The 288358-nt window shown below is 43.3% G+C and overlaps 1 protein-coding gene across 1 annotated transcript; it reads left to right on the top strand.

Annotated features, from left to right (window-relative positions):
- The first annotated feature begins 5464 nt into the window (after positions 1-5464).
- On the top strand, positions 5465-13005 carry impa1 (inositol monophosphatase 1). The gene is made up of 9 exons (XM_029647901.2): positions 5465-5553; positions 6098-6202; positions 6855-6988; positions 8298-8402; positions 8583-8628; positions 9069-9177; positions 9946-10054; positions 10755-10906; positions 12582-13005. The coding sequence occupies exons 1-9, from the start codon at positions 5506-5508 to the stop codon at positions 12710-12712; spliced, it is 939 nt and encodes a 312-aa protein (XP_029503761.1). The 5' UTR covers positions 5465-5505; the 3' UTR covers positions 12713-13005.
- The last annotated feature ends 275353 nt before the right edge of the window (positions 13006-288358 follow it).

Here is a 288358-nt window from a genome sequence, read left to right as displayed (position 1 = left end):
AAAAAAACTAGGAGGAACAAGGCACTCTTCATATAACTAAAATGCCTTTAAAGCATGTTCAATGGAACAAAGATCGAAAAACTCTTGACGTGTTTCGGCATAGGCCATCGTGGGAACTAGTGGGAATTTGTTATAAACATTTTATTTTCCCAAATAAGATATGATTATGGATATGATAAAACATATAACTGCTTCAAATGCGCTCCTACTCTCCATTGTGATAGTGAGATAGGTGTCAATGTGTTCAAACAGCTGAACTGTGAATAGCATTTACATTACATTTACATTTACATTTAAGTCATTTAGCAGACGCTCTTATCCAGAGCGACTTACAAATTGGTGCATTCACCTTATGACCTCCAGTGGAACAGTAGTGCATCTAAATCTTTTCAGGGGAGGGGGTGAGAGGGATTACTTTATCCTATCCTAGGTATTCCTTAAAGAGGTGGGGTTTCAGGTGTCTCCGGAAGGTGGTGATTGACTCCGCTGTCCTGGCGTCGTGAGGGAGTTTGTTCCACCATTGGGGGGCCAGAGCAGCGAACAGTTTTGACTGGGCTGAGCGGGAACTGTACTTCCTCAGTGGTAGGGAGGCGAGCAGGCCAGAGGTGGATGAACGCAGTGCCCTTGTTTGGGTGTAGGGCCTGATCAGAGCCTGGAGGTACTGAGGTGCCGTTCCCCTCACAGCTCCGCAGGCAAGCACCATGGTCTTGTAGCGGATGCGAGCTTCAACTGGAAGCCAGTGGAGGGAGCGGAGGAGCAGGGTGACGTGAGAGAACTTGGGAAGGTTGAACACCAGACGGGCTGCGGCGTTCTGGATGAGTTGTAGGGGTTTAATGGCACAGGCAGGGAGCCCAGCCAACAGCGAGTTGCAGTAATCCAGACGGGAGATGACAAGTGCCTGGATTAGGACCTGCGCCGCTTCCTGTGTGAGGCAGGGTCGTACTCTGCGGATGTTGTAGAGCATGAACCTACAGGAACGGGCCACCGCCTTGATGTTAGTTGAGAACGACAGGGTGTTGTCCAGGATCACGCCAAGGTTCTTAGCGCTCTGGGAGGAGGACACAATGGAGTTGTCAACCGTGATGGCGAGATCATGGAACGGGCAGTCCTTCCCCGGGAGGAAGAGCAGCTCCGTCTTGCCGAGGTTCAGCTTGAGGTGGTGATCCGTCATCCACACGGATATGTCTGCCAGACATGCAGAGATGCGATTCGCCACCTGGTCATCAGAAGGGGGAAAGGAGAAGATTAATTGTGTGTCGTCTGCATAGCAATGATAGGAGAGACCATGTGAGGTTATGACAGAGCCAAGTGACTTGGTGTATAGCGAGAATAGGAGAGGGCCTAGAACAGAGCCCTGGGGACACCAGTGGTGAGAGCACGTGGTGTGGAGACGGATTCTCGCCACGCCACCTGGTAGGAGCGACCTGTCAGGTAGGACGCAATCAAGCGTGGGCCGCGCCGGAGATGCCCAACTCGGAGAGGGTGGAGAGGAGGATCTGATGGTTCACAGTATCGAAGGCAGCCGATAGGTCTAGAAGGATGAGAGCAGAGGAGAGAGAGTTAGCTTTAGCAGTGCGGAGCGCCTCCGTGATACAGAGAAGAGCAGTCTCAGTTGAATGACTAGTCTTGAAACCTGACTGATTTGGATCAAGAAGGTCATTCTGAGAGAGATAGCGGAGAGCTGGCCAAGGACGGCACGTTCAAGAGTTTTGGAGAGAAAAGAAAGAAGGGATACTGGTCTGTAGTTGTTGACATCGGAGGGATCGAGTGTAGGTTTTTTCAGAAGGGGTGCAACTCTCGCTCTCTTGAAGACGGAAGGGACGTAGCCAGCGGTCAGGGATGAGTTGATGAGCGAGGTGAGGTAAGGGAGGAGGTCTCCGGAAATGGTCTGGAGAAGAGAGGAGGGGATAGGGTCAAGCGGGCAGGTTGTAGGGCGGCCGGCCGTCACAAGACGCGAGATTTCATCTGGAGAGAGAGGGAGAAAGAGGTCAGAGCACAGGGTAGGGCAGTGTGAGCAGAACCAGCGGTGTCGTTTGACTTAGCAAACGAGGATCGGATGTCGTCGACCTTCTTTTCAAAATGGTTGACGAAGTCATCTGCAGAGAGGGAGGAGGGGGAGGGGGAGGAGGATTCAGGAGGGAGGAGAAGGTTGCAAAGAGCTTCCTAGGGTTAGAGGCAGATGCTTGGAATTTAGAGTGGTAGAAAGTGGCTTTAGCAGCAGAGAGAGAAGAGGAAAATGTAGAGAGGAGGGAGTGAAAGGATGTCAGGTCCGCAGGGAGGCGAGTTTTCCTCCATTTCCGCTCGGCTGCCCGGAGCCCTGTTCTGTGAGCTCGCAATGAGTCGTCGAGCCACGGAGCGGGAGGGGAGGACCGAGCCGGCCTGGAGGATAGGGGACATAGAGAGTCAAAGGATGCAGAAAGGGAGGAGAGGAGGGTTGAGGAGGCAGAATCAGGAGATAGGTTGGAGAAGGTTTGAGCAGAGGGAAGAGATGATAGGATGGAAGAGGAGAGAGTAGCGGGGGAGAGAGAGCGAAGGTTGGGACGGCGCGATACCATCCGAGTAGGGGCAGGGTGGGAAGTGTTGGATGAGAGCGAGAGGGAAAAGGATACAAGGTAGTGGTCGGAGACTTGGAGGGGAGTTGCAACGAGGTTAGTGGAAGAACAGCATCTAGTAAAGATGAGGTCGAGCGTATTTCCTGCCTTGTGAGTAGGGGGGGGGAAGGTGAGAGGGTGAGGTCAAAAGAGGAGAGGAGTGGAAAGAAGGAGGCAGAGAGGAATGAGTCAAAGGTAGGCGTGGGGAGGTTAAAGTCGCCCAGAACTGTGAGAGGTGAGCCGTCCTCAGGAAAGGAGCGTTTGTATGGTCTGTGCAGAGAGGAGAGAACAGGGATAGACAGACACATAGTTGACAGGCTACACAAGAGGCTACGCTAATGCAAAGGAGATTGGAATGACAAGTGGACTACACGTCACGAGTGTTCAGAGAGTTAAGCTTACGTAGCAAGAATCTTATTGACTAAAATGATTAAAATGATACAGTACTGCTGAAGTAGGCTAGCTGGCAGAGGCTGCGTTGTTGACTAAGTAGGCTAGTTGGCATTGGCTGCGTTGTTGACACTACACTAATCAAGTCGTTCCGTTGAGTGTAATAGTTTCTACTGTGCTGCTATTCGGGGCTAGCTGGCTAGCTAGCAGTGTTGATTACGTTACCTTGCGTTAAAAGAACGACAATAGCTGGCTAACTAACCTAGGAAATCGCTCTAGGCTACACAATTATCTTTGATACAAAGACGGCTGTGTAGCTAGCTATGTAGCTAGCTACGATCAAACAAATCAAGCCGTTGTACTGTAATGAAATTAAATGAAAAATGTGATACTACCTGTGGAGCGAAGCGAAATGCGACCGGATTGTTGAGTGCAGAAGTTCTGTTCGGTAGACGTTGGCTAGCTGTTGGCTAGCTAGCAGAGTCTCCTATGTTAAGGACGACAAAAAACTACACACTCTAAACTACACAATTATCTTGGGTACGAAGACAGCAAAGACAACTATGTAGCTAGCTAACACTACACTAATCAAGTCGTTCAGTTGAGTGTAATAGCATTGTGGTTTCCTCCTCTAAACCTGTGAGATATCGCTTTACCTTAATCTTTTGTGATGTAGAGCTAATAGGTTTATTATGGATAATGGAGGTGATTATGGATAATGGAGGGGGGTTATGGATAATGGATGTTGATTTTGGAGGGGATTATGGATAATGGGGGTTATGGATAATGGGGGTGGATATTGGAGTTGATTATGGATAATGGGGGTTATGGATAATGGAGGGGGATTATGTATAATGGAGGTGGATATTGGAGGGGATTATGGGGGTGGATATTGGAGTTGATTATGGATAATGGGATTTATGGATAATAGAGGGGAATTATGGATAATGGAGGTGGATATTGGAGTTGATTATGGATATTGGAGGGGATTATGGATAATGGAGGTGGATATCGGAGGGGATTATGGATAATGGAGAGGGATTATGGATAATGGAGAGGGATTATGGATAATGGAGGTGGATATTGGAGTTGATTATGGATAATGGAGAGGGATTATGGATAATGGAGGTGGATATTGGAGTTGATTATGGATAATGGAGGGGGATTATGGATAATGGGGTTATGGGTAATGGATCACCTGTGGAACTCCGTTTAGGGATACTAAACCGAAGCATGGAATGCTGTCATACCTTGTAACTGACATAAAATGCTTACATAGAATGCTTACATAGAATGCTTACATTGAATTCTTACATAGAATGCTTACATAGAATTCTTACATAGAATGCTTACATAGAATGCTTACATAGAATGCTTACATGGAATTCTTACATGGAATTCTTACATAGAATGCTTACATAGAATGCTTACAGCGTCCTTTTGCAATTTGGGTGAAATATCCCTTGAACTATTAAAATGGTGGAAGCCCTCAATGGCAATGTCCATGCTAAAAGGGGTTATATACATCTAGAGTACCTATTTCTATGGCATCAAATAACTGCTACAGTTCCTACTTTTCGGTAAAGTGTTAGAAATTACTTAAATTGAGACTGTTTGTATTATTGGGTTGTTCATATCAACCTGACTGAGGATTGCCTTTAAAACATTTTTAAAATACACTGAACACGCGGTTTGTTGATGTCAACGTTGTGAACAGAGTCCATCATGTTGGTGGTGTGGTTATGGTATAAACAGGCATAAACTACGGACAATGAATACAATTGTATTTTAACGATGGCAATTTGAACGCACAGAAATACAGTGACGAGATCCTGAGGCCCATTGTCGCGCCATTCATCCGCCACCATAACCTCATGTTTCAGCATAATGCACGGCCCCATGTCGCAAGGAACTGTACACAATTCTTGGAAGCTGAAAATGTCCCCGTTCTTCCATGACCTGCATACTCACCAGACATGTCACTCTTTGAGTACGGTATATTTGAGATGCTCTGGATCGATGTGTACGTCAGCGTGTTCCGGCCAATATCCAGCTACTTTGCATAGCTTGAAGAGGAGTGGGACAGCATTCCCCAGGCCACAATCAACAGCCTGATCAACTCTATGCGAAGGAGATGTGTCGCGCTGCGTAAGGCAAATTATTTGTCACACCAGATACTGACTGGTTTTCTGATCCACGCACCTACATTTTCTTTTCTTTTTTTTTCCAAATGTATCTGTGACCAACTGATGCATATCTGCATTCCCAGTCATGTGAAATCCATAGATTAGGGCGTAATGCATTTATTTAAATTGACTGATTTCCTTTTATGAACTACTGTAACTCAGTCAAATCTTTGAAATGGTTACATGTTGCGTTTAATAGTTTTGTTCAGTATTGCTAATGGCGTGCAATGGCGCAACACTGGCCAGTAAGCGGCAGCACATACCCGTCATTCGTCTTGTTGGGCAAACTAGCCAAGAAGAAGACGATTCTATGCGGAAGTTTAAAAAAAATTGGTTCTATGCGGAAGTGGTGGCTTATTGACTTTTCCCAACTCGATCTACTATCGGTGAGATTTTAGCCTATTTTTTTCTCGATCATTCGTATGCTAGTTACAGTCTCTTATTTCCTATTCTGTGCACAGACTAGCTCGATAACGTGTTGTGTGTTACATTTTAAGATGGAATGGTTATAAATCCTCGCATATAGCTCGAGAACTGTTAGGCTAAACCAATATCGGATCAGTGCTGTAAATCGTTTTTGAAATAGATAAACAAGACTTTATCTGAAAACATTTGCAATGCAAACCGTTTTATTATAGAATATCGCTATTTTGTTTTAATTAAATGATTATACCATAATTTGTCAATGTACTTTCACATTCTTCCCATCAGTATAGAAGCAATCAGTCGTTCTTCCCTCTAGGGTTGCTATTTTTACAAAGGTCATGCTCTTGGAAAATGGAAATTACAGGAGGATTTGCCTCAGGTTTCATAAAGCTCTTATTCTGATGGAATTGACAGCATGTTCAGCTCCATTGCTACAAGCACATACTGGACCCAGTATTGGGGTAGCTAGTTTATGTGCAAACCTTTTCACTGTCTGTTCCACAGCATCCTTTTAAGGACATAGGTCTTGCATCAAGGCACCATACCATGACTGACCTTTGGCAGAATGCCATGGACCATGCTGTGGCTCTGGCCAGGAAAGCAGGCTCGGTGAGTGTCTCTGTCTGTCTGTCTTTGTCTGTTTTTGTGTCTGTCTTTCCTTTCTGTCTGAATTTGTCTGTCTGTGTGACTGACTGTCTGACTGTGACTGACTGACTGACTGACTGACTGAGTTTGTGTCTGAATTTGTCTGTCTGACTGTCTCTGTCTGACTGTCTCTGTCTGACTGAGTTTGTGTCTGTGTGACTGACTGTCTGACTGTGACTGACTGACTGACTGACTGACTGAGTTTGTGTCTGAATTTGTCTGTCTGACTGTCTCTGTCTGACTGTCTCTGTCTGACTGAGTTTGTGTCTGACTGACTGACTGACTGACTGACTTTGTGTCTGTCTTTCCTTTCTGTCTGTTTTTGTGTTTGTCTGACTGTCTCTGACTGACTGACTGACTGTCTGACTGTGACTGACTGACTGACTGAGTTTGTGTCTGAATTTGTCTGTCTGACTGTCTCTGTGTCTGAATTTGTCTGTCTGTCTGACTGTGACTGACTGACTGTCTGTCTGACTCTGACTGACTGACTGACTGACTGACTTTGTGTCTGTCTGTCAGAGTGTGTGGTGGTGCTGCTTGTCTTGTGGTTTTCTTCACTGACCTTTTGCCTTCAGACAGAAGGTCCAGTATTCAACCGTGTATCTATCTGCTGCAGCTTGTAAGGGATGCAGTACAGAATGACATGAAGGTTATGTTGAAGAGTTCTTCTGTGGACCTGGTGACTAAAACTGACCAAAAGGTGGAGCAACTCATTATAGACTCTGTGAAGGAGAAATTCCCCACGCACAGGTACAATAACTTACTGTGGCTTTGCTTATATAAAGACATATCCTGACACACACACACACACACACACACACACTGGCACACTTCTTATAGCCCATGAAAAGGAGAAAGATTTTTACAGGTATATTACAGAACCTCCCGATCAGTATCTGTTGGTGTTCAATTAGACATTATAAAGGAGTTATTATACATGGTGTTTCTAGAGGATGCAGATGGGGCGGCAGGGTAACCTAGTGGTTAGAGCGTTGGACTAGTAACCGGAAGGTTGCAAGTTCGAATCCCCGAGCTGACATGGTACAAATCTGTCGTTCTGCCCCTGAACAAGCACTGTTCCTAGGCCGTCATTGAAAATAAGAATTTGTTCTTAACTGACTTGTCTAGTTAAATAAAGGTAAATAACATTTAAAAAATGATGCCGACATTATAAAGGTGTTTCTAGACGATGCAGACATTATAAAGGTGTTTCTAGATGATGCATACATTATAAAGGTGTTTCTAGATGATGCAGACATTATAAAGGTGTTTCTAGACGATGCAGACATTATAAAGGTGTTTCTAGACGATGCAGACATTATAAAGGTGTTTCTAGATGATGCAGACATTATAAAGGTGTTTCTAGATGCAGACATTATAAAGGTGTTTCTAGATGATGCAGACATTATAAAGGTGTTTCTAGATGATGCAGACATTATAAAGGTGTTTCTAGATGATGCAGACATTATAAAGGTGTTTCTAGATGATGCCGACATTATAAAGGTGTTTCTAGATGCAGACATTATAAAGGTGTTTCTAGATGATGCAGACATTATAAAGGTGTTTCTAGATGATGCAGACATTATAAAGGATGTGGAATTATAAAGGTGTTTCTAGATGATGCAGACATTATAAAGGTGTTTCTAGATGATGCAGGCATTATAAAGGTGTTTCTAGATGATGCAGACATTATAAAGGTGTTTCTAGATAATGCAGACATTATAAAGGTGTTTGGTGTTTCTAAATGATGCAGACTATATGGACTTTAATGGCAATAGTTTAGTAGGTAGTTCTACAGAGAGGGGGCGATCTAGACTTGTCCAATAAGAAAACATTTTGCCACGGAAAATGAAAATGAACATTTCAGATTGTCCCTCTCTGTTGCAGTCGGTTTCCTTTAGTGCCTTAATGATCTTGCACGCAGAGAGAGAGCTGAAAACACAGGCGAAGCCGCCTATGGCCTTTACATATAAACAAATGGAGGTCGACTGGGTTGTTCTTTTCCTGTTGTGTTTAAGCACAGCTTTATGAACATGACCTTGTTCTCCTTGTGTTGCAGTTTCATAGGCGAGGAGTCGGTGGCTGCCGGAGAGCCCTGTGTTCTAACTGACAACCCAACCTGGATTGTCGACCCGGTAGACGGAACCACTAACTTTGTCCACGGGTAATTTATTAAATTATTGTTATTTTCTCAAAAAAAAAATGTGGTAATCGTTTTGTGTCGATTTTAAAATATCTTATCAAACACCTGATTTCCATTTAATCCTTGTCATTATGTAGCACACATTTGCTCATTGGTTATCTTATTTAACACAGTCTTTCTGAAATCCATGGCTTTCAACAGATATCCATTTGTTGCCGTGTCTATTGGCTTTGCAGTCAACAGAAAGGCAAGTTTTCCTAGTAATCATTCAGAGTTTTTTCTGAGCCTAGAGAACTCATGAGACGTTTCATTGTTCATTCTTCATTTACAATGGCAAAGTTTTCTGTAATTGTTGCAGTTGACAACAGTACTCTTGAACAATTACGGTAATTTAAAACCAAACTTTTTTTTCTGTCCTAGCATTCTGTGTTTCATAAATTAGATTTTCTTTTTAAATGGTCAACTGACCAGGAAGATCATCTATGTTTAAACCAGTATAATGTACATTCATCACCAGTCATTAAAGGGGCTGTAAAAGTCTAAAATGTTATTGAATTTAGATTGCTCTTTTTGGTTTTTGAATTGTGGTCGACTGTGTACCCTAACCTCTTTCACGGTGTATACGGGGGTAGTGAATCCCTGTTCAGATTGCCACCGCAACAGACATTCCTCTCTTGTTTCCCTCAGCTGGAGTTTGGAGTGGTGTACAGCTGCATAGAAGACAAGATGTACACAGCCAGGAAAGGGAAGGGGGCCTTCTGCAATGGACAGATCCTGAATGTGTCAGACCAGAAAGGTTCAGTAGTTAGTTCAACCAGTGCATCTATAGTGCTGTATAGTAATACTAGTATTATGTCTCTCTGAATTCACTACTATTCATATTTTACTTTACTATAGACCAGTGTTTCACATATTTACATTTCCCTACTCCGTTTGAGTCCAGATTTACATTGTAGCGCTGCATTTAAACTAGTATTTCATTTTTGTTCAAATAAGCATTACAATTCATGAGTATTACAATTCACGAGCATTACAATTCACGAGTATTACAATTCACGAGTATTACAATTCACGAGCATTACAATTCACGAGCATTACAATTCACGAGCATTACAATTCACGAGCATTACAATTCACGAGCATTACAATTCACGAGCATTACAATTCACGAGCATTACAATTCACGAGCATTACAATTCACGAGCATTACAATTCACGAGCATTACAATTCATGAGCATTACAATTCATGAGCATTACAATTCATGAGCATTACATTTCATGAGCATTACAATTCATGAGCATTTGCAACATCTTTAGTACTTAACACAAATTTGTAATCCTTTATACACATCATCATTCAATTCTGACCTACTTCCCTCCTCACACTCCCCTGCTAACCTTCCCTCCTCACACTCCCCTGCTAACCTTCCCTCCTCACACTCCCCTGCTAACCTTCCCTCCTCACACTCCCCTGCTAACCTTCCCTCCCTGTCTCTCTTACCCTGTCTATCCAATAAACCTGAAATAGGAATGTCACTGAAGTGCTGATCTTTCTCATTACAGAAATCAGCCAGTCTATCATTGCTACTGAGTTTGGTTCCAACAGAGACACAGAGGTGGTTGACAAAATCTTCTCCAGCATGAGGAAGATCCTGTGTTTACCCATCCACGGGTAAGAATGCCCTGGCCACGTTTAGAATGTCATCCACGGGTAAGAATGCCCTGGCCACGTTTAGAATGTCATCCACGGGTAAGAATGCCCTGGCCACGTTTAGAATGTCATCCACGGGTAAGAATGCCCTGGCCACGTTTAGAATGTCATCCACGGGTAAGAATGCCCTGGCCACATTTAGAATGTCATCCACGGGTAAGAATGCCCTGGCCACGTTTAGAATGTCATCCACGGGTAAGAATGCCCTGGCCACGTTTAGAATGTCATCCACGGGTAAGAATTCCTTGGCCACGTTTAGAATTTCATCCACGGGTAAGAATGCCCTGGCCACGTTCCCAAATAGCATACTTCCATGCTACTTATTAGACATTGCGTGGAGGCCAAGTATTTAAATGTTTTCTTGAAAGACTAGGATGGCATACTACATTAGCTGAGACATGAGTATGGGACCACACTGCATACTATTCAGAAAGTTTTTTTCACCTTTGGTATCCTAGAATGCTAGCGGGAAAACCTTGGTACCATCAGATAAGACTCTGCTCTGTGTGGGTATCTTGATGACACTAACCCTAACTCTGACGCTGGAAAAGCTTTGTGCAAGCAATAGTCTTGTCCAATAAGAAATGCCAGTTTTAGTTGTCTGTTGTAAAACATTTTGTTACGGTATATGAACACAACCTCTCTCTGTCCATCTTCCTAGGATTCGAGGTGTGGGCACAGCGGCCACAAACATGTGTCTGGTGGCGTCGGGCTGCGTGGAGGCCTACTACGAGATAGGGATTCACTGCTGGGACATCGCTGCCGGGGCCATCATAGTCACCGAGGCAGGGGGCATCCTCATGGATGTAGATGGTACGTCACTGTATATCCCAGATAGCACGTAGACCTCCGCCCCACATTTGGGCTCCTGAGTGGCGCAGGCGGTCTAAGACACTGCATCTCAGTGCTAGAGGCGTCACTACAGACCCTGGTTCAGCGGTCTAAGACACTGCATCTCAGTGCTAGAGGTGTCACTACAGACCCTGGTTCAGAGGTCTAAGACACTGCATCTCAGTGCTAGAGGCGTCACTACAGACCCTGGTTCAGAGGTCTAAGACACTGCATCTCAGTGCTAGAGGCGTGACTACAGACCCTGGTTCAGCGGTCTAAGACACTGCATCTCAGTGCTAGAGGCGTCACTACAGACCCTGGTTCAGCGGTCTAAGACACTGCATCTCAGTGCTAGAGGCGTCACTACAGACCCTGTTTCAGAGGTCTAAGACACTGCATCTCAGTGCTAGAGGCGTCACTACAGACCCTGGTTCAGCGGTCTAAGACACTGCATCTCAGTGCTAGAGGCGTCACTACAGACCCTGGTTCAGCGGTCTAAGACACTGCATCTCAGTGCTAGAGGCGTCACTACAGACCCTGGTTCAGAGGTCTAAGACACTGCATCTCAGTGCTAGAGGCGTCACTACAGACCCTGGTTCAGCGGTCTAAGACACTGCATCTCAGTGCTAGAGGCGTCACTACAGACCCTGTTTCAGCGGTCTAAGACATCTCAGTGCTAGAGGCGTCACTACAGACCCTGGTTCGATTCCAGGCTGTATCACATCCGGCCGTGATTGGAAGTCCCATAGGTTGGTGCGCAATTGTCCCGGCATCGTCCGGGTTACGGGAGGGTTTGACCGGTGTAGGCCGTCATTGTAAATAAGAATGTGTTTTTAACTGACTTGCCTAATTAAATAAAATAAAAATTTAAACATAGATACCATGAACACACTATTTACTACTTTTATATGTTTTATATATTCTTTTTACTTCTCTATTTTTTACTTTAACAATAACTTTTCTTAAAACTACATTGTTGGTTAAGAGCTTTGTAAGTAAAGCATTTCACTGTAAGGTGCATGTGGCAAATACAATTCTGATTTGATTTGATACCTTGGGAAGATGCAGTGGTGACATCAGAACGAACGGCTACTTTCTATGTGGTACAGATCTACGTTGCCAGGCAACAACGTTCTATCACGATGTCGCGGCAGTAATGTGTAAACGCCTCTCCCTACTGCATATTCCCAGCCCATTCTGATGCGTCGGCCAAATGGTTTGCGCGTTCACTCGTAAAAATGGGTGGTGCCGCGTGGCGCTAACAACGTCCAAGGTTGTGGGTTCAATTCCTGCAGGGATGAAACGCGTATACACTTACTGTACTGTGTGTCGCTTTGTATGAAAGTATCTGCTAAGTGATACTAATCACAGTATATAGTACTGTTATGCACAATAGCACTCAAGATCCAATCACAGATCAGCATAGACTTCAATTAATCCTCAACAACAATCGATTACCCAGATGCTGAGATTTGATCAGTTTGTAAAAATGACAGTATTTTAGTTGTTGTTGTAATTTAGCAGATGTATTTTCATTAACAATTCCTGCAGGGAATACTTTAACTAGTTTTACTTTCATTATCAATAGTTAATAAGATATAAGTTTCTTTACAACTCTAAAAAAAAATATTACAACATGAATCGTTCATTTTTCTAGGTGGACCATTGGACCTCATGTCCAGAAGGGTTGTTGCTGCAAATAACAAGATAATCGCTGAAAGGATTGTCAAAGAGATTGACGCGTTTACCCCTCTGCGAGATGATGCATCTACAGAGACAGAAGACTGAACAAGAAAAAATTGCTATGTTTTAAGTCATATTCTTAGAAAGAAAAAAAAAGTGTTTTGTAAAGCTTGTTTTATTTTTTTTCTCCAAAAAATATCACTGTTCTTGAACAATTCTGGTAATTTAAAACCAAACTTTTTGTCCTAGCATTCTGTGTTTTATACGTTTTTAATTAGTTAATTTTGAAATATTATAATTGTTTTATGTCAGGAATATCATTTATGTTTTAAGACAGTACTGTATATGTATCACCAGTCATGTATGTAAAAAAAAAAAATAAATATATATTTATTTTATTTTATTGAGTTTCGATTTTTCCTTGGTTTTCGAAGTGTACAACATAAGTATAGCATAGTGAACTGATGAGTAAAGAAATGGTCCCACTTTGCTCAGTTGGTAGAGCACGCCAGGGTTGTGGATTCCATTCCTAAAAGTATGAAAATGTCTGCACTCACTACTGACTTGTGAGTCGCTCTGGATAAGAGCATCTGCTAAATGACTGAAATGTAGAAACTCAGTCAATTCAAGGTCTAATGCAGCTGAAAAAGGGGCTCTTATCCAGGAGTGTGAAAGGTTCGGATAGAACGATGTCCACTTAATGTTGCACCCTACTGGATTGCATTTTCATTTGAAATGCAATCCAGTTATATTATATATATATATTATATATCAATTATATTAATTTAGTTCTGCACTTACTTAAAGCCTACAGTTTTATAATAAAAATTTTAAAAACGTTTTAAAATCATGAGCGAGCTTTCATGATGTCTTTCTGTTAAGTCTCCCTTTATAGCCACGTTTTATACCTGGTACTGACATGCGTCCTCTTTTGTCCGGACTGTGTCCGCATCCTGTTTGTGCCCACATTTGTAGACGGATGTAGATGATTAAAAGACACGTTGTGAACAGATCCTCCGGAGGTGGTCGGACACGCGTTGTGTCTGGATATCTTACAAGTGTAGACGGATCTGGACAGCGAAACCATTTAAATCGTCGTTATTCCCACCTTTTTTTTTTTAAACAAGTGGCACCATTGACATATTGACATTAATATGTGTCTTAAAATAAAAGGAACTTAATTTATTTTTTGAAGGAATATCTGTCAAATAATTTGAATACAAGGAGGAACCATGGAAATCTGGTCACTGCAGACACAGTGGATGGATGAGAGACACTCTTTAATAACGTGTGTGAGCACAATCACAATATGGACAAGTTCAGGAACAAGGACGCATGTTAGCGCCAGGTGTCAACAGCTTGCTCAGTTACCTGGGGGTGGCAAGTAGCCTAATGGTTAGATCGTTGGCCCAGTAACCGAAAGATTGCTGGATCAAATCACCGAGTTGACAAGGTAAAAATCTGTTGTTCTGCCCCCTGAACAAGGCAGTTAACCCACTGTTCCCTGGTAGACTGTCATTGTAAATAATAATTTGTTCTTAACTGACTTGCCTAGTTAAATTAAGGTTACATTATATATATATAAACAAAAGAGCAGCAGCTAGCAACTCAGCTCCTCAAAGGCCAACATGTTCGTATGTTCCCAGTCGGCTGTAGACTGTTTATGGCCTTATGTCTTTACTAGTACAGTTGTTATTTTGGAAAACTACAAATTGTGTTTCTCATTGGACAAGACCAGGTAGTCACGGCCCCAGTTTCACTTAATTTCAAAACATTTTCTCCCTACTGAACCCCACCCTGGGTGGTATTCACTAGACACCAGACAACCCTGGGTGGTATTCACTAGATAACCTGAGTGGTATTCACTAGACACCAGACCACAATGGGTGGTATTCACTAGATAACCCTGGATGGTATTCACTAGACAACCCTGGGTGGTATTCACTAGACACCAGACAACCCTGGGTGGTATTCACTAGACACCAGACAACCCTGGGTGGTATTCACTAGACACCATACAACCCTGGGTGGTATTCACTAGACACCAGACAACCCTGGGTGGTATTCACTAGACACCATACAACCCTGGGTGGTATTCACTAGACACCATACAACCCTGGGTGGTATTCACTAGACACCATACAACCCTGGGTGGTATTCAAAAAAGCACTAGACCACCCTGGATGGTATTCACATGACACCAGACAACCCTGGGTGGTATTCACTAGACACCAGACAACCCTGGGTGGTATTAACTAGACACCATAAAACCCGGAGTGGTATTCACTAGATAACAGACAACCCTGGGTGGTATTCACTAGACAACTCTGGGTGGTATTAACTAGACACCATAAAACCCGGAGTGGTATTCACTAGATAACAGATGACCCTGGGTGGTATTCACTAGATAACAGACAACCCTGGGTGGTATTCACAAAGCACTAGACAACCCTGGGTGGTATTCACTAGACACCATACAACCCTGGGTGGTATTCACTAGACACCAGCCAACCCTGGGTGGTATTCACTAGACAACCCTGTGTGGTATTCACTAGACAACCCAAGGTGGTATTCACTAGCCAACCCTGTGTGGTATTCACTAGACAACCCTGGGTGGTATTCACTAGGCACCATACAACCCTGGGTGGTATTCACTAGACAACCCTGGTGGTATTCACTAGACACCATACAACCCTGGGTGGTATTAACTAGACACCATACAACCCTGGTGGTATTCACTAGACACCAGACAACCCTGGGTGGTATTCACTAGACACCATACAACCCTGGGTGGTATTCACTAGATAACAGACAACCCTGGTGGTATTCACTAGATAAACCTGAGTGGTATTCACTAGACACCAGACCACAATGGGTGGTATTCACTAGATAACCCTGGGTGGTATTCACTAGACAACCCTGGATGGTATTCACTAGACAGCCCTGGGTGGTATTCACTAGACAACCCTGGGTGGCATTCACTAGACAACCCTGGGTGGCATTCACTAGACAACCCTGGGTGGCATTCACTAGACACCAGACAACCGTGGGTGGTATTCACTAGACACCAGACCACAATGGGTGGTATTCACTAGATAACCCTGGGTGGTATTCACTAGACAACCCTGGGTGGCATTCACTAGACAACCCTGGGTCGTATTAACTTGCTTCCTCATGGCTCTGGGGATATTGTATGTGTTACCCACTTGGACAACACATTATTTTAATGGATAATGAAAGGGCTGAATTAGGGGGGGTGGTGAAGATGTTGTCAAAGTGGCAAGTTACTAAACAAACTAGTTAGCCCATTATGATGCCAGGGTGGTTACTGTCATGTGGAGCTGAAACGGTACCAGCCAAATAAACCTACTCCTTATTTTCCTTGTTGGGGAAACCTGTGGTTGAGACAGAAATATAAGATTCTGAATCATTTGAATGCCTAAGGCAGACACAGGACACTCAAGCTGTGAAAAAAAAATGATCTGATTCAGAAACAAACCCTAGTACAACAGCAATCTGCCCACGGGTATTTTCTGAGCATGAGAACCTCTTTCAGCAAACCATTTTAATCCACTTTACTGGTGACCTTACTGTAGGAGTTATGACCACTAAAAAATAATGACCTTACAACGGTAGTGTCACGACAACAAAACATATGTTTTATGTATACAGTACCAGTCAAAAGTTTGGATACACCTACTCATTCCAGGGTTTCTCTTAATTGCTACTATTTTCCACGTTGTATAATAATAGTGAAGACATCAAAACGATGAAATAACACATATGGAATTAGTCCTGGGAAAACAAATATTTTCTAAAGAAATGTCCCTTTTTCAGGACCCTGTCTTTCAAAGATAATTTGAAAAAATCACAGACCTTCATTGTAAAGGGTTTAAACCCTGCTTCCCATGCTTGTTCAATGAACCATAAACAATTAATAAACATGCACCTGTGGAACGGTCGTTAAGACAATAACAGTTTACAGACGGTACGCAATTAAGGTCACAGTTATAAAAACTTGGGACACTAAAGAGGCCTTTCTACTGACTCTGAAAAGCACCAAAAGAAAGATGCCCAAGGTCCCTGCTCATCTGTGTGAACGTGCTTTAGGCATGCTGCAAGGATGCATGAGGACTGCAGATGTGGCCAGGATATTAAATTGCAATGTCCATACTGTGAGACACCTAAAACAGCGCTACAGGGAGACAGGACGGACAGCTGATCGTCCTCGCAGTGGTAGACCATGTGAAACAACACCTGCACAGGATCGGTACATCCGAACATCACACCTGCGGGACAGGTACAGGATGGCAACAACAACTGCCCAAGTTACACCAGGAACGCACAATCCCTCCATCAGTGCTCAGACTGTCCACAATAGGCTGAGAGAGGCTGGACTGAGGGCTTGTAGGTCTGTTGTAAGGCAGGTTCTCACCAGACATCACCAGCAACAACATCGCCTATGGGCACAAACCCACCGTCGCTGGACCAGACAGGACAGGCAAAAAGTGCTCTTCACTGATGAGTCGTGGTTTTTGTCTCACATGGGGTGATGGTCGGATTTGCATTTGTCGTCGAAAGAATGAGCGTTACACTGAGGCCTGTACTCTGGAGCAGGATCGATTTGGCGGTGGAGGATCCGTCATGGTCTGGGGTGGTGTGTCACAACATCATCGGACTGAGCTTGTTGTCATTGCAGGCAATCTCAACACTGTGCATTACAGGGAAGACATCCTCCTCCTTCATGTGGTACCCTTCCTGCAGGCTCATCCTGACATGACCCTCCAGCATGACAATGCCACCAGCCATACTGCTCATTCTGTGCGTGATTTCCTGCAAGACAGGTATGTCAGTGTTCTGCCATGGCCAGCGAAGATCCCGGATCTCAATCACATTGAGCATGTCTTGGACCTGTTGGATCGGAGGGTGAGGGCAAGGGCCATTCCCCCCAGAAACGTCCGGGAACTTGCAGGTGCCTTGGTGGAAGAGTGGGGTAACATCTCACAGCAAGAACTGGCAAATATGGTGCAGTCAATGAGGAGGAGATGCACTGCAGTACTTAATGCAGCTGGTGGCCACACCAGATATTGACTGTTACTTTTGATTTTGACCCCCCCTTCGTTCAGGGACACAGAAAAGTTTGCTGAAAATAAAGGCAGTTGACAGTTTATATCCATGGTGTTAATCGTTTCTGCAAGCCATCTATGGAAGCCAGAGGGGGTGGGTGACTTACATTCTGTGAGGATACTTTTCTTTGGGGGGGGGGGTGCAGCCACTATTCCAAACATCAGTCTGTTGTTCCTCGTAGGAGAACAGTCCGAATAGCCAAAGAGAAAGTTCTGGGTCAGGTTCAGAAACCCAGCCTAAAACCCCAAACAGCAAGCAATGCAGGTGTAGAAGCAATCAAAGACGTTCACCCTGAAAATTGTGAAGTAGGGGGCGGAGCCAAAAAATGATGAGTTAATGAACCCTCCGAGGCTTTACATGTGTCACGCAGTGTGGAGACCTGGTCGGTGAACTCTATGTCATTTGGTTTTGGAGTAATGAAGTCTATGCATGATTTTGTATCGTATCCATTGATGTCTGGCATTGATGTAATAGGAGTGAATTGTAAACAGGGCTTCTCCCCATAGATTATCTGAGATCTCAATATTTAACTCTTTACCCCAGGTCTCCTTCAGATGACTAGTAGAGCCCTCTGTATAGTTTTTTATTTAACCTTAATTTAATTTAACTTTAAGTCACTTAAGAAAAATATCTTATTTACAATGACAGCCTAGGAACAGTGAGGAGCAGCCTTGTTCAGGGGCATAATGACAGATGTTTACCTTGTCAGCTCAGGGATTTGATCTAGCAGAGGCGGCAAGGGTAGCCTAGTGGTTAGAGCGTTGGACTAGCAACCGGAAGGTTGCAAGTTCAAACCCCCGAGCCGACAAGGTACAAATCTGTCATTCAGGTCCTGAACAGACAGTTAACCCACTGTTCCTAGGCCGTAATTGAAAATAAGAATTTGTTCTTAACTGACTTGCCTGGTTAAATAAAGGTACAATAATTAAAAGCAACCTTTCAGTTACTGGCCCGACGCGCTAACCACAAGGTTACCTGCTATAGTTGGAGAAAAGGAGACAGACAAACTGTGAGACTAGGCGTTTTGTGTTAGGAGGGCCGCCGTAGCAGATCATAACACTGTGAGACTAGGCGTTTTGAGTTAGGAGGGCTGCCGTAGCAGATCATAACACTGTGAGATTAGGCGTTTTGAGTTAGGAGGGCTGCCGTAGCAGATCATAACACTGTGAGATTAGGCGTTTTGAGTTAGGAGGGCTGCCGTAGCAGATCATAAAATGAATGTTGTACAGGGAGGGTTTCAAACATTTTGAATTTTCCCTTTGAAATTTCTTCTTTAAATTGGAGAGATCTTCAATTGTGGCTAGTCCCTTCTCCCTCCACTCAACAAAAAACTTATAAGACCGAGATGGAACAAAAAAATAATGATTAAAGCATATCGGGGATATATATATATATATACAGAGATATCAGGCACCTTATAAACATGCTTAGTCTGGTTTAGAAATCTTAAAAGTATTTCTCAAAACAATATTGTTGCCTGTTAGGCTGTTTGGACACTCTGCTTTAGAGGAAAGCATCGCTGGAGGAGAACAATGTGTTCCAGTATTGACTTCCATATTTATCCACAGGGGGGCGGTCTTGTCCAATTTATCTGTGAAACCCAGATGCTAGTTTGTTAATGCCCTGGCATTTGCAGCGCAGTATTAATGTTTAAAGATGGGGTAAGTCTACTCCACCATTTCCCTTGGGGTTTTGCAAGTGGCCTTCACAAATACAATGGGCTTTGTAACCTCAGACAAATGGAATGATTGTCGAGTACAATGTGTTTTTTTTAAATGAAGAGGTAAGACAAATTGGGAGATTCTGGCAAAGATTGAGTAACCCGGGAAGAGAAACCATTTCTATGGCATTAATGTTCCCCATCGTAGAAAGAGGCAATATTCTCCAGTTCTCTATGTTTTGTTTTAGCTTTGCAACCAGCACCCTGTAGTTAACCTTGAGGATGAGCACCAGCACCCTGTAGTTAACCTTGAGGATGAGCACCAGCACCCTGTAGTTAACCATGAGGATGAGCACCAGCACCCTGTAGTTAACCATGAGGATGAGCACCAGCACCCTGTAGTTAACCATGAGGATGAGCACCAGCACACTGTAGTTAACCATGAGGATGAGCACCAGCACACTGTAGTTAACCATGAGGATGAGCACCAGCACCCTGTAGTTAACCATGAGGATGGGCACCAGCACCCTGTAGTTAACCATGAGGATGAGCACCAGCACCCTGTAGTTAACCTTGAGGATGAGCACCAGCACCCTGTAGTTAACCTTGAGGATGAGCACCAGCACACTGTAGTTAGCCTTGAGGATGAGCACCAGCACACTGTAGTTAACCTTGAGGATAAGTACCAGCACCCTGTAGTTAACCTTGAGGATGAGTACCAGCACCCTGTAGTTAACCTTGAGTATGAGCACCAGCACACACTGTAGTTAACCTTGAGGATGAGCACCAGCACCCTGTAGTTAACCTTGAGGATGAGCACCAGCACCCTGTAGTTAACCTTGAGGATGAGCACCAGCACCCTGTAGTTAACCTTGAGGATGAGCACCAGCACACTGTAGTTAAACTTGAGGATGAGAACCAGCACACTAGTTAACCATGAGTATGAGCACCAGCACCCTGTAGTTAACCTTGAGGATGAGCACCAGCACCCTGTAGTTAACCATGAGGATGAGCACCAGCACCCTGTAGTTAACCATGAGGATGAGCACCAGCACCCTGTAGTTAACCATGAGGATGAGCACCAGCACCCTGTAGTTAACCTTGAGGATGAGCACCAGCACCCTGTAGTTAGCCTTGAGGATGAGCACCAGCACCCTGTAGTTAACCTTGAGGATGAGCACCAGCACCCTGTAGTTAACCTTGAGGATGAGCACCAGCACCCTGTAGTTAACCATGAGGATGGGCACCAGCACCCTGTAGTTAACCATGGGGATGAGCACCAGCACCCTGTAGTTAACCTTGAGGATGAGCACCAGCACCCTGTAGTTAACCTTGAGGATGAGCACCAGCACACTGTAGTTAGCCTTGAGGATGAGCACCAGCACCCTGTAGTTAACCTTGAGGATGAGCACCAGCACCCTGTAGTTAACCATGAGGATGGGCACCAGCACCCTGTAGTTAACCTTGAGGATGAGCACCAGCACCCTGTAGTTGAGCTTGAGGATGAGCTTTGGGTTTCTAGGATTTTTTTTGTCCCAGGTAAGTTAAGTGGTCATGCACCACTTCAAATCATATCCTCTCTAGCTCACTTGCTGTAATATTGCCTGAGAGACATATGAGATCACTTTTGCCCCAATTTAATTCTATAGCCAGATAGATTGACAAATGAATTGATTAGCTGTAATAGACTACGGACAGAAGCTACTGGGTGTGAGAGGCGCATCGTCTGCATATAACAAAATGCGGCTTTCTATGTGTCCTACCTTAAGACCTATATATTAGGATAAACCTTATTTTTATCTCTTGGGGTTCAAAGGGCGACAGTGAAGAACTCAGGACTGAGTGGGCAACCTTGCAGGACAAATATATGTAGTTCAATGGGACTGGATTTGTCGCTATCGGTCAGAATAGAGGATGTTGAGCATATTTTGACCAAGGTTGCAAATGAGTCGTCTGAATCCAAACCTGGCTTCGAACATGTATGACCCTTCTATTCGGTCAAAGGTTTTTTTTGAGCATCTAGCGACATAATAGTAACCTTGGAGACTTCCCCGTGATTTTGCATACAGGATGTTATTATTAAGCAGCCTGCGTACATTAGAAGAAGAGAACCTGTCTGGGATAAAACCCTGTCTGATCCGGATGAATAATGGCTGTTACATGTTTGTTCAACCTGTTAACAAGCACTTTGGTGATTCACTTTTTTTCTTTTTTTTTTACGAAATTGAGCAGGTGCTTATTGGTCTATAATTTGCCGGATCTTTTCCCTCTCTGTCCTTTTAAACAGAAGGCTGTTATTTTTGAGCTGTTATTTCCTGTTGAGTCAGTGATCCTCCTGAGTAAAGAGGGGGACCATTAGAGGCCTGCAGCCTTTCCAGGTGGGAGAGTTTTTATTGCCTCCATTTTTTTCCCCCTCTGTTGTGAAATTTGAGTCCAATTCCTTTTCTTTCTCTTGGCGCCATCATCAAGTTTTGGCAGGCTGATGGAATCAAAAGAAGACTGATAAATCAGAACTAGAAGCATTGGATCTGGAACAGTATAGCTCGGAGTAAAACTCTTTGAGGCAGTTGTTTATCTCTTTAGGATCTGTCAGCAACATGTCCAACCCAGACCGGATTTTATGGATTGGTCTATTAGCTTGTGCACCCTTTAGTTGTCTAGCCAACAAACCATTCCGGTTTTGTCCCTTAGTTCAAATAGTTTTTTTTGTCTCAGCTTTAACAGGAGGCTACTGACCCGAGAACCAAGAAAATAGTTGTATTCATATTTTACTTTAAAAATGTGTTGTAGTCGACCCGAGAGAGTGAAGTTCTGAATGCCTCTAAAAAAGCTGTTTTTTCATCCAGTCACATGCGATTCCCTTTTTTTTAATGGCAGACTCATATAAAATAATAAGACCTCTCATAACCACTTTAAAAGTTTCCCATATAGTATAGAATCAGAAACCACTCCTGTGTCATTAGTCTCGAGGAACTCCTTCAACTTGGCTGTCATGCAGTCAACGAATGCTTGGTCTGCCATCAACAGTAATTCTGTTGTTGTTTTTTTATAAAGAAAGATTGCGGGACAATATAATTGGACTGTGATCACTTATTAAGATGCGATGGTATTTCGAATTGATCACATTGGGTATCAGTTTGAAATCTATTAGGAAGTAGTAGTCGATTCTAGAATAAGACTTGTGAACATGAAAGTAGAATGAGTGAATCTTTGTCTGTGGGATGTTGCAGTCTCTAGATGTCCGCTAGATTACTGAATACGATTGGATTATTCAGAACCTGGACAGACGTGATATTCTGGTGGAGTGTGTGTGGACACTCTGTCGAGATACGGATCAATTAAAATCGCCTCCAATTATTAGATTACTGGTGAATCAATTCAAAAACAGGAAGAAAGACGTTCAACAACGCCATAGACATTCAATAAGGTGACAGGGAAAGACGTTCAACAACGCCATAGACATTCAACAACACCATAGACATTCAATAGGGTGACAGGGAAAGACGTTCAACAACGCCATAGACGTTCAATAAGGTGACAGGGAAAGACGTTCAACAACGCCAGAGACGTTCAATAGTGTGACAGGGAAAGACGTTCAACAACGCCATAGACATTCAATAGGGTGACAGGGAAAGACAGGGAAAGACGTTCAACAACGCCATAGACATTCAATAGGGTGACAGGGAAAGACGTTCAACAATGCCAGAGACGTTCAATAAGGTGACAGGGAAAGACGTTCAACAACGCCATAGACGTTCAATAAGGTGACAGGGAAAGACGTTCAACAACGCCATAGACGTTCAATAGGGTGACAGGGAAAGACGTTCAACAACGCCAGAGACGTTCAATAAGGTGACAGGGAAAGACGTTCAACAAAACCAGAGACATTCAACAACGCCAGAGACGTTCAATAAGGTGACAGGGAAAGACGTTCAACAACGCCATAGACGTTCAATAGGGTGACAGGGAAAGACGTTCAACAACGCCATAGACATTCAACAACGCCATAGACGTTCAATAAGGTGACAGGGAAAGACGTTCAACAACGACATAGACGTTCAATAGGGTGACAGGGAAAGACGTTCAACAATACCATAGACGTTCAACAACACCATAGACATTCAATAGGGTGACAGGGAAAGACGTTCAACAACGCCATAGACGTTCAATAAGGTGACAGGGAAAGACGTTCAACAACGCCAGAGACGTTCAATAGTGTGACAGGGAAAGACGTTCAACAACGCCATAGACATTCAATAGGGTGACAGGGAAAGACAGGGAAAGACGTTCAACAACGCCATAGACATTCAATAGGGTGACAGGGAAAGACGTTCAACAATGCCAGAGACGTTCAATAAGGTGACAGGGAAAGACGTTCAACAACGCCATAGACGTTCAATAAGGTGACAGGGAAAGACGTTCAACAACGCCATAGACGTTCAATAGGGTGACAGGGAAAGACGTTCAACAACGCCAGAGACGTTCAATAAGGTGACAGGGAAAGACGTTCAACAAAACCAGAGACATTCAACAACGCCAGAGACGTTCAATAAGGTGACAGGGAAAGACGTTCAACAACGCCATAGACGTTCAATAGGGTGACAGGGAAAGACGTTCAACAACGCCATAGACATTCAACAACGCCATAGACGTTCAATAAGGTGACAGGGAAAGACGTTCAACAACGACATAGACGTTCAATAGGGTGACAGGGAAAGACGTTCAACAATACCATAGACGTTCAATAAGGTGACAGGGAAAGACGTTCAACAACGCCAGATACGTTCAACAACGCCATAGACGTTCAATAGTGTGACAGGGAAAGACGTTCAACAACGCCATAGACATTCAATAGGGTGACAGGGAAAGACAGGGAAAGACGTTCAACAACGCCATAGACGTTCAATAAGGTGACAGGGAAAGACGTTCAACAACGCCATAGACGTTCAATAGGGTGACAGGGAAAGACGTTCAACAACGCCATAGACATTCAACAACGCCATAGACGTTCAACAACGCCATAGACATTCAACAACGCCAGAGACGTTCAATAAGGTGACAGGGAAAGACGTTCAACAACGCCATAGACGTTCAATAGGGTGACAGGGAAAGACGTTCAACAACGCCATAGACATTCAACAACGCCATAGACGTTCAATAAGGTGACAGGGAAAGACATTCAACAACGCCATAGACATTCAACAACGCCAGAGACGTTCAATAAGGTGACAGGGAAAGACATTCAACAACGCCATAGACGTTCAATAGGGTGACAGGGAAAGACGTTCAACAACGCCAGAGACGTTCAACAACGCCATAGACTTTCAATAAGGTGACAGGGAAAGACGTTCAACAACACCATAGACGTTCAATAGGGTGACAGGGAAAGACGTTCAACAACACCATAGACGTTCAATAGGGTGACAGGGAAAGACGTTCAACAACGCCATAGACATTCAATAAGGTGACAGGGAAAGACGTTCAACAACACCAAAGACGTTCAACAGGGTGACAGGGAAAGACGTTCAACAACGCCAGAGACACACAATACAAAACAATAGGGTGACAGGGAAAGAGATAATATTCACTGATACTACGATGTACCTACCATGCAGGCAAACTCCAAGTGGGCTGTCATGTGCCTTTGACTGAAGAGTGGCTTCTGTCTGGCCACTCTACCATAAAGGCCTGATTGGTGGAGTGCTGCAGAGATGGTTGTCCTTCTGGAAGGTTCTCCCATCTCCACAAAGGAACCCTAGAACTCTATCAGAGTGACCATCACTTCTCTGACCAAGGCCCTTCTCCCCCAATGGCTCAGTTTGGCCTGGCGGCCAACTCTAGGAAGAATCTTGATGGTTCCAAACTTCTTCCATTTAAGAATGATGGGGGCCACTGTGTTTAATGCTGCAAAAATGTTTTGGTACTCTTCCCCAGATCCTGTCTCGGAAGCTCTACGTACAATTCCTTCGAGCTCATGGCTTGTTTTTGCTCTGACATGCACTGTCATCTGTAGGACATTATATAGACAGGTGTGCGCCTTTCCAAATCATGTCCAATCAATTGAATTAACCACCGGTGGACTCCAATCAAGTTGTAGAAACATCTCAAGGATGATCAATGGAAACAGGATGCACCTGAGCTGAATTTCGAGTCTCATAGCAAAGGGTCTGAATACTTATGTAAATAAGGTATTTATGTTGTTGTTGTTCTCAATAATTAAAAAACATTATTATGTGGTTATTAAATGTTATTACGTGGTTGTTTCAATCGGTGACGTCACTCACTCTGAGACCTTGAAGTGGTTGTTTCCCTTGGACCTTGCAGAGCAAGGGGAACAACTACTCCAAGGTCTCAGAGCGAGTGACGTCACTCCGCTTCCCTTGGACCTTGCAGAGCAAGGGGAACAACTACTCCAAGGTCTCAGAGCGAGTGACGTCACTCCGCTTCCCTTGGACCTTGCAGAGCAAGGGGAACAACTACTCCAAGGTCTCAGAGCGAGTGACGTCACAAATTTAAACACTATTAGCGCGCACCACCGCTAACTAGCTAGCCATTTCACATGGCTTTTCTGGCGCAATGGGTAATGATGCTTCGAAGGTGGTTGTTGTTGATGTGTGCAGAGGGTCCCTGGTTCAAGCCCAGGTAGGGGTGAGGAGAGGGATGGAAGCTATACTGTTACATTTAGAGCGTTGGTCCCGTAACCAGAAGGTTGCTAGATGAAATCCCTGAGCTGACAAGGCATTTAACCCACTGTTCCCCAAGTAGGCTGTCATTGAAAATAAGAATTTGTTCTTAATTAACTGCCTTGCATAGTTAAATAAAACATATTTAAGGTCTCTGTGTGTTTTATTTTGCTGTAGATGTGTTTGAAGTAGTGATGTTTGTTTTGTGATATAGATGTGTTTGATGTGGTGATGTTTGTTTTGTGGTAAGACGTACTTGATGTGGTGATGTTTGTTTTTAAGTAGTGATGTTTGTTTTGTGATATAGACGTACTTGATGTGGTGATGTTTGTTTTGTCATATAGACGTGTTTGATGTGGTGATGTTTGTTTTGTCATATAGACGTGTTTGATGTAGTGATGTTTGTTTTGTGATATAGACGTGTTTGAAGTAGTGATGTTTGTTTTGTCATATAGACGTGTTTGAAGTAGTGATGTTTGTTTTGTCATATAGACGTGTTTGATGTAGTGATGTTTGTTTTGTCATATAGACGTGTTTGATGTGGTGATGTTTGTTTTGTGATATAGACGTGTTTGATGTAGTGATGTTTGTTTTGTGATATATACGTGTTTGAAGTAGTGATGTTTGTTTTGTCATATAGACGTGTTTGATGTGGTGATGTTTGTTTCGTGATATAGACGTGTTTGATGTAGTGATGCAAGTTGTTGATTGATGATCATTTATTTATAACGTATATTTGAATATTTGTGCCCGATATTTGTAATTAGAATAATAATAATACAATTTAAATAGACAGGAAGGGGTTTTATGGCGAACTACACTCAAAAAGGTGTATTGCTGCCACCAATTGAACAGGGGTGGAAAACTCACAAACAGTAATTTCCATTACGGGGAAGGGAAAATTATCTTAGGCCCCACAAACTACAAAAATAATCAACAAAATTAAAATAAATAATATAAATTCCCACTCCTTCAGTCATTTGAAAACTCCAATACCCTGCTCAGGACTCATCACTTTTAAAACACATGATCCTTTCAACATCTTGGACATCTTGGCTTCTCCCTTCTGCAGACACTTGAAACATGGCTGAAATGCTCTGTCTCTGTAGTTTATATACCTCAACTGCACTTGAGTAGGGAGAGACTCCATATCAAATAAACTAAAGAACTGAAGTCTTCTCTTTTCTTCATTCACCACACCATTCCTCCAACGTGCATCAATCACTCCAGGAATATTTTTCATCTCTGCGACATCGACTTCCCATGAGACGCCAGATATCACCCCCTGGAGGGGCGCCCTGTTCCAAAGAGACACACAGGAAGCAACACGTTCCTTCTGATCCTTAGAAAAAAGAGGAAAGAAAAAACCTCTCTCACAGCCTTAACTTTACCCAGCTTTCTCCACCAGTTTGGATATCTCAAATGGATTCTTCAGCGTTGGTAATCCGATCAGTGGCTCATCATCAACAAACTGTACCGCTACAAGATACGAAGGGCCATTCTCAGCACATTCTCAGCACTGCACGCTACTTGCCTCTGTTTTCCATTCTTTTGGACAGTAGTCAAATTTTCCTTAATTCCACTACCATTAAATTCAAGATCCTCAACAGTTTCTGAACTGCCATCTTTTTCCGGTTTGGTCCATACTGCCTGAGTAGCTAGTTTGCTGACTGCCAAGGATCACTTCTTTTTCTATTTCTTTGAGGTTTATTGGCAGGCCCCCCCCCCCAAAAAAGAAATCTCATACAAAATAGACACATTAAAAAACCCAAGATGGGTCACTCATCTGAGACTGCTCTTCTCTGTGTAATGCAGGCTTACTGCACTGCCAAAGTTAACTCTCTCTCCTCTGTTCTCATCCTCATAGATCTATCCACTGCCTTCCGACAACGTGAACCATCAGATCCTCCTCTTCACCCTCTCAGGGCTGGACGTCTCAGGCTCTATCAGATCCTCCTCTTCACCCTCTCAGGGCTGGGTGTCTCAGACTCTATCAGATCCTCCTCTTCACCCTCTCAGGGCTGGGCGTCTCACGCTCTACACACTGTTGGATTGCATCCTACCTGGCAGGCCGCTCCTACCAGGTGACGTCTCACTACTGGTGTCCCCCAGGGCTCGGTTCTAGGCCCTCTCCTCTTCTCTCTATACACCAAGCCACTCGGCTCTGTCATATCCTCACATGGTCTCTCCTATCATTGCTATGCGGATGACACTCAGCTACTTTTCTCCTTCCCGCCTTCTGACACCCAGGTGGCGACATGCATCTCTGCGTGCCTGACAGACATCTCAGCTATCTCAACCTCAACAATACAGAGCTGCTCTTCCTCCCTGGGAAGGACTTCCCGCTCAAAGATATCTCCATCAAGGTTGATAACTCCACAGTGTCGCCCTCCCAGAGTGCAAAGAACCTTGGCGTGACCCTGGACAACACCCTGTCGTTCTCTTTAAACATCAAAGCAGTGACTCGCTCCTGTAGGTTCATGCTCAACAACATTCGTAGAGTACGACCCTACCTCACACATGAAGCGGAGCAGGTCCTAATCCAGGCACTTATCCTCTCATGTCTGGATTACTGTAACTCGCTGTTGGCCCGGGGTCCTCCCGCGTCATCAGAACCCTGCACCTCATTCAGAACGCTGCAGTCCACCTGGTGTTCAACCATCCCAAGTTCTCCCAGGTCACTCCGCTCCTCCGCACCCTCCACTGGCTTCCAGTCGAAGCTCGCGTCCACTACTAGGCCATGGTGCTTACCTACGGAACAGCAAGAGGAACTGCCTCTCCTTACCTTTAGGCTATGCTCAAACCCTACACTCCACCTCATGTCTCTTGGCCCTCCCACCCCTACGGGAGGGCATCTCCCGCTCAGCCCAGTTCAAGCTCTTCTCTGTCCTGGCACCCCAATGGTGGAACCAGCTTCCCCCTGAAGGTAGGACAGCAGAGTCACTGCACATCTTCTGAAAACATCTGTAACCCTACCTCTACAAACAGTATGTTAAATAATCCTCTCCTCTCCTCGACCCCCCCCCTCCCTCTAGCTCTGACTACTGACTACTGAGGAAAAATGTATGTGGTTGTCCCACTTAGCTATCTTAAGATGAATGCACTAACTGTAAGTCGCTATGGATAAGAGCATCTGCTAAATGACTAACATGTCAAAAAATAACATCCAATTCCTTCAGTTCAGTTCAAATCACCTACAGGCTCAGGGGCCTGTGAGAGCAGAACATTCTTTGACAGGATTCCTTGCAAGGCCTCGCCTCCCCCAAAAAGCTGCACTCACAATGATGCCGATTTTCTCAGATTTCTTCTCTGTTTGCGCTGTGCAGTTAATTTACATTTGCAATAAACAATACAAAGTCCATATTTTTTAACGTGCATTATAATCGGCTATCGGGATTCCCTCGGTAGCCGCGAAAATATTCACTGGTCTACTCTCTACTACTCTACTACTCTCTACTGCTCTACTACCATTACATCTTCCACACTACTCACTCCTTCCAATCTTCTCACCGCCTCCAGATAGGAGACACGCAGGCCAGCCCTCACGCTGGCCAGTATTGCCACCTCTGTCTCCTTCACCCTAACAGCTTAACTTTACATGATACGTGAGAGACTCTTCGTAAAATAATAAAGAAAATAAAAAATGTTCACTCTATCCACCATATGGGTCAGTTGACGTGAACCGACCACTCCTTCCACCATACGGGTCAATAGAAGTGCACCGAGCACTCCTTCCACCATACGGGTCAATAGAAGTGCACCGACCACTCCTTCCACCATTCGGGTCAATAGAAGTGAACCAACCACTCCTTCCACCATACGGGTCAATAGAAGTGAACCGACCACTCCTTCCACCATACAGGTCAATAGAAGTGCACCGACCACTCCTTCCACCATTCGGGTCAATAGAAGTGAACCAACCACTCCTTCCACCATACGGGTCAATAGAAGTGAACCGACCACTCCTTCCACCATACGGGTCAATAGAAGTGAACCAACCACTCCTTCCACCATACGGGTCAATAGAAGTGCACCGACCACTCCTTCCACCATACGGGTCAATAGAAGTGAACCAACCACTCCTTCCACCATACGGGTCAATAGAAGTGAACCTACCACTCCTTCCACCATACGGGCCAATAGAAGTGAACCAACCACTCCTTCCACCATACAGGTCAATAGAAGTGAACCAACCACTCCTTCCACCATACGGGTCAATAGAAGTGAACCGACCACTCCTTCCACCATTCGGGTCAATAGAAGTGAACTGACCACTCCACCTACTTCCTTAGGTATTGCATCTCCACACACTTCAGGCGCTTACCTCAGAGATAACCCCCTTGATAGGTGCTCTGCTTCCAAGATCCACACACAAAAAAATTATACTCTGATATCTTCTTGAGGCCAAAAGATTCTTCTGCTCCACAGATACACAAAAACATCTGAATAAGACCTCTTCTTGTGACTCTGACCGACGCCACCTTATCCTCCAACGTATCCCAGATTTTCCTCATCTAACAGATAACGTTGGTCATGGGGTCCCCAACAATTTCCAATCATCCTCTATACGCCTTGCAACCTCAATTGTCCCGTCATAATTCATCCGACACATTCCCATTCTTATTTTTCGACACTAGATGTCAGTATGGCATCTCAAAATCTATCTCCATTTTTGGCTATCAATCTTAAATCTATCTTCCTGTTACGCTGACTGTACCGAATAGTCTATTTAGCCGGCAGAATTACACAAGCATTACATATTTTCTTGAAGGCCAACATAGATCGTATGAAAATAATTTAATATTTTATTGTCACTTGTTCACATCAGGAGTAAAACAGTACAGTGAAATGCTTAACTTGCCAACTCTTTCCCAATAATGCACAATAGAAGTGGTAGTATAGATAAGAGAAGAAAAAAATGTTATATGCAAGAGAATCACGAGAATGCAGTTATATACAGGTCCGTATATAAAGGTCTGATATACAAATAAAATTAAATGTTATTGGCCACGTACACATCTTTAGCAGATGTTATTGGTCACATTCACATGGTTAGCAGATGTTATTGGTCACATACACATGGTTAGCAGATGTTATTGGTCACATACACATGGTTAGCAGATGTTATTGGTCACATACACATGGTTAGCAAATGTTATTGGCCACGTACACATGGTTAGCAGATGTTATTGGTCACGTACACATGGTTAGCAGATGTTATTGGTTACATACACAGGGTTAGCATATGTTATTGGTTACATACACATGGTTAGCAGATGTTATTGGTCACATGGTTAGCAGATGTTATTGGTCACATGGTTAGCAGATGTTATTGGTCACATGGTTAGCAGATGTTATTGCGTAGCGAAATGCTCGCGCTTCTAGTTTCCCGACAGTGCCGCGATATCTAACAAATAATATCTAACAATTCCACAACAAATACCTAATACACATAAATCTAAGTAAAGGAATGGAATAAGAATATATAAATATATGGATGAGCAATGTCAGAGCGGCATAGACTAAGATGCAATAGATAGTATAGAATATAGTATTTACATATGAGATGAGTAATGCAAGACACGTAAATGTTTTTTAAATGACATTATTAAAGTGACCAGTGATCCATTTATTTAAGTGGCCAATGATTTCAAGTCTGTATGTAGGCAGCAGCCTCTCTGTGTTAGTGATGGCAATTTAACAGTCCTTGAGGTAGAAGCTGTTTTTCAGTCTCTCGGTCCCAGCTTTGATGCACCTGTACTGACCTCGCCTTCTAGATGATAGCGGGGTGAACAAGCAGTGGCTCGGGTGGTTGTTGTCCTTGATGATCTTTATGGCCTTCCTGTGACATCGGGTGCTGTAGGTGTCCTGGAGGGCAGGTAGTTTGTCCCCAGTGATGCGTTGTGCAGACCTCACTACCCTCTGGAGAGCCTTACGGTTGAGAGCGGAGCAGTTGCCGTACCAGGCGGTGATACAGCCCGACAGGATCCTCTCAATTGTGCATCTGTAGATGTTAGTGAGGGTTTTGGGTGACAAGCCACATTTCTTCAGCCTCCTGAGGTTGAAGAGGCGCTGTTGCGCCTTCTTCACCATACTGTCTGTGTGGGTGGACCATTTCAGTTTGTCAGTGATATGTACGCCGAGGAACTTAAAACTTTCCACCTTCTCCACAGCTGTCCCTTCGATGTGGATAGGGGGGTGCTCCCTCTGCTATTTCCTCAAGTCCACGATCATCTCCTTTGTTGACTTTGATTGAGAGGTTATTTTCCTGACACCACACTCCCAGAGCCCTCACCTCCTCCCTGTAGGCCGTCTCGTCGTTGTTTGTAATCAAGCCCACTAATGTTATGTCGTCTGCAAACTTGATGATTGAGTTGGAGGCGTGCATGGCCACGCAGTCATGGGTGAACAGGGAGTACAGGAGGGGGCTGAGAATGCACCCTTGTGGGGCCCCAGTGTTGATATGCAGGTCTAATATACAGGTCTAATATACAGGTCAGTGCAGTGCCAGAACCCTTAATCCAATGTGCAGGGTACTGGAGTGATTGAGGAAGGAATGTACATATAAACAGAGGTAAAAGTGTCTGGTTGCAGGATAAACACTAATAATATAGCAGCAACGAATGTTAATCACTATAATCAATCAATCAATTATGGCAACAGCATATGTGGAGCGCGCACGGTAATGATTGAGTGTGAGTGTCTGTGAGGTGTCAGCATTGAGTGTGGTGAGCGTGTGTGTGTGTGTGTGTGGGTGTGTGTGCGTGCGTGTGTGTGTGTATGCATGAATGTGAATGCATGAATGAGTGTCCATGTAGGTAGGTGTGTGTGTGTGTGTGTGTGTGTGTGTGTGTGTGTGTGTGTGTGTGAATGCATGAATGAGTGTCCATGTAGGTAGGTGTGTGTGTGTGTGTGTGTGTGTGTGTGTGTGTGTGTGTGTGTGTGTGTGTGTGTGTGTGTGTGTGTGTGTGTGTGTGTGTGTGTGTGTGTGTGTGCATGTTTGTGTGTATGCATGAATGTGAAGAGTGTCCATGTAGGTAGGTAGGTGTGTGTGTGTGTGTGCGTGCGTGCGTGTGTGTGTGTGTGTGTGTGTGTGTGTGTGTGTGTGTGTGTGTGTGTGTGCGTGCGTGCGTGCGTGTGTGTGTGTGTGTGTGTGTGTGTGTGTGTGTGGTAGAGACCTGAGGATTGGCATAGACAGCATACATGACAGCATACTTGTAAGAGTTGTGTTGTAATATTTAAAAGCTGTTCAAAAACAGCAATTTTCAGTCAAATGGAGAAGGTCAATCTTTGCTACAAGATCTTGACTGTGAGGCAACTGTGAGGAATTCAAAATGAATGGGCATTAACATGGAGTTGTTCCCCCACATGCTGCTATAACAGCCTCCACTCTTCTGGGAAGGCTTTCCACTAGATATTGGAATACTGCTGCGGGGACTTCCATTGAGCCACGAGCATTTGTCAGGCACTGATGTTGGGCGATTAGGCCTGGCTCGCAGTCGGTGTTCAATGGGGTTGAGGTCAGGGCTCTGTGCAGGCAAATCAGGTTCATCCACACCGATCTCAACAAATCATTTTTGTATGGACCTCGCTTTATGCATGGGGGCATTGTCATGCTGAAACAGGGAAGTTGGAAGCACAGAATCGTCTATAATGTAATTGTATGCTGTAGTGTTAAGATTTCCCTTCTCTGGAATAAGGGGCCTAGCCCGAATCATGAAAATAGTCCGAGACAATTATTCCTACTCCACCAAACTTTACAGTTAACTATGCATTCGGGCAGGTAGCGTTCTCCTGGCATCCGCCAAGCCCAGATTCATCCACCGGACTACCAGATGGTGAAGCGTGATTCATCACTCCAGAGAACATGTTTCCACTGCTCCAGAGTCCAATGTTGGCGAGCTTTACACCATTCCAGTCGACGCTTGGCATTGCACATGGTGAAAGATATTTTCGTCTTTTGAGCTTCTAATCATGAAATCTATGCAGCCTACTTAATCACTTTTTATAGCTACTGTTTATAGGCCTCCTGGGCCATATACAGCGTTCCTCATTGAGTTCCCTGAATTCCTATCGGACCTTGTAGTCATAGCAGATAATATTCTAATCTTTGGTGACTAATATTCACATGGAAAAGTCCACAGACCCACTCCAAAAGGCTTTCGGAGCCATCATCAACTCAGTGGGTTTTGTCCAACATGTCTCTGGACCTACTCACTGTCATAGTCATACTCTGGACCTAGTTTTGTCCCATGGAATAAATGTTGTGGATCTTAATGTTTTTCCTCATAATCCTGGACTATCGGACCACCATTTTATTACGTTTGCAATTGCAACAAATAATCTGCTCAGACCCCAACCAAGGAACATCAAAAGTCGTGCTATAAATTCACAGACAACACAAGGATTCCTTGATGTCCTTCCAGACTCCCTCTGTCTACCCAAGGACGCCAGAGGACAAAAATCAGTTAACCACCTAACTGAGGAACTCAATTTAACCTTGCGCAATACCCTAGATGCAGTAGCACCCCTAAAAACTAAAAACAGTTGTCATAAGAAACTAGCTCACTGGTTTACAGAAAATACCCGAGCTCTGAAGCAAGCTTCCAGAAAATTGGAAAGGAAATGGCGCCACACGAAACTGGAAGTCTTCCGACTAGCTTGGAAAGACAGTACCGTGCAGTATCGAAGAGCCTTTACTGCTGCTCGATCATCCTATTTTTCCAACTTAATTGAGGAAAATAAGAACAATCCGAAATTCCTTTTTGATACTTTAGCACTATGAGATATCTACTGATGTACGAAGGGCTATATAAATAAATAAATAAATATAAATAAATGTTATTTCATTTTATTTGAATTTAGACTTGTGTGCAGCTGCTCGGCCATGGAAACCCATTTCATGAAGCTCCCGAAGGAACAGTTCTTGTGCTGACGTTGGTTCCAAAAACAGTTTGAGTGTTGCAACCGAGGACAGCTAATTTTTCCGCGCTTCATCACTCGGTGGTCCCGTTCTTTGAGCTTGTGTGGCCTACCACTTTGCAGCTGAGCCGTTGTCGCTCCTAGACGTTTCCACTTCACAATAACAGCACTTACAGTTGACTGTGGCAGCTCTAGCAGGGCAGACATTTTACGAACTGAATTGTTGGAAAGGTGGCATCCTATGAAGGTGCCACGTTGAAAGTCATTGAGCTTTTCAGAATGGCCATTCTACTGCCAATGTTTGTCTGTGGAGATTGCATGGCTGTGTGCTCGATTTTATACACCTGTCAGCAACGGGTGTGGCTTATTAAATATCCAAATCAACTCATTTGAAAGGGTGTCCACATACTTTTGTATAAATAGTGTATGACACATCTCATCTGATCGAGGAATGTCCCATAGAGAGAGTGTCGAGAAAGAAAAGAAAGAGAAAGAGAGAGATAGAGAGACGGACCATGAGGAGAATGATTGGAAGAATAAGAGAGAGATATAGAGACGGGGACAGAGTCGATAGAGACGGTAGTGAAACAAATGCATTGTTCACACACTTGTTAGAGCCCAGACTTGGTGGATCGAGAGAAGCCTGTGTCTACTGCTGATGATACTATCTGCTCAGTTGAGTGGGATTAGAATTTTTAGTGTGAAGGTGACTCCCCAAGCCCAGGATTACGTCACAAATGGCACCTTCTTAACCACGTATGACTCTGGTCAAAAGTAGTGCACTATTTAGGAAATAGGGTGCCATAGTGCTCAGGTCAAAAGTAGTGCACTATGTAGGGAATATGGTGCTATTTGGGACACATCCCAGATATAGCGGGTGAGTTCTGGATGAGATTTCAGACATGAGGATACAGTGAGCAATCCCCAGTAAGCCACAGCTTTGAGAGAAGTCATTTTATCGATCAAATCATGGACAATTGGTGTAATAAAATAACTAATACAATTGTATTTTTTTAGAACGGTTCTGACCAGTGAGGGGTGTGTCCCTTTAACCTGGATTCATCCTCTGAAAACCTTACAGAAAAAAGTCCAGCGATCTTTTCCTGTCACCTAGATTTTCAATTTATTTGTTTCTTAATCATACAGTGGGGAGAACAAGTATTTGATACACTGCCGATTTTGCAGATTTTCCTACTTACAAAGCATGTAGAGGTCTGTAATTTTTATCATAGGTACACTTCAACTGTGAGAGACTGATTTTTTTTTTTATCCAGAAAATCACATTGTATGATTTTTAAGTAATGAATTTGCATTTTATTGCATGACATAAGTAGTTGATCCATCAGAAAAGCAGAACTTAATATTTGGTACAGAAACCTTTGTTTGTAATTACAGAGATCATACGTTTCCTGTAGTTCTTGACCAGGTTTGCACACACTGCAGCAGGGATTTTGGCCCACTCCCCTTCAAGTTTCGGGGCTGTTGCTCCCTCCAAAGATTTTCTATTGGGCTCAGGTCTGGAGACTGAATAGGCCACTCCAGTACCTTGAGATTCTTCTTATGGAGCCACTCCTTAGTTGCCCTGGCTGTGTGTTTCGAGTCGTTGTCATGCTGGAAGACCCAGCCACGACCCATCTTCAATGGTCTTACTGAGGGAAGGAGGTTGTTGGCCAAGATCTCACGATACATGGCCCCATCCATCCTCCCCTCAATATGGTGCAGTCGTCCTGTCCCCTTTGCAGAAAAGCATCCCCAAAGAACGATGTTTCCACCTCCATGCTTCATGGTTGGGATGGTGTGTTTGGGGTTGTACTCCTCCTTCTTCTTCCTCCAAACACGGCGAGTGGAGTTTAGACCAAAAATCTGTATTTTTGTCTCATCAGACCACATGACCTTCACCCATTCCTCCTCTGGATCATCCAGATGGTCATTGGCAAACTTCAGACGGGCCTGGACATGCGCTGGCTCGAGCAGGGGGACCTTGTGTGCACTGCAGGATTTTAATCCATGACGGCATAGTGTGTTACTAATGGTTTTCTTTGAGACTGTGGTCCCAGCTCTCTTCAGGTCATTGACCAGGTCCTGCCATGTAGTTCTGGGCTGATCCCTCACCTTCCTCATGATCATTGATGCCCCACGAGGTGAGATCTTGCATGGAGCCCCAGACCGAGGGGGATTGACCGTCATCTTGAACTTCTTCCATTTTCTAATAATTGCTCCAACAGTTGTTGCCTTCTCACCAAGCTGCTTGCCTATTGTCCTGTAGCCTATCCCAGCCTTGTGCAGGTCTACAATTTTATCCCTGATGTCCTTACACAGCTTTCTGGTCTTGGCCATTGTGGAGAGGTTGGAGTCTGTTTGATTGAGTGTGTGGACAGGTTTCTTTTATACAGGTAACGAGTTCAAACAGGTGCAGTTAATACAGGTAATGAGTGGAGAACAGGAGGGCTTCTTAAAGAAAAACTAACAGGTCTGTGAGAGCCAGAATTATTATTGGTTGGTAGGTGATCAAGTACTTATGTCATGCAATAAAATGCTAATTAATTACTTAAAAATCATACAATGTGATTATCTGGATTTTTGTTTTAGATTCCGTCTCTCACAGTTGAAGTATACCTATGATAACAATTACAGACCTCTACATGCTTTGTAAGTAGGAAAACCTACAAAATCAGCAGTGTATCAAATACTTGTTCTCCCCACTGTATATACTGAGGGTACCAAACATTAGGAACAATTGCTCTTTCCATTACATAGTCCGACTAGGTGAATCCACGTGAAAGCTTTTGATCCCTTACTGATGTCTCTTGTTAAATCCACTTCAATCAGTGTAGATGAAGGGGAGCAGACAGCTTAGAGAATGATTTTTAAGACTTGAGACAATTGGGACATGGATTGTGTATCTGTGCCATTCGGAGGGTGGAAGGGCAAGACAAAAGATTTAAGTGCCTTTGGAACAGGGTATGGTAGTAGGTGCCAGACGCAGCGGTTTGAGTGTGTCAAGAACTGCAACGCTGCTGGGTTTTTCAATCTCAACAGTTTCCAGTATGTATCAAGAATGGTCCAGCAACCGAAGGACATCCAACCAACTTGACACAACTATGGGAAGCATTAGAGTCAACGTGAGCCAGCATCCCCGTGGAAAGCTTTCGACATTTTGTAGAGTCCGTGCCCCGACGAATTGAGGCTGTTCTGAGGGGAAAGGGTTGCACCTCAATATTAGGACGGTGTTCCTAATGTTTTCTTCTCTCAGATGTAGATGTAGGATCAATATTACACTCATTATTCATCAGTTGATGAATTATTCACCACTTTCCACAAGCAACAAATATTGTGTTGATCTGCTATAATGGAGTCTTTATTTACCACAACGGTACTGAAGACGATACAGAACCGCTGGTGTGTATTGGAGTGAAATGGGGGTAATGTGGTAGACACTCCGCTTGGTGCACTAGCAACTAGTACAAATAGGGTTAACCCACTTTGCAGTGGTTTGTAATGTGCATAGCAAATGCCTTGGGACAGGACCTCACTGCCGAACTGTCAGTCCGATATCTCAACCATTACGCCCCAAAGGTGGCTGCAGAATTCACATCTGAGAAGCACTGCAGACTAGTGTGCATGGCGACAGGATCAAATTCGATTATGATACATTAAATTCGGGAGATTAATTGAAATCGCAATTCGAAAATTCGAAGTTACCAGTGGTTTTCAATTAGGATTTTTACGAATAGGAATTCGGGATAGGAATTCTGAATTGTAATGGGATTGACCTCTCTCAGACACTGTTGACCTCTTACTAATCCCAAACATTACTGTATTGGCTTATGTAAGTAAACAGTACTGTACCTCTTATTCACATCTTTTTTTATGTGATTTATTAGGATCCCAATTAGCCGACCCAAATAGCCTTTGGCATCAAAGGTTCCAGTAGTGTTGTATGGTCGCTCGTCAGACCTCCCTGCATGCCGAGTGAGCTCCATATCCCTCACTGCTTTTGGAAGTGAATCATCAGCCTGTCATTACTTTTTAAAATGTATTTATTTATTTTAACTTTTATTTAACTAGGCAAGTCAGAAGAAATTCTTATTTACAATGACGGCCTACAAAAAGGTAAAAGGCCTCCTGCGGGGACGGGGGTCTGGGATTAAAAATAATAAATAAATAAATATAGGACAAAACACACATCACGACAAGAAATACAACATTACATAAAGAGAGACCAAAGACAACAACACAGCAAGGCAGCAACACATGAAAACACAGCATGGTAGCACCACAACATGACAACAACATGGTAGCACCACAACATGACAACAACATGGTAGCAACACATCATGACGACAACATGGTAGCAACGCAACATGACAACAACATGGTAGCAACACATCATGACGACAACATGGTAGCAACACAAAATGACAACAATGTGGTAGCATCACAACCTGACAACAACATGGTAGCACCACAACATGACAACAACATGGTAGCAGCACAACATGACAACAACGTGGTAGCATCACATCATGATGACAACATGGTAGCAACGACAACATGACAACAAATGGTACAACACACATGGTAGCAACACAAAATGACAACAACGTGGTAGCATCACATCATGACGACAACATGGTAGCAACGCAACATGACAACAACATGGTAGCAACACAAAATGACAACAACGTGGTAGCATCACATCATGACGTCAACATAGTAGCAACGCAACATGACAACAACATGGTAGCACCACATCATGACAACAACATGGTAGCAACACAAAATGACAACAACGTGGTAGCATCACATCATGACGACAACATGGTAGAAGGCCTCCTGCGGGGACGGGGGTCTGGGATTAAAAATAATAAATAAATAAATATAGGACAAAACACACATCACGACAAGAAATACAACATTACATAAAGAGAGACCAAAGACAACAACACAGCAAGGCAGCAACACATGAAAACACAGCATGGTAGCACCACAAATGACAACAACATGGTAGCACCACAACATGACAACAACATGGTAGCAACACATCATGACGACAACATGGTAGCAACGCAACATGACAACAACATGGTAGCAACACATCATGACGACAACATGGTAGCAAACAAAATGACAACAATGTGGTAGCATCACAACCTGACAACAACATGGTAGCACCACAACATGACAACAACATGGTAGCAACACAAAATGACAACAACGTGGTAGCATCACATCATGATGACAACATGGTAGCAACGCAACATGACAACAACATGGTAGCAACACATCATGACGACAACATGGTAGCAACACAAAATGACAACAACGTGGTAGCATCACATCATGACGACAACATGGTAGCAATGCAACATGACAACAACATGGTAGCAACACAACCTGACAACAACATGGTAGCACCACAACATTACAACAACATGGTAGCAGCACAACATGACAACAACATGGTAGCAGCACAACATGACAACAACATGGTAGCAACACAAAATGACAACAACGTGGTAGCATCACATCATGACGACAACATGGTAGCAACGCAACATGACAACAACATGGTAGCAACACAACCTGACAACAACATGGTAGCAGCACAACATGACAACAACATGGCAGCAACACAAAATGACAACAACGTGGTAGCATCACATCATGACGTCAACATGGTAGCAACGCAACATGACAACAACATGGTAGCACCACATCATGACAACAACATGGTAGCAACACAAAATGACAACAACGTGGTAGCATCACATCATGACGACAACATGGTAGCAACGCAACATGACAACAACATGGTAGCAACACAACCTGACAACAACATGGTAGCACCACAACATGACAACAACATGGTAGCACCACAACATGACAACAACATGGTAGCACCACAACCTGACAACAACATGGTAGCAACACAACTTGACAACAACATGGTAGCAACACAACCTGACAACAACATGGTAGCACCACAACATGACAACAACATGGTAGCAACACAACATGACAACAACATGGTAGCAACACAACTTGACAACAACATGGTAGCAACACAACCTGACAACAACATGGTAGCACCACAACATGACAACAACATGGTAGCAACACAACATGACAACAACATGGTAGCAACACAACTTGACAACAACATGGCAGCAACACAACATGACAACAACATGGCAGCACCACAACCTGACAACAACATGGTAGCACCACAACATGACAACAACATGGTAGCAACACAACTTGACAACAACATGGCAGCAACACAACATGACAACAACATGGCAGCACCACAACCTGACAACAACATGGTAGCAACGCAACATGACAACAACATGGTAGCAACACAAAATGACAACAACGTGGTAGCATCACATCATGACGTCAACATAGTAGCAACGCAACATGACAACAACATGGTAGCACCACATCATGACAACAACATGGTAGCAACACAAAATGACAACAACGTGGTAGCATCACATCATGACGACAACATGGTAGAAGGCCTCCTGCGGGGACGGGGGTCTGGGATTAAAAATAATAAATAAATAAATATAGGACAAAACACACATCACGACAAGAAATACAACATTACATAAAGAGAGACCAAAGACAACAACACAGCAAGGCAGCAACACATGAAAACACAGCATGGTAGCACCACAACATGACAACAACATGGTAGCACCACAACATGACAACAACATGGTAGCAACACATCATGACGACAACATGGTAGCAACGCAACATGACAACAACATGGTAGCAACACATCATGACGACAACATGGTAGCAACACAAAATGACAACAATGTGGTAGCATCACAACCTGACAACAACATGGTAGCACCACAACATGACAACAACATGGTAGCAACACAAAATGACAACAACGTGGTAGCATCACATCATGATGACAACATGGTAGCAACGCAACATGACAACAACATGGTAGCAACACATCATGACGACAACATGGTAGCAACACAAAATGACAACAACGTGGTAGCATCACATCATGACGACAACATGGTAGCAATGCAACATGACAACAACATGGTAGCAACACAACCTGACAACAACATGGTAGCACCACAACATTACAACAACATGGTAGCAGCACAACATGACAACAACATGGTAGCAGCACAACATGACAACAACATGGTAGCAACACAAAATGACAACAACGTGGTAGCATCACATCATGACGACAACATGGTAGCAACGCAACATGACAACAACATGGTAGCAACACAACCTGACAACAACATGGTAGCAGCACAACATGACAACAACATGGCAGCAACACAAAATGACAACAACGTGGTAGCATCACATCATGACGTCAACATGGTAGCAACGCAACATGACAACAACATGGTAGCACCACATCATGACAACAACATGGTAGCAACACAAAATGACAACAACGTGGTAGCATCACATCATGACGACAACATGGTAGCAACGCAACATGACAACAACATGGTAGCAACACAACCTGACAACAACATGGTAGCACCACAACATGACAACAACATGGTAGCACCACAACATGACAACAACATGGTAGCACCACAACCTGACAACAACATGGTAGCAACACAACTTGACAACAACATGGTAGCAACACAACCTGACAACAACATGGTAGCACCACAACATGACAACAACATGGTAGCAACACAACATGACAACAACATGGTAGCAACACAACTTGACAACAACATGGCAGCAACACAACATGACAACAACATGGCAGCACCACAACCTGACAACAACATGGTAGCACCACAACATGACAACAACATGGTAGCAACACAACATGACAACAACATGGTAGCAACACAACTTGACAACAACATGGCAGCAACACAACCTGACAACAACATGGTAGCAACACAACCTGACAACAACATGGTAGCAAACAATGGTAGCAACACAACCTGACAACAACACGGTACAACACAACCTGACAACAACATGGTAGCAACACAACTTGACAACAACATGGCAGCAACACAACATGACAACAACATGGCAGCACCACAACCTGACAACAACATGGTAGCACCACAACATGACAACAACATGGTAGCAACACAACCTGACAACAACATGGTAGCAACACAACCTGACAACAACATGGTAGCACCACAACATGACAACAACATGGTAGCAACACAACATGACAACAACATGGTAGCAACACAACTTGACAACAACATGGCAGCAACACAACCTGACAACAACATGGTAGCAACACAACCTGACAACAACATGGTAGCAACACAACCTGACAACAACACGGTAGCAACACAACCTGACAACAACACGGTAGCAACACAACCTGACAACAACATGGTAGCAACACAACCTGACAACAACATGGTAGCAACACAACATGACAACAACATGGTAGCAACACAACATGACAACAACATGGTAGCAGCACAACTTGACAACAACATGGCAGCAACACAACCTGACAACAACATGGTAGCACCACAACATGACAACAACATGGTAGCAACACAACATGACAACAACATGGCAGCAACACAACATGACAACAACATGGCAGCAACACAACATGACAACAACATGGTAGCAACACAACCTGACAACAACATGGTAGCAACACAACCTGACAACAACACGGTAGCAACACAACATGGCAGCAGCATGACAGGGCTCCACTCTATCCATCTCCCGGGTCCAGGGTCCCATTCCACACTCTATTCCCTATACAATGCACTGTACGTTTGATCCAAAGTATATTAGGACATTTAGGACTCATACCTCATCGTACCATTGACCTAGTTCCAGACAATGAAGAACACCCTCCTCTACACTAACGCTTCTGAGAGGGAAACAGGGACCCCACCACAGTGCCCCCCCACCTCCACCACAGTGCCCTCTCCCTCCACCACAGTACCCCCTCCACCACAGTGCCCTCTCCCTCCACCACAGTGCCCCCTCCACCACAGTTCCCCCCTTCACCACAGTTCCCCCTCCACCACAGTGCCCCCCACCTCCACCACAGTTCCCCCCTCCACCACAGTGCCCCCACCTCCACCACAGTACCCCTCCTCCACCACAGTGCCCTCTCCCTCCACCACAGTGCCCTCTCCCTCCACCACAGTGCCCCCACCTCCACCACAGTGCCCTCTCCCTCCACCACAGTGCCCACTCCCTCCACCACAGTATCCACTCCCTCCACTACAGTGCCCACTCCCTCCACCACAGTGCACACTCCCTCCACCACAGTATCCACTCCCTCCACTACAGTGCCCACTCCCTCCACCACAGTGTCCCCCACCTCCACCACAGTGCCCTCTCCCTCCACCACAGTGCCCCCACCTCCACCACAGTGCCCTCTCCCTCCACCACAGTGCCCTCTCCCTCCACCACAGTGCCCACTCCCTCCACTACAGTGCCCACTCCCTCCACCACAGTGCCCACTCCCTCCACCACAGTGTCCCCCACCTCCACCACAGTGCCCTCTCCCTCCACCACAGTGCCCCCACCTCCACCACAGTGCCCTCTCCCTCCACCACAGTGCCCTCTCCCTCCACCACAGTGCCCACTCCCTCCACCACAGTGCCCTCTCCCTCCACCACAGTGCCCCCACCTCCACCACAGTGCCCTCTCCCTCCACCACAGTGCCCACTCCCTCCACCACAGTGCCCACTCCCTCCACTACAGTGCCCACTCCCTCCACTACAGTTCCCCCTTCACCACAGTTCCCCCTCCACCACAGTGCCCCCCACCTCCACCACAGTTCCCCCTCCACCACAGTGCCCCCCCACCTCCACCACAGTACCCCTCCTCCACCACAGTGCCCTCTCCCTCCACCACAGTGCCCTCTCCCTCCACCACAGTGCCCCCCACCTCCACCACAGTGCCCTCTCCCTCCACCACAGTGCCCACTCCCTCCACCACAGTGCCCACTCCCTCCACTACAGTGCCCACTCCCTCCACCACAGTGCCCACTCCCTCCATCACAGTGCCCACTCCCTCCACCACAGTGCCCACTCCCTCCACCACAGTGCCTTCCCCCCGTTAAAACACAGATTGTCCCTGGAGTAAATTTACCCAGCTGTGCATTAGCCGCCGCACTCCACTCGTTCACCCACACACATACAGTACACACTTGAAAACACTTAGGAGCGACACACACACATGCATACACAAATCACTCATCTCTATGTGATCACACATAAAAAACACACACACATTGACTGGTCTCAGTTTCGGCATGCAGCGAACTGGGCCACAGCACAACACTCAATGGCAGGTTTAAACAGCCTGTGGTCCCCTTTGAAAAGCGTGGCGGCGGCGGAGCCCGAAATCAGAAGTGATGAGGTCCCTTTGTTACACTTATTGGTTCCCCCCACATGAGAGACCTCACCATGCTAGAGCACTCCACCCCAATGGACTGAGACTGAGAGGGGGAGGGGGAGGGAGGGAGGGAGAGAGAGAGGCAGAGAGAGAGAGAGAGAGGCAGAGAGAGAGAGAGAGAGAGAGAGAGAGAGAGAGAGAAAGAGAGAGAGCTCTGAAAACTCTCACATCTTCAAGGGGTCCTTTTAAATTAGCCAGTGACTAAGAGCTTAGATGCATGGGGCTTGTTATGTTACTGGAGATGTTCCCTGGGCCAACCCAAAGTGAGGTAATTATAGTGTGATACTGGGTGTAGAGACTGTGGCTAATGGGGTGTGGACTGGAAGCCCAGCTGAACTGATGAAGGGCTGGGACTGGAAGCTTATTGAGTGTGTGAGCATGCAAATGTACATTTACTTTCAAAGACGCATGTGTACACACACAGACTCGTACAGACACACACACACACACACACACTCATACAGACACACACACACAGTCTTGGTCCAGGAGGCTCCACTGTGTATGCTGAATAATTGACATGCGGTACAATTATAACTGAATGCCAGCTAGGGTCATCACAACAGCTGTCACCATTCAAATGGAATCAAATAATTTCTAATAGATGATAGAAAACCCATAGACCCGTTCTGTATGACTGTATGAAAGATTGTACTTAACAGAAGCTCTAAATGCAGCATATAAATACAAATATTACATCTTATTTTAGGCTATTTTTAGCACTGGGATAATTGGTCCAATTAGCAGGAAAGAGTTTCTACAAGGAAGTGAGAAAGTTGCTGTTGCCCTCCTAGTGTCCGGGAACTTTAATGCAGGGAAACTTAAATCCGTTTGACCAAATTTCCACCAGCATGTTAAATGTGCAACCAGAGGGGGGGAAAAAACTCTAGACCACCTTTACTCCACACACAGAGATGTGTTCATAGCTCTCCCTCACCCTCCATTTGGCAAATTTGACCATAATTCTATCCTCTTGATCCTGAGCTTATAAGCACAAAAATTGAAGCAGGAAGCACCAGTGACTCGGTCAATAAAAAAGTGGTCAGATGAAGCAGATGCTAAACTACAGGACTGTTTTACTATCACAGACTGGAACATGTTCTGGGATTCTTCTGAGGGCATTGAGAAGTACACCTCATAAGTCACTGGTTTCATCAATAAATGCATCGATGATGTCGTCCCCACAGTGACTGTACGTACATACCACAATCAGAAGCCATGGATTACAGGAAACATCCACACTGAGCTAAAGGGTAGAACTGCTGCTTTCAAGGAGCAGGACTCTAACACGGAAGCTTATAAGAAATCCCGTTATGTCCTCCGACGAACCATCAAACAGTCAAAGCGTCAATACAGGAGTAAGATCGATTCGTACTGCACCGGCTCTGACGCTCGTCGGATGTGGCAGGGCTTGCAAACTATTACAGACTACAAAGGGAAGCACAGCCGAGAGCTGCCCAGTGACACGAACCTAACAGACGAGCTAAATTACTTCTATGCTCACTGCGAGGCAAGTAACTCTGAAACATGAATGAGAGCACCAGCTGTTCCGGAAGACTGTGTGATCCTGCTCTCCGTAGCCAATGTGAGTCAGACCTTTAGACAGGTCAACATTCATAAAGCCGCAGGGCCAGGCGAGTTACCAGGACGTGTACTCAGAGCATGCACTGACCAACTGGCAAGTGTCTTCACTGACATTTTTAACCTCTCCCTGTCCGAGTCTGTAATACCAACGTGTTTCAAGCAGACCACCATAGTCCTGGGCCCAAGGGACTATGGTGGTAACCTGCCTAAATGACCACCGACCCGTAGCACTCATGTCAGTAGCCATAAAGTGCTCTGAAAGGCTGGTCATGGCTTACATCAACAGCATTATTCCAGAAACCCTAGACCCACTCCAATTTGCATACCGCCCTAACAGATCCACAGATGATACAATCTCTATTGCACTCTACACTGCCCTTTCTCACCTGGACTAAAGGAAAACCTATGAGAGAATGTTATTTATTGACTACAGCTCAGCGTTCAACACCATAGTGCCGTCAAAGCTCATCCATAAGCTAAGGACCCTGGGACAAAACACTTCCCTCTGCAACTGGATCCTGGACTTCCTGGTGGGCCGCCCCCGGGTGGTAAGGGTAGGTAACAACACATCCGCCATGCTGGGGACCCCTCAGGGGTGCGTGCTCAGTCCCCTCTTGTACTCCCTGTTCACTCATGAATGCACAGCCAGGCACGACTCCAACACCATCATTAAGTTTGCTGATGACACAACAGTGGTAGGCCTGATCATTGACAACAATGAGACAGCCTATAGGGAGGAGGTCAGACACCTGGCCGTGTGGTGCCAGGACAACAACCTCTCCCTCAACTTGATCAGGACAAAGGAGATGATAGTAGACTAAGGGAAAAGGAGGCCCGAGCACACCCCCATTCTCATCGACGGGGCTGTAGTGGAGCAGGTTGAGAGCTTCAAGTTCCTTGGTGTTCACATCACCAACTAACTAACATGGTCCAAATGTTAAAACTGCATTGTTGGTTAGGGCTTGTAAGTAAGCTGTTGTATTCGGCGCATGTGACAAATACAATTTTATTTTATTTGATATTCAGTAACCAGTACTACAGTATGTGTTTGATATTCAGTACTCAGTACTATGTGTTTGATATTCAGTAATCAGTACTATGTGTTTGATATTCAGTAATCAGTACCATGTGTTTGATATTCAGTAATCAGTACTATGTGTTTGATATTCAGTAATCAGTACTATGTGTTTGATATTCAGTAATCAGTACTATGTGTTTGAGTTTCAGTAATCAGTACTATGTGTTTGATATTTAGTAATCAGTACTATGTGTTTGATATTCAGTAATCAGTACTATGTGTTTGATATTCAGTAATCAGTACTATGTGTTTGATATTCAGTAATCAGTACCATGTGGTATTTTATTTATTAAGAGCTTTGAAATGCATCTCCTGTAAGAAATGTGCTCATTAAATAAAATTTGCTTTATTGATTGTTTGACTCATGGTTGAGTATAGACAGGTGTGTGGGCTGAGCTGTAAATTGGTTGTAGATTGTCTAATGTGTTTTAGAGGTTCTCGGTAGGATTTAATCCTTTCTAAATTAGCTAGCATACAAAAAGGCAATGTATCACAGCACTTTAGCAACTATACTAAATGAGTGGTGTAGTATGTGTGACTCTACAGTACAGTATGTATTTATATTGGACAGTGGGGTTGCAGGTGTTAAACTAGGCTTTTAAAGGACTGAGGGGTATACTAGCCAGCTTCAGTTAGCTTCAAATTCCAGTTTAGGCTTCATCCGTACTTTGACGGAGTCTATTGCTCGTGCGCCTGCAACTAACTCTAGCAGGCTTGTAACTGCGTGTGCATGTCACACATGGCTAGTAGAACACCAAACTCTTTATTGAGACAATGCAGAAACATCAACCCATATGGGTGAGACAGTGCCACATTTTCATTTTTGCCAAAATCAACATGAAAGAAACGTTTTCTTGCCAGTTCAGCAGGCTATGCTGTTAAATAATCTATTAGAAGTGCATTTTTTCCATTTATTAACGTTAAGACTGTCTTTGATCTGATTTAATTACGCTTATCAATGCACAAACGCGTTTTTTCCCCACCTATCGATACAATTATTTGATATAGTCATACAGAAGTTTTACTGTGTCCAAAATTTCATATGCATCCTTCTATTGCCAAATGTGTAACGTATTCTATCTACTATGACTATTTTTAACAACGAAAAAACATTTGATTAATGAAATATTTAATCAGTTCGTCATCCTCAAATGAATGATCTTTGCGAGAGAGAGGAAGGGAATCTGATTTCATTGGTCCACATCTCATGCCTCAGTCATTTCATTCAGGGTGAGTGGAGTTAGCACTGAGTTAGCCTGCCCTGGAGCAGGTTGAATCTGAAGGATTTGTTGTCATAGAAACGTGCCTGGCTAAAAGGTGAGCCACTTTCGTATGACCGGTTATACCGAGTTGAACTCAGAATTGACCAATGTTACCTCGCTAACTGCTAAAACCTGCTTCGTAGTATAGGGCTCTAGTTTAATATGAGTGTGTTGCTATATGTGATTTTATTAGAGTGGTGGGTTTGCTGGTGCATTCCATGGTGATGTGGGTAAGGGCTAAAGTGAGCTTGTCAGATCCACTCCGGGCCTGTGGAGTAAAACTCCTAATGGGCTTTGTCATATGCTAATGAAAGCCCACAGCCAGGGCAGGCCCTGCCTACAGCCGCTGCACTCTGACTGGGAGGTTCAGGACGGGAGGGGTCTCCCTTTGCCTCTCATCACTCAGCCTGCGTTCCAAGTCACACCCTATATTTAGTGCACTGCCCAATATGGGTGAAAAGCAGTGAACAATGTAGGGAATAGGGTGGCATCTGGGATGGAGCCTCCTCTGGTGGACAGGAAGAAAGGATTTGTATCTTACCTTCATTTTCACTAGTCAGTTCAGAACTAATTATTATTTTACAATGATGGTCTACCCCGGCCAAACCCTCTCTTAACCCGGACGGCGCTGTCACAATTTTGCACCGCCCTATGGGACTCCCAATCACTGCTGGTTGTGACACAGCCCGGGATCAAACCAGGGTCTGTAGTGATGCCTCTAGCACTGAGATGCAGTGTCTTAGACCACTGCGCCACTTAGGAGCACTTGACGATTCCGTGATGATTAGTCCTTGTCATTTATTGACGGCCGATTGGCATCCCTCCTGATCGTGGCGATGTGTCTCTGTCCGCAGACAGAAAGAGTAGTCAGTCCAGACTTTACCTTTATAAACACGCCCTCATTCTGGACTACACATATTACGCCTTCAAGTGTACAGGGTACAGAGCAGATTATCTCTGCTGAAATGAGATCTTGTCTTCTTTTGAATATTGATGCCAGCACGGAGCAAAACTACGTTTCCAGAAATAAAAAACACTGGTATCTTCTTGTCTAATAGATGGTAAACTGACTGGTATCTTCTTGTCTAATAGATGGTAAACTGGCTGGTATCTTCTTGTCTAATAGATGGTAAACTGGCTGGTATCTTCTTGTCTAATAGATGGTAAGCTGACTGGTATCTTCTTGTCTAATAGATGGTAAACTGACTGGTATCTTCTTGTCTAATAGATGGTAAACTGACTGGTATCTTCTTGTCTAATGGATGGTAAACTGACTGGTATCTTCTTGTCTAATAGATTTTTACTTTCCATTACACCTGTGATCTGCCCATTAATGCATTCAACTGTGTAAAGATGGCTGGTTGAAATGAACACTCCTCCTTATGAACACTCCCCCTTACGAACACTCCATCTTATGAACACATCCTCCTTATGAACACTCCTCTGTATGAACACTCCATCTTATGAACACTCCATCTTATGAACACATCCTCCTTATGAACACTCCATCTTATGAACACTCCCCCTTACGAACACTCCCCCTTATGAACACATCCTCCTTATGAACACTCCTCTTTATGAACACTCCATCTTATGAACACTCCCACTTATGAACACTCCTCCGTATGAACACTCCTCCTTATGAACACATCCTAATGAATACTCCTCTTTATGAACACTCCTCCGTATGAACACTCCATCTTATGAACACATCCTCCTTATGAACACTCCTCTGTATGAACACTCCATCTTATGAACACTCCATCTTATGAACACTCCTTATGAACACTCCTCTTTATGAACACTCCATCTTATGAACACTCCCACTTATGAACACATCCTCCTTATGAACACTCCTCCGTATGAACACTCCATCTTATGAACACTCCTTATGAACACTCCTCCTTATGAACACATCCTAATGAATACTCCTCCTTATGAACACTCCTCCGTATGAACACTCCATCTTATGAACACTCCTTATGAACACTCCTTAAGAACACATCCTAATGAATACTCCTCTTTATGAACACTCCCCCTCACGAACACTCCTCCGTATGAACACTCATCCTCATGAACACTCCTTCTTATGAACACATCCTTATGAACACATCCTAAAGAATACTCCTTCTTATAAACACATCGTAATGAACACTCCTCCTTGTGAATACATACAAATGAACACTCCTCCTTATGACAAATTTAATGGGTGGCAGTTAGCCTAGCGGTTAAGAGCATTGGGCAAATAACTGAAAGGTTGTTGGTTCCAAACCCAGAGCTGTCTAGGTAATACAACTGTCGAGGTGCCTTTGAGCAAGACACTTAACCCTAATTATGACTGAAATGTAACGTGAGCGTACTTTTGAATGTATCATACTGAGTATTCTGTGTTTGGTGAGTTTTTAATCTAGACAACGTTTATGTGATGTGTATGTTTTTATTGATTCTATGGAACCCAGGACTCTGACAGCACTGACAGCATTTACCTTGCATCACACCTGACTTAAAGAGACAGTGAACTTTAAAAAAAAAGGTGACCTATCTCTTTAAATCTTCTATTGTACCCTTTCTCTTTGTGGTATGTTGAGTTGTCACTTTGAAGGCACTGAAACCTAAACTGTCTGAAAGAGGCTTGAACACCACTGCTTGAGGCCTAGGTATTATCCAGTGCAATAGGAAATTAAAACATGGCAGCTTCTTCTGGATCTTCTTATGAGTGTAAACCATAGGCCTAGTTCTTCTTCTTAGTGTAAAAAATAGGCCACAATCTTCTTCTTAGTGTAAACAATAGGCCTATATCTTCTTCTGAGTGTAAACAATAGGCCACAATCTTCTTCTTAGTGTAAACAATAGGCCTATATCTTCTTCTGAGTGTAAACAATAGGCCACATTCTTCTTCTGAGTATAAGCAATAGGCCTAGATCTTCTTAGTGTAAACAATAGGCCAAGACCTTCTTCTGAGTATAAACAATAGGCCTAGATTTTCTTAGTGTAAACAATAGGCCTAGATCTTCTTCTGAGTGTAAACAATAGGTCTATATCTTCTTCTAAGATTAAACAATAGGCCTAGATCTCCTTCTGAGTGTAAACAATAGGCCTATATCTTCTCACAATACAGATCCTCTGACACAGTAGTTTCAGGGTCATGTTCAGTAGTGCATATCGTAGCAAAACCTTTTAACAAGGTTCTTATTGGACAGCTCCAGGTACTCCCTCTCTTCTTCAGTCAGTTTCTTCCTCTCAGCGACCGAACACAATCCAGGTGTCTGTTCAACTAGCCTTTTGAGTCAGTGAGCCAGGAAATTGGTGTTGTTGTCTGACTGCAACTCTAAACGGCCCTTTTCAATGCTTTCTTATAAAAGCCTTTTGAGGTCCAGGTACTTGCATTTGCGAGTTATATGTTTTATTTCACCTTTATTTAACCAGGTAGGCCAGTTCACATTTATTTAACCAGGTAGGCCAGTTCACCTTTATTTAACCAGGTAGTTCAGATCACCTTTATTTAACCAGGTAGGCCAGTTCACCTTTATTTAACCCGGTAGGCCAGTTCACCTTTATTTAACCAGGTAGGCCAGTTCACCTTTATTTAACCAGGTAGGCCAGTTCACCTTTATTTAACCAGGTAGGCCAGATCACCTCTATTTAACCAGGTAGGCCAGATCACCTTTATTTAACCAGGTAGGCCAGATCACCTTTATTTAACCAGGTAGGCCAGATCACCTTTATTTAACCAGGTAGGCCAGTTCACCTTTATTTAACCAGGTAGGCCAGATCACCTTTATTTAACCAGGTAGGCCAGATCACCTTTATTTAACCAGGTAGGCCAGTTCACCTTTATTTAACCAGGTAGGCCAGATCACCTTTATTTAACCAGGTAGGCCAGTTCACCTTTATTTAACCAGGTAGGCCAGATCACCTTTATTTAACCAGGTAGGCCAGTTCACTTTTATTTAACCAGGTAGGTCAGTTCACCTTTATTTAACCAGGTAGGCCAGGTCACCTTTATTTAACCAGGTAGGCCAGTTCACCTTTATTTAACCAGGTAGGCCAGTTCATCTTTATTTAACCAGGTAGGCCAGTTCACCTTTATTTAACCAGGTAGGCCAGATCACCTTTATTTAAACCAGGTAGGCCAGTTCACCTTTATTTAACCAGGTAGTTCAGTTCACCTTTATTTAACCAGATAGGCCAGTTCACCTTTATTTAACCAGGTAGGCCAGTTCACCTTTATTTAACCAGGTAGGCCAGTTCACCTTTATTTAACCAGGTAGTTCAGTTCACCTTTATTTAACCAGGTAGGCCAGTTCACCTTTATTTAACCAGGTAGGCCAGTTCACCTTTATTTAACCAGGTAGGATAGTTCACCTTTATTTAACCAGGTAGGCCAGATCACCTTTACTTAACCAGGTAGGCCAGGTCACCTTTATTTAACCAGGTAGGCCAGTTCACCTTTATTTAACCAGGTAGTTCAGTTCACCTTTATTTAACCAGGTAGGCCAGTTCACCTTCATTTAACCAGGTAGGTCAGTTCACCTTTATTTAACCAGGTAGTTCAGTTCACCTTTATTTAACCAGGTAGGCCAGTTCACCTTTATTTAACCAGGTAGTTCAGTTCACCTTTATTTAACCAGGTAGGCCAGTTCACCTTTATTTAACCAGGTAGGCCAGTTCACCTTTATTTAACCAGGTAGTTCAGTTCACCTTTTTTTAACCAGGTAGGTCAGATCACCTTTATTTAACCAGGTAGGTCAGTTCACCTTTATTTAACCAGGTAGGTCAGGTCACCTTTATTTAACCAGGTAGGCCAGATCACCTTTATTTAACCAGGTAGGTCAGATCACCTTTATTTAACCAGGTAGGCCAGATCACCTTTATTTAACCAGGTAGTTCAGATCACCAGTTGAGAACAAGTTCTCATTTACAACTGCGACCTGGCCAAGATAATGCAAAGCAGTGTGATAAAAACAACAACACAGAATTACACATGGAGTAAAACAAAACATACAGTCAATAACACAATAGAAAAATCTATGTACAGTGTGTGCAAATGTAGTAAGAATTGGTAGACTTTAAAGGTAGACTTTTTAAAAAAGCTGCTAAGGAAACAAACACACATTACTAGTTTAAACACCACTGTCTCTCCGAGGAGACTCTGTCAATATGAAATCTCTCCCGGGTTCCATTTTTTTCCCTTTATTTTACTAGGCAAGTCAGTTAAGAACAAATTTGTATTTTCAATGACGGCCTAGGAACAGTGGGTTAACTGCCTGTTCAGGGGCAGAACGATAGATTTGTACCTTGTCAGCTCGGGGGTTTGAACTTGCAACCTTTTGGTTACTAGTCCTTTTGGTTACTAGTCCAACGCTCTAACCACTAGGCTACCCTGCCGCCCCATGTGCTTTTGTCTTCTGTGGTCAATTCCATTCAGATATCCACCACAACAAATTTCCATCATAAATACCCGAAAAACCAAATGAATTAAAAAACTCAATAGTTTCATGAGTTATTCACATCATTTATAAATGATAGAAATCCACAAAGGCATATTCAACAATGCAGTCTATCTGAAAACTAACCTCACGTCCAGCCGGTGTGTCTCAACTACACATTCAATCCACCCCCACCCCACACACACACACCTCCGAAAATGAAAGCTATGGTCAATCCATTCTCCTTGGACAGGGTTGCGGGGTGAATTGATTTAGTAATCCATTTTAATTGGAGACGCTCTCCCTCTTCATGCTTGGCTTGCATGGCCTCGCGCTCTATCTCCCATTTTTTAACAGCCGCGAAAGCATGGGAGACGAGAGGTTAAACAGATGCTTTATAAATCCGCTGGATTTTAAAGCATTTCTATCAATCAAACTGGTGCTGGTGGAGCCAGGTGGTGGTAGTGTTCACATTAAGTGATCATACAGCAGGATACCAAAGGGGAAAATGGACTGAAACAGAGAGGGGCTACCTGGGGCAAGAGAGAGGGGCTACCTGGGGCAAGAGAGAGGGGCTACCTGGGGCAAGAGAGAGGGGCTACCTGGGGCAAGAGAGAGGGGCTACCTGGGGCATATGTTCAGCTGGACGCAACCTTTTGGAGCATTCAGATAGAAATAGGCTATGTAGAACAACCATGCCTCTCTCAAATGTCGAATAAGGAATCACATTTGCTCTATTCATGGAATTTCTATATGCATCGTTCGACAACGTTTGGCAACTGAAAGTGGCCCTGGACCAATAAGAAACACACAATTTTGTTTTCCGTTGTGAAAAAAAAAAACGTTTTCCAAATGAATATGACACCACTGAAGGGTATTAGTAAGGCCTCTTGTTGTTTTGTGGAGAGCGTTGAAGTGCCTCACTGCTTAACAGTCTGACCCAGAACAGAGTGGAAGGAGGCCATTTCATCATTCATTTAATCATTTCAATTAGAATCAATGACAAGCGATACACTTCTTGGTAATTGAGTGGACACAAGAGTGCCTATCAAGTCATACCACTTCAGCAGACTTAATGTTTTCCCTTTTGAGCTTATATCCCACACTAACACATGCTGAACATGTGCTGCTGGCAGTGTTACCTGCTAGACTTTGACTCCAAATATCGATTTGTAAACATGTACATTTACAGTAAGGTTGACTACGCTTCTTTTTCTTTTCTAGGTAGTGTTAGCTGGCGCAAGTTGGTTATACCTGCGCCAAAACTCTGGTATTTTTCGTCCTTCAGCTTGTTCTCATCTTAAAGCTTGTGGGTCGTTCCATTTGATTTGAATCACTTTTTGACAGCACCCCTTTTGATTTGAATGAAACCTTCCATCCATATTTGCCCCGTTGGTAGAAGTTTCTTTTTTTGGACCTGAATGACAAAACATTTAGGAGATAGAGGTGCTCAAAGTTGACCCATTTTGCATATCTTACCCTACCATGAGACACATGACTTGACCATTTGTGGAGGTGACAAAAGTGGAGGGACAGTCTCACAATGATTTGGCAGACTGTTTATTTGTTCAACAGTGTGAACAGTAGGTGACCAGTAGGTTATATATAGACCGCCATGGTCATTTCTTACTTTTCTAATTTCTCACTTTGATTGATCACCGTTCATCAAGGCCAGGGGCAACTATCATGTATTTGACTTGATCCTCGTGACCTCTCTCCTCAAAATGTCATAGGGAAGGCACGAAGAGGAAACAACAAGAAAAGGAGACAACAAGGAAAGAGGATGCAAGAAAGGTAGGAGAATGGACTATTGACATTCACCCCAGGTAAGATGCTTTCACCTTTCCAGTCCTTCTTGATCAACACTCAACTTATGTTGCTGATCAGAAATCACTACTCTCTCCTCTTCTATCCTATCATCTCTCCCTTCTGCTAAATCCTTCTCCTTCCTGTCTCATGATTCTGCCTCTTTCGACCCTACTCTCCTCCCTTTCCACATCCTATGACTTGCATTGTCCCCTTTCCTCCCGGCCCGGCTCGGCCCTCCCATCCTGCTCTGTGGCTGAGAGACTCTTTGAGAGCTTACAGAACAGGGATGCGGGCAGCTGAGCAAAAATGAAGGAAAGCTAAACTTCCGGAGGACCTATCATCCTTTCACTCCCTCCCTGTATCTGCTGCTAAAGCCACTTTTAATCACTATAAATGTCAAGCTTCTTCTTCTAAATTCTAAGAAACTCTTTTCCACCTTCTCTCTCTCCTTAATCCTCCACCATTCCCCCTACCTCCTCCCTCTCTGAGGACTTTGTCAACCACTTTGAAAAGAAGGTCGACGACATCCACTCCTCCTTCACTCAGCCTATTGAGTCCACTGGTCCCACTCAGCCTATTGAGTCCACTGGTCCCACTCAGCCTATTGAGTCCACTGGTCCCACTCACATAGAACTACCCTACGCCTTGACTGCTTTCTCCCCTTTCTCTCCGGATGACATCCTACGACTAGTGAGGTCTGGCCGCCTGGCACCCTGCCCGCTCGACCCCATCCCCTCCACCTTTCTTCAGACAATCTCTGGAGACCTTCTTCCATTCCTCACTTTGATTTGATTTGATTTGATTTGACTTCCCTCATCAACTCATCCCTGACCACTGGCTACGTCCCCTCTGGCTTCAAAAATGGCCCGAGTCTTTCCCCTCCTCAAATCAAAATCAAATCAAATTTATTTATATAGCCCTTCTTACATCAGCTGATAGTGCTTTACAGAAACCCAGCCTAAAACCCCAAACAGCAAGCAATGCAGGTGTTGAAGCACGTTGGCTAGGAAAAACTCCCTAGAAAGGACTAAACCTAGGAAGAAATCTAGAGAGGAACCAGGCTATGGGGGGTGGCCAGTCCTCTTCTGGCTGTGCTGGGTGGAGATTATAACAGAACATGACCAAGATGTTCAAATGTTCATAAATGACCAGCATGGTCAAATAATAGGTCTGGGACAGGTAGCACATCCGGTGAACAGGTCAGGATTCCATAGCCGCAGGCAGAACAGTTGAAACTGGAGCAACAGCACAGCCGGGTGGACTGGGGACAGCAAGGAGTCATCATGCCAGGTAGTCCTGAGGCGTGGTCCTACGGCTCAGGTCTGAGAGAGAGAAAGAAAGAGAGAAAGAGAAAATTAGAGAGAGCATACTTAAATTCACACAGGACACTGGATAAGACAGGAGAAGTACTCCAGATTCAACAAACTGACCCTAGCCCCCCGACACATAAACTACTGCAACATAAATACTGGAGGCTGAGACAGGAGGGGTCAGGAGACACTGTGGCCCCATCCGATGATACCCCCGGACAGGGCCAAACAGGAAGGATATAACCTCAAGAAACCAACACTCAACACATCTGACATCAAAAACTATAGACCTGTATCCCTTCGTTCTTTTCTTTCCAAAACAATTGAGCATTGATCTAAGCACTCTCTCAGAACGATCTTCTTGACCCTAACCAGTCAGGCTTCAAGACAGGTCACTCAACCGAGACTGCTCTTCTCTGTGTCATGGAGGCTTACTGCACTGCCAAAGCTGACTCTCTCTCCTCTGTTCTCATCCTCATAGATCTATCCACTGCCTTCCGACAACGTGAACCATCAGATCCTCCTCTCCACCCTCTCGGGGCTGGGCGTCTCAGGCTCTATCAGATCCTCCTCTTCACCCTATCAGGGCTGGGCGTCTCAGGCTCTATCAGATCCTCCTCTTCACCCTCTCAGGGCTGGGTGTCTCAGACTCTGCACACTGTTGGATTGCATCCTACCTGGCAGGCCACTCCTACCAGGTGCCGTGGAGAGGATTTGTGTCTGCACCACGTACTGTCACTACTGGTGTCCCCCAGGGCTCGGTTCTAGGCCCTCTCCTCTTCTCTCTATACACCAAGTCACTTTGCTCAATCATATCTTCACATGGTCTCTCCTTTCAATGCTATGCGGATGACACTCAGCTACTTTTCTCCTCCCCCCATTCTGCCAGGCACGCATCTTTGCTGTTTAGTTCATTCACAAACTTCATCTGAAAGTTTCAGTATTGATTATTTTAAACCCAAGAACATGTTTTAGAACAGTAATCTCAGTATGAAATATGCTAACATGATTTCCATTGCTAGCTAGATAGCTAGCTAAAACAGCAACAAACATCTTAAGAAGATTTGTAAGAAGGTATTTGAGAAGTTCATAAGAAAATTAAGATATTGTTGAGGAATTGCAGTTACGAACCACCTTATGAACATCTTATTTTTTTCTTAAGAACCTTCTTAAGTTTTTGCATAAGAAGTGTTTTGTGAATCTGGGCCCAGGTCTCTTGGCCCAGCCCACCAACAGGAGGGCGGCTCCCGCTCAGCACAGTCCAAGCTCGTCTCTGTCCTGGCACCCCAATGGTGGAGCCCCTGCCTATCTTCTGAAACCACCTGAAACCACTCTTCAACAAGTATTTTAAATAATCTCTCTCCTCATCTCGACCTCCCTCCCAAATTATAATAAATAAAAAATAATAATTCCTGAACCAACACTTGCATTTAGCAATTGAAAGTATTTTTTTTAGAGTTTTGTTTTAAGCCTATTGGAAACCTTAACCCTTACCATAACCATTCAGAGTTAATGCCTAAACTTAACCTTAAACACTTTGAAATTGGACTTTTACAACAATTTTGAAGTGAGACTGAATTCTGACTGACTAATTCTGAAGTGAGACTTGTGAGAGCTAAACTCAGCAAACAAAAGAAACACCCACATCACTGTCAACTGCGTTTATTTTCAGCAAACTTAACTTTTTAAAATGTTTATATGAGCATAACAAGATTCAACAACTGAGACATAAACTGAACAAGTTCCACAGACATGTGACTAACTAACAGAAATGGAATAATGTGTCCCTGAACAAAAGGGGGGGTGGTCAAAATCAAAAGTTACAGTCAGTATCTGGTGTGGCCACCAGTTGCATTAAGTACTGCAGTGCAGTACTGTGAGACCACCAGATTTGCCAGTTCTTGCTGTAAGATGTTACCCCACTCTTCCACCAAGGCACCTCCAAGTTCCCGGACATTTCTGGAAGGAATGACCCTAGTCCTCACCTGCCACTGCGAGGACGATCAGCTGTCCGTCCTGTCTCCCTGTAGCGCTGTCTTAAGCGTCTCACAGTACAGACATGGCAATTTATTGCCCGCTCCACATTTGCAGTCCTCATGCCTCCTTGCAGCATGCCTAAGGCACGTTCACGCAGATGAGCAGGGACCCTGGGAATCTTTCTTTTGGTGTTTTTCAGAGTCAGTAGAAAGGCCTCTTTAGTGTCCTAAGTTTTCATAACTGTGACCTTAATTGCGTACCGTCTGTAAACTGTTAGTCTCAATGACCGTTCCACAGGTGCATGTTTATTAATTGTTTAAGCATGGGAAGCAGGGTTTAAACCCTTTACAATGAAGATATGTAACCCTCCCTAGCTCTCTCTCTTTCTCTCTCTCTCTCTGTGGAGTAATTTCACCCTGGGTGACCTAGCATCTATGAGATTTAAGGCCGCTCTGACTTGGACTCTGAACCTGTGCCAACACAGTTTCAATAAGCGAGTGTTGAGTGTTTTCGAGCCACTCTCTCTCTCTCTCTCTCTCTCTCTCTCTCTCTCTCTCTCTCTCTCTCTAGCAGCTAGACTCTTCCAGGGTTCCAATCTGTTTCATGGAGCTCTGGAATTCCTCTATGTTTGTCTCTAAGAATTGGATTTAGTGTTTTAACAACTACTAGTACTGGCATTAGTGTTTTACAACTACTAGTATTGACTTTAGTACTATACAACTACTAGTACTGGCTTTAGTACTATATATCTAATAGTACTGGCTTTAGTACTACACAACTACTAGTACTGGATTTAGTGTTTTAACAATGACTAGTGTTGCCTTTGGTGTTTTAACAACTACTAGTACCGGCTTTAGTGTTTTAACTACTACTAGTACTGGGTTTAGTGTTTTAACTACTACTAGTACCGGCTTTAGTTTTTTAACTACTACTAGTACTGGCTTTAGTGTTTTAACTACTACTAGTACTGGGTTTAGTGTTTTAACTACTACTAGTACTGGCTTTAGTGTTTTAACTACTACTAGTACTGGCTTTAGTGTTTTAACTACTACTAGTACTGGCTTTAGTGTTTTAACTACTACTACTACTGGCTTTAGTGTTTTAACAACTATTAGTACCGGCTTTAGAGTTTTAACTACTACTAGTACTGGCTTTAGTGTTTTACAACTACTAATACTGGCATTAGTACTATACAATTACTACTATTTGCTTTAGTGTTTATATTTTTTAGTACTGGCTTTAGTGTTTTACAACTACTAGTACTGGCTTTAGTACTATACAACTACTAGTACTGGCTTTAGTACTATACACCTACTAGTACTTGCTTTAGTGTTTTGCAACTATTATTACTGGCTTCAGTACTATACACCTACTAGTACTTGCTTTAGTACTATTGAACTATTAGTACCGGCTTTAGTACTATACACCTATTATTACTGGCTTCAGTGTTTTAACAACTTCTAGTACTTCCTTTATTGTTTTACAACTATTAATGCTGGCTTCAGTGTTTTACAACTACTAGTACTGGCTTTATTACAATACAAGTAGTAGTACTGGCTTTATTACAATACAAGTAGTAGTACTGGCTTTAGTACAATACAAGTAGTAGTACTGGCTTTATTACAATACAAGTAGTAGTACTGGCTTTATTACAATACAAGTAGTAGTACTGGCTTTATTACTATACAAGTAGTAGTACTGGCTTTATTACTATACAAGTAGTAGTACTGGCTTTATTACTATACAAGTAGTAGTACTGGCTTTATTACAATACAAGTAGTAGTACTGGCTTTATTACAATACAAGTAGTAGTACTGGCTTTATTACAATACAAGTAGTAGTACTGGCTTTATTACTATACAAGTAGTAGTACTGGCTTTATTACTATACAAGTAGTAGTACTGGCTTTATTACTATACAAGTAGTAGTACTGGCTTTATTACAATACAAGTAGTAGTACTGGTTTTATTACAATACAAGTAGTAGTACTGGCTTTATTACAATACAAGTAGTAGTACTGGCTTTATTACAATACAAGTAGTAGTACTGGCTTTATTACTATACAAGTAGTAGTACTGGCTTTATTACTATACAAGTAGTAGTACTGGCTTTATTACAATACAAGTAGTAGTACTGGCTTTATTACAATACAAGTAGTAGTACTGGCTTTATTACTATACAAGTAGTAGTACTGGCTTTATTACTATACAAGTAGTAGTACTGGCTTTATTACTATACAAGTAGTAGTACTGGCTTTATTACAATACAAGTAGTAATACTGGTTTTATTACAATACAAGTAGTAGTACTGGCTTTATTACAATACAAGTAGTAGTACTGGCTTTATTACAATACAAGTAGTAGTACTGGCTTTATTACAATACAAGTAGTAGTACTGGCTTTATTACAATACAAGTAGTAGTACTGGCTTTATTACAATACAACTACTAGTACTGGCTTTATTACAATACAACTACTAGTACTGGCTTTAGTACTTTACAACTTCTGGTACTGGCTTTATTACTATACAACTACCAGTACGGGCCTTAGTGTTTTACAACTACTGGGTTTCTAAACACATGATACTAAGAGAGAGAGTGAGGTGTGGAGCTGTGTTTGTGTGTGTGTGTGTGTGTGTGTGTGTGTGTGTGTGTGTGTGTGTGTGTGTGTGTGTGTGTGTGTGTGTGTGTGTGTGTGTGTGTGTGTGTGTGTGCACATACATCTGTATAGCAAAACACACACATTAAGGCAGGAACAAGTTATTGCTCGCTCTGAAAATGCAGTAAAAAGTAAAACGTGCCGATTCCTCAGAGACGGCACTGCTTGAGTCTTATTCAAAGCATATTTTATGCAAATATCCTCTACCTTTTCCCCTCTTTTATGTAAAATAACAATTCCTTTCCAGGCGCAGTGTGCCGGCAACAGGGAGTAGTAGCCCTATTTTCTACTTCCGATCAGCAGTTTTTGGGGGGAAATCCTGTGTCGATGCCTGGCGGACATTTTAGATTTTTTCACCAGGAATATCTGAATTGGAGAGAGAGAGAGAAATCGACGACGGAGGCAATTTTGTCAAGTGAAAATACTTTTCCATATCATTTATTAATTTAAAAGTCTCCTGACTTCTGAAATCTATCTCTTTGTTTACAACTCTGAGGAATTTATAACACATTGTATCTTTGTTATCTGAGGAAGCTGAAGCTAGTTAAAATGGGCACTCATGTTGTGGAATATATCCTATCGTTGTGACCACCTGTCAACACACTGAGAGGGAGTAAACTACAAGTTTGAGAACAAATTCCATGTTTACCTTGTTTAAGCTTCAACTCAACCTAAACAGGCTGGCAGAAATGCCGTGTAGCCTATCGTAACCCTAGCATCTACAGTTGAAACACATCAGTACAGGCCTGGAAGTAGTCCCACTGTTTTGTTTTTCCTCCCCTTTCACCAGTGTCATTAATTAACACCTCACACTGATCATCCTCCTAATTTTCGCTCCCTCAGCTAGCACCCACCACTTCTGCACGTGGTGAAACCGAAGCACCCAGGACCCCTGATATGAGAATGTCCAAAATAGGCCTACACAGGTATATTGGAAGGTAACTTGGCATTCGCTTGGTGCTCGCTTGGCAGAAGGTGAAAACAAGAGCATTATGAATTCCTAATCCCTGTTCCATTATTCATGGCTATAACAACCACAGCACACAAAGGCTGGTGAGAAGAGAAGAGAGCTCACTTCCAAATCCTCCTCGCCCGCGTCTCTGTGTGGGTAACCCCAGCATGCTTCAAATGGAGGCGGAAATTTGTCAAATGCATACATTATCATCTGAAGAGAAACCTGCCACGCACCGGCGCCGCAACGGCAGTGAAGAGCGGCAGAAAAAGAGAACAAAGAGATGGAGGAATAAGAGAGGAGGGTAACAGTTCATTTTAAGGGGTCGTTGTTACATATGTAACCACACTGTAACAAGTACTGTAATTGATTGTAATAACTCATGGTTACGCTGTAGTAACAACATGTTTTGGATTAGCTAGAACACTAGGTCGTTAGCTAGTTTTGCAACCTTGACTACGGATACCCTGAGAACAAGGCTCACTGAAGATAAGACCATTGAACCCAGCTAACGTTAGCTAGCGAGTAGGGACCATAGAATAATTGCCAACCTTAGGTAGCTAGCTAGTCAAGGTTGCAAAACTAGCTAACTACCTAGTGTGCTAGCTAATCCCAAAAAACTCCACAGATTGCATGGAAAATCTATTCTGTAGATGGTAACTAGCTAGCTAGCAAGCCGAGTTGGTAGGCCAAACAAAAACGCCAGCTAACATTTTCTAGATAGCTATAGTTAGCTAGCAAACGTGGTTTGAGCGGGCTGAAGTATGGTGTGGTCCGTGCTATCCGGAATCCTTGGGACGTCCCTACCCCATTGAAGTTTAAAACGGTAAGGGCTAAGGTTAGGTTTAGGTAAGGGTTATGATTAAGGGTGTGGTTTATGATCCCGGATATCACTAACCAATATGGTAAGAAGCATTCATTGTTACACCTCTGTCATTACAGACTGCAATTACCACCAGTTAGTTACATGTTGAGTTATTACAATTAATTACAATACTTGTTACAGTGTGGTTACACATGTAATGACGTCTCCTTAAAATAAACTGTTACCGAGAGGAGTGATAAATAAGAGACAGATTATAGTTGAAAAAGAAGAGATTCAGTATTCTGTACAACGAGGAGCTGAGTGAAGGAGATAAATAGTGAAACCCTTTATCTGTCCCTTAAAGGCACGGATTGTCACACGTTCATATTCGGGGCGTAGCTGCCATTGACGTGGCATAACCGTGCCATTTTCCCTGACGCCGCTGTGGTGGTGTGATGAAGAGAGGGGGGAAAAAAGACTTGAAAGACGAAGGGAAGACAGTATTTCAGGTCACAGCGGGTGTTTAAAGAGCAATGAAATATCACACACTAACAGGGAGGGCATGAAAAGAGGATGATGGGAAAGGAGGGGAAGAGAGGGGAATGGAGAGGGAGAGAGGGGAAGGGAGAGGAAGAGAGGGGAATAGAGGGGAAGGGGGGAAAGGTGGGAAGGGAGTGGAAGAGAGCGGGAGAAAGGGGAATGGAGGGGAAGAGAGGGGAGGGGAATGAAGAGGAGGGGAAGTCAGGGAGGGGAAGTCGGGGAGGGGAAGGGGAGAGAGGGGAAGGGGAGAGGGGAAGGGAGGGGAAAGGGAGGGGAAGTGAGGGGAATGGAGGGGAATGAGGGGAGGAAGGAAGGGAATGGAGGGGAAGTGAAGGAGGGGAGGGGAAGGGAGGGGAGGGGATGAGAGGAGAAGGAAAGGGAGGGGAAGGAAAGGGAGGAGAGGGTAAGAGGGGAGGAAGGGGAAATGCTCTATGTTTCACCATGAAACAACTTTCAAAAAACAAACTTTCAAGACAAAGAACATTAACAACTAATTAAGCATTTAAAGACTTCTGATTGCCCTCCGAAGGGCCCCTCTTCCAGAAGATGTTTCCAGCATGATGTTTCCCTGGCCATTGTTGTTTAATCCCCTCTCAAGCAGACAGGGGTGGGGCTAAATCCCTCACAGGCAGAAAGGGGTGGGGCTAAATCCCTCACAGGCAGGCAGGGGCAGGGCTAAATCCCTCACAGGCAGGCAGGGGCAGGGCTAAATCCCTCACAGGCAGGCAGGGGCAGGGCTAAATCCCTCACAGGCAGGCAGGGGCAGGGCTAAATCCCTCACAGGCAGGCAGGGGCAGGGCTAAATCCCTCACAGGCAGACAGGGGCGGGGCTAAATCCCTCACAGACAGACAGGGGTGGAGCTAAATTCCAAATGGCACCCTATTCCATACATAGGATCATCCAAGATGGCGTAGCAGTCAGACGTATTTGTCCTTCGTCTTGTCGTGTCCCATGTATATATATTTTTATATATTTTTCTTCGCATATTCTTTTATATTTTTCTAAACCCTTATTTCAAAATGCTCTCCTGTAACCCGCCTCACCCAATGTGGTGTGGACCTGCTTTTTCTCTAATGTATTTTTCTTTGCCTCTTACTGGAATCTCTTCAACATAAACTAGCCAGCTAACTAGCCAGCTAACGATCATCAGTTAACCTTTAGCTCGGAAAGCTCTCGCCAGCTTGTACAACGTGATTCAACCAGAGCATACCGGACCTATTTTTTCTCTCCATATCCCCGGATTCCTATCGCAAGCTCTGAACCTTCTCACCTTCCGACCTTCACAGCTAACGTCCCCTGAATGCTAGCTGTCTAGAGCACAACTGACTGTTGGCTTACGAGGCCCATCCAATACATTCCGAAGCCACTAGCTAGCAGTCAGCTATCCTTTGCTAGCGGTCATCAGCTACCTTTATCCCGGACAACTCTCGCCAGTCTGTACAGCGTGACTCAAACCAGAGCTAGTCGGACTTATTCTTCTCGATATCTCCGGATTCCTACCACAAGCTCTGAACCTATTTTTTAAAATATATACTGTATATATTTTTAAAAATGTTTTATTATGATATTTTTTTATATATTTTTTTCCACCTTATAGCAACTACCCCTGAACGCACAGCCGTTAATCTGCGGCCTGCTAGCTATCTTAAGCACATTGGACTGCTGATTTAAGAGGCCCTTCAGACGTATTTCTTCAGCCACTATACATATTTTGCCAATTGGCCTGGTTTACCACACGGAGCCCTGCTGATCCGTCCGCTGATGTAACTGCACAAGGGGGGCACAACAGGCTTCCCTCCGTCGCATCATCCCCTCTAAGGCCTTTCTGTTAGCCTGCTAGCCCCATGCCGCTAGCTGCCTGAAGCCACGCACTGGACTTGTATTATCACCCGGCTACACATGCCTTTCCCTAACGTCACCATGCCGTGTCGATTGCTGTTCTGGTTTGTAACTATAGTTTTATTTCACTGTAGAGCTTCTAGCACTGCTCAACACGCCTCGGCTAACAATTTCATTCCACCCCCCACACACGCAGTGACATCCCCTGGTTTAAATGCTATTTCTAGAGACAATATCTCTTTCATTATCACTAAATGCACAGGTTTACCCCCACTGTATTCATTTCCTACTATACCTTTGTCTGTACATTATGCCTTGAATATATTCTACCGTGCCCAGAAATCTGCTCCTTTCACTCTCTGTTCTGAACGTACTAGGCGTCCAGTTCTGTTAGCCTTTAGCCATACCCTTATCCTACTCCTCCTCTGTTCCTCCGGTGATGTAGAGGTTAATCCAGGCCCTCCACTCTTATCCATCAGGCTCTCTCATTTGTTGACTTCTGCAACCGTAAAAGCCTTGGTTTCATGCATGTTAACATTAGAATCCTTCTCCCTAAGTTTGTGTTATTCACTGCCCTAGCACACTCCACCAATCCGGATGTCCTAGCCGTGTCTGAATCCTGGCTTAGGAAGTCCACCACAAACCTTGACATTTCCATTCCTAACTATGACATTTTCCGACAAGATAGAACTGCCAAAGGGGGCGGTGTTGCAATTTACTGCAAAGATAACCTGCAGAGTTCTGTCTTTACTATCCAGGTCTGTACCCAAACAATTTGAGCGTCTACTTCTAAAAATGAACCTTTCCAGAAACAAGTCTCTTACCGTTGACACTTGCTATAGACCACCTTTTCCCCCCAGCTGTGCCCTGTACACCATATGTGATTTGATTGCCCCAATCTATCTTCTGAGCTCGTACTGTTAGGTGACCTAAACTGGAACATGCTTAACACCCCGGCCGTCCTACAATCTAAGCTTGATGACCTCAATCTCACACAATTTATCAATGAACCTACCAGATATAACCCCAAATCCGTAAACACGGCACCCTCATAGATATCATCCTAACTAACTCACCCTCCAAATACACCTCTGCTGTTTTCCACCAAGAGCTCAGCGATCACTGCCTCATTGCCTGCATCCGTAATGGGTCTGCGAGCAAACGACCACCCCTCATCACTGTCAAACGCTCCCTAAAACACTTCTGCGAGCAGGCCTTTCTAATCGACCTGGCCGGGGTATCCTGGAACGACATTGACCTCATCCCGACAGTAGATGATGCCTGGTTATTCTTTAAAAGTGCCTTCCTCACCATCTTAAATAGGCATGCCCCATTCAAAAAATGTAGAACCAGGAATAGATATAGCCCTTGGTTGACTCCAGACCTGTCTGCCCTTGACCAGCACAAAAACATCCTGTGGCGTTCTGCATTAGCATTGAATAGCCCCCGTGATATGCAACTTTTCAGGGAAGTTAGGAACCAATATACACAGGCAGTTAGGAAAGCTAAGGCTAGCTTTTTTAAACAGAAATTTGCATCCTGCAGTACAAACTCAAAAAAGTTCTGGGACACTGTAAAGTCCATGGAGAATTAGAGCACCTCATCCCAGCTACCCACTGCTCTGAGGCTAGGAAACACTATTACAACAGACAAATCCACTATAATTGAGAATTTCTATAAGCATTTCTCAACGGCTGGCCATTCTTTCCACCTAAATACCCCTACCCCGGTCAACTGCCCGGCACCCTCCACAGCAACCCACCATTTCTCCTCCACCCAAATCCAGATAGCTGATGTTCTGAAAGAGCTGCAAAATCTGGACCCCTACACATCAGCCGGGCTAGACAATCTGGACCCTCTCTTTCTTAATTATCTGCCAAAATTTTTTGCAACCCCTATTACTAGCCTGTTCAACCTCTCTTTTGTATCGTCTGAGATTCCCAAAGATTGGAAAGCTGCCGCGGTCATCCCCCTGTTCAAAGGGGGAGACACTCTAGACCCAAACTGCTACAGACCTATATCTATCCTACCCTGCATCTCTTAGTTCTTCGAAAGCCAAGTTAACAAACAGATTACTGACCATTTTGAATCACATCGTACCTTCTCCGCTATGCAATCTGGTTTCAGAGCTGGTCATGGGTGCACCTCAGCCACGCTCAAGGTTCTAAACGACATCATAACCGCCATCGATAAGAGACAATACTGTGCAGCTGTATTCATCGACCTGGCCAAGGCTGTCGACTCTGTCAATCACCACATTTTATTGGCAGACTCAACAGCCTTGGTTTCTCAAATGATTGCCTCGCCTGGTTCACCAACTACTTCTCTGATAGTGTTCAGTGTGTCAAATCGGAGGCCCTGTTGTCCGGACCTCTGGCAGTCTCTATGGGGGTGCCACAGGGTTCAATTCTCAGGCCGACATTCTTCTCTGTATACATCAATGATGTCGCTCTTGCTGCTGGTGTTTCTCTAATCCACCTCTACGCAGACGACACCATTCTGTATACTTCTGGCCCTTCTTTGGACACTGTGTTAACTAACCTCCGGACAAGCTTCAATGCCATACAACTCTCCTTCCGTGGCCTCCAACTGCTCTTAAACGCAAATAAAACCAAATGCATGCTATTCAACCGATCATTGCCCGCACCTGCCCACCCATCCAGCATCACTACTCTGGACGGCTCTGACTTAGAATGCGTGGATAACTACAAATACCTAGGTGTCTGGCTAGACTGTAAACTGTCCTTCCAGACTCACATTAAGCATCTCCAATCAAAAATGTAATCTAGAATCGGCTTCCTATTTCGCAACAAAGCTTCCTTCACTCATGCTGCCAAACATGCCCTCGTAAAACTGACCATCCTACCGATCCTTGACTTTGGCGATATCATCTATAAAATAGCCTCCAACACTCTACTCAACAAATTGGATGTAGTCTATCACAGTGCCATCCGTTTTGTCACCAAAGCTACCCACCACTGCGACCTGTATGCTCTCGTTTGCTGGCCCTCGCTTCATACTCATCGCCAAACCAACTGGCTACAGGTTATCTACAAGTCTCTGCTAGGTAAAGCACCGCCCTATCTCAGCTCGCTGGTCACCATAGCAGCACCCACTCGTAGCACACGCTCCAGCAGGTATATCTCACTGGTCACCCCCAAAGCCAATTCCTCCTTTGGTAGCTTTTCCTTCCAGTTCTCTGCTGCCACTGACTGGAACGAACTGCAAAAATCACTGAAGCTGGAGATTCCCATCTCCCTCACTAGCTTTAAGAACCATCTGTCAGAGCAGCTCACAGATCACTGCACTTGTTCAAAGCCCATCTGTATACAGCCCATCTATCTACCTCATCCTCATACTGTATTTATTTTGCTCCTTTTGCACCACAGTATCTCTACTTGCACATCCATCTGTTGCACATCTACCATTCCAGTGTTTAATTGCCATATTGTAATTACTTCACCACTATGGCCTATTTATTGCCTTAACTCCCTTATTTGACCTTATTTGCACTCACTGTATATAGACTTTTTTTTTTATTTCTACTGTATTATTGACTGTATGTTTTGTTCATTCCATGTGTAACTCTGTGTTGTTGTATGTGTCGAACTGCTTTGCTTTATCTTGGCCAGGTCGCAGTTACAAATGAGAACTTGTTCTCAACTAGCTTACCTGGTTAAATAAAGGTTACATTTAAAAAAAATTGTTCACTACTTTTAACCAGGGCCCTGTATTGACCAGGGTAGAGCACTAGGTAGGCATTATAGGGAACAGGGTGTTATTTGGTACACCGTCAGGTAGTGAGGTGGCTGCCCCTCCTCACGCAATTGTGTGTGAGGGGGAGGGGATTGCGTGTTGTGTGTGTGTGTGTGTGTGTGTGTGTGTGTGTGTGTGTGTGTGTGTGTGTGTGTGTGTGTGTGTGTGTGTGTGTGTGCGTGCGCGCGTGTGTTTCATGTCCCTTCTAATGCATGCTGATGCCTACAACTTGACAACGTCTCCCTGAGGACCCTTCTCCTGTTGGAGCGAGCCTTAATTCCATTAGGGAGAAAAATCAATTATCTGCAAAGCACACATGAACACACAACACGCACACAACATTCTTTTCAGAAGATGCCTGCGACAAATGACTCGAAAGGCAACACATTCTTTATTACATGCACCCATTCCTCCTCCTTCTCCTCTTTATTTGCCTGAATGAGACATTAACTCAGGTCATCGGCTGCAGATGTGAAAAGAGCTCAGGAGATTGAGCCCCTTGAGGAGCAGGGATGCTCACGAACATATGCGCTCACCCACACTTATACATAAACACCACTGCGTGTACATTAAATCTGTCCATTAATGACATACACTGAGTGCACATAGACCGACCAGGTGAATCCAGGTGAAAACTACAGTATGATTCCTTATTGATGTCACTTGTTAAATCCACTTCAATCAGTGTAGATGAAGGGGAGGAGACATGTAGATGAAGGGGAGGAGACATATAGATGAAGGGGAGGAGACATGTAGATGAAGGGGAGGAGACATGTAGATGAAGGGGAGGAGACAGTTTAATGGAGGATTTTTAAATCCTTGAGACATGGATTGTGCATGTGTGCCATTCGGAGGGTGGAAGGGCAAGACAAAATATTTAAGTGCCTTTGGAACAAGGTATGGTAGTTGGTGCCAGACGCAGCGGTTTGAGTGTGTCAAGAACTGCAACACTGCTGGGTTTTTCAAGCTCAACAGTTTCCCGTGTGTATCAAGAATGGTCCACCAACCCAAAGGACATCCAGCCAACTTGACACAACTGTGGGGAAGCATTAGAGTCCACATGGGCCGGGATCCTGGTGGAACGCTTTTTTTTCTCTACCTGATAAATCAAGGCTATGGTGACTGTTACTATGTTCTCTACCTGATAAATCAAGGCTATGGTGACTGTTACTATGTTCCCTACCTGATAAATATAGGCTATGGTGACTGTTACTATGTTCTCTACCTGATAAATCAAGGCTATGGTGACTGTTACTATGTTCCCTACCTGATAAATATAGGCTACGGTGACTGTTACTATATTCTCTACTTGATAAATCAAGGCTATGGTGACTGTTACTATATTCCCTACCTGATAAATCAAGGCTATGGTGACTGTTACTATATTCCCTACCTGATAAATATAGGCTATGGTGACTGTTACTATATTCCCTACTTGATAAATATAGGCTATGGTGACTGTTACTATATTCCCTACTTGATAAATATAGGCTATGGTGACTGTTACTATATTCCCTACTTGATAAATATAGGCTATGGTGACTGTTACTGTATTCCCTACTTGATAAATATAGGCTATGGTGACTGTTACTGTATTCCCTACTTGATAAATATAGGCTATGGTGACTGTTACTATATTCCCTACTTGATAAATATAGGCTATGGTGACTGTTACTTTATTCCCTACTTGATAAATATAGGCTATGGTGACTGTTACTATATTCCCTACTTGATAAATATAGGCTATGGTGACTGTTACTATATTCCCTACTTGATAAATATAGGCTATGGTGACTGTTACTGTATTCCCTACTTGATAAATATAGGCTATGGTGACTGTTACTGTATTCCCTACTTGATAAATATAGGCTATGGTGACTGTTACTGTATTCCCTACTTGATAAATATAGGCTATGTTGACTGTTACTGTATTCCCTACTTGATAAATATAGGATATGGTGACTGTTACTATATTCCCTACTTGATAAATATAGGCTATGGTGACTGTTACTATGGTCCCTCTTAATACTTGACGTGATGGTATTTCTTCTTGTTCTCTGTACCTCTGGTGAAGCTAATAGGAAGTGACATAATACATTAACCCCTCCCTCTCTCTGGCATCTGGTGGTTTGCTCTCCTCCTGTTGCTCCAGGCCAGAGGGTTCCACCCGCTGGCTTAGGGGCGTGGGCGTGGTAATGGAGTCATGAAGCGATCGGATGCATAGTGCATCGCTGATGGTTGGAGACTGTGTGTGTGTGTGTGTGTGTGTGTGTGTGTGTGTGTGTGTGTGTGTGTGTGTGTGTGTGTGTGTCTGCAGGAAGGATGTCTGCACACTGGAGGGTGTTGCTGGCAGGGTGGTGGGTGTCTGAGGAGGGTGGTTAGAGGGGGTGGGTGTGTGTTAGAACCCCTGTGTGTGGTAGTGGAGTCATCGCTCCCTACCACACACACACACACACACACACACACACACACACACACACACACACACACACACACACACACACACACACACACACACACACACACACACACACACACACACACACACACACACTTCCCTCAGAAGACACCCCCCTTCCAGAGGAGCTGTGATTAACAGGCAAGACGCCCTCCAGCAGGAAATCAGGAGCGGCTCCCGACAGGAAGTGACAGCGATGAGCCCACCCGTAAATCTTGTTTTTATTCTAATTAGCCTCAAAAAAGAGGCGAAAAGAAGGAAGGAGAAATGAGAAGTTCTCTTTACCCTCTACACTCAGGAGAAAGAAGAGAATCTTTCCCCTCTACACTCAGGAGAAAGGTCATGCTTCTAGACCAGTTTAGGCCAAACACCATCGGCAAGGGGCCTTACTCGTGGGTTGAAATATGACATTTGAACATTATATGAATGCAAAATGAATGTCTGCATCTACGTCGAGTTTGTGGACGTTGGCTACCACTGACATGTGTGGCCATTGGTCTGGCTGCTGGTTATTTGTTCAGGTTTCAACGGACTTAGCAATGATTAATAGAGGAGCGGGGAATTTTCACTCTTGTCTCTTACCGAACCTCATATAACTCTGTCTTCTACCTGTCTTCTCATGACTACCTGTCTCCTCATGATTCTACTTGTCTCCTCATGACTCTACTTGTCTCAAAATGACTCTACTTGTCTTCTCATGACTCTACCTGTCTCCTCAAGACTCTACTTGTCCTCTCAAGACTCGACCTGTCTCCTCATGACTCTACTTGTCTTCTCATGACTCTACTTGTCTCCTCATGACTCTACCTGTCTCCTCATAGCTCTGCCTGTCTCCTCATAACTCTACTTGTCTTCTCATGACTCTACTTGTCTCCTCATAACTCTACTTGTCTCCTCATAACTCTACTTGTCTCCTCATGACTCTACTTGTCTCCTCATGACTCTACTTGTCTTCTCATGACTCTACCTGTCTCCTCATGACTACCTGTCTTCTCATGACTCTACCTGTCTCCTCATGACTCTACCAGTCTCCTCATGACTCTACCTGTCTCCTCATGTCTCTACCTGTCTCCTCATGTCTCTACCTGTCTCCTCATGACTCTACCTGTCTCCTCATAACTCTACCTGTCTCCCCATAACTCTACCTGTCTCCCCGTAGCTCTACCTGTCTCCTCATAACTCTACCTGTCTCCCCATAATTCTACCTGTCTCCTCGTAGCTCTACCTGTCTCCTCGTAGCTCTACCTGTCTCCTCATGACTCTACCTGTCTCCTCATGTCTCTACCTGTCTCCTCATGATTCTACCTGTCTCCTCATGACTCTACCAGTCTCCTCATGACTCTACCTGTCTCCTCATGACTCTACCTGTCTCCTCATAACTCTACCTGTCTCCCCATACCTCTACCTGTCTCCCCGTAGCTCTACCTGTCTCCTCGTAGCTCTACCTGTTTCCTCATAGCCCTACCTGTCTCCTCATGACTCCTACCTGTCTCCTCATAACTCTACCTGTCTCCCCATAACTCTACCTGTCTCCTCATGACTCTACCTGTCTCCTCGTAGCTCTGCCTGTCTCCTCATAACTCTACCTGTCTCCCCATAACTCTACCTGTCTCCTCGTAGCTCTACCTGTCTCCTAGTAGCTCTACCTGTCTCCTCATGACTCTACCTGTCTCCTCATGTCTCTACCTGTCTCCTCATGACTCTACCTGTCTCCTCATCAAATCAAATCAAATCAAATGTATTTATATAGCCCTTCGTACATCAGCTGATATCTCAAAGTGCTGTACAGAAACCCAGCCTAAAACCCCAAACAGCAAACAATGCAGGTGTAAAAGCACGGTGGCTAGGAAAAACTCCCTAGAAAGGCCAAAACCTAGGAAGAAACCTAGAGAGGAACCAGGCTATGTGGGGTGGCCAGTCCTCTTCTGGCTGTGCCGGGTAGAGATTATAACAGAACATGACCAAGATGTTCAAATGTTCATAAATGACCAGCATGGTCGAATAATAATAAGGCAGAACAGTTGAAACTGGAGCAGCAGCACAGTCAGGTGGACTGGGGACAGCAAGGAGTCATCATGTCAGGTAGTCCTGGGGCACGGTCCTAGGGCTCAGGCCCTCCGAGAGAGAGAAAGAAAGAGAGAATTAGAGAGAGCATATGTGGGGTGGCCAGTCCTCTTCTGGCTGTGCCGGGTGGAGATTATAACAGAACGTGGCCAAGATGTTCAAATGTTCATAAATGACCAGCATGGTTGAATCATGTCTCTACCTGTCTCCTGATAACTCTGCCTGTCTCCTCATAACTCTACCTGTCTCCTCGTAGCTCTACCTGTCTCCTCATGACTCTACCTGTCTCCTCATGACTCTACCTGTCTTCTTCAAACTTAGAGTCAAAAGGAGTTGGTGTCATAATATGGACACCGTACCTGTACAGTAACTTCTGCTTTAAAAAATATGTGTTCATGACACTGGCAGGTAGCCTAGCTGTATCACATTGGTAACAATGAGTCAGGAGACAGGCGCAGGCATCCGTAATAGTAAAAAAAAACAATTTGACATCAAATTACAGCGTGCCGTGTAAGGACACGGGGACGAAGACCAAACAAACACGTAACAAAAACACAGGGTTGAAACCCAAACAAAAGAGTGAGGAGAACCTCGAAAAAATAACACACGTGCACGATGATTAACACACGGGACTAGACCCCGTAATCATCTGCGCAATTCCACAAGGGCACGAAAGCCCAAAACACACAGCATATGTGCTCAAAACGCACCAACGGACAACTTAACAATAATGGACAGCACCATGGTGAACAAAGAGCACATATATACAAATATAATCAGTGGGAATAGGGGCCAGGTGTGGGAATAGGGGCCAGGTGTGGGAATAGGGGCTAGGTGTGGGAAAAGGGATCAGGTGTGGGAATAGGGGCCAAGTGTGGGAATAGGGGCCAGGTGTGGGAATAGGGGCCAGGTGTGGGAATAGGGGCCAAGTGTGGGAATAGGGGCCAGGTGTGGGAATAGGGGCCAGGTGTGGGAATAGGGGCCAGGTGTGGGAATAGGAGCCAAGTGTGGGAATAGGGGCCAGGTGTGGGAATAGGGGCCAGGTGTGGGAATAGGGGCCAAGTGTGGGAATAGGGCCAGGTGTGGGAATAGGGGCCAGGTGTGGGAATAGGGGCCAGGTGTGGGACTAGGGGCCAGGTGTGGGAATAGGGGCCAAGTTTGGGAATAGGGGCCAGGTGTGGGAATAGGGGCCAGGTGTGGGAATAGGGGCCAGGTGTGGGAATAGAGGCCAGGTGTGGGAATAGGTGTGGGAATAGATGCCAGGTGTGGGAATAGGGGCCAGGTGTGGGAATAGGGGCCAGGTGTGGGAATAGGGGCCAAGTGTGGGAATAGGGGCCAGGTGTGGGAAAAGGGGTCAGGTGTGGGAATAGGGGCCAGGTGTGGGAATAGGGGCCAGTGTGGGTGTGGGAATAGGGGCCAGGTGTGGGAATAGGGGCCAGGTGTGGGAATAGGGGCCAGGTGTGGGAATAGGGGCCAGGTGTGGGAAAAGGGGTCAGGTGTGGGAATAGGGGCCAGGTGTGGGAATAGGGGCCAGGTGTGGGAATAGGGGCCAGGTGTGGGAATAGGGGCCAGGTGTGGGAATAGGGGCCAGGTGTGGGAATAGGGGCCAAGTGTGGGAATAGGGGCCAGGTGTGGGAATATGGGCCAGGTGTGGGAATAGGGGCCAGGTGTGGGAATAGGGGCTAGGTGTGGGAATAGGGGCCAGGTGTGGGAATAGGGGCCAGGGGTGGGAATAGGGGCCAGGTGTGGGAATAGGGGCCAGGTGTGGGAATAGGGGCCAGGTGTGCACAATGAAAGTTCCAGAGGGATCCGTGACAATCGGTTAAGAGTTTACTTGTTGGGAATTATCTCCGTCACATTGTGATGCTTACTTGTTGGGTATTCTCTCCGTCACATTGCGATGCTTACTTGTTGGGTATTCTCTCCGTCACATTGCGATGCTTACTTGTTGGGAATTATCTCCGTCACATTGTGATGTTATCTACGTCACATTGCGATGCTTACTTGTTGGGAATTATCTCCGTCACATTGTGATGTTATCTACGTCACATTGTGATCTTTACTTGTTGGGAATTATCTCTGTTGAGGCTAATATTTAATCTTCAAGGAAACCACAATAAAATATAAACATGACTTGAGGTTTGAATCTGAAACCACCCATCTTTTGGACTTGTGTTTTGATACAGATTGCAGCCAGGGAACCTTTTAGTCATTTTTTATATGTCAGCTCTTGGCTCCAGGGAAAAATCTCACATTGCATTACTCGACAAAAACAACAGATGAAGTCAGACATTAAAAATAAGAGGCGATTTATGAGCCGAAGCGCGAAGGGAACAAATTAGTTGAGTGTCTGGTGATCTGACAGCCTGACTCTAACCTATATAAGCATTGTCGTCCAGATGGGGTTGTTGAGAACGTTGGTTTGAAAGTGAACACACACACACACACACACACACACACACACACACACACACACACACACACACACTTGCACACACACATGCACACAGTAGTATAAAGTACTTAAGTAAAAAATACTTTAAAGTACTACTTAAGTAGGTTTTTGAGGTATCTGTACTTTACTTTACTAGTTCTATTTCTGACAACTTTTACTTTTACTTCACCACATTCCTAAATAAAATGATGTACTTTTAAGTCATACATTTTCCTTGACACCCAGAAGTATTTGGTACATTTTGAATGCATAGCAGGACAGGAACATTTTCCAATTCACACACTTATCAAGAGATCATCCCTGGTCATCCCTACTGTCTCTGATCTGGTCGAACTGTTGGAGTGTGACCCTGGCTATCTGTCTGGTTTGCTTAATATAAGGAATGTGAAATTATTTAAACTTTTACTTTTGATACTTAAGTATATTTTAGCAAAAACAGTGGACCAACACCAACAACATCTAGGACCAACACCATGTAGGACCAACACCATCTAGGACCAACACCATCTAGGACCAACACCATCTAGGACCAACACCATGTCATTTAGGACCAACACCATCTAGGACCAACACCATCTAGGACCAACACCATCTAGGACCAACGCCATCTAGGACCAACACCATCTAGGACTAAAACCATTTAGGACCAACACCATCTAGGACCAACACCATCTAGGAACAACACCATCTAGGACCAACGCCATCTAGGACCAACACCATCTAGGACTAAAACCATTTAGGACCAACACCATCTAGGACCAACACCATCTAGGAACAACACCATCTAGGAACAACACCATCTAGGACCAACGCCATCTAGGACCAACACCATCTAGGAAAAAAACATGTCATATAGGACCAACACCATCTAGGACTAACAACATCTAGGACCAACACCATGTCATCTAGGACCAACACCATCTAGGACCAACACCATCTAGGACCAACACCATGTCATCTAGGACCAACACCATCTTGGACAAACACCATCTCGGACCAACACCATCTAGGACCAACACCATCTAGGACCAACACCAAGTAATCTAGGACCAACACCATCTAGGACAAACACCATGTAATCTTCGACCAACACCATCTAGGACCAACACCATGTCATCTAGGAGCAACACCATCTAGGACCAACACCATCTAGGACCAACACCATGTCATCTAGGACCAACACCATGTCATCTAGGACCAACACCATCTTCGACCAACACCATGTCATCTAGGACCAACACCATGTCATCAAGGAACAACACCATGTCATCTAGGACCAATACCATGTCATCTAGGACCAACACCATCTAGGACCAACACCATGTCATCTAGGACCAACACCATGTCATCTAGGACCAACACCATCTTCGACCAACACCATGTCATCTAGGACCAAAACCATGTCATCAAGGAACAACACCATGTAATCTAGGACAAACACCATCTAGGACCAAGACCATGTCATCTAGGCCCAACACCATCTAGGACCAACACCATCTAGGACCAAGACCATGTCATCTAGGACCAACACCATGTAGGACCAACACCATGTCATCTAGGACCAACACCATGTAGGACCAACACCATGTAGGACCAACACCATGTCATCTAGGACAAACACCATGTCATCTAGGACAAACACCATCTAGGACCACCACCATCTAGGACCAACACCATCTAGGACCAACACCATCTAGGACCAACACCATCTAGGACCAACACCATCTACGACCAACACCATCTAGGACCAACACCATCTAGGACCAACATCATGTTATCTAGGACCAACACCATCTCGGACCAACACCATCTAGGACCAACACCATGTCATCTAGGACCAACACCATCTTGGACAAACACCATCTCGGACCAACACCACCTAGGACCAACACCATCTAGGACCAACACCATCTAGGACGAAAACCATCTAGGACCAACACCATGTAATCTAGGACCAACACCATCTAGGACAAACACCATGTCATCTAGGACCAACACCATCTAGGACCAACACCATGTCACCTAGGAGCAACACCATCTAATCTAGGACCAACACCATCTAGGACCAACACCATGTCATCTAGGACCAACACCATCTTGGACAAACACCATCTCGGACCAACACCATCTAGGACCAACACCATCTAGGACCAACACCATCTAGGACCAACACCAAGTAATCTTGGACCAACACCATCTAGGACAAACACCATGTAATCTAGGACCAACACCATCTAGGACCAACACCATGTCATCTAGGAGCAACACCATCTAGGACCAACACCATCTAGGACCAACACCATGTCATCTAGGACCAACACCATCTTGGACAAACACCATCTCGGACCAACACCATCTAGGACCAACACCATCTAGGACCAACACCATCTAGGACCAACACCAAGTAATCTTGGACCAACACCATCTAGGAAAACACCAGGTACCATCTAGACCAACACCATCTAGGTCCAACACCATCTAGGACCAACACCATCTAGACCAACACCATCTAGGACCAACACCATCTAGGACCAACACCATCTAGGACCAACACCATCTAGGACCAACACCATCTAGGACCAACACCATCTAGGACCAACACCATCTAGGACCAACACCATCTAGGACCAACACCATCTAGGACCAACACCATCTAGGACCAACACCATCTAGGACCAACACCATCATCTAGGAACAACACCATCTAGGACCAACACCATCTAGGACCAACACCATCTAGACCAACACCATCTAGGACCAACATCATGTCATCTAGGACCAACACCATCTCGGACCAACACCATCTAGGACCACCATGTCATCTAGGACCAACACCATCTAGGACAAACACCATCTCGGACCAACACCACCTAGGACCAACACCATCTAGGACCAACACCATCTAGGACGAACACCATCTAGGACCAACACCATCTAGGACCAACAACATCTAGGACCAACACCATCTAGGACCAACACCATCTAGGACCAACACCATCTAGGACCAACACCATCTAGGACCAACACCATCTTGGACAAACACCATCTAGGACCAACACCATCTAGGACCAACACCATCTAGGACCAACACCATGTCATCTAGGACCAACACCATCTAGGACAAACACCAACAATCTAGGACCAACACCATCTAGGACCAACACCATGTCATCTAGGACCAACACCATCTTGGACAAACACCATCATCGGACCAACACCATCTAGGACCAACACCATCTAGGACCAACACCATCTAGGACCAACACCATCTAGGACCAACACCATCTAGGACCAACACCATGTCATCTAGGACCAACACCATGTCATCTAGGACCAACACCATGTCATCTAGGACCAACACCATCTAGGACCAACACCATCTAGGACCAACACCATCTAGGACCAACACCATCTCTAGGACCAACACCATGTCATCTAGGACCAACACCATCTAGGACCAACACCATGTCATCTAGGACCAACACCATCTAGGACCAACACCATCTAGGACACAACACCATCTAGGACCAACACCATGTCATCTAGGACCAACACCATCTAGGTCAGACCAACACCATCTAGGACCAACACCATGTCATCTAGGACCAACACCATGTCATCTAGGACCAACACCATCTAGGACCAACACCATAGGACCAACACCATCTAGGACCAACACCATGTCATCTAGGACCAACACCATGTCATCTAGGACAAACACCATCTAGGACCACCACCATCTAGGACCAACACCATCTAGGACCAACACCATCTAGGACCAACACCATCTAGGACCAACACCATCTGACCAACACCATCTAGGACCAACACCATCTAGGACCAACACCATGTCATCTAGGACCAACACCATCTAGGACCAACACCATCTAGGACCAACACCATGTCATCTGACCAACACCATCTAGGACCAACACCATCTAGGACCAACACCATGTCATCTAGGACCAACACCATCTAGGACCAACACCATCTAGGACCAACACCCATCTAGGACCAACACCATCTGACCAACACCATCTAGGACCAACACCATCTAGGACCAACACCATCTAGGACCAACACCATCTAGGACCAACACCATCTAGGACCAACACCATCTAGGACCAACACCATCTAGGACCAACACCATGTCATCTAGGACCAACACCATCTATGACCAACACCATCTAGGACCAACACCATCTAGGACCAACACCATCTAGGACCAACACCATCTAGGACCAACACCATCTAGGACCAAACCATCTAGGACCAACACCATCTAGGACCAACACCATCTAGGAACAACACCATAGGACCAACACCATCTAGGACCAACACCATCTAGGACCAACACCATGTCATCTAGGACCAACACCATGTCATCTAGGACCAACACCATCTAGGACCAACACCATGTCATCTAGGACCAACACCATCTAGGACCAACACCATCTAGGACCAACACCATGTCATCTAGGACCAACACCATCTAGGACCAACACCATCTAGGACCAACACCATGTCATCTAGGACCAACACCATCTAGGACCAACACCATCTAGGACCAACACCATCTAGGACCAACACCATCTAGGACCAACACCATCTAGGACCAACACCATCTAGGACCAACACCATCTAGGACCAACACCATCTAGGACCAACACCATCTAGGACCAACACCATCTGACCAACACCATCTAGGACCAACACCATCTAGGACCAACACCATGTCATCTAGGACCAACACCATCTAGGACCAACACCATCTAGGACCAACACCATCTAGGACCAACACCATCTAGGACCAACACCATGTCATCTAGGACCAACACCATCTAGGACCAACACCATGTCATCCAACACCATCTAGGACCAACACCATCTAGGACCAACACCATCTTGACCAACACCATCTAGGACCAACACCATCTAGGACCAACACCATCTAGGACCAACACCATCTAGGACCAACACCATCTAGGACCAACACCATCTAGGACTAACACCATCTAGGACCAAACATCATGACCAACACCATCTAGGACCAACACCATCTAGGACCAACACCATCTAGGACCAACACCATGTCATCTAGGACCAACACCATCTTGAAAACACCATGTCATCTAGGACCAACACCATCTAGGGACCAACACCATCTAGGACCAACACCATCTAGGACCAACACCATCTAGGACCAACACCATCTAGGACCAACACCATGTCATCTAGGACCAACACCATCTAGGACCAACACCATCTAGGACCAACACCATCTAGGACATCAACACCATCTAGGACCAACACCATGTCATCTAGGACCAACACCATCTAGGACCAACACCATCTAGGACCAACACCATCTAGGACCAACACCATCTAGGACCAACACCATGTCATCTAGGACCAACACCATCTAGGACCAACACCATCTAGGACCAACACCATGTCATCTAGGACCAACACCATGTCATCTAGGACCAACACCATCTAGGACCAACACCCATCTAGGACCAAACACCATGTCATCAAGGAACAACACCATCCATGTAATCTAGGACAAACACCATCTAGGACCAAGACCATGTCATCTAGGCCCAACACCATCTAGGACCAACACCATCTAGGACCAAGACCATGTCATCTAGGACCAACACCATCTAGGACCAACACCATGTCATCTAGGACCAACACCATCTAGGACCAACACCATGTAGGACCAACACCATGTCATCTAGGACCAACACCATGTCATCTAGGACAAACACCATGTCATCTAGGACCAACACCATCTAGGACCAACACCATCTAGGACCAACACCATCTAGGACCAACACCATCTAGGACCAACACCATCTAGGACCAACACCATCATCTAGGACCAACACCATCTAGGACCAACACCATCTAGGACCAACATCTATGACCAACACCATCTAGGACAAACACCATCTCCGGACACCATCTAGGACCAACACCATCTAGGACCAACACCATCTAGGACCAACACCATCTAGGACCAACACCATCTAGGACCAACACCATCTAGGACCAACACCATCTAGGACCAACACCATCTGGACCAACACCATCTAGGACCAACACCATCTAGGACCAACACCATCTAGGACCAACACCATCTAGGACCAACACCATGTCATCTAGGACCAACACCATCTATGACCAACACCATCTAGGACCAACACCATCTAGGACCAACACCATCTAGGACCATCTAGGACCAACACCATCTAGGACCAACACCATCTAGGACCAACACCATCTAGGACCAACACCATGACCAACACCATCTAGGACCAACACCATCTAGGACCAACACCATGTCATCTAGGACCAACACCATCTAGACCAACACCATCTAGGACCAACACCATCTAGGACCAACACCATCTAGGACCAACACCATCTAGGACCAAGACCATCTAGGACCAACACCATCTAGGACCAACACCATCTAGGACCAACACCATCTAGGACCAACACCATCTAGGACAAACACCATCTAGGACCAACACCATGTCATCTAGGACCAACACCATCTAGGACCAACACCATCTAGGACCAACACCATGTCATCTAGGACCAACACCATCTAGGACCAACACCATCTAGGACCAACACCATCTAGGACCAACACCATCTAGGACCAACACCATCTAGGACTAACACCATCTAGGACCAACACCATCTAGGACCAACACCATAGGACCAACACCATCTAGGACCAACACCATGTCATCTAGGACCAACACCATCTAGGACCAACACCATCTAGGACCAACACCATGTCATCTAGGACCAACACCATCTAGGACCAACACCATCTAGGACCAACACCATGTCATCTAGGACCAACACCATCTAGGACCAACACCATCTAGGACCAACACCATCTAGGACCAACACCACACCATCTAGGACCAACACCATCTAGGACCAACACCATGTAATCTATGACCAACACCATCTAGGACCAACACCATGTCATCTAGGACCAACACCATCTAGGACCAACACCATCTAGGACTAACACCATCTAGGACCAACACCATCTATGACCAACACCATCTAGGACCAACACCATCTAGGACCAACACCATGTCATCTAGGACCAACGCCATCTATGACCAACACCATCTAGGACCAACACCATCTAGGACCAACACCATCTAGGACCAACACCATCTAGGACCAACACCATCTAGGACCAACACCAACACCATCTAGACCAACACCATCTAGGACCAACACCATCTAGGACCAACACCATCTAGGACCAACACCATCTAGGACCAACACCATCTAGGACCAACACCATCTAGGACCAACACCATCTAGGACCAACACCATGTAATCTAGGACCAACACCATCTAGGACCAACACCATGTCATCTAGGACCAACACCATCTAGGACCAACACCATCTAGGACCAACACCATCTAGGACCAACACCATCTAGGACCAAGACCATCTAGGACCAACACCATCTAGGACTAACACCATCTAGGACCAACACCATCTAGGACCAACACCATCTAGGACCAACACCATCTAGGACCAACACCATGTCATCTAGGACCAACACCATCTATGACCAACACCATCTAGGACCAACACCACCATCTAGGAACAACACCATCTAGGACAACACCATCTAGGACCAAGACCATCTAGGACCAACACCATCTAGGAAAACACCATCTAGGACCAACACCATCTAGGACCAACACCATCTAGGACCAACACCATCTAGGACCAACACCATGTCATCTAGGACCAACACCATCTAGGACCAACACCATCTAGGACCAACACCATGTCATCTAGGACCAACACCATCTAGGACAAACACCATCTAGGACCAACACCATCTAGGACCAACACCATCTAGGACCAACACCATCTAGGACCAACACCATGTAATCTTGGACCAACACCATCTAGGACAAACACCATGTAATCTAGGACAACACCATCAGGACCAACACCATGTCATCTAGGACCAACACCATCTCGGACCAACACCATCTAGGACCAACACCATGTCATCTAGGACCAACACCATGTCATCTAGGACCAACACCATCTAGGACCAACACCATGTCATCTAGGACCAACACCATGTCATCAGGAACAACACCATGTCATCTAGGACCAACACCATGTCATCTAGGACCAACACCATCTAGGACCAACACCATGTCATCTAGGACCAACACCATGTCATCTAGGACCAACACCATCTAGGACCAACACCATGTCATCTAGGACCAAAACCATGTCATCAAGGAACAACACCATGTAATCTAGGACCAACACCATCTAGGACCAAGACCATGTCATCTAGGACCAACACCATCTAGGACCAACACCATCTAGGACCAACACCATCTAGGACCAACACCATCTAGGACCAACATCATGTCATCTAGGACCAACACCATGTAGGACCAACACCATAGGACCAACACCATGTCATCTAGGACCAACACCATGTCATCTAGGACCAAACACCATCTAGGACCAACACCATCTAGGACCAACACCATCTAGGACCAACACCATCTAGGACCAACACCATCTAGGACCAACACCATCTAGGACCAACACCATCTAGGACCAACACCATCTAGGACCAACACCATCTAGGACCAACACCATCTAGGACCAACACCATCTAGGACCAACACCATCTAGGACCAACACCATCTAGGACCAACACCATCTAGGACCAACACCATGTCATCTAGGACCAACGCCATCTATGACCAACACCATCTAGGACCAACACCATCTAGGACCAACACCATCTAGGACCAACACCATCTAGGACCAACACCATCTAGGACCAACACCATCTAGGACCAACACCATCTAGGACCAACACCATCTAGGACCAACACCATCTAGGACCAACACCATCTAGGACCAACACCATCTAGGACCAACACCATCTAGGACCAACACCATCTGGACAAACACCATCTCGGACCAACACCACCTAGGACCAACACCATCTAGGACCAACACCATCTAGGACCAACACCATCTAGGACCAACACCATCTAGGACCAAGACCATCTAGGACCAACACCATCTAGGACTAACACCATCTAGGACCAACACCATCTATGACCAACACCATCTAGGACCAACACCATGTCATCTAGGACCAACACCATCTAGGACCAACACCATCTCTAGGACCAACACCATCTAGGACCAACACCATCTAGGACCAACACCATCTAGGACCAACACCATCTAGGTCACCATCTAGGACCAACACCATCTAGGACCAACACCATCTAGGACCAACACCATGTCATCTAGGACCAACACCATCTAGGACCAACACCATCTAGGACCAACACCATGTCATCTAGGACCAACACCATCTAGGACCAACACCATCTAGGACCAACACCATGTCATCTAGGACCAACACCATCTAGGACCAACACCATCTAGGACCAACACATGTCATCTAGGACCAACACCATCTAGGACCAACACCATCTAGGACCAACACCATCTAGGACCAACATCTAGGACCAACACCATCTAGGACCAACACCATCTAGGACCAACACCATGTCTAGGACCAACACCATCTAGACCAACACCATGTCATCTAGGACCAACACCATCTAGGACAACACCATCTAGGACCAACACCATGTCATCTAGGACCAACACCATCTAGGACCAACACCATCTAGGACCAACACCATCTAGGTCATCTAGGACCAACACCATCTAGGACCAACACCCATCTAGGACCAACACCATCTAGGACCAACACATGTCATCTAGGACCAACACCATCTAGGACCAACACCATCTAGGACCAACACCATCTAGGACCAACACCATCTAGGACCAACACCATCAGGACCAACACCATCTAGGACCAACACCATCTAGGACCAACACCATCTAGGACCAACACCATCTAGGACCAACACCATCTAGGACCAACACCATGTCATCTAGGACCAACACCATCTAGGACCAACACCATCTTGACCAACACCATCTAGGACCAACACCATCTAGGACCAACACCATCTAGGACCAACACATGTCATCTAGGACCAACACCATCTAGGACCAACACCATCTAGGACCAACATCATGTCATCTAGGACCAACACCATCTAGGACCAACACCATCTAGGACCAACACCATCTAGGACCAACACCATGTCATCTAGGACCAACACCATCTAGGACTAACACCATCTAGGACCAACACCATGTCATCTAGGACCAACACCATCTAGGACCAACACATCTCTAGGACCAACACCATCTAGGACCAACACCATCTAGGACCAACACCATCTAGGACCAACACCAGGACCAACACCATCTAGGACCAACACCATCTAGGACCAACATCATGTCATCTAGGACCAACACCATCTAGACCAACAGCATCTATGACCAAAACCATCTAGGACCAACACCATCTAGGACCAACACCACCATCTAGGACCAACACCAAATAGGACCAACACCATCTAGGACCAACACCATCTAGGACCAACACCATCTAGGACCAACACCATGTCATCTAGGACCAACACCATCTATGACCAACACCATCTAGGACCAACACCATCTAGGACCAACACCATCTAGGACCAACAGCATCTATTACCAACACCATCTAGGACCAACACCATCTAGGACTAACACCATCTAGGACCAACACCATGTCATCAAGGAGCTACACCATCTAATCTAGGACCAACACCATATAGGACCAACACCATGTCATCTAGGACCAACACCATCTATGACCAACACCATCTAGGACCAACACCATCTAGGACCAACACCATCTAGGACCAACACCATGTCATCTAGGACCAACACCATCTATGACCAACACCATCTAGGACCAACACCATCTAGGACCAACACCATCTAGGACCAACACCATCTAGGACCAACACCATCTAGGACCAACACCATGTCATCTAGGACCAACACCATATAGGACCAACACCATCTAGGACCAACACCATCTAGGACCAACACCATCTAGGACGAACACCATCTAGGACCAACACCATGTAATCTAGGACCAACACCATCTAGGACAAACATCATGTCATCTAGGACCAACACCATCTAGGACCAACACCATGTAATCTAGGAGCAACACCATCTAGGACCAACACCATCTAGGACCAACACCATGTCATCTAGGACCAACACCATCTAGGCCCAACACCATCTAGGCCCAACACCATCTAGGACCAACACCATTTAGGACCAACACAATCTAGGACCAACACCATGTCATCTAGGACGAACACCATCTAGGACCAACACCATCTAGGACCAACACCATCTAGGACGAACACCATCTAGGACCAACACCATGTAATCTAGGACCAACACCATCTAGGACCAACACCATCTAGGACCAACACCATCTAGGACCAAGACCATCTAGGACCAAGACCATCTAGGACCAACACCATCTAGGACTAACACCATCTAGGACCAACACCATCTAGGACCAACACCATCTAGGACCAACACCATCTAGGACCAACACCATGTCATCTAGGACCAACACCATCTATGACCAACACCATCTAGGACCAACACCATGTCATCTAGGACCAACACCATCTAGGACTAACACCATCTAGGACCAACATCATGTCATCTAGGACCAACACCACCTAGGACCAACACCATCTAGGACCAACACCATGTCATCTAGGACCAACACCATCTAGGACTAACACCATCTAGGACCAACACCATGTCATCAAGGAGCTACACCATCTATGACCAACACCATCTAGGACCAACACCATCTAGGACCAACACCATCTAGGACCAACACCATCTAGGACTAACACCATGTCATCTAGGACCAACACCATCTATGACCAACACCATCTAGGACCAACACCATCTAGGACCAACACCATCTAGGACCAACACCATCTAGGACCAACACCATCTAGGACCAACACCATGTCATCTAGGACCAACACCATATAGGACCAACACCATCTAGGACCAACACCATCTAGGACCAACACCATCTAGGACGAACACCATCTAGGACCAACACCATGTAATCTAGGACCAACACCATCTAGGACAAACACCATGTCATCTAGGACCAACACCATCTAGGACCAACACCATGTCATCTACGAGCAACACCATCTAGGACCAACACCATCTAGGACCAACACCATGTCATCTAGGACCAACACCATCTAGGCCCAACACCATCTAGGCCCAACACCATTTAGGACCAACACAATCTAGGACCAACACCATGTCATCTAGGACGAACACCATCTAGGACCAACACCATCTAGGACGAACACCATCTAGGACCAATACCATGTTATCTACTACCAACACCATCTCGGACCAACACCATCTAGGACCAACACCATCTAGGACCAACACCATCTAGGACCAACACCAAGTAATCTTGGACCAACACCATCTAGGACAAACACCATGTAATCTAGGACCAACACCATCTAGGACCAACACCATGTCATCTAGGAGCAACACCATCTAGGACCAACACCATCTAGGACCAACACCATGTCATCTAGGACCAACACCATCTTGGACAAACACCATCTCGGACCAACACCATCTAGGACCAACACCATCTAGGACCAACACCATCTAGGACCAACACCAAGTAATCTTGGACCAACACCATCTAGGAAAAACACCATGTAATCTAGGACCAACACCATCTAGGACCAACACCATGTCATCTAGGAGCAACACCATCTAGTACCAACACCATCTAGGACCAACACCATCTAGGACCAACACCATCTAGGACCAAGACCATCTAGGACCAACACCATCTAGGACTAACACCATCTAGGACCAACACCATCTAGGACCAACACCATCTAGGACCAACACCATCTAGGACCAACACCATGTCATCTAGGACCAACACCATCTATGACCAACACCATCTAGGACCAACACCATGTCATCTAGGACCAACACCATCTAGGAACAACACCATCTAGGACCAATGCCATCTAGGACCAACACCATCTAGGAAAAACACCATGTCATCTAGGACCAACACCATCTAGGACTAACACCATCTAGGACCAACACCATGTCATCTAGGACCAACACCATCTAGGACCAACACCATCTAGGACCAACACCATGTCATCTAGGACCAACACCATCTTGGACAAACACCATCTCGGACCAACACCATCTAGGACCAACACCATCTAGGACCAACACCATCTAGGACCAACACCAAGTAATCTTGGACCAACACCATCTAGGACAAACACCATGTAATCTAGGACCAACACCATCTAGGACCAACACCATGTCATCTAGGAGCAACACCATCTCGGACCAACACCATCTAGGACCAACACCATGTCATCTAGGACCAACACCATGTCATCTAGGACCAACACCATCTAGGACCAACACCATGTCATCTAGGACCAACACCATCTAGGACCAACACATGTCATCTAGGACCAATCTACCATGTCATCTAGGACCAACACCATCTAGGACCAACACCATGTCATCTAGGACCAACACCATGTCATCTAGGACCAACACCATCTAGACCAACACCATGTCATCTAGGACCAAAACCATGTCATCTAGGAACAACACCATGTAATCTAGGACAAACACCATCTAGGACCAACACCATGTCATCTAGGACCAACACCATCTAGGACCAACACCATCTAGGACCAAGTCATCTAGGACCAACACCATGTAGGACCAACACCATGTCATCTAGGACCAACACCATCTAGGACCAACACCATGTAGGACCAACACCATGTCATCTAGGACAAACACCATGTCATCTAGACAAACACCATCTAGGAACACCATCTAGGACCAACACCATCTATGTCATCTAGGACCAACACCATCTAGGACCAACACCATCTAGGACCAACACCATCTAGGACCAACACCATCTAGGACCAACATCATCTAGGACCAACACCATCTAGGACCAACACCATCTAGGACCAACACCATGTCATCTAGGACCAACACCATCACATCACCTAGGACCAACACCATCTAGGACCAACACCATCTAGGACCAACACCATCTAGGACCACCATCACCAAGACCATCTAGGACCAACACCATCTAGGACCAACACCATCTAGGACCAACACCATCTAGGACCAACACCATCTAGGACCAACACCATCTAGGACCAACACCATCATCTAGGACCAACACCATATAGGACCAACACCATCTAGGACCAACACCATCTAGGACCAACACCATCTAGGACGAACACCATCTAGGACCAACACCATGTAATCTAGGACCAACACCATCTAGGACAAACACCATGTCATCTAGGACCAACACCATCTAGGACCAACACCATGTCATCTACGAGCAACACCATCTAGGACCAACACCATCTAGGACCAACACCATGTCATCTAGGACCAACACCATCTAGGCCCAACACCATCTAGGCCCAACACCATTTAGGACCAACACAATCTAGGACCAACACCATGTCATCTAGGACGAACACCATCTAGGACCAACACCATCTAGGACGAACACCATCTAGGACCAATACCATGCTATCTACTACCAACACCATCTCGGACCAACACCATCTAGGACCAACACCATCTAGGACCAACACCATCTAGGACCAACACCAAGTAATCTTGGACCAACACCATCTAGGACAAACACCATGTAATCTAGGACCAACACCATCTAGGACCAACACCATGTCATCTAGGAGCAACACCATCTAGGACCAACACCATCTAGGACCAACACCATGTCATCTAGGACCAACACCATCTTGGACAAACACCATCTCGGACCAACACCATCTAGGACCAACACCATCTAGGACCAACACCATCTAGGACCAACACCAAGTAATCTTGGACCAACACCATCTAGGAAAAACACCATGTAATCTAGGACCAACACCATCTAGGACCAACACCATGTCATCTAGGAGCAACACCATCTAGTACCAACACCATCTAGGACCAACACCATCTAGGACCAACACCATCTAGGACCAAGACCATCTAGGACCAACACCATCTAGGACTAACACCATCTAGGACCAACACCATCTAGGACCAACACCATCTAGGACCAACACCATCTAGGACCAACACCATGTCATCTAGGACCAACACCATCTATGACCAACACCATCTAGGACCAACACCATGTCATCTAGGAACAACACCATCTAGGAACAACACCATCTAGGACCAATGCCATCTAGGACCAACACCATCTAGGAAAAACACCATGTCATCTAGGACCAACACCATCTAGGACTAACAACATCTAGGACCAACACCATGTCATCTAGGACCAACACCATCTAGGACCAACACCATCTAGGACCAACACCATGTCATCTAGGACCAACACCATCTTGGACAAACACCATCTCGGACCAACACCATCTAGGACCAACACCATCTAGGACCAACACCATCTAGGACCAACACCAAGTAATCTTGGACCAACACCATCTAGGACAAACACCATGTAATCTAGGACCAACACCATCTAGGACCAACACCATGTCATCTAGGAGCAACACCATCTCGGACCAACACCATCTAGGACCAACACCATGTCATCTAGGACCAACACCATGTCATCTAGGACCAACACCTTCTTCGACCAACACCATGTCATCTAGGACCAACACCATGTCATCAAGGAACAACACCATGTCATCTAGGACCAATACCATGTCATCTAGGACCAACACCATCTAGGACCAACACCATGTCATCTAGGACCAACACCATGTCATCTAGGACCAACACCATCTTCGACCAACACCATGTCATCTAGGACCAAAACCATGTCATCAAGGAACAACACCATGTAATCTAGGACAAACACCATCTAGGACCAAGACCATGTCATCTAGGCCCAACACCATCTAGGACCAACACCATCTAGGACCAAGTCATCTAGGACCAACACCATGTAGGACCAACACCATGTCATCTAGGACCAACACCATGTAGGACCAACACCATGTAGGACCAACACCATGTCATCTAGGACAAACACCATGTCATCTAGGACAAACACCATCTAGGACCACCACCATCTAGGACCAACACCATCTAGGACCAACACCATCTAGGACCAAGACCATCTAGGACCAACACCATCTAGGACCAACACCATCTAGGACCAACACCATCTAGGACCAACATCATGTTATCTAGGACCAACACCATCTCGGACCAACACCATCTAGGACCAACACCATGTCATCTAGGACCAACACCATCTTGGACAAACACCATCTCGGACCAACACCACCTAGGACCAACACCATCTAGGACCAACACCATCTAGGACCAACACCATCTAGGACCAACACCATCTAGGACCAACACCATCTAGGACCAACACCATCTAGGACCAACACCATCTAGGACCAACACCATCTAGGACCAACACCATCTAGGACCAACACCATGTCATCTAGGACCAACACCATCTAGGACCAACACCATCACAACACCATCTAGGACCAACACCATCTAGGACCAACACCATCTAGGACCAAGACCATCTAGGACCAACACCATCTAGGACTAACACCATCTAGGACCAACACCATCTAGGACCAACACCATCTAGGACCAACACCATCTAGGACCAACACCATGTCATCTAGGACCAACACCATCTATGACCAACACCATCTAGGACCAACACCATGTCATCTAGGACCAACACCATCTAGGACTAACACCATCTAGGACCAACATCATGTCATCTAGGACCAACACCACCTAGGACCAACACCATCTAGGACCAACACCATGTCATCTAGGACCAACACCATCTAGGACTAACACCATCTAGGACCAACACCATCATCTAGGACCAACACCATCTAATCTAGGACCAACACCATCATCTAGGACCAACACCATATAGGACCAACACCATCTAGGACCAACACCATCTAGGACCAACACCATCTAGGACCAACACCATGTCATCTAGGACCAACACCATCTATGACCAACACCATCTAGGACCAACACCATCTAGGACAACACCATCTAGGACCACCATCTAGGACCAACACCATGTCATCTAGGACCAACACCATCTTGGACAAACACCATCTAGGACCAACACCATCTAGGACCAACACCATCTAGGACCAACACCATCTAGGACCAACACCATCTTGGACCAACACCATCTAGGAAAAACACCATGTAATCTAGGACCAACACCATCTAGGACCAACACCATGTCATCTAGGAGCAACACCATCTAGTACCAACACCATCTAGGACCAACACCATCTAGGACCAACACCATCTAGGACCAACACCATCTAGGACCAACACCATCTAGGACCAACACCATCTAGGACCAACACCATCTAGGACCAACACCATCTAGGACCAACACCATCTAGGACCAACACCATCTAGGACCAACACCATCCTAAATCACATGTCATCTAGGACCAACACCATCTATGACCAACACCATCTAGGACCAACACCATGTCATCTAGGACCAACACCATCTAGGACCAACACCATCTAGGACCAACACCATCTAGGACCAACACCATCTAGGACCAACACCATCTAGGACCAACACCATCTAGGACCAACACCATCTAGGACCAACACCAAACTAGGACCAACACCATCTATGTAATCTAGGACCAACACCATCTAGGACCAACACCATCTAGGACCAACACCATCTAGGACCAACACCAACACCATCTAGGAGCAACACCATCTAGGACCAACACCATCTATGACCAACACCATCTAGGACCAACACCATCTAGGACCAACACCATCTAGGACAACACCATCTAGGACCAACACCATCTATGACCAACACCATCTAGGACCAACACCATCTAGGACCAACACCATCTATGACCAACAGCATCTATTACCAACACCATCTAGGACCAACACCATGACTTACACCATCTAGGACCAACACCATCATAGGAGCTACACCATCTAATCTAGGACCAACACCATATAGGACCAACACCATGTCATCTAGGACCAACACCATCTATGACCAACACCATCTAGGACCAACACCATCTAGGACCAACACCATCTAGGACCAACACCATGTCATCTAGGACCAACACCATCTATGACCAACACCATCTAGGACCAACACCATCTAGGACCAACACCATCTAGGACCAACACCATCTAGGACCAACACCATCTAGGACCAACACCATGTCATCTAGGACCAACACCATATAGGACCAACACCATCTAGGACCAACACCATCTAGGACCAACACCATCTAGGACGAACACCATCTAGGACCAACACCATGTAATCTAGGACCAACACCATCTAGGACAAACATCATGTCATCTAGGACCAACACCATCTAGGACCAACACCATGTAATCTAGGAGCAACACCATCTAGGACCAACACCATCTAGGACCAACACCATGTCATCTAGGACCAACACCATCTAGGCCCAACACCATCTAGGCCCAACACCATCTAGGACCAACACCATTTAGGACCAACACAATCTAGGACCAACACCATGTCATCTAGGACGAACACCATCTAGGACCAACACCATCTAGGACCAACACCATCTAGGACCAACACCATCTAGGACCAACACCATGTAATCTAGGACCAACACCATCTAGGACCAACACCATCTAGGACCAACACCATCTAGGACCAAGACCATCTAGGACCAAGACCATCTAGGACCAACACCATCTAGGACTAACACCATCTAGGACCAACACCATCTAGGACCAACACCATCTAGGACCAACACCATCTAGGACCAACACCATGTCATCTAGGACCAACACCATCTATGACCAACACCATCTAGGACCAACACCATGTCATCTAGGACCAACACCATCTAGGACTAACACCATCTAGGACCAACATCATGTCATCTAGGACCAACACCACCTAGGACCAACACCATCTAGGACCAACACCATGTCATCTAGGACCAACACCATCTAGGACTAACACCATCTAGGACCAACACCATGTCATCTAGGACCAACACCATCTATGACCAACACCATCTAGGACCAACACCATCTAGGACCAACACCATCTAGGACAAACACCATCTAGGACCAACACCATCTAGGACCAACACCATCTAGGACCGACACCATGTCATAGGACCAACACCATCTAATCTAGGACCAACACCATCTAGGACCAACACCATCTAGGACCAACACCATGTCATCTAGGACCAACACCATCTATGACCAACGCCATCTAGGACCAACACCATCTAGGACCAACACCATGTAATCTAGGACCAACACCATCTAGGACCAACACCATCTAGGACCAACACCATCTAGGACCAAGACCATCTAGGACCAACACCATCCAGGACTAACACCATCTAGGACCAACACCATCTAGGACCAACACCATCTAGGACCAACACCATCTAGGACCAACACCATGTCATCTAGGACCAACGCCATCTATGACCAACACCATCTAGGACCAACACCATCTAGGACCAACACCATCTAGGACCAACACCATCTAGGACCATGACCATCTAGGACCAACACCATCTAGGACTAACACCATCTAGGACCAACACCATCTAGGACAACACCATCTAGGACCAACACCATGTCATCACCAGGACCAACACCATCTAGGACCAACACCATCTAGGACCAACACCATGTCATCTAGGACCAACACCATCTAGGACCAACACCATCTAGGACCAACACCATCTAGGACCAACATGTCATCTAGGACCAACACCATCTAGGACCAACACCATCTAGGACCAACACCATCTAGGACCAACACCATCTAATCTAGGACCAACACCATCTAATCTAGGACCAACACCATCTAGGACCAACACCATCTAGGACCAACACCATCTAGGACCAACACCATCTAGGACCAACACCATGTCATCTAGGACCACCATCTATGACCAACACCATCTAGGACCAACACCATCTAGGACCAACACCATCTAGGACCAACACCATCTAGGACCAACAGCATCTAGGACCAACACCATCTAGGACTAACACCATCTAGGACCAACACCATCATAGGACCAACACCATCTAATCTAGGACCAACACCATCTAGGACCAACACCATCTAGGACCAACACCATGTCATCTAGGACCAACACCATCTATGACCAACACCATCTAGGACCAACACCATCTAGGACCAACACCATCTAGGACCAACACCATCTAGGACCAACACCATGTCATCTAGGACCAACACCATCTATGACCAACACCATCTATGACCAACACCATCTAGGACCAACACCATCTAGGACCAACACCATCTAGGACCAACACCATGTCATCTATGACCAACACCATCTAGGACCAACACCATCTAGGACCAACACCATCTAGGACCAACACCATCTAGGACCAAGACCATCTAGGACCAACACCATCTAGGACCAACACCATCTAGGACCAACACCATCTAGGACCAACATCCATCTAGGACCAACACCAGGACCAACACCATCTAGGACCAACACCATCTAGGACCAACACCATCTAGGACAAACACCATCTAGGACCAACACCACCATCTAGGACCAACACCATCTAGGACCAACACCATCTAGGACCAACACCATCTAGGACCAACACCATCTAGGACCAACACCATCTAGGACCAACACCATCTAGGACTAACACCACTAGGACCACCATCTAGGACCAACACCATCTAGGACCAACACCATCTAGGACCAACACCATCTAGGACCAACACCATCTAGGACCAACACCATCTAGGACCAACACCATTTCATCTAGGACCAACGCCATCTATGACCAACACCATCTAGGACCAACACCATCTAGGACCAACACCATCTAGGACCAACACCATCTAGGACCAAGACCATCTAGGACCAACACCATCTAGGACCAACACCATCTAGGACCAACACCATCTAGGACCAACACCATGTCATCTAGGACCAACACCATCTAGGACCAACACCATCTAGGACCAACACCATGTCATCTAGGACCAACACCATCTTGGACAAACACCATCTCGGACCAACACCATCTAGGACCAACACCATCTAGGACCAACACCATCTAGGACCAACACCAAGTAATCTTGGACCAACACCATCTAGGAAAAACACCATGTAATCTAGGACCAACACCATCTAGGACCAACACCATGTCATCTAGGAGCAACACCATCTAGTACCAACACCATCTAGGACCAACACCATCTAGGACCAACACCATCTAGGACCAAGACCATCTAGGACCAACACCATCTAGGACTAACACCATCTAGGACCAACACCATCTAGGACCAACACCATCTAGGACCAACACCATCTAGGACCAACACCATGTCATCTAGGACCAACACCATCTATGACCAACACCATCTAGGACCAACACCATGTCATCTAGGACCAACACCATCTAGGACTAACACCATCTAGGACCAACATCATGTCATCTAGGACCAACACCACCTAGGACCAACAGCATCTATGACCAAAACCATCTAGGACCAACACCATCTAATCTAGGACCAACACCATCTAATCTAGGACCAACACCATCTAGGACCAACACCATCTAGGACCAACACCATCTAGGACCAACACCATCTAGGACCAACACCATGTCATCTAGGACCAACACCATCTATGACCAACACCATCTAGGACCAACACCATCTAGGACCAACACCATCTAGGACCAACAGCATCTATTACCAACACCATCTAGGACCAACACCATCTAGGACTTACACCATCTAGGACCAACACCATGTCATCAAGGAGCTACACCATCTAATCTAGGACCAACACCATATAGGACCAACACCATGTCATCTAGGACCAACACCATCTATGACCAACACCATCTAGGACCAACACCATCTAGGACCAACACCATCTAGGACCAACACCATGTCATCTAGGACCAACACCATCTATGACCAACACCATCTAGGACCAACACCATCTAGGACCAACACCATCTAGGACCAACACCATCTAGGACCAACACCATGTCATCTAGGACCAACACCATCTAGGACCAACACCATCTAGGACCAACACCATCTAGGACCAACACCATCTAGGACAACACCATCTAGGACCAACACCATGTAATCTAGGACCAACACCATCTAGGACAAACATCATGTCATCTAGGACCAACACCATCTAGGACCAACACCATGTAATCTAGGAGCAACACCATCTAGGACCAACACCATCTAGGACCAACACCATGTCATCTAGGACCAACACCATCTAGGCCCAACACCATCTAGGCCCAACACCATCTAGGACCAACACCATTTAGGACCAACCAATCTAGGACCAACACCATGTCATCTAGGACCAACACCATCTAGGACCAACACCATCTAGGACCAACACCATCTAGGACAACACCATCTAGGACCAACACCATGTAATCTAGGACCAACACCATCTAGGACCAACACCATCTAGGACCAACACCATCTAGGACCAAGACCATCTAGGACCAAGACCATCTAGGACCAACACCATCTAGGACTAACACCATCTAGGACCAACACCATCTAGGACCAACACCATCTAGGACCAACACCATCTAGGACCAACACCATGTCATCTAGGAACAACACCATCTATGACCAACACCATCTAGGACCAACACCATGTCATCTAGGACCAACACCATCTAGGACTAACACCATCTAGGACCAACACCATGTCATCTAGGACCAACACCATCTAGGACTAACACCATCTAGGACCAACACCATGTCATCTAGGACCAACACCATCTATGACCAACACCATCTAGGACCAACACCATCTAGGACCAACACCATCTAGGACCAACACCATCTAGGACAAACAGCATCTATGACCAACACCATCTAGGACTAACACCATCTAGGACCGACACCATGTCATCAAGGAGCTACACCATCTAATCTAGGACCAACACCATATAGGACCAACACCATCTAGGACCAACACCATGTCATCTAGGACCAACACCATCTATAACCAACGCCATCTAGGACCAACACCAACACCATCTAGGACCAACACCATCTAGGACCAACACCATCTAGGACCAACACCATCTAGGACCAACACCATCTAGGACCAACACCATCTAGGACCAACACCATCTAGGACCAACACCATCTAGGACCAACACCATCTAGGACCAACACATGTCATCTAGGACCAACACCATCTAGGACCAACACCATCTAGGACCAACACCATCTAGGACCAACACCATCTAGGACCAACACCATGACCATCTAGGACCAACACCATCTAGGACCAAGACCATCTAGGACCAACACCATCTAGGACTAACACCATCCAACACCATCTAGGACCAACACCATCTAGGACCAACACCATCTAGGACCAACACCATCTAGGACAACACCATGACCATCTAGGACCAACACCATCTAGGACCAACACCATCTAGGACCAACACCATCTAGGACCAACACCATCTAGGACCAACACCATGTCATCTAGGACCAACACCATCTATGACCAACACCATCTAGGACCAACACCATGTCATCTAGGACCAACACCATCTAGGACTAACACCATCTAGGACCAACATCATGTCATCTAGGACCAACACCACCTAGGACCAACAGCATCTATGACCAAAACCATCTAGGACCAACACCATCTAATCTAGGACCAACACCATCTAATCTAGGACCAACACCATATAGGACCAACACCATCTAGGACCAACACCATCTAGGACCAACACCATCTAGGACCAACACCATGTCATCTAGGACCAACACCATCTATGACCAACACCATCTAGGACCAACACCATCTAGGACCAACACCATCTAGGACCAACAGCATCTATTACCAACACCATCTAGGACCAACACCATCTAGGACTTACACCATCTAGGACCAACACCATGTCATCAAGGAGCTACACCATCTAATCTAGGACCAACACCATATAGGACCAACACCATGTCATCTAGGACCAACACCATCTATGACCAACACCATCTAGGACCAACACCATCTAGGACCAACACCATCTAGGACCAACACCATGTCATCTAGGACCAACACCATCTAGGACCAACACCATCTAGGACCAACACCATCTAGGACCAACACCATCTAGGACCAACACCATCTAGGACCAACACCATCTAGGACCAACACCATCTAGGACCAACACCATCTAGGACCAACACCATCTAGGACCAACACCATCTAGGACCAACACCATCTAGGACCAACACCATGTAATCTAGGACCAACACCATCTAGGACAAACATCATGTCATCTAGGACCAACACCATCTAGGACCAACACCATGTAATCTAGGAGCAACACCATCTAGGACCAACACCATCTAGGACCAACACCATGTCATCTAGGACCAACACCATCTAGGCCCAACACCATCTAGGCCCAACACCATCTAGGACCAACACCATTTAGGACCAACACAATCTAGGACCAACACCATGTCATCTAGGACCAACACCATCTAGGACCAACACCATCTAGGACCAACACCATCTAGGACCAACACCATCTAGGACCAACACCATGTAATCTAGGACCAACACCATCTAGGACCAACACCATCTAGGACCAACACCATCTAGGACCAAGACCATCTAGGACCAAGACCATCTAGGACCAACACCATCTAGGATAACACCATCTAGGACCAACACCATCTAGGACCAACACCATCTAGGACCAACACCATCTAGGACCAACACCATGTCATCTAGGAACAACACCATCTATGACCAACACCATCTAGGACCAACACCATGTCATCTAGGACCAACACCATCTAGGACTAACACCATCTAGGACCAACATCATGTCATCTAGGACCAACACCACCTAGGACCAACACCATCTAGGACCAACACCATGTCATCTAGGACATCTATGACCAACACCATCTAGGACCAACACCATCTAGGACCAACACCATCTAGGACCAACACCATCTAGGACAAACAGCATCTGTGACCAACACCATCTAGGACTAACACCATCTAGGACCGACACCATGTCATCAAGGAGCTACACCATCATCTAGGACCAACACCATATAGGACCAACACATCTAGGACCAACACCATGTCATCTAGGACCAACACCATCTAGGACCAACACCATCTAGGACCAACACCATGTAATCTAGGACCAACACCATCTAGGACCAACACCATCTAGGACCAATACCATCTAGGACCAACACCATCTAGGACCAACACCATCTAGGACCAACACCATCTAGGACCAACACATGTCATCTAGGAACAACACCATCTATGACCAACACCATCTAGGACCAACACCATGTCATCTAGGACCAACACCATCTCAACACCATCTAGGACCAACACATGTCATCTAGGACCAACACCATCTAGGACCAACACCATCTAGGACCAACACCATGTCATCTAGGACCAACACCATCTATGACCAACACCATCTAGGACCAACACCATCTAGGACCAACACCATCTAGGACCAACACCATCTAGGGACACCATGTCATCAAGGACCTACACCATCTAATCTAGGACCAACACCATCTAGACCAACACCATCTAGGACCAACACCATGTCATCTAGGACCAACACCAACCAACCATCTAGGACCACATCACCATCTAGGACCAACACCATCTAGGACCAACACCATGTAATAGGACCAACACCATCTAGGACCAACACCATCTAGGACCAACACCATCTAGGACCAACACCATCTAGGACCAACACCATCTAGGACCAACACCATGTCATCTAGGACAACACCATCTATGACCAACACCATCTAGGACCAACACCATGTCATCTAGGACCAACACCATCTAGGACTAACACCATCTAGGACCAACATCATGTCATCTAGGACCAACACCACCTAGGACCAACACCATCTAGGACCAACACCATGTCATCTAGGACCAACACCATCTATGACCAACACCATCTAGGACCAACACCATCTAGGACCAACACCATCTAGGACCAACACCATCTAGGACAAACAGCATCTATGACCAACACCATCTAGGACTAACACCATCTAGGACCAACACCATGTCATCAAGGAGCAACACCATCTAATCTAGGACCAACACCATAGGACCAACACCATCTAGGACCAACCATCTAGGACCAACACCATGTCATCTAGGACCAACACCATCTATAACCAACACCATCTAGGACCAACACCATCTAGGACCAACACCATCTAGGACCAACACCATCTAGGACCAACACCATCTAGGACCAACACCATCTAGGACCAATACCATCTAGGACTAACACCATCTAGGACCAACACCATCTAGGACCAACACCATCTAGGACCAACACCATGTCATCTAGGAACAACACCATCTATGACCAACACCATCTAGGACCAACACCATGTCATCTAGGACCAACACCATCTAGGACTAACACCATCTAGGACCAACATCATGTCATCTAGGACCAACACCACCTAGGACCAACACCATCTAGGACCAACACCATGTCATCTAGGACCAACACCATCTATGACCAACACCATCTAGGACCAACACCATCTAGGACCAACACCATCTAGGACCAACACCATCTAGGACAAACAGCATCTATGACCAACACCATCTAGGACTAACACCATCTAGGACCGACACCATGTCATCAAGGAGCTACACCATCTAATCTAGGACCAACACCATATAGGACCAACACCATCTAGGACCAACACCATGTCATCTAGGACCAACACCATCTATAACCAACGCCATCTAGGACCAACACCATCTAGGACCAACACCATCTAGGACCAACACCATGTAATCTAGGACCAACACCATCTAGGACCAACACCATCTAGGACCAACACCATCTAGGACCAAGACCATCTAGGACCAACACCATCTAGGACTAACACCATCTAGGACCAACACCATCTAGGACCAACACCATGTCATCTAGGACCAACGCCATCTATGACCAACACCATCTAGGACCAACACCATCTAGGACCAACACCATCTAGGACCAACACCATCTAGGACCATGACCATCTAGGACCAACACCATCTAGGACCAAGACCATCTAGGACCAACACCATCTAGGACTAACACCATCTAGGACCAACACCATCTAGGACCAACACCATGTCATCTAGGACCAACACCATCTAGGACCAACACCATCTAGGACCAACACCATCTAGGACCAACACCATCTAGGACCATGACCATCTAGGACCAACACCATCTAGGACTAACACCATCTAGGACCAACACCATCTAGGACCAACACCATCTAGGACCAACACCATGTCATCTAGGACCAACACCATCTATGACCAACACCATCTAGGACCAACACCATGTCATCTAGGACCAACACCATCTAGGACTAACACCATCTAGGACCAACATCATGTCATCTAGGACCAACACCACCTAGGACCAACAGCATCTATGACCAAAACCATCTAGGACCAACACCATCTAATCTAGGACCAACACCATCTAATCTAGGACCAACACCATATAGGACCAACACCATCTAGGACCAACACCATCTAGGACCAACACCATCTAGGACCAACACCATGTCATCTAGGACCAACACCATCTATGACCAACACCATCTAGGACCAACACCATCTAGGACCAACACCATCTAGGACCAACAGCATCTATTACCAACACCATCTAGGACCAACACCATCTAGGACTTACACCATCTAGGACCAACACCATGTCATCAAGGAGCTACACCATCTAATCTAGGACCAACACCATATAGGACCAACACCATGTCATCTAGGACCAACACCATCTATGACCAACACCATCTAGGACCAACACCATCTAGGACCAACACCATCTAGGACCAACACCATGTCATCTAGGACCAACACCATCTATGACCAACACCATCTAGGACCAACACCATCTAGGACCAACACCATCTAGGACCAACACCATCTAGGACCAACACCATGTCATCTAGGACCAACACCATATAGGACCAACACCATCTAGGACCAACACCATCTAGGACCAACACCATCTAGGACGAACACCATCTAGGACCAACACCATGTAATCTAGGACCAACACCATCTAGGACAAACATCATGTCATCTAGGACCAACACCATCTAGGACCAACACCATGTAATCTAGGAGCAACACCATCTAGGACCAACACCATCTAGGACCAACACCATGTCATCTAGGACCAACACCATCTAGGCCCAACACCATCTAGGCCCAACACCATCTAGGACCAACACCATTTAGGACCAACACAATCTAGGACCAACACCATGTCATCTAGGACGAACACCATCTAGGACCAACACCATCTAGGACCAACACCATCTAGGACGAACACCATCTAGGACCAACACCATGTAATCTAGGACCAACACCATCTAGGACCAACACCATCTAGGACCAACACCATCTAGGACCAAGACCATCTAGGACCAAGACCATCTAGGACCAACACCATCTAGGACTAACACCATCTAGGACCAACACCATCTAGGACCAACACCATCTAGGACCAACACCATCTAGGACCAACACCATGTCATCTAGGAACAACACCATCTATGACCAACACCATCTAGGACCAACACCATGTCATCTAGGACCAACACCATCTAGGACTAACACCATCTAGGACCAACATCATGTCATCTAGGACCAACACCACCTAGGACCAACACCATCTAGGACCAACACCATGTCATCTAGGACCAACACCATCTATGACCAACACCATCTAGGACCAACACCATCTAGGACCAACACCATCTAGGACCAACACCATCTAGGACAAACAGCATCTATGACCAACACCATCTAGGACTAACACCATCTAGGACCGACACCATGTCATCAAGGAGCTACACCATCTAATCTAGGACCAACACCATCTAGGACCAACACCATCTAGGACCAACACCATGTCATCTAGGACCAACACCATCAACCAACCATCTAGGACCAACACCATCTAGGACCAACACCATCTAGGACCAACACCATGTAATCTAGGACCAACACCATCTAGGACCAACACCATCTAGGACCAACACCATCTAGGACCAACACCATCTAGGACCAACACCATCTAGGACCAACACCATCTAGGACCAACACCATCTAGGACCAACACCATCTAGGACCAACACCATCTAGGACCAACACCATGTCATCTAGGACCAACACCATCTAGGACCAACACCATCTAGGACCAACACCATCTAGGACCAACACCATCTAGGACCAACACCATCTAGGACTAATGACCATCTAGGACCAACACCATCTAGGACCAACACCATGTAATCTAGGACCAACACCATCTAGGACCAAACATCATGTCATCTAGGACCAACACCATCTAGGACCAACACCATCTAGGACCAACACCATCTAGGACCAACACCATCTAGGACCAACACCATGTCATCTAGGACCAACACCATCTAGGACCAACACCATCTAGGACCAACACCATCTAGGACCAACACCATCTAGGACCAACACATCTAGGACCAACACCATGTCATCTAGGACCAACACCATCTAGGACCAACACCATCTAGGACCAACACCATCTAGGACCAACACCATCTAGGACCAACACCATCTAATCTAGGACCAACACCATCTAGGACCAACACCATCTAGGACCAACACCATCTAGGACCAACACCATCTAGGACCAACACCATCTAGGACCAACACCATCTAGGACCAACACCATCTAGGACCAACACCATGTCATCTAGGACCAACACCATCTATGACCAACACCATCTAGGACCAACACCATCATCTAGGACCAACACCATCTAGGACCAACACCATCTAGGACCAACACCATGTCATCTAGGACCAACACCATCTAGGACCAACACCATCTAGGACCAACACCATGTCATCTAGGACCAACACCATCTATGACCAACACCATCTAGGACCAACACCATCTAGGACCAACACCATCTAGGACCAACACCATCTAGGACCAAACCATCATGCATCTAGGACCAACACCATCTAGGACCAACACCATCTAGGACCAACACCATCTAGGACAACACCACCATCTAGGACCAACACCATGTCATCTAGGACCAACACCATGTCATCTAGGACCAACACCATCTAGGACCAACACCATCTAGGACCAACACCATCTAGGACCAACACCATCTAGGACCAACACCATGTCATCTAGGACCAACACCATCTAGGACCAACACCATCTAGGACCAACACCATCTAGGACCAACACCATCTAGGACCAACACCATCTAGGACCAACACCATCTAGGACCAACACCATCTAGGACCAACACCATGTCATCTAGGACCAACACCATCTAGGACCAACACCATCTAGGACCAACACCATGTCATCTAGGACCAACACCATCTAGGACCAACACCATCTAGGACCAACACCATCTAGGACCAACACCATGTCATCTAGGACCAACACCATCTAGGACCAACACCATCTAGGACCAACACCATCTAGGACCAACACCATCTAGGACCAACACCATCTAGGACCAACACCATGTAATCTAGGACCAACACCATCTAGGACCAACACCATCTAGGACCAACACCATCTAGGACCAACACCATCTAGGCAACACCATCTAGGACCAACACCATCTAGGACCAACACCATGTCATCTAGGACCAACACCATCTACCAACACCATCTAGGACCAACACCATCTAGGACCAACACCATCTAGGACCAACACATCTAGGACCAACACCATGTCATCTAGGACCAACACCATCTAGGACCAACACCATCTAGGACCAACACCATCTAGGACCAACACCACCATCTAGGACCAACACCATCTAGGACCAACACCATCTAGGACCAACACCATCTAGGACCAAGACCATCTAGGACCAAGACCATCTAGGACCAACACCATCTAGGACTAACACCATCTAGGACCAACACCATCTAGGACCAACACCATCTAGGACCAACACCATCTAGGACCAACACCATGTCATCTAGGAACAACACCATCTATGACCAACACCATCTAGGACCAACACCATGTCATCTAGGACCAACACCATCTAGGACTAACACCATCTAGGACCAACATCATGTCATCTAGGACCAACACCACCTAGGACCAACACCATCTAGGACCAACACCATGTCATCTAGGACCAACACCATCTATGACCAACAACATCTAGGACCAACACCATCTAGGACCAACACCATCTAGGACCAACACCATCTAGGACCAAACCATCTATGACCAACACCATCTAGGACTAACACCATCTAGGACCAACACCATGTCATCAAGGAGCTACACCATCTAATCTAGGACCAACACCATATAGGACCAACACCATCTAGGACCAACACCCATCTAGGACCAACACCATCTATAACCAACGCCATCTAGGACCAACACCATCTAGGACCAACACCATCTAGGACCAACACCATGTAATCTAGGTCAACACCATCTAGGACCAACACCATCTAGGACCAACACCATCTAGGACCAAGACCATCTAGGACCAACACCATCTAGGACTAACACCATCTAGGACCAACACCATCTAGGACCAACACCATCTAGGACCAACACCATCTAGGACCAACACCATGTCATCTAGGACCAACGCCATCTATGACCAACACCATCTAGGACCAACACCATCTAGGACCAACACCATCTAGGACCAACACCATCTAGGACCATGACCATCTAGGACCAACACCATCTAGGACTAACACCATGTAATCTAGGACCAACACCATCTAGGACAAACATCATGTCATCTAGGACCAACACCATCTAGGACCAACACCATGTAATCTAGGAGCAACACCATCTAGGACCAACACCATCTAGGACCAACACCATGTCATCTAGGACCAACACCATCTAGGCCCAACACCATCTAGGCCCAACACCATCTAGGACCAACACCATTTAGGACCAACACAATCTAGGACCAACACCATGTCATCTAGGACGAACACCATCTAGGACCAACACCATCTAGGACCAACACCATCTAGGACGAACACCATCTAGGACCAACACCATGTAATCTAGGACCAACACCATCTAGGACCAAGACCATCTAGGACCAACACCATCTAGGACTAACACCATCTAGGACCAACACCATCTAGGACCAACACCATCTAGGACCAACACCATCTAGGACCAACACCATGTCATCTAGGAACAACACCATCTATGACCAACACCATCTAGGACCAACACCATGTCATCTAGGACCAACACCATCTAGGACTAACACCATCTAGGACCAACATCATGTCATCTAGGACCAACACCACCTAGGACCAACACCATCTAGGACCAACACCATGTCATCTAGGACCAACACCATCTATGACCAACACCATCTAGGACCAACACCATCTAGGACCAACACCATCTAGGACCAACACCATCTAGGACAAACAGCATCTATGACCAACACCATCTAGGACTAACACCATCTAGGACCGACACCATGTCATCAAGGAGCTACACCATCTAATCTAGGACCAACACCATATAGGACCAACACAATCTAGGACCAACACCATGTCATCTAGGACCAACACCATCTATAACCAACGCCATCTAGGACCAACACCATCTAGGACCAACACCATCTAGGACCAACACCATGTAATCTAGGACCAACACCATCTAGGACCAACACCATCTAGGACCAACACCATCTAGGACCAACACCATCTAGGACCAACACCATCTAGGACCAACACCATCTAGGACCAACACCATCTAGGACCAACACCATGTCATCTAGGAACAACACCATCTATGACCAACACCATCTAGGACCAACACCATGTCATCTAGGACCAACACCATCTAGGACCAACACCATCTAGGACCAACATCATGTCATCTAGGACCAACACCACCTAGGACCAACACCATCTAGGACCAACACCATGTCATCTAGGACCAACACCATCTATGACCAACACCATCTAGGACCAACACCATGTCATCTAGGACCAACACCATCTAGGACTAACACCATCTAGGACCAACATCATGTCATCTAGGACCAACACCACCTAGGACCAACACCATCTAGGACCAACACCATGTCATCTAGGACCAACACCATCTAGGACTAACACCATCTAGGACCAACACCATGTCATCTAGGACCAACACCATCTAATCTAGGACCAACACCATCTAATCTAGGACCAACACCATATAGGACCAACACCATCTAGGACCAACACCATCTAGGACCAACACCATCTAGGACCAACACCATGTCATCTAGGACCAACACCATCTATGACCAACACCATCTAGGACCAACACCATCTAGGACCAACACCATCTAGGACCAACACCATGTCATCTAGGACCAACGCCATCTATGACCAACACCATCTAGGACCAACACCATCTAGGACCAACACCATCTAGGACCAACACCATCTAGGACCATGACCATCTAGGACCAACACCATCTAGGACTAACACCATCTAGGACCAACACCATCTAGGACCAACACCATCTAGGACCAACACCATGTCATCTAGTACCAACACCATCTATGACCAACACCATCTAGGACCAACACCATGTCATCTAGGACCAACACCATCTAGGACTAACACCATCTAGGACCAACATCATGTCATCTAGGACCAACACCACCTAGGACCAACACCATCTAGGACCAACACCATGTCATCTAGGACCAACACCATCTAGGACTAACACCATCTAGGACCAACACCATGTCATCTAGGACCAACACCATCTAATCTAGGACCAACACCATCTAATCTAGGACCAACACCATATAGGACCAACACCATCTAGGACCAACACCATCTAGGACCAACACCATCTAGGACCAACACCATGTCATCTAGGACCAACACCATCTATGACCAACACCATCTAGGACCAACACCATCTAGGACCAACACCATCTAGGACCAACACCATCTAGGACCAACAGCATCTATGACCAACACCATCTAGGACTAACACCATCTAGGACCAACACCATGTCATCAAGGAGCTACACCATCTAATCTAGGACCAACACCATATAGGACCAACACCATCTAGGACCAACACCATGTTATCTAGGACCAACACCATCTATGACCAACACCATCTAGGACCAACACCATCTAGGACCAACACCATCTAGGACCAACACCATGTCATCTAGGACCAACACCATCTATGACCAACACCATCTATGACCAACACCATCTAGGACCAACACCATCTAGGACCAACACCATCTAGGACCAACACCATGTCATCTATGACCAACACCATCTAGGACCAACACCATCTAGGACCAACACCATCTAGGACTAACACCATCTAGGACCAACACCATGTCATCTAGCAGCAAAACCATCTAATCTAGGACCAACACCATATATGACCAACACCATCTAGGACCAACACCATCTAGGACCAACACCATCTAGGACCAACACCATGTCATCTAGGACCAACACCATCTATGACCAACACCATCTAGGACCAACACCATCTAGGACCAACACCATCTAGGACCAACACCATCTAGGACCAACACCATGTCATCTAGGACCAACACCATCTAGGACCAACACCATCTAGGACCAACACCATCTAGGACCAAGACCATCTAGGACCAACACCATCTAGGACTAACACCATCTAGGACCAACACCATCTAGGACCAACACCATCTAGCACCAACACCATCTAGGACCAACACCATGTCATCTAGGACCAACACCATCTATGACCAACACCATCTAGGACCAACACCATGTCATCTAGGACCAACACCATCTAGGACTAACACCATCTAGGACCAACATCATGTCATCTAGGACCAACACCACCTAGGACCAACAGCATCTATGACCAACACCATCTAGGACCAACACCATCTAGGACTAACACCATCTAGGACCAACACCATGTCATCTAGGACCAACACCATCTAATCTAGGACCAACACCATCTAATCTAGGACCAACACCATCTAGGACCAACACCATCTAGGACCAACACCATCTAGGACCAACACCATCTAGGACCAACACCATGTCATCTAGGACCAACACCATCTAATCTAGGACCAACACCATATAGGACCAACACCATGTCATCTAGGACCAACACCACCTAGGACCAACAGCATCTAGGACCAACACCATCTAGGACCAACACCATCTAGGACCAACACCATGTCATTTAGGACCAACACCATCTATGACCAACACCATCTAGGACCAACACCATCTAGGACCAACACCATCTAGGACCAACACCATCTAATCTAGGACCAACACCATCTAGGACCAACACCACCTAGGACCAACAGCATCTAGGACCAACACCATCTAGGACCAACACCACCTAGGACCAACACCATATGGAAATAGAAACTGATAGTTGTGCACGACTTGATTAGGATGAAGAAGGTGATTGAATTTAGAACAATATTATAAGAATTGCTATTCCTCTGTCCGTCATGCGCACACCCAGAAGAATACACTTATTTCTTTTGTTGCTACTCGTCAGTATTCCTTACTAAAACTGTTGTTACACTAAGGTTATATGTTCTAAGAGAAATTAAAATGTTCAATTATCTTCCATGATATTCTTAAGATGTATGTGTCGACTGAATTTTAGCAAGTGATGTCTGCTAAATAATCAAGTTGATGGCTCAGTCATAGAGCCTCAGGCCCCTATATAAAGCTGAGGGACTCAGTCATAGAGCCTCAGGCACCTACATAAAGCTGAGGGACTCAGTCATAGAGCCTCAGGCACCTATATAAAGCTGAGGGACTCAGTCATAGAGCCTCAGGCACCTACATAAAGCTGAGTGACTCAGTCATAGAGCCTCAGGCACCTACATAAAGCTGAGTGACTCAGTAATAGAGCCTCAGGCACCTACATAAAGCTGAGGGACTCAGTCATAGAGCCTCAGGCACCTACATAAAGCTGAGGGACTCAGTCATAGAGCCTCAGGCACCTATATAAAGCTGAGGGACTCAGTCATAGAGCCTCAGGCACCTACATAAAGCTGAGTGACTCAGTCATAGAGCCTCAGGCACCTATATAAAGCTGAGGGACTCAGTCATAGAGCCTCAGGCACCTACATAAAGCTGAGTGACTCAGTCATAGAGCCTCAGGCACCTACATAAAGCTGAGGGACTCAGTCATAGAGTCTCAGGCACCTACATAAAGCTGAGTGACTCAGTCATAGAGCCTCAGGTACCTACATAAAGCTGAGTGACTCAGTCATAGAGCCTCAGGCACCTACATAAAGCTGAGTGACTCAGTCATAGAGCCTCAGGCACCTACATAAAGCTGAGTGACTCAGTCATAGAGCCTCAGGCACCTACATAAAGCTGAGTGACTCAGTCATAGAGCCTCAGGCACCTACATAAAGCTGAGTGACTCAGTCATAGAGCCTCAGGCACCTACATAAAGCTGAGTGACTCAGTCATAGAGCCTCAGGCACCTACATAAAGCTGAGGGACTCACTCATAGAGCCTCAGGCACCTACATAAAGCTGAGGGACTCAGTCATAGAGCCTCAGGCACCTACATAAAGCTGAGTGACTCAGTCATAGAGCCTCAGGCACCTACATAAAGCTGAGTGACTCAGTCATAGAGCCTCAGGCACCTACATAAAGCTGAGTGACTCAGTCATAGAGCCTCAGGCACCTACATAAAGCTGAGTGACTCAGTCATAGAGCCTCAGGCACCTACATAAAGCTGAGTGACTCAGTCATAGAGCCTCAGGTACCTACATAAAGCTGAGCGACTCAGTCATAGAGCCTCAGGCACCTACATAAAGCTGAGCGACTCAGTCATAGAGCCTCAGGCACCTACATAAAGCTGAGTGACTCAGTCATAGAGCCTCAGGCACCTACATAAAGCTGAGGGACTCAGTCATAGAGCCTCAGGCACCTACATAAAGCTGAGGGACTCAGTCATAGAGCCTCAGGCACCTATATAAAGCTGAGGGACTCAGTCATAGAGCCTCAGGCACCTACATAAAGCTGAGTGACTCAGTCATAGAGCCTCAGGCACCTACATAAAGCTGAGTGACTCACTCATTCATGGGTTGGATCAAAATAAATCAGTACCAACATTCTTTCTGATAGTCTTTAAATAAATAAATGTTTTGGTTGTCCTGACCTGGACACCATGTACTATAGTCTCTAAAATAAAAAAATATTACCACCGTCTCTTGCGCATGTCATTTTCCAAATTAATATGGGAATAAATATCAGTGAATGACAATAGATACTTCATGCAAGGAAATGGATCAGCATTAAAAACTGTGGATCGGCCCTTCTGATTGGCCATCTAAGACACTGCAGTGCAAACTGTGTATCGGCCCTTCTGATTGGTGCAGAGGTCTAAGACACTGTAGTGCAAACTGTGGATCGGCCCTTCTGATTGGCGCAGCGGTCTAAGACACTGCAGTGCAAACTGTGGATCGGCCCTTCTGATTGGCGCAGCGGTCTAAGACACTGCAGTGCAAACTGTGGATCGGCCCTTCTGATTGGCGCAGCGGTCTAAGACACCGCAGTGCAAACTGTGGATCGGCCCTTCTGATTGGCGCAGCGGTCTAAGACACCGCAGTGCAAACTGTGGATCGGCCCTTCTGATTGGCGCAGCGGTCTAAGACACCGCAGTGCAAACTGTGGATCGGCCCTTCTGATTGGCGCAGCGGTCTAAGACACTGCAGTGCAAACTGTGGATCGGCCCTTCTGATTGGCGCAGCGGTCTAAGACACCGCAGTGCAAACTGTGGATCGGCCCTTCTGATTGGCGCAGCGGTCTAAGACACCGCAGTGCAAACTGTGGATCGGCCCTTCTGATTGGCGCAGCGGTCTAAGACACTGCAGTGCAAACTGTGGATCGGCCCTTCTGATTGGCGCAGCGTTCTAAGACACTGCAGTGCAAACTGTGGATCGGCCCTTCTGATTGGCGCAGCGTTCTAAGACACTGCAGTGCAAACTGTGTTGCTACAGATGCTGGTTCAATGCCGACCGGGAGACCCATGAGGCGACGGTGGGCTTTTGGTTTCTCTCCTTCTAAAAAACAGAAATAAATCATTCAAAATAACAAACTGGCTTTAAAAAACAAACAAATTAGTAACATTGTCTCACCCCATGTTCAAAAATTGTATTTTTCTTCGCTCACTTTTGGTTATTTGTAAACAAAATCATCTCCAAACATCGTTATTTTTTTAAAACAAGCCATAGAAAGTTGATTGCAATTTCAGTTTAATCCACCAGAAAAGACAGAACCAATAATACAACAAATATTGTAGTTAAACTCAAATATACTAATTGATAATAAATAAACTTGATCAATTGGAACCTTTAACAAGTGGAAGAAGGAAAAAGTATTATAATTATTATTAACCCTGTTTTTCACAAGCGTAGCAGGCCGTTAATTCTGCAAACAGCGTTTCTAGGACGGGCTATTATAGCAGGACAATATATATTGGTCGTACTGGTCGTGACTCCCGAGTGGCGCGGTGGTCTAAGGCACTGCATCTCAGGCATCACTATAGTCCTGGGTTTGAATCCAAGCTGTATCACATCTGGCTGTGATAGCGAGTCCCATAGGGCGCCACACGATTGGCCAAGCATGTGTCTGAATTTTGCCAGGGTAGCCCGTCATGGTAAATAAGAATTTGTTCTTAACTGACTTGCCTAGTTAATTAAAGGTTAAATATATCTATTTTTTTTTCAATATTGTAATATGTTTGAGCTGTAACTGGACTGTAGCATATTACTTACTAAAAGTGTTGTTATACTAAGGTTTTTATTCTAAGAGAAAAGATTAGCTAAATCAATGAGAGGTTTTATTATCTTTTAAACAAAGCGATTATTATTATTATCATTAAATAACTTTGAATTATATAATTATATCAGATTTGCCCTAACGAAAAATGACCCTTAGATATTAATTCAGAATCCTCCAATACTCTAAATTTAATCAGTCACATCATTGAAAAACATATTTGTAGATATACTGTAGGCCTACCGTAGGCGACATTACATTTACATTTAAGTCATTTAGCAGACGCATGAGTCTCACTAGTGTTGAGTAATGTGCTGTTAAAAGTGGTGTAGGTCTTATTTATTTAAAAAGCATATTGAAGTTAGAAGCAATAGGATTTGAAGCAATAGCCCACCCGCGTGTGGTCAACTATTTCAGCACCATTTCGCGCTGCTCTGAGACAAACATGGGGACTGGTCTTGATAAATCAATAAGATTTTTATTTTCACTGAATCTCCATTTGGGTATTGGTTAGACTACAATTCGGGTGTTGAAATGTTATGCTCTAAGTACTGTAGACTACTCCCGACTGTCATGTTGTACAGCGCCATACACCCACGGACACACATAGACACACACACTGTCACACACCCACGGACACACATAGACACACACACTGTCACACACCCACGGACACACATAGACACACACACTGTCACACACCCACGGACACACATAGACACACATAGACACACATAGACACACACACTGTCACACACCCACCAGTAACCCAATGGTATAACTAACCAGTAACCCAATGGTAAAACTAACCCCTTGTCGGGTGCAGCAGAGGTTTGGCATGGGCACAGCATGGGGCTGGTCTAGGAACAGCTGGGAGATGGTGCAGGTGTCAGCCCGAGCAGGGGGTCTCTGAGTGGGCTCGTGTACTGATCCGACAATGCCAAGGAGTGTGGAGGGGCTGCGGGTGGTGGCAGGATACATGGCCCAAGCGCTAATCTTTTTGATGCCGTTGCTAGGTAATCGAGCAAGCTTGGCTGATTCTAAATAGCTGTTTGAATGACTCAAATGTGCCACACACAGGGATACACAAACACATGCGGACACACACACACACACACACACACACACACACACACACACACACACACACACACACACACACACACACACACACACACACACACACACACACACACACACACACACACAGAGACACACAAACAAGCACACTTCAGACAAGCCAGGCCTGATATTTTGATAGAAATTAGCGGATGCCAGCTTCACGAAGAGATGTCAGTCACTGCCTGTTTGGCAGTGCCATTCTAGTTACTTTCCCATGATAGTTGAACCTTTGGTTCAAATGCAGAATACAAATCCTTGGATTTGTTTTAATAGAAACTACTTGAACCCTCTCTCATAAGGTTTTTACATTGTCATAATACAGTAATTTAATTATATAATTACTGTTCTGAGACAGGACATTCAGAGAAACGGCAGTGAATGTTAAATTCTCAAGGACCTATTTCCTGTGAGTTTTTTCATTGGATTTGTTGTAGTAGAAACTACTTGAACCCTCTCTCGTAAGGTTTTTTACATTGTCATAATGCCGTAATGCCGTAAATAAGTTCTCCAGTATAACTGTTCTGAGACAGGACATTCAGAGAAACGGCAGTGAATGTTAAATTCTCAAGGACCTATTTACTGTCAGTTTTTTTCACTTCGTTTTTTAGTTTGTCGACCGGGCTACAACTGGATTTTACTCCAAAATTGTTTGAAGCGTTGCCTAGGTAACGGCGCGGTGCTTCTTTCCTTGAAAATGGTTATCCTTTGTGTAAAAATGATCATGCTCAGACAAGTGGAGTTGTCAAACTCAGTTGCGTATCAAAGTTGTTTGTTTTTTCAAGTTGCTGTCAGGATTTTGTTTGGTGGATAGTTTCTCAACTCTGCTGCATGGTATTTAGAGAGAGGGGTTGTAAGATACCGTATGCTTCTCTGTATCTGCATTACTGGGTGTTTGGGGTTTTAGGCTGGGTTTTAGGCTGGGTTTTAGGCTGGGTTTTAGGCTGGGTTTTAGGCTGGGTTTCTGTATATGCACTTTGTGACTCCTGCTGATGTAAAAAAAAGGCTTTATAAATATATCTGATTGATAAACCATTTTAAGTTTCATATATTTTTTCATGTCAACTGCACAAGTAGAGTGAAACTTTCTTGCAAAAACCCAGCAATGCAATAATCAATAACAATGTAATACTAGAAAGAAATATACAAGAAATAAGAAGAAATATGAAGAACCCATTAAGGAAGTAAGTAAGCATACTTTATACAGGATAAGTTCCAATACCATATTTATGGTGTGCAGAGATACTGGAGTGATGGAGGTTGATATGTATAAGGGTAAGGTGACAGGGATACTGGAGTGATGGAGGTTGATATGTATAAGGGTAAGGTGACAGAGATACTGGAGTGATGGAGGTTGATATGTTTAGGGGTAAGGTGACTAGGCAACAGGATATAAGATAAACAGAGTTGCAGCAGCTTGTATGTGAGAGGGTGCACGCGTGTGCAGAGTCAGTATAAATGTATGTTCATGTTATATGCGAGATGATGGAGTGACAGTGTGTGTGAGTGTGTAGGGCCCGGTGAGTGTGTAGGGCCCTGTGAGTGTGTAGGGCCCGGTGAGTGTGTAGGGCCCGGTGAGTGTGCATAGAGACAAAAATAATAGGTCAATAAAGATACAAGGTTAACTCCGATCGTCCGTGCAGCTATTTTGTTAGCTATTTATTAGTCTTATTGCTTGGGGATAGAAGCTGTTCCAGAGCTTGTTGGTGCCAGACTTGATGCACCGGTACCACTTGCCGTGCAGAAGCAGAGAGAACAGTCTATGGCTTGGGTGGTTGGAATCTTTAATGATATTCCGGGCCTTCCTTCCACGCCGCCTATTACAGATGTCTTGGATGTCAGGGAGCTCGGCCGCAGTAATGTACTGGACTGTCCTCACCACCCTTTGTGGCGCCATGTGATCGACTGGGGGCACAGCTGTAGAACCTTTGAGGATTTGAGGGCCCGCGCCAAACTTTTTTTCAACCTCCTGAGGGAAATAGGTGTTGTCGTGCCTTCTTCATGACTGCGCGTGTGTTTGGACCATTTTAAAGGATTTAGTGATTTGGACACAGAGGAACTTGATGCTGTTCCACTGCAGCAGGTGGATTTGGATCTGGGCTCACAGACTGGGACAAGGAGAGGTTGACAATTACCGTGAATATGCCTGCCAGCTGTTCTGCACATGCTCTGAGAACGCGCCATGGAATAAATTCAGTCCCTGTGGCCTTGTGGGTGTTGACCTGATTAAAGACCTTTCTCAGGTCGGCATCGGAGAGCGAGATCACCCAATCCTGACGGCCCTCACACCCGGCACGATGTTGTTGTCAAACCGTGCATTGCATTGAATTCATCTGGTTGAGAGGCATTGTTGGGCAGATCACGGTTGGGTCTTCCTTTGTTATCCGTAATGGACTGTAGCCCCTGCCACATGCAGTGGGCGTCGTAGCATGAGTAATATGATTCCACATTCATCCTATATTGTCCTTTTGCTCATTTGATGACTCTGCAGAGGTCATAGCTGGCCTTCTTGTACTTATTCCTGTCCTCGGCCGTAGCCTCAGGGTTGTCTGCAATAGCTCTGTCCTTTAGTTTAGCTCCAACCTCGATGTTAATCCAGGGATTTTGATTGGGGAAGCATCGAACCCTCACCTCGAGACAACGTCACCAATGCATTTTCTAAATAAGCCAGTGATGGAGGTGTTGTCAGCCGAGTCTCGAAACAGATTCCAATCAATGCTAGCAAAGCAGTCCTATAGCATAATCTCTGATTCTGGTGACCATTTGTCAATGGAACGTGTCACAGGTACTTCATGTTTGAGTTTCTGCTTGTAAACAGGAAGCAGGAGTATGGAGTCATGATCTGATTTGTCAATTGTATGCTTGCTTATGGATAGAATAACAGTGATCTAGGACTTTATCGTACCTAGTGGCATTGGAGACGTGTTGATGGAAATTGGGCATCATGTGTTTTAGTGACGCAGAATTAAAATCGCGGGCAACCAGAAAACCAACCTCTTGATGTAGGTTCTCTTGCTTGTTTATAACCTTGTACATTTCGTTAAGTGCCAGCTTTTTATTTGGAATGTATACAACAGTCACGATAACAGCTAAAAACTCCCTTGGGACGTAAAAAAGTAGGTATTTGATGATCAGGTATTCCAAGACAAATGCACAGTGGATCAAAACTTCCACCACACTGGAGTTAACAGTTGGTGTTGATGTGGAGGCAAACGCTTACCCTATTCAATTTCCCCGACTCCACTGTCCTGTCTGCCCAGTGAATGGAGAATTCATTGAGTTGGAGAGCCATGGGGAGTATGTTGTCCGAGAGCTATGTAAAGAAAAAAGTATTTAATAGAAATATTTAATTCATTCAGATCTTGGATGTGTTATTTTAGTGTTCCCTTTATTTTTTTTGAGCAGTGTATATATATATATCAGTATATATATATATATATATATATATATATATATATATATATATATATATAAACCCCATCTCCTAATGTCATACAGCAGTATATATATATATACATATATATATATATAAACCCCCTCTCCTAATGCCATACAGCAGTATGTATATAACCCCTCTCCTAATGCCATACAGCAGTATATATATATAACCCCTCTCCTAATGCCAGACAGCAGTATATATATAACCCCTCTCCTAATGCCATACAGCAGTATATATATATATATATATATATAAACCCCTCTCCTAATGCCTTACAGCAGTATATATATATATATATATATATAAACCCCCTCCTAATGCCATACAGCAGTATATATATATATATATATAAACCCCATCTCCTAATGTCATACAGCAGTATATATATATATATATATATATATATATATATATATATAACCCCCTCTCCTAATGCCATACAGCAGTATATATATATATATATATATATATATATATATATATATATATATAAACCCCCTCTCCTAATGCCATACAGCAGTATATATATATATATATATATATATATATATATATATATATATAAACCCCATCTCCTAATGTCATACAGCAGTATATATATATATATATATATATATATATATATATAAACCCCCTCTCCTAATGCCATACAGCAGTATGTATATAACCCCTCTCCTAATGCCATACAGCAGTATATATATATAACCCCTCTCCTAATGCCAGACAGCAGTATATATATAACCCCTCTCCTAATGCCATACAGCAGTATATATATATATATATATATATATATATATATATAAACCCCTCTCCTAATGCCATACAGCAGTATATATATATATATATATAAACCCACTCTCCTAATGTCATACAGCAGTATATATATATATATATATATATATATATATATAACCCCCTCTCCTAATGTCATACAGCAGTATATATATATATATATATATATATAAACCCCTCTCCTAATGCCTTACAGCAGTATATATATATATATATATAAACCCCTCTCCTAATGCCATACAGCAGTATATATATATATATATAAACCCCATCTCCTAATGTCATACAGCAGTATATATATATATATATATATATATAAACCCCCTCTCCTAATGCCATACAGCAGTATATATATATATATATATATATATATATATATATATATATATATATATATATATAAACCCCATCTCCTAATGTCATACAACAGTATATATATATATATATATATATATATATATAAACCCCCTCTCCTAATGCCATACAGCAGTATATATATAACCCCTCTCCTAATGCCATACAGCAGTATATATATAACCCCTCTCCTAATGCCATACAGCAGTATATATATATATATATATATATATATATATATATATATATAACCCCTCTCCTAATGCCATACAGCAGTATATATATATATATATATATATATATATATATATATATATATATATAACCCCTCTCCTAATGCCATACAGCAGTATATATATATATATAACCCCTCTGTCACGTTCTGACCTTTATTTCCTTTGTTTTGTATTTATTTTAGTATGGTCAGGGCGTGAGTTGGGTGGGCAGTCTATGTTTGTTTTTCTAGGTTTTGGGTATTTCTATGTTTCGGCCTAGTATGGTTCTCATTCAGAGGCAGGTGTCATTAGTTGTCTCTGATTGAGAATCATACTTAGGTAGCCTGGGTTTCACTGTGTATTTGTGGATGATTGTTCCTGTCTCTGTGTTTGCACCAGATGGGACTGTTTTAGGTTTTCTCACGTTTGTTGTTTTTGTTAGTTATCTCATGTGTAGTTTCTTTATAAATTAAAGAACATGAATAACCACCACGCTGCATTTTGGTCCGCTTCTCCTTCACCACAGGAAAACCCTTACACCCTCTCCTAATACCATACAGCGGTATATATATATATATATATATAACCCTCTCCTAATGTCATACAGCAGTATATATATATATATATATATATATATATATATATATATATATATATAAACCCCCTCTCCTATTACCATACAGCAGTATATATATATATATATATATATATATAAAACCCCTCTCCTAATTCCATACAGCAGTAAATATATATAAACCCTCTCCTAATGCCATATATATATAACCCCTCTCCTAATGCCATACAGCAGTATATATATATAACCCCTCTCCTAATGTCATACAGCAGTATATATATATATATATATAAAACCCCCTCTCCTAATACCATACAGCAGTAAATATATAACCCCTCTCCTAATGCCATATATATATAACCCCTCTCCTAATGCCATACAGCAGTATATATATATATATATATAAAACCCCCTCTCCTAATGCCATACAGCAGTATGTATATAACCCCTCTCCTAATGCCATACAGCAGTATATATATATAACCCCTCTCCTAATGCCATACAGCAGTATATATATATAACCCCTCTCCTAATGCCATACAGCAGTATATATATATAACCCCTCTCCTAATGCCATACAGCAGTATATATATAACCCCTCTCCTAATGCCATACAGCAGTATATATATATATATAACCCCTCTCCTAATACCATACAGCAGTATATATATATATATAACCCCTCTCCTAATGTCATACAGCAGTATATATATATATATAACCCCTCTCCTAATACCATACAGCAGTATATATATAACCCCTCTCCTAATACCATACAGCAGTATATATATAACCCCTCTCCTAATACCATACAGCAGTATATATATATATATAACCCCTCTCCTAATGTCATACAGCAGTATATATATATATATATATAAAACCCCTCTCCTAATACCATATAGCAGTATATATATATATATAACCCCTCTCCTAATGTCATACAGCAGTATATATATATATATATATATAAACCCCCTCTCCTAATACCATATAGCAGTATATATATATATATAACCCCTCTCCTAATGTCATACAGCAGTATATATATATATATATATAAACCCCCTCTCCTAATGCCTTACAGCAGTATATATATATATATATAAACCCCCTCTCCTAATGCCATACAGCAGTATATATATATATATATATATATATATATAATGCCAAAGCCCCCACTCCTAATGCCATACAGCAGTATATATATATATATAACCCTAATGTCTCCTAATACCATACAGCAGTATATATAGCCATACAGCAGTATATATATAACCCCTCTCCTAATGTCATACAGCAGTATATATATATATATAACCCCTCTCCTAATGCCATACAGCAGTATATATATATATATAAGCAGTATATATATATATATAACCCCTCTCCTAATACCATACAGCAGTATATATATAACCCCTCTCCTAATGTCATACAGCAGTATATATATATATATAACCCCTCTCCTAATGTCATACAGCAGTATATATATATATATATAACCCCTCTCCTAATGCCATACAGCAGTATATATATATATATAACCCCTCTGTCACGTTCTGACCTTTATTTCCTTTGTTTTGTATTTATTTTAGTATGGTCAGGGCGTGAGTTGGGTGGGCAGTCTATGTTTGTTTTTCTAGGTTTTGGGTATTTCTATGTTTCGGCCTAGTATGGTTCTCATTCAGAGGCAGGTGTCATTAGTTGTCTCTGATTGAGAATCATACTTAGGTAGCCTGGGTTTCACTGTGTATTTGTGGGTGATTGTTCCTGTCTCTGTGTTTGCACCAGATGGGACTGTTTTAGGTTTTCTCACGTTTGTTGTTTTTGTTAGTTATCTCATGTGTAGTTTCTTTATAAATTAAAGAACATGAATAACCACCACGCTGCATTTTGGTCCGCTTCTCCTTCACCACAGGAAAACCCTTACACCCTCTCCTAATACCATACAGCGGTATATATATATATATATATATAACCCCTCTCCTAATGTCATACAGCAGTATATATATATATATATATATATATATATATATATATATAAACCCCCTCTCCTATTACCATACAGCAGTATATATATATATATATATATATATATATATATATATAAAACCCCTCTCCTAATTCCATACAGCAGTAAATATATATAAACCCTCTCCTAATGCCATATATATATAACCCCTCTCCTAATGCCATACAGCAGTATATATATATAACCCCTCTCCTAATGTCATACAGCAGTATATATATATATATATATAAAACCCCCTCTCCTAATAACCATACAGCAGTAAATATATAACCCCTCTCCTAATGCCATATATATATAACCCCTCTCCTAATGCCATACAGCAGTATATAACCCCTCTCCTAATGCCATATATATATAAAACCCCTCTCCTAATGCCATACAGCAGTATGTATATAACCCCTCTCCTAATGCCATACAGCAGTATATATATATAACCCCTCTCCTAATGCCATACAGCAGTATATATATATAACCCCTCTCCTAATGCCATACAGCAGTATATATATATAACCCCTCTCCTAATGCCATACAGCAGTATATATATATATATAACCCCTCTCCTAATGCCATACAGCAGTATATATATATATATAACCCCTCTCCTAATACCATACAGCAGTATATATATATATATAACCCCTCTCCTAATACCATACAGCAGTATATATATATATATAAACCCCTCTCCTAATGTCATACAGCAGTATATATATAACCCCTCTCCTAATACCATACAGCAGTATATATATAACCCTCTCCTAATACCATACAGCAGTATATATATATATATATATATAACCCCTCTCCTAATGTCATACAGCAGTATATATATATATATATAAAACCCCTCTCCTAATGTCATACAGCAGTATATATATATATAAACCCCTCTCCTAATGCCTTACAGCAGTATATATATATATATAAACCCCCTCTCCTAATACCATACAGCAGTATATATATATATATAAACCCCTCTCCTAATGCCATACAGCAGTATATATAGCCATAGCAGTATATATAAACCCCTCTCCTAATGCCTTACAGCAGTATATATATATATATATATATATATATATATAAACCCCTCTCCTAATGTCATACAGCAGTATAGTATATATAGCCATACAGCATATATATATATATATAAACCCCCACTCCTAATGCCATACAGCAGTATATATATATATAACCCCTCTCCTAATATACAGCAGTATATATATAACCCCTCTCCTAATACCATACAGCAGTATATACCCCTCTCCTAAGCCATACAGCAGTATATATATAACCCCTCTCCTAATGTCATACAGCAGTATATATATATATATAACCCCTCTCCTAATGCCATACAGCAGTATATATATATATATAACCCCTCTCCTAATACCATACAGCAGTATATATATAACCCCTCTCCTAATGTCATACAGCAGTATATATATATATATAACCCCTCTCCTAATGTCATACAGCAGTATATATATATATATAACCCCTCTCCTAATACCATACAGCAGTATATATATAACCCCTCTCCTAATGTCATACAGCAGTATATATATATATATAACCCCTCTCATAATGTCATACAGCAGTATATATATATATATAACCCCTCTCCTAATACCATACAGCAGTAAATATATATAAACCCCCTCCTAATGCCATACAGCAGTAAATATATATAAACCCCCTCCTAATGCCATACAGCAGTATATATATATATAAACCCCCTCTCCGAATGCCATACAGCAGTATATATATATATATATATATATATATAAACCCCCTCTCCGAATGCCATACAGCAGTAAATATATATATATAACCCCTCTCCTAATGCCATGTATATATATATAACCCCTCTCCTAATGCCATACAGCAGTATATATATAACCCCTCTCCTAATACCATACAGCAGTATATATATATATATATATATATAACCCCTCTCCTAATGCCATACAGCAGTATATATATATATATATATAACCCCTCTCCTAATGCCATACAGCAGTATATATATAACCCCTCTCCTAATACCATACAGCAGTATATATATATATATATATATAACCCCTCTCCTAATACCATACAGCAGTAAATATATATATATATATAACCCCTCTCCTAATACCATACAGCAGTAAATACAGTGGGGAGAACAAGTATTTGATACACTGCCAATTTTGCAGGTTTTCCTACTTACAAAGCATGTAGAGGTCTGTAATTGTTATCATAGGTACACTTCAACTGTGAGAGACGGAATCTAAAACAAAAACACAGAAAATCACATTGTATGAGTTTTAAGTAATTAATTTGCAAATAAATTCATAAAAAATCCTACAATGTGATTTTCTGGATTTTTTTTCTCATTTTGTCTGTCATAGTTGAAGTGTACATATGATGAAAATTACAGGCCTCTCATCTTTTTAAGTGGGAGAACTTGCACAATTGGTGGCTGACTAAATTCTTTTTTGCCCCACTGTATATATATATGTATATATATATATATATATGTATATATATATATATAAAACCCATCTCCTAATGCCATACAGCAGTATATATATATATATATATATATATATAACCCCTTTCCTAATACCATACAGCAGTATATATATATATATAACCCCTCTCCTAATGCCATACAGCAGTATATATATAACCCCTCTCCTAATGCCATACAGCAGTATATATATATATATATATATATATATATATATATATATATATATATATATATATAAACCCCTCTCCTAATGTCATACAGCAGTATATATGTATATATAAACCCCCTCTCCTAATGCAGTATATATATGTATATATGTAATGCAGTATATATATATATATATATATATATATATATATATATATACACTGCTCAAAAAAATTAAGGGAACACTTAAACAACACAATGTAACTCCAAGTCAATCACACTTCTGTGAAATCAAACTGTCCACTTAGGAAGCAACACTGATTGACAATACATTTCACATGCTGTTGTGCAAAACCAATTCTTTCTTTGGCCGCCTCTCCTTCCAGTTCTCTGCTGCCAATGACTGGAACGAACTACAAAAATCTCTGAAACTGGAAACACTCATCTCCCTCACTAGCTTTAAGCACCAGCTGTCAGAGCAGCTCACAGATTACTGCACCTGTACATAGCCCACCTATAATTTTAGCCCAAACAACTACCTCTTTCCCTACTGTATTTATTTTATTTATTTATTTTGCTCCTTTGCACCCCATTATTTTTATTTCTACTTTGCACATTCTTCCACTGCAAATCTACCATTCCAGTGTTTTACTTGGTATATTGTATTTACTTTGCCACCATGGCCTTTTTTTGCCTTTTCCTACCTTATCTCACCTCATTTGCTCACATCGTATATAGACTTGTTTATACTGTATTATTGACTGTATGTTTGTTTTACTCCATGTGTAACTCTGTGTCGTTGTATGTGTCGAACTGCTTTGCTTTATCTTTGCCAGGTCGCAATTGTAAATGAGAACTTGTTCTCCACTTGCCTACCTGGTTAAATAAAGGTGAAAAAACAAAAACAAAATATGGACTAGACAACAGGTGGAAATTATAGGCAATTAGCAAGACACCCCCAATAATGGAGTGGTTCTTCAGGTGGTAACCACAGACCACTTCTCAGTTCCTATGCTTCCTGGCTGATGCTTTGAACACTTTTGTATGCTGGCGGTGCTTTCACTCTAGTGGTAGCATCAGACGGGCCTGGACATGCGCTGGCTTGAGCAGGGGGACCTTGGGTGCGCTGCAGGATTTTAATCCATGACGGCGTAGTGTGTTACTAATGGTTTTCTTTGAGACTGTGTTCCCAGCTCTGTTCAGGTCATTGACCAGGTCCTGCCGTGCAGTTCTGGGCTGATCCTTCACCTTCCTCGTGATCATTGATGCCCCACGAGGTGAGATCTTCTATGGAGCCCCAGACCGAGGGTGATTGACAGTCATCTTGAACTTCTTCCATTTTCTAATAATTGCGCCAACAGTTGTTGCCTTCTCACCAAGCTGCTTGCCTATTGTCCTGTAGCCCATCCCAGCCTTGTGCAGGTCTACAATTTTATCCCTGATGTCCTTACACAGCTATCTGGTCTTGGCCATTGTGGAGAGGTCGGAGTCTGTTTGATAGAGTGTGTGGACACGTGTTTTTTATATAGGTAACGAGTTCAAACAGGTGCAGTTACTACAGGTAATGAGTGGAGAACAGGAGGGTTCTTAAAGAAAAACGGTCTGTGAGAGCTGGAATTCTTACTGGTTGGTAGGTGATCAAATACTTATGTCATGTAATAAAATGCAAATGAATTACTTAAAAATCATACAATGTGATTTTCTGGATTTTTGTTTTAGATTCCGTCTCTCACAGTTGAAGTGTACCTATGATAACAATTACAGACCTCTACATGCTTTGTAAGTAGGAAAACCTGCCTATATATATATATATACTGCTATATGGCATTAGGAGAGGGCCAGCACTGAGCCGTACGTGACAACAATTCCTCTGTTGTCTGTTGTCTTTCTACTCACATACCACTGGGGTTAAATAGTGGGCATATATATATACTGCTATATGGCATTAGGAGAGGGGTTATATATATATATATATATACTGCTGTATGGTATTAGGAAAGGGGTTGTATATATATATATATATATATATATATACTGCTGTATGGCATTAGGAGAGGGGTTATATATATATATATATATATATACTGCTGTATGGCATTAGGAGAGGGGTTATATATATACTGCTGTATGGCATTAGGAGAGGGGTTATATATATATATATATACTGCTGTATGGTATTAGGAAAGGGGTTATATATATATATATATACTGCTGTATGGCATTAGGAGAGGGGTTATATATATACTGCTGTATGGCATTAGGAGAGGGGTTATATATATATATACTCAACATTCATTCTGAGAAACACCATCACAAGTCTACGTAGTCAATGATTGACTGCCTTCTTGTCTGCCTTTTGTGTGTGGGTGAATGTATGTGTGTAATTGTGTGTGTGTGTGTGTGTGTGTGTGTGTGTGTGTGTGTGTGTGTGTGTGTGTGTGTGTGTGTGTGTGTGTGTGTGTGTGTGTGTGTGTGTGTGTGTGTGTGTGTGTGTGTGTGTGTGTGTGTGTGAGAGAGAGAGAGCGAGAGCGAGAGGGGAAAATAATCTTACTGACTTTTGGCCTAATGTTTGACTTGGGATCCCCCCTCCCTTCTAACTGGAGTGTGTGTGTGTGTGTGTGTGTGTGCGTGCGTGTGTGTGTGTGTGTGTGTGTGTGTTGGGGGGGTGTTCCAGAGATTGAGTCAATCCCAACAACACTGGGGACTGATTACGTAGATGATAATTAGGCCTGCAAGCCACTAATGGCCGGGAAACAGCTTGATTTATTTTAATTAGCCACTGACAGCTATTTTGGCTTTTAACCATTTTTTCCTATGTAATTTCTCATATTATTGTTGTGACTGAGAAAGTTCTACTGTAGTTTGGATTTTAATATACTCTATATGCAGAATTTCCATTGCAGTGACAGCAGCATTATGATGGCCCAAATACGGCCCACATCTACATTAACAGTTACCTCTTGGCCTACTTACCCGCTTGACCTATTTACCGCCTGGCCTAGTTACCGCTTGACCGAGTTAACACTTGGCCTAGTTACCAGTAGGCCTAGTTACCACTTGGACTAGTTAACCCTTGGCCTAGTGACTACTTGGCCTAGTTACTACTTGGCATTACGGTCTAGAAGTGGGCAATGTCTGATTGTCATACCTAAACCAGGTGTTGACCATAAAAAGGCCAGTTCTTGCCCAGCAAGGTGGCCCAATTCTAATATTTTTTTTTCCACAAACTGGTATTTTGCCAATAATTGGGCAAAAGATCAGATTTCAGTTGCCTGTATAAATGTAGCCTTAGGGGCCCAGCAGCAGCAGGAATATCTTGTTGAGGCCAACCCTCCCCCAGTGTACATTCTGACCAGATGTGGACCATATGACACTTGGCGGTGCCAGCACTGAGCCGTACGTGACAACAAGTCCTCTGTTGTCTGTTGTCTTTCTACTCACATACCACATACCACTGGGGTTAAATAGTGGGCATGAATCCCGTCAAGTGATCTCAGAAAGGGGTTGGATTTATAGAATTAGAATGAGCTTTACTGCTATGGGGGCACTCAAAATGGCCGCCAGTCCATACCTTATGGGATAATTGACCTGAATGGGGGGCACCATTCTACTCATTCTAATTCTATTGAGCGTGGCCAGCCATTTCCTTAATCTCACTGACAATCCAGAGCTGCATTGCAACAGAATAAAACAATTTATGTATCGTGCTGAATTTATTGAACTAAGGACTAATCAAGATCCAAAAACAACAGCAACGGCTACAAAGACTTATAAACTCCCCTCCCCCTTCCTTCCTTAACAACAACAACCATCCATCTTTTCCTCTTTCCTCCACTCCCCTTCCTTCCTTCCCCACTCCCATTCCTTCCTTCCCCACTCCCCTTCCTTCCTTCCCCACTCCCCTTCCTTCCCTTCCCCACTCCCCTTCCTTCCTTCCCCCTTCCTTCCTTCCCCCTTCCTTCCTTCCCCACTCCCCTTCCTTCCTTCCCCCTTCCTTCCTTCCCCACTCCCCTTCCTTCCTTCCCCACTCTCCTTCCTTCCTTCCCCACTCCCCTTCCTTCCTTCCCCACTCCCCTTCCTTCCTTCCTTCCTCCCTTCCTTCCTTCCCCACTCCCCTTCCTTCCTTCCCCACTCCCCTTCCTTCCTTCCCCACTCCCCTTCCTTCCTTCCTTCCTCCCTTCCTTCCTTCCCCACTCCCCTTCCTTCCTTCCCCACTCCCCTTCCTTCCTTCCCCACTCCCCTTCCTTCCCCCTTCCTTCCTTGCCCACTCCCCTTCCTTCCTTCCCCACTCCCCTTCCTTCCTTCCCCACTCCCCTTCCTTCCTTCCCCACTTCCCTTCCTTCCTTCCCCACTCCCCTTCCTTCCTTCCCCACTCGCCTTCCTTCCTTCCCCACTCGCCTTCCTTCCTTCCCCACTCCCCTTTCTTCCTTCCCCACTTCCCTTCCTTCCTTCTCCACTCGCCTTCCTTCCTTCCCCACTCGCCTTCCTTCCTTCCCCACTCCCCTTTCTTCCTTCCCCACTTCCCTTCCTTCCTTCTCCACTCCCCTTCCTTCCTTCCCCACTCCCCTTCCTTCCCTTCCCCACTTCCCTTCCTTCCTTCCCCACTCCCCTTCCTTCCTTCCCCACTCCCCTTCCTTCCCTTCCCCACTCCCCTTCCTTCCTTCCCCACTCCCCTTCCTTCCTTCCCTACTCCTCTGCCTTCCTTCCTCAATCGCTCCCTCTCCCTCATTCCTTTCTTCCTTCCTTCCTTACCTCCTAACCTCCCTCCACCCTTGCCTCCTCATTATCACGGTTAAGTCAATGCAAAGCAGATGCACCAGCGTCTCCAGGAAACAGACACACGGTGCTGACAGGGGTGTGACAGCTCTTTAAATGGGAGATGTCGTTAACAAACACAATGCTTCCGCTGCGATCCCGCTTTAATCAGGCACTCACAAAGACACAGGAGGCTCTTCAAGTGTGCCCTGGCCCCTCCTCCACACACTGTGATATTGAAATGACGGGGCGGAGCCAAGACACACGGTGAAAGAAACAACTTCAAACAGGGATGGATGGGAAGAACTTGGGAAGAATGAGCAGCCATTTTACAATAAAGGCTAGAGTCCAAGTGGAGTTAGCTCAAATGTAGTATACATTCTCTTTCAATGGTAGGCGGGTAGGATGATGGGGGGGTAGAGTGATGGGGGGTAGGGCGATGTAGGGTAAGATGATGATGATGGGGTAGGGTGATGTAGGGTAGGTTGATAGAGGGTGATGGAGGGTAGGTGATGGAGGGTGATGGGGTAGGGTGATGGAGGGTAGGGTGATGGGGGCAGGTTGATGGAGGGTGATGGGTAGGGTGATAGGGTAGGTGATGGAGGGTGATGGGGGGTAGGTGATGGAGGGTGATGGGGTAGGGTGATGGAGGGTAGGGTGATGGGGGCAGGTTGATGGAGGGTGATGGGTAGGGTGATAGGGTAGGGTGATGGAGGGTGATGGGGGGTAGGGTGATTGAGGGTAGGTAATGAAGGGTGAAGGGGTAGGATATTGAAGGTAGGGTGATGGGGGTAGGATGATGGGGTTAGGGTGGTGGAGGGTAGGTAATGGAGGGTGATGGGGGTAGGTGATGGAGGGTGATGGGGTAAGGTGATGGGGGGTAGGGTGATTTTATTTATTTATTTATTTATTTTATTGAACCTTTATTTAACTAAGCAAGTCAGTTAAGAATAAATTCTTATTTACAATGACGGCCTACCAAAAGGCAAAAGTCCTCCTGCGGGGACGAGGGCCTGGGATTAAACATTTAAAAATTAAACCAATATAAATATAGGACAAAACACACATCACAACAAGACAGACAACACAGCACTACATAAAGAGAGACATAAGACAACAACATAGCAAGACAGCAACACTTGACAACACAGCATGGTAGCAACACAACATAACAACAACATGGTAGCAATACAACATGGTAGCAGCACAAAACATGGTACAATCAATATTGGGCACAGACAACAGCACAGAGGGCAAGAAGGTAGAGACAACAATATATCCCACAAAGCAGCCACAACTGTCAGTAAGAGTGTCCATGATTGAGTCTGAATGAAGAGATTGGAGATAAAACTGTCCCGTTTAAGTGTTTGTTGCAGCTCGTTCCAGTCGCTAGCTGCAGAGAACTGAAAAGAGGAGCGACCCCGCGATGCATGTGCTTTGGGGACCTTTAACAGAATGTGACTGGCAGAATAGGTGTTGTATGTGGATGATGAGGGCTGCAGTAGATATCTCAGATAGGGGGGAGTGAGGCCTAAGAGGGTTTTATAAATAAGCATCAACCAGTGGGTCTTGCGACGGGTATACAGAGATGACCAGTTTAAAGAGGAGTATAGAGTGCAGTGATGAGTCCTATATGGAGCATTGGTGGCAAATCTGATGGCCGAATGGTAAAGAACATCTAGCTGCTCAAGAGCACCCTTACCTGCCGATCTATAATGTATGTCTCCGTAATCTAGCATGGGTCGGATGGTCATCTGAAGCAGGGTTAGTTTGGCAGCTGGGGTGAAAGAGGAGCGATCACGATAGAGAAAACAATGTCAAAATTTAACTTTAGCCTGCAGTTTTGATATGTGCTGAGAGAGGGACAGTGCACCGTCTAGCCATACTCCCAAGTACTTGTATGGGAGGCTCTAAACCCTCAGAGGTACTAATTACACCTGTGGGAAGAGGGGCATTCTTCTTACCAATCCACATGGCCTTTGTTTTGGAGGTGTTCAGAACAAGGTTAAGGGTAGTGAAAGCTTGTTGGATACTAAGAAAGCTTTGTTGTAATGCCTTTAACACAAAATCCGGGGAGGGGCCAGCTGAGTATAAGACTGTATCATCTGCATATAAATGGATGAGAGAGCTTCCTACTGCCTGAGCTATGTTGTTGATGTAAATTGAGAAGGTGTGGGGCCTAGGATCGAGCCTTGGGGTACTCCCTTGGTGACAGGCAGTGGCTGAGACAGCCAATTTTCTGACTTCATACACTGCACTGTTAGCAAACCAGGCCAATGACCCCTCAGAGACACCAATACTCCTTAGCCTGCCCACAAGAAAGGAATGTTCTACCGTATCAAAAGCTTTGGCCAAGTCAATAAAAGTAGTAGCACAATATTGCTTAGAGTCAAGGGAAATGGTGAAATCATTGAGGACCTTTATGGTTGCAGAGACACGGAAGAGAGGAAAACAGATTGCATACCTGAGAGAATACGATAGACAGTCAGTTGATTATTGACAAGTTTTTCCAACACTTTTGACTAACAGGGCAAAATAGAAATAGGCCTATAACAGTTAGGATCAGCTTGATCTCCCCCTTTAAATGAAGGATGAACCGTGGCTGCCTTCCAAGCAATGGGAACCTCCCCAGAGAGACAGGTTAAGAGATAGGCTAGGCTAGGCTTGGCAATGATAGGGCAGCAACCTTAAAGAAGAAAGGGTCTAAACCATCTGACCCAGATGGTTTTTAGTTTAAGGAGTTCCTTTAGCACCTCGGGCTCAGTGACTGCCTGCAGGGAGAAACTATGTAGCGGGGCAGGGGAAAAAAAGAGGGAGAAGTTTGGCATTGGGAAGAGTCATATTAGAAGAGGTGGGAGATAAGGAAATGTTTGGACGGGCAAGGAGGTGTGGCTGAGTCCAATAGGAATCCTGACTTAATGAAGTGGTGATTAAAGAGCTCAGCCATGTGCTCCTTGTCAGTAACAACCACATCATCAACTTTAAGGAACATGGGCAGCTGTGAGGAGGAGAGTTTATTCCCCAGGTCTTTCACCAATGTCCAGAACTTCTTGGGGTTAGATCCACAGAGAGAGAACTGCTCCTTAAAGTAACTAACTTTGGCCTTCCGGACAGCCTGAGTGCACTTATTTCTCATTTGCCTGAATGAGAGCCAGTCAGCCTGAGTATGCTTGTGCCAAGCCTTTCGAAAAAATGCAATTCTTGAGGTGGAGTAACTCTGCAAGATCACGGTCGAACCAGGGGCTCTTTACGGGGGCAGTTTTGTTAACGATACCACTGACAATATCAAATATCAAATATCAAAAGATCCAAAGGTCAAGAAAAGCTGATTCTATACCATTTTACAAAGGTCAGTTCATGAAGGAAAGCTTGCTCGTTAAAGTTTTTTATCAAGTGTCTATGATAAATCAGGACAGGTCGTTTCACTGAGCAGTCTTTACAAACACAGGCTGTAAAACAGTGACCACTAAGGTCATTACATTTAACATTTACATTTAAGCCATTTAGCAGACGCTCTTATGATTACAGAAAACAGCAGACTGATACCTATCAGGATTATTTGTGTTGGATCACATCGAGGAGGGTAGCCTTTTTCTGGGTGTTTGGAGTGATAGCTTGTGAGATTGGTAATAATCTGAGAAAGATTTAGGGAGTCCCATTGCTTTAGGACTTGGTCAGGTGGTTTAAGCATTTCCTAGTTTGTGTTACCAAGCAGGACAAATTCAGACTTAGTGTAAGGGGCCAGGAGAGAGTTTAGGGCAGGTAGGGTATAGGCCGGTGGTGATGGAGGACGATAGCACCCAGCAACAGTCAACAAATAGCTATTTGAAAGTTGAATTCTTAAAACCAGCACCTTTGGAAGATCTGTCTTGCCAAAAAAGGTTAGAACCAGAAAGGTTAACATCAGTATTCAAAACACTCTTCCTTAACCACGTCTCAGTAATGACCAACACATCTGGATTGGAGCTGTGATTGATCCATTTTTAGGTAATACGCTTCTAGAGCAGAAAAAACAGAGCAGAAATCAGTGAAGCAGATATCAGAACACAAGTCAGAATTGGGGCTAGCAACAGCAGATGTGAATGTGCATCAGATGGCAACAAGATTGGGGCGTAGGGTGATAGAGGGTAGAGTGATAGAGGGTAGGGGGATGGGGGTAGGGTGATGAGGGTAGGGTGATGAGGGTAGGGTGATAGAGGGTAGGGTGATGGGGGTAGGGTGATGAGGGTAGGGTGATGAGGGTAGGTAGGGTAGGGTGATAGTAGGGTAGGGTGATAGAGGGTAGGGTGATAGAGGGTAGGGTGATGAGGGTAGGGTGATGAGGGTAGAGTGATAGAGGGTAGGGTGATAGAGGGTAGGGTGATGAGGGTAGGGTGATGAGGGTAGGGTGATAGAGGGTAGGGTGATAGAGGGTAGGGTGATGGGGAAAGGTGATAGAGGGTAGGGTGATAGAGGGTAGGGTGATGAGGGTAGGGTGATGAGGGTAGGGTGATGTGGGTAGGGTGATAGAGGGTCCTAGAGGGTAGGGTGATAGAGGGTGATGGAGGGAAAGAAGAACAGCACTAGGTAGTGGAGCATGAGACAGGGATGACAGGTTACCCTCCCTTCTGCAGAGGAGGGCTGTGCGCACACGCACGCACACACACACACACACACACACACACACACACACACACACACACGCACACACGCACACACACACACACACACACACACACACACACACACACACACACACACACACACACACACACACACACACACACACACACACACACACACACACACTACGTGGTACCACATCACTTCATGAATAAACATTCTGGACAGATATCATGCATCATCATGCTTTCATGTTGCTTACATTGAAGTTCCACCATTAAAGCTACAATATGTAACTTTTTGGGCGACCCGATCACATTCACATAGTTCATTCCCGTTGAAATCATGTCTAAGAAGCAGTATAGATCTGTTCTATGTGTTATAGATCTTTCATTCCCGTTGAAATCATGTCTAAGAAGCAGTATAGATCTGTTCTATGAAATCATGTCTAAGAAGCAGTATAGATCTGTTCTATGAAATCATGTCTAAGAAGCGGTATAGATCTGTTCTATGTGTTATAGATCTTTCATTCCTGTTGAAATCATGTCTAAGAAGCAGTATAGATCTGTTCTATGAAATCATGTCTAAGAAGCGGTATAGATCTGTTCTATGTGTTATAGATCTTTCATTCCCGTTGAAATCATGTCTAAGAAGCAGTATAGATCTGTTCTATGAAATCATGTCTAAGAAGCAGTATAGATCTGTTCTATGAAATCATGTCTAAGAAGCAGTATAGATCTGTTCTATGAAATCATGTCTGAGAAGCAGTATAGATCTGTTCTATGAAATCATGTCTAAGAAGCGTTATAGATCTGTTCTGTGTTATAGATCTTTCATTCCCGTTGAAATCATGTCTAAGAAGCGGTATAGATCTGTTCTATGTGTTATAGATCTTTCATTCCCGTTGAAATCATGTCTAAGAAGCGGTATAGATCTGTTCTATGTGTGCTATTTCTATGCTTCCCGTTCTTAACTTTAGTTTTTTCTTCTTTTGCTTTTGGTTTTGTACACCAGTTTCCTAACAGCTGAAAATACTATAATTTTTGTAATGGAAAAATATTTCACATCGGTTTAGATGGTACAATGATTCTGTTACATAATTACTGCTTGGTTTGTCACATCTATTAGAATTTTACCAGGACAGTGCATCTTTATTAACAAATGCCAATAGAAGTGTTGATGGTTTTACACCACAGATCACTTAATTCAAATGGAAATGAAAGGTAGAGAAGATATGTACGATGCTGCTTCGTGATTCGTTGGCTGTTACTGCAGCTCCACCTCCCACATGCAGAAACATTCTTAAAGTCCATCACAGTGCGAGGTGGGAAAAAAAACCTAAAAGGACAAGACTGGGGGTTAGGGATTTGGGTTAAAGTTAGGGTTAAGTTTTCAGGTCACAGTTAGGTTTAGAGTTTGGCATGCTTGTCACGTCCCTTGAGTCGCAACCCAGTGTGAGGTTGTTAACCTGCATTGGTTTGAATCAGACATCTGGAAAATGTAGTATATTAATCTACAATGAAGATCTTAGGTGATATCTGGTTCATATCTGGCTCAAATCATATCTGGATCAAGTCATATCTGGCTCAAATCATATCTGGCTCAAATCATATCTGGATCAAGTCATATTTGGCTCAAATCATATCTGGCTCAAATCATATCTGGATCAAATCATATCTGGCTCAAATCATATCTGGCTCAAATCATATCTGGATCAAGTCATATCTGGCTCAAATCATATCTGGATCAAATCAAATCTGGCTCAAATCATATCTGGCTCAAATCATATCTGGATCAAGTCATATCTGGCTCAAGTCATATCTGGCTCAAATCATATATGTCTCGAGTCATATCTGGCTCAAATCATATCTGGCTCAAATCATATCTGGATCAAGTCATATCTGGCTCAAATCATATCTGGCTCAAATCATATATGTCTCGAGTCATATCTGGCTCAAATCATATCTGGCTCAAATCATATCTGGATCAAATCATAAATAATAGACGATGCCAAAATGTTCAAATATCTAATCCGTACGATTCCCCAATAAGAAAACTGCAGACAGGTTTAAAAACAAACAAAGCAAAAAGAAAACAGCCAGACTCCCCTCACAAGTGGTTCCCTCTAGTACTCAGATAAACATGTGTCTGCGGGTAAACAAAGATTGTGTATAACATTACAAAGGCAGGTATGAATGGATCCATCCATCTGTTGCTTGCAGATTGTTTCTATGTGACAGGTTCTGTTGAGAGCTCTACAAAGGATGTCAGTCACACAGGACCTGCAGTCACATTTAATCTATGTGTGTTTAGGATTTTTTTTCCCGGAAGGGAAACACTGCCATAGTCTGCCAATACAGAATGTGTTGTGTATGCTGTCACTTCTGTATGTATTAAAAAAATATATATATACAAAAGATATGTTGCATCTGTATGTACACCATTGTCTGTAGAGGCCTCCTGGTTTGATTAAACAGAGAATGCCTTGACTTCTCTCTCATGCCATTTTATGCTCGGTTCCAATAAGAAACTCATACAGATATGTCCCTCGAGGTTTATCAAACGTGCTTAGGCTACACCATGGAAAGGATTCTTATATCTGTCGGTGGTTTGAAAGAGCTCAAGTGTTGCTAAGTGTGAACATGTTTTCATCAACGTAACACCGCTCCCACGTATTCATTCTAACACGGTTTGTAAATAACATAACTCTGCGCCCAAGTATTCATTCTAACACGGTTTGTAAATAACATAACACCGCGCCCAAGTATTCATTCTAACACGGTTTGTTAATAACGTAACACCGCTCCCAAGTATTCATTCTAACACGGTTTGTTAATAACATAACACCGCGCCCAAGTATTCATTCTAACACGGTTTGTTAATAACATAACTCTGCTCCCACGTATTCATCCTAACACTGTTTGTTAACATCAAATCAAATCAAATTTGATTAGTCACATGTGCCGAATACAACAGGTGTAGACATTAATGTGAAATTAATGTGAAATGCTTACTTACGAGTCCCTAACCAACAATGCAATATGAATATGAATAAGAATAAGAAATAAAAGTAACAAGTAATTAAAGAGCAGCAGTAAAAATGGGCCTAGGGTTTCTGGGTAATGGTGTTGATGTGAGCCATGACCAGCCTTTCAAAGCACTTCATGGCTACAGACGTGAGTGCTACGGGTCGGTAGTCATTTAGGCAGGTTACCTTAGTGTTCTTGGGCACAGGCACTATGGTGGTCTGCTTAAAACATGTTGGTATTACGGACTCGGACAGGGAGAGGTTGAAAATGTCAGTGAAGACACTTGCCAGTTGGTCAGCACATGCTCGCAGTACACGTCCTGGTAATTCATCTGGCCCTGCTGCCTTGTAAATGTTGACCTTACTCACATCGGCTGTGGACAGCGTGATCACACAGTCTTCCGGAAAAGCTGGTCCTCTCATGCATGTTTCAGTGTTATTTGCCTCGAAGCGAGCATTTAAGTTGTTTAGCTCTTCTGGTAGGCTCGTGTCACTGGGCAGCTCTCGGCTGTGCTTCCCTTTGTAGTCTGTAATGGTTTGCAGGCCCTGCCACATCCAACGAGCATCAGAACCGGTGTAGTACAATTCTATCTTAGTCCTGTATTGAAGCTTTGCCTGTTTGATGGTTCGTCAGAGGGCATAGCGGGATTTTTTATAAGCTTCCGGGTTACAGGCCCGCTGCTTGAAAGCGGCAGTTCTAGTCTTTAGCTCAGTGCGGATGTTGCCTGTAATCCATGGCTTCTGGTTGGGGTATGTACTCACGGTCACTGTGGGGACAACGTCATCGATGCATTTATTGATGAAGCCGATGACTGATGTGGTGTACTCCTCAATGCCATCTGTGCTAGCAAAACAGTCCTGTAGCTTAGCATCTGCTTCATCTGACCACTTTTTTATTGATCTAGTCATTGGTGCTTCCTGCTTTATTTTTTGCTTTTAAACAGGAATCAGGAGGAGAAGATTATGGTCAGATTTCCCAAATGGAAGGTGAGGGAGAGCTTTATATGTGTCTCTGTGTCTGGTGCTCAAGAGTTTTCTTTCCCTCTGGTTGAACATTTAACCTGCTGATAGAAATTTGGTAAAATGGATTTAAGTTTCCTGCATTAAATTACCCGGCTACAGGAGCGCTGCCTCCGAGGGAGCGTTTTCTTGTTTGCTTATTGCTCATTCAATACTGTCTTAGTGCCAGCCTCAGTTTGTTTTGGTATGTAAACAGCTACGAAAAATACAGATTAAAACTCTCTTGGTAGATAGTGTGGTCTACAGCTAGTCATGAGATACTCTTTCTCAAGCGAGCAATAGCTTGAGACTTCCTTAGATATCGTGCACCAGCTGTTATTTACAAAAATACATATACCAGACACTGCTGTTTTATTCTGCCGGTACAGCAGCGTATAACCAGCCAACTGTATGTTGATATTGTCGTCGTTCAGCCACGACTCCGTGAAGCATAAGATATTACAGTTTTGAATGTTCCGTTTATAGTTTAATCTTCCACGTAGGTCATCGATTTTATTCTCCAAAGATTGCACGTTTGCTAGCAGAATGGAAGGAAGTTGGGGTTTATTCGATCACCTACAAACTCTTAGAAGGCCCTCTGGCCCCTTTATCTCCACCTTCTCTTTAACCTCTTGCTTCTACTTGGGACGCTTGCGTCCCAACTAGAGCTCTGGAAATGCAAATGCGCTACGCTAAATGCTAATAGTATTAGTTAAAACTCAAAAGTTCATTAAAATACACATGCAGGGTATCAAATTAAAGCTACACTCGTTGTGAATCCAGGCAACAAGTCAGATTTTTAAAATGCTTTTCGGCGACAGCATGAGAAGCTATTATCTGATAGCATGCACCAATACACTACAACACAAAAGCACAGCAGGGGACGTAAACAAAATAATTAGCATTTCGGCGTTACACAAACCGCACAATAAAATAGAAAACAGTCATTACCTTTCACCATCTTCTTTGTTGGCACTCCTAGATGTCCCATAAACACTATTGGGTCTTTATTTCGATTAAATCGGGCCATATAAAGCCAAGATATCGTTATATGTAGACTGTGTGATAAAAAAAACAGCGATTTCACAACGTAACGTCATTTTTTAAAATTCAAAAAGTAGACGATAAACTTTCACAAAACACTTCGAAATACGTTTGTAATGCTACTTTAGGTATTAGTAAACGTTAATAAGCGATAAAAATCATCCGTAGGCGATGTAAAAATCATTAGCTGTCGTCTTGGAAAAATTTCATGAGAGAGCTCTTCCGGAATGATCTGGGCGGAGACCGGAGGTAAGTGGTGCCCCTGTTTCGGTTCAACCAAGAATCAAAGATGATTCAATTCACAAGACTCTAGACAACATGGGGATGCTGTGGGAGTTGAATGCTCGGTCTTATCTAATTCGGCTCACTGTTAACAATTGCTGGAAGTGGCGCAAGGATATTTATTTCCATTTTCTGTGATCAGGTTTTCCTGCGCTTTCCGATGTAACGCACGTTATGTTATAGCCACAGTCGTGATTTAACCAGTTTTAAAAACGTCCGAGGGTTTCCTATCCACACATTCTAACCATATGAATGTACTATATTCCTGGCATGAGTAGCAGGGCGCTGAAATGTTGCGCGATTTTTAACAAAATGTTCAAAAAAGTAGAGGGTAGGAGCAACTAGTTTTAACGCAAATCACGGGGATCTGGGCCTGTTCCCGAGAAAGCAGTATATCATTCGCTCGTCAGACTCGTTAAAGGGAAAAAAGGATTCTGCCAGTCCGTGGTGAGTAATCGCAGTCCTGATGTCCAGAAGTTATTTTCGTAACACTGCTCACATGTATTCATCCTAACACTGTTCATTAACGTAACACTGCTCACATGTATTCATCCTAACACTGTTCATTAACGTAACACTGCTCACATATATTCATCCTAACACTGTTCATTAACATAACACTGCTCACATGTATTCATCCTAACACTGTTCATTAACATAACACTGCTCACACATTTTACCATATTTGCTTTGATTTATGTTTCTGGTGTTTTTTTTCTAACTGAACCTATCTGGGAAAACGGAACATAACCTCAATGGTGTCCACCCAACCTCTCTTCCCACCTCATCTCTTCCTCCTGCCCCAGACCCCCCCCATCCCCCAACCTAGTCCTTGTATTTCTACCCTCGTTTCCCTAAACCACCCAGATTATTTACCCCCCCCCCCCCTCTTCTTCCCTCTGTCTGTGTGCTATGCTTATTGGAGCAGACATTGATTCAATCAAAGGTGCTCATGAAGAAAACACTTTGGCTGGCGGAGAGGGAGAACAGGTGAAACAGGAAAATGCTTGGGGTTCCTTATTCCTTCCATGTGACCTGTCATGAGAAATGCTGTTTATTTGCGAGCCTTTTGGCCTTCTGGAAGTGTTGTCACTGTCGACAAACTGCAAAACTGAAATCTGATTAAAGCACTTAACTAAACCCTGACCTTAATTAACCCCTAAGCCTTATGCCTAGCCCTAACCATTATATACAGTGCATTCGGAAAGTATTCAGACCACTAGACATTGTCCACATATTGTTACGTTACAGCCTCATTCAAAAATGTATTAAATACATTGTTTCCCTCATCAATACCTCATAATGACAAAGTGAAAACAGGTTTTTAGAAAATGTTTGCAAAAAGAAATACCAGAAATACCTTATTTACATAAGTATTCAGACCCTTTGCTATGAGACTCGAAATTTAACTCAGGTGTATCTGGTTTCCATTGATCATCCTTGAGATGTTTCCACAACTTGATTGGAGTCCACCTGTGGCAAATTGAATTGATTGGACATGATTTGGAAAACGCACACATTTGTCTATGTAAGGTCCCACAGTTGACAGTGTATGTCAGAGCAAAAACCAAGTCATGAGGTGGAAAGAATTGTCCGTAGAGCTCCGAGACAGGATTGAGTCGAAGTACAGATCTGGGGAAGGGTACCAAAACATTTCTGCAGCATTGAAGTTCCCCAAGAACATAGTGGCCTCCATCATTCTTAAATGGAAGACGTTTGGAACCACCTATGAAATGTCCTGTAGCCCAGCCAAACTGAGCTATCAGGAGAGAAGGGCCTTGATCAGGGAGGTGACCAAGAACCCAATGGTCACTGACAGAGTTCCAGAGTTCTTATGTGGAGATCGGAGAACCATCTAGAAGGAAAACCATCTCTGCAAGACCTTTATGGTAGAGTGGGCCAGACAGAAGCCACTCCTCAGTAAAAGGAAGATTACAGCCCTCTTGGAGTTTGACAAAAGACACCTAAAGAACTCAGATCATGGGAAACAAGATTATCTGGTCTGATGAAACCAAGATTGAGCTCTTTGGCCTAAATACCAAGCGTCATGTCTGGAGTAAACCTGGCACCATCTCTACTGTGAAGCATGGAGTTGGCAGCATCATGATGTGGGGATGTTTTTCACCGGCAGGGACTGGGAGACTAGTCAGGATCAAGGGAACGAAGCAAAATACAGATAGCAAAGTTCATCCTTGATGAAAACTTGCTCCACCGTGCTCAGGACCTCAGACTTGGGCGAAGGTTCACCTTTCAACAGGACAACGACCCTAAGCACATAACCAAGACAACGCAGGAGTGGCTTCGGGACAAGTCTCTGAATGTCCTTAAGTGGCCCAGCCAGAGCCCGGACTTGCAGTGGATCGACCATTTCTGGAAAGACCTGAAAATAGCTGTGCAGCGAGGCTCCCCATCCAAACTGACAGAGCTTGAGAGGATCTCTAGAGAATAATGGGAGAAACTCCCCAAATACAGTTATGCCAAGCGTCATACCCAAGAAGACTCGAGGCTGTAATAGCTGCCAAAGGTGCTTCAACAAAGTACTGAGTAAAGGGTCTGGATACTTACACTACCTGTCAAAAGTTTTAGAACACCTACTCATTCAAGGGTTTTTCTTTATTTTTACTGTCTTCTACCTTTAAAGTACCTCGTCATTGTGGGTCCCAAAGCAGCAAATTTGTCATTGTCTCTCATTCTTGATTTAGACTTTCCTTTAGAACACACACACACACACACCTCGAGACACAAACCGACACACCAGAACACACACACACCGGGACACACACACTCCTCCGTATGGGACTCTTGACACAGATGTAATTAAGGTTCTCCTCCTGTACAGTCTAGATTCCACAGCCTCTGTAATATCCCTGCAGACTAAAGTGGATAAATTAATTTCCCCAAAAAATGAATTTTCCAACCTGAAATATAAATTAAAGAACTCACACACTCTATAACCGACAGGCATCGGAAATTGACCCCGACAGATGGATATGACTGAGAAATAACCAGAATGACCATGTGAATTAATTACAATTATTATTGTTAATTTTGTGATATCCCATTGGTAGTTACAGTCTTGTCACATCGCTGAAACTCGGGAGAGGCGAAGGTCGAGAGCCATGAGTCCTCCGAAACACGACCCTGCCAAGCAGCACTGCTCCTTGACACACAGAAGCCATCTGCACAAATGTGTCAGAGGAAACACCATTCAACTGGCGACCGTGTCAGCGTGCATGCGCCCGGCCCGCCACAGGAGTCGATAGAGCTCGATGGGACATCCCGGTCGAGGCCGGCTGTAACACAGCCCGGGATCGAACCCGGATCTGTAGTGACGCTTCAAGATTAATTACAATTATTAAACATATATTTTATTGCTCCTTGCGTTTAACATGTTTTTTCTATTATTTATGTAATGCTATTTCAAAATTGGGATGTAAACCCTAATTAATCCCTTAGGTCTCTCTGGGTAACTGCTTCTGCTAAAATGTGTATGTAAACCCCATTTACTCACTATGTCAGTTGAAAGACAACCCAAAAGTTATCAAAAATACTTAACAAAAAAATACTTGTTTAACTTGTTGAGTGCATGGGGCAGTATTTTGAAAAACGTACCCAAATGAAACTGCCTATTTCTCAGGCCCAGAATCTAGAATATGCATATTATTGTCAGATTAGGATAGAAAACACTCTAAAGTTTCCAAAACTGTCAAAATATTGTCTGTGAGTATAACAGAACTGATATTGCAGGCGAAAACCTGAGGAAAATCCAACCAGGAAGTGCTGTTTTTCCTGAAACCTCTCTGTTCCATTGCATGCCCTCCCTCCATTTAAAGGGATATTAACCGGATTCCTTTTCCTATGACTTCCACATGGTCTGAACAGTCTTTAGACATAGTTTCAGGCTTTTATTCTGAAAAATGAGTGAGAAAGATCACATTGCATCAGTGGATGGCTGGGTGCCAGCAACATTTTCTCTCTCACTCCTGTTGAAAAAGCCACGGTCCGGTTGAAATATTATCGATTACATATTGTAATAACAACCTGAGGATTGATTATAAAAAACGTTTGGAATTTTCTTCTGCCCCGTCGTGACTGCTCGAGCCTGTGGATTTCTGAACATAACACGCCAACCAAATGGAGGTATTTTGGATATAAAAATAATCTTTATGGAACAAAAGGAACATTTATTGTGTAACTGGGAGTCTCGTGAGTGCAAACATCCGAAGATCATCAAAGGTAAGCGATTCATTTTATTGCTTTTCTGACTTTCGTGACCAATCTACTTTGCTGCTAGCTGTTTGTAATGTTTTGTCTGCTGAGAGAGATGTGCTTACATAAACGCTTGGTGTGCTTTCGCCGAAAAGCTTTTTTGAAATCTTACATGCCAGGTGGATTAACAACAAGCTAAGCTATGTTTTGCTATATTACACTTTTGATTTCATGAAAATTTAATTTAATTTGAGTTTGGCGCTCTGCAATTCAGCGGATGTTGACGAAAATGATCCCGCTAACGGGATGGGTGCGTCAATACATTTTTAAGGATCTCCCACTGCTTTTTGGTAAATACAGTATGTGTCAATAACTCACCCAGGGCTCCATTACCCTCATGCACTGAATTGGGCAGTAATAAAGTAAAACTCAATATTCTCTTCAGATCAATTTATGTTGACATTTTTTGTTCAACCATGTCCTTGAAGCAGATGCAGAGGCAATAGTAAACGTTTAAAAAAACTCAAAACCAGTGGATGCTTCTCAGTTCAGATGTCACCAAATAATTTATGAAAACACATTGTTTTGAGGTCTACAGTAGCCTCAACAGCACTTTGTAGGGTAACGCCATGGTGTAATCGGTGGACAGATAGCTTCCGTCCTCCTCTGGATACATTGACTTCAATACAAAAACTAGGAAGCTCATGGTTCTCACCCCCTTCCATAGACTTACACAGTAATTATGGCAACTTCCGGAGGACGTCCTCCAACCTATCACAGCTCTTGCAGAATGAATTGACAAGTTTTTCCAACCTATCAAAGGATCAGATAATTCATCTAGTTCTGAAAGCATAAGCTACAGCTAGAGATCTCTGCAGTGCATAAAATATGGTGAGTAGTTGACTCAGAGGAAAAAGACAATAGTTAAACAGTTTAGAACAAATTAACTTATTCAAAAATGAAGGAGAAGCAGCAGCGAGAGACAGCGCAGGATATATTAATTTATTGCCTCAGGGGCCCGCCGGTGTAACTGTTAAACTTGCTTACTGCTGACTGTTCACTGTACTGCATGATTGTACCGTGTTTACTAACGTTTTAGTCCTAGTAGCTATGTTGACTATGACGTTAACTAATATGGTAGGCTGTGTGTAGCACTTAGTGCTTATGGCTTCGAGGGTTTTTTACGCCTGGTCACAGACAGCTGTTGTGTTGTGCACTGAACTGTTAATCCACTCAAACATTCCAAAAAATGTAATACAAAAATAAAAACCCTCAGTCCTTCAAGATCCACTCAGAGCTCTACTCAGATCTGGTGACTTGAGAGTCTAGAACTGTTGCTCCAGTCAATACACTATTCAGCTCCTCACCCGTTACATCCTTCATTTCCAAGAAGCATTCAGCTGCAGATACAATGATATTGATCTTTCTTGAGTTCTTGTCCACTCCTGCAGTGCAGTTTATCACCCCATAGCAATAAATGCCTCCCCCAAAAAAGAAGAAAATCTACTTTCTCATGACAAGGGTATCTGGATCCTTCAACTTGCGAGCCGCACCCACAGCACTGAACTGCGGCGTCTCCACGGCAACAGAACCACTGGAACATTCTTTTCTCACTGCCTCGGCATAGGAGACAACGCTGAACAAGTCTTATCCTAGCAATTTCTGCCTCCTACACCCTAGCAGGACATACAGGGAAGTGATGTGCATGATTCCCACCACAATTGTGACATTCAACGTTATCATCTTCCGCAGGAAAAATTATCACTGGTCACACTCTTTGCAAACACTTGACAACAAATGTTTTACAGTTGGAATGCTGCAGTCACCTGGGGGGGGGGGGGATGCCCTCTCACAGGATAATATTCCATCTTGATGTATAGGGTCCTCATCAAAAAAAGCAACACGGACAACTGTTCTTTTCATTGAACATACCGCGTCAATCGTCATGCCCCCAACTTCCACAGAGACTCCAGACACTTTCAGCGTCATCTTGGCAACATCAAACGGATCTTCTTATCCTCAAACCGTACCTCCAAGAACAAATTGTGAAGTAGTTGAGCCATGAGCACTAAATCACTTTAACTGTGATTTTAGTTCTCTCTATCCATCCTTTAGCGACTGTAGTCCATCCAGTATTTTCATCACCTTCATTCTCACTGTCATCCTTGCTAGGGCCATCAGATTCAACCTCGGTATCCGCGTCCGCCATTTTAAAGTGACGATGCTGTATGTTGCTGCTATGAAAGTAAACTGGTGTGTGGGTGATCATGGGTGTATTCATTTAGCAGATTCTGTTGCAAAACGTTTCTTAAACGGAAGGAAACGGAACAAAATAGGGATGGACCTGAAATTGTCCAAAATAAACTGTTATTTGCAACTGTTGGACTAATGATTACACCCTAGATCAGCTAGATGTAGGCAAGTGTGCAGTGCAGTCAAAAACGTGATGTCTCCATGTTTTATATATATTTCCTCAACATGAGGTTGGAATAAAACTGTGAAGTTGTGAAAATTATGATAATTCCATTTTAGTGTAAGAGCTGTTTGAAAAGACTGGCAAAAAAATTGAGCCTGTTTTGGTGGGATGGAGTTTTGGCCTGCTTGGTGACATCACCAGGCGACAAATACATTAATATACCAATAAGAAAGAGTGTTCCAAACCTCTCTGCCAATAACAGATCTTTTTCAGTTTTCCAATCCCCACGCAGACCACTCCCAGACAGTCCTAGCAAAATCCTTGCTTGAGAAATTGTTCTTTGCAAAGAAGCTCATTTTTGTTTATTTTTTTAAACATATTAATTAAAAACAAAATCACAGTAAGCTACTTAATTGTTACCCAGAAATGATTTGATATTGAGATAGAAACGACAACGTTGGACCTTTCCGGAGAGGTAGACAGTAAATATAATATGAATACACACTCATGGTCATTGGAACTTACAGTATGTCTTTCATTTCCCATTGTTATAGGCTGTGCAAACACAGTGGGTAACAAAGGGACAGAATGTTACAGGTAACTTACCAGGAAAACTACTGGATATGTTTTTGTGTGGAAACTTTAAAGGATTTGAAGTTATATTCATAACAAGTCAAAGATATAAAGTCCACTTGGCAGCACACAGCTGATGCAGCAGAGGCACAGAGGCGGTGCTGCAGACAGACTCAGTGCCTTGAGTTGTAGTAATTAACTAAGCATTGTTTGGGACGAGGGGAGGAACGGATGGACTCGCCACAGAGTACTGCACATGGTGATAATCCACCCTGAAGCTGTGTGCCGCTATGCACAGTTACAGTCCATCAGGATGTGTGTGCGCGTGTGTACGCGCGCGTGTGTGTACGCGGGTGTGTGTGTATGTGTGAGAAGGAGAGACAGAGAGAAACGCAGAGAGTAACAATGCAGACCTGTGTTTCTATATATACTGTATATATATATATATACCTGTCTTTGAGTATGTGTGTGTGTGTCTACATATGTATCCACCAGTCTCTGTGTGTGTGTGTTAGCTGCATTTGCATTTGAGTACTTTGTGCACGTGTGTGTGTGTGTGTGTGTGTGTGTGTGCGTGTGCGTGTGTGTGCGTGCGCGTGCGCGCGCGTGCGCGTGTGTGTGTGTGTGTGCATGTGCGTGTGTGTGTGTGCACCGGCAAGCCTTTGTCTCTATTGCATGTGTGTTTGGTTATACCCCTACACTCACCCAGTGTATTTGTGTCACTCAAATTGGATCATGAGGCGTCAGTTTGACAGTGCCAGCACACTCTTACCAGAGACTCTAAGAGTGGGTGTACACTAGGTGTGTGTACAGTAACCTATTTATAGTAACCTGTATATAGTAACCTGTATATAGGAACCTGTTTATAGTAACGCGTTGTCGTAGTGTTTGCTGTCATTAAATGTGAAGACAGTTATTTTATCAAATCAATTCTCTATGTGTAATTATTCTGTAATTAAAAGAATCTTGGAATACTAATTATCTAGGAAGTCGGGGTACCATGGGAAATGTTGTTTTACAGAGTTTCAATTTCCAGAATATAACTCTTCAGATATTTTATTATCTTATCAATTATAGTCTTCTATTAATGTATTGTTACCTCATCTGTCTCATTCCTGAATGTCGCAAACCCTTGGATATCTGCGCAAACCCTAACATAAATCATGAATCAGCGATATACAAATCGGCTTAATTATTTATTTACTAACTAATGAATCACAGAATTACATAAACACACACACAATTAGTTATACATTGTAACTAACATGACACAAGGAAAAGTCCCTAGCGGACCAAACCGATATGACGGCTTGGTAGACAAAGGAAAGGGGTGGGGAAACTCAGAGTTTGTAACTACACTCATTGAAATGCTAATACTTTTAACAACCGCTCATTTGAAAATACATTTCAATTTACATATTTACGTGTGTATGCCTTTGTTGTCTCTCTCTGCGATCGCCGGTACGTCTGCTGGATAGTCAGTCGACAGACAGCCTCTGTTTTGTCCATCAGAAATCAAAGACTGTAGTAGTTGTAGGTTGTTTTAATGTATACAGTTTAAGTCAGACGTTTACATACACCTTAGCAAATATATTTATACTCAGTTCTTCACAATTCTTGACATTTAATCCTGGTAAAAATGCCCTGTCTTGGATCAGTTAGGATCATCACTTTATTTTAAGAATGTGAAATGTCAGAATAATAGTTCTGCCCAGAAATGTTCTGTAGGATTGAATTTTCCTCCCTCTATTTTGTGAAGTGCACCCGTCTCTCCTGTAGCAAAGGACCCCCACAACATGATGCTGCCACCCCCAAGCAATCACGGTTGGGATGGTGTCCTTCTGCTTGCAAGCCTCCCCTTTTCCCTCCAAACATAACAATGGTCATTACGTCCAAACAGTTCTATTTTTGTTTCATCACCCAGAGGACATTTCACCAAAAAGTATGATCTTTGCCCTCATGTGCAGTTGCAATCCGTAGTCTGGCTTTTTTATGGCAGGTTTGGAGCAGTGGCTTCTTCCTTGCTGAGCAGCCTTTCAGGTTATGTTGATATAGGACTTGTTTTACTGTGGATATAGATACTTTTGTACCTGTTTCCTCCAGTATCTTCATAAGGTCCTTTGCTGTTGTTCTGGCGATTGATTTGCACTTTTCGCACCAAAGTACGTTCATCTCTACGAGACTGAACTCGTCTCCTTCCTGAGCGGTATGATGGCTGCGTGGTCCCATGGTGTTTATACTATTGTTTGTACAGATTAATGTGGTACCTTCAGGCGTTTGGAAATTGCACCTACTCTACTAATACATACGTCAGAGTCATTGTTCTTAGATCGGATGTGACTAAAGTATTTAAACAGCTGCAGCCTGAATAATTGGTCTTTGTTTAGTCAATTTCCTTCACCATTTCAACACGTAGTGACAGCCCCGTGTTTTCTGATATTGTCCTTTGGTAGAGTTGTAGTTTGAAACATTTCACACACCAGCATCACCCGGCATGTTTTGGTATAATGTACATTTTGTCAGAAGTGGGTTTTATACTTTTAGTAGAAAAGGGGAGCGTTCCATGATGCAGATGTAAATGTCTCACGGGGTGTGGTCACTGACTAGTTAAAACTTTATATGAAAACACATACTCTCATTTAAAAGATCGCATTTCATCTTTTCAAAAGTATTCCTATACTCAAGCATTTATTTCAGATGCAAACCCCATAATTGATGTGTATGCGAATAAAGAAACTGTAATGTGTGTCTCCAAATGAAACAAAGTGTCCATGGACCACTCCGACTTCTCGGGAATACAGAAATACTGTTCAATCATTCAACCTTTTGACGTTACCGTCCTGAAAAGTCTTTCTCCGTGGCAACGGAGGGATAACAAAGGGATTCTCAACCTTCATTTTGGAGTTTTAGGTGTTTATGATGTCATAGACGGTGGTGGCAGAGAGAGTGAGAGTTCTGTCACATGTACATAGTCAATGGTAGGCTCTGAGGGGACTCCTATGGTAGGTACACCTATAGCTTGCCTCTTGGCAGTAGTACTGTAGACTACTTCATCACTGACTTTATCTTTATCTCTCTAACTTTAAGCATCAGCTGTCAGAGCGGTACCTGTACACAGCCAATCTGTAAATCGCACACCTAACTACCTCATCACCATATACTGTATTATTGACTGTATGTTTTGTTTACTCCATGTGTAACTCTGTGTTGTTGTATGTGTCAAAATTGCTACGCTTTATCTTGTCCAGGTCGCAGTTGCAAATGAGAACGTGTTCTCAACTAGCCTACCTGGTTAAATAAAAGGTGAAATGAATAAATACTATTACTTACCCTCTTGCTCTTTTGCACCCCAGTATCTCTACTTGCACATCATCATCTGCACATCTATCACTCCAGTGGTAATGCTAAATTGTCATTATTTTGCCTCTGGCCTATTTATCGCCTACCTCCCTACTTTTCTACATTTACACACACTGTACATAGATTTTTCTTCTTTTTTTTCTTCTATTGTGTTATTGACTGTACGTTTGTTTATGTTTAACTCTGTGTTGTTGTTTGTGTCGCACTGCTTTGCTTTATCTTGGCCAGGTCGCAGTTGTAAATAAGAACGTGTTGTCAACTAGCCTACCTGGTTAAATAAATGTGAAATAAATACATTTAAAAATGGACCTCAACCCAGAGTCTCTCAGAGTGTTCACAGTCCTCCCACTGACACCCCTATCAGACCACAGCAAAATCACAGTCTACTTGAAAAGAGCAATACTCAATCATGAGGCATCAAAGCCAAAGGAACTGAGAAATATTAAGAAATGCTATAGATGGAAGGAATGTAGTGTGGAAACCTACCAAAAAACAATTAGGCAACAACAAATTCCATCCCTTTTAGACAACTTCCTGGACAAAACGTTCCCCTGTAATAGTGAAGGTGTAAACTTGGCAGTAGAAAATCTTAACAGTATATTTGACCTCTTAGCTTCCCTATCAAATCTAAAAATCTTAAATTAAAACAGAAGAAAATGAACAATAATAACAAATGTTTTGATGAACAATGCAAAAATCGAAGAAAGAAATTGAGAATCCTGCCCAACCAAAAACACAGAGACCCAGAAAACCTGAGCCTACGCCTTCACTGTGGTGAATCACTAAAACAATACAGAAATACACTACGGAAAAAGAAGGAACAGCACATCAGAAATCAGCTCAATGTAATTGAAGAATCCATAGACTAACCACTTCTGGGAAAATTGGAAAACACTAAACAAACAACAACACGAATAATTATCTATCCACATTGGAGATGTATGGGTAATGTAACGGTTTTCTAATGGTGAAGGAGAGTCGGACCAAACTGCAGCGTGTAGATTTCGATTCATGTTTATTCAAACGTAAAACACGACTAAACACGAACAATACAAAACAATAAACAAAACCCGAAACAGCCTAAACTGGTGCAAACTAACACAGAATAAGGACATCAAGACACTAAGGACAATCACCCACAATACAACCAATGAATATGGCTGCCTAAATATGGTTCCCAATCAGAGACAATGATAAACACCTGCCTCTGATTGAGAACCACTCCAGACAGCCATAGACTTTCCTAGATAACCCTACTAAGCTACAATCACACTAACATACACACCAAAACCCCCAGACAAAACACACCACGATACAAAAGCTCCATGCCACACCCTGGCCTGACCCAATACATAAAGATAAACACAAAATACTTAGACCAGGGCGTGACAGGTAAACCATTTCTCCAATCTTTTTGGCTCTATAACAAAGAACAAACAGCAAAAACATATACATGATCAAATACAAATCTTATAATCAACTATTAAAGACTACCAGAACACACTGGATTCTCCAATTACCTTGAATGAACTACAGGACAAAATAAAAACCCTCCAACCCAAAAAGGCCTGTGGTGTTGATGGTAGCCTCAATGAAATTATCAAGTATACAGACAACAAATTCCAATTGGCTACAATAAAACTACAATAAAACATAATCCTTAGCTCTGGCATCTTCCCCAATATTTGGAACCAAGGACTGATCAACCCAATCAACAAAAGTGGAGACAAATTTGAGCCCAATTACTACCGTGGGATATGTGTCAACAGCAACCTTGGGAAAATCTCCTGCATTATCATTAACAGCAGACTCGAACAGTTCCTCAGTGAAAACAATGTACTGAGCAAATGTCAAATTGGCTTTTTACCAAATTACTGTACGACAGACCACGTATTCACCCTACACACCCTAATTGACGAACAAACCAAAATAAAACAAAGGCAAAGTCTTCTCATGCTTTGTTGATTTCAAAAAGCCTTTGACTCAATTTGGCATGAGGCTCTGCTATACGAATTGATGGAAAGTAGTGTTGGGGGAAAAAGATACAACATTATAAAATCCATGTACACAAACAACAAAATTGGCAAAAAACACACACATTTCCTCCCATACTGCCGTGGGGTGAGACAGGGATGCAGCTTTTCCCCACCCTCTTCAACATATATATCAACGAATTGGCGAGGGCACTAGAAAAGTCTGCAGCACCCGGCCTCACCCTACTAGAATCTGAAGTCAAATGTCTACTGTTTGCTGATGATCTGGTGCTTCTGTCACCAACCAAGGAGGTCCTACAGCAGCACCTAGATCTTCTGCACAGATTCTGCCAGACCTGGGCCCTGACAGTAAATCTCAGTAAGACCAAAATAATGGTGTACCAAAAAAGGTCCAGTCGCCAGGACCACAAATACAAATTCCATCTAGACACCGTTGCCCTAGAGCACACAAAAAACTATACATACCTTGGTCTAAATATCAGCGCCACAGGTAACTTCCACAAAGCTGTGAACGATCTGAGAGACAAGGCAAGAAGGGCATTCTATGCCATCAGAAGGAACATAAAATTCGACATACCAATTAGGATCTGGCTAAAAATACTTGAATGAGTCATAGAGCCGATTGCCCTTTATGGTTGTGATGTCTGGGGTCCGCTCAACAACCAAGAATTCACAAAATGGGCCAAACACCAAATTGAGACTCTGCATGCAGAATTCTGCAAAATATCCTCCATGTGCAACGTAGAACACCAAATAATGCATGCAGAGCAGAATTAGGCCGATACCCGCTAATGATCAAAATCCCGAAAAGAGCCATTAAATTCTACGACCACCTAAAAGGAAGCGATACCCAAACCTTCCATAATAAAGCCATTAAAGATATGAACCTGGAGAAGAGTCCACTAAGCAAGCTGGTCCTGGGGCTCTGTTCACAAACACAAACACACCCCACAGAGCCCCAGGACAGCAGCACAATTAGACCCATCCAAATCATGTGCAAAACAAAAAGATAATTACTTGACACATTGGAAAGAATTAACAAAAAAACTGAGCAAACTAGAATGCTATTTGGCCCTAAACAGAGAGTACACAGTGGCAGAGTACTTGACCGCTGTGACTGACCCAAACTTAAGTACAGACTCAGTGAGCATAGCCTTGCTATTGAGAAAGGCCACTGTAGGCTGACAAGGCTCTCAAGAGAAGACAGGTTATGTGCACACAGCCCACAAAATGAGGTGGAAACTGAGCTGCACTTCCTAACCTTCTGCCAAATGTATGACCATATTAGAGACACATATTTCCCTCAGCTTACACAGACCCACAAAGAATTTCAAAACAAACCCGATTTTGATAAACTCCCATATCTACTAGGTGAAGTACCACAGTGTGCCATCACAGCAGCAATATTTGTGACCTGTTGCCAAAATAAATGGTTAACCAGTGAAGAACAAACTCCATTGTAAATACAACCCATATTTATGCTTATTTATTTTCCCTTTTGTACTTTAACCATTTGTACATTGATACAACACTGCATAAATACATAATATGACATTTGTAATGTCTTTATTATTTTGGAACTTCTGTATGTGTAATGTTTATTGTTCGTTTTTATTATTAATTTCACTTTTGTAAATTATCTACTTCACTTGCTTTGGCAATGTTAACATATGTTTCCCATGCCAATAAAGCCCCTTGAACTGAATTGAAATTGAATTGAGAGAGAGAGAGAGAGAGAGAGAGAGAGAGAGAGAGAGAGAGAGAGAGAGAGAGAGAGAGAGACAGAGAGAGAGACAGAGAGAGAGAGAGAGAGAGAGAGAGCAAAAGAGAGAGAGAGAGAGCAAAAGAGAGAGATACAGTAACCCTTACTGCCTGCTCTCTGTTGGGTGTGTATACAGTAACCTGTTTACAGTAACCCTTACTGCCTGCTCTCTGTTGGGTGTGTATACAGTAACCTGTTTACAGTAACCTTTACTGCCTGGTCTCTGTTGGGTGTGTATACAGTAACCTGTTTACAGTAACCCTTACTGCCTGCTCTCTGTTGGGTGTGTATACAGTAACCTGTTTACAGTAACCTTTACTGCCTGCTCTCTGTTGGGTGTGTATACAGTAACCTGTTTACAGTAACCCTTACTGCCTGCTCTCTGTTGGGTGTGTATACAGTAACCTGTTTACAGTAACCCTTACTGCCTGCTCTCTGTTGGGTGTGTATACAGTAACCTGTTTACAGTAACCCTTACTGCCTGCTCTCTGTTGGGTGTGTTTACAGTAACCTGTTTACAGTAACCCTTACTGCCTGCTCTCTGTTGGGTGTGTATACAGTAACCTGTTTACAGTAACCCTTACTGCCTGCTCTCTGTTGGGTGTGTATACAGTAACCTGTTTACAGTAACCCTTACTGCCTGTTCTCTATTGGGTGTGTATACAGTAACCTGTTTACAGTAACCCTTACTGCCTGCTCTCTGTTGGGTGTGTATACAGTAACCTGTTTACAGTAACCCTTACTGCCTGCTCTCTGTTGGGTGTGTTTACAGTAACCTGTTTACAGTAACCCTTACTGCCTGCTCTCTATTGGGTTTGTATACAGTAACCTGTTTACAGTAACCCTTACTGCCTGCTCTCTGTTTGGCATCTCACGATCTCTCCTTCTCACACACACCTTGTTTTCTTCCAATTTTCTTTTCAACCTTACTTCTGCACTCAATGCTTTGTTATATAATGGACACGTTTAGTGCTGTAAAAGGATTGGAAATGGGGAGACATTTGTCATTTTAATTGTCTGATTTGTTATGCCAAGGCCATTGTGTCTTGCTTTGTAGCTACTGCCAAGTCAAGTATAGTTTTTTACACATTTTTCTAAACTTCTAAATCTCCTTATAGTGCAATCGCTTGGCCTCGTCCAATTTTGTATCATTCCAATTTATATGGACTAATTCTAAAAGATACTCCTGGTAGATAACGTTTGTTTAAATGTAAAATCTTGACTGCATATTGTCATTCCACTCATAAGATCTCTCTGTTCTCTGCCCATCTCATGTTCTCTGTAGGTCAAGAGACTGAAGAAAACAATCAATTCCTGCACATTAGTTTAGTCTGGTCCATTTAACACTGGAGAGAAAACACACAGGCAAGGGCTGTTTCCCCCTGTTTATCGCTTTGACCTCAACTTTACTGTGCTGGCTCGGCTATTCTTCTTTCACTTTGTGCTTATCCACACAGTTTGGTGGTGTATCCGTAACCAGGCCAGCACAGTACATTTCAGTATAGTGGCAGTGTAACCAGGCTAGCACAGTACAGTTCAGTATAGTGGCAGTGTAACCAGGCCAGCACAGTACAGTTCAGTATAGTGGCAGTGTAACCAGGCCAGTACAGTACAGTTCAGTATAGTGGCAGTGTAACCAGGCCAGTACAGTTCAGTATAGTGGCAGTGTAACCAGGCCAGTACAGTTCAGTATAGTGGCAGTGCAACCAGGCCAGCACAGTACAGTTCAGTATAGTGGCAGTGTAACCAGGCCAGTACATTTCAGTATAGTGGCAGTGTAACCAGGCCAGTACATTTCAGTATAGTGGCAGTGTAACCAGGCCAGCACAGTACATTTCAGTATAGTGGCAGTGTAACCAGGCCAGTACAGTACAGTTCAGTATAGTGGCAGTGTAACCAGGCCAGTACATTTCAGTATAGTGGCAGTGTAACCAGGCCAGCACAGTACAGTTCAGTATAGTGGCAGTGTAACCAGGCCAGTACATTTCAGTATAGTGGCAGTGTAACCAGGCCAGTACAGTACATTTCAGTATAGTGGCAGTGTAACCAGGCCAGTACAGTACATTTCAGTATAGTGGCAGTGTAACCAGGCCAGTACAGTACAGTATAGTGGCAGTGTAACCAGGCCAGTACAGTACAGTTCAGTATAGTGGCAGTGTAACCAGGCCAGTACATTTCAGTATAGTGGCAGTGTAACCAGGCCAGTACATTTCAGTATAGTGGCAGTGTAACCAGGCCAGTACAGTTCAGTATAGTGGCAGTGTAACCAGGCCAGTACAGTTCAGTATAGTGGCAGTGTAACCAGGCCAGTACAGTTCAGTATAGTGGCAGTGTAACCAGGCCAGTACAGTTCAGTATAGTGGCAGTGTAACCAGGCCAGCACAGTACAGTTCAGTATAGTGGCAGTGTAACCAGGCCAGTACAGTTCAGTATAGTGGCAGTGTAACCAGGCCAGTACAGTTCAGTATAGTGGCAGTGTAACCAGGCCAGCACAGTACAGTTCAGTATAGTGGCAGTGTAACCAGGCCAGCACAGTACAGTTCAGTATAGTGGCAGTGTAACCAGGCCAGCACAGTTCAGTTCAGTATAGTGGCAGTGTAACCAGGCCAGTACAGTACAGTTCAGTATAGTGGCAGTGTAACCAGGCCAGTACATTTCAGTATAGTGGCAGTGTAACCAGGCCAGCACAGTTCAGTATAGTGGCAGTGTAACCAGGCCAGTACATTTCAGTATAGTGGCAGTGTAACCAGGCCAGCACAGTTCAGTATAGTGGCAGTGTAACCAGGCCAGCACAGTTCAGTATAGTGGCAGTGTAACCAGGCCAGTACATTTCAGTATAGTGGCAGTGTAACCAGGCCAGTACATTTCAGTATAGTGGCAGTGTAACCAGGCCAGTACATTTCAGTATAGTGGCAGTGTAACCAGGCCAGTACATTTCAGTATAGTGGCAGTGTAACCAGGCCAGTACATTTCAGTATAGTGGCAGTGTAACCAGGCCAGTACATTTCAGTATAGTGGCAGTGTAACCAGGCCAGCACAGTTCAGTATAGTGGCAGTGTAACCAGGCCAGCACAGTACAGTTCAGTATAGTGGCAGTGTAACCAGGCCAGTACATTTCAGTATAGTGGCAGTGTAACCAGGCCAGCACAGTTCAGTATAGTGGCAGTGTAACCAGGCCAGCACAGTTCAGTATAGTGGCAGTGTAACCAGGCCAGCACAGTTCAGTATAGTGGCAGTGTAACCAGGCCAGCACAGTTCAGTATAGTGGCAGTGTAACCAGGCCAGCACAGTACAGTTCAGTATAGTGGCAGTGTAACCAGGCCAGTACAGTACAGTTCAGTATAGTGGCAGTGTAACCAGGCCAGCACAGTTCAGTATAGTGGCAGTGTAACCAGGCCAGCACAGTTCAGTATAGTGGCAGTGTAACCAGGCCAGCACAGTTCAGTTTGGTTCAGCTCAGTATTGTGAAAGGCTGAGTTTAGAATAGGGCTTTCAAAGATAGGTGTGTAGAGTTAAAGCAGCACTCTTGACTGCAATTACTGTTTTCTTTCAAAGGCTTTTCGCTGGTTGACATTGATTACTAAGTAAGTCAATCACACACTGGAGATTGATCACAAGGTGCTTAGACCACTTCACAACGCTAGATGCGGTGAACGTTGGAAGTCACAAAGCACATTATTTAGCCTCTTTAAAATAAATATACAACCTTACATATAGTTTCACACACCTACTGTAAACGTCCCAGAATGCCTCTGTTATGCCTCTGGGGGGGGGGGGGTGAATCACTTGCAGATCAATTTTAAGTGTCACGCTAATTAATGTTATCTCACTGACTGTATCAGTCTGTGTTCGACTCCAATTGCTTGTAATTAAGGCAATGTGTTTCTTCACGGTTCCCTGGCACATCGAACACAGCACGGCCATGACAGCCGGTATATGTTTAACATGGATTAACGGGGACCGGGGCACACAGCGCAACTCACAGAGAGCGGGGCAGAAGGGCGGAGGACGAGGGGGGGGGGGGGGTCAGGAGAGGGGCAACGTGGGGATGCAAGGTTCTAATGAAGCTGTCGGATAGGGTGATGGGAGTGATTGAAGGCTGAGGGAGAGGTGTTGGCTGTTTTGACCTTTGCCAGGCATTAGTTGTGGTTGTGTCATCTACTAACCTATTAGTAAAGTGTTTTCACTATCTGCAGGAATAGATACAATTATTTGAGACAGAAATAGACGAGGAGGCTATGTCTGGATGCAGTGTGGTGAATTTAAATTAAGATGGCATGAGACGTACTGTTAGATTTATAAAAAATAATAAAAAGCACAGTGGTTTTGGAGATGTACACCGTAACTGAGAATTACTGAGGTTCCTCTAGACTAGAGAGAGGAAATCACACGCTATGTTACAACTGCAATATACATAAACCCCATACTGACACATACACACGTCATATTCTCACACACTCACACATACCAACTTACTTGAGTATGAGGGAAATAAGAATGTGATAAGTATGAGGGAAATGAGAATGTGATAAGAATGAGGGAAATGATAATGTGATAAGAATGAGGGAAATGAGAATGTGATAAGAATGAGGGAAATGAGAATGTGATAAGAGTGAGGGAAATGACAATGTGATAAGAATGAGGGAAATGAGAATGTGATAAGTATGAGGGAAATGAGAATGTGATAAGAATGAGGGAAATGAGAATGTGATAAGAATGAGGGAAATGAGAATGTGATAAGAGTGAGGGAAATGAGAATGTGATAAGTATGAGGGAAATGAGTATGTGATAAGAATGAGGGAAATGAGTATGTGATAAGAATGAGGGAAATGAGAATGTGATAAGTATGAGGGAAATGAGAATGTGATAAGTATGAGGGAAATGAGAATGTGATAAGTCTGAGGGAAATGAGAATGTGATATGAATGAGGGACATGAGAATGTGATAAGAATGAGGGAAATGAGAATGTATTAAGAATGAGGGAAATGAGAATGTGATAAGAGTGAGGGAAATGAGAATGTGATAAGAATGAGGGAAATGAGAATGTGATAAGTATGAGGGAAATGAGAATGTGATAAGAATGAGGGAAATGAGAATGTGATAAGAGTGAGGGAATGAGAATGTGATAAGTATGAGGGAAATGAGTATGTGATAAGAATGAGGGAAATGAGTATGTGATAAGAATGAGGGAAATGAGAATGTGATAAGTATGAGGGAAATGAGAATGTGATAAGTATGAGGGAAATGAGAATGTGATAAGTCTGAGGGAAATGAGAATGTGATATGAATGAGGGACATGAGAATGTGATAAGAATGAGGGAAATGAGAATGTATTAAGAATGAGGGAAATGAGAATGTGATAAGAGTGAGGGAAATGAGAATGTGATAAGAATGAGGGAAATGAGAATGTGATAAGTATGAGGGAAATGAGAATGTGATAAGAATGAGGGAAATGAGAATGTGATAAGAATGAGGGAAATGAGAATGTGATAAGAGTGAGGGAAATGAGAATGTGATAAGTATGAGGGAAATGAGTATGTGATAAGAATGAGGGAAATTAGTATGTGATAAGAATGAGGGAAATGAGAATGTGATAAGAGTGAGGGAAATGAGAATGTGATAAGAATGAGGGAAATGAGAATGTGATAAGTATGAGGGAAATGAGAATGTGATAAGTATGAGGGAAATGAGAATGTGATAAGAATGAGGGAAATGAGAATGTGATAAGAATGAGGGAAATGAGAATGCGATAAGAGTGAGGGAAATGAGAATGCGATAAGAATGAGGGAAATGAGAATGTGATAAGAATGATAATGTGATAAGAATGAGGGAAATGAGAATGTGATATGAATGAGGGACATGAGAATGTGATAAGAATGAGGGAAATGAGAATGTATTAAGAATTTGGGAAATGAGAATGTGATAAGAGTGAGGGAAATGAGAATGTGATAAGAATGAGGGAAATGAGAATGTGATAAGTATGAGGGAAATGAGAATGTGATAAGAATGAGGGAAATGAGAATGTGATAAGTATGAGGGAAATGAGAATGTGATAAGTATGAGGGAAATGAGAATGTATTAAGAATGAGGGAAATGAGAATGCGATAAAAGTGAGGGAAATGAGAATGCGATAAGAATGAGGGAAATGAGAATGTGATAAGAATGAGGGAAATGAGAATGTGATAAGTATGAGGGAAATGAGAATGTGATAAGAATGAGGGAAATGAGAATGTGATAAGTATGAGGGAAATGAGAATGTGATAAGTATGAGGGAAATGAGAATGTGATAAGAATGAGGGAAATGAGAATGTGATAAGTATGAGGGAAATGAGAATGTGATAAGAATGAGGGAAATGAGAATGTGATAAGAATGAGGGAAATGAGAATGTGATAAGAACTAGGGATGTCGCTACACTGCTCGAGCCCTGATGCACAGCCCAAGGTTATCATCGCCCAATTCTGACTCAGGCAACTAGAATATTCAATTCGAATTCACCTCCACAAACTGGAATCACGATGGGTTCAAATGCCAAGCTGTGCTCTATGAGAGATGCAGCTCTGTAAATTGGCCCGTCTGGTCATCAAGATGACATTTCTTTCTTTGGTGCATGAAGGCTAATCTGCTTCCCTATCTGCATCTTTATTGTCAGGGTTATTTTCAGCTCTGAATGGAGTGGCACGTCGCAATCAGATGACATTTAGATATCTTATTCTTCTAGCTCTCTCTCTCTCTCTGTGTGTGTGTGTGTGTGTGTGTGTGTGTGTGTGTGTGTGTGTGTGTGTGTGTGTGTGTGTGTGTGTGTGTGTGTGTGTGTGTGTGTGTGTGTTTCACGAAAAATGAAGGGAGAACCACTAGTACCATGGCACAGGTGTCCATGGGAGGTCAGAAACCCAAGTTACACAACCTGTAGATAGACTTCAGTCTGTAGAGTTCAGTCTGTAGATGGAGTTCGGTCTGTAGAGTTCAGTCTGTAGATGGAGTTCGGTCTGTAGAGTTCAGTCTGTAGAGTTCAGTCTGTAGAGTTCGGTCTGTAGAGTTCAGTCTGTAGATGGAGTTCGGTCTGCAGAGTTTGTTCTGTAGAGTTCAGTCTGTAGATGTTGATCAGTCTGTAGAGATCAATCTGTAGAGTTCAGTCTATAGATGTAATTCAGTTTGCAGATGTAATTCAGTTTGTAGATGGAGTTCAGTCTCTTGATGGAGTTCAGTCTGTAGATGTAATTCAGTTTGTAGATGTAGTTCAGTCTGTAGAGTTCAGTCTGTAGATGTAGTTCAGTCTGTAGAGTTCAGTCTGTAGATTTTGTTCAGTCTGTAGAGTTCAGTCTGTAGATGTAGTTCAGTCTGTAGAGTTCAGTCTGTAGAGTTCAGTCTGTAGAGTTCGGTCTGTAGAGTTCAGTCTGTAGATGGAGTTCGGTCTGCAGAGTTTGTTCTGTAGAGTTCAGTCTGTAGATGTTGATCAGTCTCTAGAGATCAATATGTAGAGTTCAGTCTATAGATGTAATTCAGTTTGCAGATGTAATTCAGTTTGTAGATGGAGTTCAGTCTCTTGATGGAGTTCAGTCTGTAGATGGAGTTCAGTCTGTAGATGTAATTCAGTTTGTAGATGTAGTTCAGTCTGTAGAGTTCAGTCTGTAGATGTAGTTCAGTCTGTAGAGTTCAGTCTGTAGATGTAGTTCAGTCTGTAGAGTTCAGTCTGTAGATGTAGTTCAGTCTGTAGAATTCAGTCTGTAGATGTAGTTCAGTCTGTAGAGTTCAGTCTGTAGATGTAGTTCAGTCTGTAGATGTGGTTCAGTCTGTAGATGTAGTTCAGTCTGTAGATGGAGTTCAGTCTGTAGATGTAATTCAGTCTGTAGATGGAGTTCAGTCTGTAGATGGAGTTCAGTACTATAGAGTCCAGTCTATAGATGTAGTTCAGTCTGTAGATATAGCTCAGTCTGTAGATGTAGTTCAGTCTATAGATGTAGTTCAGTCTGTAGAGTTCAGTCTGTAGATGTAGTTCAGTCTGTAGAGTTCAGTCTGTAGATGTAGTTCAGTCTATATATGTAGTTCAGTCTGTAGGTGTAGTTCAGTCTGTAGATGTAGTTCAGTCTGTAGAGTTCAGTCTATAGATGTAGTTCAGTCTGTAGAGTTCAGTCTGTAGATGTAGTTCAGTCTGTAGATGTAGTTCAGTCTGTAGATGGAGTTCAGTCTTTAGATGGAGTTCAGTACTATAGAGTCCAGTCTATAGATGTAATTCAGTCTGTAGATATAGCTCAGTCTGTAGATGTAGTTCAGTCTATAGATGTAGTTCAGTCTGTAGGTGTAGTTCAGTCTGTAGAGTTCACTCTATAGATGTAGTTCAGTCTGTAGATGTAGTTCAGTCTATAGAGTTCAGTCTGTAGATATAGTTCAGTCTGTAGATGTAGTTCAGTCTATAGATGTAGTTCAGTCTGTAGGTGTAGTTCAGTCTATAGATGTAGTTCAGTCTGTAGGTGTAGTTCAGTCTGTAGATGTAGTTCAGTCTGTAGGTGTAGTTCAGTCTGTAGATGTAGTTCAGTCTATAGATGTAGTTCAGTCTGTAGAGTTCAGTCTGTAGAGTTCAGTCTGTAGATGAAGTTCAGTCTGTAGAGTTCAGTCTATAGATGAAGTTCAGTCTGTAGAGTTCACTCTATAGATGTAATTCAGTCTGTAGGTGTAGTTCAGTCTGTAGAGTTCAGTCTGTAGATGTAGTTCAGTCTATAGATGTAGTTCAGTCTGTAGGTGTAGTTCAGTCTGTAGAGTTCACTCTATAGATGTAGTTCAGTCTGTAGATGTAGTTCAGTCTATAGAGTTCAGTCTGTAGATATAGTTCAGTCTGTAGATGTAGTTCAGTCTATAGATGTAGTTCAGTCTGTAGGTGTAGTTCAGTCTATAGATGTAGATCAGTCTGTAGATGTAGTTCAGTCTGTAGATGTAGTTCAGTCTGTAGATGTAGTTCAGTCTATAGAGTTCAGTCTGTAGATATAGTTCAGTCTGTAGATGTAGTTCAGTCTATAGATGTAGTTCAGTCTGTAGGTGTAGTTCAGTCTATAGATGTAGTTCAGTCTGTAGATGTAGTTCAGTCTGTAGAGTTCAGTCTGTAGATGTAGTTCAGTCTGTAGATGTAGTTCAGTCTGTAGATTTCACTCTATAGATGTAGTTCAGTCTGTAGATGGAGTTCAGTCTGTAGATGTAGTTCAGTCTATAGAGTTCAGTCTGTAGATGGAGTTCAGTACTATAGTCCAGTCTGTAGATGGAGGTCAGTCTCTAGAGTTCAGTCTTGAACTGTCCTATAGATAAACTATAGAGCTTTATAAACCAGTTTGTGAAAACAAATGCCAACATCAAGCCTTTTAAGTGGGAAGGCAGATAGCGTTTTTATTTAATTAGCAATCACTTCTCAAGTGAAAACACAGATTCCTACTCAATACTCCATGTGCTTGATTACGACACTTCTTTTGATTTGAGCTGACTTCGCCGTGGGCTTTGAACAGAACGGAAATTTCTTCTTGTGCATAATGTTTCCGTCATCGTTTCCTATGACTGAAAAGAGCTTCTGGACATCAGAACATCGATCACTAACCTCGATTTAGACATGGATTTCTACTTCAATGAGTCAATAGTGAAGGACATACTGCTCATCCCGGACCAAGCCCAAATCCCCGGCACTCGGAAGAGAAAGAGGCAGTGTTAAAAAGGGCGATGTGTGGAATACCTTACGAGATTACATCGGTGAGTCGATGAACCGCCTCTACCCTCTGCTCTATTGGCCAACGTGCAATTACTGGAGAATAAACTGGACGAGCTCCGTTCAGAGATGAGTCGTGGCTAAACAAGTACATTCATATATACGTCTAGCTGTTTTTTTATACATCGGCAGGACAGAATGGCAGTGGTGTTTGTCTCTTTGTTAACAACAGCTGGAGTGTGATCTCTAATACTAAGGAAGTCTTCAGGATCAGCTCACCTCATGATAAACTGTAGACCAGGGCTGCCCAACTGGTTGTAATTTTGACCCCAAGTTTTCTGAGCAAAAAAATAAATAAACGTACAGTCGTTGCCAAAAGGACGCAAATATTAATTTCCACAAAGTTTGCTGCATCAGTGTCTTTAGATATTTTTTGTCAGATGTTACTATGGAATACTGAAGTATAATTACAAGCATTTCATAAGTGTCAAAGGCTTTTATTGACAATTACAGGAAGTTGATGCAAAGAGTCAATATTTGCAGAGTTGACCTTTCTTTTTCAAAACCTCTGCAATCCACCCTGGCATGCTGTCAATTAACTTCTGGGCCATATCCTGACTGATGGCAACCCATTCTTGCATAATCAATGCTTGGAGTTTGTCAGAATTTGTGGGGTTTTGTTTGTCCACCCGCCTCTTGAGGATTGACCACAAAATTGTGAGTGAGCCCACTCCCTTGGCTGAGAAGCAACCCCACACATGAATGGTATCAGGATGCTTTACTGTTGGCATGACACAGGACTGATGGTAGCGCTCACCTTGTCTTCTCAGGACAAGCTTTTTTTCCGGATGCCCAAACAATCGGAAAGGGGATTCATCAGAGAAAAGGACTTTACCCAGGTCCTCAGCAGTCCAATCCCTGTACCTTTTGCAGCATATCAGTCTGTCCCTGATGTTTTTCCTGTAGAGAAGTGGCTTCTTTGCTGCCTTTCTTGACACCAGGCCATCCTCCAAAATCTTCGCCTCACTGTGTGTGCAGATGCACTCACACCTGCCTGCTGCCATTCCTGAGCAAGCTCTTTACTGGTGGTGCCCCGATCCCGCAGCTGAATCTACTTTAGGAGACGTTCCTGGCGCTTGCTGGACTTTCTTGGGCGCCCTGAAGCCTTCTTCACAACAATTGAAGCACTCTCCTTGAAGTTCTTGATGATCTGATAAATGGTTGATTTAGGTGCAATCTTACTGACAGCAATATCCTTGCCTGTGAAGCTCTTTTTGTGCATAGCAATGATGACGGCACGTGTTTCCTTGCAGGTAACCATGGTTGACAGAAGAAGAACAATGATTCCAAACACCACTCTCCTTTTGAAGCTTCCAGTCTGTTATTCGAACTCAATCAGCATGACAGAGTGATCTCCAGCCTTGTCCTTGTCAACACTCACACCTGTGTTAACGAGAGAATCCCTGACATGATGTCAGCTGGTCCTTTTGTGGCAGGGCTGAAATGCAGTGGAAATGTTTTTTGGGGGATTCAGCTCATTTGCATGGCAAAGAGGGACTTTGCAATTCATTGCAATTCATCTGGTCACTCTTCATAACATTCTGGAGTATATGCAAATTGCCATATATGCAAATTGCCATCGAACTGAGGCAGCAGACTTTGTGAAAATTAATATTTGTGTCATTCTGAAAACTTTTGGCCACCACTGTATATTTTATTTTATTTACATTGTTGGACATAAAAGACTTTAAAAACACCAGGATTTAAATTTTGGAAATCTGTTCCCAAGTATTCCCAAGCATTATAGAGGGACACGTGATCATATACTGTAGGTTTGAAATGAATATGTTATAGTCAAATATTTGATCTGTTTGGGCTTCTTTGTGGTCAATTTGCGGTCTACAAATTATTTTTAAGTATATTCCTGCGCCCCCCCCGACTATCCTCTCATCCCTGCTGTAGACTCAGACAGCCAACACCATGTATGTACAGTGAGGGAAAAAAGTATTTGATCCCCTGCTGATTTTGTATGTTTGCCCACTGACAAAGAAATTATCAGTCTATAATTTTAATGATAGGTTTATTTGAACAGTGAGAGACAGAATAACAACAAAATAATCCAGAAAAACGCATGTCAAAAATGTAATACATTGATTTGCATTTTAATGAGGGAAATAAGTATTGAGTAGTAAGACATGTATTAAAGCAACAGATATCACCTCAACAGATACCACCTCAACAGATATCACCTCAACAGATACATCCTCAACAGATACCACCTCAACAGATATATCCTCAACAGATACATCCTCAACAGATACATCCTCAACAGATATCACCTCAACAGATCATTAATTAGAAGGGGCTAGAAGCGTCTTATATGGTGAGCTACCAAGTGGCTAGGACAGGCAAACCCCATACTATTGTGGAGGACTTCATTCTTCCTGTTGCCGTGGATATGGCTGGGACAATACTGGAGGAAAAGGCAAAAAAACTATACATACAATGACTTCATCAAACAACACTGTTGACTGTTCACGATGCATCAGTGAAAAGGGATGTTTTGAAACAATTACTGCTTCACATACAAGCCAGTGAATTCTATGCGTTACAGCTGGGTGTGTCAACAGATGTGGCGGGCCTGGCACAGCTCCTGCTATATGTCCTTTACGGTAAGGAAGATATCCTCTTCTGCAAACCACTGGAAACCAGGACAACGGGAGAGAATATTTTTAAAGTACTGGACAGATTTGTGACATCAAATGGACTTTGGTGGTCAAGATGTGTTGGTATCTGTACTGATTGCGTAAAAGCCATGACAGGGAGACATAGTGGAGTGGTAACAAGCGTGCAAGCAGTTTCTCCTGACGCCACTTGGTTACACTGCAGCTTGCTGCCAAAGGAATGCTGCCAAAGGAATGCTGCCAAAGGAATGCTGCCAAAGGAATGCTACCAAAGGAATGCTACCAAAGGAATGCTGCCAAAGGAATGCTGCCAAAGGAATGCTGCCAAAGGATTGCTACCAAAGGAATGCATTACAGCTTGAAAGACGCTTTGGACAGTGAAAATGGTTAACTTTGTTAGAGCAAGGCCCCTGAACTCTTGTGTATTTTCTGCACTATGCAATGATATGGGCAGCGACCATGTAACACTTTTACATAACCCTTTTGTAACCCTTTTACAACATACATAAGTGCGCTGGTTATCAAGGGGCAAAGTATTGACACGTTTTTTTAAAACTGAGAGACGAGCATAAAGTTTTCTTTACTGACCATCATTTTCACTTGTCTGAACGCTTGCACGATGACGACTGGCCTATCCGGGTGATATTTCTTCTCGCCTGAATGATCTGAATCTACGATTACAGGGACTCTCCCATTACAGGGACTCTCCCATTACAGGGACTCTACGATTACAGGGACTCTCCCATTACAGGGACTCTCCCATTACAGGGACTCTACGATTACAGGGACTCTACGATTACAGGGACTCTCCCATTACAGGGACTCTCCGCAACCATACTCAGTGTGCGGGAGAAAATTGAGGCTATGATTAAGAAGTTGGAGCTCTTCTCTGCCTGCATTAACAAGGACAACACACAGAGTTTTCCTTCATTTTATGATTTTTTTGTGTGCAAATGAACTCAAGCTGACGGACAATGTCAAATGGTATATAGCGAAGCACCTTGAGTGAGTTTGGTGTGCAATTACGCAGGTACTTTTCAGAAACGGATGACACAAACAACTGGATTCGTTATCCCTTTCCTGCCATGCCTCCAGTCCACTTACCGATATTTGAACAAGAGAGCCTCATCGAAGTTGCAACAAGTGGCTCTGATTAAAATTTTATTTAATCAGTGCCACTGTCATATTTCTGGATTGGGCTGCGCTCAGAGAATCCTGCCTTGGCAAATCGTGCTGTTAAGACACTGATGCCCTTTGCAACCACATACCTCTGTGAGAGTGGATTCTCGGCCCTCATTAGTATGAAAACTAAATACAGGCACAGACTGTGTGTAGAAAATGATTTAAGACTGAGACTCTCTCCAAAACAACCCAACATACAGAGTTACATGTATGTGCATCCTTCTCATTAACCTGTGGTGAGTTATTCACCATTTTCGAAGAACAAATAAAGTTTTATATGTAAGATGGCTAAATAAAGAGCAAAATTATTGATTAATATTATATTATTATTTCTGCCCTGGTCCTAAAAGAACTCATTGTCACTTCCCACGAGCCGAGTTGTGACAAAAACTCACACTCATTCTTGTTCTTAATAAATGTATCATATAGTGTGTGAGTGGCAGGCTTACAATGATGGAAAAAAACAATATTTGAGAGTGCGCTGACCCTGGTGCTGGAGGGGGTACGCAGCTAGAGGTTGAGCGTTTGAAGGGGTACGGGACTATAAAGAGGTTTGGAACCACTGCTGTAGACTATTTACTAAGAGAGTTTTCATCTATACTTTTCATAGCTGTCTATTTACCACCACAAACCGATGCTGACACTAAGACCACACTCAACAAGCTGTATAGGGACAACAAGACAATGCTCACCCAGATGCGGCTCTCCTAGTGTCAGTGAATTTAATGCAGGAAAACTGAAATTGTCTTACCTAATTTCTAGCAGCAAGTCACCAGTGCAACTAAAGGCAAAACGACTCTAGATCACCTTTACTCCACACACAGAGACACATACAAAGCTCTCAATCGCGATTCTGACCATAACTCTATCCTCCTGATTCCTGCTTACAAACAAAAACTCAAACAGGAAGTACCAGTGATCTGATGAAGTAGATGGTAAGCTGCTTTGGATAGCAGGGACTGGAATATGTTCCTGGATTCATCCGATGGCATTGAGGAGTTTACCTCATCAGTCACCGGCTTCATTAAGAAGTGCATCGACGTCATTGTCCCCACAGTGACTGTACGTACATATCCCAAACAGAAGCCATGGATTACAGGCAACATAAGCACTGAGCTAGAGCTGTCGCTTTCAAAGAGTGGGACACTAATCCGGACACTTATAAGAAATCCTGCTACGGCCTTAACTAACCACCAAACAGGCAATGTGTCAATACAGATTAAGATCGAATCCTACTACACCGGTTCTAACGCTCAACAGATGTGGCAGGACTTGCAAACTCCTACAGATTACAAATGGAAACCCAGCCACAAGTTGCCCAGTAACGAAAGCCTACCAGATGGGCTGAATGCCTTCTATGCTCGCATCAAGGCAAGCAACACTAAACCATGCATGAGAGAACCAGCTGTTCTGGACGACTGTGTGATCACGCTCTCTGTAGCCGATGTGAGTAAGATCTTTAAACAGGTTAACATTCACAAGACCTCAGGGCTAGACGGATTACCAGCTGGTAAGTGTCTTCAGTGTCATTTTCAACCTCCCTGACCCAGTCTGTAATACCTACATGTTTCAAGCAGCACACCATAGTCCCTGTGCCCAAGAACGCCAAGGTAACCTGTCTAAATGACTATCGCCACGTAGCACTGACATGTGTAGCCATACAATCGTTTGATAGGCTGGTCATGGCTCACATTAACACCATCACCCTCAGGGGTGCATGCTTAGTCCCATTCTGTACTCCCTGTTCACCCACGACTGTGTGGCTGCGCACGACTCCAACACCATCATTATGTTTGCCGACAACATGACGGTGGTAGGCCTGATCACCGCAGACGATGAACCTGTCCATAGGGAGGAGATCAGAGACCTGGCAGTCTGGTGCCAGACAACAACCTTTCCCTCAACGTCAGCAAGACAAAGGTTCAAGATTTGGCATGGGTCCTCTGATCCTCAAAAAGTTCTTCAGCTGCACCCTTGGGAGCATCTTGACTGGGTGCATCTTTGCTTGGTATGGCAACTGCTTAGCATCCAACCACAAAGGCTGAGCTCCCTGTCATCCAGGACCTCTATACCATGCGGTGTCAGAGGAAGGCCCTAAACATTTTCAACGACTCCAGCCACCAATGTCATAGATTGTTTTCTCTGCTACTACACTGCAAACAGCACTGATGCATCAAGTCTGGGATCAAAAGACTCCCGAACAGCTTCTACCCCCAAGGCAAAACACTGCCGAACATTTAATCAAATGACTTCCCCAAATGCATTATCCCCCTTTTTTTGCACTGACTCTCTTATACTGGCACACCGGAGTCTACCCACAAACTCACACATATTACACTGATACTCCAACACACACACACACTACATACGCTCACACACACACACACACACACACACACACACACACACACACACACACACACACACACACACACACACACACACACACACACACACACACACACACACACACACACACACACACACACACACACACACACACACACACACACACACACACACACACACACTTCACATATGCTGCTGCTACTCTGTTCATTATTTATCCTGATTGCCTATTCACTTTTACCTCTACCTACAGTGCCTTCAGAAAGTCTTCATACCCCTTGACTTATTCCAAATTTTGTTTTTTTACGTCCTGAATTCAAAATTGATTAAATATTTTTAAAAAGTCTCACCCATCTACACACAATAACCCATAGAGACAAAGTGAAAAACCTTATTTTTTTTTACATTTTTGCTTTGACACTCCATATTGATTTCAGGTGCATCCAATTCCCTTGGATTATCTTTGAGATGTCACTGCAACTGATTGGAGTCCATCTGTGGCCAATTCAATTGTTTGGAAATGATTTAGAAACACACCTGTCTATATAAGTTGACGGTGCATGTCAGAGCAGAAACTATACCATGTGTCCACGTTGTGACACACACTGAAAAGCTCAAACCTTGCTTGCATTTCCAGACCATATATTTCACTCTTGTGGGGGGGAAAAAGAGGGCATATCCTAGGTTCATACTTATGACAACTTCATGGACTAGGACCCTATAAAATACAGCGCGCCCACACAGAATCACGAAATACAGACATTAAACTGAAATTCAACAATATTCAAAAATGCTTTGAACTAAGGAGGAAATCAACTCAATCCCTTCAACTTGTTAGAAAATCCATTCATTTGCCCAAGTGAATCATAAGACATGAACAAAATGCATCAGTGATTCGTATTTCCACGCAACTTTCAGAAACTGCCGTGCGCATGGCTACACTTTGTGCAGCCGTTAGCGATGAGGCTAATGATAACCTTCTTGTGGTAGAGAAGGAAAGGCTTCCCAAAAAAACCTTCTCAATCAAATGTTTAACTGCAAAGTAGCCTATGCCAGCCTGGCAGAATTATATCATGATTATTTGCATCAATCCAGTGGCCATTTGTTTTGCAAACTCCACAATCACATGAGCACTACAGCAACACCGCTTAACCAAACAAAGGTCTCATCCTGGCGCACACTTGCCTAAAAAAGGGTAACCACACCCCAAAATCGATATGTCTTCCATTTTTCCCAGACCTCAAAAGTGGTTTCCTGCTAGAGTTTTAAATATTGCCGTGGACATAGAACATCTAATCGTGTTATATTCCTATTAAAAAGGTGTACTTTTGAGAGCGAAAACCTGCAGAAGCAGGGACAAACGGTCAACGGGGAATAGGGGGAATTATTTTATTTTTTTAAATTGGGGGGGTGCAATCAGTCAAAACATTGAAGGGGATTTTACAGGGCCCTAATGGACTACAGACATTGACAGTCTCCTAGCCTAAAAACAAATGCTGAAGTCCAAGGAACTGTCCGGACATCTCCAAGATAGAATTGCGATAAGGCATATATCTGGAGAAGGGTATAAATACATAGGAGAGTATTGGGTCACACTTTAGGAAGGAGGAGAGTATTGGGTCACACTTTAGGAAGGAGGAGAGTATTGGGTCACATTTTAGGAAGGAGGAGAGTATTGGGTCACATTTTAGGAAGGAGGAGAGTATTGGGTCACACTTTAGGAAGGAGGAGAGTATTGGGTCACACTTTAGGAAGGAGGAGAGTATTGGAACACACTTTAGGAAGGAGGAGAGTATTGGGTCACACTTTAGGAAGGAGGAGAGTATTGGGTCTCACTTTAGGAAGGAGGAGAGTATTGGGTCACATTTTAGGAAGGGAGAGTATTGGGTCACATTTTAGGAAGGGAGAGTATTGGGTCACATTTTAGGAAGGAGGAGAGTATTGGGTCACACTTTAGGAAGGAGGAGAGTATTGGGTCACACTTTAGGAAGGAGGAGAGTATTGGGTCACACTTTAGGAAGGAGGAGAGTATTGGGTCACACTTTAGGAAGGACGAGAGTATTGGGTCACACTTTAGGAAGGAGGAGAGTATTGGGTCACACTTTAGGAAGGAGGAGAGTATTGTGTCACACTTTAGGAAGGAGGAGAGTATTGGGTCACATTTTAGGAAGGAGGAGAGTATTGGGTCACAGTTTAGGAAGGAGGAGAGTATTGGGTCACACTTTAGGAAGGAGGAGAGTATTGTGTCACACTTTAGGAAGGAGGAGAGTATTGGGTCACAGTTTAGGAAGGAGGAGAGTATTGGGTCACACTTTAGGAAGGAGGAGAGTATTGGGTCACAGTTTAGGAAGGAGGAGAGTATTGGGTCACACTTTAGGAAGGAAGAGAGTATTGGGTCACACTTTAGGAAGGAGGAGAGTATTGGGTCACACTTTAGGAAGGAGGAGAGTATTGGGTCACACTTTAGGAAGGAGGAGAGTATTGGGTCACACTTTAGGAAGGAGGAGAGTATTGGGTCACACTTTAGGAAGGAGGAGAGTATTGGGTCACAGTTTAGGAAGGAGGAGAGTATTGGGTCACAGTTTAGGAAGGAGGAGAGTATTGGGTCACAGTTTAGGAAGGAGGAGAGTATTGGGTCACATTTTAGGAAGGAGGAGAGTATATGGTCACATTTTAGGAAGGAGGAGAGTATAGGGTCACATTTTAGGAAGGAGGAGAGTATTGGGTCACAGTTTAGGAAGGAGGAGAGTATTGGGTCACACTTTAGGAAGGAGGAGAGTAATGGGTCACAGTTTAGGAAGGAGGAGAGTATTGGGTCACACTTTAGGAAGGAAGAGAGTATTGGGTCACACTTTAGGAAGGAGGAGAGTATTGGGTCACACTTTAGGAAGGAGGAGAGTATTGGGTCACACTTTAGGAAGGAGGAGAGTATTGGGTCACAGTTTAGGAAGGAGGAGAGTATTGGGTCACACTTTAGGAAGGAGGAGAGTATTGGGTCACAGTTTAGGAAGGAGGAGAGTATTGGGTCACAGTTTAGGAAGGAGGAGAGTATTGGGTCACAGTTTAGGAAGGAGGAGAGTATTGGGTCACATTTTAGGAAGGAGGAGAGTATAGGGTCACATTTTAGGAAGGAGGAGAGTATAGGGTCACATTTTAGGAAGGAGGAGAGTATTGGGTCACATTTTAGGAAGGAGGAGAGTATTGGGTCACACTTTAGGAAGGAGGAGAGTATTGGGTCACACTTTAGGAAGGAGGAGAGTATTGGGTCACATTTTAGGAAGGAGGAGAGTATTGGGTCACAGTTTAGGAAGGAGGATAGTATTGGGTCACAGTTTAGGAAGGAGGAGAGTATTGGGTCACAGTTTAGGAAGGAGGAGAGTATTGGGTCACATTTTAGGAAGGAGGAGAGTATTGGGTCACAGTTTAGGAAGGAGGAGAGTATTGGGTCACATTTTAGGAAGGAGGAGAGTATTGGGTCACAGTTTAGGAAGGAGGAGAGTATTGGGTCACACTTTAGGAAGGAGGAGAGTATTGGGTCACACTTTAGGAAGGAGGAGAGTATTGGGTCACACCACATTCCTGTCTTTCTTCTCCTTCTCTCTGGTGTTTCTGGGCCACACACCCTGGAGCCAACCTTCAACCTGTCCTTCAAACTGATCAACTGGAGCGCCCAGTTGTGTGGTAATTAAAAGTCAGCCGTATAACAGGAGAGAGATAACTGCACCGCGAGCAACATTGTAGCCGGGGGTCCTGAATAATGAGGGGTTGGGGACTCGTGGGCTCCGTTCTAATCAGGGGGACTTTCACAGCTAATTGGAGATGAGCTCGACTGACTGCGCCAGGAGAGTCACATCCGCGTGGCCTAACACCCACACAGGCACTGTCACGCACTTACGCACACAGGCGTACACACATATGCACACTCACACACACTCCCCCAATAGGACACTAGTGCACCACACTTACGCATACACACACAAACACATACACACACACTCACACAATACACACACAGTCCCCCCACCCCCAAGAGGACACTACAGCTGTACACTGCTCCCCCTTGTCCTTTCATCTTAATTGCCAAATTGAGTTATGCTAATATTTTCTTTTCTTTCTTTTTTCTCCAAAATATTGTTTTTTTTTGGGGTGGCAGAAGACGATTTGTACTATTCAGCTGGCCTGGGCACAACATGAGACTAATTTAGAGAGGACCTCATGACTTGGGAAGGGCAGAGCTTCTGAGCCGAGGTTGGTGCTGATTAGGCCTAATGAGGCTCTGAAACACGGGTAGTAAACAAAAGGTCCTGGAAACACAAGTAATAAAGTTTGTTCTCAGTCAATTAGAGAGAGAAAGAGGTATTTCATTAGTTTTTCACTTCCTCCACCACTCAAACACATTTTCAGAGTGAGGTATAATCGGGGGGCTGCTTTTTCTGAATGCCAGACATCGCTGGAAGAGCTGACGACAACATGAGAAATAAACAGAATTGCTAATCATGAGCTCGCTTGAAAACATTCGGGCGGTGTAAAGTATTTCACCTTCTCTTTCTCTGCTGCTCAATGTAGTTTTGTGTTCGGGTTTTTAATTGATTTCTATTTTGAGAGGGAGCTATGTTGCAATGTGTAACGTGTGTGGTGCAGAGATGAACTGCCATTTTGTAGCTTCATACACACTGAAAGGCCAAGGTGTTCAGAGCACGAGCTATGGCAACATGTCATTACACACCCTTAAGCCAGTGTAGAAACTTACTAGAATCATCCCTATCTTTCTCACTTGCCCCAAAGATATATTTTTCTGTGAGGCCATATAAAACATTTAGGGAGCTTACCATTCTGCCAGACGTGGTTAAAAGCCTCCAATAATCAGGCAGAGAAGGAGAGCCAGTGGATTACCTTGCCTGAGGACTCACAAATATAAAAACCTGCCCTTATTATTCTGACAAATGTTGTTTGTCACGCCACTGATGCGCGGCGCTTCTGCGGGCGAGTGGAGACAGATAGCGTTTGAAAACAAATGTCGGGAGCTGAACATTTCACCAGCAATGTGGTTAGTAGGGACAGAATGGATTGACTCATCTAGTATAAGGGGAGTGTGTGATGTATGAATTCTAAATTCTGGGAGGTAGTAGGGTAGGTTTGAAACATTCTCTTGTTAGAGGTTTGAAGTTGTTGTTGTGGGAGGAGGTGCTCATTTCAAGCGGTCTAAATACTTTCTGAATACACTGTAGAGACACTGCAGCAATAATATATACAGTATATGGTATTTTACAGTATATAATGTAGTATTTGACAGTATATATTATTTTACAGTATATAGTATTTTACAGTATATGGTATTTTAATAATAATAATATATAATAATAATAATAATGTCATAAGCCTTATAAAGCGTTCGGTCGGGAGTCCCATGGGCAGCGGACAATTGGCCCAGTACCGTCCGGGTTAGAGGAGGTTTTGGCCAGGGTAGGCCATCGTTTTAAAATACGATTTTTTTCTTAACTGGCTTGCCTAGTTAAATAAAGGTTAAATAAAGGTTAAATAAAATAATACAGTATATGGTATTTTACAGTACATAATGTAGTATTTAACAGTATATGGTATTTTACAGTATATGGTATTTTACAGTATATAGTATTTTACAGTATATGGTATTTTACAGTATATAATGTAGTATTTGACAGTATATATTATTTTACAGTATATGGTATTTGACAGTATATAGAATTTTACAGTATATAGTATTTATTTATTTAGCCAATCAGACAGTCATTCTCAGCATGAATGATAAACAATAATGAAAATACTTGTACACTTTACACTTCTTTTTTTGTGTAACACTTTACAGTATAGTTGGGGCGGCAGGGTAGCCTAGTGGTTAGCGCGATGGACTAGTAATCGGAAGGTTGCAAGTTGAAACCTCTGAGCTGACAAGGTACAAATCTGTCATTCTGCCCCTGAACAGCCAGTTAACCCACTGTTCCTAGGCCATCATTGAAAATAAGAATTTGTTCTTAACTGACTGGTTAAATAAAGGTAAAATATACAATTGTTGGAATTGTTTGATCATCATATTGTTGCCTGCCAAATAGTAGTAATCCAGCATAAAAAAATTATACAATTTCACCCGAAGAGACATAACTTTTTTTATCTCCAAAATTTATAGAACCTTCAGCCAAACACTCAGCCTTCATCAGACGGTGATTAACTCTAATGAAAAGAATGATCATTGCTGTGTACGCAAAGCACAGTTGGGGAGGGGGGCTTTCTTCATGAGCAGTTCATTTGCTCTAATTACTAGTGCAGTTTCAGGTGTGAAAAGCCGTTTGCGCTGACAATGAAAACATGCCTGATTACTTCTGGACAGTCTTGCCTGCAGTGCATTTGCTGCATCGCCCCCCCCCCCCCCCTCATCTCCTTTTATGTGTCAGGTCAAAATAGTTTTGTTTGTGACAAAAAATATATATATTGTTAAGAAAATGTCAATTTTGTGGGGGGGGGGGGTGCGATTTGTCGTCAAGTCCAAGGGAATCTCTCACAGCAGTAGACGTGTAGACGGTTCTTAGTTAACAAGGGGAAATTACATATCAATAAAACACCGTGGTGCTAAAGCAAACCACTCAATGGACTCTGGGACTCCTAATCAAGCCTCTGGGAGAGAAAAGAACCCCCAAGAGACACCGGAAGAACCCGAGCATATTACAGTCCAGTAATAGAATCTCTCTGTAGTTTTCCTTATGAGCCCATAGAGTTGCTTTGAGTTCAGAAGATGCATTAAACACATATTCATTATCTTTATAGAGGCAGTACCAAAAGTTTATTTGCTAATTGATTTACTCAAATTGTGGCTGCAGTGAGGCCTGTATGGTTTGTATATACACATGATTTAAAAAAATATATCTATTTACATTACACAATATATGTTTTTGCTCATGGATGTGGGGTGGTAATTTATGTACAGTTGAAGTCTGAAGTTTACGTACTGTACACTTAGGTTGGAGTCATTAAAACTTGTTTTCAACCACTCCACAAATTTCTTGTTAAACAAACTATAGTTTTGGCAAGTCGGTTAGGACATCTACTTTTAGGACATCTATTTTTTCCAACAATTGTTTACAGACAGATTATTTCACTTATAATTCACTGTATCACAATTCCAGTGGGTCAGAAGTTTACATACAGTAAGTTGACTGTGCCTTTAAACAGCTTGGAAAATTCCAGAAAGTGATGTAATGGCTTTAGAAGCTTCTGATAGCCTAATTGACATAATGTGATGTCAATTGGAGGTGTACCTGTGGATGTATTTCAAGGCCTATCTTCAAACTCAGTGCCTCTTTGCTTGACATCATGGGAAAGTCAAAGAAATCAGACAAAAAAGCTGTAGACCTCCAAAAGTTGGGTTCATCCTTGGAAGAAATTTCCAAATGCCTGAAGGTGCCACATTGATCTGTACAAACAATAGCACGCAAGTTTAAACACCATGGGACCACGCAGCCGTCATACCTGCTAAGGAAGGAGACGAGTTCTGTCTCCTAGAGAGGAACGTACTTTGGGGCGAAAAGTGCAAATCAATCCCAGAACAACAGCAAAGGACCTTGTGAAGATGCTGGAGGAAACAGGTACAAAAGTATCTATATCCACAGTAAAACGAGTCCTATATCGACATAACCTGAAAGGCCGCTCAGCAAGGAGGAAGCCACTTCTCCAAAACCTCCATAAAAAAGCCAGACTACGGTTTGTAACTGCACATGGGGACAAAGATCGTACTTTTTGGAGAAATGTCCTCTGGTCTAATGAAACAAGCAAAAGTGTTTGGCCATAATGACCACTGTTATGTTTGGAGGAAAAAGGGGGAGGCTTGCAAGCCAAAGGACACCATCCCAACCGTGAAGCATGTTGGTGGCAGTATCATGTTGTGGTGGTGCTTTGCTACAGGAGCAACATCTCAGGACATCAGTCAGGAAGTTAACCTCTTCAACCTATGGGGGCGCTATGTCATTATTGGATAAAAAAACGTGCCCGTTTGAAGCGCAATATTTTGTCACGAAAAGATGCTCGACTATGCATATACTTGTCAGCTTTGGAAAGAAATCACTCTGACGTTTTCAAAACTGCAAAGATATTATCTGTGAGTGCCCCAGAAATGATGCTACAGGCGAAACCAAGATGTAACCTCAAACAGGAAATGAGCTGAATTTTTGAAGCTCTGTTTTACTATCGTCTCCTTATATGGCTGTGAATGTGCTGTGAACGAGCTTATGCTCTCTGCCGTTCGTCCAAGATGTCTGCAGCATTGTGACGTATTTGTAGGCATATCATTGGAAGATTGGCCATAAGAGACTACATTTTCCAGGGGCCCGTCCGGTGTCCTTTGTCTAAGTTGGTGCGTAATTCTCAGTGGCAATCATTTTACCATGCGATACAGACGGAGAAGCACACTTCCAGGAACGATACATCATTGAAGAGATTTGTAGAAAAATACCTTGAGGATTGATTCTAAACAACGTTTGCCATGTTTCAGTCGAAATTATGGAGTTATTATGGAAAAAGTTTGGCGTTTTTATAACTGAATTTTAGTTTTTTTTTGGTAGCCAAACATGACGCAGAAAACGGACCGATTTCTCCTGCACAAATAATCTTTCAGGAAAACTGAACATTTGCTATCTAACTGAGAGTCTCCTCATTGAAAACATCCAAAGTTCTTCAAAGGTAAATGATTTATTGAATGTTTTTGCTGGTTTTTGTGAAAATGTTGCCTGGTGATGCTAACGCTAAATGCTAATGCTAAATGCTAACGCTAAATGCTAAATGCTAGTTTTGCTATGGTAGAGAAGCATATTTTTGAAAATCTGAGATGACAGTGTTGTTAACAAAAGGCTAAGCATGAGAGCTAGCATATTGATTTCATTTCATTTGCGATTTTCATGAATAGTTAACGTTGCGTTATGGTAATAGGCTTGAGGCTGTAGTCATGATCCCGGATCCGGGTAGGCTCGACGCAAGAAGTTAAAGCTTGGTCGCAAATGGGTCTTCCAAAAGGACAATGACCCCAAGCATACTTCCAAAGTTGAAGCAAAATAACTTAAAACCTCTTGAACCTAGGGGGCACTAATTTTATTTTTGGAAAAATAACGTTCCCAAAGTAAACGGCCTATTTCTCAGGACCAGATGCTAGAATATGCATATAATTGACAGCTTAGGATAGAAAACACTCTAAAGTTTCCAAAACTGTAAAAATATTGTCTGTGAGTATAACAGAACTGATATTGCAGGCGAAACCCTGAGGAAAATCCAATCAGGAAGTGCCTCTTATTTTGAAACCCTTCTGCTCCTTTGCATGCCTATCCTCCATTTAAAGGGATATCAACCAGATTCCTTTTTCTACGTCTTCCCCAAGGTGTCTACAGCCTTTAGACGTAGTTTCACGCCTTTATGTTGAAGAATGATCGTAAACGAGCACATTGCGTAAGTGGCCAGCTGATGGCTCTCAGAGTGATTCTTGCATAAAAGATAGAGGTAGCAATTTTTCCTCCCAGTCCTACTGAAAAGCCAACTGTCCCGGTTGATATATTATCAAATAGATATTTTAAAAACACCTTGAGGGTTGATTATAAAAAACGTTTGCCATGTTTCTGTCGATATTATGGATATAATTTGGATTTTTTTTCGGCGTTGTCGTGACCGCTATTTCCGGTGGATTCCTGAACATAACGTGACAAACAAACGGAGGTATTTTGGGTATAAAAATAATCTTTATGGAACAAAAGGAACATTTGCTGTCTAACTGGGAGTCTCGTCAGTGAAAACATCCGAAGATCATCAAAGGTAAACGGTTCATTTGATTGCTTTTCTGATTTTCGTGACCAAGCTTCTTGCTGCTAGCTGGACATAATGCTATGCTAGGCTATCAATAAACTTACACAAACGCTTGTCTTGCTTTGGCTGTAAAGCATCATTTCAAAATCTGAGATGACAGGGTGATTAACAAAATGCAAAGCTGTGTTTCACTATATTTCACTTGTGATTTCATGAATATGAATATTTTCTAGTAAGATTATTTGACCGTTGCACAATGCTAATTAGTGTAGTTGCTAACAATTCTCCCGGATCCGGGATGGGTAGTTGGACAACAAAGTCAAGGTATTGTAGTGGCCATCACAATGCCCTGACCTCAATCCTGTAGAAAATTTGTGGGCAGAACTGAAAAGGTGTTTTTGAGCAAGGAGGCCGTACAAACCTGACTCAGTTACACCAGATCTGTCAGGAAGAATGGGCCAAAATTCACCCAACTTATTGTGGAAAACTTGTGGAAGGCTACCTGAAGCATTTGACCTAAGTTAAATAATTTAAAGGCAATGCTACCAAATACTAATTGAGTGTATTTAAACTTCTGACCCACTAGGAATGTGATGAAAAAAATGAAAGCTAAAATAAATCATTCTCTCTAATATTATTCTGACATTTCACAATCTTAAAATAAAGTGGTGATCCTCACTGACCTAAGACAGGGAATCTTTACTGGGATTAAATGTCAGGAATTGTGGAAAAACTGAGTTTAAACGTAGTTGGCTAAGGTGTATGTAAACTTCTGTCAACTGTAAGCTCCACTGATAGCCAGGTGTAGCGGTGGTAAGGATTCCCTCCATGGTGCTGAAAAGAAAGCTCTGCTGTTGGGACAGTTTTATATAGGTCCTAACAGTTTGCGGGCACTGTTTGTCACCGTTATAGTGCAATTCATGTATTGTTTAGTGTTGTGTTGTGTAGTGTAGTGGCTTTGCTGGCATGCATCCCACAAAATTGGCAGAGTTGACCACACCAAGATTTACATGCAGCATTTAGGGGACCTGTTTTGACTCAAGAGGACTTCCAGAGGGAAGAGTTGTATAACTTATTTAACGGTGACTCTAAAGTAGTCACAAAGATCATATAAAAACCCAGCTGGAACATGACGGTGTGAAGTCATTTTTTTATGACCTCCTGTTGCACAGGAGGTTTGGATGCACCTTAATTTGGGGGAGGACAGGCTCGTGGTAATAGCTGGAACGGAATCCGTGGAATGGTTATCAAATACCCCAAACACATGGTTTCCATGGTTTCCAGGAGCTTTGATGCCATTCCATTAGCTCCGTTCCGGACATTATTCAGTATAATATCTGTATATGACACTTTGAGTGTAGTGTAAAATATGTTAGTTAACCATGTAGTCTCTGCTTAGCAAACTCTGCAATACAAACCGTTTTTTTCCGGCCCAGAAATCAAACGACAGTGGAGAAGGATTCAAATATTTCAAAGGACACGGACATTTGGACACTTAGGGATATAAAAAGTACCTTCTTCATACAGCTAGGGGGCCCATGATCGCTCACAGTGAGCGATACCTCGCTGGCTGCTTTGCCATGGTCATATGCAGCCTATGTGTACATGGCAGACACTCCCAAATATCAGCATCATATGTTTTCTTTGATAACCAAGGTTTGTTCAGGTGTGACACAAGGGGCTGGCATTTCAGCAACTTGGCAGCAGACGAGTCAAAAAGAGAGTCAAAAAGAGAGTCAAAAGAGCAACCCACTTGGTGTGTAGATTGATGAGGATTTAAAAAAAATGTTTTATTTTTATTTTTTATTTTTTAAACATTGAATCCATTTTAGAATAAGGCTGTAACGTAACAATATGTGGAAAAAGGGAAGGGGTCTGAATACTTTTAGCCTGGGTGAAAGGAACTGCTCCCCCCTATGTACCGCCGATGTCAGGACCTTACACCCCTGCCAGGCCACTCCAACTGTTCTGTCTCTGGTAGCTAGACCTGGCAGAATATAGGTTAAAGAAAAGTAGACCCTGCAATGTTGCCGTTGGCACATCCAATCATCCCAGGGGTATCATAAATATATGATAAATATCATCCCTCTCTCTCTCTGTCTCTTGGAGAGAAACTTCCAATAGCTGTCCGAACAGATGAGTCACTGTTTGGCTTGTCCTCTGCTGCTGCAGGCTTCACATCCATCTCTTCACACTGCACCTGTGTCCCAAACCTGCCTCTTCCTTCTCCTGTCACTTCGTGTTCCTGATTTCCTTCTCCCCTGTGAAAGTGCTTTGTTTATGACTGGTTAGTGTATTTTCACTATTAATTTAACACACAGACAGCAGTGTTTTATAACAGGGTTCAATGTTTGACTTTTTCTGAATTCCATATCAAAACCCTAGCTCCTACTACCTGGGCTCTCCTTAGAGATCTCCATTATTGATTGCAATATCTTCCTATGTCAGTTTATTTCCTGTCAAATGTATAGGAATCTGTCATTAGCTTTCAGGTGGTAGATCAAACCAAAGCTAATGACCTTTGACCCATTATATTTACCTTTAAACATCATCCCTTTGCAAAATTGCTCCGCTCAAAGATTTTGTCCCGGCATAGGGAAATAGAAACTGGTCCCATTTGAACTTACAATTTGTACACCAACTACATATCTTTACTAATAACATCATCCCCTTGATGATAGTTGAGAAAACTACCAAAGACGAAAGACAGCCTAGCTAACCTTCCTGAACTTAATTGTAGCAGTGAAATTGAAAGAGCACCCACCCCTGCCCTTCTGGCAAGAAGAACAATCAGTAATGGCTGTAAAAACCTGCCCCCAGTGCAAAGCACAACAGACTTATAAGGCAAACAAAAAAAACAAAAAAAAAGTGACAGGTTTTTCAAGGCCAGGAGGAACAGGCATAGAGTCGGGAATAATGCGCTCAAGTGTCTTGATAGGTTAAAGGCTGTGGGGTTTTCCCCCATGTTTCTTATTGGGTGTAAGACAACGTTGATTGGTTTTGCCTAGAGGATCTGAAAGACAAATTTCCAGAGGAGCTCCGGCAGAAGGTAACCTCTATATACTAGGAGCTCTGGCAGAAGGTAACCTCTACATACTAGGAGCTCTGGCAGAAGGTAACCTCTACATACTAGGAGCTCTGGCAGAAGGTACCCTCTATATACTAGGAGCTCTGGCAGAAGGTAACCTCTATATACTAGGAGCTCTGGCAGAAGGTAACCTCTATATACTAGGAGCTCTGGCAGAAGGTAACCTCTACATACGAGGAGCTCAGGCAGAAGGTAACCTCTACATACTAGGAGCTCTGGCAGAAGGTACCCTCTATATACTAGGAGGTCTGGCAGAAGGTAACCTCTACATACGAGGAGCTCTGGCAGAAGAAAACCTCTACATACTAGGAGCTCTGGCAGAAGGTAACCTCTACATACTAGGAGCTCTGGCAGAAGGTACCCTCTATATACTAGGAGGTCTGGCAGAAGGTAACCTCTACATACTAGGAGCTCCGGCAGAAGGTACCCTCTATATACTAGGAGCTCTGGCAGAAGGTAACCTCTACATACTAGGAGGTCTGGCAGAAGGTAACCTCTACATACGAGGAGCTCTGGCAGAAGGTAACCTCTACATACTAGGAGCTCTGGCAGAAGGTAACATCTACATACTAGGAGCTCTGGCAGAAGGTACCCTCTATATACTAGGAGGTCTGGCAGAAGGTAACCTCTACATACTAGGAGCTCCGGCAGAAGGTACCCTCTATATACTAGGAGCTCTGGCAGAAGGTACCCTCTATATACTAAGAGGTCTGGCAGAAGGTAACCTCTACATACTAGGAGCTCCGGCAGAAGGTACCCTCTATATACTAGGAGCTCTGGCAGAAGGTAACCTCTATATACTAGGAGCTCTGGCAGAAGGTAACCTCTACATACTAGGAGCTCCGGCAGAAGGTAACGTCTACATACGAGGAGCTCTGGCAGAAGGTAACGTCTACATACGAGGAGCTCTGGCAGAAGGTAACCTCTACATACGAGGAGCTCTGGCAGAAGGTAACCTCTACATACGAGGAGCTCTGGCAGAAGGTAACCTCTACATACAAGGAGCTCTGGCAGAAGGTAATGTCTACATACGAGGAGCTCCGGCAGAAGGTAACCTCTACATACGGGGAGCTCTGGCAGAAGGTAACCTCTACATACAAGGAGCTCAAGAGAGACAGAAGAGGAACAGAGAAAGGGGAAAACGAAGGAGAAAAACAGGAGGTCAGAGGACTGTGGTACGAGATGTTCCAACACACGGTAGCCTGCTGATGACCTTTTATATACAGTGGGGAGAACAAGTATTTGAGACACTGCCGATTTTGCAGGTTTTCCTGCTGACAAAGCATGTAGAGGTCTGTAATTTTTATCATAGGTACACTTCAACTGTGAGAGACGGAATCTAAAACAAAAATCCAGAAAATCATATTGTATGATTTTTAAGTAATTCATTTGCATTTTATTGCATGACATAAGTATTTGATCACCTACCAACAAGTAAGAATTCCGGCTCTCACAAACCTGTTAGTTTTTCTTTAAGAAGCCCTCCTGTTCTCCACTCATTACCTGTATTAACTGCACCTGTTTGAACTCGTTACTTGTATAAAAGACACCTGTCCACTCACTCAATCAAACAGACTCCAGAAGAAGGACCGCCACGCCACCTTCCTGTTCAAGTGAGCACAGCACAACAATGGTGAGTCCAAAAATGTCTTGTATGCTGCTACATAAATTATGTAATATGGGAGGGAGATATGTATACTGTAGCAAAAAAAAAAAGTAATACTAAGTGTACATACGAGGAGCTCTGGCAGAAGGTAACGTCTACATACAAGGAGCCCTGGCAGAAGTAAGCTGTTAGAAGCCCATGTGCCTCACCCTAATAATTTGGTACCTTTTCCCCCCTCATAATTTCACCTATTTTTCTGACTTGGTGGTGCACATGTAGCCTATAATGCAATTTCTCTAAAACATATTTTAACAGCTTTAATTGTCTCCTTGTTTGCCCCCTTTATTTATCTTAGGGTTCTGACTTGGCCATGACATTATGGTCTTAATCGAAATTACGGATGGCCTCATCCGCTCATCGTTCCTTTATGTCATGGTTTGTACATCTCAATTGTCAGGAGTATTCAAATTTGTTTAAGTCAGCCATATCAGCTATTTTTTTAAAGGCAGTAAATGAGGCTGAATGAACTGTTTCACTGGCTGACAAGGCTCCACTGATAGCCAGGTGTAGTGGTGGTAAGGATTCCCTCCATGGTGCTGAAAAGAAAGCTTTGCTGTTGGGACAGCTTTATGTAGGTCCTAACAGTTTGCGGGCACTGTTTGTCACCGTTATAGTGCAATTCATGTATTGTTTAGTGTTGTGTTGTGTAGTGGCTTTGCTGGCATGAATCAATCCCACAAAATTGGCGGAGTTGACCACACCAAGATTTACATGCTAAACTCAACACTGAAAGAGAGTGACGAGGTACTTCAGCTGAATGGGGGGCCGACACTCACCGATCACCATGATGACAGTCTTTGTCAGCCAGAACAAAGGGAACAGATTGAGACACAGTCACTGTCGTATATTATCTGATACAGGCCACTTGTTTTTGGGGACTGGGTGTCTGACTGACACACCAAATACTGACACAGTTCTCGCTTCACTTTTAAAATGGAAACAGATGCTGATCATAGTAGAGACGTCTTTGTAGTTCAGTGTCGTGTCCGAGATGTTTGCCTGTCTTCATGACCCGAAATTATGACACAGGACAGTGATCCCTGTCCAGATTCGAGTCATAGTCATAGTGACTATAGTTGATAACAATATGCTTTAAAAACATGTTTTTATTTCAACACGTTTCTAACGACGCCATCGTTCTACCGCGACATTGGGACAGTTAACAATGAATTATTGACAACTACTCATTGAGGCATGTCTCATTATACAACCCAACCAAAGAGTTATCACCTATTACATATACATTACGTCATTAATTTTGTATAATGTGCACAGGGAATCTCCCCAAGTAAAGCACTATCACTGTACACTTTTTTTTTTGCACAAAGACTCCAAGCATTTCCAATTATTGTGAAATATTTATATAATTTAGCACACGGTGTGAGTTCATTAAATATTTAGGGACACTTTACTAACTTCCCTCATCAGGGAAGACCGTAGGAATATCAGCATCATCACCTTCATTGAAATTGGTCACTGTGTGGATTAAATAAACAGATTATTAGCATGTGATGAGCTGAATTTGTCAGCATGCTTAATTTATTCCGTCGTTAGGTAGCTAGGTTACAGGTTGAGGGGTAAATAATCTGGAAATGTACAGCTAGAAGAAAGGAAATATGTCCCTTCTTTTCTTTAATTACATCGAAGGCCTCAGAGGGAACAAACTAACACGATCCCCTACGGAGCAAAAGTCACTTTTAATTTCATAAATTGAATAAAAGAACAGAGACCTCATTATTATTTGTGACTTCAAACGCTCACAGCAAGCTTTGAAGGTTTCAAGTTTTTTACAGGATACAAATAACAAGTGAGAATGAATGCTACGTGTGTACATGTGTGCATATTTCTATCTCGTAATGAATCCACACTCTATTGGGCGTAACACTGAAGAATATTCCCATATTCTCCTTTGATTTTAAAGGTCATGGTAGGTAATGTTTTCTAGTAAATAATTTTATGGCAAAAAATAAAATTCTTAATGTGTGTCAAACTGTTGATACAGTGCCTTCAGAAGGTATTCCCACCGTTGATACAGTGCCTTCAGAAGGTATTCCCACCGTTGATACAGTGCCTTCAGAAGGTATTCCCACCGTTGATACAGTGCCTTCAGAAGGTATTCCCACTGTTGATACAGTGCCTTCAGAAGGTATTCCCACCGTTGATACAGTGCCTTCAGAAGGTATTCCCACCGTTGATACAGTGCCTTCAGAAGGTATTCCCACCGTTGATACAGTGCCTTCAGAAGGTATTCCCACCGTTGATACAGTGCCTTCAGAAGGTATTCCCACCGTTGATACAGTGCCTTCAGAAGGTATTCCCACTGTTGATACAGTGCCTTCAGAAGGTATTCCCACTGTTGATACAGTGCCTTCAGAAGGTATTCCCACCGTTGATACAGTGCCTTCAGAAGGTATTCCCACCGTTGATACAGTGCCTTCAGAAGGTATTCCCACCACTGTTGATACAGTGCCTTCAGAAGGTATTTCCACCACTGTTGATACAGTGCCTTCAGAAGGTATTCCCACCGTTGATACAGTGCCTTCAGAAGGTATTCCCACCGTTGATACAGTGCCTTCAGAAGGTATTCCCACCACTGTTGATACAGTGCCTTCAGAAGGTATTTCCACCACTGTTGATACAGTGCCTTCAGAAGGTATTCCCACCGTTGATACAGTGCCTTCAGAAGGTATTCCCACCACTGTTGATACAGTGCCTTCAGAAGGTATTCCCACCGTTGATACAGTGCCTTCAGAAGGTATTCCCACCACTGTTGATACAGTGCCTTCAGAAGGTGTTCCCACCACTGTTGATACAGTGCCTTCAGAAGGTATTCCCACCGTTGATACAGTGCCTTCAGAAGGTATTCCCACCGTTGATACAGTGCCTTCAGAAGGTATTCCCACCACTGTTGATACAGTGCCTTCAGAAGGTATTTCCACCACTGTTGATACAGTGCCTTCAGAAGGTATTCCCACCACTGTTGATACAGTGCCTTCAGAAGGTATTCCACCACTGTTGATACAGTGCCTTCAGAAGGTATTCCCACCACTGTTGATACAGTGCCTTCAGAAGGTATTCCCACCACTGTTGATACAGTGCCTTCAGAAGGTATTTCCACCACTGTTGATACAGTGCCTTCAGAAGGTATTCCCACCGTTGATACAGTGCCTTCAGAAGGTATTCCCACCACTGTTGATACAGTGCCTTCAGAAGGTATTCCCACCACTGTTGATACAGTGCCTTCAGAAGGTATTCCCACCGTTGATACAGTGCCTTCAGAAGGTATTCCCACCACTGTTGATACAGTGCCTTCAGAAGGTATTCCCACCAATGTTGATACAGTGCCTTCAGAAGGTATTCCCACCGTTGATACAGTGCCTTCAGAAGGTGTTCCCACCACTGTTGATACAGTGCCTTCAGAAGGTATTCCCACCGTTGATACAGTGCCTTCAGAAGGTATTCCCACCGTTGATACAGTGCCTTCAGAAGGTATTCCCACCGTTGATACAGTGCCTTCAGAAGGTATTCCCACCGTTGATACAGTGCCTTCAGAAGGTATTCCCACTGTTGATACAGTGCCTTCAGAAGGTATTCCCACCGTTGATACAGTGCCTTCAGAAGGTATTCCCACCGTTGATACAGTGCCTTCAGAAGGTATTCCCACCGTTGATACAGTGCCTTCAGAAGGTATTCCCACCGTTGATACAGTGCCTTCAGAAGGTATTCCCACCGTTGATACAGTGCCTTCAGAAGGTATTCCCACTGTTGATACAGTGCCTTCAGAAGGTATTCCCACTGTTGATACAGTGCCTTCAGAAGGTATTCCCACCGTTGATACAGTGCCTTCAGAAGGTATTCCCACCGTTGATACAGTGCCTTCAGAAGGTATTCCCACCGTTGATACAGTGCCTTCAGAAGGTATTCCCACCGTTGATACAGTGCCTTCAGAAGGTATTCCCACCGTTGATACAGTGCCTTCAGAAGGTATTCCCACTGTTGATACAGTGCCTTCAGAAGGTATTCCCACTGTTGATACAGTGCCTTCAGAAGGTATTCCCACCGTTGATACAGTGCCTTCAGAAGGTATTCCCACCGTTGATACAGTGCCTTCAGAAGGTATTCCCACCACTGTTGATACAGTGCCTTCAGAAGGTATTTCCACCACTGTTGATACAGTGCCTTCAGAAGGTATTCCCACCGTTGATACAGTGCCTTCAGAAGGTATTCCCACCGTTGATACAGTGCCTTCAGAAGGTATTCCCACCACTGTTGATACAGTGCCTTCAGAAGGTATTTCCACCACTGTTGATACAGTGCCTTCAGAAGGTATTCCCACCGTTGATACAGTGCCTTCAGAAGGTATTCCCACCACTGTTGATACAGTGCCTTCAGAAGGTATTCCCACCGTTGATACAGTGCCTTCAGAAGGTATTCCCACCACTGTTGATACAGTGCCTTCAGAAGGTGTTCCCACCACTGTTGATACAGTGCCTTCAGAAGGTATTCCCACCGTTGATACAGTGCCTTCAGAAGGTATTCCCACCGTTGATACAGTGCCTTCAGAAGGTATTCCCACCACTGTTGATACAGTGCCTTCAGAAGGTATTTCCACCACTGTTGATACAGTGCCTTCAGAAGGTATTCCCACCACTGTTGATACAGTGCCTTCAGAAGGTATTCCCACCACTGTTGATACAGTGCCTTCAGAAGGTATTCCCACCACTGTTGATACAGTGCCTTCAGAAGGTATTCCCACCACTGTTGATACAGTGCCTTCAGAAGGTATTTCCACCACTGTTGATACAGTGCCTTCAGAAGGTATTCCCACCGTTGATACAGTGCCTTCAGAAGGTATTCCCACCACTGTTGATACAGTGCCTTCAGAAGGTATTCCCACCACTGTTGATACAGTGCCTTCAGAAGGTATTCCCACCGTTGATACAGTGCCTTCAGAAGGTATTCCCACCACTGTTGATACAGTGCCTTCAGAAGGTATTCCCACCAATGTTGATACAGTGCCTTCAGAAGGTATTCCCACCGTTGATACAGTGCCTTCAGAAGGTGTTCCCACCACTGTTGATACAGTGCCTTCAGAAGGTATTCCCACCGTTGATACAGTGCCTTCAGAAGGTATTCCCACCGTTGATACAGTGCCTTCAGAAGGTATTCCCACCACTGTTGATACAGTGCCTTCAGAAGGTATTCCCACCACTGTTGATACAGTGCCTTCAGAAGGTATTCCCACCACTGTTGATACAGTGCCTTCAGAAGGTATTCCCACCGTTGATACAGTGCCTTCAGAAGGTATTCCCACCGTTGATACAGTGCCTTCAGAAGGTATTCCCACCGTTGATACAGTGCCTTCAGAAGGTATTCCCACCACTGTTGATACAGTGCCTTCAGAAGGTGTTCCCACCACTGTTGATACAGTGCCTTCAGAAGGTGTTCCCACCACTGTTGATACAGTGCCTTCAGAAGGTATTCCCACCAGTGTTGATACAGTGCCTTCAGAAGGTGTTCCCACCACTGTTGATACAGTGCCTTCAGAAGGTATTCCCACCAGTGTTGATACAGTGCCTTCAGAAGGTGTTCCCACCACTGTTGATACAGTGCCTTCAGAAGGTATTCCCACCACTGTTGATACAGTGCCTTCAGAAGGTATTCCCACCACTGTTGATACAGTGCCTTCAGAAGGTATTCCCACCACTGTTGATACAGTGCCTTCAGAAGGTATTCCCACCACTGTTGATACAGTGCCTTCAGAAGGTGTTCCCACCACTTGACTTGTTACACATGTTGTTTTGTGACTGCCTGAATTTAAGTGTGATTCAATTGAGATAGTTTGTCACTGGTCTACACCTAATACCCCATAATGTCAAAGTAGAGTGATGTTTTTGGAAATGTTTACAAATTAATAAAAAAATATAAAGCTTAAATGTCTTGAGTCAACAAGTATTCAAACCCTCTGGAGTAAAAATGAGCTTAACAATTCACAGAATAAGTTGATTGGTAATAATAGTGTGTAACAATCTTTTTTAAATGACTACCTCATCTCTGTACAATTATCTGTAAGGTCCCTCAGTCGAGCAGTGAAATTCAAACACAGTTTCAAGCACAAAGACCAGGGAGGATTTCCAATGTCTCACAAAGAAGGGCACCTATTGGTAGATGGGTACAAATAAAAAGGCAGACATTGAATATCACTTTGAGCATGTTGAAGTTATGAATTACTCTTTGGATGGTGTATCAATATACCCAGTCACTACAAAGATACAGGCTTCTTTCCTAACTCAGTTGCCAGAGAGGAAGGAAACCGCTCAGGGATTTCACCATGAGGCAAACGGTGACTTTAAAACAGTTTAATGTCTGTTATAGAGAAAACGGAGGATGGATCAACGACATTGTAGTTACTCCAGAATACTACTCTAATTGACAGAGTGAAAAGAAGGAAGCCTGTACAGAATAAAAAGCTTCAAAAACATGCATCCTGTTTGTAACAAGGACACTAAAGCAATACTGCAAAAATTGTGGCAAAGCAATTAACTTTTTGTCCTGAATACAAAGTGTCATTACTGAGTACCACTCTCCATATTTTCAAGCATAGTGGGGGCTGCATCATGTTATGGGTATGCTTTTAATCGTTAAGGAAAGGGAGTTTTTCAGGATTCAAATTAAACTAAGCACAGGCAAAATCCTAGAGGAAAACCTGGTTCAGTCTGCTTTCTACCACACACTGGGAGATCAATTCACCTTTCAGCAGGACAATAACCTACAACACAAGCACAAATGTACACCGCAGTTGCTTACCAAGAAGACAGTGAATGTTCCCAAGTGTCCGAGTTACACTTTGGACTTAAATCTACTTGAACATTGAAATGTTACATTTACATTTTAGTAATTTAGCAGACGCCCTCATCCACAGTTAATGCATTCATCTTAAGGAAGCTACTTGGGACAACCACATTTCATAGGCATAAAGTTTTCCTCAAAGTAGCTATCAGAGGAATCTGAGCTAGAAGGGGGGGGGGGTTAAATACAAGTGTTGGTTCAAGTTCAGGTATGACAAAACATGTATTTGTTACTGTTCTAATGACGTTGGTAACCAGTAATAATGGCAATTAGGCACCTCAGTGGTTTGTGGTATATGGCCAATATACCATGGCTAAGGGCTGTATCTCGGGAATGCATCACGTTTAAGAACAGTCCTTAGCCGTGGTATATTGAGCATATACCACATCTCCCCGGGCCTTATTGCTTAAATATACTGTACACAACACCCTTATATTGACATTCTTTTGAAGTGAGTTACCCAATCCTAGCACTCCAGCTGCATGGGGTGGCAGCGTAGCCTAGTGGTTAGAGCATTGGACTCGTAACCAAAAGGTTGCAAGATGGAATCCCCGAGCTGACAAGATACAAATCTGTCATTCTGCCCCTGAACAAGGTAGTTAACCCACTGTTCCTAGGCCATCATTGAAAATAAGAATTTGTTCTTAACTGACTTGCCTGGTTAAATAAAGGTTAAAAAAATTAAAAAATAAATAAAACTCCATCGGACTGATTCTTAGCAGCATCACCACACTCTCGCTCTGATATACCTCATCAGAGGCGGGATTCCCAACCTTGAACACACTTTAAATTAAAACTTTATGTACTGGAGGAATACTTGTAGAATACATACGTTTCTTGTCTTATAAAGTCCTAACATTTCAAGCTGAAATTCACATAATTTAAGGAGAAACAGGTGAACAATATTTTGTTGAAGAGAAATGGAGGAGAGAGGAGAATCCAGCAGGTATAAATGTTGCAGTACCTAGTATTCTGTTGTATTATAAGCTTTAAGGCTTACATAGGCTCCTAACTTTGTAGTTTCTTTACTACAATTGAAAATGTGATCACAGACAACATTGATGTTTCACTGCTGCAAGAGCATGCCGGGCTGCAGGCCTTGCATTGAGAAATGGGCCGAGACATCAGCGCAGTGTCACGTTGGCCAGCATTGTCAGGGTGGCTGGCACTTCAGGAGTTCCGGAGGTCCTCGGGAACCCAAGTGGTGCACATTTAGGTTTTTGCCTTAGCACTACACACCTGATTCAAATAATCAAAGCCTTTTACACAGCTGTGACTGTGATATGTGGTTATCTATCTACCTAAGTGGAAACTGATTGTAAGTTGCTCTGGATAAGAGCATTTGCTAAATTACTGAGATGTAAAAAAATAATTAAGTCCGGTGTTCTTTCCAACACCCTACTGTGTTATCCATCCATAACACCCACTCCAACCCTTTCCCCAAATAATTTCTCATGGTTCTGAAACCCAGCAAGACCCAGGACTGGCTAATACATTAGAGACCCAGCAAGACTCAGGACTGGCTAATACATTAGAGACCCAGCAAGACTCAGGACTGGCTAATACATTAGAGACCAAGCAAGACCCAGGACTGACTAATACATTAGAGACCAAGCAAGACCCAGGACTGACTAATACATTAGAGACCCAGCAAGACCCAGGACTGGCTAATGCATTAGAGACCCAGCAAGACCCAGGACTGGCTAATGCATTAGAGACCAAGCAAGACCCAGGACTGGCTAATGCATTAGAGACCCAGCAACACCCCAGGCTCTACCTCCAGGGCCTACTCATAACATCCTCTCCTCATCTCCTTCTCAAAACTCATTGGAGGAGAAGGTCAGAAGGGAGTAACCTCTGGCTTTCTCATCCAATGGACTTTGAGAAGGAGATGAGGAGATAGGACTGGAGGGGGGTTGCTACCTGGGCCCACCTTTTCCTGTCCCGCTCCCTAATTGGACTTGAGGGGGCGCCCCATTGTGTTCAACAGCGGCAGGTTTGGTCTGCGACAGTTACAATGAAGAAATCTTCGGGCAGAATAATTGGCCCCTCGGCCATCTCTACCTCTACTGTACCCATGCATGCATGGTCCACCCTCTTGTAAAACTCCTGTCAATGGTAATGACTTCAACCCAGGCCTCCAGCAGCGACCCCCAGGCCTCCAGCAGCGACCCCCAGTCCTACAGCAGTGACCCCCAGGCCTCCAGCAGCGACCCCCAAGCCTCCAGCAGCAACACCCAGTCCTACAGCAGTGACCCCCAGTGTGCCCCCTAACCTCCTTCCAGTGACCTCCCAAGCTATATCATTAATAAAAGTTGTGAATAAGACATTTCTCCAACATCCATGTTCACAGGTGTTTTGAAATAGAAAAGTTGAGGCTTCTTGTGAACATAAATAAATAAACTCCCCCCAAAATATTATAATTTGAGAATATGATAATGAAAAAGTCAAAAAGAGAGAGGTTTCATTTTAAATCCTACATTCCTCAGATGAGCTATTTTTGATGCAAATTGAATAAATTGTGTTGGGCGTTTGTCAAGGCCACATAATGGCAGTAGTTATGACAGGTATCTCTTAAAAGAAACCAGTGAATGTAACGTAGAAAGTAGATTGATTAAAAAACAAGAGGTGAACAATGTCTCCAGGGAAACGTCTAAATGACAATAATTACATGTCTGTCAACTGGCAGATGCTTGGTAGGGGGTACTGCTTTTTGCCCAACTGAGGTAAAAAAAAACATTTGTTTATTCATACTAGCTCTAAAAATATCATCAACTAATCAGTCACCACTCAGTTTCTGTATACATTAAATTGACTGTATAATTCAACAGCAGAAGCAATAGGCCCAGACTTACTCCTGGGGGGTGAGTCTGCACTTTCACAAAATCTATTTAATAGTATATCACCCAATGGAAAGTGTGCATTTGTTCAGGAACATCCTGCCACCTTGGAATTGGTCCCCCGGGGCTGAACTTAGCCTGGCAATGGGGTGGTGGTCACCTTCACCAGAGATTCTCCATTGGAGATCTCTCAAATGAATCTAGTATCAGGAATGCTAATGTCACAGTTTAGTGTAAACCCTTTTCAACTCCACCCAGCATAGGACTTAATGTTATCCAGCACACAACCCCAACATAGAAGACCTTCCCCCTCAGGTAGGTTACCCTCCCCCTTACTCCCTCAGGTAGGTTACCCTCCCCTTACTCCCTCAGGTAGTTTCACTCCCCCTTACTCCCTCAGGTAGTTTCACTCCCCCTTACTCCCTCGGGTAGTTTCACTCCCCCTTACTCCCTCAGGTAGGTTACCCTCCCCTTACTCCCTCAGGTAGTTTCACTCCCCCTTACTCCCTCAGGTAGGTTACCCTCCCCTTACTCCCTCAGGTAGGTTACCCTCCCCCTTACTCCCTCAGGTAGGTTACCCTCCCCTTACTCCCTCAGCTAGGTTACCCTCCCCTTACTCCCTCAGGTAGTTTCACTCCCCCTTACTCCCTCAGGTAGTTTCACTCCCCTTACTCCCTCAGGTAGGTTACCCTCCCCTTACTCCCTCAGCTAGGTTACCTCCCCTTACTCCCTCAGGTAGTTTCACTCCCCCTTACTCCCTCAGGTAGTTTCACTCCCCTTACTCCCTCAGGTAGGTTACCCTCCCCCTTACTCCCTCAGGTAGGTTACCCTCCCCTTACTCCCTCAGGTAGTTTCACTCCCCTTACTCCCTCAGGTAGTTTCACTCCCCTTACTCCCTCGGGTAGGTTAACCTCCCCCTTACTCCCTCGGGTAGGTTAACCTCCCCTTACTCCCTCAGGTAGTTTCACTCCCCTTACTCCCTCAGGTAGGTTACCCTCCCCTTACTCCTCAGGTAGGTTACCCTCCCCCTTACTCCCTCAGGTAGTTTCACTCCCCCTTCCTCCCTCAGGTAGGTTACCCTCCCCCTTACTCCCTCAGGTAGGTTACCCTCCCCCTTACTCCCTCAGGTAGGTTACCCTCCCCCTTACTCCCTCAGGTAGTTTCACTCCCCCTTACTCCCTCAGGTAGGTTACCCTCCCCCTTACTCCCTCAGGTAGGTTACCCTCCCCCTTACTCCCTCAGGTAGTTTCACTCCCCCTTACTCCCTCAGGTAGTTTCACTCCCCCTTACTCCCTCAGGTAGGTTACCCTCCCCTTACTCCCTCAGGTAGGTTACCCTCCCCTTACTCCCTCAGGTAGTTTCACTCCCCCTTACTCCCTCGGGTAGTTTCCCTCCCCCTTACTCCCTCTGGTAGGTTACCCTCCCCCTTACTCCCTCAGGTAGTTTCACTCCCCCTTGCTCCCTCAGGTAGGTTACCCTCCCCCTTACTCCCTCAGGTAGTTTCACTCCCCCTTACTCCCTCAGGTAGGTTACCCTCCCCTTACTCCCTCAGGTAGTTTCACTCCCCCTTACTCCCTCAGGTAGTTACCCTCCCCCTTACTCCCTCAGGTAGGTTACCATCCCCCTTACTCCCTCGGGTAAGTTTTGCACGTGTGAAAGTGACACTGCACACTGTGAATTATTCTGATATGGCACTGCAAACACTATGGTGAAAGACACCCTTCTAACAGTCACATAAAGCGTTGATCACAGAAAGGGGGAAAACGGCATTTTCGTGATGAATTACGTGGCTTTGAGCGCGACCGACAGAATTCAGATAGAAATGTGAGTTGTAGATGTGTCATTCTGATTAAAAGCAAGTCTGATAAGCGGTAGATCCATTTTGTGCTTTCCTCCTTTTTTTGTTGTTAACTTTCGGTTTTGTACAGTGATTTCAAAAAGCTGAAAAGCAGTTTAGATGGTAGGATGGTTTCTACTACACTTTACTCCTGCTTGTTTTACCATGGAAACTGAAACATTTTAGAATCTTATCAAACAGGTAATGATGGATCGATTTCTACACAAACAGGTTCAATTTAGTCGTTCGTTTGACCTGCTGTTTGACCTGCAATGGATATTGTATAGCCGGCTCAATTGCACGCTCCCTCAAAGCTTGAGACATCTGTCACATTGTGTTGTGTGACAAAACTGCACATTTTAGAGTGGCCTTTTATTGTCCCCCCAGCACAAGGTACACCTGTGTAACGATCTTGCTGTTTAATCAGCTTCTTGATATGCTTCAACCACCTGTCAGGTGGATGGATTATCTTGGCAAAAGAGAAATGTTCACTAACAGGAATGTAAACTAATTTGTGCACAACTCATGAAACATGGGACCAACACTTTACATGTTGCGTTTATATTTTTGTTCGGTATAATTGTATTTATATGCCTACAAATATAATGGTACATTGTTTGAAGTATACTTTAATAAGCCTCAGTCAAAAACGATAGCTCCCAATAATCCCCCCTATGGTGCTCTGGTCATTACTTAATCAAATAAATTAAATTAGTCAAAAGATTTGTTCTTTTTGACTGAACGAGTTCAAAAGATCAAAGTCAGTAGCTTGTCTGGTGCCTACCTACTGCCGATGTTCCCTTGTGGCTGCCTTCAGATTACATTGCTGTCTTGTATGGATAAATAAAGCATTCCTCTTCACCTTTCTGTAGGGGAGATACAGTGTAATGGGGTTGGGGCACACTGTTCGGGCAGACACAGACTCTGGTAATAGTGAGAAAGTTGTAAAAACAAAACACGTCACAAGTGACTCGATAAGCAGATTTAGATAACTTGGCCTGCCTGCTCAATGTGCCTGCTCAATGTGCCTACTAGCTAGCTTAATTGACCAAAAAAAAGAAATGGAACAGCTAAGTAGCTAGCGATGTTAGACACTGATAAACAACATGTAGCAGCTTGTGCATTATTTACGATAGTTTGACAGCTTGCTGATGATGAAGTTGTAGACATGTTCTCTGAAATCAGTCCTGAGCGCAGCCAGCCAGCAGCTGACTTGATACTGTCTGCAGTGCACTGACTTTTTACTTGAGAACTACTGCACCAAACACCTTAGCTAGATGTAAAATTGTGCAACTACGACTTGATTCATTTTAGATTAATTCTGACTATGTACATGAAGTGGTAGTGGGTGCTGCTGGACCTCAATAGGGACAAACAATAACTGTCAGGGTACAATAAAGTGAACAGAACTTACATTGAACCCCACCCAAAGACTAAAACCCATTTTTTTTCTTAATTAGCAGCAGAAAAACATGTCGAATCGGGTTCAGATGCTCTTTAAGTTTGCAGTGGTTTCCATTATATTTGGTGTGTTCAATGTGGTTTTATATTCTGCCAAAAATGAGTCCACAATGATCAGATCCTGCTGCAGACGTGCCAGCCCTTAAGTCAACAGTGATCAGATTCTGCTGCAGACGCGCCAGCCCTTAAGTCAACAGTGATCAGATCCTGCTGCAGATGCACCAGCCCTTAAGTCAACAGTGATCAGATTCTGCTGCAGACGCGCCAGCCCTTAAGTCAACAGTGATCAGATTCTGCTGCAGACGCGCCAGCCCTTAAGTCAACAGTGATCAGATTCTGCTGCAGACGCGCCAGCCCTTAAGTCAACAGTGATCAGATCCTTTCTGCAGACGCGCCAGCCCTTAAGTCAACAGTGATCAGATCCTTTCTGCAGACGCGCCAGCCCTTAAGTCAACAGTGATCAGATTCTGCTGCAGACGCGCCAGCCCTTAAGTCAACAGTGATCAGATTCTGCTGCAGATGCGCCAGCCCTTAAGTCAACAAGTGATCAGATTCTGCTGCAGACGCGCCAGCCCTGAAGTCAACAGTGATCAGATCCTTTCTGCAGACGCGCCAGCCCTTAAGTCAACAGTGATCAGATTCTGCTGCAGACGCGCCAGCCTTTAACAAGCCTCTGTCTGTTGCAGCTGGTTTGAGTAAGAGACAAGGATGTTCTAGGACACCCACATTGAAATCTTTTTGTTGTTGTTTTTGTTTGAATTTTACCGCCTTTTTCTCCCCAATTTCGTGGTATCCAATTGTTTAGTAGCTACTATCTTGTCTGATCGCTACAACTCCCGTACGGGCTCGGGAGAGACGAAGGTCGAAAGTCATGCATCCTCCGATACACAACCCAACCAAGCCGCACTGCTTCATTAAAACAGCGCGCATCCAACCCGGAAGCCAGCCGCACCAATGTGTCAGAGGAAACACCGTGCACCTGGCGACCTGGTTAGCACGCACTGCGCCCGGCCCGCCACATGAGTCGCTGGTGCGTGATGAGACAAGGATATCCCTACAGGCCAAACCCTCCCTAGCCAATTGTGCGTCGCCACACGGACCTCCCGGGCACGGCCGGTTGCGACAGAACCTGGGCGCGAACCCAGAGTCTCTCGTGGCACAGCTGGCGCTGCACACATTAAAAACTTATGAGAGGAAAAGGAACCGTTTCCACAAACATATATGAGTGCTAGGTTCTGTGAGCCATGTCAACACCAGAATTGAAGGAGCAGAGCTAATTATTTATGCACACTTGCCCATTGAAGACAAAGGCTATTCTAAATGACACTCATGTGATAACGTTAAAGCACCTTCTGTTGACGTTTATGTGACACCCATCATTTCAGCATCGGTGAATACGGCATGACAATGTATGCATTTTCTCTTTACTTTTCTATATTGGGAGTTCAAAATCAAACATGTCTCAATTTCAAAGGAGGCTTTGATCGACAAGCAAGAAAAGCACACCTAAAACAAATTCATTTTTAAGCATAAGATCTGTGATTAGTGAAGTGTAACACTCATAGGTTGCAAGGATAGGGAAGAGCCAATGTCATGTAGACTTGAACTAGGTACAAAGTCATGGAAACACATCAGGCAGACAGAATTGCAAAACATATGTATAGTTTATTACAATGTAGTTAAGTTCTCAATGAACAAGGGGGGGGGGTGAAGAAGGAAAGGTTGAAGTGTCTAACAACTCTCTTGCCATTACATGGAAGCTGTCTCAATGCACTTACCCCTAAAAGCAGCAAAAGTGTTTAAAAAAAAAAGTCAATTTCAAAACACTTTGTTTTATCCTTCAGAAATGTTAAGACTTCGTCAAGCAATTAATTACAAAAAAAAACTATTTACCATGTTTTCTGTGGTAATATGGAGGAATGACAAACAACAAAATTACTCAAATTGAATTACATATTTCTAGCTTCTAGTTAATCTTTCAAACGCAATTGGAACAGAGTTGATAGCCCATAGCGTTTCAAAGTTAGAGCAAAACTGATGGCTCCAGCACCCATATACACGTAGGTGGTCATTATAGGATGTATGGGCATTTCAGATTAGCTCAGATCGCCAATTTCTCAGCCTCTGAGTATTACATCACTTTGAATTAATAACAGACAGGTGTTCATACCACATGGTTATGGATGACTTAAGATATTTGTTCAAAAGATACCAACATGTATATTTTTGAAACATCGAATTTGAATTCGACTAAATGTGTCAAATGTTTTAATTCGGCTAATTTGGGGGAATTTAAACAAACCAGTTACAAAACATGAACAAAATAAGTATTTTTGCCATTATTTCCAATTTGGGATAAAAAAAATTTAAAAGACCGCTGTTGACACTTACGGGTTGAAATATGTTGAAATGCGCTTTCAGGGTTAAGTTACACACCACAACCTCACACCAAATGTTCAAAAGAGCACTCCGGTTGCGTGAATATAGAAACTAGCACAGCAAACATGAGGAAGCAGTGGTGTAAAAGTATGCCATTTTCATACTTGAGTAAAAGTAAAGATACCTTTTTATAGAAATTAACTCAAGTGAAAGTCACCCAGTAAAATACTACAAGTATTTGGTTTAATATACATAGGTATCAAAAGTAAATGCAAAAATATACTTAAGTACCAAAAATAAAAGTATAAATAATCTCAGATTCTTTACATTAAGAAAAACGGACACCACAATATATATATACTGTTTAGTGAGCCTGCCAGATCAGAGGCAGTGGGGATGACCAGGGATGTTCTCTTGATAAGTGTGTGAGTTGTTACATTTCCTGTCCTGCTAAGCATTCAAAATAGAATGTGTACTTTTGGGTTCCAGGGAAAATGTATGGAGTAAAACGTACATTGACATTTAGGAATAAAGTGAAGTAAAAGTTGTCAAACACAGTAAAGTACAGATACCCCCCAAAAAAACAACTTAAGTAGTACTTTAAAGTACTTTTACACCACTGTAAGGAAGCTACAATAGTTGATTACACTAAGCAAAGCTACCAAGTAATTAGGCTAAAATAGGCAGCCTTCCACTTTATTGAAAATACAGATTAAAACCAAAATAATTTAAAACAGTTGGTGTTTTACCTGACTGGCCTCCAAGTTGCCTAACCAAGAAACAAATAATAAAATGTAACATATTGAATACCTTATTACCACGATCATCAACAACCCCCCTCCCCCACAATATTTTTTTTTTTTACAGGGAGAGGTATGGCAGCTTGTAGTCCAGCACCGACCTGGCTTGCTGTAACGAGATTCGTCTTCCTCTGACAAGGAGTATGAAGGATAGGACCAATATGCAGCGTGGTACGTGTCCATGTTGATATTTAGTAACACTGAACACAAAAAACAAAATAACAAGGAGAACGAAGCGAAAACGAAACAGTTCTGTCTGGTAAAGACACAGAGACAGAAAACAATCACCCACAACTAAAATGGGGAAAACAGGATACCTGCCTCTGATTGAGAACCATACCAGGACAAACACATAAATACTACATAGAAAAAAACAACAAACTACCCACCCCAACTGACACAAAGACATAATAAAGGAACTAAGGTCAGAACGTGACACTTGCACCCAGAGCGAGGCACCAGGGGAGGACGACTGCCCCCGCTCATTGAAGCAACCAAGTTTAAGGCCAAACCTCGGAACTGTAGGAAACGGGAACTCATTTACATTTACATTTAAGTCATTTAGCAGACGCTCTTATCCAACTCCCATTACAGTAGATGGGGAAAGGGCAATCTTCGGGTGTCCTGATTATTTAAAAAATACTCAATGGGGGAAAGGGCTAGCCTGCAATGTCACTTCATGCCGTAGACTCAAACTTACGTATCCTAAGACACCATCTTAACCAACTTTATTGTTATATTTTGTTGTTGCTTTAAATGCACTATCGAGTCTTCACATAGGAATGAATGTTTTCACGTGATCAATGGCTTTGTCTATTCATATATAATCCTTGGGAGAGGCACAGGTGTGCTCAATCACCTCGTTAACCTGCAAGCAAGCAGGAAGACAAAACATAGTCAATCATAGAGCACGTTCAACACTTTAAATAACTTTCTAGTAAAAAGGGCAATCCTGTTACATCTTCCCCCATCTTCTTTACGCAAATATGTCTTCATATTTAAAAACATCACTTGGTACGATACATTCTTAGACGTTTCTCTGAGCCAGTCGTTACCGCTGCGTAGCTTCATTCTGTGCTGCATGTTGGTTGGCTGCTTGATCCCTTCGGCCATGAATCGTCACCTGATTCGAAAGCCGACTTGAGTTCTGTAACAGATCTTTATTCTGGTGTATAATTAAACACTAGTACGTTAAACAAGTTTCTGTGTAATGGCAAGATATTTTGTGAAACACTTTAGCCTTTCATTCTTACCCCCTTGTTCACTTAGAACATGACATTTTAACTGCATTGTAATAAGCTATATATGTGTATATATATGCCCTATCCTAGCAACATGTGGGCTTCCATTGGTTTTGTGAAGTGACAGGTAAAAAATGTTAAATTATTCAAATGCACTGGATTCGGTCTCTTTTGGTGCTAATGCAATGCTCAAACATGTAGGTATCGTGTCAATGATAATGGCCAAAGGTGTTTCTGCGTCACACCTTGCTTCTTTCACGCCTATATTCTTGGGATGAGACATCTAACGACCCACCTTGGAAATCATGGCTAGAGGAGCACTCTAAATGAAAGGATTAACGTCAACAACTCTAACACTTCCCAGTGGTTTGCACAACAGGAAACCTTTCGATTCTACATGGATCTTTACCAAGTCCACACACCACATGTAACTGCTGCTAGTGACTGTGTCAGGAGACTTTGTGTTGGTGTGTCCTGTATGTCTCTCCCTAACTGCAGCTATACCATATATCAGATTCAGCATAGCTATCTAACAACATGTCCTTCCATATTTACCCTGGCTGATTATTGACCCTCATCTGCATTGCTAATTCTATCCCCGGTCTACCCCGCCTCTTGAGGGTTCTGTGTGATAAATCAGTGTACATCTTTATTACTGCTGATGGGTCATGGAGTATAGCTTGGAATCCAAACGGAATATTGCTCCATTTTACTATCACATCACTTCCCAGGTTTCCATCATACCATTTCACGCATGAAAGTCACGACTGGGCTTACTAAAAAAAAACATGTTTTCAGGTGTTCCAAAAACATGTTTTCAGGTGTTCCAAAAACATGTTTTCAGGTGTTTTACATGTGAAGTGTTCCAAAAACATGTTTTCAGGTGTTTTACATGTGACGTGTTCCAAAAACATGTTTTCAGGTGTTTTACATGTGACGTGTTCCAAAAACATGTTTTCACGTGTTTTACATGTGAAGTGTTCCAAAAACATGTTTTCGCGTGTTTTACATGTGAAGTGTTCCAAAAACATGTTTTCGCGTGTTTTACATGTGAAGTGTTCCAAAAACATGTTTTCGCGTGTTTTACATGTGAAGTGTTCCAAAAACATGTTTTCACGTGTTTTACATGTGAAGTGTTCCAAAACATGTTTTCAGGTGTTTTACATGTGAAGTGTTCCAAAAACATGTTTTCGCGTGTTTTACATGTGAAGTGTTCCAAAACATGTTTTCACGTGTTTTACATGTGAAGTGTTCCAAAAACATGTTTTCAGGTGTTTTACATGGGAAGTGTTCCAAAAACATGTTTTCACGTGTTTTACATGTGAAGTGTTCCAAAAACATGTTTTCAGGTGTTTTACATGTGAAGTGTTCCAAAAACATGTTTTCAGGTGTTTTACATGTGAAGTGTTCCAAAAACATGTTTTAAAGTAAAGATTCACCCATTTTGAATGTTTTTATGTTTCTTTTTTTAATATATATTTTTTTATATCTCTGAGCTATGTTCTATCAAATCTCTGGGTCATTTCATATTTTCATGTGTGTCTGAGTTATTGGGGTTCAAGGAGGCAGAAATTCAACCAGTATTACGTAGTACCATGATAAAGTCTCTCTCACTGCACTGGAAGTTTATTGGAAAACCACTTTTAGATCTTAACAACGTCTATCACACATGTCAGACTTCAATAGTGGCCGATATCATAACCATTGACAATATTTTTTGCGATATTCCTACCTCGAGAAATGTGTCATTTTAACAGAGGGTCTAACACATTTATCCTATTTGTCTGCCTCTTCACTTTAGTAAATCTTAGCTCTGGAGGTAGCGCTATAGGTTCGGGGGTAATCTTAGCTCAGGAGGTAGCGCTATAGGTTCGAGGGTAATCTTAGCTCTGGAGGTAGCGCTATAGGTTCGGGGGTAATCTTAGCTCTGGAGGTAGCGCTATAGGTTCGAGGGTAATCTTAGCTCTGGAGGTAGCGCTATAGGTTCGGGGGTAATCTTAGCTCTGGAGGTAGCGCTATAGGTTCGAGGGTAATCTTAGCTCTGGAGGTAGCGCTATAGGTTCGAGGGTAATCTTAGCTCTGGAGGTAATCTTAGGTCTGGAGGTAATCTTAGCTCTGGAGGTAATCTTAGCTCTGGAGGTAATCTTAGCTCTGGAGGTAATCTTAGCTCTGGAGGTAATTTTAGCTCTGGAGGTAGCGCTATAGGTTCGGGGGTGTGCCAGAAATATTTTTGCTAATACAATAGGTGTCACACCCTGACCATAGAAACATACAAAGCAAACTATGTTTTGTTTGGTCAGGGTGTGATCTGAGTGGGCATTCTATGTTGGATGTCTTGTTTTTCTATATCTATGTCTGGCCTGATATGGTTCTCAATCAGAGGCAGGTGTTAGTCATTGTCTCTGATTGGGAACCATATTTAGGTAGCCTGTTTGGTGTTGGGTTTTGTGGGTGATTGTTCCTGTCTCTGTGTTTGCACCAGATAGGGCTGGTTTGGTTTTTTCACATTTCTTGTTTTTGTTAGTTCATTCATGTATAGTGTCTATATTAAAGAACCATGAATAACCACCACGCTGCGTTTTGGTCTCTCCTTCACCTCATGAAAACCGTTACAGGTACATTGCATGGTGCCGTTGCAAATGTCAGATTCCACTCTGTGAGGCACATCGAGTGAACATGGTGAGATTGTAGACTCCTAAACTGATAGTGTAGTTTGTTTACGCGATTTTTACAGCTAACTAGCTACCTCGCATGCTGATATTGGCTTTGGTATTAGTGTGTTTAGCTACACCATACAGCCCATATAGAGAGCATTGCATTGTGGGTTTTGTAGTCGACTTGAGCTGCAACAGATTTCCACAACGATTTTCATGTTGCTACCAACCTTATTATAACGACAAAATGAAACGTTTGTCCACAAAAAAAATATTATTCTTACATATTAGGGTTATGTAACACTGTAAAGTGTAGGAATGAGTGACTAAAACCTTTCCTAACTACGCTGGGCCAATTGTGCGCCGCCCTTTAGGACTTCGGATCACGGCCGGTTGAGGCCCACAGTTAGGCATTTTCAACACACAGATGTTTCTTAAAAGACTAGAAGAGAAGTAGTGAATTTCTCCTCAACCTTCAACCATGAAAAGATGATCATGCCCATTGTTGATGTTAGTTCTGTGTGTGCAGTTAAGGGCAAGGTGTGTTGCTCTGTTCTGAGCCAGCTGCAACTTTGCTGTAGTTGACCATATTACCAGACAGTAATCAAGATGGGACCAGAGCCTGAACAACTAGTACCGTTGATCTTTCTGTCAAACTCACAAAATATATTTTTTTACAAGAGACATACCTCTTCCCATCTTCACAAGTCACAACTTTGTCAATACGACTTGACCATGATAACTGACCCTTCAATGTTACTCCTAGGAGTTCAGCTTCTTCAACTTGTTCAATCGTCACACCGTTTATGCACAAATCCAATTTCATAAATGACGACAGAACAATTTGTTCATTCGATATGATGAGATCTTTTTATGTCAGCAAAAATGAATTATGTGAGAAATAGCAGTGGAGATGCCTTAATGGGTAAATATTGACATAACCATCATGTCTAATTAGACTTGGGAGTCACAATGTTGTGTGTGACTATGACTCAGGAAATCATGCAGTTTATTAGGCTACAGATGAAATAAATGATGATGAACTTCACAGGGTGGTGAAAGTGCACTGTGATGAGCTTTGATACTCCATTCCAGTAAATATCGAGAGTCTTATTCTGTTGACATGATGATCGATGCTTGACTGCCGTTTAACAAATAAAAAATAATCTAGCTCTTATCCATAGTCATCTCACCATGTAGGATAGGGTAACTGTGCTGTATTTGACAGCTGTTGGCTAGAGATCGCAAATCCCAAGACCAGAGTGGGCACATTTGCAATTAAACTCAACACTTTTGAAAATGCCAATGAAAACACTGAACTTTCGATTTTTATTCGGTACATGAAAACGTAAGCAGCACTGTCATCACTTCCTGTTTCTTATCTTCGACAAGTCAGTTTGGTTAAGTTAACCACTGTTGGGGGAAAATGTGCATATTTTCTTCATGTGGATTTTATAATATATTCGCATAAACTTTTCTGAGAACTAGGTTTCCATCCAACCTTTTTTATATGAGAGTAAATGACATATCAGATCAAAAGAGTGTCACGACAGGCCTGATGAAAACATCAAATTTGTCTAAACTTTTCAAATGCCGACAAAACAAAAGAAGCTCGACAAGGTGGAATTTTTTTGGGGTCAGTGAAATAGATTAGCGACAATTGCTATGGAAACGCTGTTATGCACAAATACTGACATAATAACCATCATGTGGAAGTAAACTTGCAGACATGCGATGCTATGTTGTGCGACTTGGAAAAGCATGCAGTTTATTTGGCTACGATTTAAATGATGATGAACTTCACAGGGTGGTGAAAGTGCACAGTGATGAGCTTGACGCTAGTTTCAAATAACTATCAAGTGTCTTCATTTGTACGGTGGTGACATGATGATTGATGCTTGGCTGCCAATTGACCAAGTACAAATGATCCTGCTCTTATCCATGACCCATATCACGTAGAGTACCCTTCACAGTGTATCTGCGAGCTGTTGGCTAGAGTACATGTCATGACCAGAGTGGGCACATTTGCTGTTTATCTGCCTCCCTTTGATGGGTTTCTGCCAAAACCCATCAAAGGGAGACAAAAATAGGACATATTTTTTTCTTCTGTAAATGAAAAATTATACGACTAAGTGATTTTTATGTACACTGTCATGAAATGCGCAACAAATCCGTTTGATGGAAGCACATATCTGGAGGGAAAATGTGCATATTTTTTATCTGAGGTAAAATGGATGGAAACCTACTACACCTACTGATTCAGTTTGGGCCCTACTACTACCACTACTGATTCAGTTTGGGATCTACTACTGCTACTGATTCAGTCTGGGACCTACTACCACTACTGATTTAGTTTGGGATCTACTACCACTACTGATTCAGTCTGGGACCTACTACCACTACTGATTCAGTCTGGGACCTACTACCACTACTGATTCAGTCTGGGACCTACTACCACTACTGATTAAGTCTGGGACCTACTACTACTACTGATTCAGTCTGGGACCTACTACTACTACTACTACTACTACTACTGATTCAGTCTGGGACCTACTACTACTACTGATTCAGTCTGGGACCTACTACTACTACTACTACTACTACTACTACTGATTCAGTCTGGGATCTACTACTACTACTACTACTACTACTACTACTACTGATTCAGTCTGGGACCTACTACCACTACTACTACTACTACTACTACTACTACTGATTCAGTCTGGGATCTACTACTACTACTACTACTACCACTACTGATTCAGTCTGGGACCTACTACCACTACTGATTCAGTCTGGGAACTACTACTACTACTACTGATTCAGTCTGGGACCTACTACTACTACTACTGATTCAGTCTGGGATCTACTACTACTACTACTACTGATTCAGTCTGGGACCTACTACTACTACCACTACTGATTCAGTCTGGGACCTACTACCACTACTACTACTACTACTACTACTACTACCACTACTGATTCAGTCTGGGATCTACTACTACTACTACTACTACTACTACTGATTCAGTCTGGGACCTACTACTACTACTGATTCAGTCTGGGACCTACTACTACTACTGATTCAGTCTGGGACCTACTACTACTACTGATTCAGTCTGGGACCTACTACTACTACTACTGATTAAGTCTGGGACCTACTACTACTACTGATTCAGTCTGGGACCTACTACCACTACTGATTCAGTCTGGGACCTACTACCACTACTGATTCAGTCTGGGACCTACTACCACTACTGATTCAGTCTGGGACCTACTACCACTACTGATTCAGTCTGGGACCTACTACTACTGATTCAGTCTGGGACCTACTACTACTACTGATTCAGTCTGGGACCTACTACTACTGATTCAGTCTGGGACCTACTACTACTACTGATTTCTCTCTATACCATTTGTATTTCATTAACCTTTGACTATTGGATGTTCTTATAGGCACTTTAGTATTGCCAGTGTAACAGTATAGCTTCCGTCCCTCTCCTCGCTGCTGGCAAACGCACGAAAGTGCTGTTTGAATGAATGCTTACAAGCCATCTGCTGCCTACCATCACTCAGTCAGACTGCTCTATCAAATCATAGACTTAGTTATAACATGATAACACACAGAACTACGAGCCTTAGGTCATTAATATGGTCGAATCTGGAAACTATCATCTCGAAAACAAGATGTTTATTCTTTAAGTGAAATACGGAACCGTTAACTATTTTATCTAACGGGTGGCATCCATAAGTCTAAATATTCCTGTTACATTGCACAACCTTCAATGTTATGTGATAATTACGTAAAATTCTGCCAAGTTAGGTGGCCCAAACTGCTGCATATACACTGACTCTGCGTGCAATGAACGCAAGAGAAGTGACACAATTTCACCTGGTTAATATTGCCTGCTGACCTGGATTTCTTTTAGCTAAATATGCAGGTTTAAAAATATATACTTCTGTATATTGATTTTAAGAAAGGCATTGATGTTTATGGTTAGGTACACATTGGCGCAACGATACGCACCACATCGATTATATGCAATGCATGACACACTAGATAAACTAGTAATATCATCAACCATGTGTAGTTAACTAGTGATTAGGATTGATTGTTTTTTATAAGATAAGTTTAACGCTAGCTAGCAACTTACCTTGGCTTACTGCATTCGCGTAACAGGCAGTCTCCTTGTGGAGTGCAATGAGAGGCAGGTGGTTAGAGCGTTAAACTAGTCAACTGTAAGGTTGCAAGATTGAATGCCCCGAGCTGACAAGGTAAAAATCTGTCGTTCTGCCCCTGAACAAGGCAGTGAACCCACCGTTCCTAGGCCGGCAATGAAAATAAGAATGTGTTCTTAACTGACTTGCCTATTTAAATAAAGATTAAATAAAAGGTGTAAAAAAAAAAACATTCCAAAAATACCGATTTCCGATTGTTATGAAAACTTGAAATCGGCCCTAATTAATCGGCCATTCCTATTAATCAGTCGACCTCTACTTTATATCATAATTATTTTTACAACATTCATTACATTGTAATAATGTTGAAGTGCCAGCTACAGTAACAATGGAATGTTTCTCAATAAAATGGAATAAGATGGGGCCTTAAACACTAAAGATCCCATTGCAAGAAAATGTAATGATCAGTACCATTTTATGTGTAAATGCTAACCAATAGCTAAGGCATGTTGTACACGTTCTTCGTCTGCTGTAACTATAAACGGCATGATGAACATGTTGTAGCTTAGAAAATTCTGTTATAACTATAATAAATGACATTATTAATTAACATGTTCTTAAATTGGGAGTTACATGCAGCTATCTAGGCAGCATATCTTGAGAATACATCATTGCTAACTTAACTTAGCAAGCATAAAATAACCTGGATCCCCTAAATACTGGTCTTGACGAGAAGAGAAAAAAAAATGTCATGGGAGGATCTCTTCTGCACGGTTCCACCAATCCAGTAAATGTGGGGGAGGAGTTAAGATGGAGTGTCGCCGATGTTGCCTTGTTAACATCGAAAAGCAGAAATCGTGTCACAGGCTCTCCTTCCATTTCCCCTGAAAACCAGAACATCTGGTTGTTGGGGACTCTGAGAGGCTATAACATTTCGAACAAAAGCAGGAAGGGCAGATGGGCAGTCTAAGCAGGAAGGGCAGATGGGTAGTCTAAGCAGGAAAGGTAGACGGGCAGTCTAAGCAGGAAGGGCAGATGGGCAGTCTAAGCAGGAAGGGCAGATGGGCAGTCTAAGCAGGAAGGGCAGACGGACAGTCTAAGCAGGAAGGGCAGACGGACAGTCTAAGCAGGAAGGGCAGACGGACAGTCTAAGCAGTAGTTTTCTTTTTAACTGCTTTTATCATTATTATTATTATTATTATGATGTATGTTTTTACATCAATTGATGGTGAGTTAAAACCAACAGAGAGTTTCACAAATCGGTGTAGGAATGTTGCTGACTGGGTGGTGGGGTTTTTGGGGTTTTTGGGGGTGTTTGGGGGTGTTTTGGGGGTGTTTTGGGGGTGTTTTTGGGGTGTTTTTTTTTTTGGGGGTGTTTTGGGGGTGTTTTGGGGGGTGTTTTTTTGTTTTGGGGTGTTTTTGGGGGTGTTTTGGGGGGTGTTTTTGGGGGTGTTTTTTCTGGAAATAAAAAGGTAAAAATCTGTGCCCGCATCCTTTTTCTTGTTTATTGGAGAACCTGCGGGATGGTGAAGGTGACTGGAGTGGCTTCCAACACAATCTCCTCATCATCCTCCTCACTTTCCTTGTTTTCTCCATCTTCCTCCTGTAGATCCTCGTCCTCCTCCTCACTGTCCTCCTAGCTCTCCTCTCCTCTCCCTCCTGCCTTTCCACTTCCTCCTCCAGGGCCCTCTTCATTAGCTGCCTGTTGGTCCAGGCTTCTGCTAGGATTTTGCAGTGTGAAACAAATCACCCCCTTAAATCTCCTTCTCCTCCTCCTCCTCCATGGCAAATCCTCTGGTCATTGTAGAGTTAATGGCACAGGATGATAAAACCACTCGGCGGTGACCACATCGTGGCCTCAAACATTTTTTCATTTCGCTTGCGAGTAGCCAGCCTGAAAATGAATTTATAAAAAGGCACATAAGAACTCAAGTTGACATGAATTCTGAAGTGAATTAAATGAATGTGATGATAAAACTATATTTGTGGTTGAAGGTGGGAGAGTTCCCGGGGAGGTGGCAGGACTATGATCAGGCCTCCTTGAAGAGCGGAAGGAGCTTCGCTTCTACTCGAGACGAATTGTGGAAGAAGAGGCTGCTGGCCCTCTGTGGGTAACTGCCGGGATGACACAGCAGCCTCTTCTATCCAGCTCTACTCCTCTGGAATCAATAGGAGTTTTCCCAACGAGTGGGACTTTTCCCAACCCTTGGGTCTTATGGGATCCAACCTATAAATGAGAAGAAAGACAAGAGAGTTCTAAGTTAATTGTTGTCTGTATAGCAATGGGCTACTGGCTAGTGACAGACCATGACATACTCACATTGATCAAGCGGCGACCTACACCACCAACCTCTGCCTTCATGCCTCTTACGAGGAATGAATGACTGGAATCAAGACAAGTGCCCATAAAGGCATCAGAGTGTGTTCTGCTGGTAGTGGCCCCACACTCATTAGAAAACATAAGAAAACATAGCAAAAGCATAAAGATTTTGATTTATACTTGCTTGCAAAAATTGTAACCTATGAGAAGGCATTTACAGAGAAGGAGGGGGGATCTTGACATTTTCAAAAGTTCAAATTGCCTTCCCCGAGCGAGAAAGAGAATGTGATAATGTAATGTTATAAAATGGAAAAGTATTCTTATGTTTGAACCAAATACCCTAGCCTACTCCTTGAAAGTTTCTGTATTGATTACATACAGCATAGGTCAAAGGCGGACATATTGAATTATTTTGATTTGAACAGATGGTTGACATGATCGAACGGTAGGTGGATATTTTCTTCATTTTGCAGAATTTCTCGAGCGCATAGAAGTTACACGTGTTCTAATGGATGGACTCATGCCTGGTAAAAACCTTATGGTCTGTTGTTCTGAAATTCAAACCAAATACAACAAGGATAGCATTTACATTTTTTATTTATTTAACTAGTCAAGTCAGCTAAGAACAAATTCTTATTTACAATGACGGCCTACACCGGCCAAACCCAGATGATGCTGAGCCCATTGTGCGCCTCCCTATACGACTCTCAATCACGGCCGGTTGTGAAACAGCCTGGAATCAAACCAGGGTGTCTGTAGTGATGCCTATGGCACTGAGATGCAGTGCCTTAGACCGCCACGCCACTCAGGTTGTTTCTGATTGGATCGACAGTTATCTAAGAATGTATTTGCCATCTTTAGCCCACAACAATTTCTACTTGTTTTCCAAAGCAAATGAATTGAAAAAAAGAAATGCAACTATGATGCTTCTGACAATATAGTTCAATGTCTCCTGTGGTGGTTAATAATTAACTGCTTGTGACACACGTTTCCAATAACTTGTCCAGCGATTTTTGGTCGACATTTTCGAAAGTTCAAATGTTTTCATTGAACTGTCTTGTGTCGGGGAAAAAAACAGCTGAACGTAACGACTTCACATAAACACAGCCACAATCACAGGAAAGTCATTGTTGTTGGGCATCATTTTCTCCAGTGTTATTAAGCATCCAGGAGTCAACTGCTGAGTTGATGTGTTTTGTCATATGCCCACACACTTAACTTTATTAAATACAGTTTTACAGGCACAGTGCACATCAACATTACTTTAAAGGGCCAGTTTTACCCAGCCTGCATTGACCTATCGAGCGGCTGCAGTTTATGTGGTTGTGGGCTCCCGGCTGGCGCAGCGGTCTAAGGCACTGTATCTCAGTGCAAGAGGAGTCACAACAGTCTTTTGTTCAAATCCAGGCTGTATCACATCCGACCGTGATTGGGAGTCCCATAGGGCAGCACACAATTGGCCCAAGCATCGTCCGGGTTTGGCTGGGGTAGGCTGTCATTTTAAAATAAGAATTTGTTCTTAACTGACTAACCTAGTTAAATAAAATGTAAAAAAATAAATAAATAAACATGTCAACAAAAGGATGATTCTGTATATGGCAACAAACAACATACTTGCATACTTTCGAAGTAAACAAATCTCTGACTTTTCTACCAATGTATGAATGAGGCCCATTATGAATCTAAGCATGGTAGGTTTCCAGATATTGTGGTGCTAGGGGCTTGTAGACTATAGCTTTGCTTTAATGAATACATGTGTATTGTCATTTTCTCATGTTTCAGGAAGCTATATGCTGGTGGCGCAATGCTGGCAGGCGGCAATAATGCATTTACTTGTTCAGTGATTAAAATGGGATATTCAAACATTGCAGATTGTAAAAAGATGTGTTGATGCAATAGCATACTAATCAGCAACCAATATATTTTTGTTGGTATATACAACTGTCCTGGATATAGCCGCATGAGCTGTCCTCGTGCTTGGACAGAACATTTAGTGTAGTATGTCTGTATTTGGCATTAGTCAGTCCATCCTCAAAACACTAGCTTAAGATTGTTTAATTATACAGTTGTAGCCTACTATTTGTAGATGCACTATATTTCCAAAAGTATGTGGACACCCCTTCAAATGAGTGGAATCAGATATTTAAACCACACCCATTGCTGACAGGTGTTTTAAAATCGAGCACGCAGCCATGCATTCTTCAAAGACAAACTTTGTGTTCTCTGGAGTGACGAATCACGCTTCACCATCTTGCATTCCAACAGGCAAATCTGGATTTGGCGGATACCAGGAGCACGACCTGCCCGAATGCATAGTGCCAACTGTAAAGTTTGGTGGAGGAGAAATAATGGTCTGAGGTTGTTTTTCCTGGTTCGAGTTAGGCCCCTTAGTTCCAATGAAGGGAAGCCTTACCGCTACAGCATACAATGACATTGTAGATGATTCTGTGCTTCCAATTTTGTGGTAATAGTTTGGGAAGGCCTTTTCCTCTTTCAGCATAACAATGCCCCCTTGCTCAAAGCGAGGTCCACACAGAAATGGTTTGTCGAGATCGGTGTGGAAGAACTTGACTGGCCTGCACAGAGCCCTGAACTCAACCGCATCAAACACCTTTGGTACGAATTGGAACACCGACTGCGAGCCAGGCCTAATCGCCCAACATTAGTGCACAACCTTACTAATGCTCTTGTGGCTGAATGGACGCAAGTCCCCGCATCGGTGTTCCAACATCTTGTAGAAAGCCTTCCCAGAAGAGTGAAGGCTATTATAGCAACTAAATGGGCTGCAATATTCAAGGTAAATTAAATCGGATTCAATTCAATTTGAGAGACTCCTGGTCTCCTGTTGTCCTGTTGCTGTTTGTCTCCCTTTGTCTCTTTAGAAAAAAGTATATTTCTGTGCCTGTGCTTGTCTTTTTCTTTTTTCTAGGTAGAAGCCTGTAATAGCTACAGTATGCGACTGCGTGCCTTGCATTTCTGTGTGCAAATGTTTTCATCACAGCCTTGAGGAGTATTGACAACCCAGACAGTGTGTCCTGAGACATTGTGCTTCTTAGGTAGTTCTTTGAGTTTTAGTTTAGAAAACAATCTCTCTGCAGAAGCGACAGGTACAGGGATGATTAAAAACAGCTTGATTGCCGTAGCAACATCTGGTCGGAAAGAAGTGGGGCTTCAAATACATCAGTTCTTCAACATCTTTTAATTGAGCCTCTCACTGTATAAAAATCTTTGGGGACAAGTGGTCTGAATGCTGGACAGCGAATACTGGCAGATACTTGGCAGATACAAACAGATCATCTTTAGCAGGACAGCAGTGTTTGAGGGCTCAAACAAAGGAAGCAGTTTGTGATTTCGTCCACACTGGTGAACCGGTGTTTTAGTTGTGGTCGCAATATCAACAATAGCATGGAACACAGACACTGTTCCTCTGAAGACGCAGGTCCTCACAGAGTTCCTCTTTGTGCACCTTACTTGCTTTTCATTAAATGAGCTGTCAATGCCCCATGTTGGTGCCAGTGTCTGGGTCGTGTACTGTTGATGTCGTCAAACTCCCCTCTGAACTGGGTCAACATCTCTGTTGCGTTTCCTAACATGTTTGCTACCTGAAGTAGCTTTCGACATTATTAACTGTCTCCAGTACTTTGCACTGCATTACTGTCATAAGCATCCATTCCAATGTCTCCATATTTTATTTTTTTAATATCCCAGCTGCCTCTGTTCGTTTGCATGTTATTTTTTTAATATCCCAGCTGCCTCTGTTCGTTTGCATGTTATTTTTTTAATATCCCAGCTGCCTCTGTTCGTTTGCATGTTATTTTTGTTAATATCCCAGCTGCCTCTGTTCGTTTGCATGTTATTTTTGTTAATATCCCAGCTGCCTCTGTTCGTTTGCATGTTATTTTTTTAAATATCCCAGCTGCCTCTGTTCGTTTGCATGTTATTTTTTTTTATATCCCAGCTGCCTCTGTTCGTTTGCATGTTATTTTTGTTAATATCCCAGCTGCCTCTGTTCGTTTGCATGTTATTTTTTTTAAATATCACAGCTGCCTCTGTTCGTTTGCATGTTATTTCTTTTGACAGGACTTTTCTCAGCCCCTGCATGATGTCTGCATAGTGGAACTAAACAGATTGAATGGCATCCCATCTGGATGCCCATCGCGTTGAGGCACAGTCTTTTTAGGGTTGGTTTTTGAAAGGTGGTTTGAAAAGGTTTTTAAAAAAGGTGGTTCTCCAAAAGATTCCATTGGTTGATGCTTCCACTGAAAAACGCAGAACGCCTCTCTGCACAGTGTTATAATAGTCCCTTAAGTCTGGTATATCTTTGGCATAATTCAAAACTAAGTTTAAATTGTGTGCAGCGTAATGGACATAGAATGCATGACTTTCTCGGTCTGATATGTGCTTTTGAACACCTGAATAAGCTCCACTCATTACACTGGCGCCATCGTAGCTTTGACCACAACATTTGTTGTTCACCGATATCCCCTTTACTTTCAATCAGTTGAATAATGTATTTTCAAGGCCTGATACACTTTGATCAGTGACATTCTTGAAGCTCAAGAAACACTCGTTAATTCTAACCTCCTTCGGTTGTTCATTCTCATTAGTCTCCACTGTAACATACATAAACACTTGACTTAATTGGTCCATTTTCGAGATGTGTTGTGTCCATTATAACTGAAAATAATTCAGCCTCTTATTTCTGTGACACAATGCTTTCCTGTACTTTTTTTGGGACAATATTGCAATTAGTTAGTTTTTGAATTTGGTTGCTGAGATAGTTACCTTTATCTTTTTGTTTTCAAGCTGCCCCTTTAGTATGTGTCACATCTCCCGAGAAGCTTAATGATAGACAATACATTTCAATTGATTTATTTCACAGATTTTCCTCCAGGTGACCTCTAAACGAGGCTTTACATTCTCGTCGGTACCTCTGTCCAAAAGCACCTGATTTTCAAGATCGGAGGCTAACGTTTTGTCAATGGGCTTGGTCATTTCCCCAGGTGTTATAAGCTACGCATACAGCCAAATGAGAAACACTGTGTTCATGATCTCTGATCTTCTTAGAGAGGTCCTGCCAGTCATTCGTTCAAACGGTCCATGCTGGTGGGATCGACACGTTCTGTTGCCAAAGCGCCAACATGACACCCGGTCAATTTTTTGGTGAATAACACAATCATCTATGGGGAATCTGAGTACCATGTTCTGTTATTTTGTAGTAGAACCCATTTGAAAAGCACCTGCCCTTTTTGTCTCTAGGAAATGGCCCCTTTGTCTTACACAAACCTGTATGTATGATGTTGTCATCATTTATACCAACGAGGAAATGTACCCTGTCAGCAGGGAACTCTGTCGGGGCTATCGTTCTCATCATTCGTAGGTCTACCAGTGTTCACAAAAAGGGTGTCCCTCTCATTAGCACCACTGTGTCTCTGGCAGTCAGCATCTTGGTGTTTCTGGGAGAGGTGGAGAATGGCCGGCACTCTCACCATCATTGCCGTGCCGGGGCACTGAGATCTCTGTCGGGACTGGGAGGCTGATAGTGCTGGCTACTGCATACGTACTAGCGACGGTGTTTCGTCAGTCAAGGACAAGGTAGCAGGCTTACTGGTAGCTTCCATGACTGGTCTGAATAATGGTAATTTAGCACAGACTTGATTAGACAATGTTTTTTTGCACACCACTTACGTGCCTTTTTGTTTTCCCATCTTGAACAACGCACTCACTCTCCATCCCGAGTCTGACCTGATTCACCTAACATTTATTTACTTGATAGGCAATTAAGTGATGCCGGGGCAGGCTGCCAACCTGCCGCTGAGAAATAGGCCAATTAGATGCATGAAAACCATAATATGGTCGTACTATTTGTCTGTCTGACAAAGATTCTACTCATGAACACTGTAGTTGGGACAACACAAAACACTTAGCTTGCTACATGTGGAAATGAAAAAGGTTTATGAAGGTCTTTTTGTAGCGTTTTCTTTTTAGATAGGCGTAGCTGTGAGATTACTGGGGCATGGACCCCCCCAGAGCATTGATGTACCATTATATTGACCAGATACTCCATTGGCCGCTCTAACAATGAAAATACATGTCTTTAAAAAAATGGTAGGCAGTCCGGGGGAGGCAAGACCAGCTGGGACCATTCTAGCCAATGAGATGGCTAGATTTTTTGTTGTTGACCAAATTCGATACTCATTGACCTCCATACAAAAAAAATCCATACAAAAAACACCACCTGCGTTATCCCTCTCGCGTTGCCTCGTCCTCTCTGCTCAGAGCTCTCGACACTTAGCTGTATCAGTATCAGATGGTGAACTACTTCCATTTGACAAAGTCATCTAACTCTTTGTTAAGCCTTTTCCGTAGGCTCCTATAGGAACTCTGATCAACAATATAGCTATAGCCTACATTCATTCACATCAGATAATGTCCTCCTTATGTTATAACCTATTAGTGAATAATGGAACTTTGTATGGTAGCCTACACCTCAATTCACTTCGACAATGTGTGGATGGGCTATAGAACATTTTTTTCCGTAAGATGGCGTAGCAGTTCAGACGTCTTTGTCGTGTCCCGTGTATGTATGTATGTATATATATATTTATTTTTCCTTCTAAAATATTTCATATATATATTTTTTTCAATTGGCCTGGAGCCCTTTTACTGCCGACACGGAGCCCCACCGATCCATCACGACTGGTCTACCGACGTAATCCGCCTGAGGCGTTTCAACAGGCTCCTCCATCGCAAAGTCCCCGGAAGGCCCATCTGCTAGCCTGCTAGCCCCGGCTCGCTAGCTGTCTAGAGCATATCGGACTGTTAGCTGAAGAAGACCATCAGCCAATTTCTTGGGCTACAATACCTATTTTGCTAATTGGCCTGGACGCTTTTACTGCCTACACGGTGCCCTGCCGATCCAACACGACTGGTTTGCCGACGTAACCGTCCAAGGGGCTACAACAGACTCTTCCGTCGTGACGTCGCCCTAAGGCCCTTCTGCTAGCCTGCTAGCCCCGGCCCGCTAGCTTTCTGAATCACCGTGTCTCCAGCTTGCCTAGCTACCCACTGGTCCCTATGATCACTCGGCTACGCATGCCACTCCCTAATGTCAATATGCCTTGTCCATTGCTGTTCTGGTTAGTGATTATTGTCTTATTTCACTGTAGAGCCTCCAGCCCTGCTCAATATGCCTTAGCTAGCTAGCCCTTTTGTTTCACCTCCCACACATGCGGTGACCTCACCTGGTCTAAATGATGTCTCTAGAGACAAAACCTCTCTCATCGTCACTCAATGCCTAGGTTTACCTCCACTATATTCACATCCTACCATACCCTTGTCTGTACATTATTCCTTGAATCTATTCTTCCGTGACCAATGATCCTTTTACTATCTGCTCCGGAACGCACTAGGCGACTAGTTCTTATAGGCTTTAGCCGTACACCTTATCCTACTCCTCCTCTGTTCCTCTGGTGATGTAGAGATTAATCCAGGCCCTGCAGTGCCTAGCTCCACTCCCATTCCCCAGGCGCTCTCATTTGTTGACTTCTGTAACTGTAGAAGCCTTGGTTTCATGCATGTTAACATTAGAAGCCTCCTCCCTAAGTTTGTTTTATTCACTGCTTTAGCACACTCCACCAATCCGGATGTCCTAGCCGTGTCTGAATCCTGGCTTAGGAAGGCCAACATAAATCCTGAAATTTACATGCCTAACTATAACATTTTCTGACAAGACAGAACTGCCAAAGGGGGTGGAGTTGCAATTTACTATAGAGACAGCCTGCAGACTTCTGTCATACTATCCAGGTCTGTGCCCAAACAATTCGAGCTTCTACTTCTAAAAATCCACCTTTCCAGAAACAAGTCTTTCACTGTTGCTGCTTGTTATTGACCACCTTTTCCCCCCAGCTGTGCCCTGGACACCATATGTGAATTGATTGCCTCCATCTATCTTCAGAGCCCGTACTGTTAGGTGACCTAAACTGGGACATGCTTAACACCCCGGCCGTCCTACAATCTAAGATAGATGCCCTCAATCTCGCACAAATTATCAATGTACAAACCAGGTACAACCCCAAATTTGTAAACACGGGCACCCTCATAGATATCATCCTAACTAACTCACCCTCCAAATACACCTCTGCTGTTTTCAACCAAGAGCTCAGCGATCACTGCCTCATTGCCTGCATCCGTAATGGGTCTGCGGTCAAATGACCACCCCTCATCACTGTCAAATGCTCCCTAAAGCACTTCAGTGAGCAGGCCTTTCTAATCGACCAGGCCCGGGTATCCTGGAAGGATATTGACCTCATTCTGTCAGTAGAGGATGCCTGGTTATTCTTTAAAAGTGCTTTCCTCACCATCTTAAATAAGCATGTCCCATTCAAAAAATTTAGAAACAGGAATAGATATAGCCCTTGGTTCACTCCAGACCTGACTGCCCTTGACCAGCACAAAAACATCCTGTGGCGTACTAGATTAGCATCGATTAGCATGTTGTTCAGGCTACATGTTGTTTAGGCTACATGTTGTTTAGGCTACATGTTGTTTAATAGCCTACATGTTGTTTAGGCTACATGTTGTTTAGGCTACATGTTGTTTAGGCTACATGTTGTTCAGGCTACATGTTGTTTAGGCTACATGTTGTTTAATAGCCTACAGCATGTTGTTTAGGCTACATGTTGTTCAGGCTACATGTTGTTTAATAGCCTATATCATGTTGTTTAGGCTACATGTTGTTCAGGCTACATGTTGTTTAGGCTACATGTTGTTTAATAGCCTACAGCATGTTGTTTAGGCTACATGTTGTTCAGGCTACATGTTGTTTAGGCTACATGTTGTTTAGGCTACATGTTGTTCAGGCTACATGTTGTTTAGGCTACATGTTGTTCAGGCTACATGTTGTTTATGCTACATGTTGTTTAGACTACATGTTGTTCAGGATACATGTTGTTTAATAGCCTACAGCATGTTGTTTAGGCTACATGTTGTTTAGGCTACATGTTGTTTAGGCTACATGTTGTTTAGACTACATGTTGTTCAGGCTACATGTTGTTCAGGCTACATGTTGTTTAGGATACATGTTGTTCAGGCTACATGTTGTTTAATAGCCTACAGCATGTTGTTCAGGCTACATGTTGTTCAGGCTACATATTGTTTAGGCTACATGTGGTTTAGGCTACATGTTGTTTAGGATACATGTTGTTCAGGATACATGTTGTTTAATAGCCTACAGCATGTTGTTTAGGCTACATGCTGTTTAATAGCCTACAGCATGTTGTTCAGGCTACATGTTGTTTAGGCTACATGTTGTTTAATAGCCTACAGCATGTTGTTCAGGCTACATGCTGTTTAGGCTACATGTTGTTTAGGCTACATGTTGTTCAGGCTACATGTTGTTTAATAGCCTACAGCATGTTGTTCAGGCTACATGTTGTTCAGGCTACATGTTGTTCAGGCTACATGTTGTTTAGGCTACATGTTGTTCAGGCTACATGTTGTTTAATAGCCTACAGCATGTTGTTTAGGCTACATGTTGTTCAGGCTACATGTTGTATAATAGCCTACAGCATGTTGTTTAGGCTACATGTTGTTTAATAGCCTACAGCATGTTGTTCAGGCTACATGCTGTTTAGGCTACATGTTGTTCAGGCTACATGTTGTTTAATAGCCTACAGCATGTTGTTCAGGCTACATGTTGTTTAAAAGCCTACAGCATGTTGTTCAGGCTACATGTTGTTTAGGCTACATGTTGTTTAATAGCCTACAGCATGTTGTTCAGGCTACATGTTGTTCAGGCTGTATGCTGTTTAGGCTACATGTTGTTCAGGCTACATGTTGTTTAATAGCCTACAGCATGTTGTTCAGGCTACATGTTGTTCAGGCTACATGTTGTTCAGGCTACATGTTGTTTAATAGCCTACATCATGTTGTTCAGGCTACATGTTGTTTAGGCTACATGTTGTTTAGGCTACATGTTGTTCAGGCTACATGTTGTTTAGGCTACATGTTGTTTAATAGCCTACAGCATGTTGTTCAGGCTACATGTTGTTTAATAGCCTACAGCATGTTGTTCAGGCTACATGTTGTTTAGGCTACATGTTGTTCAGGCTACATGTTGTTTAGGCTACATGTTGTTCAGGCTACATGTTGTTTAGGCTACATGTTGTTTAGGCTACATGTTGTTTAATAGCCTACAGCATGTTGTTTAGGCTACATGTTGTTCAGGCTACATGTTGTTTAATAGCCTACATCATGTTGTTTAGGCTACATGTTGTTCAGGCTACATGTTGTTTAGGCTACATGTTGTTTAATAGCCTACAGCATGTTGTTTAGGCTACATGTTGTTCAGGCTACATGTTGTTTAGGCTACATGTTGTTTAGGCTACATGTTGTTCAGGCTACATGTTGTTTAGGCTACATGTTGTTCAGGCTACATGTTGTTTATGCTACATGTTGTTTAGGCTACATGTTGTTCAGGATACATGTTGTTTAATAGCCTACAGCATGTTGTTTAGGCTACATGTTGTTTAGGCTACATGTTGTTTAGGCTACATGTTGTTTAGACTACATGTTGTTCAGGCTACATGTTGTTCAGGCTACATGTTGTTTAGGATACATGTTGTTCAGGCTACATGTTGTTTAATAGCCTACAGCATGTTGTTCAGGCTACATGTTGTTCAGGCTACATATTGTTTAGGCTACATGTGGTTTAGGCTACATGTTGTTTAGGATACATGTTGTTCAGGATACATGTTGTTTAATAGCCTACAGCATGTTGTTTAGGCTACATGCTGTTTAATAGCCTACAGCATGTTGTTCAGGCTACATGTTGTTAGCCTACAGGCTACATGTTGTTTAATAGCCTACAGCATGTTGTTCAGGCTACATGCTGTTTAGGCTACATGTTGTTTAGGCTACATGTTGTTCAGGCTACATGTTGTTTAATAGCATACAGCATGTTGTTCAGGCTACATGTTGTTCAGGCTACATGTTGTTCAGGCTACATGTTGTTTAGGCTACATGTTGTTCAGGCTACATGTTGTTTAATAGCCTACAGCATGTTGTTTAGGCTACATGTTGTTCAGGCTACATGTTGTATAATAGCCTACAGCATGTTGTTTAGGCTACATGTTGTTTAATAGCCTACAGCATGTTGTTCAGGCTACATGCTGTTTTAGGCTACATGTTGTTTAGGCTACATGTTGTTCAGGCTACATGTTGTTTAACATGCCTACAGCATGTTGTTCAGGCTACATGTTGTTTAAAAGCCATACAGCATGTTGTTCAGGCTACATGTTGTTTAGGCTATGTTGTTTATGTTGTTTAATAGCCTACAGCATGTTGTTCAGGCTACATGTTGTTCAGGCTGTATGCTGTTTAGGCTACATGTTGTTCAGGCTACATGTTGTTTAATAGCCTACAGCATGTTGTTCAGGCTACATGTTGTTCAGGCTACATGTTGTTCAGGCTACATGTTGTTTAGGCTACATGTTGTTTAGGCTACATGTTGTTCAGGCTACATGTTGTTTAGGCTACATGTTGTTTAATAGCCTACAGCATGTTGTTCAGGCTACATGTTGTTTAATAGCCTACAGAATGTTGTTCAGGCTACATGTTGTTTAGGCTACATGTTGTTCAGGCTACATGTTGTTTAGGCTACATGTTGTTCAGGCTACATGTTGTTTAGGCTACATGTTGTTTAGGCTACATGTTGTTTATGTTGTTTAGCCTACGGCATGTTGTTTAGGCTACATGTTGTTTAGGCTACATGTTGTTTAATAGCCTACAGCATGTTGTTTAGGCTACATGTTGTTTAATAGCCTACAGCATGTTGTTTAGGCTACATGTTGTTTAGGCTACATGTTGTTTAGGCTACATGTTGTTTAATAGCCTACAGCATGTTGTTCAGGCTACATGTTGTTCAGGATACATGTTGTTTAATAGCCTACAGCATGTTGTTTAGGCTACATGTTGTTCAGGCTACATGTTGTTTAATAGCCTTAGCATGTTGTTTAGGCTACATGTTGTTTAATAGCCTACAGCATGTTGTTTAGGCTACATGTTGTTCAGGCTACATGTTGTTCAGGATACATGTTGTTTAATAGCCTACAGCATGTTGTTTAGGCTACATGTTGTTTAATAGCCTACATCATGTTGTTCAGGCTACATGTTGTTTTTAGGCTACATGTTGTTTAGGCATGTTGTTTACATGTTGTTCAGGCTACATGTTGTTTAGGCTACATGTTGTTCAGGCTACATGTTGTTTATGCTACATGTTGTTTAGGCTACATGTTGTTCAGGATACATGTTGTTTAATAGCCTACAGCATGTTGTTTAGGCTACATGTTGTTAAGGCTACATGTTGTTTATGCTACATGTTGTTTAGGCTACATGTTGTTCAGGATACATGTTGTTTAATAGCCTACAGCATGTTGTTTAGGCTACATGTTGTTCAGGCTACATGTTGTTTAATAGCCTACAGCATGTTGTTTAGGCTACATGTTGTTCAGGCTACATGTTGTTAAATAGCCTACAGCATGTTGTTCAGGCTACATGTTGTTTAGGCTACATGTTGTTCAGGCTACATGTTGTTTAGGATACATGTTGTTTAATAGCCTACAGCATGTTGTTAGGCTACATGTTGTTCAGGCTACATGTTGCTACATGTTCAGGCTACATGTTGTTTAATAGCCTACAGCATGTTGTTTAGGCTACATGTTGTTCAGGCTACATGTTGTTTAATAGCCTACAGCATGTTGTTAGGCTACATGTTGTTCAGGCTACATGTTCTTTAGGATACATGTTGTTTAATAGCCTACAGCATGTTGTTCAGGCTACTTGTTGTTTAGGCTACATGTTGTTTAATAGCCTACAGCATGTTGTTCAGACTACATGTTGTTTAGGCTACATGTTGTTTAATAGCCTACAGCATGTTGTTCAGGCTACATGTTGTTCAGGCTGTATGCTGTTTAGGCTACATGTTGTTCAGGCTACATGTTGTTTAATAGCCTACAGCATGTTGTTCAGGCTACATGTTGTTCAGGCTACATGTTGTTTAATAGCCTACATCATGTTGTTCAGGCTACATGTTGTTTAGGCTACATGTTGTTTAGGCTACATGTTGTTCAGGCTACATGTTGTTTAGGCTACATGTTGTTTAATAGCCTACAGCATGTTGTTCAGGCTACATGTTGTTTAATAGCCTACAGCATGTTGTTCAGGCTACATGTTGTTTAGGCTACATGTTGTTCAGGCTACATGTTGTTTAGGCTACATGTTGTTCAGGCTACATGTTGTTTAGGCTACATGTTGTTTAGGCTACATGTTGTTTAATAGCCTACGGCATGTTGTTTAGGCTACATGTTGTTTAGGCTACATGTTGTTTAATAGCCTACAGCATGTTGTTTAGGCTACATGTTGTTTAATAGCCTACAGCATGTTGTTTAGGCTACATGTTGTTTAGGCTACATGTTGTTTAGGCTACATGTTGTTTAATAGCCTACAGCATGTTGTTCAGGCTACATGTTGTTCAGGATACATGTTGTTTAATAGCCTACAGCATGTTGTTTAGGCTACATGTTGTTCAGGCTACATGTTGTTTAATAGCCTTCAGCATGTTGTTTAGGCTACATGTTGTTTAATAGCCTACAGCATGTTGTTTAGGCTACATGTTGTTCAGGCTACATGTTGTTCAGGATACATGTTGTTTAATAGCCTACAGCATGTTGTTTAGGCTACATGTTGTTTAATAGCCTACATCATGTTGTTCAGGCTACATGTTGTTTAGGCTACATGTTGTTTAGGCTACATGTTGTTTAGGCTACATGTTGTTCAGGCTACATGTTGTTTAGGCTACATGTTGTTCAGGCTACATGTTGTTTATGCTACATGTTGTTTAGGCTACATGTTGTTCAGGATACATGTTGTTTAATAGCCTACAGCATGTTGTTTAGGCTACATGTTGTTAAGGCTACATGTTGTTTATGCTACATGTTGTTTAGGCTACATGTTGTTCAGGATACATGTTGTTTAATAGCCTACAGCATGTTGTTTAGGCTACATGTTGTTCAGGCTACATGTTGTTTAATAGCCTACAGCATGTTGTTTAGGCTACATGTTGTTCAGGCTACATGTTGTTCAGGCTACATGTTGTTAAATAGCCTACAGCATGTTGTTCAGGCTACATGTTGTTTAGGCTACATGTTGTTCAGGCTACATGTTGTTTAGGATACATGTTGTTTAATAGCCTACAGCATGTTGTTAGGCTACATGTTGTTCAGGCTACATGTTGTTTAATAGCCTACAGCATGTTGTTTAGGCTACATGTTGTTCAGGCTACATGTTGTTTAATAGCCTACAGCATGTTGTTAGGCTACATGTTGTTCAGGCTACATGTTCTTTAGGATACATGTTGTTTAATAGCCTACAGCATGTTGTTCAGGCTACTTGTTGTTTAGGCTACATGTTGTTTAATAGCCTACAGCATGTTGTTTAGGATACACGTTGTTTAGGCTACATGTTGTTTAATAGCCTACAGCATGTTGTTTAGGCTACATGTTGTTTAATAGCCTACAGCATGTTGTTCAGGCTACATGTTGTTTAATAGCCTACAGCATGTTGTTCAGGCTACATGTTGTTCAGGCTACATGTTGTTTAATAGCCTACAGCATGTTGTTTAGGATACATGTTGTTTAGGCTACATGTTGTTTAATAGCCTACAGCATGTTGTTCAGGCTACATGTTGTTCAGGCTACATGTTGTTTAATAGCCTACAGCATGTTGTTTAGGCTACATGTTGTTTAAATAGCCTACAGCATGTTGTTCAGGCTACATGTTGTTCAGGCTACATGTTGTTTAATAGCCTACAGCATGTTGTTTAGGCTACATGTTGTTCAGGCTACATGTTGTTTAATAGCCTACAGCATGTTGTTCAGGCTACATGTTGTTTAATAGCCTACAGCATGTTGTTCAGGCTACATGTTGTTTAGGCTACATGTTGTTTATTAGCCTACAGCATGTTGTTTAGGCTACATGTTGTTTAGGCTACATGTTGTTTAATAGCCTACAGCATGTTGTTTAGGCTACATGCTGTTTAGGCTACATGTTGTTCAGGCTACATGCTGTTTAATAGCCTACAGCATGTTGTTTAGGCTACATGCTGTTTAATAGCCTACAGCATGTTGTTCATGCTACATGTTGTTTAATAGCCTACAGCATGCTGTTTAGGCTACATGCTGTTTAGGCTACATGTTGTTTAGGCTACTTGTTGTTTAATAGCCTACAGCATGTTGTTCAGGCTACATGTAGTTTAATAGCCTACAGCATGTTGTTCAGGCTACTTGTTGTTTAGGCTAAATGTTGTTCAGGCTACTTGTTGTTCAGGCTACATGTTGTTTAGGCTACATGTTGTTTAATAGCCTACAGCATGTTGTTTAGGCTACTTGTAGTTTAATAGCCTACAGCATGTTGTTCAGGCTACATGTTGTTTAGGCTACATGTTGTGTAGGCTACATGTTGTTCAGGCTACATGTTGTTTAATAGCCTACAGCATGTTGTTTAGGCTACATGTTGTTCAGGCTACATGTTGTTTAATAGCCTACAGCATGTTGTTCAGGCTACTTGTTGTTTAGGCTACATGTTGTTCAGGCTACTTGTTGTTCAGGCTACATGTTGTTTAGGCTAATTTTTGTTTAATAGCCTACAGCATGTTGTTTAGGCTACTTGTAGTTTAATAGCCTACAGCATGTTGTTCAGGCTACATGTTGTTTAGGCTACATGTTGTTTAGGCTACATGTTGTTCAGGCTACATGTTGTTTAATAGCCTACAGCATGTTGTTTAGGCTACATGTTGTTCAGGCTACATGTTGTTTAATAGCCTACAGCATGTTGTTCAGGCTACATGTTGTTTAGGCTACATGTTGTTTAATAGCCTACAGCATGTTGTTTAGGGTACATGTTGTTCAGGCTACATGTTGTTCAGGCTACATGTTGTTTATTAATAGCCTACAGCATGTTGTTTAGGCTACATGTTGTTCAGGCTACATGTTGTTCAGGCTACATGTTGTTCAGGCTACATGTTGTTTAATAGCCTACGGCATGTTGTTCAGGCTACATGTTGTTTAGGCTACATGTTGTTCAGGCTACATGTTGTTTAGGCTACATGTTGTTCAGGCTACATGTTGTTCAGGCTACATGTTGTTCAGGCTACATGTTGTTCAGGCTACATGTTGTTTAATAGCCTACGGCATGTTGTTCAGGCTACATGTTGTTCAGGCTACATGTTGTTCAGGCTACATGTTGTTTAATAGCCTACTGCATGTTGTTCAGGCTACATGTTGTTCAGGCTACATGTTGTTTAGGCTACATGTTGTTCAGGCTACATGTTATTTAATAGCCTACAGCATGTTGTTTAGGCTACATGTTGTTTAATAGCCTACGGCATGTTGTTCAGGCTACATGTTGTTCAGGCTACATGTTGTTTAGTAGCCTACAGCATGTTGTTCAGGCTACATGTTGTTTAATAGCCTACAGCATGTTGTTTAGGCTACATGTTGTTTAATAGCCTACAGCATGTTGTTCAGGCTACATGTTGTTTAGGCTACATGTTGTTTAATAGCCTACAGCATGTTGTTTAGGCTACATGTTGTTCAGGCTACATGTTGTTCAGGCTTCATGTTGTTTAATAACCTACAGCATGTTGTTCAGGCTACATGTTGTTTAATAGCCTACAGCATGTTGTTTAGGCTACATGTTGTTCAGGCTACATGCTGTTTAGGCTACATGTTTTCAGGCTACATGTTGTTTATTAATAGCCTTGTTCAGGCTACATGTTGTTCAGGCTACATGTTGTTTAGGCTACATGTTGTTTAGGCTACATGTTGTTCAGTCTACATGTTGTTCAGGCTACATGTTGTTTATTAATAGCCTTGTTCAGGCTACATGTTGTTCAGGCTACATGTTGTTCAGGCTACATGTTGTTCAGGCTACATGTTGTTTATTAATAGCCTTGTTCAGGCTACATGTTGTTCAGGCTACATGTTGTTCAGGCTACATGTTGTTCAGGCTGGGACCAGCAGTGTGTTTTCCTTAACAAACATGCTTGAAGCGAGACCACCTCTTCATCTGAGTCATTAGATAGTGGGTTCATTGGAATTTAAATTAAATAAATCGTTAGACATTTTGACCAAGTTAAATCAATAGGACTTAAATCTCTGTAAACATCTGTTTAGAATATACGTGGTAATTGGGGTCTTAAAAATCACTTGGTTGTAGTCATATGTTGTCAAAGACAAACTTAAAGCAGTTTTAATCTCACCCCTGCATCCTGTCTCCAGGCAGATAATTTTGGAGTATGGTTTCCCAATCGCATCTTTGTAGGAGGATTTCTGTCCCATCGGGGTACAACAGAACATAGATACCCCTAGGAAGGACTTCTGTCCCATCAGGGTACAACAGAACATAGATACCCCTAGGAAGGACTTCTGTCCCATCAGGGTACAACAGAACATAGATACCCCTAGGAAGGACTTCTGTCCCATCAGGGTACAACAGAACATAGATACCCCTAGGAAGGACTTCTGTCCCATCAGGGTACAACAGAACATAGATACCCCTAGGAAGGACTTCTGTCCCATCAGGGTACAACAGAACATAGATACCCCTAGGAAGGACTTAATTGAAATTGAGCAGTCTTCCCGTTTCTCCAGAATCTCCCTCGCGATGCTGGAGGGTTCCACCGTAAAACGGAGGTTTTAAAAGGATATTCTACTCCCAAATGAATGAAAATAAAATAATTCCGACACCATCTAAAATATATAAATATATAATTTCCACCTCCAGAAATGGTACGAATGACATATTAGTAAAAATGATCAAATCATTTTTACTTATAAAGCCTATACATGGTCTATTTTCTCAGATGAGCTATTAGCAATACACATTATCACTTGTAGCCCAAATGATGCAGCATAGTGGCTATAAAATAAATACTGTAGGCTGAAGTATGGGGTTTGTCCTCCAGCATTTACCCCATAGGAAACAACATCCTGATTGTTCTTATGATTCATTATTATTATTTTAATATAAATATGAATATATAAATTATTCTGAATTATTATTCATTTGAAAAGTATGGGAATGACTTTGCCAGCAGTTACAGTAAGCTACACACCGCTGTCTGAGTTGAGCTCCACAGTGGTGACTTTGCCAGCAGTTACAGTCAGCTACACACCGCTGTCTGAGTTGAGCTCCACAGTGGTGACTTTGCCAGCACTTACAGTAAGCTACACACCGCTGTCTGAGTTGAGCTCCACAGTGGTGACTTTGCCAGCAGTTACAGTAAGCTACACACCGCTGTCTGAGTTGAGCTCCACAGTGGTGACTTTGCCAGCAGTTACAGTAAGCTACACACCGCTGTCTGAGTTGAGCTCCACAGTGGTGACTTTGCCAGCAGTTACAGTCAGCTACACACCGCTGTCTGAGTTGAGCTCCACAGTGGTGACTTTGCCAGCAGTTACAGTCAGCTACACACCGCTGTCTGAGTTGAGCTCCACAGTGGTGACTTTGCCAGCAGTTACAGTCAGCTACACACCGCTGTCTGAGTTGAGCTCCACAGTGGTGACTTTGCCAGCAGTTACAGTCAGCTACACACCGCTGTCTGAGTTGAGCTCCACAGTGGTGACTTTGCCAGCACTTACAGTCAGCTACACACCGCTGTCTGAGTTGAGCTCCACAGTGGTGACTTTGCCAGCAGTTACAGTCAGCTACACACCGCTGTCTGAGTTGAGCTCCACAGTGGTGACTTTGCCAGCACTTACAGTAAGCTACACACCGCTGTCTGAGTTGAGCTCCACAGTGGTGACTTTGCCAGCAGTTACAGTAAGCTACACACCGCTGTCTGAGTTGAGCTCCACAGTGGTGACTTTGCCAGCACTTACAGTAAGCTACACACCGCTGTCTGAGTTGAGCTCCACAGTGGTGACTTTGCCAGCAGTTACAGTAAGCTACACACCGCTGTCTGAGTTGAGCTCCACAGTGGTGACTTTGCCAGCACTTACAGTAAGCTACACACCGCTGTCTGAGTTGAGCTCCACAGTGGTGACTTTGCCAGCAGTTACAGTAAGCTACACACCGCTGTCTGAGTTGAGCTCCACAGTGGTGACTTTGCCAGCACTTACAGTAAGCTACACACCGCTGTCTGAGTTGAGCTCCACAGTGGTGACTTTGCCAGCAGTTACAGTAAGCTACACACCGCTGTCTGAGTTGAGCTCCACAGTGGTGACTTTGCCAGCAGTTACAGTAAGCTACACACCGCTGTCTGAGTTGAGCTCCACAGTGGTGACTTTGCCAGCAGCTACAGTAGTGTCATGACGTTGGCCTGGGGGTAGGTTTATGACAGTCATAAATACCCCCCCCCCTTTTCCTGTCTCTACCCTGCTGATGTGACATTTGAAAATACTTTGGTTAACATAGAGATTCTTGGAACATCAGAAGGTGGGGGGAAATGAACCATATTCTGGTAATCCGACCAGTTGAACATATGCGTTGGTAGTTAATGAATATTATTGTCACGTTCTGACCTTAGTTCCTTTGTTATGTCTTTGTTTTAGTATGGTCAGGGCGTGAGTTGGGTGGGTTGTCTGTTCGTTTTTCTATCATTTGGGATTTCTGTGTTCGCCCTAGTATGGTTCTCAATCAGAGGCAGCTGTCAATCGTTGTCCCTGATTGAGAATCATACCTAGTTAGCCTGGTTTCACTGTTGAGTTATGGGTGTTTGTCTTCCGTGTCAGTGCTTGTTGCCACACGGGACTGTTTCGTTTATTCACGTTTATTGTTTTGTTCCAGTGTTCTGTTGTGTTTGATTAAACATTATGGACACCCACCACGCTGCGCATTGGTCCTCCGATCCTTCTCGCTACTCCTCCTCAGAAGAGGAGGACAAGATCCGTTACAATGATGTCAGTTCGGTTGTCATCTGAGACATTCTCATCAATGATAGGATGACATAAACTCTACAGTGGAAAGTCTGCACACTGTAGTTATCGGATTCACATGGAACTGTTGTTCAATTTAAATGTTTGAATATAAAATTATTGGTGAAAAGATTAAATGTAATTTTAGCTTCCAAATGAGAGATTTGGGTTTTCATAAGGTTAGGACTCTGCTCAATCAGTGGCCCACCCCTGTGAAGAGACATGGGTTATAAAGCTTTTCAAACACACCCTTCTCCCTCCACTATATAAAGCCTTGACGAAAATGTAACCTCCAGTTCTGAGGATGTGAGGACGACGATCCATATGTTACAAGGACTAACATGTCAACTGTTCCGGGTACATTAGGATGACGATCCGATGTCAGAAGGATTCAGATAATAACTACGGAATGAAGCCAACCTCAGCGTGAGCTTTGGTTGAGAATGGTATGAACTTTGAACTCTTATACGCTACAGAAGTGATACCTCCTAGCCGTTGAGTTAGCAGCGGCCGCTGTAAACGTGGACTAGGAGAGGACAGATAGAGTATCCCGTGTACCACACAACGACAACACTACAACGTTTCCCGTTCACCACCAGAGACACTCTTCAAAGGATGGAAGAACTCTTGGGCAACTCGGCCTTCCATCTACCACCAACCTATTGAAGCGCAGCCCAGAGTAAATATTCATTGCATTTTCCTTTTCCAAATGGGCGGTAATTCAGAATGCATAAGATCCTGTATTTACGATAGAGACATTGCTTCTCCCTTTATTCTTCAGTCTTCCCGCTCTTTCACTCAAACCAAACCCCCCTTTTCTTTGTGTAACCAGCTGTCATATCTGTTCCGTATGCAAGGGACGTTTTCCTTTATGACATAATTTGTAATCAAGGTATGATTCATTCTGTGTAAATGTAATTCTGTGTGATTAATTAGGTATTTAGTAAATAAATAATTAAACCCAATTTTGTATTGCTGATTCAACTTGTTAGCCAGGGTTCGTGAAGATAACCAAGAATTTACAACTTTCAGATGAGACTGAATTAAGGTGACGATTAATATTGACTGCTATTGATGTAAAATATTACTAGGTCTTTAAGAGTTTATTCGGAAGATAACAGCTCTATAAATATTTGTTCGTGGTGTCCCCCGACTTCCTAGTTAATTACATTTACGTGATTAGCTCAATCAGGTAATATTAATTACAGAGAAAGGATTTTATAGAATAGCATGTCATATCACTTAATCCGGCATAGCCAAAGACACGACCCACCTCTGTTTGAGTGGAGCTCCACAGTGGTGTTCATTATAGACTTTCATTCCCATCATCTGAACATTGGGGTGTCACACATGTCAGTTCGGTGACCTCTATGATTTTTCTGGATCTATATCTATGTCTACCAGAACTACATCTATAACTTCCAGAACTACATCTATATCTTCGAGACACTATATCTATGTATTTGAGAACTATATCTATGTCTTGCAGAACTAGATCAATATCTTCCAGAACCATATATATACACTGCTCAAAAAAATAAAGGGAACACTTGGTCACTTTTGAATGCTGGCGGTGCTTTCACTCTAGTGGTAGCATGAGACTGAGTCTACAACCCACACAAGTGGCTCAGGTAGTGCAGCTCATCCAGGATGGCACATCAATGCGAGATGTGGCAAGAAGGTTTGATGTGTCTGTCAGCGTAGTCTCCAGAGCATGGTGGCGCTACCAGGAGACAGGCCAGTACATCAGGAGACGTGGAGGAGGCCGTAGGAGGGCAACAACCCAGCAGAAGGACCGCTACCTCCGCCTTTGTGCAAGGAGGAGCAGGAGGAGCACTACCAGAGCCCTGCAAAATTACCTCCAGCAGGCCACAAATGTGCACATGTCTGCTCAAACGGTCAAAAACAGACTCCATGTGGGTGGTATGAGGGCCCAACGTCCACATGTGGGGGTTGTGCTTACAGCCCAACACTGTGCAGGACGTTTGGCATTTCCCAGAGAACACCAAGATTGGCAAATTCGCCACGGGTGCCCTGTGCTCTTCACAGATATAAGCAGGTTCACACTGAGCACATGTGACAGACGTGTCAGTCTGGAGACGCCGTGGAGAACGTTCTGCTGCCTGCAACATCCTCCAGCATCCTCCAGCACGGTTTGGTGGTGGGTCAGTCATGGTGTGGGGTGGCATTTCTTTGGGGGGCCGCACAGCCCTCCATGTGCTCGCCAGGGGTAGCCTGACTGCCACTAGGTACCGAGATGAGATCCTCAGACCCCTTGTGAGACCATATGCTGGTGCGGTTGGCCCTGGGTTCCTCCTAATGCAAGACAATGCTAGACCTCATGTGGCTGAGTGTGTCAGCAGTTCCTGGAAGATGAAGGCATTGATGCTATGGACTGGCCCGCCCGTTCCCCAGACCTGAATCCAATTGAGCTCATCTGGGACATCATGTCTCGCTCCATCCGCAGACTCTCCAGGAGTTGGCGGATGCTTTAGTCCAGGTCTGGGAGGAGATCCCTCAGGAGACCATCCGCCACCTCATCAGGAGCATGCCCAGGTGTTGTAGGGAGGTCATACAGGCACGTGGAGGCCACACACACTACTGAGCCTCATTTTGACTTGTTTTAAGGACATTACATCAAAGTTGGATCAGCCTGTAGTGTGATTTTCCACTTTAATTTTGAGTGTGACTCCAAAGTCAGACCTCCATGGGTTGATACATTTGATTTCCATTGATCATTTTTGTATGATTTTGTTGTCAGCACATTCAACTATTTAAAGAAAAAATATTTAATAAGAACATTTCATTCATTCAGATCTAGGATGTGTTATTTTAGTGTTCCCTTTATTTTTTTGAGCATATATATATATATATATACACAGTATGTCTTCCAGATCTATATCTATATATACAGTATGTCCTCCAGATCTATATCTATATCTTACAGAACTATATCTATCTATATAAGAAGGAAATCCGCCGCAGTGATTAAGAAATTGAAGTCCTGCATAAAGAACCTGTGCAAGGCCTTCTTACAGGAGAGGAATCGGAGAGCTTCTGAGACTGTGGGCATTGAGTGGTTCTGCAGTCTGCACAGGGAGTACAAACTCACACTCTTCTGTCTGGAGAAAAAAACAGCTAGTCTGTGTGGTGACATAAAAGACAACGACTGCTGTCCAATGGATGACGCTGCACTGGTTGGCCACAAAGAAGTCAAGACTGCAATTGATGCTCCTAAAGCAGTCGCTGAAGTTCTCTGATGCAGTTAGAAAAGCCTGTTGATAAAGGAGCAGAACATATTAAATTAACATCAGATTGATGCTCTATCATCATATATTCCTCTCACTGTCTCCAGAGCCCGGCCCAGACACACACACAGAAGCAGATTAAGGAGGAGTTTGAGAAGCTTCACCAGTTTCTACAAGATGAGGAGAGGGCCAGGCTAGCTGCACTGAGGGAGGAAGAGGATGTCAGGCTAGCTGCACTGAGGGAGGAGGAGGACATGAAGAGGTGGTTGTTGAACAACAAGATTGAAAGGATAAAAAGAGATGTCATCACTTTCAGACAGACTCTCTCTTCCTGTTTTGTCTGTTTCTCTCTCCATCCACTCCGTCGAGGTGTCTGTTTTCCACCTCGTTTGCTGCTCTCTCTCTTTCCTCTCCCTCGGCTGCAAAAGTTGCATTTTAATAGATTAATGAATGTTTGATGGTTTGATGGACGGGTGAATGGTGATGGACTGTGGAAGGTGAATCGCTTACTGTTGTTGAGAAACTGAGAGCCAAATATTAATAGGCTTTGTCTCCAAGTCAGATGACACCGAGACCAAACTAGATCCTTTGGGGAATTCCAGTCTGCTTTATAGATTTTTTATTTTTTTGGCCTTGGTCTTCCAAACTATAAGCATCATCAGGAAATGTTCCAATGGTGTTCATCTTGTCTAGCTGAAATAAAGCATAAGAGTGAAAAAGGAAAATGTGCATTTCAGAAAAAGGAAACATTTAGACTCTGGAGGAGACAGAGGGAGAAATGTATATAGTGGCTGTGACACAAGACTTAGCCCTCACCCTCCGTTTTGCAGCATCCAACAAGCCCCATCGAGTCGTAGTGGTAACCCAACTCAACTTTGAATGAGGCCTTTTCAGAATGAGGCCTTTTCTAGTTAGCTCTCCGAACTAAGTGAATTGAGATGCAGACTTTCTATCGAGTGTTTCCCTTAACTCCCACAACCTTTGCAAACAAACCCTGGAGAGTTGCTTCAAGAAGATGGCTGACAGAAATACTAGGATAGGAATCAAATGTTTTGTTGACATACAGTTCATTTTACGAAAATTGCTATTTAACTGACTAGCTAACAATAACCAGCTTGCGATATGGGAGTTTGACATTTTTATGAATTATAATTCATGTTGTTTAATGTTTTAGGGAATCCTGAGCAAACCAGGCTGTCATATTGTAAATCCCAGTGGATTTAAAGAATCTAGCTAAAGCATTTACTGCTAATTGAATAAACAATTTGGGGTAACACTTTACACGGTCATAATCATGTCATAACTTGTCATAATATGGTCATAACACATCTTGACAGAGTCATAATCATGTCATAACATGGTCATAACACATTATGGCAGTCATAATCATGTCATAATATGGTCACAACACATTATGACAGTCATAATCATGTCATAACATGGTCATAACACACTATGACACAGTCATAATCATGTCATAACATGGTCATAACACATAATGACACAGTCATAATATGTCATAATATGGTCATAACACATTATGACACAGTCATAATATGTCATAATATGGTCATAACACATTATGACACAGTCATAATCATGTCATAACATGGTCATAACACATTATGACACAGTCATAATCATGTCATAACATGGTCATAACACTGCCATGACCCATTTATTTACACCTGTTGTGACGTATATAAAATGATTTATATTTATATTATTGTCGCTGCTAATGACACCTACATTTATGTATTTCTTTTTATTTAACCTCTTTTTAATTAGACAAGTCAGTTAAGAACAAATTCTTATTTACAATGACGGCCTAAAACATTGTCAAACCTCACATTTATTCAAATGTGTTTTTTTTCCTGCCGAGAAGTTTCCTTTCGTTTGACATTTTGTTTCTGAAGTCCTTTATTGTTGTTGTATGAATTCTTTACAGTCTTGATTTTTTTTTCATCATATTTTAAATAACTAATAATGACCCTGTCATAAAGCACTATGAGTCCCTTGGACTAAGAATGTTTTTTTAAAGACACGGTCAAGTAGCACTATGAATCCCTTGGACTAAGAATGGTTTATTAAAGACACGGTCAAGTAGCACTATGAGTCCCTTGGACTAAGAATGGTTTATTAAAGACACGGTCAAGTAGCACTATGAGTCCCTTGGACTAAGAATGGTTTATTAAAGACACGGTCAAGAAGCACTATGAGTCCCTTGGACTAAGAATGGTTTATTAAAGACACGGTCAAGTAGCACTATGAGTCCCTTGGACTAAGAATGGTTTATTAAAGACACGGTCAAGTAGCACTATGAGTCCCTTGGACTAAGAATGGTTTATTAAAGACACGGTCAAGTAGCACTATGAGTCCCTTGGACTAAGAATGGTTTATTAAAGACACGGTCAAGAAGCACTATGAGTCCCTTGGACTAAGAATGGTTTATTAAAGACACGGTCAAGAAGCACTATGAGTCCCTTGGACTAAGAATGGTTTATTAAAGACACGGTCAAGAAGCACTATGAGTCCCTTGGACTAAGAATGGTTTATTAAAGACACGGTCAAGAAGCACTATGACCATCGTAATCATATAAATCAAATCAAACATTATTTGTCACATGCGCCGAATACAACAAGTGTAGACTTTGCCGTGAAATGCTTTACTTTACAAGCCCTTAACCAACAGTGCAGTTCAAGAAGAATAAAATATTTATCAAGTAGACTAAAATAAAAAGTCATAATAAAAACACAATAAGAATAACAACATCGAGGCTCTATACAGCGTGTGGGGGTACAGGCTAGTTGAGGTAATCTGTACATGTAGGTGGGGGCGAAGTGACTATGCATAGATAACAAACAAACAGTGAGTAGCATTTTCAAAATGTTCAGCAGTCTTATGGCTTAGGTGTAGAAGCTGTTGTGGAGTCTTTTGGTCCTAGAATTGGCGCGCCGCTATTGCTTGCCTTGCAGTTAGCAGAGAAAACAGTCTATAACTTGGGTGACTGGAGTCTCTGACAATTGCATGGGCTTTCTTCTGACACCACCAATTATATAGGTCCTGGATGGCAGGAAGCTTGGCCCCAGTATTGTACTCGGCCGTTTGCACTACCCTCTGTAGCACCTTACAGTCAGATCCTGAGCAGTTGCCATACAACCGGTCAGGATGCTCTTAATGGTGCAGCTGTAGAAACTTTGGGACCCCTCCCAAATCTTTTCAGTCTCCTGAGGGGAAAATGTTGTGCCCTCTTCACGACTGTCTTGGTATGTCTTGGTATGTTTGGACCATAATAGTTTGTTGGTGATGTGGACACCAAGGAACTTGAAAATCTCGACCCCGATCCACTACAGCCCCGTCAATGTTAATGGGGGCCTGTTCGGCCCGTCTTTTCCTGTAGTCCACGATCAGCTCCTTTGTCTTGCTCACATTGAGGGAGAGGTTGTTGTCCTGGCACCTCACTGACAGTTCTCTGACCTCCTCCCTATAGACTGTCTCATCGTTGACGGTGATCAGGCCTACCACTGTTGTGTTGTCAGCAAACTTAATTATGGTGTTGGAGTCGTGTTTGGCCACACAGTCGTGGGTGAACAGGGAATACAGGAGGGGACTAAGTACACACCCCTGAGGAGCCCCAGTGTTAAGGATCAGCGTGGCAGACGTGTTGTTGCCTACTCTTACCACCTGGGGGGCAGCCCGTCAGGATGTCCAGGATCCAGTTGCAGAGTGAGGTGTTTAGTCCCAGGGTCCTTAGCTTAGTGATGAGCTTTGTGGGCACTATGGTGTTGAACACTGAGTTGTAGTCAATGAATAGCATTCTCACATAGGTGTTCCTTTTGTCCAGGTGGGAATACGCAGTTTGGAATGCGACTGAGATTGCAGCATCTGTGGATCTGTTGGGGTTGTATGCGAATTATAGTGGGTGTAGGGTGTCCAGGAGGATGCTGTTAATGTGAGCCATGAGCAGCCTTTCTAAGCACTTCACAGCTACCGACGTGAGTGCCATGGGGCACTATAATAATTTAGGCAGGTTACCTTCGCTTCCTTGGGCACAGGGATTATGGTGGTCTGCTTGAAACATGTAGGTATTACATACTCGGTCAGGGAGAGGTTGAAAATGTCAGTGAAGACACTTGACAGTTGGTCCGCGCATGCTCTGAGTACACGTCCTGGTAATCCGTCTGGCCCAGCGGCTTTGTGAATGCTGACCTGTTTAAAACTCTCGGCTACCGAGAGTGTTATCAGATAGGCCTATCACGTACAGGCCCTTATATCAGTCATCAGTCAAAAAGAGGATGTCTTGTCCTGCTCCGGATATCTGGTCCTGCATTCATCACATATTAATGTATGTAGCCTTAGAAATAAAGTTCATGAATAATAATAATAGAATAACTTGCTAACATCAGATAACATTCATATATTAGCCATTTCTGAGACTCACATAAGTAATTTGACGAGACAGGAATGCTTAGGGGGAAGATGTTGCTGTATATATTCAGAGCCATATTCCTGTAATGCTTAGAGAAGATCTTATGTCAAGTGCTATCGAAGTGTTGTGGTTGCAGGTTCATCTGGCACAAGCCTTTTCTTATGGGCTGTTGCTGTCGGCCACCAAGTGCTAACAGTCAGTATCTAAATAATATGTGTGAAATGCTTGATAGTCTATGTGATGTAAACAGAGGACTACTTTCTTGGGGACCTGAATATGAACTAGTTTTCATCAAGCTGTCTGCTCAAGAGGAAGGTTCTCACTGTAACCAGTGACTGTAATCTGGTTCGGGTTATTAAATCAACCTACCAGGGTGTTTACAAACATTACAGGAACAAGATTGAACATACAAAACAAAACGACTCGGGTTCAAAATATTTAAAAAATTATACAAAATTCTTGCAACCAATAGAATATTATATATACAGCCCCCTTGACTTTTCCCACATTTTAGGACATTACAGTGTTACATCCTGACCACCTTTATTTTCTATGGTAGAGTAGGTCAGAGCGTGACTAGGGGTTTAGTCTAGTTTATATTTAGTTTTTTCTATGTTGGTGTTGTTAGTATGATTCCTAATTAGAGGCAGCTGGCTATCGTTGTCTCGAATTGGGAATCATACTTAAGTAGAATTTTTTCCACCTGTGTGTTATGGGATATAGTTTGGAGTTAGTGACCTTTGCACCTCTGTAGTCACGGTTTGTTCGTTTATTGTTTTGTTATGCTTCACTATTAATAAAGCATGTGGAACTCTAAATTCGCTGCGCCTTGGTCCATCTCTACAAACGAGCGTGACACACAGCCTTATTCTAACACGGGTTCAATTGTTTGTTTTCCTCACCAATCTACACACAATACCCCATAATGAAATTTGCTCATTTATATTAAAAACAAACATGAAAGATAACATTTACATAAGTATTCAGACCCTTTACTCAGTACTTTGTTGAAACACCTTTGGCAGCGACTACAGCCTCCAGTCTTCTTGTGTATGATGCTACAAGCTTGTCACACCTGTATTTGGGGCGTTTCTCCCATTCTTCTCTGCAGATCCTCTCAAACTCTGTCAGGTTGGATGTGGAGCGTTGCTGCACAGATATTTTCAGGTCACTCCAGATAGCTGGGCTAATCAGAGACTTGTCCCAAAGCCACTCCTGCATTTTCTTGGCTGTGTGTTTAGGGTCGTTGTCCTGTTGGAAGGTGAACCTTCACCCCAGTCTGAGGACCTGAGCGCTCTAGAGCAGGTTTTCATTAAGGATCTCTCTGTACTTTGCACCGTTCATCTTTCCCTCAATCCTGACTAATCTCTCAGTCCCTGCCTCTGGAAAACATCCCCACAGCACAATGCAGCCACCACCATGCTTCACCATAGGGATGTTGCCAGGATTCCTCCAGACGTGTGACTTGGCATTCAGGCCCAAGAGTTCAATATTGGTTTCATCAGACCAGAGAATCTTGTTCCTCATGGTCGGAGAGTCTTTAGGTACCTTTTGACTGTCATGTTCCTTTGAAAGAAGAGCGGCTTCCGTCTGGCCACTCTACCATAAAGGCCTGATTGGTGGAGTGCTGCAGAGATGGTTGTCCTTCTCGAAAGTTCTCCCATCTCCACAGAGGTACTCTAGAGCTCTGTCAGAGGGACCTCCGTCTCCCCCGATTGCTCAGTTTGTCTGGATGGCCAGCTCTATGAAGAGTCTTGGTGGTTCCAAACTTCTTCCATTAAAGAGTGATAGAGGGCACTTTGTTCAAGGGGACTTGCAATGCTGCACACATTTTTTTGGTACTCTTCCCCATATCTGTGCCTCGACACAATCCTGTCTTGGAGCGCTACTTCAACCTCATGGCTTGGTTTTTGCTCTGACATACACTGTCAAATGTGGGACCTTTTATAGTCAGTTGTGTGTCTTTCCAAATCATGGCCAATCAATTTAACATTACATTTAAGTCATTTAGCAATTTAATTTACCACAGGTGGACTCCATCAAGTTCTAGAACCATCAAGGATGATCAATGGAAACAGGATGCACCTGAGCTCAATGTCAAGTCTCTGGCCGTGCTGCTGCTCCGGTTTCAACTGTTCTGCCTGCAGCTATGTAATCCTGACCTGTTCACCGGACGTGCTACCTGTCCCAGACCTGCTGTTTTCAACTCTCTAGAGACAGCAGGAGCGGTAGAGATACTCTTAATGATCGGCTATGAAAAGCCAACTGACATTTACTGTGATTATTATTATTTGACCATGCTGGACATTTATGAACATTTGAACATCTTGGCCATGTTCTGTTATAATCTCCACCCGGCACAGGCAGAACAGGACTGGCCACCCCTCATAGCCTGGTTCCTCTCTAGGTTTCTTCCAAGGTTTTGGCCTTTCTAGGGCGTTATTCCTAGCCACCGTGCTTCTACACCTGCCATTGCTTGCTGTTTGGGGTTTTAGGCTGGGTTTCTGTACAGCACTGTACAGCTGATGTAAGAAGGGCTATATAAATACATTTTATTTGATAGCAAAGTGTCTGAATAATTATGTAAATAAGGTGTTTCTGTTGTTTATTTTTAATACATTTGCAAACATTTCTAAACAGTTTTTGTTTTTCATTGAGGTATTGTGATGTCATTATGAGGTATTGTGATGTCATTATGGGGTTCATGTGATGTCATTATGGGGTATTGTGTGTAGGTAGCTGAGGATTTGTATTTATTTAATCCATTGTAGAACAAGGCTGTAACGGAACGAAATGTGGAATAAATCAAGGGGTCTGAATACTTTCCGAAGTTACTGTGTCCAGGAAAACCAAAGTAAAACAAACTGGGCCTAAAATAGTGTATAAGAGATCATAGAAAAGATGTTGCTGTGCCTCTCATGTGGATGATGTTCAAAATATTTGTTGGTCTGATGTGATTAATGAGGAGCATCCAGACGCTGCACTCAATGAATTTATTAAATGACTTCTTCAAACTATTGATAAACATGCACCTGGTTAAGATACTGACTGTTAGAACTGTTATGGCTCCATGGATTGATGAGGAATTGAACAAACTGTATGGTTGAAAGAGATGGGGGCAAAAAGAGAGGTTAAGTCTGGCTGAACATCTGACTGACTGACTTACTGCAAATTGAGAAAGGATGTGACTAAACTCAACTTAAAAGAAACTGTATTATGAAGCCAAGATCAATGATATAAAGAGAGATGGAAATACAACTTTGTAGTACTTTAAATTAAATTATGGGCAGAAAGATATTCAACCCCATATTTCATCGAATCAGATGGCTTATTCATCACCAAACCATTTGTTGTTGCCAATTATGTTAATGATTACTTCATTGGAAATGTGGGCAAATTTAGCCAGGAAATGCCAACGTATTCATGCATAAATAAAAAAATCGATCTAAATCAATCACTTTGTCATTGTGCTTTATTGTAGTAACGTTAACATTAGAGATTGAAGATATTTGTCATGCAATGCAGCTGGAGAAACGTAGCGAACTATTTTCTTGCTTATTGTGTAGTGGAGGATTGGGATTGAGCCTTAACATCAATCACGTACTGTAGTGCACAGCGTTTGTGTCATAGACGGGTTGGTTGCTTAGCAACAAAACCGACACGTGCACAACTCTGGGGTAAAACAGACGGGGTTGGCTTAAACAACATGTAAAATATATTTAGTCTCCAAATGTTTATTGAAAACATATATACAGTACATTTGCACAATGAGCATTTGTCATCTCTCAAATACATTGTTACAGTTGTTAGTTTGCTAGTTAACAAGTTATTTTTTTGTTGTTGCCATATTAGCATAGACATGATATGAGTTAAAACACTTCAAAACAAGACATCAATAATAATGATCAATAACAAGATGCAACCAACTGAAGACATCAATAACAAGATGCAACCAACTGAAGACATCAATAACAAGATGCAACCAACTGAAGACATCGATAACAAGATGCAACCAACTGAAGACATCGATAATAAAGATCAATAACAAGATGCAACCAACTGAAGACATCAATAACAAGATGCAACCAACTGAAGACATCAATAACAAGATGCAACCAACTGAAGACATCAATAACAAGATGCATGGCATATGGCAGCTTCTTGTCATTGTCGTTAGTTATCTGGCCATTTAGAATCATAACCAAGCACTCTTTCCAGCCACATCATTTTTGTGACATTGTCCAGCCAGTCTGTCTGCACTACTGAAAGTACTAATTCTCTCACCTCAACTGCTGACCTCCCACATCCTACACCCAGACACGTGATCAAACAAAAGCACTACTGTCCAATGGATCACCTCACCAATGATCTGCCTTAAATGTGAACTGCACTCCGCATGTGTATCTTCCGGTGCTCATTAAGAAATCCAGCGTCCAAAACTGAAGCCCAACTGAGAGGGTCGCCACTAGTTACCACCGCCACAAAGTCAGAAGGCCCGCCTACTTGACCAATCACATGAGGGTGTGTGCTGATGCGTACTCCGACCGGCTTGCAGGGTCAAACGAGAGATATGCATTTTTTATCTATTGATCGTTCATTGATCTAGTTGTTAGATATAGTAAAACCAACTGTTGACCAAGAACCCGATGGTCACTCTGATAAAGCTCTAGAGTTCCTCTGTGGAGATGGGAGAACCTTGCAGAAGGAAAACCAACTCTGCAGCACTCCACCAATCAGATCTTAATGGTAGAGTGGCCAGACGGAAGCCACTCCTCAGTAAAAGGCACATGACAGCCCGCTTGGAGTTTGCCAAAAGTCACCTAAAGACTCTCACACCATGAAAAACAAGATTCTCTGGTCTGATGAAACCAACTATGAACTTTTTGGCCTGAACGCCAAGTGTCACGTCTGCAGGAAACCTGGCAACATCCCTACGGTAAAGCATGGTGGTGGCAGCATAATGCTGTGGGGATGTTTTTCAGCAGCGGGGACTGGGAGACAAGTCAGGATCGAGGGAAAGATTAATGGAGTAAAGTAGAGAGAGAACCTTGATGAAAACCTGCTCCAGAGCTCTCAGGATCTCAGACTGGAGCGAAGGTTCACCTTCCAACAGGACAACGACCCTAAGCACACAGCCAAGACAATGCAGGAATGGCTTCGGGACAAGTCTCTGAATGTCCTTGAGTGGCCCAGCAAGAGCCCAGACTTGAACCCGTTCGAACATCTCTGGAGACACCTGAAAATAGCTGTGCAGCGATGCTCCCCCATCCAACCTGACAGAGATTGAGAGGATCTGCAGAGAAGAATGGAAGAAACTCCCCAAATACAGTTGTGCCAAGCTTGTAGCGTCATTTCCAAGAAGACTCGATGGTGTAATCGCTGCCAAAGGTGGTTCAACAAAGCACTGAGTAAAGGGTCTGAATGCTCATGTAAATGTGATATTTCAGGTTTTTATTTATTTAGCAGCAGTATTAAAAATCTGTTTTTGCTTTGTCATTATGGGCTATTGTGTGTAGATTGATGAGGGTAAAAAAAACGTTACAACGTTTTCATCAATTATTCATATGTAGGCTATGTGAGCTGTTTTTAAATACATGTGCCAAAATCACTGTGGAATGCTTAACACCTTGTAGTGTCCATGCCCCAACGAATTGAGGCTGTTCTGACGGCAAAAGGGAAACTCAATATTAGGAAAGTGATCCTAATGTTTGGTAATCTTAAACAATAAACAATCCATGCCTCAATTGTCTCAAGGTTTAAAAATCCTTCTTTTAACCTGTATCCTCCCCTTCATCTACACTGATTGAAGTGGATTTAACAAGTGACATCAATAATGGATCATAGCTTTCATCTGGATTCACCTGGTCAGTCTAATTTTTTGTATACTCAGAGTATATTTCATGTGTCCTTCCTTCAAAGGGCCATTCTATGGATTAAAGCTGCAATAGATAGTTGTTATAGATCTGTCATTCTCATTGAAAGCAAGTCTAAGAAGCAGTAGATCGGTTCTATGTGCTCTATTTCTGTGCTTCCCATTCTTAAGTTTAATTTTTGTGTCTTCTTCAGTTTTGTACACCAGCTTCACACTGCTGAAAATACTATATTTTCGGTTTTGGAAAATATATTTATCAGCGATTTAGATGGTACAATGATTCTCTACACTATACTTGCTTGTTTTGTCACATAAACTGAAATTAGGCAAACTATTTGAATTTTTGGTTCTTGGCCCAAATCTTGACCCGCCAGGTCAATGCACAATTTTTTACTTGGGCATCATGTTCTGTGAGAATGCACACACTGGTCACCTTCAACTTCCCTAACCACTAAGCCATGTTGCCTTGTCTCCTTTCCTTCCTTTTATGAAAACAGAAAAAGATTTTCTCAATTCATTTTTATTGTACAGACTAGCTAGAATGTATAAATATTATATAGATGGGTCAAAGTAGCAGTGGGACCAGGATTCGATTTGGACATATGTACTGAAGGTACGACTAAACCCTGAGTCCTTTTACACTTTGACGATCTTACAAAACATATCTTCCATGACTTATTCATAATCTACCACGGCTCCCTCTGCTAGGCTCTCACGTAACAAGTTTGAGAGTCGAGGAGGTCACAAAGCCGAGGGAGTGTTCGCAGTAACATATCGCTCTGTCATACCAGCCAAATATGTTTGTAGACATCAATGACACAAGGATGTACCTGCCACTACTGTTTAGTGTCACAGGAAGGGAAATGACGCCCATGGCGGGGGGGGACGACAGAGGATGAGCTGAGATTCTACATGGCCCGTCTATTTCTTTTCTGCCTGAAACTGTTCAGTTCTGCCTGCCATACAATTTCACTCAGTCTCTCCTTACAGATCATATTTACTAAAAAAGCAGGAGATCTTCAGGAAACGTTGTGTTTGTCATAGTGAACTAATAGATGAAGACAACCAATTGCTTGCAACAGGATACTTGGGGAAAAGTCATTGATATTCATGAGTTACGTCTGATCGATGTGTTCACCCTTCGTTTTCACTACATTCTATGATATCTGAAGTGAACACAGTGATCAGTGATCAGGCTGGTTCCCATCAGGCTAGGTTATACCCTGGACATTATATGGTGAACACAGTGATCAGACTAGGTTATACCCTGGACATTATGTGGTGAACACAGTGATCAGACTAGGTTATACCCTGGACATTATGTGGTGAACACAGTGATCAGACTAGGTTATACCCTGGACATTATGTGGTGAACACAGTGATCAGGCTAGGTTATACCCTGGACATTATGCGGTGAAAACAGTGATCAGGCTAGGTTATACCCTGGACATTATGTGGTGAACACAGTGATCAGGCTAGGTTATACCCTGGACATTATGTGGTGAACACAGTGATCAGGCTAGGTTATACCCTGGACATTATATGGTGAACACAGTGATCAGACTAGGTTATACCCTGGACATTATGTGGTGAACACAGTGATCAGGCTAGGTTATACCCTGGACATTATGTGGTGAACACAGTGATCAGACTAGGTTATACCCTGGACATTATGTGGTGAACACAGTGATCAGACTAGGTTATACCCTGGACATTATATGGTGAACACAGTGATCAGGCTGGACGTTACAGTTGAAGTTGGAAGTTTACATACACTTAGGTTGGAGTCATTAAAACTTTTTTTCAGCTTCTCCACAAATGTTTTGTTAACAAACTATAGTTTTGGCAAGTCGGTTAGGACATCTGCTGTGTGCATGACACAAGAACATTTTCCAACAATTGTTTACAGACATATTATTTCGCTCATAATTTACGTGCACTAAGTTGACTGTGCCTTTAAAAACTTCTTATGGCTTGGGGCAGTATTGAGTAGCTTGGATGAATAAGGTTCCCAGATTAAACTGCCTGCTACTCAGGCCCAGAAGCTAAGATATGCATATGACAGTATATCTGGATAGAAAACACTCTGAAGTTTCTAAAACTGTTTGAATGATGTCTGTGAGTATAACACAACTCATATGGCAGGCAAAAATCTGAGAAGAAATCCAACCAGGAAGTGGGAAATCTGAGGTTTGTAGTTTTTCAACTCTTTGCCTATCCAAGATACAGTGTAAATTCGGTCTGATTGCACTTCCTAAGGCTTCCACTAGATGTCAACAGTCTATAGAACCTTGTTTCAGGCTTCTGCTGTGGAGGAGAGAATAAGAGCTGATTTAGTAAGAGGTCTGGTAGAAGGCCATGAGCTCAGTCAGGCACGCTCCAGTGAGAGGTAGCTGCGTTCCATTATATTTCTAAAGACAAAGTAATTCTCCAGTTGAAACATTATTGAAGATTTATGTTAAAAACATCCTAAAGATTGATTCTATACATCATTTGACATGTTTCTACGAACTGTAATGGAATTGTTTGACTTTTCGTCTGGCCTGCGCGTCGTGAATTTGGATTTGTGATCTAAAGGTGCGAAAAAAAAGGAGGTATTTGGACATAAATGATGGACTTTATCGAACAAATAAAAAATTTGTGGAACTGGGATTCCTGGGAGTGCATTCTGATGAAGATCATCAAAGGTAAGTGAATATTTCTAATGCTATTTCTGACTTCTGTTGACTCCGCAACATGGAGGATATCTGTATGGTTTGTTTTGGTCTCTGAGCGCTGTACTCAGATTATAGCATGGTGTGCTTTTTCGGTGAAGCTTTTTTTAAATCTGACACAGCGGTTGCATTAACTTCTTGCGTCGAGCCATCCCGGATCCGGTATCGTGACTACAGCCTCAAGCTCATTACCATAACGCAACGTTAACTATTCATGAAAATCGCAAATGAAATGAAATTAATCTATTTGCTCTCAAGCTTAGCCTTTTGTTAACAACACTGTCATCTCAGATTTTCAAAATATGCTTCTCAACCATTGCAAAACAAGCATTTGTGTAACAGTATTGATAGCTAGCGTAGCATTTAGCGTTAGCATTCAGCAGGCAACATTTTCACAAAAAACAGAAAAGCATTCAAATAAAATCATTTACCTTTGAAGAACTTCGGATGTTTTCAATGAGGAGACTCTCAGATAGCAAATGTTCAGTTTTTCCTGAAAGATTATTTGTTTAGGACAAATCGCTCCGTTTTCTGCGTCACGTTTAGCTACGAAAAACCTGTATCCAGGATTGTGTAAATCTATCCGCAAGCTCATTAGCATAACACAACGTTAACTATTCATGAAAATCGCAAATGAAATGAAATTAATCTATTTGCTCTCAAGCTTAGCCTTTTGTTAACAACACTGTCATCTCAGATTTTCAAAATATGCTTTTGAACCATAGCTAAACAAGCATTTGTGTAACAGTATTGATAGCCTAGCATAGGATTATGCCTGGCTTTCAGCATGCAACATTTTCACAAAAACAGAAAAGGATTCAAATAAAATCATTTACCTTTGAAGAACTTCAGATGTTTTCAATGAGGAGACTCTCAGTTAGATAGCAAATGTTCCGTTTTTACAAAAAATATTATTTGTGTTGACAAATCGCTCCGTTTTCTTCATCATTCTTCATCACATTTGGGTAAGAAAAAAAACGAAAATTAAGTCATTAAAACGCGAACTTTTTTCCAAATTAACTCCATAATATCGACAGAAACATGGCAAACCGATGTTTAGAATCAATCCTCAAGGTATTTTTCACATATCTATCGACGATAAATCCTTCGTGGCAGTTGACTTTCTCTTCTGAAGAAATGGAACGCGCATGGACCTACAGATTACGCAATAATTTCGACACAGGACACCGGGCGGACAGCAGGTAAATGTAGTCTCTTATGGTCAACCTTCCAATGATATGCCTACAAACACGTCACAATGCTGCAGACACCTTGGAGAAATGACACAAAGGGCAGGCTCATTCCTGGCGCATTGACAGCCATATAAGGAGACATTGGAACACAGCGCCTTCAGAATCTGGGGCATTTCCAGTATGAAACTTCATCTTGGTTTCGCCTGTAGCATTAGTTATGGGGCACTCACAGATAATATCTTTGCAGTTTTGGAAACGTCAGAGTTTTGTCTTTCCAAAGCTGTCAATTCCATGCATAGTCGAGCATCTTTTCGTGACAAAACATCTTGTTTAAAACGGGAACGTTTTTTATCCAAAAATTAAAAGAGCGTCCCCTATCTCGAAGAGGTTAAGGAGAAGTTTATCTAAAGTTCCATGCATAACACTTGTATCTTTAATCAATGTTTATTATGAGTATTTCTGTAAATTGATGTGGCTCTCTTCAAAATCACCGGAGGTTTTGGAAGCAAAACATTACTGAACGTAATGCGCCAATGTAAACTGAGATTTTTGGATATAAATATGAACTTTATCGAACAAAACATACATGTATTGTATAACATGAAGTCCTATGAGTGTCATCAAGGTTAGTGATTCATTTTATCTATATTTCTGCTTTTTGTGACTCCTCTCTTTGGCTGGAAAAATGTCTGTGTTTTTCTGTGACTAGGTACTGACCTAACATAATCAGATGGTGTGCTTTTGTCACAAAGCCTTTTTGCAATCGGACACTGTGGTGGGATTAACAACAACTTTATCTATAAAATGGTGTAAAATACTTTTATGTTTGAGGAATGTTAATTATGAGATTTCTGTTGTTTGAATTTGACGCCCTCACTTTCATTGGCTGTTGTCTTATCGAAGCAGCCAAGTGGCCAGGGATTTTAATGCAGGTAAATTTAAATTAGTTTTACATCATTTCTACCAGCATCATTTGCAATCAGAGAAAAGAAAACTTTATACCAAACATAGCGACATGTAAATCTGACCATAATTCTATCCTCCTGATTCCTGCTTACAAGCAAAAACTAAAGTAGGAAGAACCAGTAACTCTCTCAATACGGAAGTGGTCAGATGATGCTGATGCTACACCACAGGACTGTTTTGCTAGCACAAACTGGAATATGTTCAGTCACCGGCGTCATCAATAAGTGCATCGACGACGTTGTCTCCACAGTGACCGTACGTACATATACCAACCAAAAGCCATGGATTACAGGCAACATCATCGAGCTAAAGGCTAGAGCTACCGCTTTCAAGGAGCGGGACACTAATCCGGACGCTTATAAGAAATCCTGCCATACCCTCAGACGAACCATCAAACAGGCAAGGCAGGGACTATACAAGGTGTCAAAAGCATTCCACAGGGATGCTGGTCCATGTTGACTCCAATGCTTCCCACAGTTGTGTCAATTTGGCTGGATGTCCTTTGGGTGGTGGACATTCTTGATACAACAGGGAAAACTGTAGAGCATGAAAAACCCAGCAGTGTTGCAGTTCTTGATACACACCGATGTGCCTGGCACCTAATACCACCCGTTCAAAGGCATTTAATATTTTGTATTGCACATTCAACCTCCGAATGGCACACATACACAATCCATGTCTCAATTGTCTTAAAATTCCTTCTTTAATAAGGTCGATGTCCGAGGCCCCGTGGAGATTTAATTAGCTTATTTAAAAAAAGACCCATAAAAATCTATCCGTTTTAAGATAGAGAACAGTTTTTTTTTCACTGTTCTTTCTGTATCTGCGGTGAAAGATAACAGAGCTGTCACGACTTCCGCCGAAGTTGGTCCCTCTCCTTGTTTGGGCGGCGTTCGGCGGTCGACGTCACCGGTCTTCTAGCCATCGCCGCTCCACCTTTCATTTTCCACTTGTTTTGTCTTGTTTTCCCGCACACCTGGTTCACATTCCCTCATCAGACTAAATGTACTGTATATTACCCTCTGTTTCCCCCATGTCTGTGTGTGGAATTGCTCTTTGTGTAGGGTGTTATACTACAGGCTGGCTTGCGCTAGGTTTGTTTGTTTTGTTTAATCCGGTTCATGTTACCGTGGTTGTGCTTTGTGCTGCCTCGCCTGTGCCTTTGGGCCAGGGTGTATATTAAAGTTATCCTATTATCACCCATCTCTGCTCTCCTGTGCCTGACTTCCCGGCAACCAGTCACTCACCCCGTTACAAGAGCGGTATTTGTCAGACCATTACACATCCCGAAAATCGGTCTTCTCATGAAATCGTTTGTAGCGTCCGAAAAGTTTGGTCTACAAAACTATTATGACCCCTCTATGGAAAGATGAGTCACTCACGAACATGTACGTTTTGCATTACTCTAGTATGCCCACAGGCCTCCAAAGACTCATCTGAAGGTCCCTTGGTATAAGTTTTAAAAAATGATGGAAGTATATATGGAGACTGTTTAATGTCAACAATATGGGGTTAAATACATGTAAAAAAATATATTGTTTCCTGATATTTCTTATATCTCTCAAAAAACACTTCCTTTTGATACTTTTTGGGAGATTGTTGTTCCATGTGGTGAATATGTTATTCAATGCATTTGTATGTGCTAATAGCAGTAAGACCAAAAATAATTTAACTCCCTCTGGCTTAGACAGGGTTTAGAGTCTAAACCCTGTCTAAGCCAGAGGGAGTTAAATTATTTTTGGTCTTACTGCTATTAGCACATACAAATGCATTGAATAACATATTCACCACATGGAACAACATGTCTAAACTTTAGACTCTGATGGGTTAACCTGTCTCCTCCCTTTCATCTACACTGATTGAAGTGGATTTAACAAGTGATATCAATAAGGGATCATAGCTTTTGCCTAGATTCACCTGGTCTCAGTCTATGTCATGGAAATAGCACTTTTGTGCACTTCATTGATATTGATTAGCCCTTTGTTGTGTTTGTAGCTTGCAAGAAAGGCATGTCACTGTACTTGTGCATGTGGCATTAAAACTTGAAACTGAATTTTCTCTCTCAACGGGAAGCGTGATGTAGACCATCTGCATTGTGAATTCATGTGGAATTGTATGCCTTTTTCTTTAAAAAAAATTTTAAAAAAATGTACAGTTTAAACATTAAGAACATTTTTCAATTTTTGTACTATACATTATCACAGTATCCACATGATCCCAATTCTAGCTCCAAGATACCAGCAAACCGAAAAAGTAGATCGTGCTAATTTATTGACGCATTGAACCATGTTGCGCACCATAGTTTAAAAATCCAATGCTAAAACACTGATGTCATGTCTGTATTCCGACATCTTTATGCACCTTCTTGAAACACACCCAGTTTTTGGAGCCATTTGCACTTTAAAAAGGGATATCTTTTCTCCGAAGAGTTTTTTTTCTTCCCATTTTGTACTGCAGCTTTCCTAGGCAACAAAATATATTCTAAATGCACCACTCACTCACCTTAAGCTCGTTGGACTCTGGCCCATATTGGTAAAACAGTGACCCGAAGGGTTGATTAATAATTTATCTCCATGCTCTCACCCCCCTACGGACAAATCAAGATATTACATATCATTTTATTAATTATTATGTGCTGCGCCATTATGCATGTTTTGAGTCTGAGGAAAAAAATAGGCATCGAGACCGTACTTTAATTAATGGTACTTCAACAGCAGGAGTGGAGGGAGTAATGCAAAAATCCAATCTCTTGATACAAAATATTTATTCATGACCACATTAAACATTAATAGCTTTTTTAGAGGGGGAAGAAAAGGAAAAAAAGCCCAAGGGAGTTCTGACGTTATAATAATGGAATTGTTGTACCGATGGTGGTACTTACAGTAATTAATATTTCATTTAGTCAGGGTTTACCCATTGAGGAGTGGCCCATTGACCCATTGTAAAAAATCACTCTTGTTGAACTGGTCGGGTTATTTAGGCCATCGAATAACACAGGTTGTAAAATAGTTAGATAAGAAAGTTTGCCACACTGACAAATTTAACTTAAATGTAAGATAGCAAGAGTGTAACAGCTCTCTTCTATCTCCTCCTCTGACGAAGAGGTAGAACAAGGATCGGACCAAAATGCAGCGTGATGATGATTCATGATATATTTTAATGAAGGAAAACCTATACATACAGAAACTACAAAAATAACGAAATGAAATAATGAAAACAGAAACAGCCCTATCTGGTGCAAACACAAAGACAGGAACAATCACCCACGAAACACTGCCTAAATATGGTTCCCAATCAGAGACAACGATAATCACCTGACTCTGATTGAGAACCGCCTCAGGCAGCCATAGACTACGTAGACACCCCACAAAACCCCTAAGACAAAAACACACCACAATAACCCATGTCACACCCTGGCCTGACCAAATAAATAAAGAAAACACAAAATACTAAGACCAAGGCGTGACAAAGAGTGAGTTGCTATTGACAGAACACGGGTTTATATATATGTTTAATACTTTTTATATATCCAGTAGCCAAATAGTGCACCACACCATGAGTCATATATTTTATGTCCAGTAAAGTTGACATAAACTACAGTACATAAAACATGTAAAACTCATCATAAATAGCCTACTAATCCTGACCTTCATCAATTCACATCAATTCAATTCACCATCCACTCCCTGGTTTAAGATGAAATGCTCCTTTTCTTCAGAACCTCACGGACTACGCTGAAATGAAATCCCGTTCTATTAGGATTGTCAATATCTAAACTGTCCCAGTAGAATGGAAAAGATAGGAGCATTATTGCCCTGCTTGGTTGGGTAATGCGCTTAAGAGGTTATCTATTTCAGGCTTTGTACGGTGCGCCTGGTTGCCTAGAACCCGAATCCATACCCAAATTAGTTGTGATCAGTACAGATTTGCACAATCCTGTCTTCAAATGTGAGCAATCCATAAGGTTTCCGATGCATCACAGAGTCCATTGAGCATGTTTCCTCATTACTTATCATTGTCCTTCAAAAAACGAGAAGGCCAGGGAAGAAATCAATAGCATCTCACCTATCAAGCAATTGACTCCATTTTAAGTTTATTGACCCCCCCATCAATGTAAATAGTCCACGGTACCATGATTCACCTTGTTGTCATCAAATATGGCTTGAGTTCCTTTTCAGAAAATAAAGAATAAATTCAGTATCAATCTCCCGCAGTAATCAAAATGGCTGGACTACTTCAGACGCACGGTTTGGCAAAACCCAAGCTTTGAACTGAGCAGGTGATTATTTTTAGACAATCAATACCCTCACCTAGAAGGTAAATACAGTTTAAATAATCAAAAGTTTTCCATTGGAGCTGACATCAACATCCTGCACAGCTCGAAATGTTTTAGATTTTAAAATAAATAATAGTGAGTTATTTACAGTATTAAGAGGCCCCCCCCCCCCCGCTTCAAATAGAATTCATAAGATTTACACCGTTTACACAGTCCTGTTCAAAACTGGAATACAATGTGCCGTTTGTGTTGACTTTGATGTACTCACTCCCAGATCTTACAACGCCTGGATAGGTATTTAAACATTTTCAGCTAATCACATTATGTGATATGGCCATCTGATTTCCAACGGTCGTGACAGATATTGTGTTGTGTTTAGCTTTTTAAGCCAATAGTGGCTAACCAGGGGTGGGATAATGACTTTTTGATTAGATAGTTCCCGGGAGCTTTATATTTATGACAGTTTGCGTTGGAACACATGAAAAAAAAAATGCATGTACTTTCAGAATTGCTTAGTGAAATACTCATAGGTGGGCTGCTTAGCTACCTGTTGAAGACCTCTGATCTAGGTGCTGCTACATCACAGACATGGAAGGGGTTACCTGAGTCATTTCTCAGCCTTCACGATGGACGTCAAAGTAATATTTGTGTCTGGCTAATTTCAGTCTGAACTGACAATAATTTGTCCAGCTTGTGAGCCCAGTTAATTGTTGTGTGGTTCTTGGCTCACGTCAGTTATAGCGCCAACTAAATTCAGTAAATTATATTTTCTGGTGCGGCTGCCATGGCAACGAGACAATGGCTAAATCTAAAATGGCACCCTATTTCATATTTAGTGCACTACTTTTGACGAGAGCCCTATGGATGCACTATATAGGGAATAGGGTGCCATTCAACCTGCCATGTTCTCACACTTCTCTTGACAAACGTGTTTGTGGGAAGAAATCTGATGAGGTGTTGATACACACAGGATGTGCTGGACCTTATTTCTTGATTCATTCTCTCTCTTTTAAGGTGCCACTATCACATTCATAGCATCCTAGTTTGTCATGTGTATTACTTAGAAGCAAGAAAATATATATATTCGGGCACATTTTGTGCCATTGGAACACAGGAGTGATGGTTACTGATAATGGGCCTCTCTACATCTATGTAGATATTTCATTTGAAAAAAATCAGCCTTTTCCAGCTACAATAGTCAATAGTAATTTACAAAATTAACAATGTCTACTCTATATTTCTATACACTCTAAAAATGTGCTTTTCTTTCAAAAACAAGGACATTTCTAAGTGACCCCAAACGTTTGAACGGTAGTGTATATAACACCGGTTGCAAGAATCTTGAATAATGAGTTTTGAATCCAGCGTTGTTGTGTGCACCTGTTCATAAACCATGTGCCATGGAATCGGTACATCTGAAATCTCTTCCCAACTATTTCGCAATCTAAATATTAGAATTACCTTTGGCAGCGATTACAACTGTTCGTTTTTCTTGCTATAACAAAGGGGTTGAATATTTATTAACTCAAGACATTTTAGATTTTCATTTTTTTTGGCGGGAGGGGGTTAATTTCAAACTAATTCTACACACAAAATGCCATTTTGACATCATGGGGTATTATTGTGTGTAAAATCTGTAACACGAAATCTGAATGTAAACCATTTTAAATTCAGGCTGTACCAACAAAATGTCGAATAAGAACAAAGGGTGTGAATACTTTCAGAAGGAACTGTACTTTGTCACTCACCAAAGTAAAAATGTTGCAGATGTCCTTATCTGTCAATGTGCTGGCGCGTCACCCTCCATTTCAGTTGGAAAATACAGCTGTCAGGTGTTTGCTGTATGATAGAAATCATTAGATTTAATATTAGTTGTCCATTAAGCCACAATAATTTGACAATGTATATGATTATGGACCACCACAACATGTAAATGTTTTGTAGTAAACATTTGAATAACAATACACACTTGGTATTCATGGTATGTAAATAGCTTTAGTCATTTGTTTGTTATAAATGTCAGAATGTGTATAAACAGATGACAGATCTATACAGACGTCTGGTGTTTTGGTGAAATTATCACCTTGTAGTCCTACAGAGACATCTGGGACTGCAACCAGAAAAAGCTGTTTGATTGTGTGTGAGTAAAAACACCTGGGGCCTAATTTATCAATATTGCACAGAAAACATCCTAAAATACTACTTACGAACGGAGTTTTGAATGTTCGTATAGAAAAAGTGTGATTTGTCAATCAATCCTACTAGCGTCATACGCACACTGATAGGCGATAACCATTGATCAATACCAATTGTTCTCAGCCTCAGTGCTCAAGCTTGGCTATTTGCATTTCGAAACGCTCTTAATGAACCATATATGGTTAAAATCATCCCTTTAAAGCCTGTGGGGAATATATAACGCCATAACATGAAATACAACGGGAAAAAAAATAAAAAAAACACTTTGACGAAACTGAAATAGATTTGCTAGCGTCAGGTTGAGATAAAATAAATAAACATAGCTACAAAGAGAGGACCATTAGGACAATTAAAGTTGCTTTAGCAAAGGCAAATACACTTCAAATGAGTTGGCAAAACTCACCAATAAGCCATCCATCTTCAACTGCTTCCTTCTGTAGGTGTATAGGTCAACGTTGCTGTTCTGCAGAAGGAACGAGTTCCACCTGGCCACTACATTCAGCAATGTCTTTTGCACCTATCACCTGCACATTAAGAGTGGAAGCCTTTTCTGTTCACATAGTTGAACTCGTTATGGGATGGTGCTTTCATGGATATGTGGGTGCCGTCTATTGGTCTATTTGTATTTGGGAACCCATCGATGGCAAAGAAACCCCTCTTGACTTCAACCTGTTGTGCGATTGTGTATGGAAATTGTATGTTACTGTTCGTTTTTGCTGATGATTGCATCCAAAGCATTGGCTCATCGAGGGATGTGAGATGCCGATCAACAAGCCCCTGAAAATTGCCCGTTGCCAAAAACTACAGGGTGGAGAGCACTTTGATGTGCACTGGAATGGCACTTCTTTGCCTTTTTAAAGTAGGTCTTATATTCTTACAAAGATCGTTTCGTATCAATTGGTTTTGGGAAACCATTTCTGATGAGTCTGCGGCCTAGTCTTCCAACAAGAGCAAAATCAGCCATCACTCATTCGATTTCCCACTATCTCAGTAATCAGCCATCACTCATTCGATTTCCCATTATCTCAGTAATCAGCCATCACTCATTCGATTTCCCACTATCTCAGTAATCAGCCATCACTCATTCGATTTCCCACTATCTCAGTAATCAGCCATCACTCATTCGATTTCCCACTATCTCAGTAATCAGCCATCACTCATTCGATTTCCCACTATCTCAGTAATCAGCCATCACTCATTCGATTTCCCACTATTTCAGTAATCAGCCATCACTCATTCGATTTCCCACTATCTCAGTAATCAGCCATCACTCATTCGATTTCCCACTATCTCAGTAATCAGCCATCACTCATTCGATTTCCCACTATCTCAGTAATCAGCCATCACTCATTCGATTTCCCACTATCTCAGTAATCAGCCATCACTCATTCGATTTCCCACTATCTCAGTAATCAGCCATCACTCATTCGATTTCCCACTATCTCAGTAATCAGCCATCACTCATTCGATTTCCCACTATCTCAGTAATCAGCCATCACTCATTCGATTTCCCACTATCTCAGTAATCAGCCATCACTCATTCGATTTCCCACTATCTCAGTAATCAGCCATCACTCATTCGATTTCCCACTATCTCAGTAATCAGCCATCACTCATTCGATTTCCCACTATTTCAGTAATCAGCCATCACTCATTCGATTTCCCACTATCTCAGTAATCAGCCATCACTCATTCGATTTCCCACTATCTCAGTAATCAGCCATCACTCATTCGATTTCCCACTATCTCAGTAATCAGCCATCACTCATTCGATTTCCCACTATCTCAGTAATCAGCCATCACTCATTCGATTTCCCACTATCTCAGTAATCAGCCATCACTCATTCGATTTCCCACTATCTCAGTAATCAGCCATCACTCATTCGATTTCCCACTATCTCAGTAATCAGCCATCACTCATTCGATTTCCCACTATCTCAGTAATCAGCCATCACTCATTCGATTTCCCACTATCTCAGTGCGTACCTGCTAAAATCGGTTTCCTATTGAACATACTTCTTTCCGTAAGAAATATTATAGTTTGATTACATTTCTGAGAAGTAAATAGAATCATATTTTGACTTGTTGAAACAAAGTTTAGGGGTAGATTTTCAGATTCCTTTCTCTGCATGTTGAAAGAGTTGATTACTCAAATCAATGGCGCCTACTAAACAGACTTTTTGGGATATAAGGGAGGATTTTATCGAACAAAACGACGCTACATGTTATAGCTGGGACCCTTTGGATGACACTACATGTTATAGCTGGGACCCTTTGGACGACACTACATGTTATAGCTGGGACCCTTTGGATGACACTACATGTTATAGCTGGGACCCTTTGGATGACACTACATGTTATAGCTGGGACCCTTTGGACGACACTACATGTTATAGCTGGGACCCTTTGGACGACACTACATGTTATAGCTGGGACCCTTTGGACGACACTACATGTTATAGCTGGGACCCTTTGGACGACACTACATGTTATAGCTGGGACCCTTTGGACGACACTACATGTTATAGCTGGGACCCTTTGGACGACACTACATGTTATAGCTGGGACCCTTTGGATGACACTACATGTTATAGCTGGGACCCTTTGGACGACACTACATGTTATAGCTGGGACCCTTTGGATGACACTACATGTTGTAGCTGGGACCCTTTGAATGACAAATCGGAGGGAGATTTTCAAAAAGTAAGTGAATATTTAAAATCGCTATTTGTAAATTTATGAAACCTGTGCCGAAACCTGTGCCTTCTCAAACAATCGCATGGCATGTTTTCACTGTAATGGCTACTGTATATCGGGCAGTGCAGTTAGAGTAACAAGAATTTAAGCTTTCAACCGACGTAAGCCACTTATATGTACCTAAATGTTTAATATCCATAATATTTATGATTATTTATTTGAATTGCGTGTCCTCCAGTTTCACTGGAAGTTGTCAAGTTTCCAAAATACTTACATTTTCTTTACATACAAGCCTATCCAATACCAAAAGTATGGATCTTTCTTGTCTTACACCTAATGAACAAAACCTAATGAACAAAACCTTATAGTATAAAGCCTCTACTTCTGCAACAACAGCAGCTCAAAAGCTATATTGAAACAGCTGATAAGCATTTTTGATTCAACGGATCAAAGCTGATTTACTGTAAGTTGTGTAAAATAGACCAACCACAGCTGATTCCAATCTCAATTGGAGACATAGCCAGGTGTTGAAGTTTGTTCAATTACATGGACATACACAGTGAAAAGGGGATTGATTTTGTTCAATGTGGATACAGCACAACACAGAGGAGTAGAGAGAAAAAAAATGTCAGAGGAATAGCAGGACCAGGGAGACGAGTAGCTGGACCAGGCGGAGGAGTAGCTGGACCAGGGAGAGGAGTAGCTGGGCCAGGGAGAGGAGTAAGCTGGACCAGGCAGAGGAGTAGTTGGACCAGGCAGAGGAGTAGCTGGACCAGGGAGAGGAGTAGCTGGACCAGGCAGAGGAGTAGCTGGACCAGGGAGAGGAGTAGCTGGACCAGGCAGAGGAGTAGCTGGACCAGGCAGAAGAGTGGTTGGACCAGGACAAGGGAGAGGTAGGGGAGAGGAGTAAGAATGATTAGTGGTGTTGAAAGGAGAGTAAGAGCTGTTGTTACTGATGAAATAAGAGCCACCATCATAGACCATGTGATAAACCATAGTCTATCACTGAGAGAGGCTGGTGAAAGAGTCCAGCCTAATCTCAGACGGTCAATCATGGCTTCCATTATCCGGAATTTTCAACAAACCTACACGTAAGTAATGCATTTCACAAGGGCTTCTTCTATAGTAACTGTAGGCCACCAGTCCCAATGCAAATACATATGTTGTATTTTTGTTCCTCTAAAGGACGCAACATCTTCCTCCCTCTGGGGGAAGAGGAAATCTCCTCAGTGAAGACCAACAGCATGCCATTGTAGGATTTGTTATTGTTGAAAATGCAATTAAACTGAGAAAATTTCAGATGAGAATTGTGGAGGACAACCTGTTATTTCACAATTTGAAAAGCATCAGCCTGACTACCATTGGCTCGGACCAAACAAAGAGTTGGAATGAAACTGTTGTACACAGTTCCTTTTGAAAGGAACAGTGAGCGGGTCACGGAACTCCGGAATCAATATGTCCAGGTATGGTTTCTATCCAATATGTCTTGTTCTGTAGTGAGTTTTACACTATGCTACTCTACATGTAAACATGAATTACAGAACATACAGTAGGACATACTGAAAAGCATTTACATATACTGTGTTTGATTTCTTTCAGAGTCATGGAGTTGGAGGCTAATCAGACCCGACATTAAATCATTTATGTAGACGAGGCAGGGTTTAACCTGGCAAAAACACATTGGTGGGGAAGAAACGTAGCTGGGGAAAGGGGGGCACCGTTGATGTGCCGGGTCAGAGAGGAGCAAATATCACAATGTATGCTGCAATCTTGAGTGCTGGTTTAGTCCTGCAGAAATGCCAGATTGGTCCCTACAACACTGAGCACCTTCTTCTGTTTTTGGATGACCTCCACCAACAACCGGTGCCAGAAGCAGAAAGAGAACAGCTGGGAGGAAACACGAGGACATTTATGATTGCATGGGACAATGTAGCATTCCATCATTCACATGTAATCACAAAACTGGTTTGCAGCCCATCCAAGAAAGGTTTCCCTTTTCCTCCCCCCCTACTCACCTTTCCTCCCCCACTACTCACCTTTCCTCAACCCCATTGAGGAATGTTTTGTTGCCTGGAGGTGGAAAGTGTATGATCATCTGCCACATGACCAAATGTCCCTCCTGGATGCAATGGAAGCCGGCTACAGAGACATCTCAGCTGAAGACTGTCAGGGGTGGATAAGGTATGCCGAGCGTTTCTATCCAAGGTGCAGAGACATCTCAGCTGAAGACTCCCAGGGGTGGATAAGGCAGGCCAAGCGTTTCTATCCAAGGTGCATAGCGAGAGACGGATAAGATGTGACCACATGCTGAAGATCATATAGATTAGAACAGGACTGGGCATTTTAGTGCTTTTTTCCCTTCTGTGCTTTATAAAAACATTTTTGTTTACTGTATTTGTGTTTTATTTTTACACATTTGGATCCAAAGGCCATGTTTGTTGGATGTTTTTGCTGATCTCTGGCAGCAACTTCATGTTCCTAATAAAGCTTTTACTGAAGAAATTCTGTCACTTACTATTTTTTTTTCTTCTACTCCATATTTTATTTATTTATCCGTTATTTTACCAGGTAAGTTGACTGAGAACACGTTCTCATTTGCAGCAACGACCTGGGGAATAGTTACAGGGGAGAGGAGAGGGATGAATGAGCCAATTGTAAACTGGGGATTATTAGGTGACCGTGATGGTTTGAGGGCCGGATTGGGAATTTAGCCAGGACACCGGGGTTAACACCCCAAATGTATATTCTATAAAGTAAAAGATGACTCAGTCACTTTTAGATAGTATGTTGCCAAAAATGCACACATTCGACACTCAATCCCAAAAAATGTAGAGTGGTTTATAGTAAAAGGAAACTGAATTATTAAAAAACAATGGATTTCATAATGTCTATTGTCTATTATCTATTATCTATTGTCTATTGTCTATTATCTATTGTCTATTATCTATTGTCTATTGTCTGCAGGTAGAACTGAAACGTGACAAGTAAATGCAGTTTTTGTCATGCCATCAACTGTTAGTACTTTTGAAAGTCGTTGTGCTATGAGTTAATATATGTTCGTCTTGGAAAGAAAACGTGCTAGTGTCTTGTCAGAATTATTAGATATTGAGTTGAGTTTGCCGTGTTTTGATAGAGTTACTGTATGTAGAGTTTATTTTTTTGCATTTTGAAATGTAGAGTTGGCATTTAATGAACAAAATTTGGTTTTGAACAGAAAATTAACTATGTCACGCCCTGATCTGTTTCACCTTTTTTTTGTGATTGTCTCCACCCCCCTCCAGGTGTCGCCCATCTTCCCCCTTATCCCCTGTGTATTTACACCTGTGTGTTCGGCTGTCAGTTCATCTTGTATGTTCAAGTCAGCCAGTGTTTTTTGTCTCAGTGCTTTATCCAGTCTCTCTTTTCTTTATTCCCCCCCTGGTGTTGAACCTTGCCTGTCTAGACTCCAAGCCCACCTGCCTGACCGCTCTGTCTGCACCTGACCCTGCCTGCCGACCTTTGCCCCACCTCTGGTTTACTGACCTCTGCCTGCCTTGACCTGTCTATTGTTTATTCAACGTGGTCTGCATCTGGGTCTTACCTTTATACCTGATAGGCTAATTGTGTGATGTAGGTGTGTTTTGTTTTTAAAAAGTAACTTAATTAAGTATAGGTAAATGCTTGTTAGCAATTGTAAAAAAACAAAAACAAACTCTAAAGTGGCTTGGTAGTGATGGTGAGAGCAACAGTGAGCAGTCAGAATTGGAATTGTTGGAATTGCCAACAATAACATCCTCATTACCTATGAATAGTCATTAACTCCACCGACATTGAAGTTGAACATTGGTCAGTCTAAAATTGCTTTTTAACTCTGTAATGGAAATAGATGCACAGTGAGGGAAAAAAGTGCCACCAAGTACTAAGTCATGTATATAGCCTCTGTTCTGAAAGAGCTGCAAAACCTAGACCCGTACAAATCAGCTGGGCTTGACAATCTGGACCCTCTATTTCTGAAACTATCTGCCGCCATTGTCGCAACCCCTATTACCAGCCTGTTCAACCTCTCTTTCATATCGTCTGAGATCCCCAAGGATTGGAAAGGTGCCGCAGTCATCCCCCTCTTCAAAGGGGGAGACACCCTGGACCCAAACTGCTATAGACCTATATCCATCCTGCCCTGCCTATCTAAGGTCTTCGAAAGCCAAGTCAACAAACAGGTCACTGACCATCTCGAATCCCATCGTACCTTCTCCGCTGTGCAATCTGGTTTCCGAGCCGGTCACGGGTGCACCTCAGCCACGCTCAAGGTACTAAACGATATCATAACCGCCATCGATAAAAGACAGTACTGTGCAGCCGTCTTCATCGACCTCGCCAAGGCTTTCGACTCTGTCAATCACCATATTCTTATCGGCAGACTCAATAGCCTCGGTTTCTCGGATGACTGCCTTGCCTGGTTCACCAATTACTTTGCAGACAGAGTTCAGTGTGTCAAATCGGAGGGCATGCTGTCCGGTCCTCTGGCAGTCTCTATGGGGGTGCCACAGGGTTCAATTCTCGGGCCGACTCTTTTCTCTGTATATATCAATGATGTTGCTCTTGCTGCGGGCGATTCCCTGATCCACCTCTACGCAGACGACACCATTCTATATACTTTCGGCCCGTCATTGGACACTGTGCTATCTAACCTCCAAACGAGCTTCAATGCCATATAGCACTCCTTCCGTGGCCTCCAACTGCTCTTAAACGCGAGTAAAACCAAATGCATGCTTTTCAACCGATCGCTGCCTGCACCCGCATGCCCGACTAGCATCACCACCCTGGATGGTTCCGACCTTGAATATGTGGACATCTATAAGTACCTAGGTGTCTGGCTAGACTGCAAACTCTCCTTCCAGACTCACATCAAACATCTCCAATCGAAAATCAAATCAAGAGTCGGCTTTCTATTCTGCAACAAAGCCTCCTTCACCCACGCCGCCAAGCTTACCCTAGTAAAACTGACTATCCTACCGATCCTCGACTTCGGCGATGTCATCTACAAAATGGCTTCCAACACTCTACTCAGCAAACTGGATGCAGTCTATCACAATGCCATCCGTTTTGTCACCAAAGCACCTTATACCACCCACCACTGCGACTTGTATGCTCTAGTCGGCTGGCCCTCGCTACATATTCGTCGCCAGACCCACTGGCTCCAGGTCATCTACAAGTCCATGCTAGGTAAAGCTCCGCCTTATCTCAGTTCACTGGTCACGATGGCAACACCCATCCGTAGCACGCGCTCCAGCAGGTGTATCTCACTGATCATCCCTAAAGCCAACACCTCATTTGGCCGCCTTTCGTTCCAGTACTCTGCTGCCTGTGACTGGAACGAACTGCAAAATCGCTGAAGTTGGAGACTTTTATCTCCCTCACCAACTTCAAACATCAGCTATCCGAGCAGCTAACCGATCGCTGCAGCTGTACATAGTCTATTGGTAAATAGCCCACCCATTTTCACCTACCTCATTCCCATACTGTTTTTATACTGTTTTTTTTTTTTTTATTTACTTTTCTGCTCTTTTGCACACCAATATCTCTACCTGTACATGACCATCTGATCATTTATCACTCCAGTGTTAATCTGCAAAATTGTATTATTCGCCTACCTCCTCATGCCTTTTGCACACATTGTATATAGACTGCCCATTTTTTTTCTACTGTGTTATTGACTTGTTAATTGTTTACTCCATGTGTAACTCTGTGTTGTCTGTTCACACTGCTATGCTTTATCTTGGCCAGGTCGCAGTTGCAAATGAGAACTTGTTCTCAACTAGCCTACCTGGTTAAATAAAGGTGAAATAAAAAATTAAAAAAAAAAAAAACTCTGTACCTGTACCCCCTGTATATAGCCTCTACATTGACTCTGTATCGTAATACACTGTATATAGCCTCTACACTGTACCGTAATACCCTGTATATAGCCTCTACATTGACTCTGTACCGTAATACCCTGTATATAGTCTCTACATTGACTCTGTACCGGTACCCCCTCTATATATCCTCCACATTGACTCTGTACCGTAATACCCTGTATATAGTCTATACATTGACTCTGTACCCGTACCCCCTGTATATATCCTCCACATTGACTCTGTACTGGTACCCCCTGTATATAGCCTCCACATTGACTCTGTACCGTAATACCCTGTATATAGCCTCCACATTGACTCTGTACCGGTACCCCTGTATATAGCCTCCACATTGACTCTGTACCGTAATACCCTGTATATAGTCTCCACATTGACTCTGTACCGTAATACCCTGTATATAGCCTCTACATTGACTCTGTACCGGTACCCCCTGTATATAGCCTCCACATTGACTCTGTACCCGTACCCTCTGTATATAGCCTCTACATTGACTCTGTACCGTAATACCCTGTATATAGCCTCTACACTGTACCGTAATACCCTGTATATAGCCTCTACATTGACTCTGTACCGTAATACCCTGTATATAGTCTCCACATTGACTCTGTACCGGTACCCCCTGTATATAGCCTCCACATTGACTCTGTACTGGTACCCCCTGTATATAGTCTCCACATTGACTCTGTACTGGTACCCCCTGTATATAGTCTCCACATTGACTCTGTACCGGTACCCCCTGTATATAGTCTCCACATTGACTCTGTACCGTAATACCCTGTATATAGCCTCCGCATTGACTCTGTACTGGTACCCCCTGTATATAGCCTCCACATTGACTCTGTACCGGTACCCCCTGTATATAGTCTCCACATTGACTCTGTACCGGTACCCCCTGTATATAGCCTCCACATTGACTCTGTACCGCTACCCCCTGTATATAGTCTCCACATTGACTCTGTACCGGTACCCCCTGTATATAGTCTCCACTCCACACTCTGTACCGCAATACCCTGTATATAGCCTCTACATTGACTCTGTACCGGTACCCCCTGTATATAGCCTCCACATTGACTCTGTACCGGTACCCCCTGTATATAGTCTCTACATTGACTCTGTACCGGTACCCCCTGTATATATCCTCCACATTGACTCTGTACTGGTACCCCCTGTATATAGCCTCCACATTGACTCTGTACCGTAATACCCTGTATATAGCCTCCACATTGACTCTGTACCGGTACCCCCTGTATATAGCCTCCACATTGACTCTGTACCATAATACCCTGTATATAGTCTCCACATTGACTCTGTACCGTAATACCCTGTATATAGCCTCTACATTGACTCTGTACCGGTACCCCCTGTATATAGCCTCCACATTGACTCTGTACCCGTACCCCCTGTATATAGCCTCTACATTGACTCTGTACCGTAATACCCTGTATATAGCCTCTACACTGACCGTAATACCCTGTATATAGCCTCTACATTGACTCTGTACCGGTACCCCTGTATATAGCCTCCACATTGACTCTGTACCGGTACCCCTGTATATAGTCTCCACATTGACTCTGTACCGGTACCCCCTGTATATAGCCTCCACATTGACTCTGTACCGCTACCCCCTGTATATAGTCTCCACATTGACTCTGTACCGGTACCCCTTTATATAGTCTCCACATTGACTCTGTACCGTAATACCCTGTATATAGCCTCTACATTGACTCTGTACCGTAATACCCTGTATATAGCCTCCACATTGACTCTGTACCGGTACCCCTGTATATAGCCTCCACATTGACTCTGTACTGGTACCCCCCTGTATATAGTCTCCACATTGACTCTGTACCGGTACCCCCTGTATATAGTCTCCACATTGACTCTGTATCGTAATACCCTGTATATAGCCTCCACATTGACTCTGTACTGGTACCCCCTGTATATAGTCTCCACATTGACTCTGTACCGGTACCCCTGTATATAGTCTCCACATTGACTCTGTACCCCCCCTGTATATAGCCTCTACATTGACTCTGTACCGTAATACCCTGTATATAGCCTCTACACTGTACCGTAATACCCTGTATATAGCCTCTACATTGACTCTGTACTGGTACCCCTGTATATAGCCTCCACATTGACTCTGTACCGGTACCCCCTGTATATAGTCTCCACATTGACTCTGTACCGGTACCCCTGTATATAGCCTCCACATTGACTCTGTACCGCTACCCCTGTATATAGTCTCCACATTGACTCTGTACCGGTACCCCCTTTATATAGTCTCCACATTGACTCTGTACCGTAATACCCCTGTATATAGCCTCTACATTGACTCTGTACCGTAATACCCTGTATATAGCCTCCACATTGACTCTGTACCGGTGCCCCCTGTATATAGCCTCCACATTGACTCTGTACTGGTACCCCCTGTATATAGTCTCCACATTGACTCTGTACCAGTACCCCTGTATATAGTCTCCACATTGACTCTGTACCGTAATACCCTGTATATAGCCTCCTCCACATTGACTCTGTACTGGTACCCCTGTATATAGCCTCCACATTGACTCTGTACTGGTGCCCCCTGTATATAGTCTCCACATTGACTCTGTACCGGTACCCCTGTATATAGTCTCCACATTGACTCTGTACCGTAATACCCTGTATATAGCCTCCACATTGACTCTGTACTGGTACCCCTGTATATAGCCTCCACATTGACTCTGTACGGTACCCCTGTATATAGTCTCCACATTGACTCTGTACCGGTGCCCCTGTATATAGCCTCCACATTGACTCTGTACCGCTACCCCTTTATATAGTCTCCACATTGACTCTGTACCGGTACCCCCTGTATATAGTCTCCACATTGACTCTGTACCGGTACCCCCTTTATATAGTCTCCACATTCCACACTCTGTACCGCAATACCCTGTATATAGCCTCCACATTGACTCTGTACCGTAGTACCCTGTATATAGCCTCCACATTGACTCTGTACCGGTGCCCCTGTATATAGCCTCCACATTGACTCTGTACCGTAATACCCTGTATATAGCCTCCACATTTACTCTGTACCGGTGCCCCCTGTATATAGCCTCCACATTGACTCTGTACCGTAATACCCTGTATATAGCCTCCACATTCACTCTGTACCGTAATACCCTGTATATAGCCTCTACATTGACTCTGTACCGTAATACCCTGTATATAGTCTCCACATTGACTCTGTACCGGTACCCCCTGTATATAGCCTCCACATTGACTCTGTACTGGTACCCCCTGTATATAGTCTCCACATTGACTCTGTACCGGTACCCCCTGTATATAGTCTCCACATTGACTCTGTACCGTAATACCCTGTATATAGCCTCCGCATTGACTCTGTACTGGTACCCCCTGTATATAGCCTCCACATTGACTCTGTACCGGTACCCCCTGTATATAGTCTCCACATTGACTCTGTACCGGTACCCCCTGTATATAGCCTCCACATTGACTCTGTACCGGTACCCCCTGTATATAGCCTCCACATTGACTCTGTACCGGTACCCCCTGTATATAGTCTCTACATTGACTCTGTACCGGTACCCCCTGTATATATCCTCCACATTGACTCTGTACTGGTACCCCCTGTATATAGCCTCCACATTGACTCTGTACCGTAATACCCTGTATATAGCCTCCACATTGACTCTGTACCGGTACCCCCTGTATATAGCCTCCACATTGACTCTGTACCGTAATACCATGTATATAGTCTCCACATTGACTCTGTACCGTAATACCCTGTATATAGCCTCTACATTGACTCTGTACCGGTACCCCCTGTATATAGCCTCCACATTGACTCTGTACCCGTACCCCCTGTATATAGCCTCTACATTGACTCTGTACCGTAATACCCTGTATATAGCCTCTACACTGTACCGTAATACCCTGTATATAGCCTCTACATTGACTCTGTACCGGTACCCCCTGTATATAGCCTCCACATTGACTCTGTACCGGTACCCCCTGTATATAGTCTCCACATTGACTCTGTACCGGTACCCTCTGTATATAGCCTCCACATTGACTCTGTACCGCTACCCCCTGTATATAGTCTCCACATTGACTCTGTACCGGTACCCCCTTTATATAGTCTCCACATTGACTCTGTACCGTAATACCCTGTATATAGCCTCTACATTGACTCTGTACCGTAATACCCTGTATATAGCCTCCACATTGACTCTGTACCAGTACCCCCTGTATATAGCCTCCACATTGACTCTGTACTGGTACCCCCTTTATATAGTCTCCACATTGACTCTGTACCGGTACCCCCTGTATATAGTCTCCACATTGACTCTGTACCGTAATACCCTGTATATAGCCTCCGCATTGACTCTGTACTGGTACCCCCTGTATATAGCCTCCACATTGACTCTGTACCGGTACCCCCTGTATATAGTCTCCACATTGACTCTGTACCCGTACCCCCTGTATATAGCCTCTACATTGACTCTGTACCGTAATACCCTGTATATAGCCTCTACACTGTACCGTAATACCCTGTATATAGCCTCTACATTGACTCTGTACCGGTACCCCCTGTATATAGCCTCCACATTGACTCTGTACCGGTACCCCCTGTATATAGTCTCCACATTGACTCTGTACCGGTACCCCTGTATATAGCCTCCACATTGACTCTGTACCGCTACCCCCTGTATATAGTCTCCACATTGACTCTGTACCGGAACCCCTTTATATAGTCTCCACATTGACTCTGTACCGTAATACCCTGTATATAGCCTCTACATTGACTCTGTACCGTAATACCCTGTATATAGCCTCCACATTGACTCTGTACCGGTACCCCTGTATATAGCCTCCACATTGACTCTGTACTGGTACCCCTGTATATAGTCTCCACATTGACTCTGTACCGGTACCCCTGTATATAGTCTCCACATTGACTCTGTACCGTAATACCCTGTATATAGCCTCACATTGACTCTGTACTGGTACCCCCTGTATATAGCCTCCACATTGACTCTGTACCGGTACCCCTGTATATAGTCTCCACATTGACTCTGTACCGGTACCCCCTGTATATAGCCTCCACATTGACTCTGTACCGCTACCCCCTGTATATAGTCTCCACATTGACTCTGTACCGGTACCCCTGTATATAGTCTCCACATTGACTCTGTACCGGTACCCCCCTTTATATAGTCTCCACTCCACACTCTGTACCGCAATACCCTGTATATAGCCTCTACATTGACTCTGTACCGTAATACCCTGTATATAGCCTCCACATTGACTCTGTACCGGTGCCCCCTGTATATAGCCTCCACATTGACTCTGTACCGTAATACCCTGTATATAGCCTCCACATTTACTCTGTACCGGTGCCCCCTGTATATAGCCTCCACATTGACTCTGTACCGTAATACCCTGTATATAGCCTCCACATTCACTCTGTACCGCAATACCCTGTATATAGCCTCCACATTGACTCTGTACCGGTACCCCCTGTATATAGCCTCCACATTGACTCTGTACTGGTACCCCCTGTATATAGTCTCCACATTGACTCTGTACCGGTACCCCCTGTATATAGTCTCCACATTGACTCTGTACCCGTACCCCCTGTATATAGCCTCTACATTGACTCTGTACCGTAATACCCTGTATATAGCCTCTACACTGTACCGTAATACCCCCTGTATATAGCCTCCACATTGACTCTGTACCGGTACCCCTGTATATAGCCTCCACATTGACTCTGTACCGGTACCCCCTGTATATAGTCTCCACATTGACTCTGTACCGGTACCCTCTGTATATAGCCTCCACATTGACTCTGTACCGCTACCCCTGTATATAGTCTCCACATTGACTCTGTACCGGTACCCCCTTTATATAGTCTCCACATTGACTCTGTACCGTAATACCCTGTATATAGCCTCTACATTGACTCTGTACCGTAATACCCTGTATATAGCCTCCACATTGACTCTGTACCAGTACCCCTGTATATAGCCTCCACATTGACTCTGTACTGGTACCCCTTTATATAGTCTCCACATTGACTCTGTACCGGTACCCCCTGTATATAGTCTCCACATTGACTCTGTACCGTAATACCCTGTATATAGCCTCCACATTGACTCTGTACTGGTACCCCTGTATATAGCCTCCACATTGACTCTGTACCGGTACCCCCTGTATATAGTCTCCACATTGACTCTGTACCGTACCCCTGTATATAGCCTCTACATTGACTCTGTACCGTAATACCCTGTATATAGCCTCTACACTGTACCGTAATACCCTGTATATAGCCTCTACATTGACTCTGTACCGGTACCCCTGTATATAGCCTCCACATTGACTCTGTACCGTACCCCTGTATATAGTCTCCACATTGACTCTGTACCGGTACCCCCTGTATATAGCCTCCACATTGACTCTGTACCGCTACCCCCTGTATATAGTCTCCACATTGACTCTGTACCGGAACCCCCTTTATATAGTCTCCACATTGACTCTGTACCGTAATACCCTGTATATAGCCTCTACATTGACTCTGTACCGTAATACCCTGTATATAGCCTCCACATTGACTCTGTACCGGTACCCCTGTATATAGCCTCCACATTGACTCTGTACTGGTACCCCTGTATATAGTCTCCACATTGACTCTGTACCGGTACCCCTGTATATAGTCTCCACATTGACTCTGTACCGTAATACCCTGTATATAGCCTCCACATTGACTCTGTACTGGTACCCCCTGTATATAGCCTCCACATTGACTCTGTACCGGTACCCCTGTATATAGTCTCCACATTGACTCTGTACCGGTACCCCCTGTATATAGCCTCCACATTGACTCTGTACCGCTACCCCTGTATATAGTCTCCACATTGACTCTGTACCGGTACCCCTGTATATAGTCTCCACATTGACTCTGTACCGGTACCCCTTTATATAGTCTCCACTCCACACTCTGTACCGCAATACCCTGTATATAGCCTCTACATTGACTCTGTACCGTAATACCCTGTATATAGCCTCCACATTGACTCTGTACCGGTGCCCCTGTATATAGCCTCCACATTGACTCTGTACCGTAATACCCTGTATATAGCCTCCACATTTACTCTGTACCGGTGCCCCCTGTATATAGCCTCCACATTGACTCTGTACCGTAATACCCTGTATATAGCCTCCACATTCACTCTGTACCGCAATACCCTGTATATAGCCTCCACATTGACTCTGTACCGGTACCCCCTGTATATAGCCTCCACATTGACTCTGTACTGGTACCCTGTATATAGTCTCCACATTGACTCTGTACCGGTACCCCCTGTATATAGTCTCCACATTGACTCTGTACCCGTACCCCCTGTATATAGCCTCTACATTGACTCTGTACCGTAATACCCTGTATATAGCCTCTACACTGTACCGTAATACCCTTTATATAGCCTCTACATTGACTCTGTACCGGTACCCCCTGTATATAGCCTCCACATTGACTCTGTACCGGTACCCCCTGTATATAGTCTCCACATTGACTCTGTACCGGTACCCTCTGTATATAGCCTCCACATTGACTCTGTACCGCTACCCCCTGTATATAGTCTCCACATTGACTCTGTACCGGTACCCCCTTTATATAGTCTCCACATTGACTCTGTACCGTAATACCCTGTATATAGCCTCTACATTGACTCTGTACCGTAATACCCTGTATATAGCCTCCACATTGACTCTGTACCAGTACCCCCTGTATATAGCCTCCACATTGACTCTGTACTGGTACCCCCTTTATATAGTCTCCACATTGACTCTGTACCGGTACCCCCTGTATATAGTCTCCACATTGACTCTGTACCGTAATACCCTGTATATAGCCTCCGCATTGACTCTGTACTGGTACCCCCTGTATATAGCCTCCACATTGACTCTGTACCGGTACCCCCTGTATATAGTCTCCACATTGACTCTGTACCCGTACCCCCTGTATATAGCCTCTACATTGACTCTGTACCGTAATACCCTGTATATAGCCTCTACACTGTACCGTAATACCCTGTATATAGCCTCTACATTGACTCTGTACCGGTACCCCCTGTATATAGCCTCCACATTGACTCTGTACCGGTACCCCCTGTATATAGTCTCCACATTGACTCTGTACCGGTACCCCCTGTATATAGCCTCCACATTGACTCTGTACCGCTACCCCCTGTATATAGTCTCCACATTGACTCTGTACCGGAACCCCCTTTATATAGTCTCCACATTGACTCTGTACCGTAATACCCTGTATATAGCCTCTACATTGACTCTGTACCGTAATACCCTGTATATAGCCTCCACATTGACTCTGTACCGGTACCCCCTGTATATAGCCTCCACATTGACTCTGTACTGGTACCCCCTGTATATAGTCTCCACATTGACTCTGTACCGGTACCCCCTGTATATAGTCTCCACATTGACTCTGTACCGTAATACCCTGTATATAGCCTCCGCATTGACTCTGTACTGGTACCCCCTGTATATAGCCTCCACATTGACTCTGTACCGGTACCCCCTGTATATAGTCTCCACATTGACTCTGTACCGGTACCCCCTGTATATAGCCTCCACATTGACTCTGTACCGCTACCCCCTGTATATAGTCTCCACATTGACTCTGTACCGGTACCCCCTGTATATAGTCTCCACATTGACTCTGTACCGGTACCCCCTTTATATAGTCTCCACTCCACACTCTGTACCGCAATACCCTGTATATAGCCTCTACATTGACTCTGTACCGTAATACCCTGTATATAGCCTCCACATTGACTCTGTACCGGTGCCCCCTGTATATAGCCTCCACATTGACTCTGTACCGTAACCCCTGTATATAGCCTCCACATTTACTCTGTACCGGTGCCCCCTGTATATAGCCTCCACATTGACTCTGTACCGTAATACCCTGTATATAGCCTCCACATTCACTCTGTACCGTAATACCCTGTATATAGCCTCCACATTGACTCTGTGCCCCCTGTATATAGCCTCCACATTGACTCTGTACTGGTACCCCTGTATATAGTCTCCACATTGACTCTGTACCGGTACCCCCTGTATATAGTCTCCACATTGACTCTGTACCGTACCCCCTGTATATAGCCTCTACATTGACTCTGTACCGTAATACCCTGTATATAGCCTCTGACTCTGTACCGTAATACCCTGTATATAGCCTCCACATTGACTCTGTACTGGTACCCCTGTATATAGCCTCCACATTGACTCTGTACCGGTACCCCCTGTATATAGTCTCCACATTGACTCTGTACCGGTACCCCCTGTATATAGCCTCCACATTGACTCTGTACCGCTACCCCCTGTATATAGTCTCCACATTGACTCTGTACCGGAACCCCTTTATATAGTCTCCACATTGACTCTGTACCGTAATACCCTGTATATAGCCTCTACATTGACTCTGTACCGTAATACCCTGTATATAGCCTCCACATTGACTCTGTACCGGTACCCCTGTATATAGCCTCCACATTGACTCTGTACTGGTACCCCTGTATATAGTCTCCACATTGACTCTGTACCGGTACCCCCTGTATATAGTCTCCACATTGACTCTGTACCGTAATACCCTGTATATAGCCTCCGCATTGACTCTGTACTGGTACCCCCTGTATATAGCCTCCACATTGACTCTGTACCGGTACCCCTGTATATAGTCTCCACATTGACTCTGTACCGGTACCCCCTGTATATAGCCTCCACATTGACTCTGTACCGCTACCCCCTGTATATAGTCTCCACATTGACTCTGTACCGGTACCCCCTGTATATAGTCTCCACATTGACTCTGTACCGGTACCCCCTTTATATAGTCTCCACTCCACACTCTGTACCGCAATACCCTGTATATAGCCTCTACATTGACTCTGTACCGTAATACCCTGTATATAGCCTCCACATTGACTCTGTACCGTAATACCCTGTATATAGCCTCCACATTTACTCTGTACCGGTGCCCCCTGTATATAGCCTCCACATTGACTCTGTACCGTAATACCCTGTATATAGCCTCCACATTCACTCTGTACCGTAATACCCTGTATATAGCCTCCACATTGACTCTGTACCGGTACCCCCTGTATATAGCCTCCACATTGACTCTGTACTGGTACCCCCTGTATATAGTCTCCACATTGACTCTGTACCGGTACCCCCTGTATATAGTCTCCACATTGACTCTGTACCGTAATACCCTGTATATAGCCTCCGCATTGACTCTGTACTGGTACCCCCTGTATATAGCCTCCACATTGACTCTGTACCGGTACCCCCTGTATATAGTCTCCACATTGACTCTGTACCGGTACCCCCTGTATATAGCCTCCACATTGACTCTGTACCGCTACCCCCTGTATATAGTCTCCACATTGACTCTGTACCGGTACCCCCTGTATATAGTCTCCACATTGACTCTGTACCGGTACCCCCTTTATATAGTCTCCACTCCACACTCTGTACCGCAATACCCTGTATATAGCCTCTACATTGACTCTGTACCGTAATACCCTGTATATAGCCTCCACATTGACTCTGTACCGGTGCCCCCTGTATATAGCCTCCACATTGACTCTGTACCGTAATACCCTGTATATAGCCTCCACATTTACTCTGTACCGGTGCCCCCTGTATATAGCCTCCACATTGACTCTGTACCGTAATACCCTGTATATAGCCTCCACATTCACTCTGTACCGTAATACCCTGTATATAGCCTCCACATTGACTCTGTACCGTAATACCCTGTATATAGCCTCTACATTGACTCTGTACCGGTACCCCCTGTATCTAACCTCCACATTGACTCTGTACTGGTACCCCCTGTTTATAGCCTCCACATGGACTAGTAAGTAAGTATTTCACTGTATTTCGGAGCATGTGACAAATAAAGCTTGATTTGACCACTCTGCTAGTGGTTGTGATTATAGGCTTACAGTGACGGGCTACATTAAACATCAAATGACATTCATTGACATTCATGCTATGAAGTAGTACGCTTCATTGGACATAATTACTCTTGGGTCTATTCATAATAATAGTTCAGTCAATTATGATTTGGGATGGGCTATTCTATTACATTGTTCATCAATATTTGTTTTGTTGTTGTTGTTGCTCTGAGTGGGTCAGAGCCAAGTAGTTATAAGGCACTGCTTCTCCATTCTTTTTGGCAAATAAGTTCATAACTCTATCCTCCTGCTAACAAGCAAAAACTCAAACAGAAAGTACCAGTCTGAAATACGGTGTGATGAAGCAGAGGCAGGAAGATTTCGCTATCACAAATCGTCCAATAGCATTGAGTTCACCACATCAGTCAATAGACTCATTAATAAGTGCATCGACGACGTCGTACCAGTAGTGACGGAACCAGTCAAAAGTTTGGACGATTTGGGGTTTTTCTTCTTTATTTTTACTATTTTCTACATTGTAGAATAAGAGTGAAAACATCAAAACTATGAAATAACACATATGGAATCATCTAGTAACCAAAAAAGTGTTAAACAAATCAAAAGATAATTTAGATTCTTCAAAGTAGCCACCCTTTGCATTGATGACAGGTTTGCACACTCTTGACATTCTCTCAACCAGTTTCATGAGGAATTATTTTCCAACAGTCTTGAAGGAGTTCCCACATATGCTGAGCACTTGTTGGCTGCTTTTCCTTCACTCTGTGGTCCATCCCAAACCATCTCAATTGGGTTGAGGTTGGGTGATTGTGGAGGCCAGGTCATGTGATGCTGCACTCCATCACTCACCTTCTTGGTCAAATAGCCCTTACACAGCATGGAGGCATGTTGGGTCATTGTCCTGTTGAAAAACAAATGATCTACACAGACTAACAGGACTCAAAGCATTCGCTGACCTTCTGGCAAGTGTCTTTACTGACATTTTCAACCTATCCCTGACCCGGTCTGTAATACTGTAAAGATTTGGCACCATTAAAAGTATCTTGACAGGCTGAACCACCGCTTATACGGCAACTGCAAGGCACATGACCGCAAGGCGCTACAGAGAGTGGTGAATACTGCCCAGTACATCACTGGGGCCGAGCTCCCTGCCACCCAGAACCTCTATACCAGGCGGTGCCATTCTTCTATTCTTTTCTTTAAAAAAAAAGACTACAGCCACCCAAGCCATAGACTGTTCTCTATACTACCACAAGGACTATGCACACCTACTGGACTCTAAACCACACACTCAAAAATAATTACACTGACACCCCAACACACACACACACAGTATTGTACAGCTACACGCACACACATAACATGCATGCTGATGCTGTCACACACTTTCACACTCACCACATATGCTGCTGCTACTGCTCAGCCTATTAGGTATCCTGTTGCCTAGTCACATTTCCCCTACCTATATGTACATAGCTACCTCAATTACCTTGTATCCCCTCGTACATCAACTCTGTACTGCTACTCCCTGTGTATACAGCAGCCATGATATTTTTACTTGTTATTCGTTATTCCTTGTGTCACTATTTTATATTTAACTCTCTGTTGTTGGAAAAGGACCCATAATTAAGCATTTCACTGTTGGTCTACACCTGTTGTTTACGAATAATGTGACAAATACAATTGTATTTTATTTTAATGTTGGGGTATCTGACGTGTACCATCTATATACACTGAACAAAAAAATAAATGCAACAATTTCCAAGGTTTTACAGTTCACATATGGAAAAGTCAATTGAGAAGAATTCATTAGGCCGTAATCTATTGATTTCACATGACTGGGAATACAGATGTGCATCTGTTTGGTCACAGATAACTTAAAATAAAAAGGTAGGGGACGTGGATCAGAAAACCAGTCAGTATCCGGTGTGACCACAATGGATTATCTTGGCAAAGGAGAAATGCTCACTAACAGGGATGTAAACAAATTTGTGCACAAAATTGGAGAGAGAATTTCAGCTCATGAAATTTGGGATCAACAGTTTACATGTTGCGTTTATATTTTTTATCAGTATATTTGATGAGTTGCTGACCATCCACAGGCTCGATCTGCTGTAGTCTTCACAACCGGATCACAATGACACAGGATGTCCACCAGGATACACAAAGAGACATTTGGTCAGTGGTAGGTCATTTTCAATGCTTTAAAAACATATTTCTCTTGACAGAAAACGCATTGTTTATCATAACACAAACCCACCTTGGACAATGTGACAAGTGGTCCCTCAACACCCAATCGTAAGTCATGAGAACCATACACAAACATACTGACTCCGTGAAGGCTATCCTTACTGGCACCAGGTGCACCAGGTCAGCTCCACATCACTGGAAGGGAGACCTGCTTCTACGTTATGTGGACCACCAATGCCTGTATCACCCTCCCCATCCAGGGTGTAAAACTCTGACAGACTCATGTTGCTCCTCCTGTAAGTACCTGTTTTCAGGAAAGCCAATGGTCGAAAAATATTCCACACACTGTAGTTCATACACACACACACACACACACACACACACACACACACACACACACACACACACACACACACACACACACACACACACACACACACACACACACACACACACACACACACACACACACACACACACACACACACACACCAGGCTCCCAGAATAGGTTATATTACATACACGTTTTGCTCAAAGCAGCCAACTAAAGTAATGTAGTTAACTTCATCGTGTGCACAGTGGACATTTATATCTGTGATGTTCAAATGATTTCTTACCCCCTGTGTATTACTTGCTGAAGGCCCCAGTCATCCCTGCCTGTACCTGGCATTGTTGAAAAAACAAGTGAACAATTAATAAAGATCACACAAACACACACACACACACACACACACACTAGGCACCTAGAATAGGTTACATTTACCTTCAAGTTTTGGTCAAACTAAACTAAGTTCAATCACAAAGGCTGGTCTCCTCACAGTGGGATATCGGTGATGTTTAAATGATGTTTAAATGATGTCTTACCCCCCAGATTAATAGAGAGAGAGAGAGAGTACATCACTTCCAGCAATATTTCCTTGCTGCAGTGGCATTGCTCATGCATGCACTGCTTCAATATTTTAAACAATATTGTATCATTTGATGAGTTTCTATATTTTGTGTGGGGAAAACATTGAGCCCAGAAGTCCATTGTGAGCTATCTAGCCAACTTTAGCTAATGTAGCTAACTAGCCAAGCAAGGTACCTGTCTAGCTAACCCATCAGGCAATGTTTACCGAGCTAGCTAGAATAATATTAACCCAATGTTTGTGTAGTCAGACCTTTTAAAATGGTTGATATGCTAGCTAATCAACTATCCTTGTTATAGTAATAGCCTAACCATTAGCTAACAAGTCTGACTACACAAACGGTGAGTTAAAGTCAACTAGCTAGCTAAATATCACTTTCCTGGTGGAAATATAAATACAAAATAGCAATATACCCTCCAAACACTGGCTTTGAGGCATTATCAATTAAGTATAGAGAACGAGACTTTCCCAATTTATTATAAACTGCTAGGATGCATTAGCTACAATTCTCCTCACATTCCTGAGCCAATATAGCAGGAGGCAGATCCAGTGGCTCCGGTAGGACATATAAGGCGAGTCAAAATGAACAAACTATCATCATTCACAAGGACCACATAGTGAACATAACAAATACAACTTTTTATTATGGACTCATGACAGTTAAGTGTATGTGAATTGAAACGCTCTACTCTCGCAGGCAAATGTTGATTGATGCCTTTGATGGTGTCTCTCTCCGTGGTGTCGGCTTTAGGCTACCTATGATTTCTGATTAACTTTTTCGTTCTTCTTTCGCTGTGTAAATTGACTGGAGTATTAAGTCTAACATTGAGCTGATGAATTATGAGCTAATATGCATGTGCTTCTAACTTAGGCTATAGCCTATCTACATTGCTCGGTTGCGCAGTAACACACCTGGCCTCTCCGCTGCCCAGGAGTTCCAGGAAAAGCCAGACCGCAAATACTTGTTGGACACTTATTTTGACTTATTTTCTTTAGCCTACTAATAGCCTATTGGATGAGAGATGCACACTTGTTCCAAAGATTTTTTATAACTAAACCAAGATAGACCACAGCCTGTCATTTCAATAGGGAGCAAATGAGCCATAGTGGGCAGAGCCAAGGACGAGCTAGCGCAATCCTATTGGCGCGTTGTATCATATATTTGCATATTTCCTTTGGGGAACACCTACTCTGTGATGTAACCGTGTGAAATAACTCAATTCGCTTTGCACTCCTTCTGAACAAAGCAATTAAAAACACAAACTTTGGCAAGGGTAAAGTCTAGAAAACTTAGTCCACTATGTTCGTAACAGATTCTGGTTTTGGGAGCAGAAATCTGTAAAACTGTATTGAGATCAAATGTTTCATTGATGAGTAAATTGTCGACCAAAATCCATCTCGTTCCATCTTCTCCCACTGCCGGCCAATGGGCTTCCAAGAGGATGCTTCACATTTACACATCTGGTGAAATATCTGCCTCACTGTTCTGTCTGTGCTTGCTGAATGTAAAATAGGCTACAGCATTAAGAACAGGCAGGAAGGAGAAGCCCAAATTTTCTTATAGTAGGCCAATCTTAACACCGGGCTACATACAGTGCATTCAGAAACTATTCAGACCCCTTGACTTTTTCCATCAATCTACACACAATACCCCATAATGACAATGTGAAAACAGGTATTCAAAATAAAAGACAGAAGTACCTTATTCATATAAGTATTCGGAAACCTTTGCTATTAGACTCGAAATTGATCTCATGTGCATCCTGTTTCCATTGATAATCCTTGAGCTGTTTTACAACTTGATTTGAGTCCACCTGTGGTAATTGATTGGACATGATTTGGAAAGGCACACACCTGCCAATATAAGTTCCCACAGTCATGTCAGAGCAAAAACCAAGCTATGAGATCGAAGGAATTGTCCGTAGAGCTCTGAGAGAGGATTGTGTCGAGGCACTGATCTGAGAAAGGATACCAAAAGATATCTGCGGCATTGAAGGTCCGAGTGGCCTTCAACATTGTAAAATTGAAGAAGTTTGGAACCACACCAAGACTCTTCCTGGACCTGGCTGCCCGGCCTAACTGAGCAATCGGGGGAGAAGGGCCTTGGTCAGGGGGGTGACCTAGAACCCGATGGTCACTCTGAAAGAGCTCCAGAGTTCCTCTGTGGAGATTGCAGCACTCCACCAATCGTGTCTTTATGGTAGAGTGGCCAGACGCAAGCCACTCCTCAGTAAAATGAATATGACAGCCTGCTTGGAGTTTGCAAAATGGCACCTTAAGACTCTCAGACCATGAAAAACAATATTTTTTTGGTCTGATGAAACCAAGATTGAAGTGTTTGGCCTGAATGCCAACGCCTGGAGGAAACCTGGTACTATCTCTACGGTGAAGTATGGTGGTGGCAGCATCATGCTGTGGGGATGTTTTTCAGCAGCAGGGACTGGGAGACAAGTCATGATCGAGGGAAAGATTAATGGAGCAAAGTACAAAGAGATCCAGGGGCTCCCGAGTGGCGCAGTGGGCTGAGGCACTGCATCTCAGTGCAAGAGGTGTCACTACAGTCCTTGGATCAAATCCAGGCTGAATCACATCCTGACGTGATTGGGAGTCCCATAGGACAGTGCACAATCGCCCCAGCATTGTCTGGGTTTGGCCAGGGTAGGTTGTTATTGTAAATAAGAATTTGTTCTTAATTAACTGACTTGCTTAGTTAAATAAAGGTGAAATAAAAAACAAGTACATTCTTGATGAAAACCTGCTTAGGACCTCAGACTGGGGTGAAGGTTCACCTTCCAACAGGATAATGACCTTAAACACATAGCCAAAACAACACAGGAGTGACTTTGGGACAAGTCTCAGAACATCCTTGAGTGGCCCAGACTTGAACCCGATCGAACATTTCTGGAGAGACCAGAAATGCTCCCAAACTAACCTGACAGAGCTTGAGCGGATCTGCAGAGAAGAATTGGAGAAACTCCCCATACCCAAGAAGACTCGCTAATGTTTAGCTTATAAACAAGTTCATAAGAAGAAGAAAAACGAGTTCACCTGTCCACCAAAAGGTGAGTGAAACAAGGTTTTCCCGTCCTTATGGCAAAATATGTAAATAAAAGCAACAATAATTGAATCGGTTGGCAGCGAGGGGATGCTTGAGATTTAATGCTACTCAAATAAATGGCAATCGAAAATCTTACTTGACACGTTTCTAGTCTTTGCGAGTTGTAAACTTACTAGATCATGCGCTTTCGTCAACATCGTGTATCTGAATGTTTTTATTTATTTATTTATTTCACCTTTATTTAACCAGGTAAGCAAGTTGAGAACAAGTTCTCATTTACAATTGCGACCTGGCCAAGATAAAGCAAAGCAGTTCGACACATACAACGACACAGAGTTACACATGGAGTAAAACAAACATACAGTCAATAATACAGTAAAAAAAAAAAAAAAAAAAAAAAAAAAAAAAAAAAAAAAACAAGTCTATATACAATGTGAGCAAATTAGGTGAGAAGGGAGGTAAAGGCAAAAAAGGCCATGGTGGCAAAGTAAATACAATATAGCAAGTAAAACACTGGAATGGTAGTATTGCAATGGAAGAATGTGCAAAGTAGAAATAAAAATAATGGGGTGCAAAGGAGCAAAATAAATAAATAAATTAAATACAGTTAGGAAAGAGGTAGTTGTTTGGGCTAAATTATAGGTGGGCTATGTACAGGTGCAGTAATCTGTAAGATGCTCTGACAGTTGGTGTTTAAAGCTAGTGAGGAGATAAGTGTTTCCAATTTAAGAGATTTTTGTAGTTCGTTCCAGTCATTGGCAGCAGAGAACTGGAAGGAGAGGCGGCCAAAGAAAGAATTGGTTTTGGGGGTGACTAGAGAGATATACCTGCTGGAGCGTGTGCTACAGGTGGGAGATGCTATGGTGACCAGCGAGCTGAGATAAGGGGGACTTTACCTGCAGGGTCTTGTAGATGACATGGAGCCAGTGGGTTTGGCCGAGTATGAAGCGAGGGCCAGCCAACGAGAGCGTACAGGTCGCAATGGTGGGTAGTATATGGGGCTTTGGTGACAAAACGGATAGCACTGTGATAGACTGCATCCAATTTGTTGAGTAGGGTATTGGAGGCTATTTTGTAAATGACATCGCCAAAGTCGAGGATTGGTAGGATGGTCAATTTTACAAGGGTATGTTTGGCAGCATGAGTGAAGGATGCTTTGTTGCGAAATAGGAAGCCAATTCTAGATTTAACTTTGGATTGGAGATGTTTGATATGGGTCTGGAAGGAGAGTTTACAGTCTAACCAGACACCTAAGTATTTGTAGTTGTCCACGTATTCTAAGTCAGAGCCGCCCAGAGTAGTGATGTTGGACAGGCGGGTAGGTGCAGGTAGCGATCGGTTGAAGAGCATGCATTTAGTTTTACTTGTATTTAAGAGCAATTGGAGGCCACGGAAGGAGAGTTGTATGGCATTGAAGCTTGCCTGGAGGGTTGTTAACACAGTGTCCAAAGAAGGGCCGGAAGTATACAGAATGGTGTCGTCTGCGTAGAGGTGGATCAGAGACTCACCAGCAGCAAGAGCAACATCATTGATGTATACAGAGAAGAGAGTCGGTCCAAGAATTGAACCCTGTGGCACCCCATAGAGACTGCCAGAGGTCCGGACAGCAGACCCTCCGATTTGACACACTGAACTCTATCAGAGAAGTAGTTGGTGAACCAGGCGAGGCAATCATTTGAGAAACCAAGGCTGTCGAGTCTGCCGATAAGGATGTGGTGGTTGACAGAGTCGAAAGCCTTGGCCAGATCAATGAATACGGCTGCACAGTAATGTTTCTTATCGATGGCGGTTAAGATATCGTTTAGGACCTTGAGCGTGGCTGAGGTGCACCCATGACCAGCTCTGAAACCAGATTGCATAGCAGAGAAGGTATGGTGAGATTCGAAATGGTCGGTAATCTGTTTGTTGACTTGGCTTTCGAAGACCTTAGAAAGGCATGGTAGGATAGATATAGGTCTGTAGCAGTTTGGGTCAAGAGTGTCCCCCCCCTTGAAGAGGGGGATGACCGCAGCTGCTTTCCAATCTTTGGGAATCTCAGATGACAAGAAAGAGAGGTTGAACAGGCTAGTAATAGGGGTGGCAACAATTTCGGCAGATAATTTTAGAAAGAAAGGGTCCAGATTGTCTAGCCCGGCTGATTTGTAGGGGTCCAGATTTTCAGCTCTTTCAGAACTTCAGCTGAATGGATTTGGGAGAAGGAGAAATGGGGAAGGCTTAAAGTTGCTGTTGGGGGTGCAGTGCTGTTGACCGGGGTAGGAGTTGCCAGGTGGAAAGCATGGCCAGCCGTAGAAAAATGCTTATTGAAATTCTCAATTATGGTGGATTTATCAGTGGTGACAGTGTTTCCTATCTTCAGTGCAGTGGGCAGCTGGGAGGAGGTGTTCTTATTCTCCATGGACTTTACAGTGTCCCAGAACTTTTTAGAGTTAGTGTTGCAGGAAGCAAATTTCTGCTTGAAAAAGCTAGCCTTGGCTTTTCTAACTGCCTGTGTATAACGGTTTCTAGCTTCCTGAACAGCTGCATATCACGGGGCTGTTCGATGCTAATGCAGAACGCCATAGGATGTTTTTGTGTTGGTTAAGGGCAGTCAGGTCTGGGGAGAACCAAGGGCTATATCTGTTCCTGGTTCTAATTTTCTTGAATGGGGCATGTTTATTTAAGATTGTTAGGAAGGCGTTTTTAAAAAATATCCAGGCATCCTCTACTGACGGGATGAGATCAATATCCTTCCAGGACACCCCGGCCAGGTCGATTAGAAAGGCCTGCTCGCTGAAGTGTTTCAGGGAGCGTTTTACAGTGATGAGTGGAGGTCGTTTGACCGCTGACCCATTACGGATGCAGGCAATGAGGCAGTGATCGCTGAGATCTTGGTTGAAGACAGCAGAGGTGTATTTAGAGGGGAAGTTGGTTAGGATGATATCTATGAGGGTGCCCGTGTTTAAGGCTTTGGGGGGGTACCTGGTAGGTTCATTGATAATTTGTGTGAGATTGAGGGCATCAAGTTTAGATTGTAGGATGGCTGGGGTGTTAAGCATGTTCCAGTTTAGGTCGCCTAGCAGCACGAGCTCTGAAGATAGATGGGGGCAATCAGTTCACATATGGTGTCCAGAGCACAGCTGGGAGCAGAGGGTGGTCTATAGCAGGCGGCAACGGTGAGAGACTTGTTTTTAGAGAGGTGGATTTTTAAAAGTAGAAGTTCAAATTGTTTGGGTACAGACCTGGATAGTAGGACAGAACTCTGCAGGCTATCTTTGCAGTAGATTGCAACACCGCCCCCTTTAGCAGTTCTATCTTGTCTGAAAATGTTGTAGTTTGGAATTAAAATTTCTGAATTTTTGGTGGTCTTCCTAAGCCAGGATTCAGACACAGCTAGAACATCCGGGTTGGCAGAGTGTGCTAAAGCAGTGAAAAGAACAAACTTAGGAGGAGGCTTCTAATGTTAACATGCATGAAACCAAGGCTATTACGGTTACAGAAGTCATCAAAAGAGAGCGCCTGGGGAATAGGAGTGGAGCTAGGCACTGCAGGGCCTGGATTCTTTCTACATCGCCAGAGGAACATAGGAGGAGAAGAATAAGGGTACGGCTAAAAGCAATAAGAATTGGTCGTCTAGAACGTCTGGAACAGAGAGTAAAAGGAGGTTTCTGGGGGCGATAAAATAGCATCAAGGTATAATGTACAGACAAAGGTATGGTAGGATGTGAGTACAGTGGAGGTAAACCTAGGTATTGAGTGATGAAGAGAGAGATATTGTCTCTAGAAACATCATTGAAACCAGGAGATGTCATTGCATGTGTGGGTGGTGGAAATAATAAGTTGGATAAGGTATAGTGAGCAGGACTAGAGGCTCTGCAGTGAAATAAGCCAATAAACACTAACCAGAACAGCAATGGACAAGACATATTGACATTAAGGAGAGGCATCCTTAGTCGAGTGATCAAAAGGGTCCAGGG

The sequence above is a fragment of the Oncorhynchus nerka genome, linkage group LG20 (assembly GCF_034236695.1).
Source record: "Oncorhynchus nerka isolate Pitt River linkage group LG20, Oner_Uvic_2.0, whole genome shotgun sequence".
NCBI classification, from domain to species: Eukaryota; Metazoa; Chordata; class Actinopteri; order Salmoniformes; family Salmonidae; genus Oncorhynchus; species Oncorhynchus nerka.
The sequence above is the reverse complement of the archived record's forward strand: the minus strand, read 5'-3'. Positions and strand labels throughout refer to the sequence as shown.

Excerpts from the sequence above, each read along its gene's own strand:
- impa1 (XM_029647901.2), top strand. The coding sequence starts at position 5,506 with ATGCGGAAGTGGTGGCTTATTGACTTTTCCCAACTCGATCTACTATCG. Across the intron at positions 5,554-6,097 it reads CCCAACTCGATCTACTATCG|CATCCTTTTAAGGACATAGG; the intron begins GTGAGATTTTAG and ends TCTGTTCCACAG. Across the intron at positions 6,989-8,297 it reads GAGAAATTCCCCACGCACAG|TTTCATAGGCGAGGAGTCGG; the intron begins GTACAATAACTT and ends CTTGTGTTGCAG.